The sequence below is a fragment of the Neomonachus schauinslandi genome, chromosome 9 (assembly GCF_002201575.2).
Source record: "Neomonachus schauinslandi chromosome 9, ASM220157v2, whole genome shotgun sequence".
NCBI classification, from domain to species: Eukaryota; Metazoa; Chordata; class Mammalia; order Carnivora; family Phocidae; genus Neomonachus; species Neomonachus schauinslandi.
In genome coordinates this window covers 8,054,346-8,288,430 of record NC_058411.1, presented here as the reverse complement: position 1 = coordinate 8,288,430, position 234,085 = coordinate 8,054,346, and the positions used below count along the sequence as shown (strand labels likewise).

The 234,085-nt window shown below is 44.0% G+C and overlaps 5 protein-coding genes and 1 non-coding gene across 10 annotated transcripts; 5 read left to right on the top strand and 1 right to left on the bottom strand.

The window, feature by feature from the left end:
• Window positions 1-2,493: 2,493 nt before the first annotated feature.
• Window positions 2,494-7,805, top strand: BDKRB2 (bradykinin receptor B2). Its single transcript, XM_021679679.1, has 2 exons — window positions 2,494-2,567; window positions 6,096-7,805. Exons 1-2 carry the CDS (start codon window positions 2,494-2,496, stop codon window positions 7,198-7,200), a joined length of 1,179 nt encoding a protein of 392 aa, XP_021535354.1. The 3' UTR covers window positions 7,201-7,805.
• Window positions 7,806-25,078: 17,273 nt separating this feature from the next.
• Window positions 25,079-26,571, top strand: BDKRB1 (bradykinin receptor B1). The gene has a single exon (XM_021679680.1). The coding sequence runs from the start codon at window positions 25,079-25,081 to the stop codon at window positions 26,138-26,140; it is 1,062 nt and encodes a 353-aa protein (XP_021535355.1). The 3' UTR covers window positions 26,141-26,571.
• Window positions 26,572-43,885: 17,314 nt separating this feature from the next.
• Window positions 43,886-126,980, bottom strand: ATG2B (autophagy related 2B). Its single transcript, XM_021679830.2, has 42 exons — window positions 126,735-126,980; window positions 106,015-106,177; window positions 102,892-103,044; window positions 102,321-102,423; window positions 100,825-100,987; window positions 99,752-99,931; window positions 95,514-95,610; window positions 95,087-95,272; window positions 93,946-94,100; window positions 93,751-93,856; window positions 92,581-92,842; window positions 90,870-91,020; window positions 90,050-90,142; window positions 89,727-89,915; window positions 87,238-87,511; window positions 85,565-85,667; window positions 83,310-83,502; window positions 82,904-83,046; window positions 77,588-77,745; window positions 77,028-77,200; window positions 76,201-76,351; window positions 75,259-75,458; window positions 75,011-75,091; window positions 73,719-73,825; window positions 73,467-73,559; window positions 72,835-72,905; window positions 72,375-72,451; window positions 71,742-71,912; window positions 69,641-69,782; window positions 67,482-67,684; window positions 65,965-66,191; window positions 63,976-64,084; window positions 62,843-63,037; window positions 61,446-61,547; window positions 55,774-55,852; window positions 55,257-55,464; window positions 52,523-52,592; window positions 52,115-52,197; window positions 50,537-50,658; window positions 50,130-50,284; window positions 49,099-49,248; window positions 43,886-45,461 (listed from the first exon to the last, which is right to left on the bottom strand). The coding sequence occupies exons 1-42, from the start codon at window positions 126,894-126,896 to the stop codon at window positions 45,231-45,233; spliced, it is 6,234 nt and encodes a 2,077-aa protein (XP_021535505.1). The 5' UTR covers window positions 126,897-126,980; the 3' UTR covers window positions 43,886-45,230.
• A 494-nt stretch (window positions 126,981-127,474) lies between these two features.
• LOC110571551 (GSK3B interacting protein) lies at window positions 127,475-149,281 on the top strand. 2 transcript variants are annotated; one of them, XM_021679682.1, is made up of 4 exons: window positions 127,475-127,544; window positions 137,748-137,808; window positions 143,900-144,158; window positions 147,557-149,281. In XM_021679682.1, exons 3-4 carry the CDS (start codon window positions 143,901-143,903, stop codon window positions 147,710-147,712), a joined length of 414 nt encoding a protein of 137 aa, XP_021535357.1. In that variant the 5' UTR covers window positions 127,475-127,544; window positions 137,748-137,808; window position 143,900; the 3' UTR covers window positions 147,713-149,281. The 2 variants fall into 2 exon arrangements, with proteins under 2 accessions (XP_021535357.1, XP_021535356.1); XM_021679681.1 differs by lacking the exon at window positions 137,748-137,808 and having other exon boundaries at window positions 127,525-127,544.
• On the top strand, window positions 131,956-132,086 carry LOC123325817. The gene has a single exon (XR_006540662.1). It is a non-coding gene; the product is annotated as a small nucleolar RNA SNORA63 (small nucleolar RNA).
• Window positions 149,282-155,608: 6,327 nt separating the features above from the next.
• Window positions 155,609-223,455, top strand: AK7 (adenylate kinase 7). Of its 4 annotated transcripts, XM_021679683.2 has the most exons (18): window positions 155,609-155,704; window positions 160,890-161,078; window positions 166,114-166,222; window positions 171,331-171,425; window positions 179,946-180,056; window positions 191,374-191,454; window positions 193,250-193,338; window positions 194,070-194,160; window positions 195,404-195,481; window positions 196,344-196,493; window positions 200,729-200,857; window positions 202,495-202,624; window positions 209,266-209,394; window positions 209,760-209,828; window positions 215,758-215,955; window positions 219,027-219,247; window positions 222,214-222,372; window positions 223,243-223,455. In XM_021679683.2, the coding sequence occupies exons 1-18, from the start codon at window positions 155,609-155,611 to the stop codon at window positions 223,279-223,281; spliced, it is 2,163 nt and encodes a 720-aa protein (XP_021535358.1). In that variant the 3' UTR covers window positions 223,282-223,455. The 4 variants fall into 4 exon arrangements, with proteins under 4 accessions (XP_021535358.1, XP_021535360.1, XP_021535359.1 ...); XM_021679685.2 differs by lacking the exon at window positions 195,404-195,481; XM_021679684.2 differs by lacking the exon at window positions 209,760-209,828.
• Window positions 223,456-234,085: the final 10,630 nt, after the last annotated feature.

Sequence of the window (234,085 nt, the reverse complement as noted above, 5' to 3'; positions counted from 1 at the left end):
ACCAGACACACACACAAGGCCAAAGGAGAACACCCACACTCACGTAGAAACTAGAACTACAGTCTCATGGTTTCCCTGGATCCACGGGCCGGCTTTGTTTTGAAAAAGAGATCGGGCACCTGGGTGGCTCAGTTGGTTAAGCGACTGCCTTCGGCTCAGGTCATGATCCTGGAGTCCCAGGATCGAGTCCCGCATCGGGCTCCCTGCTCGGCAGGAAGTCTGCTTCTCCCTCTGACCTCCCCTCTCTCATGCTCTCTCTCTCTCTCTCAAATAAATAAATAAAATCTTTAAAAAAAAAAAGAAAAAAGAAAAAGAGATCAATATTTCCAGCCATTAGCCAGCAATTAGGATCTGCCAGCCAGATCCAGGAACACCCCAGCAGGCAGACACAAGGGAGGGCAGTGAGGAAACGCTGGGCACTCCCCAGGGTGACGGAGTGGGAGGCCCTGGGTCACCTGTGCACCTGTCACTGTCCCTGTGGAAAAGAGAGGTCCGCGGGCAGGCTGAGGTCCCTCAGCAGGAGAGGGAACCCCACGGGGCAGAGGAAGGTCACCTTGCTCTTTCTCAGCAAGCAGCACGGAGGAATGAATGATTCGAATACATGACCTCTGACCTCCAGTTGAATTTTCTTCTTAGGGGCCAGGGAGGGCCTCACAAAAAGGCAATCTACGAGGACTTTCTTCCCTTCCCCAGATCCCACTCCTTGAAGGATCAGCAGCACTTTGCTCCCTGTTGCTCCAAGTTCCAAATCCTGACCTCAGCTCAGCTTAGGGGTTCTGCTAAACCTTTTCCAGATGTTAACTATCTTCTGCCTCATTTCCTGCTTACCAACTCAGTCTCTTCTTTTTCTAATGTGCTCTCGTATTTCCTGAATTGTCCGCTGCCTTACCTCCACTCCCCACAACTAAACTCGGAGAGCTGGCTTCTAGAAGCCTGTGTGCCTGCTCTTTGCACAGGCTGATCTCGCTAAGTGGCTGGAACCTGGGGCTGGGCAGACCCACGGCTACATGCATCTACACGCACGTGCACCCAGGCACCCAGCTATTCACTTCCTTCCCGGACAGAAGCAAGAGGCCCCGTGAGATGGGGGGGACAGGAGCAAGAAGTCCCATGAGATGGGGGGGCAAGCTCAAGGTCTGGACAAGAAGGCGGGGGTCTAAGCCCTCACCCCCAGGTCTGGTCGGCAATGGCACTTGGAGGAGTCTCTGCACCCCACCTCCTCTGCAAGGCAAGCCCACAGCTGATGCCTCCCTCCCCGGATGGGAGTACAGTGGATCCTTGAACAAAGAGGGGGTTAGGGGTGCCGACACCCCTCCCCGTCATAAATCTGCATCTAATTTTTTACTTCCCCCAAACTTAACTGCTGATAGCTTACCGTGGACCCGAAGCCTTCCTGATAACATGAACAGCCGGTTAACACAGAGGTTGTATGTTATATGTATTATATAGTATCCTCTTACAATAAAGGGAGAACAGCATCAGGAAGAGAAATTACATTTACAGGGCGTACCGTATTTACTGGAAAACATCCGCATGCGTGGACCGCTGGCGGTTCCAAGCTGGGCTGCGCAGGGATCAGCCACACAGAGGTAAGGGAAGAGGGATGGAGAGAGGCTTTGTCAGCAGAGCGCTGCTGGGCAGAAAGGCTCACATCTCTCAGGACTTGAGAGCACACTAGAGCAGGAACCACCAAAATGGGTTGGAACTGCTCGTCCCCAGGGGCCTTTCTCCTTAGGCTCGAAGCCCTGGGGACCCTCCAGCCCAGGCCTCTCCCCTGAGCTCCGGACCCACTCAGGGCCCAACAGCTACTTACACTCCCACCTGTGAGTTTCAGAAGCATCTTACACCAGGCATGTCAGCTTTCCTCTCTAAACACCCCTGGGATTCATCCTCTCCAGCCTCCATCATCCTACTCCCAGATGAACGGGCAGAACCAGCTAATCAGTCTCCCTGCCTCCACGCTGCCCCTGCCACAGTCCTGTCCCCTCCTTCCCCCAGCAGCCACCAGGGCCTAACACATATCCACAGCAAGCTTCTCCCTGCCTCAGGGCCTTTGCACCTGCTGCTCTTTCCACCCAAACATCCTCCTCTCCACCATCATCCTTTTATCCAGTTTCCTCCTACGTACCCTCAGGTCTCAAAATAAATATCCATTCATCCCCCACACCAGGCTGGTTTAGGACTCCGTGTTACATCCTGTCATGGGATCTTCATTTCATAGCATTTATGCCAGTTTTCAATTAATTAGTGACTAATTCAGTAGCATGTAGCTAATCCTTTGGACCGTACGCTCCCGGAGGACAGGACATTGTACCCTCAGGTCCCTAGCACCCCGTATGCCATAGCTGCTTAATAAACATTTGTTAAGTGAAGGACTCCAGTTCCCTTCCCTGGTGGAGAGTACATGGGTTTTATGGTCCCCAGCCACCATCTAACTGTCTTTTCTCCCCCAGTCAGCCCAGGAGGCTCACTTACATCCCACTCTGAGTCCAAATGTTCTCCACGTGGAAAAGATCAATGTTCCTGTCTTTTCATAACGACCCTGTGCCCACCACGGCCTCTTTCGGGTAAGTCAAAAGAGTTCCTTGGTTTACTCCTCACAGGAGAGGGCCAGACAGCCTGGAGAAGACCTGGAGAACATGACCCTCACCTCCTGGACAACAGTTGAAGCAGCAGGAGAGGTCGAATCCACAGACGAACACTCTCAGGGGCTGGTGAGGCCACTGTTCAAATCCCCATGGGCTTGGTGGGAGCAGAGGGAGTGGAGTGTTCTGTGGGGTTTGGCGGGGCATAGGGATGCCAGAGGAAGACGCAGTACCAGTGGTCACGTGTGAGCTATCCCAAATGAACTTGGAAATGAAGAGAGTGACATTCTCACGTCCACACCCAAGGAATCAGAGATGTGCCAGGTCACCATAGAGACTGGAAGTCTCCAACACACATCTGACATCTGGTGGAAGGCCAAGTCACTCTAAAGAGAGAACGTGGGGAGATCTGATCCCGAGTGGAAGCAGAGGAAAGGGAGGGTCGGTCCTCAGGGGGCAGTGCCGGCCCGACAAAAGGGAGAAGGGCCCAGCCCGGCCTCTCAGCCCTGTGGGGGGTGCAGCCTACTCTGCCGACGACCAGACAGCCACGGGGCACGTGACCCCTAGTTACGCAATCCCCGGGCCCCCTCGGACAACCCCATGGCTTCTCAGAGCTAAACTAGGGGCCCGGGGCCATCCCGTTGGTGAGGGACCATACTGCTGGGAAGTGAACAAGCAGCAGCTGGTGCCATACTTCAGTCTCTAGAGAGCCAGACCCTGAGCCTGGGGCACGGAGGAAGTGGGTTTTCTGTAGCTACAGAAACGGGGCCAAAGGAACTTAGGGCTCAATGGCGACGGCTTGTCTCTGTTCCATGATGCCTGGGGCCTCGGCTGGAATACTCAAAGGCTAGGGCGCCAGGATCAACCAAAGGCTTAACTGGGACCGGAAGATCTGCTTCCAAGTGGCAAGTTGGTTCCTCTCCACGTGGCTGCCTGAGTGCCCTCACAACATGGCAGCCAGCCTCCCCCACAGAGAGCAACCCAAGAGGCCAAGGAGGAAGCTGCATTGCGGGTTTGTTTTTTTATTTAAGATTTATTTACTTTAGAGAGAGAGTTCGGGGGCCCGTGGAGGGGGCATGGTGGAGAGGAGCAGAGGAAGAGGGAGAGAGAATCTCAAGCAGATTCAGTGCTGAGCTTGGAGCCTGACTCCGGGCTCAATCTCAGCACCCTGGAATCACGACCTGAGCCGAAACCAAGAGTCAGACGCTTAACCGACTGCCCCCCACAGGAGCCCCTGCAATGCGTTTTAGGACTGGCCGCGGGAGTCACACACTGTCACTGCCACTCATGGTGATGAGTGGGAAGCAAATCACTAAGTCTGGCCACATTCACTAGGAGAGGAACTAGACTCTACCTTTTGAAGGGAAGGGTAGCACAGAATTTTTGGACATGCTAAAACCACCACTCCACCAGAAGGATCTTTCTAGAGTGTTTTTTCTATTCCATCACTCCCTCCTTGAAGCCCTCAGGGATAAAGCCTCAGTTTCTTAGCAGCCAGTGATGACTGTCCTTTTTCCCTTATTCATCCCATCTCCTGCCACTTCCCGCCTCCTTGTCCAAAATCCAGTCCGCCTTCCAGAACATGCCAGAGGCTTCTCCACTCTGCAACTCCGCTCAGGCTGCTCCCTCTGCCTGGTCTGTCCCCTCTCCTTTGTTTTTGTTGCTATGTGTGTTTGTTTTATTTTTTAATTTTCTTATTTGAGCACAGTTGACACACAATGCTACCTTGGTTTCAGGTGTAAAACACAGTGATGCAACTTCTCTATACATTACGCTGTGCTCACTGCAAGTGTAGTTGCCATCTGTCACCGTATGACGCTGTTCCTGCTTGCTCTCCATTGACGTGTTCCTCATCCTTGGAGACCCAGCTCCAGAGTCACCTCCAACCTTCTCCCCCCACCCCCCAATTCTGTGCCCCATGCCCTTCCTTCCACCCCATGGCATTCATCACACTTGGGAGCTTGGGCAGGGCAGGGGACACACAGTACTCGCCTCTGGGTCCCTACAGCCACATGGAGCTCAGCACGGAGAAGCTCAAGGCACATTTAAAAGATAAATGCATTGATGAATAAGTTAGTCACAGGTGCCCAGTCTGGCCACTGAAAACCAACCAGCTACTCCTGGAAGTAGAGGGGGTTTTTCCTAGGAAATCCCAGAGGTGAACAGCAGATCCTTTCCCATGAACTGTGGCTCAATTCCTCCCCTACGAGCCTGCCCAGGAAGGAATCGCCCTCCCAGAAAGAGCCCCTCTAGCGCCACCTTCCCTCCCCCAGCCCACAGGGCACTAGGAAAATGTCCACTCAGGCCTGCCCTCTGGGTTGTGCTTTCTGCTTTCAATGTATCTTCATACCCACTCTTTGATTCGAACCTTGCAACGGCCATGCAAAGCAAGTCAAGAAGAGAGTAATACTCTACACCAAAGGAAACAGAATGGAAGCTCAGAGAGGTCAAGCAATTTGCCCAAGACCACACAGCTAGGATTGGAACCCATATGTGTCCCAGCCCCATGCCTCTTTGCTGAAGGTAGAGATGAATTAGCCTTAACGGCGACACTTCTAGAAAATGAACTGCCCCATGGTCTGAGTCTCACCCAAGAGTGAAAGAGGAATCAGTGGGTTAATTATAACCTCACTAACACAGGAGCAAGGAGAGTGTTGTTGGTAGTTTAATAACCACAAAAATAGAAAATTATTCATGTTTATTGAACCAAGTGCAGAGGTTGGGGCTTTTTGCACACTGCCTTGGATTCCCACCACAACCCTGAGAAGTAGATTTTGTTATTTCCATTTTACAAGGTAGGTCATTGAGGTTCAGAGAGGTTCATTAACTTACCCAAGGTCACACAGCTAATGAATGAGCTGGGATTTGAACTCAGGAAGACTACCAGGTTCCAAAGCCCCTGCCCCCCCTTTCCATCATGCAACCTCTGATTATCATCAATACTTTGCTGATGAGGGTTCTGGAAGCACAATGCTGCCTTCTGCCAGAAGGAGACAGAGTGTGGGCAGATGGGCTGTGGTCTCGGAGCCAGGCTGGAATCTCCTTGTCTGGCATGATGTCTTTCTTCCCCTCTAATCAATTACTCACCAAGACCAGGCCATGAGAGGCTGAAAGATGACCAGCTCCCTTGGGAGGGGCCCGTGCGATAAGGAAGGAATGAGGAATGTGCACATATCCTCCTATCACAGAAGCTTCGAGGAGGTCCAGGGTCCAAGACTGTGATTGTCAGTACTGGTGATGGATGCTGGCCAAGGAAACACCCCAGGGGAACCACGAGGCAAAGACCATGAGCTCTCGGCCTAGCCCAAGGAGACGGGGTACCTCTCAAAGACCCCGGGGAGTCTGGGGTGCCCGGACCCAAGTCTCAGCGTGTGGCAGAAAGGGCCTGAGTGCCACTCCCAACCTCGCTTCTGGAAGCTGCCTGCTGATCGCCCCCTTCCTTCTGCATCAGCTGTTTCTCCTGCCTCTTGTGACTTGAGGTGTAACAGCTTCTTTTCCACTTTCTTTCAGCACAGAAATGCTCAACATCACCTCGCAAGTCCTCATGCCCACCCTCAACGGGACCGTGACCAGCACCTGTGTCTACTCTGACTGGCAGAACTGGCTCAACACCACCCAGGCCCCCTTCCTCTGGGTCCTGTTCGTGCTGGCAGCCCTGGAGAACACCTTTGTCCTCAGCATCTTCTGCCTGCACAAGAGTAGCTGCACGGTGGCCGAGATCTACCTGGGCAACCTGGCCATGGCGGACCTGATCCTGGCCTGCGGGCTGCCCTTCTGGGCCATCACCATCGCCAACAACTTCGACTGGCTTTTTGGGGAGGTCCTCTGCCGTGTGGTGAACACCATGATCTACATGAATCTCTACAGCAGCATCTGCTTCCTGATGCTGGTGAGCATCGACCGCTACCTGGCCCTGGTGAAGACCATGTCCATGGGCCGGATGCGCGGGGTGCGCTGGGCCAAGCTCTATAGCCTGGTGATCTGGGGGTGCACACTGCTCCTGAGTTCGCCCATGCTGGCCTTCCGGACCATGAGGGAGTACAGAGAGGAGGGCCACAACGTCACTGCCTGCATCATCAACTACCCGTCCCGCACCTGGGCAGTGTTCACCAACATCCTCCTGAACGTCGTGGGCTTTCTGTTGCCCTTGACCATCATCACCTTCTGCACAGTGCAGATCATGCAGGTGCTGCGGAACAATGAGATGCAGAAGTTCAAGGAGATCCAGACGGAGAGGAAGGCCATGGTGCTGGTCCTAGCCGTGCTGGGGCTGTTTGTCATCTGCTGGCTGCCCTTTCAGATCAGCACCATCCTGGACACGCTGCTGCGCCTTGACATCCTGTCCGGCTGCTGGGATGAGTACATGGTCGACGTCTTCACGCAGATCGCCTCTTACGTGGGCTACAGTAACAGCTGCCTCAACCCGCTGATGTACGTGATTGTGGGCAAGCGCTTCCGCAAGAAGTCCCGGGAGGTGTTCCAGAGACTGTGCCAGAAAGGGGGCTGTGTGCTGGAGTCCAGCAAGATGGAGAACTCCATGGGCACGCTCCGGACCTCCATCTCCGTGGAGCGCCAGATCCACAGACTGCCAGAGTGGGTGGGCAACAGCCAGTGAGGGGGCGCCCCCTGGGCCCCTGCTCCTGTGTGCCAGGCCGGAGGGACAGTGGCGCTTCAGGATGTGCCCGGGAAGGAATGGAAGCCATGCCATGGGTGTGACCTCGGGCAATAAGTCGGCGTCTCTGGGTAAACCCAGGAGCATCACTGCTGCCCTGCCCAAGCTGCAGTGAGCCAGGCCGTGAGGATGGCGTGACCTCACGCACAGCCAAGGGCTCCATACACATGACAGTATTATTGTTCTCATCTGCTGCCACCCCTGGACCAGTCTACATCCTCCCGGGAGTGGAGGGGGCCTGGGGACAGGAGTGACTGAGCTTCCCTCCCACGTGGTGTCCCGCCCTGCTGCAGCATGCCGGCTCAGACCTCTGGGAGAATGACCACCCCAACTCTGGTGCCCTGGCTGAGTGCATGGGGGGACCTGGCTGGGGTTTTGCCTTAGGTCTCTTAAATCTACCCAGCTGGGACTCTGGAGGATGATTCCTGAGATTAATGAAGGTTTAACTCTGAGGGATCCCTGGTAAGAACCCAGAGACCAGGATTCCATCACTTCCCGGGCCCATGGAAAAGACGGTCTGTGCCAAAAAAGAACTCGGTGAGCACTTAGCTGGCACTTGCTGTTTACACAGCATTGAGCACCACGGGCAAGAGGGAAGAAAAAGAGTATAATCTCTGCCTTGAAGGAACTTGCAAACTGGAACGGGGATGATTGGGTATTGGCAACTACCAGAAGGCTGTTCTGCGACCAGACATGGTCAAGCAAGGCACTGGGGGCGGTGCAGAGGTGAGGGGCGAGGAGCCTGCCGCGGGCCGGCCCTTAACTAGTGGCACATTGCTTGGTCCCTGCCTGTTTCCTCATCTGTAACACCAGGGTGTTGTGAAGATTGAAAGAGGCAAAGGCATAGAAGTACTCTGAAGGAAGGAAAGGTGCTATATAAATGTGTGGCTTTATTACGCACACAGAACAGAAGTAAATTTATTGTGACGACACAGCTTTGCCGCTAATGACCATGTAAAGCGCCCATCAGTGTCTGCCACATAGTAGGTGCTCAATAATGTTAACTGCCTTCCACCGTTCCTTCCCATACTCTGTCCCTCCCACCCCCACCCCAACACACACACACACACACACACACACACACGAGCATTTTGGGGGCAGGCCACCCGTTCAGTGTTTGATTTGTGATGAGCCCAAGAGATTTCTGATTGAACTTACTCAGGGAATCCACATGCTCAGACCCTCACTGGGGGTGGGCAGTAGTCGAGAGGAGTCCAGGCCTGCCTGCCATTGTCCCTGTCTCAGCAACCAAGGGCACCAACCAGTGGTTTATAATAGCGGCAGACCAATGATTTGGCACGAAGGTCACTGACCCCAAAGCACTGGTCCTGGGACCAAGCTCCCCTAGAGGCCTGAGCGGCTCATGGGTGCCGGCAGCAGCCCTGGGTCAAGAGGGCTGGCTAGGTCCGGGCAGCTGTGACGGTGAGGAAGCCCTGGGGCGGGACCCACATGGTAAGCACCAGAACAATCGGTACTTTGCTGAACGGAGAAGGGAGAAGGGAGAAGGGAGAAGGGAGAAGGGAGAAGGGAGAACGCCCTCGCCCAAGAGACCAGCAGTCGGCACTGCAGAGGGGCGGGGCTCTGCCTTCTCGGGGCGGGGCGGCGGTGGGCGGGGCAGGTCTCAGGTGTCAGGCCTCAGGAAGCTAGACCAGCATCCTTGGCCGGAGCCTTTTTTTTTTTAAGATTTTATTTATTTATTCATGAGAGAGAGAGAGAGAGGCAGAGGCAGAGGGAGAAGCAGGCTCCCCGCGGAGCAGGGAGCCCGACGCGGGACTCGATCCTAGGAGCCTGGGATCATGACCTGAGCTGAAGGCAGACGCTTAACCGACTGAGCCACCCAGGCGTCCCTCCTTGGCCGGAGCCTTAAGAGACATCCCTAACCCCAAGCCCCAGCTCCTCCAAGGAGGATTCATTTCTTTTTTCCCACATGTTTCACAGTCTGCCTCCTGGGGCCAGCCCTGTGCCAAGCCCCATGGGGAGTATGGAGAATGCACCACCCAGGGTCTGACATCAAGCGGCAGAGAACCAGGGCAGGGAGGGGCCAGCTCAGTAGCAGTGGAGTTCCTAAGGTACGCGGCACCTGGGCAGCGCTCATTCCCTCGATAAAATAAATGGATACTTCTTAGCAAGCTCTCTCTGGAGAAGATGGAAACCTAAAAAGGACCGGGAAATTTTGGAGGGCAAACAGCCCATAAACCCTCATCAAGCCAGCTCTAGATTTTAAAACAAAAAGGATCAAAAACGATTCCCAGGCTTTGTTCCCCTACCACACACACCCCTCCGTCCCAGTAAACATACACACTCGTAGCTGGAGAGAAAGAGTTGAATAAGAAGTAGCAACGGTTTAGTATTTGAATGAAGTTACACAGGTGCACATATTGTGGAATAAAAAAGAGGCTGTGCTTTGCAAATGTGTAGCGCTCATCCATCAGCCAGCCTGTGATGGTCTAAAGGTCTTCTCTGAGCAGAGCCGAGTCACAGCTCTGGGACCCTAATGGTCACTTAGGGGTTGTCTCGTGGTCTGAGGAGCAATCAGTCTGTGACAGGGCAGCCGCCCTGTGGGTTGTGTCAACACTGTGATAAAGAACATCTGGCCCTGTGATAAAGAACATCTGTCCCGTGAAAGACCCAAAGAGCTGTCACATTGTAAAGAAGGCGCATTTCACAATGAGAAACGGATGAAATGTGTAAACGTGTCTTTTTCATAGAGCTTAATAAATGGATGAAGAGTTTTTTGCAGAGCTTTTTCGTTTGTTACAACTCTAGAACCCCTGAGTGTTGTGAGGACAGTGCAATAGGCAGTCAGAAGCCTTGAGGGGGACGGGAAGGGTCATTATTTCCACTCAACCTATTTTAGGGCTTCTGTCCTACAGAACAGTGGTGTCCAAGCGTCTGTGATTGTGTATCCCTCTAAGTAAAGGAATTTTGATTATACATACCCAGTATGTAAACTTACTAATATGTATTAAAATGTAGGCTCTAAAATATACTGAATCAGAAATGTAAGGTTATTCAATAGGGTTTGATACTTTCCCCCTCCTACATCCCTACGGTGGTAACTCATCACCAAGCTTTCATCAGGTGCCGGTGGGACCCCATGAGGACCTAGAAGCATAGGGATGACAGTGAGTCAATCACTCAGGCATGCAATACATTTATTGAGTGCCTTCCATGTGACCTCCCCTTCAGATCAGGAGTGTCTTCCACAATGTCTAGGGTAAGTAGTTGTCTAGCCACTGCTTGCATAATCCCAGTGATGGGGAACTCATTATCCACTTCATTTGGGGGAACTTTTCATTATTCATGTATTCATTCATTCGCTCATTCATTAAAGAAAACTTGTATTCTGTGTCTACAGAAATGGCACCACTCTGTCTACACATCCAGCCACCCGTGCCAGAAACATGGGGCTCATCGGTAAATGCACCCTCTCCTTTATTCCTTCTACCCAGTGGATCAGCTCCTCTTTTAGATCCCACCTAAGGGTTTCCTGGACTATCTACTTCTTCCCTTGTCTAACCTCCATCTCTTATTGCTGTTCCCATCTCTGATTCTGACCACCACCGTCTGCTAATTCTTATTCTCCACTCTGCAGCCAATGATGTGTTTTAATGCAAATACGACTGTACGGGGGCTATAAGCCCAAAGACCAGTGTTTAGGAGCTAAGGCTTTGGAATCAGGCAGATCTGGATTCCAGTTCTGGTTCTGGCCAGAGCTCTTATTTGTTGTGTGGTCTTGAACATCTCACTTACCGTTTCTGCGTCTCCATGTTCTCATCTGTGAAATGGGGATAATAATGGTATCTACCCCATAGAACTGTTAACAGGATTCACATAGAAAGTGCTTAGCACAGTGCCTGGTAGAGAGTTGGCACTGGACCCATGCGGGCCACCATGATGGTGATGATGGCCATGAGGAAGATGGGGAGGGTGATGACCACAGTCTCTAATGAGAAATCCTGCAATAGTGTCTCACCATTCTTGGGATGAAGGTCCACATCCATAATGTGGTCTGCAAGACCCATCATGAGCCGGTCCTGCCTTGTCTCTTTCCCTCTCTCTACTTCCTGGCTCATTCTCTACCTCTGGCCCCAGTGTCCACAACTGGATAGAGTCCGGCAGGTTTTCCATTCCCCTTCCAATGCCTACCCTTCCCACTCAGCCTGCACCCCTCCCTTCCCAGCAGCTCTGAACTTGCAGAAAGTGGCCCACAATTGCCCGAGGGAGCTCACTCATCCAAGGGACTTGGATCACAGATGGAAGCCTGACTCAAGGAAGTCTGCACTCTGGAAGAAGCCACCTGGCTGGAACTGTGAGCAGGGCTCTGGGCAGGTGGAAACAGGCTGGGAGAGCCTCGCTGCCACCTCCCTCCACCCAGCCAGGCAACATGAGTGGCCTCTCCCCTCCTGACCCTCCGTGGCCCCAGCATGCTGGTGTGATGGGGAGAAGCCCAGGTGGGCTGCCCAGCCCCTGAGTCTGCCCCGGGGCCGAATGGGTGAGGACCTGGTGCAGTGGTGCAAACTGATCCTCAGTGACCTGGCGGGTTACTTGTAACTTGCCAAGGCCACACGGTTCCTCAGGAGGGGGTTTGGGAAGCCCACCTAGTCTTGGTGGGCTTGTGCCTTAACCGGGGATGAGGAATCTTGTCACCAGGAAAGCCTTCAAGGTGCCTTCCTGCGTGAAGAGCTTCTGAGCGAGCGCTGGGGCTGTGTCTGCCCTAATCACCAGACTGCATCTTGTCGGCCTTGGGAGTACTTGTCTCGGGCAGAATCGCCTCCCCAGGGGCTGGCGGCTGACGCCTGACCAGAGATATTCTCCATCGCAGCTTTACTGAGCTATGATTCACATGCCAGACAGTTCGCCCATTCCAGCAGCTTTTAGTTTATTCTCGGAGCTGTGTGATGGTCACTGTTCTCTGATTCCAGAACACATTCATCACCGAAAAGTGAAATCCCCCATCCCGCCCCGGGAGCCACTAACCTTCTTTCTGTCTCGAGACTTGCGTCTTCTGGACATTTCATATGGATGGAATCATACACCGTGTGCCCTTTGTGGCTGGCTCCTTTCACTGGGCTTACACAGAGATGTAATATTTAATGGTAGGGGAAGAACTGTGGAGGTCAGGCCTTGAGTCCCTACCATACCACTAACTCACCGTGTGATCTTGGCAAACCACCCCCACTGTGGCCTTTGGCCTCCGTTTCTTCACCTGTAAAATGGGCAGATAACACAATAAGTATGCCTATCTCACCCAGAGCTAATGACTCTGAAAAGGGGGCTCTATAAACTATAAAGGGCAGAACCAACATGACAGGGACCGCCCTGGGCTTGGAGCCAGGATCCTGGTCCCCATCCCAGCTCTGCCACTCCTGGCTGTGGGAATTTGGACAAAGCCAGTTAAGTTCTCTGCGTTTCGATTTTCTCGCCTATAAAATGAGGATCAGGTGCTTTGAAGAATAAGACAGATCAAAGTGTTCTCATGGGCTAAATAGGGTTCCCTCCTCCGTCAAATGCACATCCACCTGGGACCTCAGAACATGATCTTACTTGGGAATAGGATCTTCACCCAAGTCATTAAGTTAGGATGAGGTCATACCGGATCATGGTGGGCCCTATGTCCAATGAGTGAGGTCCTCACGAGAACAGGAGAGACATACAGAGACACAGAGGCCCTCAGGAGATGTAGGCAGAGTTTGGAGTGATGCTTCCACAACTTCGGAGAGTTTTTCAAAAGGAGGATCCTGAGGCCTTTCCCAAGATCCCAAGATGTTAGGGGCCGACCCAGGCCCCCAGAGGGTGTGCACCACAGACCTGCTGGCCCAGGACCAGGACCGTCCTGTTCCCCTCTTCCTTCCCTAGGCCCCAAAGGCAGGCTGATTCAGGGCATCTCAGGCCAGGCTAAGAAGAGGCCACAGGGCCTGGCTCCTGGCTTCCAGGCAGCCCGGCCACCAAGCCCACCCTGGTGGAAGGTTGTTTACGGACAGCCCCACAAGATGACCCAAGACAGGGCTGAGGCTCCTCTGGATGCCCCCTCCCCGCTGAGTCACCTTCCGAGGCCCACTCAGCAGGCCAGCCATGTCTGCCTGTTTCTTCTCTGGGGTCCTGGCCAAGACGGAGGATGGCTTACGTAACCCCTCCTTGTGCAAGAGCAAAGCAATACTAGGCCAGCTCCCGCCGGCTGCTGACCAAGGGCCAGCGACATCACCACTGTGGCTCACCTGATCCCCAAACTCTGAGAAGGGGCCCCCCTCACAGGCTCAAAAACCGAGGCTTCAGGAGGTGGCATAGAAACTGGTCCTAGTTCCCCTGGCTCGACGGTGAGGGAGCTGAGATTCAAGCTCTGCGGCCCAGACCGGCCTGCCCCGAATTCCAGACCAGACCTGAAGACCCAGGCCCTGCTTCCAAATCAGATTTTTCCCCAAAGTATTTGTCCCATCTGAGGAAGACAAAGCACTGAGACCCTGGCATCCTGACCGCTGAATTTCTTTTCGGGGCAATCTGACCCCTGTCCTCACACTCCACAAAGAAGGACAGACCCTGTCCTTGTGAGAACTGGTCATCTCCCCTCGGCGCCCCCACCCCATCAACTGCCCGAATGCTTTCTCTTCAGTTCAGTTCTAAAATCAGTTTCTCCTAGAACTATAGAGCTCACCTTCTAATCTTGAAGCTATTTCAGTACCATTATTTACTTTTGCAGATTTTTCCCAAAGTTTCTCAAAAAAAACAAAAACAAAAACAAAACCCCAAAAAACAAAAACAAAGCCTAGCTCCCGATTGGTCAAATAAGTCTGAGACCTGCAACTACTACATCTCCCTCGTGGGGCTGCCGATTGCACAGATGTGTATTAAAGGCCCTGAGAAGTCCTGCAGGAAGGAGGCACGCTCCTCTATGCTTGGCCTAACCCAGGGTTCCCAGACTCGATCGGCACAGAACCTGTCTTCCACTGGCTGCTTCTACTCTCCTTGCCCCGCACCTCCTTCTCCAGCTGACGTTTAAATGTTGGAGCTCCTCATGCTTCAACCCTAAGCCCTCCTCTCATCCCCCTTGCTGATCCCAGCCAGGGACATGGCTCTAAATGCCATCTGTGATGGTGAGTCTTAAATGTCAGCTTGGCTGGGCTCCAGCACCCAGTTATTCAATCAAACATGAATCCAGGTGTTGCTGCGAAGGTCTATTGTGGTGAACATCCGCCATCAGTCGACTTTAGGTAAAGGAGATGACCCTCCATAATGTGGGTGGGCCTCATCTGAGCAGTTGAAAGACTTGAGAACAAACACTGAAGTTTCAGAGAAGAAGAAATTCTGTCTCAAGACCGCAGCACGAGCTCCTGCCTCAGTTTCTAGTTCCCTGGTCTGCCCTATGGATTTTGGCGAGCCAGCCCCTGTAAGCACGTTAACTAACTCCTTGAAATAAATATCTTGGTGGATAGATGATAGATAGATTGATTGGATTGATTGATAATAATAGATAGATGATAGATACATAGATAATAGCTAGATGATAGCTAGATGATGATGATAGATGATAACTAGATGATAGATAGATAGATAGATAGATAGATAGATAGATAGATAGAGGGGCGCCTGGGTGGCTCAGTCGTTAGGCGTCTGCCTTCGGCTCAGGTCATGATCCCAGGGTCCTGGGATCGAGCCCCTCATCGGGCTCCCTGCTCCGCAGGAAACCTGCTTCTCCCTCTCCCACTCCCCCTGCTTGTGTTCCCTCTCTCGCTGTCTCTCTCTCTGTGTCAAATAAATAAATAAAATCTTTTTAAAAAAAGATAGATAGATGATAGATAGATAGATTAGATAGATAGATAGGAATAGGTAGATATCCTACTGGTTCAGTTTCTCTGGAGAACCCTGACTGAGACACATCTCTGCCACTAACTCTGAAATGTTAGCTCTCTTCTGAGGCATCTTCTCTGATCCCAGTTTCCAGGGGAGAACCCCATTTAGGTCTTTCACATGGATCTTCAACTTACCTGTCTCTGTCACATGTGTGTAGCCACCATGAGGACTGGGACGGTCAAGAGTGACCCCAAGTCTTCAAGAAAAGGTGAAAGTTCCCTTCAGCATGTCAGTTCCCCTGTATCCAGGTTGTGGAAGCACTTCCGATCATGGGACTGGCATGGTTTATGTGAAAGCTACATGCCTACAGCATCAATCCCGTCTCTCTTAAAGACATACGCGCGCTACTGGTTTCCCAGGAAAGCTAATCTGATTTCAAGCCCCCCATTTTTTTTGCTGTACACATGGGCCATTTAAGCATCTTGGTTGATTGAAAAATGATGTAAGAGGTTTTCCATGTAGGCAATTTCTGCCAGATAACCCAGAGAAAAATCATAAAACTGGGAGAATACATTACACACATTTATCTTCCCTGTGAGCATCTGTATGATGCAATATGGACGCAATATTGACATTTTCCATGGATCTATTTGATCTTTGCATCAGCTCGCAAAGTAGGCAAGCCATGTTCACTCCCAGATGTAGAAACTGGGTCAGAGGCTCCCCAGGTCTCCCCCCCAACAAAGGGACAGGGGGTGGGTATCTGTGCTGTCAGAGAACTCCTCAGTCTGATCTGAAACTGTGTAATTCTCTTTGCTACACCAAAACAAGAGCTTTGGGGGGCATACCCGCACAGGGTCTGCCCAAGGGTAGGGGCTGAGTGGTACCCAGAAAGAATGAGTAAATGCCATCTGAGGCTTGAGCCTGGGCTTTCTGACTCCAAGTTCCAAGGAAGCCTTCCACAAACCAGTTTGTATATGTATGCATGCTGAGCCTTCCACCTACAATGCTTTTCTCAGCTTGCCTGCCTTCCAGACTCCTATTCATCTCTCAAAACCCAGCTCAAATAACCGTCTGCCATAATTCTTCCCAGGCTCGGCCTCAAGCAGAATTAAATTCTTTAGGTCTTCATACTAGGATAGACCCTTGGCTCTTCATTGTCACTCTGCATTCACAGTCACTGTGTATCTTTGTCCTCAGACAGACCCAGAGCCCCGCAAGTGGCCAGGGAAAGGGCTTTGTTCATTTCTGTCTTCCCAGTGCCCACAAGGGACCCGGTGTTCTCAAGAAGTTCAGGACTGTGTGTTGATCCAGAGACAAACTATTGATATTCTGATATATAAATAAATAGGGTTATAAATTCATTCAGCAAATATTTGTTGAGCTCTGTTGTAGGAGTTTGGAATATGACTGTAATGAAAAGAGATAAACCCCTTGCCCAGTGGAGCTCATACTTTAGTGGGAGAAACAGGAAGTAAAAACTAACCACGTATCCAGATGATGAAATCGGTTATGACAAACAGTGAAGCCAGGGAGGAGAGGAGACGTTATTTCAGGGAAGGGCTCACTGATAAGGGGGGATCTGTGGGGACCAGGAGGACCTGAGGCATGGGGCTGTCTATGGGAAGGGTGCTCCAGGCACAGGGAACGGCCAGTGCAAAGGCCCTGAGGTGGGAGAGGATGTGACATGTTCAAAACAGAGCAAGGGGGCCAGGAGAGCCAATGGAGGAGCAGGTGGGACCATGACAAGGACACTCAGAAAAGGCAGCAGGCTGTGTCATGGACAAGTCTTAATGATCTCCTGTGCCTGAGACAGGAGCAGTGAGGGTTTCCAGAAGAGACACAACACGGTCAGACTTAGGCTTTAGAACATAGCAGAACATGGCTGAGCATCCCCAGTCACACGTCCTTTCCAAGTGTTGCCCCTGCAGAGGGTTCCAGAGCCTTCCAGGCCCAGTATGCTCCAGGCCCCAGCTGTGTTAGCTCACGGGCTCCTCCTGACTCCCCTCAAAGGAGGGTCTGTCGAGCACCCCCGTCCAGGTGAGAAAGCATTTCTTAGGTGGCCATTTTAAAATCTTCCTGGTCTTTGGAAGCCCAGGCCCACCAGAGCTTTTTCTGCCGAGTGGCCAGTGTCCAGAGCCCTTCACTTTTAAGTGGCCATCAACCTGGCTGGGTCGGTGCTTAGAGCTGCCCGGGACACACTCAGCAATTGTCACCCTGTCCATTTCCAGGGGTTTGTGCTTTGTGAAACCTACAAACTTCAGGATTTTATTTTTAGCCCTTCGCAGCCCTTCATGTGCTCTTGCGGAGCACACTTGCCCGCAAACGCGGGCTTGACCGCCTTCCAGGTCCACCAGAACATGAGCAGTCCCGGGGGGACACCAAGGCTTCTTCTCTCTGCCCCCGGCACCCAGCACGCACAGGGCACCAGGCAGACGCTCCCTTCGTATTTGCAGACTAGGAGGATGAACACGCAGACCGGCGCTCATCCAGGGGCAAAGGGTTACAACGGGCCTGAGTGATGGAGGGGCATGAAGCCGACCGGGAGGGCAGGGGAGGCCATTTCCAGCAAAAGCCCACAGGAAGACAAGTCCAGACGCACCAGGAGCCCGTGAGTCACCCCTGAGCCGCAACAGAAGACGCAGGTGGGGGGTGGCTCTGGGTGTTACAGCAGGACCCTGGAGGAGTCTGAGAATTCCCAGTGGCTGGGGTGTGGTCCTGTGAAATGACAAAATCCAGGTGCTCTGGAATAGGAATCTAGCACAGGAATCGATGGAAGGACAAGAATCAGAAAGCAAGGAGAAATGTTGGGAGTTCTGTGTCATAGACCACATGAGTGTCTAACACCGACGACAGGAAGGAAGGCTTAGACAGAGGGGACAGAGGGCCCGATGGGCCTTCAGTTCGGGCCAGAAGGTGCCCAGCTTTGGTTTCTTTCCTGCGTCGACAGGTACAGTTAATAGTAGGGACAGCACCTGTAATTGTGGGAGCTGAGCAAGAACCCTGAGGATGCTCGGGTCCTAGAAGTTACCTGCAGAGGTGTTCCCAACGAGGTATCCTCGCAGAAGCTGCTCGATGTGACTAGGAGAAGAGATAGGGTGGCTCCGGGGTTCAAGGACTGGAGGAGAACTGTGTATGTCACGGTGGGAACTGTGACCCGTGTGTCCCCAAGTCCCTCAAACTCCAGCCCACCTTCCCTGAGTATGCATCGAGCATAGCCCAAGCCCACCTGCAGCTCAGAAAACACAGCTGCCCAGAGTCCCCGGCATTCGCCTCAGGGACAATCCCAGGGAAGGCGGACCTGTCCCACTGAGCCGGACAGGCTGTCCTCTTTGTAGATGGCTGTCCTGGGTACTCTGCCAGCCACATCTTCGTGCCTCTTCGCTGCCCTGCTCGCCCTACACATTCCCCCCCCACATGCCCCAGGACCCAAAGGACCCTCATCCCACTCCCAGCCTCCCCCACCTCCATTATAAGGGCCTGTACCCCTTCCTAGATGTGGGGTTTCCTCATCTTGCCCTCAGACCCGGGAAATCGAGCCCCTCTTCCCACAGGCTTGGGGTTCCCTCACCCTGTCCTCAACCCCCCAGAATTCAGGCCCCCTTTCTCCACAGACCTGGGGTTCCCTCACCCTGTCCTCAACCCTCCAGAATTCAGGCCCCCTTTCCCCACAGACTTGGGGTTCACTTACCCTTTCCTCAACCCCCCCAGAATTCAGGCCCCCTCTTCCCCACAGCCCCAGAAGTAGACTCTCTTCCCCCTGGGACCAAGGCCCACTTCCCATTTCCCACCCTGAGTGAGCAACAGTAGGAACATCCATTTTCTTAAAAGAACATTACATCCCACCCCCAGGTGGGGCCCCATGGCTTTGGCAAGCCTGCCATAGAGTCATCTCCAGAAGCCCAGTTCCCTCGGCTATCCCAGTCCCCTTGTCCTCACAGACCATCCCGCACCCCACGTGCATGGGGCCAAGAGCAGACCCCGCAGATCCCACCTCCCCCAGAACTTGTCGTCTCAGTGCCTGGGCAGGAAGGCATCCCATAAGAACAGATACTCATGAGAAAGAGTCCAGTCTAAATGCATATGGGAGGGAGAAAGGCAGCTGCTTTCTGGAAAGGGTTTCCTCTGGGCAGACCCTAATCTTCATTACTAATCAGGAAGGACTGGGACTTGGAGCCTCCCTCTGATGAAAATCTCCCCCAAATGATGGCCGACACTCACCTAACATCTGTGTTACTAAAAAAATCCCAGGTCTCCGCTGACTGGAAGGAGCCTTCCCAAAGACAAATTCTACTTTTTTTTCCCTTGTGAGAGTGAGCTGTAAGAGGAGATCCACGTCTCTTAGAAAAAAACAACCAAAAAAGCTTCCTTTTACAACTAAATATTGGCAGAATTTTCGGTTTTCTTTAAGTGTGTTTTTTTTGAAACATAATTCTAGATCCGTTTAAGACACTGTATTCGTGCCTGCATAGGGGTTGAGTTGCTTTTCCAGAAGAAAAGGAGGAGAGCGTCTGGACTAGCCTGGGAAGTTTCCAGAAGCTCTTTCTTTATATCAAGGCCACGGGAAACATGTAGAGGCTGGATACAGCCTCCAAAGGGCTCCGTGTGGACTGTGACCAGTTTCTATCTACAAATTTTGATTGATAAAAATCAGAATTGATCTCCCCAGGATGGCTTACCAGATTTCAGAGGGCCAATAACTGGCTGGGTTATTTGGCTTGACAGTAGCTTCTTATTATTTGACTAAGTTGAGATTCTTTAATCTCTGTGTCTGTGTTTCAAATGCCCTTATCACCATCTCACTGTTGGAATTGGGATGAATTCCAGGAAACCTCCTAGTAAGACAGTGGTCTCCCGAGTCGCAATGCCAATGTTAAAATGTGCAGAACTCAGAAAACAGCACATGGAAATTGCAGACTTGTCTTCTCTGGTAGACCTGCCCAACGTCACCTCTAAGTTTTTAACAAATAAGATCAAGTATTACTAAAAATACAGTGCTGTTTATTGAGCACCTACTGTGTGCCTGGCAAATATCAGAGCTACAACTAAGAACTGGTGAAGGAAGGTCTCTCCTTTCTGTCCAGCTTAATATAAACACAGACAGCAGGTGGCAAAGACAAACCCTTTAAAAATAAGCCCAGCTTGGGGCGCCTGCGTGGCGCAGTCGGTTAAGCCTCCAGCTCTTGGCTTCAGCTCAGGTCATGATCTCAGGGTTCTGGGATGGAGCCCCGAGTCAGTCTCCATGCGCAGTACAGAGTCGGCTTGAGATTCTCTCCGCCCCCCCGCCCCCAGCCCTCCCGTTCACACTCTCTCTCGAATAAATAAATAAGCCTTAAAAAAAAAAAAAAGTAATAAACCTAGCTTGAGCAGACACAGGCTATGGGAGGAAGGGCAGTGTGTGCTGAACCAACAGATTCGAGCTGAAATCAGAGGTCTCTGCACGTGGCTTGCGAAGCAGTCCCTGATTTTCTGGGCAGGGGGAAGCCTTGCCCCCTGGATGAGTTTCCTATGGCTGCTGTAATAAATTAGCACAAACCTAGTGGCTTAAAACGACACAGATTTATTGTTGTACCATTCTGGAAGTCAGATGTTCAACATCAGTCAAACTGGGCCAAAGTCAAGGTGTTGGCAGGGCTGTGTTCCTTCTGGAGGCTCCAGGGAGAATCTGTTCCTTGCGTCCTCCACCTTCGAGAGGTTGCCTATGTCTCTTGGCTCATGGCCCCTTCCTCCGTCTTCAAAGGCCCTGGTGTTGTGTCTTTGCCTCAGTTTGTTCATCTGTACCATGGGCACAGCTCCATGGCTGCTCATGCAGCCATGTTGTCAGGATCAAGTTCCTGAGAGCCCAGCGGAGTCTTGGACCCTCTGAGGATGACAGGTGTGGCTGATGTTGAAGGCTCAGACCCGGGCATCTGGGTCTCCATCCAGCCCCAGCATCGGGGAGGACTGGGGCCGAGACAGAGCTGTCGTGTGAGTTTTCCTTGGCGGATAGAACTTGGTCACCACGTGCAGAGAAGGACACAGGAAGGCGTGGCGTGAGGCCCCATGACAGTCTCAGGATGCAGCTCCGCAGACGTGTATGGAGTACAACAGGGTGCTGGGGGGGGGGGCGCCCTGGGCATCTGAGAAATCAGGTTTGCTGGGGATACCAGCTTCCTGCGGCTGCCGAAATGAATCCCCACCAACAGCGTGGTTTTAAACAACCAAATGGCCATATTATAGCAGTGGAGTTATAAAGCAGTTCTTGTCCAAAGCTATTTCCCAAAAAATGATGTATTTAACTCTCTCTATATACACACACACCCCCCAACAGATTGGCCATATTGTAGTGATGGAGTTATAAAGTAGTTCTAGTCAAAAAATTGTTTTCAAAAATAGTTATGTCTTTAAGTACATATATACACCCACACACATTAAGGCAAAATAAAAGTTTTCATGTTACTGAGCTGAACAATGAAAAAGAACATAAGCAAAATAAACTGGTTTGGTACATATCCACGGGCTATAATCCGTGCCTGACTTGGGTATGTCCTTGGCATTTTCCTGGAGAATGAATTTTTCTTTCCGCTTGGTCTTACTACTTTTAATTGTTCCATATACTTGCTGAAATATTTGCCTTCAAATTTTACAGTTAGTAAATTTAAATTAGCACCTTCAATTGACCCTTCTCTTAGACTAGAACGTATTTATGTAAGAAAATGTGGCTGGGGCAGGTGCTCAGGTGCCTGATACGCTCTGAGCAAGTTCTGCAGAGTGGGGGCTATTCTCAAGTCCGACTCTTTGCATATAAAATGATGTAAATATTTTTGCCCAGATAAAGGTGGTGCCTTTATGCCTTAGTTCAAAGTGGCTTTCTTCAACAAATATTTTTACTAGATTCAACTCCACAAATAAGTTGTCGTTACAATTTTTGAACTCTTTGTCAAGCTTAGATGCTGTGAATGGTAGGTGTTCTCAATTTTGTCCCATTTCTGTACAGAACATGAACTTACTCAATTGAAAAGATTCTTCCCACAAACAGGTATTCCAAAGCTCACTACAGAATTTTAAAATTAAATCTTGTGTGCCACTGAGCTCTCATTCTCTGATTTAAGTATTTCTTCCCTTTTGCAACACATTTCCTTTATTGTCTGCAAAATAGCTTCGTTTTCTATCATTACAATCTGCTAGACACGCAAAAGGGGATGTTTTGGTGCTCTGTTCTTTGAACACCTTGATTAAAGATTTCCAGTGGATTCGGAACAAAATTCAAAAAACGTAGAGCTCTCTTTGAACAAACAGCTTAGTAACACTTTCAGGCATTTAGCCTCAAGGTCTTATAAAATTGATTGATGATGGGCAACAAAGAAAAGAAATACATGCTGAAGGGTTTGTTGCTGTTGTTTTTTTTTTTTTAATTCACCGTCAACTTCACTACAAAAAGCTTGTGGTTCAATAACTCTGCGTACGTCTTTAAATTTTCTAAATTTTGTCACCTATCATCTCCATATCAATTGGTAGACTATTGAAACATATTTGCATGAAATTATAAACTGTGTTTGCACTGTGGCCTGTTCAAAGTACATTTCTATTTCATTGGTCTCTTATTTAGTAAGAATGTAACTGTTACCAGGACACCATGCCCCAGCAAAATCTGTCTTTGTATTACCATCACAAAAATATAACTCTATTTCCAATGTAAACAATTTAAACTGAATTTAGAATAACATTTCCCAGAAGTCCATTGTTCCGTTCAGCCAAACTGAACTTCCAGAAGCTTGGTTTTGGGTCCGTGAATTGGATCATGATTGGCACAGACTGATCTTTCTAGTGGAAGAATCTGAAGATACTGATATCAAACTGGCACCAAGAACTCCCCGTCTGTGGTGTTCTTACAAAACTGCCCCATAATCAGCCACCACCTCCGCTGTTGTCTGTGTAGGAGAAAAACTGGAACCAAAAATCAGCTGAATTAATTTGCAGAACAGCTGCTTGGTCTAAGTTGAAAAGCCATGCTTCCATGGGTGCGATCAGTGTCTTAGGGCAGATCTTTTAAAAGTACCAACTTCTAAAGTGGCAGCTTCTGTGTCTTAGGCATTCTTGTGGTCAGTGAAATCACTACAGCCCCCACAGTGATGTGAACATCAGCAAACATTCTGTGCAACTTGCACATTTCGTCACCAACTTCCTTGAGAAACAGAAGCTCACTACTAAAATTTTCATTACTTTCAATTTTTAGCTCATCACTGCAAGAAAGGGCATATTGCAAAATTTAAAAGTATTTCCAGGGTGCGCCCGGCTGGCTCAGTCGGTAGAGCATGCAACTCTTGATCTCAGGGTGGTGAGTTTGAGCCCCACGCTGGGCGTGGAGCCTACGTAAAAAAGAATTAAAAAAAAAAAAAAAGTATCTCCAAATAACCAAATAAATATTTAGTTGTGGATTTATGCCCTGCAAGAGTTGACAACACAAGAGTATCCTGACTCTTCCGTATGCTCTGGGTCAGAGCTCCTACATGCCACAGATACTCCACAGCCACCCAACCCGTAATCCCCCGTGTTTCCCACTCACCTGCCCCCTGGTGGCCAAGCACCTTGTTCTCTTCTCTGTCCACACTCTCCCTTGGTGATTTCATCCAGTTTGTGGCTTTAAACACGAACTAGGTAATCACAACTCCCAGGCTCTGTGCTCAGCAGGGAGTCTGCTTCTCTCCTCCCTGTCCCTCTGCCCTCCCCCCTCCAAAATAAATAAATAAATCTTTAAAAAAAAGAGAGAGAGAGAGGGGCACCTGGGTGGCTCAGTCATTAAGCGTCTGCCTTTGGCTCAGGTCATGGTCCCGGGGTCCTGGGATCGAGCCCCACATCGAGCCCCACATCGGGCTCCCTGCTCAGCGGGAAGCCTGCTTCTCCCTCTCCCACTCCCCCTGCTTGTGTTCCCTCTCTCTCTGTCTCTCTCTCTGTCAAATAAATAAATAAAAATCTTAAAAAAAAAATTTAAATGTGAAAGTCTTAGAATGGTGCCTGGAGATAGAGATCATTTCATCAGTGTGAGCTGCTATTCTTTTACTATTTGTATTTTTCAAGCCCAGCTTGAGAACCTCCTCGTTCTGGAAACCTCCCACCATCGCCCCCACGTCGTCCACCCTGCTGGTCTCGACCCCCATGGGTGGGCATCCCCACTGGCTGTACCTCTTTCTAGCCCTTCTTGATTCTTTCTTAGGTCATCGACCACTGTCTCCATGTCTGCATCCCCTCTAGGCAGTGAGTGCCTGCAGGTTGGGGGCTGTGTCCTGTTCCCTGTATCTCAGGCACCTGGCAAAGTGCTGGCACAAAGAGGGTGCTCATTAAATGTTTGCCAAAACTGTTAGCAATAATAATGCGGTTGGTTTTTAAGATTTTATTTATTTATTTGCACACACATGTGCCTGAGAGAGAGAGAGAGAGAGGGCGAGAGAGGGAACACAAGCTGGGGGAGTGGGAGAGGGAGAAGGAGGCTTCCCGCTGAGCAGGGAGTCTGCTTCTCCCTCTGACCCTCCCCCTTCTCATGCTCTCTCTCTCTTAAATAAATAAAATCTTAAAAAAAAAAAAAAATAAGACTAATCAGCCCCTTCCCTTGAGCGCTTCCTCCGGACCAGGCAACCACGCCAAGCGCTCCATAGATCCTATGGCCAGTCCTGGCCACAATCCCACTAGAGGGATACGATTAGCTCCGACTTCCAAAAAGGAAAATAAAAGTCAGTGGGTCTCAGTGGCTCACACCAAGTGGTTGTGCCAGGGTTCGGACCCGGTTTTCAAAGCCCTAGTCCCTTCCTCTATACCAGGGGTCGGCCAACCTTTCCTCAAGGGGACCAGACGGCAAATACTGGCAGCTTTGCAAGCCACGCAGCCTTTGTCGCTGCCACACAAAAGCAGCCTCGGCCAATACGTAGATGAACAGGTGTGGCCGTGTGCCAAGAAAACTTGATTTTCCAAACCCGCGGCGCGGGCTGGATGCGGCCAGCGGGTTGCGGTGGGCGGCCGCCCACCTGACGCTGCATCCGTTCAGTGCAGGTCCCTGTGGATGGCGGCCCGGACCCTCCTGCAGTTCCTGCCGCTGAACCCGACGCAGCTCTCGCCCCCCAATGCCACGTCCTGTGACGGCGCTCAAGAGGCCTGGGCCGTGCTGCACGGGGTGTTACCGGCCTTCATCATCGTCATCTGCGTCGGCGGCCTGCTGGGAAACCTCTTCGTGCTGTCGGTCCTCCTCCTCCCCCGGCGGCGCCTGAGCGTGGCTGAAATCTACCCGGCCAACCTGGCCGCCTCCGACCTGGTGTTCGTCTCGGGCCTGCCCTTCTGGGCGGAGAACATCGCCAACCGGTTCCGCTGGGCCTTCGGAGGCCCCCTGTGCCGCCTGGTCAATGGAGTCATCAAGGCCAATCTGTTCGTCAGCATCTTCCTGGTGGTGGCCATCAGCCGGGACCGCTACCGCGCGCTGGTGCACCCGGTGGCCAGCCAGCGGCGGCGGCGGGCCCAGGCCACCTGCCTGCTCATCTGGACGCTGGGCAGCGCCCTGAGCGTCCCCACGTTCCTGTTCCGCTCCACCGTGGCCTTGCCGCCGCGCCACAACTCCTGCGCCTGCGTGCTGCTGCAGCCCGGCGCCGCCTGGCCCTGGCTGAGGATGGTGGAGTTGAACGTGCTGGGCTTCCTGCTGCCGCTGGCCGCCCTCGTCTTCTTCAACGGCCACATCCTGGCCTCGCTGCGCGGGCGGCCGGGGGCCCGCAAGGCCGCGGCCCTCATCCTCGCGCTCGTGGCCGCCTTCCTGGTGTGCTGGACCCCCTACCACTTCTTCGCCTTCCTGGAGTTCCTGTACGAGGTGCGGGCCGTGGGAGGCTGCTTCTGGGAGGATTTCATCAATCTGGGGCTGCAGTATGCCAACTTCTTCGCTTTCATCAACAGCTGCCTGAACCTGGTGATTTATGTCTTCGTGGGCCGGCTTTTCAGGACCAAGGCCTGGGAACTTTGTCAGCAATGCACGCCCGAAGTCCTCCTCCAGGGTCCTTGCCCCAAAGGACAGACGTTCTCCAACATTTCTGGCAGAGGTAACACAGCAGGGAGTCATGAAGCTTGGCTTCCTCCTCAGTGATTCCGGACATAATAGATGCTGTTGGAGTGAGCTCCAGAATGAGCTCCCCACCCACCCCCACCCCCCAGATGGCCAAGACCTCGTCCCTGGAAACTGTTGGGTGTTTTTATGGTACGAGGACTTTGCAGATGTGATTAAGCTAAGGGTCTCGAGATGGGGAGATGATCCTGGATTATCTGAGTGGGTCCAGTGTCATCACAAAGGTCCTGATAAAAGAGAAGCGGCCAGAGAAGGCCATGGGAGAGCAGAAGCAGGACTGAATCTGGGAGCCCGGAGCCAGGGGCTGCTGGCGCCCCCTAGGGGCTGGAAAAGGGACAGAGACGGATTCTCCCCTCAAGCCTCCAGAGGAAGCCAGCCCTGCAGACATTTGGACTTGAGCCCACCGAGACGGAGGGACTTCAGAGGTCTGGCCTCCAGAAAGAGTAGACAATAAAGTCGTGTTGTTTTAAGTCACCAAGTTTGGGCTAATTTGTTCCAGCAGCCACGGGAAACTTCCAGTAAGGGTCTCTGCGCACGTTGCCACGTGCCCATCCAAAAGGTTCTAGGCTAACAGCTAGGCATACAGAGATGTTAGAGCTAGGGATCCCATCCACGAGGAACTTGCATAAATCATTAGAATATATAAAAAAAAAAAAGAAAGAAAACAAGAAATCGCAGAAGCACGCCCCGTATCCAGCACCGTGAGTGTTCAGAGGGAAAAGGGCTGTCAGGAGAGGCAGGCTGAAGCGAGTCAACGGGGAGCTGAGTTTCAGGAAGGGCAGAATCTGGATGCGTGGAGGGAGGGGAGGGAGACCTGGCAGAGGCATAACCAGGACATGCAGGTGGAACACGGGCACTACGCAGGAAAGAGTATTTATGAAACTGTTAATGCTTCGGTATTCTTCTTGCCACGGGGGACCCAGTGGTGAACCTGGAAAATCTGCCTTCAAGGAGCTCGGAGAGACTCAGAGAGCAGGGTAACTGCCCCCATCACATGAGAAGAGGTATTCTGAGCACAGAGAAGGGCGCCCAGGATGGGCGGCTCGAGGGGAGGGGTCTGGAGGGTTTCCCGGAGGAAGAGACAGGACCTATAAGCTGAATCCAAAGAACAAGCAGTTGTCCGAACCAAACAGGAAAAAGGTGTGTTCCAGAAAGAAGAAACACGCTCCACCCAGAGGCGGGTGGGTTTATAGGCTGGGAGGGAGAAGGATGAAGGAAGGTGAGGTACAAGGCAGTCACAGAGGGTTTGAGGCTTGAGGAGGACAAGACAAGCAAGGGCAGGGAGGGAAGCAGGGAGGGCCCGGCTGAAGCTGGAAGGCATTAATCTATTGTGTGAATTACTCTAGCCATGCTCATCGGGGCCCCAAACAAGCAGGCAGTTGGGTATCTCCAGGGCTGGGGTTTTGCCAGAGGACGGCCATCGTTTAAGGGTGTTGGGAGTACTGGTCCGACTATGGAAACTGGCTGAATTAGAGAAGGAATGAACTTAGGAGGTGAGGGAGACAGAGTGACAGGGATGCGGTTACAGAGCAGGGGCATGGGAGCACCTAGGTGCCAGAGCACAAGAATAAGAGGTTGAGGCTACAGAGTAAGAGTGTTTGCACGGAACATTCCATCCCCCGTGTGGCCGTGGCATCGGGCAGCTGGAATCGAGGGAAGGAGAAGGTCATTGGTGACCAGGCAGTCAAGGAATGGAGAGGTGGGGGATGGACAGCCCATAGGGTCCCTGCAGGCAGGCAGGCAGGTGCATTCAAGAAAGGGCAAGGAAGCCAGTGTTCCTGGAGCCTACCGATGGGATCTAAGAGGCCGGCGGGGGCTGGGCCACCAGACCCTCGCAGAAGGGCCATGGCCACCCTGTGGTCAGTGCCCCAGCCCCTGGAGAGCAGGGATTTAAGTCAACAAGCTAGGCTCCAGCTGGCCCATGTGTTTAATTTAGATCGCACGGTGTTTAAAAAACTATTTTTGATGGGCGCCTGGGTGACTCAGATGGTTAAGTGTCTGCCTTCGGCTCAGGTCATGATCTCAGGGTCCTGGGATCGAGTCCCGCATCGGGTTCCCTGCTCAGTGCAGAGCCTGCTTCTCCCTCTCCCTCTGCCACTCCCTCTGCTTGTGCTCTTCTGTCTATCTCTCTGTCAAATAAATAAATAAAATCTTTAAAAAAAAAAAAAACTATTTTTGAGCTGGTGACCAATATTTAAATTCCACCTAAGAATCCTGATTTCAGGCTTCCCTGGAGTATCATCGGATCTAGCAACACGGAGCCTGCATTCCTTCCTTAGGCAGATGTTTACGGAGCTTCTAGTCCATGCCAGACACTGCCGTGGGCGCTGGGAGCCCAGGAGGGGCCCCCTGGTGGCGCTGACTTCTGGGTACCCCCCTAGGACACCAGTTCTCTGGCGCTGAGAGCAGGCCCCCCCCTCCAGCGGCTACAGCCCCCTCCCACGGAGCAGAGGCTAGAGGCACCAGCTCGCTTGTTTCCCAACACCGATGCCGGGGCAGGAATCCCGGGAGCAAAGTCTTGTACGGAGCGGCCAGGACAGGAATATCGGGCAGAAGTAGAGCGTCGGAAAGGAAAGATAATGCCCAGTCTCTCCTCTGCTCAGACCAAACTGACCCGAAAATGTCCTCCTTGCTGCTTTCTCAGCCCCCTGCACTCAAGCTGTGGCTTATAAAAATGCTCTCTAGGGGTTGCAAAAGACGATCCCACCATCTAGAGCACGTGGGCTCACACGCCTTATCCGGCGGTAGGCTGTCCCCGCAGTCTCTCTGAGCCCGACACCTGATTTCTGGAACGGGTTTAACCGACACCAAAGCCCGGCCTGGCGCCCTGTGGGGAGAGAAGCCGGCAGCCCACAGTGAGGGCTCTGTTGTCCTTCCACTGACAAGGTCAAGTATTCTTCTGCAGAGGGAGAAATTTCTGCCTTGGTTAAAAGGATCAGTGCTGCGGGAGAGATTAAATTTTTGAATTTGCACGGATCTGGGAGATGTGCTCAACCTGGAGGATTTCACACGTGGGTCCAGCCCCAAGCCTCACCCTGTAGGGCTAACACCTGCCATGGAGGGATGAGTGAGCCCATGGTCTAGCAGCCCTGGCTCCAGCACCCAGTGGGCTCCCACTTTCTGTCTGAGAAGGGCCAAAGGAGAGACATGGAGCTTCTTTTCCAACCCAGTCCCAGCTGCGGGCCTGTTATGTCAGTCCACAGCCGCCCTCCCCACTCCCCCGCCCTAGCCATGACCCCATCCATCATGGGCTCTGAATAGCGCTACACACTCCCGAATCCCAGCCCGGGGAGACTCCTGGGTGTTGCAATGGACACAGGCAGGTTCTTGTCCTCCGGAGATGAGTCACGAGCTTGATGAGGAGCAAGCAGGAAGTTTTCTCCTACATGCTAGAAAAGGCTTTAAACTAAATTAAAATGAGTGTGTGTCAAACTGGCCCAATCTGGCTAGAATCTGAAAATGTTCCTGGTTGTGACATTGCATCATACTTACACATGATGTCGTCACAGGGGAAACTGAGTAAAGAATACAAAGGATCTCTCTGTGAATCTAATAAAAAAGTATATATATATATCTCATATATATCATCGAGTTGAACCCCTCCATTTTACAGTTAAGGAAGCTGAGGCCCAGGCATAGGTAGAGACTTTCCCGAGGTTACCCAATGAGCTGGACTCCTGGGGCAGGGCTCTGTCCAGACCCAGGGATGCCTACCAGACTGTGAGGTCAGAGGACAAGCCTGAGTGCCAGGGATCCCACCACTGGAGTTGCCTTCCTGGTGGCAGACTCCCAGTGCCTGGCACTGGATTTAAGATAATGAGCAGGAAGACAGGCCCACTTTTCAGGAGCTTCAGGAGACAGAAGGGTATTAGAAGGGTGAGCTGGGGCTCAGCAAGTATGAGGGGAAGATACTTCAGGCTTTTCCTTGACAGGGAGCTCAGTGGTTGCTGAAAAAGCTGCCGGCTCTTGGGCTATATTAATAGGAGTATAGCATCTAAAATGTGGGAGGTGATAGCCCATTTAGCTTAGCATTGGACAGGGTACATGAAGAGTATTGTGTTCCAGCTCTTGGCTCATTCAGAAGAAAGGGATCAGACTGGCAAAGGGACTCAATATCATAACCTTCATGACACAGTGAGAGCCTGAGAGGGCTTTCCTGAAGAAGCAAAGACCTATGGAGAAAGGGGAAAAAATGTATTTAGTGTGACCCCAGCAGGACCAAAGGGGAAAAAATCCTGAGAAACACGTTCCAGCTTACTTTGAGGAAAGAACTTTCTGATAGGCAGAGCTGGCTTACGGTGGGTTCTCTGTTCCCAAGGCATACCCACCCTTGAGAAGCTCACTGCAAGCAGGGGGGCCAATAGGAAAAGAAGTCATTTCTCAGTATGAGATGTGTGATCCCAGGGTGATAGAGTCTGCCTGGAACGAGTTCAAGAAACAAGGGAATAACAGAGGATGTGACCCCAAGCTGGGTTTTGAAGTTAAATAGGACAATGAGGGTGTTAACCACCCACAGTCTTTGCCTCACCCAAGATGTGACCCAGTGAGATCAAGGGCTGGAAGAATTATCACAAGGCTTGGAGGTCAGTGTTCCCTATAGGCCCCAAGAGTCCACAGAGACTCTAAACAGGGGAGTGTCAAGTTCAGACCCACAGTTTAGAACAATCACTCCATGAGAATATGTGGGATATGGATGATGGCCTGGGGTGGTTATCAGCTATCTGTTGCTGCAAAACAAACCGCCCCCAAACTTAGAGAGTTAGAACCACCTTAGCTCACAGCTCTGTGGTCAACCCCGCGGGCTGGGTTCTGCTGATGGTTCTTCCGCAGGTCTTGGCTGTGTTCCCGCACGCATCTGTGATCAGCGGATGACCCAACAGCTCTGCTTCTGGGGGCTGAGCAGGAGGGGGCAACAGGCACGGAGACGACCTCAGATAAGTTAAAAATCCCTGATAGATTAGGTGTGATGCAGGCAGGCTGGGGAGCACCCCGAATCTGACCTCCCCAATCTAAGAATCAGAGCAGCTGAATTGCCCACTGCTTTGACTGCACTTACTACAGGCTTTATACAGGTCAGGTATTGTGCAAGGCGCAGGCGCAGAGGACAATGAGACACTGTCCTCTCGGACCGTTCACAGGACGTGGAAGAGGTCGTCGCGTGCAAGCTGCTCAGTTGGCAGATGGAAGACCTGAGACCCAGAATGCTTGGCCCCGTCACATGAGGTGACAACACTGATGAGGAGTCTGGATGAGGCACCAGGTCCCCTACTCTGTCCAGCCCTCTCCACCTGTACCATGGCTCCCCAGAAAGTGCTTCCTAAGAACACCTTGTGTTTGGGTTTTTTTAAGATTTATTTATTTAGGGTGCCTGGGTGGCTCAGTCATTAAGCGTCTGCCTTCGGCTCAGGTCATGGTCCCAGGGTCCTGAGATTGAGCCCCGCATTGGGCTCCCTGCTCTGCGGGAAGCCTGCTTCTCCCTCTCCCACTCCCCCTGCTTGTGTTCCTGCTCTCACTGTCTCTCTGTCAAATAAATAAATAAAATCTTAAAAAAAAAAAGATTTATTTATTTGAGGGGGGAGGAAGGGGGGTGGGGTAGAGGGAGAGGGAGAGAGCGTCTCAAGCAGACTCTGCGCTAAGCACAGAGCCTGACTCGGGGCTGGATCTCATGGCCCTAAGATCACGACCTGAGCTGAAACTAAGAGTCGGATGCTTAAGTGACTGAGCCACCCAGGCGTCCCAAACACCCTGTCTTTCGAATGGAAGTACCTTTGCCCGGTGCTGACGGGGTGAGGGGAGGGGAGGGGTGGGCCATTCCTCATCCTCGCTCTCCTATAAGGACATTTCTGTGGTCCAGCAACAGTTCCAGGCCTCCTGTCCTTCTGGGAAGCGGGGACTGAACTTCCTCGTGCTGTGGAGGCTGAGAGTGGTCCTCTCGACTCCTTTGGCCAATGCCGGGGGACTTGGATTTGCTTCGAGGCAGAAGCAATTCTCTCTTCCTCTGCTATAGCAAACACTGAAGGCTTGTGTCGAGAAGGTGGTGTCATTAAGATGTGGTGGCCCATCAGCCTAGACCCCCGAGTTCCTAGAAGAGCAGAGCCCCTACCTCACCTGCATGAAACACGCAGTATAAGTGAGAACTCAACCTCGGTGGTTGTGAGCCACGGAGCATAAGGGGATGGTTGTTACACAGCAGAACCCCTCCCCTCCTGACTGACCCACCAGGGTTCCACTGAGGATAGCTCCCTACACCCCTGGCCTGTTGCCCACTCTTTACTCCTCTCTGTGGAAGAAAAGTGACCTGACTGATTGGTTTCAAAACAAGAATTGAGCCCATAGAGCTCGCTGCCTTCCCCCATTCCCACTTTGTCCACAGACCGGTCTTCTCTCAGCCATGAGGTCAACTTAGCGCTAGACGCTCTGCCTCAGTGGAGGAAATGGCCTGAACTGCCTGGGCCTTGTGGGTAAGTTGGCCTGATTCTGGGGTTCAGAATTAAGAAGTCTGTTGATGCCACACATCGAAGTGACATCACCCACCAAGCCTTCCTCAGTCATGAAGGTGACATGTGGCCTCCATCTGCTGACTCCTGACTGCCCCACTTAGTTCCAAGCTCAGGCGGGAAAACAGTGTCCTCCAACCCCAGCTCCCATTACCTTGCCCAACCCTCACTCCGAGGGACTCAAATTCCAAACATCCGTCACTCCTTGGACGAAAACATGAAAGCCCAGTGGTGAAATGTAAACCTGATTCCTGAGAGACTTCTCACCAAACCCGAGGTAAAACCTTAGAAAGTTTTGATTCCGGGTTTCTTGGCACAGCGGACATTTTGGGCCACACAGCTCTTTGTGCTGTGGGGGCTGCCTGGGGCCACATACGATGTTTAGCAGCACCTCAGCCCTCTCCCTTCTATCACTAGATTTTAGAAGCCCTGCCCCAGTGGGACAGCCGAAATGTCCCAAGATATTACCAAATGTCCTGTGGGAGCAAGATCACCCCCACCCCCAACTGAGAGGCCCATCAGCCTGGAGAGGCCCATCAACCTTTTAGCTCATGTGATCTAGTTCTTCAGCGATGGCTTCAAGGAAAGGCTGGTGGTCTGGGGAGACTTCTTGGAGGTGGAGGGCCGTCAGGCTTGAAGGATTGAACGAAGGGAAGGGGAGAAGCCATGGTGTCAGGACAGCAGGACATAGGAAGGCTTGGAGGCGGACACACTTGAGAGGTGGTGTCAAAGAGGGAGGTCTGCACAAACTACAGTTGGGATGATTGAAGAGCCAAGCATGCAGAATCGTGCAGAACCGTCTCTGGCTTGCACTGCACACATGGCCAGTGTTTGCTCCTTCCATCACAGCTGTCTCTCCTCCAGCCCAAATAGTGACAGTATTTATAGCAACTCATCACAATTGGTTTCGGCAACATTCCCCGGTGTTTAACAATAAATTCCTCCAGTCAACGCCTGGGCCCTCTCCCAAAGCCCCAAATTTCCCCTCCATCATCCTATTGCCGACCGTGGGGTGGGTGGAGGGGTGAGGTTGGGAAAGGGGAGCAAAGGAAGGGAAGCATGAGATTCAATCATAATGGACAAGTATCCACATTGAAAGTAAAGACAGGGTCCAACAGGACTTGGCCAAGGGTGACGTCATAGGCGCTTGGAGGTGCAGGGTCAGATCTTTATTTAAAATGCTAGTGTTTTGGGGCACCTGGGTGGCTCATTCGGTGGAGGAAGCAACTCCTGATCTCAGGGTCGTAAGTTCGATCCCCATGTTGGGCATAGAGCTTACTTTTAAAAATAAAGGTATTACCTATTTAAAAAATAGAAAAGGGGCGCCTGGGTGGCTCAGTCAGTTAAGCGTCTGCCTTCAGCTCAGGTCACGATCTCGGGGTCCTGGGATCGAGCCCTGAGTCAGACTCCCTGCTCAGCGGGGATTCTGCTTCGCCCTCTCCCTCTGCCCCCAGCTGTGCTCTCTCTCTCAAATAAATAAAATCTTTTAAAAAATAAAATAAAAATAAAATGCTGATGTTCTGTTCATCATGGATGTTTGTGCATTCATGTGGGTTTTGTTTTTTTTAAGAACATAGCATTAAATTATTGTTTATCTTGATTACCGATGTGCCCAAGGCCCATGCCCCTCCCTCGCCCTCGTCCCAGCCCTGAGTGGCAGGGTTAGGGGGCTGGGGCCTGCATCTCCAGCAGAGGAAGGAATCCAGCACAGAAGCTTGAACAGGCTTCTGTTGCAGGCTCACCTTTAGATACCCCTGCAGGAAAAACCACCAGAGACCTTTATCTGAATATTATCTCATGCCCCAAATATTCCCTTACCAGCCTGTTGTGACAACTCCCCCAGGGGTAGTATCACAGGGACTGAGAGGGGGCCCTGGTGTGAGCTACCACCCAGGGGAGTGTTTACAGGGAGAAATCAGATGTGAAATTAAATGACATTTTTATTTTTAATTTAAGCAGTGTCCTCGACGAAGAGGACGCTGCCACAGACAAGCCTGGCGAAAGGGCTGGGATAGGACTTTCCCCCAAACTTTCCCACGGAACTTGGAGGAAGTGGGGGGGGGGGGGGGAGGGTTGACTCTGCGCAGGCTCAGTTGCGCTGCTGCTGGAGGGCTCGGCGCGGGGCAATTGCCGAGCTGAATTCCACTCGGGAAGGGAGCGGGCGCCCCCTGCTGGCCCCCGTCGAGGATTGCTCTTTCCCCACAGAGGATTCTGCACAAATTTCCAAAGCCCTAAAAGGGTTACAACACACAGGTTCCAAAGCTTAACAGAACATAGAAATGGGAAAAGGCAATGATTTCTCTGGAACACGGTTGTTTAAAGATCTCTTCAAAATAATAAAAAATGTTTTAATGATGAATTTTGTTGGGGCGTATGTTAGTAGGTACCACTTCTACAAGAGGAAAATTGGCAACAGACACCCACAGGTAAATAGGTGCATCATTGACTCGGTGTTTCCCCTTGTCGGGATCTATCGGACGGATAAATCACGGAGAAACTGAGATGCTGCAAAGTTAAGTGACTTACTCAAGGTAACTCTTTGGGATGGAGAGTGGCTAAAACTCCCGCAAACAGGACACAAAGGCTGAGAAAACGGCTTTCAAAATGAAAGCCCGTAAGAAGAATTAAAAAGGGTTTTGAAGACAATAGTATGTTCTGAAGGGGGAAAGTCTTAAAAACTTGAGTTTAAACTGAAATGGAGAAGAGAGGTGTTCATTTGGCTTTGGGGTGCCCGTCATAAATGAAGGAGGGATTTCTGAGTGTGGAGCTGTAACATTGATACTGATTTTTAAAAGCAGAGGGAACGGGGAGGGGGATGGCGCTTAACTTTTACCGCATGTTAAACGCATTTGGGAGTTAGAGCCCTGAGGTCTCCCTCACTCTAAAAATAATTGGGCCACATCTGGGCCGACAAAGGCTCACGTTAGGGTTTTGGAAGCAGAATTATACTTTGCACCAAGCAACCATGTTTTCCTTTATTCCTCAATGGAATCTAAATTTAAAAGAATGGTTTGGGGCGCCTGTGTGGCTCAGATGATTAGGCATCTGCCTTCGGCTCAGGTCGTGATCTCTGGGTCCTGGGATGGAGCCCCACTTCCGGCTCCCAGCTGGCTCAATGGGGAGCCTGCTTCTCTCTCTCCCTCTGCCTCTCCCCCTGCTTGTGTGCTCTCTCTGTCTCTCTCTCTCAAATGAATAAATAAAATCTTTTAAAAAAAAGAATGGTTTGCCCTCTGCTGATAGCCTAGAAATTCTTATGGTAAGAACGTGGTAGTGTTTGGGCACCTGGGTGGCTCAGTTGGTTTAAGTGACTGCCTTCGGCTCAGGTCATGATCCTGGAGTCCCGGGGTTGAGTCCCTCATCGGGCTCCCTGCTCGGCAGGGAGTCTGCTTCTCCCTCTGACCCTCCTCCCTCTCATGCTCTCTGTCTCTCATTCTCTCGGTCTCAAATAAATAAATAAAATCTTAAAAAAAAAAAAAAAAAGAACGTGGTAGTGTTCGCTTTTCTCGGCTGTCCCCAAGCCCCAACGACTTTGCCTCCAGCACCCTCTTTGACTTTTATTTCCAAATGCTAATGTACCCTCCAAGTCAAATTTCCCTGTAACTAGGCAATTCTGAACATCAGCTAAAAATGGAGCCGGCTCCCCCAGCAAGCCCCAGGCTTCCCCAGATCTGTGTTTAACGCCAGGGAAGCAGGAAGCCTGCATGGCCGAGGGAAAGGAGACCAGGTGGGGTCTTCGGAAGCAGGAATTCCAAGTCTAAAACTGCTCTGAGTAGTTTCTGCTTCGGCTTTGTGAAATATCACTTGATCTCTCAGGAGCAAAACATACTGATTTCCATTTTATAAGGGGCAAATGGCTGGAATGATTAGCTGGGTCTAATCGATGTCTTCCCACTGGGTTCTGAGCTCCCCAAGAGCAAGGGGCCGTCTTTCAGCTCTCGCCTGGGACCTGGCACACAGTAAGCATTCCGGAAACAGTAAGTACCCGTAACGCTCACATGATACAGTGTGTGAGACACCAGTCTAAGCACTTTCATGCATTAACTCACACAATCCTCATGACAACCATATTATCATGTTTTATAGAGGAGGAAACTAAAGCACAGAGAGGTTAAACAACTTCCCCAAGGCCACACAGCTAACAAATACTGAAGCCTGGATTCAGCCCTAGGCAGCCTGTCTAAAATCTGTATTCTTAGCCACTGTACCAGTGGTACCCAAACTTGTCTGCACACGAGTCACCCAAGTCACCCGGGGAGCTTCATAAATACGCCCCAGGGATTGTGATTTAATTGGTCGTGGGTGTGGCCTGAATTTTGGAATTGTTAAAAGCTCCCCCAGTGGTTCCAGTATGCAGACAAGTTGTGAGGACTGCTACATGATACCATCCTGCCTCGTTACTCAGCAAATTTGTTTGCTGAGTTTAATTTGCTCCAGGTGGGACTGCTTTCAGGACTATCAACAAGCCTGGGGCGGCGGGGGGAAGCTCCAACTCCAGTAGTGGCAAATTGTCTTGTTGGAGGGAAACTACTTGTAATTCCAGTAGGGTGCTGCTAAGTGTGGGCCTGCAGACATTCCTGGATGCAAATTCCAAATTATGAGCTACACGTAGCAGTCTGGCCAGGCGCTCACCAACCACTTCCTCCCTTCCTAGACACACAGCAAGGCTGTGACGTCAGGTTCCCTTCAGGCTGGGTGTGGTCACGTGACAGGATTCTGACCTACAGCTCGTGGGCAAACGTCGCCAGAGCCAGGCTGTCCTCTTCCCCACCCCCACCCCCACCCTGTCCAGAGGAGGCAGAGCTACAAGATAGCGGGGGCCTGGGCTCCTCCATCCCCACTTGAGGAGAGCTGCCATGTATTGAGGAGCACCAACTGGACTTCATGAGAATGAAAAGCGGCTGGGTTTTGGGGCTTCATCTGTCATTGGTGACGAGTGTTCCTTGACTAGCAGATTGTGTGGCTTTGGGCAGGTCACTTCTAAGCATCAGTTTCGTCCCCTGCAGAAGGAATAGCACAAATACAAGTAAGAGGATGCTCGAGGGCTGGGTGGCGCTGATCTGCCCCTCGGGGGCTCCAGCAGCAGATGGGAGGGTAGGAGCCTGAGGGTGGGATTTATTCCTCTGGCCCCTCGGCTTACTTCCCGGCACGCAAGGCCACCGCCCTGGTCAGGCGGCCCCTCCTTCGGCTGCAGGTTCTGGGCATCTCTCCCTCTCTGTCCCTTCGGGCCTGCAAGGAGTCTTAGTGTTGCTCCAGCGGCTTCTCAGAAGGCGAGAAATCACCACTGACTCTGGGAGGCCCAGGACAGACCCACAGCTGAACGTGAAAGAGGCTCCAAGGTAGCCGTGGTCTCCCTGGCCCTGCCCGCCGAGGCCCCGTCAGTCCCTTCCTTATGGCCTTCTGCCGGTCGTCCGGGTGGCCGTCTGCTCCCGGCCAGGGCCCCGGCTGAGGCTGAGTGTGAATGCCACAGGGAGGAGTGCTGAGCATGGCAGTCCCAGAGTAAATACTGAATACGGGGTTTTCACCCACTTTATGTTTATGGATGTACTAGTATCCTTAAATATTGCTAAAACCAAGAAAGTAAAACTGCATTGAATAAAGGACATCTTCGGGCGCCTGGGTGGCTCAGTTGGTTAAGCGACTGCCTTCGGCTCAGGTCATGATCCTGGAGTCCCGGGATCGAGTCCCGCATCAGGCTCCCTGTTTGGCAGGGAGTCTGCTTCTCCTTCTGACCCTCCTCCCTCTCATGCTCTCTGTCTCTCATTCTGTCTCTCAAATAAATAAAAAATAAAATCTTTAATAAATAAATAAATAAATAAATAAAGGACATCTTCAAGTACTAATCATGTGATCTTGGGCACATAACTTTGCCTCTCTGGACTTGACATCCTCACTGCAAAGTGACTGTGTAGGACGATAGGACCGCTAAGGTTCATTCATTCATTCACTCATTCATTCATTCACTAGGCCCCGATGCCTTGATTCTGGGCAAGGCCCTGTGCCAGGCACCAGGTGGGCAGGTGTGTGTGCGCCCTGCCCTCACGGAGGGTGTCAGGCAATAAACACTGAGACAAGTCAGTGTGGACTTAGGAGAGCAGGACCACAGTTTAAAGGAATGTGTGCGATAATGGAGAATAAAGAGGTAGGTAGGGTGGCTGGCCCTGTCTGAAAATGGTAACCTTTTAAGTTGCAACAAGGAGGAAACAGGCAGAGCATTCTGGAAAGGAATGTGGGAAGGCTCTTCGGCATTGTTCTCGCTCCAGGAGGCACATTATTTCCCAGGGGAGCTGTGAGCCCAGCGGTTTGCACACGTGGATTCTGCCACCCAGGGAACATCTGACTATATCTGTGGACATTTTGGTTTTCACAGTTGGGGAGGGGTGCTACTTGCCTCTACTGGGTAAGGCCAAGGATGCCGCTCAACATCCTGCGATGCACAAGACGGTCCCCCGACAAAGGATTAACCAGCCCCAAATGTCAAAATTGCTAAGGTGTGGAGACCCTGACTCAGCCCCATTCGCAGATTCTTACTTAGTTGGTGCTGAGTGGGGCCTGAACTTCATCATAAAAAAAAAAGAGGAAAAAAGAAAGATCTCTAACCCCTGCATACAGGGATGTGGCAGAACCAAAGGACAAGAGCGGCTGGTGCCCAGCCAGGAGAGGGGAGCAGGGCTAGAGATGCAGGTGAGAGATGGAGAAGCAAGTTTGTTCTTGCCTTAGGCTCAAGCATTCTAAGAATCGTGAATCTTAATCTTTCAGCAAAATTCCTTTCTTAGTTTCCTAATTAGTGATGAGCTTTCACTAATTCAGACAACTGTGCAAGTTCCCCTTAAATGATGTCCTAGGATGAGCATGGGGTTTGGGAGTCACAGCACGTGACCACAGCAAGGTTCTTGACTTCTCTGGAAAACAGGGACTGCATGCAACAACTGCCTCTCAGAGGGGCCCTGAGGTTACAAAAGAACCCACGCACCCCAACACCCGGCAGGCAGCGAGCACCCCACAAAGGTTCCTATCCCTCCGTCACAAGAGCCATGTGTGAAGTGTGCCCTGATGCTTCCCTGATAGCTGAGTGGTTTCACACACCTGTCCTTTCAAAATCTCTTTTAAAGCACTGCCTTTAAAAGTACTCCTTTATCTCCCTCTCCCACTCCCCCGCTTGTGTTCCCTGTCTCGCTGTCTCTGCCAAAAAATTAAATTTTTAAAATCTTAAAAAAAAAAAAAAAAAGGGAGGGGGGCGCCTGGGTGGCTCAGTCGTCAAGCGTCTGCCTTCGGCTCAGGTCATGATCCTGGGGTCCTGGGATCGAGCCCCGCGTCTGGCTCCCCGCTCTGCAGGAAGCTTGCTTCTCCCTCTTCCACTCCCCCTGCTTGTGTTCCCTCTCTTGCTGTGTCTCTGCCAAAAAATTTTAAAAAATAAAATAAATCTTTAAAAAGTACTCCTTTAAAATCTCTTTCAGGGCAACCCTCTCGGGTCCCCCCTCCCTCCTCAGGAGCTTTGTACTATCACTTTGCTATCGCTTAATAAACTTTGCTTTTTGCTACCCCCCAAAAAATAATAAAATCTCTCTTTTACAAGTAAAAAACATTCCCCCATATAGAGCAGACTTAGCAGGTATTTATCTAGGTCCCTCAGACCGACACGAGAAGGTATGTTTGCCGCAAGTCCACACTGCAGGGCTGAGAACAGAGTGACGAACACCTGCAGGGGGGAGGAGTGGCAAGCTTTACCATCACATGCCCCGTGCAGCTCAGAAACGGGCGGCAGGTAGACTCGCGATTTGCTGTCACCAGAACCGGGGTCTCAGTAACAGGATCTGCCACAGACCTGCGCCCCACCCCGAGAAGTGATTTGTACAGGCCGTGGGACCCATTCTTGGCGAAAGACAATAGTGTTTAAAGCAAACTCCAAAGAGTAAATATTTTAATTTTCTTCAAACGTACTCTCCATTTCATAATATTTTCCATAGTCACACGGACGAGTTACATTTCCACAAAAAGACTCATATAGCAGTAGTGTTCTTAAAGTACTCACATCCAAAATTAAGTAGGGAAACTAGGGAACTCAGCAAGGAGCATACAACACTGTGGTGAGATTAAGTTCCATGTCCAAGGTTAAGTCGGGAGGGATTCCCAGGAGAGCCGAACTCGGCGCCCCCCCACCCCCACCACACGGTCCACAGTGGAAAAGTGACCAGTGCGGCCTGCGCCCCCGGCTGCTTAGGAAACCCACCCCGAGGCTGGAAGCTGCCGTTTCGTGCACGCAGAACGCGACTCAAACAGCAAAGTGAACACACTTCTTAAAGGGGGGACTGCTAACTCCACCGCCCATGGCGCTGGAGGGGTCACCGAGGCCACCGCCACCCCCTCGGCCATCCCGAGTCGCACAGCAGCCCGCACTCCGGCGCTTCCCACTGAGCCACACGCTCGAAACCACGGTGGCCATGGTTGGGACGGGAGGCAAAAATCCCGGACCCTGATGTTTTTGAGAACTGTGTGAATTGTTGAAACTCAAATTTCTCATCCCCAACACAGCCCACGATGCTGGTGTGTTAGAAGAGCTTTTCTGTGTCTGATGTACAGTAACAGGATCGAGGAAAATACTCCCCATGTAAGCTTACAAGGTCTATTAAAGGGGGTGGTGCGCCTACATGGTCCCAAAATACAGGGATAAAAGGAAGTTGGCACTAAAGCACACAACTAGGCTTCTATGGAAAGACCGACTATACCTTCCTATAAACAGAAATAAGATTGTTTGATAGAAGATTTCCCCCCCTGTATTATACACTCTACAAGTAGCCTTCCTGGTTAAACCTAAGACTCAAATTTCTATCTGATTTATTCTATTTGATACCAACTGGTATGTCCAATGGATGGATGCGTCTGCACATACAAAAGAATATTACTTTGCTTTTGACAGTCCCTTACTTTCAAGCTCAAGGAACTTTACAGACATTGGCCCTCGTGTCTTAAGTAGGTCAAGAGGATGTGAGGGGAACCGGAGTGACTGCTCACCACGAACACTAGCCCTGCCACACTCCTCCCTGTAATCCTGAGGAATTCTACCCGATGCAGGTGTAAGAAAATGGAAGCAAAGGCCAGTGATTAAAGTCACGAAGCTTTTCACATCTACAGAATTTAAGTGAATGTCACGACAGTTGTTAACCCTGAAACCATGTAGTGAAGGGTTCTCATTTAACACGGCTGCAAGTCAACACAGCCTGCTGTCCACTCGCTCTGTGGAGAGTACACAGTGCCCAGAACCCGACCCGAACACACTGGAGGCAGGCCTGACGCCCCTGGGCCGGCGGCCCCTGCACAGAAGTAGACAGGGTTGCCCAGATGGTTTTGAAACTGAGCAAGGGCACCAAACCTACAGAACACGGTTTTTACAGGAGAGGATTAAAAACTAAACATTTTTCCTGGAAATATATATATTTTTTTTAAAGATTTTATTTATTTTTTTGACAGAAACAGCGAGAGCAGGAACACAAGCAAGGGGAGTGGGAGAGGTGAGAAGCAGGCTTCCCGCTAAGCAGGGAGCCCGATGTGGGACTCGATCCCAGGACTCTGGGATCATGACCTGAGCCGAAGGCAACCGCTTAATGACTGAGCCACCCAGGTGCCCCTTTCCTGGAAATATTTTAGTATCATTTAAAAGTGACACAGCAGGAGGCAGGAAACAGCAGTTTTGGGTATTTCTGCTATTCTAGGCACACTGGGACTTGGAAAGATTCCCTAAAGTGAGTCTTGCATTATAAAAATATTGATGTGAAATACATGTGCTTAAAGTGGGAATCCAAACTGGACCCAAACTTCACTAAAATGAAAGTTTACCGCTGTGTCCAGAAGAAATGCTGTATTACATCTGTCCTAAAAGGCAGATATTGAAAGGGAATGTTCTACTGGCAAATAACAGCAATCTGGGGACAGACAGGAAGGGAAACGGGGTGCACATCAGCTCCACTCAAGAGAAAGTATCGCTGCCTTTATGAAGTGGACTTCACGCGCTTCTGTAACACTGTGGTCTTAAACTCGCTGACGGATCTTGGTCAGGCTTGCTCACCCGGACTCGCTGGGGTAACACCCATTCGGCCTCCATGCAGCCACATGTGGACACACGTCTACTCCATGCAGAATAGTTCATCAAAGTCAACCACACAGGCCCAGTGGCCACTCAGAAATGCAGTACTCAGAGATCCAAGATCTGAAGGAGCCGTGGCTACCGTGTGTGGTGTGACCTCCATGCTCTCCAACACCCCCAGCCCGGGGTGTCACAGGTCTGGGGGTCTACCAAACCACACACACACACCATACACACACACACCCCCGATCATCCAAAAATCTCTGTTGGGCCCCTTAGTTTACAGACAGATGCTGAGACTTACAGAAATCTAATGCCTTGGCCAAGTCACCTGCCAAGTGAGGGCAGATCTGGCAGCCCAAGAGTCCTGCCCAACGCTCTCCTTACTGTGTCACTGTGACATAAAGGTTGGAAAAGACATTTTTAAGAAAGAAAAAATTGAGGATACTTAATAATGCAGAAGTGTTCAAATACAGTCTACATAAACATCTCAAAGAGCATCTTGGTTAAACTGGCAATGAACAGAGCCTTGATACTGGGCCTTTCTGAGGCAGGTTTCTGGTTCCCAAACCCAGATTCTGTGGCAGAGAACCATGGAAATGACATTATGAAGATCTATGTTATACTAGGATTTACAAACCAAATTTGTCAAAAGATGGGTCTATTTGCAACTCAAGAGTGCAAAGAAGAGGATGATTATTTCTCCCTAGACTATATCTAACTGAACTTAAATAGTGTAACTATGGAAAATGTATTTTAAAATTAGAGATTTTATATTTTTAAGTTGATCAAGGGCTTTGCAGTTTAATTAATCATCACAAATAAGAGACATGGTATGTTCTGTTTTAAGAATGCATGGAGCATCCTGGGGTCAGTGAGCAGGGCGGTCAGAACGTGCCCCCGAAGCCGGCTGAGCCTTCTCAATGATGCATGGGCGTGGCTACTGTTTACTCAAGATCAATTCTGCATGGACTCCATTTAATTGGGACAGAGTAACGGATGGTTCTGTGAGCAGTGCCTTTTTAAAGTTTTTTCAGCAATAGAAAGGAAACAAAAATTAAATGCTGTTTAACACAGTTTTCATAAATTTTAAATGTCCAGATGTTTGGCTTACATTGCTTTCTTGTTCAGAAAATCTAGAGAATGGAATCGATTCGACATCATTTTTCAAACCCCAACCTGAAATGTAGTTCTGAAATCTAAATTCATGTGAATGGCATTCTCCCCACTTCAGAAAATGAAAATTCACATCACATCAGTGGATGAACACAAAGTCCTGCATTTTTTCTACTAGATTCACCTAAAGTCAAAAAGTGAGTCCTTGTGAACAATTTTTCTCCTACTCCTAGGTAATGATTTACTTGATATTAACCAAAATCAGTTTCGAGAAAGTATTCCCAAGTATCTTGGGATGGATCCAAGTATTGCCATCTATGAATATGCTCTAAGAAAAGCAAAATGTTCATGGAAGCATAGAACAATTTTACCTTTAAATAAAAATACTTTATTCATTCCTGACAGGTTATCAAAATGTACACTGTTAACCAAGTAAAAATGGTACTTTGAAATAGCTGACTAGGGCATATTTGGAGGATTTTTGGTTAATTTCAGAAAAGTAAAAATCATTTCCAATCTCCCTTTCCACACATTCCTAAAAGCTTGCACTGTATCTGCTGAAAAGTGAACATATAAACAATCATATGGGCCCCAGTTCATTATAGAATGCACATTTTCATTTACACTTAAAATAAATGGAAGTTACTACATCTGAGTTAGCTTCCTTTGCCAAAAACATTCAGTCTTACTCCTCTTTATATTTTGTGAAAATCTGTAAATTACATAACAAATAGATCACATGACTTGTATTAATCTACACACACACACACACACACGATAAAGTGCAACACAACAGAACATGTCTGCGACATTCACGTTCTCAACACCCACAGATTTTCTGAGGGAATGGAAATAATGTTCTCAAGTGCACGGACACTAAATCCAACAGACTAGGTTATTTATTCCTCAGGGTTATTTATATTAAAATCCTATTTGCTTTGCTTTCCCTGTAGCTTCTGTCTCTCATTCTCAATGAAAGCTTCGAAGCTGTGATTCTTTTTAAACCTTGAGAAAAATCAACTCTCCTCAGGGCAACATAAATAGTGCTTTCAAAGTGCACTTTCAAAGTTTCTGAGCACTCTGTACTGTAACGGGAGGCTTCCAATGATCTCTCATCCATAGCAAGGAGAATCACAGCCATTTTAATAAAAGCAAGCATTCCACTCACTTGGCAGCAAACGCTTAAGAACTTTTGACACTAACCACCAAACATTTCTCTACGCAAGTACTAAACTAGCCCTACAATGTCACAAGTTTTTGGTTGCATGTTGCTTTGATATTAAATTATTTAACTAAGAAATGCTTTTGTTCCTGAGATGAGCACAATAAAATTAAATGAGTACCCTCTAAAGCTGCCAATGGGACGCTATGCTCCTTACTTCTACCCTCACTATCTCCATAAAGAATCGCGTCTGAAATATCAGTCTTCCCCATGGCGCCATTTCTGTGACTCGTCTTGCCGAACATCTGGTCTAATTTGGTTTCTCATGCCACCTAATACATTTGATGTCGCTTCCGTGGCCACAATCAGAGGTTTCACCACCGCGGGAGGAATCTGGCGCAGGACCTCGCCCACGGCACCAGTGACCCCTCTGCTCTCGTGTTCTCGAGCTGCGGTTTCGTAAATTGTCTGAGCCGTGTCTGTAAGTCCCTGAAAGGGGGAGAGGAGAGAAGATCAGAAAAATCTCTAAATTATCCTATTGTATACAACTTTAGCAGAGTTCATCAACATTATGCTTGTAACTAAACCAAAAAACCCACTGTGCTTTTGAGATAACCCAGGATAATTATATTTATGACAGAATTGTAACTACAGGGAAAATAAGAGGCAATTATTATAATCTAGCATTTTGTTGTGACACGTGTATGTAGAAAATATAGCTAAGCTACCATTTCACGTAGGGAAGCTTAAAGAAATATTTAGGGGTGCCTGGGTGGCTCAGATGGTTAAGCATCTGCCTTCGGCTCAGGTCATGATCCCAGGGTCCTGGGATCGAGCCCCGCATCGGGCTCCCTGCTCAGCGGGGAGTCTGCTTCTCCCCCTCCCTCTGCTTCTCCCCCTGCTCATGCTCTCTCTCTCTCTGTATCTCTGTGTCTCGAATGAATAAAAAAAAAAAAATCTTTTAAAAAAGAAATATTTAATGATCTAAGAGTAGCTTTCCTGGCACTACTAATCACTCTAGTTAAATCAAACTTAGCAAATAAAGCTTCTGGAATAAATATAATCACAAAAGGAATACAGTGATAGCTCCTTTGAGTCAACTGTAACAAGAAAACCTAATTCTACAAAGCTCCAGAAAATGATTTGTTTTAAATTACTAGCTATGTACTAGAAAAGATAATTGTGGAACATTCAATTAAGATAAAAGGATTGGCTTAAATAGAAAAAATTCTGAAATCATAAAGCAGGAACATGTTTAATAATTTAAAAGTTTCGGGGCACCTGGGTGGCTCAGTCGTTAAGCGTCTGCCTTCGGCTCAGGTCATGATCCCAGGGTCCTGGGATCGAGCCCTGCATCAGGCTCTCTGCTCAGCAGCAAGCCTGCTTCTCCCTCTCCCACTCCCCCTGCTTGTGTTCCCTCTCTCACTGTGTCTCTCTCTGTCAAATAAATAAATAAAATCTTTAAAAAGTATCATTTCTACCTGGCACGGTAGGGTAAACATGTAATACTGTAGGGGGAGGACACGTACAGAAGAACTAAAAACAAATACAAGTGCAGTTTTTAAAACTATTGACAGTAAGTGAAACCGTGACAATAAAGAAAACGCTCACGGTTGGTCCACCTGTGCCCGCATCCCTCTGTCTCCTCTCTCAGCCACCCTCCCTAGCCCGAAGACAATAAGCAGGTTCAAGCGGATTACAACCCAGTGAGCGTGGCCACCACCGCGTCACAGAAGTGAATTCGTATCTCGGCTCTATCACTTCAGTGTGTTACCTCAGCCAATATTTATTTCATTTGTTCTTTGTTTTGTTGCTAGTCAAGTCCTTTCAATGGGGGATGAAGTCCGTGGTGACTGTCAGACTTCACTGGCTCAAGACACCCGCAGAGACTGGCGCTCTGTGCTCACGAAGCAGGCCCTGGCCCCCGGCCGCTGCCCCCACCACAGCGCCCGGCCTCCCACCCAGGGGAACGACGGAAGCAGGGGTCAGCCAGCACATGGCAAATATTTGTGGGCCACATGGGTTCTATCGTATATGCTTTTTCTTTTTTTTTTTTTTCCTTTTTACAATCCTTTCAAGTTGTTAAAATAATTCTGAGCTGGTAGGTCCACACAAAAACAGGCCTGGGTCAGAGGTGACCTAGAAGTCACAGTGTGCTGAGCCCGGATCTAGAGGAGGAGCCAATCTGTGAACCAGCTGGAATGTTTTCTCTCCATCTTTGATTCACTAACATCTAAAAGGGAAAAGACACATTTATCACCATTAAGGAGCCTCTATTTAAAAAGTTCTGAGGGGGGCGCCTGGGTGGCTCAGTTGGTTAAGCGACTGCCTTCAGTTCAGGTCATGATCCTGGAGTCCCGGGATCGAGTCCCGCGTCGGGCTCCCTGCTCGGCAGGGAGTCTGCCTCTCTCTCTGACCCTCCCCCCTCTCATGCTCTCTATCTCATTCTCTCTCTCAAATAAATAAATAAAATCTTTAAAAAAAAAAAAAGTTCTGAGGGGCGCCTGGGTGGCTCAGTCGGTTAAGCGGCTGCCTTCGGCCCAGGTCATGATCCTGGCCAGGGTCCTGGGATCGAGCCCCACATCAGGCTCCCTGCTGAGCGGGAGCCTGCTTCTCCCTCTCCCTCTATCTGCCGCTCTCCCTGCTTGTGCTAACAAATAAATAAAAAATAAAAAACTTTAAAAGTTTTGAACGCGGAAGTCAGATTCCTTGCTAATCAAGCGCACCTGCCATCTCGATCCGTGCTCGCACTGTCAAGTCTTAGAGAGAGACCCACACAGCAGACCCGAATACCCAGGGTCCAACAGAGGCCCCACTACTGACTCGCCCAGCTACACTGGGGAGCCATTCCTGCTGAGCCAGTGTCCTCATGGGCAAGCGAGGACCACCGCCTCCCTTTAATGGTTGCTATACACCTGGCACAAAGGAAGCACACAAATATTTTTTCAAATGAATTCAGATTAAATCAGGCAAGGTTACGCAAACTGCAAAGTGCTCCATTTCCAAGCGCTATTATATCCTGTGGCCCACGGCCCCTGCCATGCCCTGAACCCCAGGATCATTTTTATAAACCTGATTTCTAACACGTCTACCGATAAATGGCCCAATCCTGACATCTATAGGAACAGATCTGACCAGTAATTATTCTCCCAACTAAGTCTCCTTTTAAGAAAAGCAGGTGGTCTTGCCTTTATTCCACTAATACATTTCCTCGGGGCCCTACCTCAGTGGTCTCCCGACCATTTGGGACCACAGAGGCCACTCTGTCAGGGAAAAGACTTGTCTTTTCCTAGGCACTCGTGCCTGTCAGAATAAGACGGGGGAAAAGATCTTTAATGAAATCCTAATACATGCATCAAGAGTAAAACCATCTCAAACTTCATGTCACATTAAAAAGAATGTCAAGAAAGATTACAACGGGGAATGCTCCCAACAGTGCCCATTAAGAACAAGATTCACTGGTGCAATTGCAATTAGGCTTAATAAATGTTGAGATCCAGATAGTTACAAATCACCAACTTCATTCTTAACAACCTCTTGCACAAATGAATAAAGGGACATTTATATGAACACTGCTGTAGCAGTGGTTTAGGGAAAACAAGGTCTACCAATAGGAAAGTGAAGTATGCCACAGCCCTACGATGAAATGCCCTAAGACCGTTTAAATGAGACGTGCGTACATCACCATGGACAAACCTGGAAAGGCAGACGTTGCACGTGATACATACATATAGTAAAAGTATAAAAACGTGTACCATCTTCAGGAGAGTGAAGGCATGCGAGTGGGATCAGGTGAGTGAGCTGAAAAGCTGTACTTTTAAACAAAGCTGAGTACTACAGCGCAGCACAACTACGTGCCACATCCGGTGGTGCGAGTGCGCGTGCGTCCGTTACGCGGCTGGCTTCTGCACGTGAGGAGAATCAGCCTTTGCTCCAGATCACGACTCTCCTTGTGAGCCCATCACTACCTGGCCCTCTTCTCTGACCTGGTGCAGACATCGGCACTTGCTATTGGTAGCAAGTCCAAGTCCACTCGCAGGGCTTTCCAACCACAAAATGCTCTTCCGACAAAAGGCAGGAAGGTGGGCCAGCCGGTTCCGGCCCGCGCACCCAGGTATGCACTCACCTCTTTCACAACACTGTAGGCCTTGGCCACACCTTCCCGCAGGTCCACTGGCTGGTGGGCTAAGCGGTGGTGAGGAAACCTTTTGATCTTCTTGGGCTCACTAGAAAGGGTCCCAGGAGACACCATGTCATAAGCAGTCTCTGCGGCCGCCTGGAATCATTTTATCAGAAGGTAAGAAATGAATCAGAAGAAAGTCTGCAGAGTTCTGCTCCAACAACGCACTTGCCATGGGGAGTCAGGAAGAACAGAGGGACTCCCAGGCCCTAACGCAGGTGCGTCTGCGGTATGGGGAGTTCTTCACGACAAAAACTTAGCACTCTTATACCAAGAACATTAAAGTGCACATTAAGAACTAGTATCTAGATCGAGCTGACTTTCTCAGTCCTCCTCTCTCCCTCTGAGAACACTCTCCACGTTACGGGTTAAGCGAGAATGCCCTGTCTGTGAACAACTGGATAAGGTCAACTGGAGTTTAATACTTAACAAACCTTAATACGGCTACTGTTTTGATCTGTAATGCTTCCTTCACGTTTAGCTATGATCTGTTCATATAAATGAGGCAAAATGAATCCTCGATTAGGGCGCCTAGGTGGCTCAGTCGTTAAGCGTCTGCCTTCAGCTCAGGTCATGATGCCAGGGTCTGGGATCGAGCCCCGCATCGGGCTCCCTGCTCCGCGGGGGGGCCTGCTTCTCCCTCTCCCACTCCCCCTGCTTGTGTTCCCTCTCTGTGTCTCTCTCTGTCAAATAAATAAATAAAAATCTTTAAAAATAAATAAATAAATAAATAAATCCTCGACTAACTTAACAGTTACAATTTAACTGAAACAGGCAAACGAATTTGCACTGGATTCCACTGCTTTATTCTACGAATTCTTTAACACCAGAGAGCTGAGCAATAAAAACAAAAAACCCCCACGATATTAAATCATCATAAATAAGATATCTATTCTCAATGTTCTGTATATTTCACCCCCAACCGTCTTGCGGTAAGCCTTCCTGTCCGTACAGAGGACGGCAGTCGGCAGAGGTACCTGTATGGTCTGGACCGTCCTGTTGGTGAGCTCCAGCGCGGCCATCGCTGTCGAGGTGCCAAAGGACGCAGCACCTCTCTGGAACCCTCGGACGATGCGACCGTCCTTCCGGTACTGCTCTATTGGTAACCAGACCAAGTCCTTCAGGCCTTGCACTAGAACAACGGTCAACACGGAGCAATCAGTGGGAGTGCTGGGGCTCAGATCTCTGCTATCACTCTAACCCCGGGGTTTTAACCTCAAATGGGACGCAGAGTGCTCTTGCCGGTGTGTATGACCACACACAGAAGTTTTCTAGAAAGTTGGTCCCCACACAGACTGTCCCAAAGGCACCCATAACTCCAAAGGGGTTAAGAATCACAGATCAGGCAAAATAAATCATCTTTTGATTAAAAAAGAAAACTTACCTAATTGTACTAGTGAATGCATAGGCCCAACGCCTCCCAGGATTCCTGGTAGCTGGTTCTTCTTAATGTCAGTAAGCCATTCCGTGATTGCATACGAGAACAATTTGTCAACACCTAGCAAGCTAGAGCAAACGACTATTAGTATACAGAAAAGAGAAAGAAATTCATAGGTTCAGATAAGTTGGGGGAACTTTCTTTTTTTAGTTTCAGGAGTAGAATTTAGTGATTCATCAGTTGCACAGAACACCCAGTGCTGTGTTATGCATAAACAATGAATCATGGAACACTACATCTAAAACTAATGATGTAATGTATGGGGATTAACATAAGAATAAAAAAATTAAAAAAAAAAAAGAACACCCAGTGCTCGTTACATCAAGTGTCCTCCTTAATGCTCATCACCCAGTTATCCCAACCCCTACACCCCGCCCCCAGCAACCCTCAGTTTGTTCCCTAGAGTTAAGAGTCTCTCATGATTTGCCTTCCTCCCTGTTATTTTTCCTTCCCTTCTCCTATGTTCATCTGTTCATCACGAGTAAAATCATATGGTATTTGTCTTTCTCTGACTGACTTAATTCGTTTACCATAATAAGTTGGGGGTTATTTTTTTTTAACTTAAGACAAAAGAAAATTTACCAATTACAAGGACAAAATATTATAGACGTTCGATCTGAATGTACATATACACACATATATGTACACATATATATAATCCAGTTTAATGTTAGTAATTTCTACAAGGTTTCAGTAACATGTATAACTGTGTTCTTCCACTGCTCCTATTTCTTGAACATCTAAAACTCTAGCATAGGGGGCACCTGGGTGGCTCAGCTGGTTAAGCATCAGACTCTTGGGTTTCAGCTCAGGTCATGATCCCAGGGTCGTAAGATCGAGTCCCACATCAGGCTCCATACTCAGCACAGAGTCTGCTTGAGATTCTCTCTCTCACTCTTCCTCCCCAAATCTCCCCACTTGTGTGTGCACACACAACTCTCTCTCAAATAAATAAAATCTGGGGCGCCTGGGTGGCTCAGTCGGTTAAGCTTCGGCTCAGGTCGTGATCCCAGGGTCCTGGCATCGAGTCCCGCATCGGGCTCCCTGCTCGGCAGGGAGCCTGCTTCTCCCTTTCCTTCTGCCTGCCGCTCCCCCTGCTTGTGCTTGTTCTCTGTCTCTTTCTCTCTGACAAGTAAATAAAATCTTAAATAAATAAATAAATAAAATTTTTAAAGCTCTAGCATAGTATTAACTCAATGTCTATAAATTGCTACATGGTTCTCAGCCACTAAGAACCATTACGTTGTGAATTGCCAGTCTTTTTGCTAAATAAATGAATTTATGACTTTGGGAAATTATTAAAAAACAACTACAGCTGTTTTTGAAAAATACTACTCTGTTCAAACTCCTACTCTCTCAGCATAAAAAGGAGCCCGTAATCAGTAAGCCTCCTCTAAAAACAAGCTCTCTGCACACAATGCTGTAAAACAATGATATTTTGCTAAGAAAAGTCAGTGATCAATTTGTTGTAAGCTAATCACAGTCACTATACCATAAAGCCTCATATGGTATAAATCAACCTACCCATGCCGGTAGAAAAGCCGCTTCAGCTTCAGTTCTGAGCAGTTTAACTGGGCCAGACCAATCAGAATCCCGGCCAGCGTACCCTTTAAAATTAAAAAAAGCCAGATTAATGTGTAACTGAGACACCCAACATCTAAAACAGTTGTTATGTGGGCAAGTCAAAGTAATATTCATTCGCTTATGCAGCTAAAACACTTAAAATATTTACATCAAAAAAACACATAATTATATTATGACCCAAATTACACTAAATTTTACTCACAGGTTAAGTAAATGATGCTTACTTTAAAAACAGAATTAAATTTTAAAATCTTGCATGTCACTTCAAACATAAAGTTTAAAAATTAACTCCATTAGAAAAACGAGAGAGAGAATTTTGTAGAGTATATTTATACAGAGTTTCCAAACCTGATCCATTGATACGTGTTTGCCATGATAATCAAGTCGAATAGGAACTTCTGATGTGAATCTAAATTCTCTGAAGATAAAGAAAGGAGGGGAGTTACTTATATGCAAAAGTACAAACAGTTGAAATTAGAAATAAATTAATTTGTTCAACTGGATAATAAAAACAAAACCACAAAATAATGTGAATAGCTCAAGACCTAAATAAAGGGCAATGTCTTTTCTTTTAGTTCTATCTTAAGATAATATAACAACTAATGTTAATCATCTTATACATTGTATTTATTTTATTTAAATTTTCTCACAAAAAAATCTCCTAGTTTACTAAATGTTTACCTTAGAAAAATTTATTCTGGCAGATATTCTCAATTTATACAGAAGAATAATAAAGGTGACCTTTAAGATTAAACCAAATAATACAATCATTACCACGAAGTAAAAAAGAGAAGAGGTAAGGGATTTATTTCAGCTCCATTATGAAGCAGAAAGTGCCAGAAAAGCCAGCCATGAATCCCAGTTTTACCAGTTATATGTGATGCAATCATGGGCAAGGAACTTAAACTCTGAGCCTAAACATCTTAGTAAATTTTTAAAATGCCACCCACGTTGGTGAATTTGAGTGAGCATTCTTGAAATTAATGCTTATAAACAGGATATCAGCACACAAGCATTGGGAATTCTGGGAGAATGAAATCATAATTATACGCCGATGGTATACATCAAACAAAAGGGGCCGGCTTCCCAAAGTTGGACTGTAAATTGGACTTAAAACACAATTTTTCTACGGAATTAATGTCTGTGTTTATATCCTAAGCCATTCCACAAAAGTCCAATTTAACCCACAGCAAAATGGAAATGCTGTATTTAAACGTCAATCACTACAGGAGCCTGGGACCCCAGGTCATCCCTCATCTTCCAAATACACATCTCCACTTGGGTCCCTGGGCATTTTGGTTCTCTTCCTTTCTCACTCTTTGTTTTCTTCATGGCACATAATATGGCAAATCATGTATTTTAATTATTTGTAAGCTCAATTATACAGGGAATTTTTCTTGGCTTTGTTTACTGTGCCTAGAACAAAACCTGGCATACACAGAGTAAGAGCTCAATAAATATCTGTGGAATGGTTGGGGGCTATTAGGCCATCACTTAGAAAATGCGCCAGATTTGGGATTAAGACCTGTGTTCTAGTCTTGACTCGGCCACTAACTGTGTGGTTTTGAGCAAGTCAACTTACTTCTCTGGACACTAAAGTTCCTCGTCTGTGAAGTGAGTAAACTGGACTATATCACTGACTACCACCCCTAGGCCTTCTAGGAGCTTTTAAGAGTAGAAACAGGGCGCCTGGGTGGCTCAGTTGGTTAAGCGACTGCCTTCGGCTCAGGTCATGATCCTGGAGTCCCAGGATCGAGTCCCACATCGGGCTCCCTGCTCAGCAGGGGGTCTGCTTCTCCCTCTGCCCTCTTCCCTCTCGTGCTCTCTGTCTCTCATTCTCTCTCTCTCTCAAATAAATAAATAAAATCTTTAAAAAAAAAAAAAGAGTAGAAACAGAAATCCATAGCAATTTTAAATAGTGTAATAAAAAAAACCAAAATTATTTACCTAAGTGAGGCCACACAAGCTGAATGAGAAATGTTAAATTTCTTTGCTTTCAGGCCAGAATTGTTAACAATTCAATTTCTTTTGGACTGGCTATCCAGTGTTTACAAAAAGGAGTTCATGTGTGATTAATATAAAATGAGAATTCACACTATCACTTATGACATGCAATTTTTTGGTAGTAAAAAAATTTTAAAGATCAATGTGGGAAAGTAATAAAAGAGATTCTTCTTTCCTGGTGAAACTTTTACAACTGCCAGAGATCATCTATCCCAGGATCTTTCCAATTCCCATATCATTATTTTTTTTCTCTATTTTCAAGATATATAAAAATATGAAAGCACTTTAAATAGTTACACTGCCCGCTTTGGGCCAGACCCAAAGTCTAACATAAAGTCAGCTTGAAAAGACAGAATCGGGGGACAATCGATGTCAACAGGAGTACAGACAACAAGGGGAAATAACTAACGGTCCCTCACAACAACAGGTGGCTTAGATCTTCCTTCTTCCTCCTTCCAACGGAGCCAAGGCTCCATGCCCACCATGAGGGGCCGGGAAAGAAGGATGATGGGAAGAATGAATGGGTCTGGAACTGAGGATAAATTCCAGCGTGCAAGCAGCTAGCTGAGCATGGGCAGGAGCTACAGCGGATAGCAGGAGCACGTGGGCCTGCCTTTCCCGATAGTGCCGACTGAGCCAGGGAGTGAAGGGTCAGGAAAGACACAACAGTGATGGGGGAAGGGGCAGATGGAAAACCAGACAGAAAATGCCCACACTGGAGAAGGGAAGCCAAGGTGTGTAAGGGAAAAGAGGAAAGGACATCATGATTGAGGAGGTACAAATAAGCCATAACAGTGACTGGGAAGAGGGACAGAAGGAGGAAAACATTAAGCTAAGAGGAAAAGGACATTCCTGCTGCAGAATCCAGAGAAAATACCCCTGAGCCAGGGTTACTACCTGTAATCAAGGGGTGCAGAATACGTGGAGCCCACATGTAAATAAAGACACTAGTTACTGTTTGGCAGGGCAAAGAAAAGCTGGAGTAACCTCATGATTAGTGGTGGTACACGAACACATTAAAGAACCACCTGCAAAACGCTAAAATAACTTCATGTGTTATCAAAATTCAGTGATTTACCTAAAAAACACGGGCTGATCACTAAATGATGCTTCTTCAGCTGAGAAGTCCTTCTCTTCCTCCCCATTAACCACTTCCACTGAATTGGCACCACCATCTTGGGAAGGCTGCTTTGGCCCAGGAAAAGAAAGAACTAGATTTGGCTCCTTGGAGGTGCTTAAATGCCTTGGCAAACTGCAGGTGACATCAGCTCCAGGAGACTTTTTAACTGAAAAGGTAATGTGTGCATTTGAAAATTAGGAATGCTTCTTTAGAGCAACCATTTAAAATTAATGTGGATTTAACTTGTTTTGCTGCATTTAATAAACACAGTAACTGCTACAGAGACTACCGACTTCCACCTTTTAAATTATTACTTACATAAACTGCATTCGCAAAATATAAAAAAATAAACACAAAGCACATTTACATAAATGAGAATAAAGACTGTAAGTACACTCTCAAAAAGGCCTCATAACAATCAAAATCAATCCAATTATTTGATATAGACTTTTTCCAAACTATACACGTTTAATACCTTCTGGATCTGGAGCCATTAGAAGCTCTACTTCTGTAGAAAGACTTGTGAAGAAATCCTTCAGGAAGAACAAGGCATCCTAAAATCAAACGAAATAATTATAACCGGTGGGGTGGGGGGGGGAGCATCTCTTTCTAAAACTACAAAGTATCTCAAAGTCCCATATTTTACTCATTCCTCATATACCACTATAATTTTTTGAGTTCTTACTCTGTGTGAGGCAGTGTTCCTATTCCCCATCTCTCTCTCTCTCACACACACACACACACTTCCTTGTTAATTCTCACAACTCTGAGAAAATTATAGACATGAAAATTAAGACACAGAGAAGTTAAAGATTACACAGCGATTTCTAAATCCAAGTAGTTTGGTTTCTCAGGAAGGCGGCGTCCTTGTTCTTGGATGCCAGTGCTCAGTGCAAACGGTAGGGGGCGCAATACCGCCACAAGGAACAGCACCCCGCCGGCCTGCGCACACTCACAAGCCTTGCAAGTTCTTACTACCTGCTTTCGGCCTGGACCACTATGTTCTATTGCCTTAACACATTTTCTCCATTGGACAGGATATTCAAAAGTAAAATCCGTAAAATTACCCAGTGTGGTCTCTTCTGAAATGATGTAATAACAAAAACGCGCAGGCCTGTCTAACGCTGTCCGAGCAAGCCACATTCGCCCGCTATTAGCAGCTTCGTTTTACCCACCTCACTCACACCGACAGACCCCTTTGGAAAGTATGAAAATTAAATGCTTGAGCCTATTCTTTCTTATTCTGCCCTTCCATTTAAAAAAATTCTCAGTTAGGGCGCCTGGGTGGCTCAGTTGGTTAAGCGACTGCCTTCGGCTCAGGTCATGATCCTGGAGTCCAGGGATCAAGTCCCGCATAGGGCTCCCTGCTCAGCGGGGAGTCTGCTTCTCCCTCTGACCCTCCCCCCCCCTCATGTGCTCGCTCTCTCTCTCAAATAAATAAATAAAATCTTAAAAAAAAAAATTCTCAGTTAATATAAAGCATTAATACTGTACCAAAATGCAATGTGGTGGGGAATTACAGGGTCAGGATATTTGGTAGCATACTCTAAGTCTGGTAATTCCAAAGGATCTGATCAACCTACTGATCACGTTTATCAGAAATATAAATGATGAAAGTCAGAAAGATATTTTTCTAGGTAACATGGCATATGGGAGACTGAGGGATGGGACTGAAGACCAAGCAGGCAGTTCCGACAGTACTGAAAATATTCTGGTTCTGCAGTAAGACAGTGGGTTCATGAATTGTTCATTACATTATGCTTTCTTTACATTTATATGTGTACATTTTGTTATTCACATTACATACATTATATATTACTACACAGATCCGTGTGTATATATACACACATTGGATAATATATGTATATCAAATATTAGATGTTTACAAAGTTAACAGTACCTAAAAATGTTATTCTTTGACCACTAGATGGTGATATTTTAACGCAATAAATACTTTGACTCTATGCCTTCAAAAAAACAAGAGAAAATTTCCAGGTAGAAATATGCTTAAAAAAAGAGAGAGAGAGAGAGAGAGAAGACCCCAGAGCTGGTGGCATTTATCCATTTTCACTACAAATCACAAAACAACAGAAGAGGGGATACTAATGGTCTGCATTTCAATATGCTCTCAGAAGTTCTGATATTGGTATTTATGCTAAACTCTTTTTTTTTTTTTTAAGATTTTATTTATTTATTTGAGAGAGACTGAGAGAGAGAGAGCATGAGAGGGGGGAGGGTTGGGAGGGTCAGAGGGAGAGGCAGACTCCCTGCCGAGCAGGGAGCCCGATGCGGGACTCGATCCAGGGACTCCAGGATCATGACCTGAGCCGAAGGCAGTCGCTTAACCAACTGAGCCACCCAGGCGCCCTATGCTAAACTCTTTACAACTCAATAAAACAACCTAATTTTAAAATTAGCAAAACACAGACACTTTACAAAAGGGTATACAGATGCCAGATGAGCATGTGAAAAGATGCTGAGCATCATTAGCCACCACGAAATCCAAATTAAAACCACAATGAACACCAAATAAAATCGTTAAAATTAAAAAGACAGCATCAGGTTTGGTCAGGGTGTGAAGCAGCAGCTCTCGTGTTCCTGGGGGTCGTACAAGGGTATAACCGCCGGGGGAAACTGGCAGCTTCTTACAGTGGTCAAATACACATCTGCCTCACGGCCTGGAAATTGTTTGTAATACCCAAGACAAATGAAAACAAAGATCCATAAGAAGACTTGTACACAAACTTCGTAACAGCTTTGTTCCTAAGAGCCAAAACCAAGAAAAACAACCCAAATGTAAATCATGTAAATGGATACACAAAGTGTGGTACAGCCATACAAGGACTCCAGTCCTCAGCAATGAACAGGAACAGACTGAACAGAAATGAATAGACACGCCTCAGCATAGATGAAGCTCACTGCACAGGAAGCCAAATACACTTCCATTTACATGAAGCTGTGGGAGGGAAAAAGCTAACCTATGGTGATAGAAAGGAGGCCAACAATTACTTTGGGGTGGTGGAGACTGATCACAGAGGGGCACGGGGGACTCTGAAGGGAACAGAAAACACTCTTTCAACTGGTGTAGTAGTTACTCAAGTGTATCTGTCAAGCTCAAACTGTACACCTAAAATCCTGGCACTTTATTATATGCAAATTATACCTACATACAATCAACTTCTTAAAACTTGAAAAAATGTGGTTTATTATTTTACAAACTTAGGCTATAGTTCTTTCTAGCTTTAAGAAGATACTAACAATATCTTCTATCATAGAAGTGTTAAAATAGTTAATTATAATGTCATACTCAGGCAATCAAGTAATGATGCTAAAAAACCACAAATGTGCAAACTAGTTCTGCTCGTATTCACCATCTCGAACCTCAGCCAAGCACATACCTACCTTACCAGAATAGCCTCACATCTCCGCTCACAACCTGAATTAGGCCCTCAATGCCTTTACACAAATCTTAATGCAACTAACTCAACCACATTCCTTAACACCCACCTTGAGTGTCACCTCCTCCAAAAGCCTTTCCTGATTACCCCTCACTCTTCTGAATTCCCGGCCTGGCTTCAGAGCCCCTTCTGCTGGGGCATATCCCGCTATGCCAATCTTTACCACTGGGACTCACCACAGGGTGTTAAAGTCATCTGTTTTATGTCAGTCTCCACCCCCATACAGAGATCTCTGAGGTTGGGAATGTTCACTTATCTTTGTATCCCCAGCATCCTGCTACAGGACCTGGGATGAGACTGGCATTCAGCAAATCATTTGGGATTAACAAGCATATTTTCCCCGCCCAGAGTTCCAGGCAGTGCAACACTGAAATGGACACCAGACTAGGAAAGTCAGGAAATCTGGCCTCTTCAAAGTTCAGATCTCACACTGTCTAGTTACATGAACTTCATCATCTATTTACCCTTCCCCAGAAGAAAATCGTTCCTTCTGCCTAGTGTCCTGCCTCCACTCCACACATGCTGAGCCTTGGAAGCAATGACCCTGAACTTCAACAGCAATGCAGCTTTTTTTAAAACAGTGTGTTGCTTTCATACTTACTATCTATGATACAGTTAAGAGAAATATTAAGTCAGAGACATGCTTGGTAAGAAAAGTATTACTCAAAGCATTATCATTCTTCAACTGATTAGTTTTCTAAAGAAAAAAATGGAGAACATAAGTATCAGGTTTTCTCTTCAGAGGACCATTTGCTCTCTCAAACTAAGGCACGTCGATCTTAGAAGGTGCCAGCCAGAAGGACGTTTGCACAGTGAACCTGTCAGCACACACCTGCAGTGCGGCTGTGTTCTCAGGTTCGTATCTTGGGAAACGATTTCCCGCTCCTCCTCAGGTCAGCCAGAACAGTGATTTCCCTGTTTTCTCAAAGATCAGTATCTCCCCATTTCAAAATCACAATGCTTTATAGTTCTAAGAAATTAAGCTCACTACTGAAGAAAAAAGTCTGTTAAAGAAAACTGGGCAGGGCGCCTGGGTGGCTCAGTTAAGCATCTGCCTTCAGCTCAGGTCATGATACCGGGGTCCTGGGATTAAGTCCTGCTTAGCGCTCCGTGCTCAGCAGGGAGTCTGCTTCTCCCTCTGCCTCTGCCCCTCCCCCCCACTCCTTCTCTCTCTCTCTCTCTCTCTCTCTCTCTCTCTCTCACACACACACACACACTCTCTCTCTCTCCCCCCCCTCAAATAAATAAATTTAAAAACTTTAAAAAGGAAAAAGAAAACTGGGCTTGCTACATCTGGCAAAGTCATGCCAATAAAGATGTATCTTGCTCAAATTCTTGCTCACACTGATTTCCACAGATAGAATTTCCCATAAATACTTGATCGTACTCCTATTCAGTCACAAGGCAATGTATGGATAAATCAAATTAAAATACGGGTATCCAAAGAAATTCTTCTCATAAGGAGAGAACATAAATCTAAAGTACGCACTGGCAAGTCTGTCCCAGCTCAGAAGCTACAAATATTAACGTGAAGCTGTGCTGAACTTCTGTGCTTCACAATACATTTTTTCTGAGAAATGTCTATATTTTTGCAAGATAATTATTTAATACCTTATTCCTGAAATGTCTGTACTTATTCAAATAACAAGTCAACGTTATTCAATCTGTACCACGTAAGCAAACCAACAGTGCTATCCCACATAGACTCTCCTTCTCACACCAATATAAGGTGTAACAGGACAGTTCTGCTGTTTCAAAAGCAGGCTATTTTAAGAACTCCACTTATTTTCCTCAGTTGTGACGTGCTTCAGTTAATAAGAACAACAGTTAACACTTCTGATCTTTTAACATTGTACGCCAGGCACCAAGCTAAATATTTAACATACGCTAGTCTCATTTGATCATTTTTTAAAAAAACTACATCTATTTCTCTTACTTTGATTTTATCAGTGAAGAAAGTGAGGCTTGGAGAAATAACTTCCCCAAAGGCACACAACCAGGGAAAGAGAACTGAGGCGCCAACCCCAGCCTGACTCCCGAGCCTGTGCCCCCCCTCACGGCCACACCGCACGACTACAAAGCATCACGTGTTCACACACCCTGAATCTAGTTTGCCCAAGAGGCGCCAACTATGTTTTAAACAGCTGAGTCAAAGCAAAACCCAGAACAATTTCATGGAAATGCTTGCTAGAATACGGCAAAGTAGATTTCTTTAGGTCTTTCCACAAATCTGCTGTTTGTGACCTGTTCAGGTATCCAATGTACCAATTTGTCATCTTACCCAGGGCAGAAGGAATTCTCTTCCAGGTGCTGTGGTTAAGAGACAAGCCCTCTGATCTTTCAACCACAGATGTCAGGGAGTCATTTCCTACCCTCTGAAGACACCTGTGTACCTGCCCAAGTGTGTGTCCGTGAGCAGGGGAGAACAGGAAGCAGGGACTGAGTGCTAGGTCACGCAGACAATGAGGAGCCTGGAGCACAACATCTAATAATGTTTACTCACCAACAGTTCGGATCCCTAACGCCCGATGAATTTGTCCTATTCTTTACCAGCAGAATTCTGCTTCAATTATGCAACTTTCATAACAGTTAAGTAACAATAAACATTTTAATTCACCTAAATTAAATCTCTCCTTCTGAGTCTGGGACATAGAAGCATAACTCCTCACACGATGCCTGCAGTACAAACCTGGTCAATATTGAGGCGAAGTGGCATTAGGGACACTCGCAAGCAGCACTCCTGCGGTGACCTGCCGGACTCGGGGCGCACGTGTAATACTTTCACTGTCAACTAGGAGAGAAGAAAAACATTTTTTCCCCAATGATATTACACCCTTGTTTTCATTTAAAAAGAAAAAACACAAGAAACAAAAGAAAAAAATCCCATTTCTATCCCTTATAAGAGAACTAAAAGTGGAACTGTTTCCCCTTTTTCTTTAAAGGCCTGAATCACACTTGTCTGGGGCACACACTCCCTGAAGAGTCTCAGGAGAGAAATGGGTTCTCTTTAGTGGGAAAGACATAAACGACAGTGGGGTACATGTACTTCAGGATCCGCTGGGCCCCTGGAGGGAATCCGGAGAGCCACACTCCAAAGACAGCTTCTAGGACGTTTTCTTCTAGCAATCCTGAGCAAATCATTCCTATTCCACTAAAACTCACAAAGTGTTAGAAATCTGGAACACTTCCAGCAATACTAAATATTTTGTGTAGATCATCATAGACTTCCCATTTTCCTCGGGTATCAATATACTGGCAGTTAAAATTAATGGACCCTAAAAGTGACAGGTAAAATAATTTTTAGGGGTGCCTGGGTGGCTCAGTCATTAGGCGTCCGCCTTTGGCTCGGGTCATGATCCCAGCGTCCTGGGATCGAGCCCCGCATCGGGCTCCCTGCTCGGTGGGAGGCCTGCTTCTCCCTCTCCCACTCCCCCTGCTTGTGTTCCTTCTCTCCCCCTCACTGTCTGTCAAATAAAAAAAATAAAAAATAAATAAATCTTAAAAAATAATTATTTTTATTTTTTTATTTTTTTTAAAGATTTTATTTATTTATCTGAGACAGAGAGCATGAGAGAGACAGAGAGCACATGAGAGGGGGGAGGGTCAGAGGGAGAAGCAGACTCCCTGCCGAGCAGGGAGCCCGATGCGGGACTCGATCCCGGGACTCCAGGATCATGACCTGAGCCGAAGGCAGTCGCTCAACCAACTGAGCCACCCAGGCGCCCAAAAAATAATTTTTAAATAATAAAACTTTAAGGGGCACATGGGTGGCTCAGTCAAGCATCTGCCTTTGGCTCAGGTCATGATCCCAGGCTCCTGGGATAGAGTCCCACATGGGGCTCCCTGCTCAGCAGGGAGTCTGCTTCTCCCTCTGCCCCTCCCCCCAGCTCATGCTCACTGTCTGAAATAAAACCTTTAAAAATTAATAACAATAAAACTTTAAGCAGCGTATTTAAAAGGAATTTTCATATTACTATAAAAAAAAACCTTCAATTTTCCCCAATCTCAATCTTCTGCAGTTAGATACAACAAACACACTTTTCCAAAACAAATAAATAACAGAACATATGAGGTCTTAAATCTTACCATGTTGGAATGAGCTTTTCGAGGTATTTCTTTACTGCAATACAAGTACAAAAACTTATTCATTTGTGATGTTGCCAGACGATCTCGAATTTCAAGATCCTGCACGACAAACACCTGCCGGGAGACTGGGTGCTCTAAGAGGCCGGAGTCACACTCCGGCTTGCAAGGTGGGTAGACCTCATGCTGAAACTTCACCTTCACAGAGAAGAGGGAACACACAACCATTTTTACTTTTTATTTAAATTAGATTTCTTCTTTAAAATGCAAAATATCACCCATCACTTGTTGTTTCAGAGAACAACAGTCCTTCATTTGTTCACTTTATTGATCTACATGTGCCTCACCACACAAGCATAAGCTCAACGAATATCTTACTTGATCTTGGCAAAATCCCTATCCTTTTCAAGCAAAACCCTCTGTAAGAATAATACACAAAGTTATCATCTTGCATACCTATGAAACTGCTTGAAAAAGAATCAGTGGAGGCAATGTTCAAGTTCCAAAGGGTGGGGGGGGGGGGGCAAGGATACAATGAAATGCATGGGATCTTCATCACTACGATACTTCCATGTTAAGTACCCTAATATAAGACACTTGGCACAATCCCAGACAAGCTGAAAGAACTGAATGTATATGATGTCATTGGCGACCTGGACATACTGGTCTCTAGACATTCATGAAGGACCTGACACAGGTCCTATCCAACGGCAGCCCTCCCAGATAGATCCTCCAGGGCAGTGGTTCCCCAAGTGTGGTCCTGGGAAAGGTAGTATCAGAATCACCTGGGAACTCATTAAAAATGCAAATTCATGGGCCCCACCTCATACTGATTCAGAAACTCTGGGGCCCAGCAACTTGTGTTTTAACAAGCCCTCGAGGGGATTCTGATGCTTGCTCAACTCTGAGAGACACTCCTCTAGGGACAGCCTGGGAAAACAAAAACAAAACAAAACCCCTCAAACTTCTCGGAACATTTGAGAAAGAAAAAGTTAGAAGTTTTACAAGACCCCTGCATTTTTCCAATCCAAAGGGCTGGCACTTATGGCTCAAGACCACAAGGCTGGGGAGCAACCAAAGAACCCCCATTAATGCTCCTACTTCGGTGGCTTTTTCCTTTCAAAATGCCATCTTACCTTGCTTAACTGTATTTCCATTAAAAAGTCATGGTTTCTTCCTTTTCCCCCACATACCATGTTACGTGCATGCCTTGTGGGAGTGTGAGAAGGTGAACTGTGGGGACTGCTATAAATAGAAAAAAAAAAAAATTTGTTAAAGGAAATATTCAAAGAAAGGCAATGAATGACCTCAGGAAAAATAGAAAGATAGAAAGAGAAAATAATATTACAGAACTACCAACACTCTGCCACAAACTGCATTTCTCTATATCAAAGCCACATCTTTATGCTTCGGAGACACTGAGAACATGAATTTTATTACTGCCATTGCGGCAATCAACTGCCTGCTAAATATTTAGAACTAAAGAAAAACGTAACTATGGTGTTGGTGTTCATATAACAGGACACGGAAAAACGAGACCTCCTGAGAAGTTCCTTATTACTTCAGAAACTCCTTACAGAGTACAAGTCCTAAAAATCCCAATCGATATAGAAAAGGAAGTTTTAAAAATCACTTTTTTTTTTAGATTTTATTTATTAATTTCTGAGAGAGAGAGAGCACAAACAGTGGGGGAGCGGCAGGCAGAGGGAGAAGCAGACTCCCCGCTGAGCAGGGAGCCCAATGCGGGAGCTCGATCCCAGGACCCTGGGATCATGACCTGAGCTGAAGGCAGATGCTTATTAACCCACTGAGCCACCCAGGAGCCCCTAAAAATCACTTTTAAATAGGAAGTCTCTACACTGTTGTGCCAAAGATTACCATTCCCTGAAACCTTTTCTGATCATCCCACCCTAATGAGAATGTTCCCTCCCACTGCACCTAGGACTAGGCTGGCTAGTCCTCTTCTAGCTCCACCAAACAACACACTCATTTAACAAGTACTTCAGGAGCATCAACCCCTTGCCCGGCACTCTGCTGGATGCCAGAGATTCAGGGCCATGCCTGGTCCCTGCCCCCTGAGGCACATGCTTCACTTCATTGCCCTCATCTGCTTACATAATGGTCCTTTTGAATGGAGGGAAGGGTGTGGGTCTTATTTTTTTAAGATTTTATTTATTTATTTGAGAGCGAAAGAGCCCATGAGAGAGCGCAGGAGAGAGCGCAGGAGCGGGGAGGAGAAGGGCAGAGGGAGAGTCAGAAGCAGGCTCTTCAATGAGCAGGGAGCCCGATGCAGGGGCTGGATCCCAGGACCCTGGGATCATGACCTGAGCCGAAGGCAGACAGTTAACCCACTGAGCCACCCAAGCGCCCCTGGGCCTTATTCATTTTAGTGAATGTGCCTCTAACACAGGCTCCGGCACATGGTAGGTACCCAAAATATTTTGGTGAATGGCAATCACTTAAGTCACCATATTTCAGTAAATACATAAACAATGCAACTAAGTTTACAAATGAAAAGTTTTAACATTAAAAGAGCAACATTTAAATTACACAGCTGTCAGTACTACTTTATTAATAATTCTTAAAATGACAAATTCTAGGGGCGCCTGGGTGGTTCAGTCGGTTAGGCATCGGTCTTCAGCTCAGGTCATGATCCCGGGGTCCCAGGATCGAGCCCCACATCAGGCTCCCTGCTCAGCGGGGAGTCTGCTTCTCCCTCTGTCCCTCACCCTGGCTCATGCTCTCTCTCTCTCTCACGTGTGCTCGCTCTCAAAAAAATAAAATCTTTTTTTTTAAGAAATGACAAATTCTGTCTTTTTCTATGAAAAGAAAATAATATAAATAAATAAAATCTTAAAAAAAAAAAAGGGGGGGGCGCCTGGGTGGCTCAGATGGTTAAGCGTCTGCCTTCGGCTCAGGTCATAATCTCAGGGTCCTGGAATCGAGTCCCGCATCGGGCTTCCTGCTCCTTGGGAGCCTGCTTCTCCCTCTGCCTCTCTCTCTCTCTCTCTCTCTGTCTCTCATGAATAAATAAATAAAATCTTTAAAAAAAATAAAATAAAATAAAATAAAAAGAAAATAATGGCTTGAAAAAAAAAAAAAAACTTATGTAGAAATCAACTTACATGTAACTTTTAGCTGGAGAAGTAGGAGGGACTGTTCCAAAATCCTTTCCTCCATAAAGATGCCAAACGAGAGAGACTTCTTTAACAACATAGCGGACGACAGGGATGGGAAAGTGCAATGGGGCTTTGCTCGTGTCCGTCTTCTTAGCGGGTTGACTAAAGTAATTCTCTCTTATTACAATCGCATCATCGACCATCACTTTCACAACTGGCTCTTCCTCCTTCTCCTAAAATAAACAGGGAACACACACGGTCTTATCTCAGTTGAAACCACTGATTATGTTGCATATCTCAAGATTTCTTGACTCTGCATTCTTTCTTTTTTTTTTTTTTTTTAAAGATTTTATTTATTTATTTGAGAGAGAGAGTGAGAGACAGAGAGCATGAGAGGGAGGAGGGTCAGGGGGGAGAAGCAGACTCCCCGCCGAGCAGGGAGCCCGATGCGGGACTTGATCCCGGGACTCCAGGATCATGACCTGAGCCAAAGGCAGTCGCTTAACCAACTGAGCCACCCAGGCGCCCCGACTCTGCATTCTTTCTAATAGCAATATCAATATATGAAATGGGCAAGTACTGATATTAATCATCACACTGGATACTCTGCATTATTCAGCATCAAGTGGACTTTTTGTTCATATGTAAATCACTCCACAAGGAGACTTTCATAGTCTTCAATCTAGCTTTTACCATTTGAAAATAAAAAGGCACAGATTTAGTGGGTGTGCGCTGATGTGGGTGTGTATCTGGTGTGTGTTTGTTTATAGTTCTTTAATTCAAAGTCAATACTACATTCCAAATTTAACATACTTCAACATACTGACCAAATTACCATGATCCTAATAATGAAGTTATCCTGAGTTTGACTGATTTTTATTTCCCAGGATGCAGTAAAACAAATACATTCATCAAGTTACTACTGAGCAGTTTAATATGTATATACGCTAAATGGTGATTCATGAAGTTCAACTCCAGCACCAATGCTTAACCCTTCTAGTGAACTGTGCATTCCTTACATCCAGACCGTACTTTTTAAATGGAAGCATGATTCTCACATGGCAATTACACTTATCAACCATCCATCAGCCTTCACACAAACCATGTCTTACCTTTCCCAATTCTTGGACTAGCAACTCTGGATAGCACTCCTTTCACCATTTCCTTGCCCTGAAGAGCTAACTATGTACAACATCTGTAGTTTAATAATCTATGTAGAAAATTTTGCCCTGAAACTAATAATACACCATATGTTAACTAACTTGAATTTAAATAAAATCTAAAAAAAATAATTTTTTAAATTTTGCAAATATTGAGCATTCTTCTGAGTTTTAGAGCGATGTGTCACAGAAATAGTAAAGTATAGTAAACATTTGCAAAGCCTCAATAATAAATTACAAAATGAAGTCACTGTGAACTGCCAAGAGTTATAAAAAAATCTGAAGACTGTTCCTCAGGTACCCTTTGGTCAATCCAACCTGTAACACTACCTTAAGGCCTCAATTATATTATCCATTTATTACCTGAATGTTTGCTCTTGGTGCAAAAAGAATGCAAAAGTCGTCATTCTCAGTGGGCGCACCTGCCATTGCATCACTAATCAAGTGGTGTGTGAATGAGGGGTAAGGAGGGCCAGGCTCCTGGGACGTGTTCCCACTCTCATCTGGAAACAGGAAGAGGTCTGAACAACATGGCTCCTGAGTTTGAGACTTTTCATCCAGAACACCTAGGTAAAAAAGAATACAACACTCAATTTTGGCACATTTTGAAGAGTAATGCTTAGTAAACATTTTAACCACATGTCAGATACACACTATGTTGAAATGTTTTCACCTGCAATATCGCATTTATTTCTTACAATAAGCCTCCGATTACTAATAAAAAGACTGATAATAAGTTTGAAGTTCTCTAGGAGAATAGTAAATGACGGTCTCATAAAGTCATAGCGAGTCTCCTCTTAAGTTATTTCGCATTAGAGAAGCTCAGAAATATGGCAGCAGGAGGTTAGTGTTGACTGGAGTTTTGTTTAAGCCAGAACTGCATTTTGACAACTCTGTCCTGTGGGTGGAGATGTGGAAACTTCCGGAGCAATACTGCAAGGGAAGGAACAACTGGTAACATCTGGCAGTGCCTCCCCCAGAACTACAGGAAATCTCTGCTTATAGAGGGGAGGGGGGGGAAAACAGAGGCCAAGCAGGACTCTGGCCAGGGAGTGGTGCCCTACAATCAACAGACTACTTTGTGGGGCACTGGATACCCAACGGGCCACCTGTTCTCACGTAGCTGTCAACGTGGTTCACAAAAGACTGCATGCATGACAAAATCTGTACTGTGAACATACACCTTTATGGATTTTTAATACATAGTAGATCCACTAATTCTTTCTCCATTCCGTCAGTCATTCCAATCACTGTGATAAGGACTGAGAACGTGAAGATGAATAATATATTTTAGCCTCAAGAGGCTCACAGACCAGATTTTAAATTCTTCTATGGCAGCACCTTGGACTTACTCATCCTTTATAAATGCCTGGTGCACCTGAATATTGAAGCTGTTCAGTAAATATTCACGAACATTCTTTCCCACCTAAGTAGGTTAGCTGCCAATATTACAGATAATGTAATATGCAGGAAGCTAAAAGTTCCTATTTCTTTCCTGAGTTCTAATTTATGCTAAATTAGAATAAAAGCAAAAATTTAACCCTAAACTTTGATAGTACCATGAAATAATTTTTTAAAAATTAAGATTTCAGAACATATAGAAATGACTATGTATTCAATTAGAAAAAAATATTTTTTAGATAGATGCTTCAAAGTATTTAGATGCTTCCAGCTGTCTTTCAAGGCTCTCCCACTGGCTGGTTCCTCCCTGCTTATCCAACTTTGCTGGCCAAGTCTTTCCAATGAGAAGGGAGCTTCTGTTCCAGTAAGAGCCTGAGCTGCAAGATAATTAAGGCTTCTGCATGCTTCTGTGCCTCTGTCAACATTCATGACCTTGCCAAGACTACCTTCTCTCTCCCCTCCACATACCTAAACCCCAGCCACTCTTTAAAATTAAGCCAACTTGAGCGCCTGGGTGGCTCCATCGTTAAGCATCTGCCTTAGGCTCAGGTCATGATCCCGGGGTCCTGGGATTGAGTCCTACATCAGGCTCCCTGCTTCGCAGAAGCCTGCATCTCCCTCTCCCACTCCCCCTGCTTGTGTTCCTGCTCTTGCTATCTCTGTCTCTGTCAAATAAATAAATAAAATCTTTAAAAATTAAATTAAATTAAGCCAACTCCTCTCACTTTCACTGAAATCTAATGAGACAATTCCAATCCCTTCCAACCGGTAGTTGAGGATGTGACACACTCTGAAGCACTTTCTCATGTCATTTCTCAAACATTCTAAGTAAGAACATCAGTCTGGCTTAGTGCCAATCTGTGTTATGAAACTCTAAGCTAACAGAACAGATAAGCTTTGTCTTTCATTTAATCTGTAACCCCCACAACACCCTGGCCAGTGGTTATTTATCTACTAGACACTCAATCAACACAAGCAGATTGACTAATAAATATCCACCAAACCTCAGACTTGTCTTTTCTTTAATAAGTTACTTACTGCAGAATTTATAAGCGTACAAATAACATAAGCCTCAAGTGAGGCCCCAGTGCTCCTGGGGAGGAAGGCCCGGCCCGTCCTACCGTTAGCCTGGGCTTGCGCGGATGCAGCGGCCTGCTGCAGGTCAACCTCCTCCATAGCGTCACTCATCAGATCACGTAACATCTGCTGGTCTGCTTCAGGAAGTACTGGACCCTGTGAGGAGGAGCGACCGCTGGAATCTACCTACAGCCAAAACACCTAATTAAAAATAACTGAAAATGGGCGCCTGGGTGGCTCAGTTGGTTAAGCGACTGCCTTCGGCTCAGGTCATGATCCTGGAGTCCCAGGATCCAGTCCCGCATCGGGCTACCTGCTCAGCAGGGAGTCTGCTTCTCCCTCCCCTGCTCCCCACTCTTGTGCTCTCTCTCTCTCTCAAATAAATAAATAAAATCTTTAAAAAAAAAAATAACTGGGGCGCCTGGTGGCTCAGTTGGTTAAGCGACTGCCTTCGGCTCAGGTCATGATCCTGGAGTCCCAGGATCGAGTCCCGCATCGGGCTCCCTGCTCGGCAGGGAGTCTGCTTCTCCCTCTCCCGCTCCCCCCTCTTGTGCTCTTTCTCTCTCTCACTCTCTCTCTCAAATAAATAAATAAAATCTTTAAAAAAAATAAAAATTAAAAAAAATAACTGAAAATGCTCTAAGAAGCAAACTACTCAGCATGACGTTGTCCTAGAAACACAAGGCATTTTACAAAGACACCAGAAACAGGAACACAGCCATCGTTCCACCTTCTGCCCTACAGCTGTAGCCTTCTAGGTTGTTAGCATCATCATCACCCCAACAACTACTGGCCAACAGAAACAAATGCGCCATCACCTCAAAGCCAGCACCGTGAGCCGGGACGGTGGCGAACACGCACACTAGAGGACAAAGGAGCTAAGAACACTGCAGTGAGGCCTGGGGAGGAGCAGTCTCCTTCTGCAGAGCGGGAGCTGCTCAAATCTGGCAGCTGCACCAACTCTCACCCCCTGGACACAAAGCCGCTGGCGGTCAGAGTCTCGTGTCCTGGAATGGACGGACACCGAAGGATAGTAGGGGGCACACAGAGCAGGGGAAATCAACTAAGTGGGGACTCACGGGGTTCAACTCCAGCGCTGATGCTTAACCATTTTGGTTAGTGAACTGTGGGTTCATTAAATCCAGGCCATGCTTTTTAAATGGGAGTATGACTCTAAAATGGAAAGATCCAATTTGAAAGGGATCATTTAAAATAACGTTTAATAAACTGGAGAATGTTTATACAAAGAAAACAAACAGTGGAGAGGGAGGGTCATGAATTGTCTTCTTGTCAGTGAGAAGAGAGCAAAAGCAAGGAGTCAAAACCCAAAGCATAACACGAATGAAGTGTAAGAGCATCTGAACAAGACAAGGACCTTCACTAGGGGCTCCATTATCTAAGAGACTGAGAATCCTGTTCATAGAGCGGGCCACGATAAAGAATGAAAAAGCACTAAAAAGTTAAAAATGCTAAACAAACCGGACATCGTTCAATCTGTACCTAAGGGAGGACAGAGAGGTGACAGTTGGGGGCATAAGAAAGCACCGACCCAGAAATCAAAGTATCTGGTTTTGTTGCTAATCCTACTAATTTGGGCAAATAGCCTAATTCTCTGGGTTTTAACTTATTCATCTATAAAACGGAGATGATAATCTTTAACCTACCACACTGAATTCAAAGAAATCACAAACGAGAAAATATACTGAAAACCCAACAGAATCATATGTAACAAATAAAAGATAACTTAAGTCTTCTGGTAATAACACTAACACTTGTACCTCTCCTCTCCTAAGCATTTTTACATACGACTGGCACAGAACAAGCTCTTGCAATGCTACATGTTTTCTTTCTTCCTGGAGGGGAGATGAAAATAACTTAAGTCTAGAAGAAAGTATTCTGTGGGCTGAGAAGATTAATGTTCTGAAACAAAGAACACCAAAGAGCAGAATGGTTTTCCAAGAAGGCCTACGGAATCACCTTTCCAGACGCATCACTCTGAAGGTAAAGAACAGACAGGTGATTTTTCAAAGTTTCTTTTCTACCTCATGACTGTCATGAAGACCTCGCTGACGCACACACATCATGCCCATGGCTGCAAGGTGTCTGGGGTGAGTTAGTTCTAATAAAAGATGTTGCTGGCTATACCTTCATCTTTCTGTGCGAGGCTCCAGGCTTCGTCTCCACCTTGTTTGCTGCGTGTAAGTCCCCATAGCTTGCAATGTACTGAATGAGATTCATTAAAGCAGCACAAGAGTCCGAGCAAGTTCTGATATGGACAGTGTCACTGGAACAGTGTAGCTCGAAGCGCGGCTCAGTCTGGATGGACACAAGGGAAAAGAAAGGAACAGGTTTTTTAAACAAGAGCTAAAAATTTCTTGTTTTGCATAGGCTTACATTAAATAAAACAGAATAGAATTTTACTTGCCAGAAGAAATACATATTTATAACTATATCCTAATTTTAAAATATTTTATCTACTTTTGACCAAAATAATTTTATAATAAATTCAATTATTCTTTAGTCTCTCTTATAAAAAACAGGGGTCAAGGGCGCCTGGGTGGCTCAGTCACTGGGCGTCTGCCTTCGGCTCAGGTCATGATCCCAGGGTCCTGGGACCGAGCCCCATGTGGGGCTCCCTGCTTGGCAGGAAGCCTGCTTCTCCCTCTCCCACTCCCCCTGCTTGTGTTCCTCTCTTGCCATCTCTCTCTCTCTAATAAATAAATAAAATCTTAAAAAAAAAAAAAATAGAAGTAAAAATTTCTTATTTTAGTAACTTACTTGCTCTCCATCAGAATCAGATTTCACTGCAGTTATGGTTAATTCCAAAAGCCCCATATCCATCACACGAACATAATCTAAAATTTTTTAAATTAACAAAATATCTGAGTAAAGCTTTCAAAAAATACGTATCCAACCAACACTTAATAAAACTAGCAACTCTTTAAAATTCATGGCAGTTAGTGGTACAAATATTTAGAACGGAATGGAAATATAGTTTCATCCTATAAAAGTCCTACAATTCCCTTTTTTTACTTAGGAACAAAATTAATCTTGTATTAAATAGAGTACCTATAATTTGATGCACTTAACTGATGTTCTAAGGACATTACAACTTCAAACTGGTATTTAGTAAGATCCTTAGTTCAATAGCATTATTCCAGAGTTCAAATGCTCTAAAATATTCATACAAAAACTAAAGAACATTCATCTATCTCAGATTTTGTTTTTCAACTCTTACCTCTATTCAAATTTATAGTAACAGTATTACACTTGTCAGACAAATGCAAGGCAGCTTCATCCAAGATTATTCTGAGGAAACAATATAAAATCAACATCGAAAAATTAACTTTGAATACATGACACGTGATCATGACATACTTCATTGTATCATTCTTCTGATATACAAGTTATCAAAGTCATATGTAGTTTCTTACAAGTGGCATCTAACATTTCCTTAAAACTCACTGTTTCTGAGTGCTAGAAATATTTAAATGGTGTAAAGAATGAGACTGAATCATCAGCTCAAATTAATTTTAAATTTTCAGCATTTTTTAATAGATCTAAATTATCTAAATTATGAAAATAAAGTGTTATCAGGCAGTATAGGAAGTTTAGATTTCTGTTTTTAAAAGTAAACTATCAATCTCAAGAATTCATTTCCTCCCTAAAAATAAAAAACAGTGATAAATTGAAGAGATGGGACGAATCATTCGAAAATGAAAAATTGAAAACCTGGATAAAGGGACATGACTACGAGTAAAAGAATGCTGATTTTTAACAAAAGGGTGGGACTTCAAAGACTTCAGCTGAACAACAGTTAGCATGTTTGGAACAGCTGCATTTAGCAGACAGTTAAGTTTACCCAGGCACCTGAGAGTAGATGAGGATTTGTCCAAGGCCACACTACTGGAAACGCTGAAGGTTTCCACAGTGAGAAGAGATCGAATCGGCAAATAAAGAGGCCTAATACCAAAAAGAAACAAACAATATCAGTCTGCTAAAACAACAGAAACTCCCTTAAAAGAGCATTTTGAACCTTAACTCTACAATTTGAATTACGCATTTTTTCAAAACAGTACATATTTTGAATAAAGCTTTATTTTGTTCCACTTGTGAACTGACCTATAATCAAGTGCACAGCTCCAGAGGTGAACGTGAAAAGTTGTAAACGAAGTTGGAGGATTATATCCCAGAACAGGTTCATCAGCAATATTCAAGAAGTATAAAATCTGTAATCACAAAAATATAAAACGCCCTGCTTTAGAAGAAAAAAAAAGTTGTGACCAGGATATCTTTAGTACCAATGTAAAATATCTCACAGAAAAAGCAATGATTTATGGGGGGGAGGGGGGAAATCAATGCTAAAAGGAAAAAAAAAATCATCATTTTGAAGTAATTCATTTTAAAAAGTATTTGCAAAACCACTCGAGTTTGAAATGAAGAGAGAGTCCCATCTGACAACTGCAATGCTACAAGTCTTGAGAAAATTGTATCTTCTCAAAGATATGATTCATATCAAAATCATTATACAAACTAAAGTATGTATAATATGCTATGCTTGCATATTATTTTGCTTGGGACAATTCTTGAAAAAAATACTTTGCTAAAGATTACTTACCACTCCATCTGGTTGTCTATGTAATCCACTTTTGGGAAAAGTTATTTTTCCTTAAATTATACCTAGCTCAGTCTGAAAACCAGATCCTCTTACTAACATCTATTCTCCTGTATTTCTATCTAAATGAGGTTAGATTAAACCTCCCCCTTACAACTGAGTTCAGTGTTCACATCAACCATCTCTCTACCCTTGCTACACAGATCTAGGTCTCCTCAGGTCTCCTAAATGCTTTTATGAAAGCGCTCTGAAAACTTTCAGGTATAAAATATTTTATTATTTTCCAGCACAAAGAAAAAGCTCCTCTTTCTAAGGAAAATGAACAAGAGTCACAGTGTACTAATTTTCATTCTCAATAGAAAAGAACTGTATTGCATTAATCAAACACTGGAGATTAATTACAGAAATCTCTATAAATGCCTCGAAGCATGTCATTGGCCTAGGGAGTAACTGTGAAATGACGGCACGTACGGAGTGAGCACAAGTCAGTGCATCACCTGCTGCTCCTCTGTGCCTGGTACTCTACAGGTTCTGGGCCACGGAGTCCCTTCCCTTAAACGACTTAAAAGATAACTGTCTTTGAGATGTTTAGGGACGAAACTTTAAGGTAAAAAATCAATTTCGTTCTGGAGTGGTGATAATGTTCTATTTCCTAACCTAAGAGGTGGTTATATAGGAGTGTTGCCTTCAACAATATTTCTATGCACACTGATCATTTCCGATTTGTGACTTTACAGTCTGTGTATTACATGTCAATATAAAGTAAAAAGTAAATCAATATGTACAAAACAACTCGTACCTGCTCGTGCCAGCTAAGCCCAGAAGGAAGCATTCTGTGCTGGAGTGTGGCTCCTTTCAACCCCACAGCAATGAGAAATTCCTGTACAGATGACACAAAAAGTTACACTGATCACCTACATGACCCTCTAATTCAAAACTTGGAAAGTTTTTCTAAGAAAATAAATGTGTTGCTTTTATGCAATCACTTTTAGCTAGTAATCAAATGAACGGCAAGTCTTTAATGGTATAAAAGTACAAATCACAAACCTTCGTATTGGACTCTGATTTATCAGATAGTATTTTAACTGCAACAGAGAGCATATTCAAAGTGTCTCCTGCAACGCCATCTGAAGAAGCTCTACTGAGGCCATCTTCTTCAGAGGAATAAATAGTAGGTTCCAACCAGTGTGGGCGGGTTGAACTGGGCAGTCGTGTTTCTGTAGGAAGAATCACTCCATCTACTACACCTACATCGACAATGAGGTGACAATATAACAAAATGATAACCTGAAATTAGTTCACAGACTTTCACAACTCAAAACAAAAATCCATATACTCCCACTGAATATACTAAAATCCTGGAGGCAAAATGACCAACAACCAGCTTGGCATTAATAATCCATACCTCTCTGCTAATGTTGGTATGACTGACAGTACCCTACTTTAAAAAAAAAAAAATTAAGATGAAATGCTAGGAAAATTAAATAGAAAAATCTGATAAGCATTAAGACTGTGCAAAGTATTGTTTTTACACTTTGGGGGGAAAAAAAGAATGTGTATCTTCCATTCACAGGGTAACAGGGAATGTGCTCAAAAGATGGTAAATTCCTTTTGTTACCAAAAGGAAATGCTGCTTAAGAGAGAGTAATGAATGTAAAGTCCCATCAACTCATCAGTGGATAGTAAGATATAGCACATCCATAAAATGGAATATTATTTGGCAATAAAAGAAATAAAATACTATTACACTCGGATGAACCTTGAAAACATCATGCCAAATTAAAGATGCCAGTCACAAAAGACTATATATTATATCATTCCATAACATCCAGAATACACAACCCACAGAGGCAAAGTAGATTCGAGGTTATTTAGTACTGGGGGGTGGGGGGTGGGAGGGCCGTGGGAGGCTAAAAAAAACTTTATTAAACAAAATTTCAATGGGTCTGAACAGAGGTGAACAGAACACACATTCAACATGTGTCCTACCTTTGTGGTACAGACTGAGACTACTGGAATGAAGGCAGATGTAGTGCTTGTCATCACAGCCTTCATACTTGGTCACACAAAACAACGAACCACTGCTGAACTCTAACCAGAATTCGCCATGTTTATTTTCCAACAGCTCTCCATTATCTTGCTAATAAAAAGATCAGAAAAACATAGAAGTCATTATTTAAATGCAGAAAAGTCAGAATGCCCCTTGGGTTGCTCCTTCCTGATTCAGCCTAGAAGATTCTCCCACATGGCGGCAAAGCGGTCTGATTCTCAAACCACGCAACATGGTGGCATGAAAAGCTATGCAGGGTCCCCCCTGCAGAATGAATCCCTGTACTTCACCGTCCTCTCTAACAGGTAAATTACTAGTGATCACCTCAGCAGCAGAACCAGCACATTTGCCAAAAGAAGGTCCACACAAGGTCTGTCTTGTGATCCACAGTGAAAAGCTTACTCTCCAAAGCCACCATCACTGCAGAACCTTTCTCAGGCACTGAAACAACCTCCTGCCACCTCAATGATGGCAGGTGTAACCACGGTCCATTTAAAATAAGATACACCTGGGGCGCCTGGGTGGCTCAGTTGTTTAAGCGACTGCCTTCGGCTCAGGTCATGATCCTGAAGTCCCGGGATCGAGTCCCGCATCAGGCTCCCTGCTCAGCGGGGAGTCTGCCTCTCCCTCTGACTCTCCCCCTCTCATGCTCTCTATCACTATCTCTCTCAATAAATAAATTAAAAAAAAAAAATCTTAAAAAAAAAATAAAATAAAATAAAATAAGATACACCTGAAACAACACTTTGGCTTTGCAAATCCTTACCCTGACATCTGTAAACACTGCCATTAGTCCATGGTTAATACTCAGAAGAACCGAGAGAAAACTCTGCGAGTTCTTGTTCTGAGAGTCTAGTTTTTTTTTCCTACGGGAACGATAGTTGGGATCCACAGTAGAAAAATACTGCAACGTCTCCTCCTCAGATCCACTCTCCTCATCTGTGAGAAATAAATGTCATAGTGATATGGTTTGGACAGCTATAGAAACAGAATAGCAACTGGAATATTATCACAAAAATACTTATTTTACAACCTGTTTTTTTACCAAGAATCTGGCATGACAATAAAAATGTACTTTCTGTATTTTTCTCTTTCCCACTGAACTTAAACCAATGTACATACTATCACTATAAAGATAATATATTTAACTGATAATATTCTCAATATGTAGATACAAGTGGAGAAATACTATAAATTACTGTATTATAAAATATAGTTACGAGGGGAAAATATCCAAGAAACATTTTAAAATCTATCAGTTGAAAAGGTTACTACTTTATTGCTAAGCCTGGCATTTTAAGTTAGAACAAATTTAAAATATATTACCGTAGTGAACTGTGGATTTAAATGGACTAAAACTATCTTTGTTGAAGGTATTAATCAGCTGACTGGCTACAGAAAGACCAATACCATAGGAAATATTTTCAAATGTCTCCACTGGTGATGGAGCTGTTGGTTCCCACAGCAGCAAGTCATTAAAGATCCTGTGGAAGACAAAAGTTGAAAAATACATAACTCATAGTTCAATTGAAGGTAAAGTCAAGAACATGTCTTTAAGAAGTCACATGAATAATAATTTTTCTAAATGGGAAATAGAAATTAGATCCTACAAAGGAGGGTTTTCTGTTTTGTTTTCTTTTAAGTATTAATTATGTCCTTTCAATGGAAAAGTTACTGATACAGCTTGACTGCAGGACAGTGAGAAAGGAATCTGTACAATTCGGTACCTAATTAGCTACCTGCCTGGTTTTACCTATGTTGTGTACATCAAATTACATACACCTAAATGCACTTTAGAGGAAAAAGTTAATCTAAAAACTGGAAAGAACAAAGGAAAGACTGTTCACACAGGAGAGCACTCTGTAAACTATAATACACCACGCACTGTCTCATCTGACCCCACCCCACCCCCAAACCCATGGGGCAGCCAAGAATCATTACTCTCACTTCACACTTGGAGAAACTGCCTCATAAAGGTTAAGTGCCTTGCCCAAGGCACTTACAGCTAATTTGTGAAAGGACTGGGGCCACAGCCCGGATTTTGTCCAGCTCCCAATTCAGCTCTCCTCCTTACTCACTGTTCCTAGAGATAACTGCTTTCTCTCTCTCTCTCTCTCTCCCCCCCGCCCACCCCACCACCCCAACAGAAAGCACAGCTTTCCTGGGAAGTGTGCATGGACTAAGAATGCATACAAAACGGAACAAAGAGAGGAAACCTTCTACTGACTGCACAGCCAAGTCAATACTAGTGATTAATGGGTGATACCCATCAAGCTAGACTACCAGCACATCCTACTTTTTCAAAGAAATATCTGTCACTATTCAGATGCCCTCCTGCTCCTGCCCCGCCCCCCCCCCCCCAGATCACCCCTGCTCTACATTTTTATAAATACTCAGATTTTACAATGTCTTCTCTGAAGCCTGTTGTTAAGATCTGGACCCACAGTGAATCCTTCACATACATAACTCTGTCATGGTGCCTACCACAGTATTTTCTTGCTTCCCCTTCCGAGACTGGAGACTCTCAGAGAGAGGGCCTTAGGTGTTGGTCATCTTTATATGTGTGGCATCTTTATAGCACGGTGGCTGTCACGTAGCAGGCACTGAGGGTTTGATGATGAGAGGGCCAGTGGACGACTCACATGGGAGGAATGCCAAAGGCCCAGCCTCCTCATAAAGCCTAGTGTGAATACCAATCAAGGTGCCCCCCTGGCCCTTCCTGCGAGAAGCCACTTGTCTAGGAACTTCCCGGGCCAATTCCTAAGCTTCTGAAGCCCTAGAAAGTATAAACCACCAGGACTGAGTATCGTGACTCTCAGTAGACTGAAATCCTCACCCCAAAAGTTCTCCATCTGGAACCACCAATAGGTGAAGAATACTAGGGATACGTAAGTCTCATCTCAGATACAATGACAGCTATGCCCCCAAACTGTGTGATACTCACTGGCTCACTGCTTCTTGGATATATTGCTCACAGGACAAAGAAACAAAAGAGTCTAAACCCAGATCTTACTCTAAACTCCTCTGTAAATAAATAATGACAATAAAATGAAGAATTTTCTCAGGAAATGCCCTTCCTTTACCTTATTCCCTACAACCATTCTCTTATCTCCATAGGTAAGAGAAAGTATTAATTTATGTAAAACCTAAATATAAGTTTTATATGATTTTGCGTTTTCCTTATTTACATGTTGGTCTAAACCCAGTCTTGATATCATTTTTTTTTGGTTGAGGTTTCTAATACCAAGAAAGAAAACACTTAAGATACTTAAGGACACAGGGGCATCTGGGTGGTTCAGTCAGTTAAGTGGCCAACTCTTGATTTTGGCTCGGGTCATAATCTCAGAGTTGTGGAACTGAGCCCTGGATGCGGCTCCTATCAGCAGGGAGTCTGCTTGGGATTCATTCTCTCTCTCTCTCAAATAAATAAATAGATCTTAAAAAAAAAAGAGAGAGAGATTTAAGGACACATCACCATGATTCTGTGGCTATGAGCCTGAAACATGACAGGCAATATCTAATTTAACAAAGCTAGTGAAAATTCTTTTATATTCTAAAGGACTTCAATGGAAAAAATTCTCCTGTACCTGAGACTGTCTATCTAAAAAGAGCCCGTTGACTAAGGCACTAAAGGAATAAACCAAGATTTTAAAATGTATGAAGTTAAGGCAGAGTTGGTTATATCTCCTGCTCAGAAAGTTATTTTAATGTATGAAAATAAAAACTACGGGCGCCTGGGTGGCTCAGTTGGTTAAGCGACTGCCTTCGGCTCAGGTCATGATCCTGGAGTCCCGGGATCGAGTCCCGCATCAGGCTCCCTGCTCGGCAGAGAGCCTGCTTCTCCCTCTGACCCTCCCCCCTCTCATGTGCTCTCTCTCTCTCTCGCTCATTCTCTCTGTCTCAAATAAATAAATAAAATCTTTAAAAAAAAAAAAAAAGAAAATAAAAACTAAAAATAAATTCAAAAAATTATATACATAAAAAGGGCAGTATTGAAACATTTAGCAAAACTCGGATGGGGTTTGAAGATTAAGTAATGCAGAATATTAATATTCTCATTTTCTCATTTTGATTGTTGAATTATAATTATGTGGAAGAATGTCCTTGTCTTTGGGAAATACACAAGTGCTCAGGGAGGGGCATCAGGTCAGTGGCTCTCAAATAGTTAAGGCGGGGGAGGGGAAAGCTCTATGTTCTACACTTGAAACTTTTCTGCAAGTCTGGGAATATTTTAAAACTTTAAAATAATATTAACTCAAAAAAATAATAAAAATAAAATATTAACTCAAAATAAAAACAGACCTATTCAAAGCCAAATAAGGGGCAAAGAATTCACACCCTGAAGAACTTAGATATGTGATTTATAAATCCACAGGGTGAGGAAGCACTTCAACATTTATACAACTGTAGGTACCTGAGAGCCGGAGAAGTGGGCAGAGTAAGGTAGAACAGAAACGCTCTTCAGCAACCACTACTTAACCAGCTCTGCAGAAGAACACATACTCTCTCGTTCCCTGACTTGAGCAATCAACCACCCCACCTGCCATACTGACACACGTCCCCCATATGCTAACCGCTGCTCCTTGGGACTACTCTCCAGCACACCCAAGAAGTCTGTTCCTATCAGGTGAGCTCTATGTTCAGTATATTCACTAAGTGTCAACTGTGTTTGGCCTCGAATGTACTCATCTCACTTGTATTTACTGTTGTAAGTATACTTTAACTCAATATTATGCTAACAGATGACCTAAATATACAGACTGAGGTGGAAAAAATCTTAAAAAACTGAGAAAGATTTTGAACTCAGATTCCTTTGAAACTATTTTTTCAGTAACTGAAAACTGTAAACAAAACCTTTCAGGTATACATTATGTGAAACTTCCAACCTGTGGCTCATATTAAAAGGAAGGAAAAAAAAGGTCTTGTCTTGTATTTTAAAAAGAAGTTATAAATGAACATATTTATAAACTGAAGGTTTAAGGTGCATATTTCTGTTCTGATGTCCCAATTTAACCGATGGCCACCTGCTCAAGCAAATGCAGAAAGAGAAAGAAATGGATTAAGCTCTTCTGACCTCTGGGCTAGACCCTGAACTAGTCGTTTCGTTTTGCTCAGTCTTAGCCTTGCAGATCTGTCAACTCTTGGTAGATATTCCTAACTATAAAAAGAAGAATGGTCTGGAGATCAGTGGTTTCCCAAACTTTAGATCATGTGTAACAGCTAAAAAAAAAAAAAAAAAACCTGTAAAAGCCTTCTGATATGAATTTATAAATTACAGGCTTCTACTTATATACATTATGTAGAATATAAAACAAATATAAAAATATAAATTTTAAAAGACTTAGGGTCAATTAAGTCAATTAAGCCGCCAACTCTTGGTTTCGGCTCAGGTTGTGATCTCAGGGTCGTGAGATCGAGCCCTGCCGTGTCAGGCTCCATGCTCAACACGGTGTCTGCTTGAGATTCTCTCTCCCTCTGCCTCTCTCACTCTCGCACATGCTCTAAAATAAATCATTAAAAAATAAAAGTTTTAAAGTTGAACAGAAGAACTAACATTTTCTTCCTCCACCTCAAATAGACTATCCTGTGAATCTCATCATCAAGACAACTCAACTAAATAGATCTTTCTGGAACTTAATTTTCTGATTCTAAGACCAACAATCCTGGTCACTGGTAGGCAATAAGGAGATCCAGAGCTTATTATGAACAGTTAAGGAATAAAGGAGCAGAGATATCTGATATCAAGTAAATGTACAGCAGAAACAACAGTGCAGCTTCTAAAGCTTAATAGATATGAGAATCATGTCTTACATATGAGAAGCTAGTGATGACCGATACTAAGAACATCTTTTTCTAGAAAAGCACATGACCACCTTTCAGGTCTACTATAGAAGTGATTCCTTCAGTGGATGGGAATGATACCAGAGGACTACCGAGTGCTTATTGTAATGCCAGGTGCTATTCTCCGAACTTCTCAAGTGCTGTATCATCTAATCCTTCAAACAACTCTTTGAGACAGGTTCAAGTTATCATCTACATTTTACAGATGAGGAAACTGAGCTTAGGGCAGGTAAGTTGTGAAGGTCTTCCAAGTCTAGGCTCTTTTAACTCTAGAATGCTATTTATTTCAACATATTTGCTTGGTATATATATTTAAGGACCCTATATAATTCTAACAAGATGCTTTTTTAAACTCTGAAAAAAGATGCTCCTTGTACAAAGACTCTAGGATTCTGATTCTACCCCGGCACGTGCTAGCCCCCCATATAAGCTGCCCCCCCCTGGCACCTGTTGGCCCTCCATACAGGGGTCTCCCAACTCTTTTCATGTCACTGCACACATAGAAGACATTTACTCAGTACTCTGTGGTAAGGTGACAGAGAGCAAACAGCCAACAAAGGTGGAGGGAATAAACATCTCACATACAAGTAACCCAGTTACCAGACACACTGGTTAGGAAACTCTGCTATGACAACAGCCCATCGGAACGGTTAACAGTTTTGTAATCAACACCACACAAAGTACCCAGTGATGGTAGATAATATTAAAGCAAGGAAAGAAAAGGGGCAAGTGGGGAAACAGGGAGACAGTTAGGCAGAGAAGTCCAATCCCAAAGACTCAACTAAATGTGTTTAAACTCACCTATTATAAAGCTTCTCATAAAAGCTTTTATTAGGTAGTGTTACATGAATGCTGGGTAACGTAAGTTCCAGCACATAGTGAGAATTGCTGATTGCTTTATCCTGAAATTCTGTCATTTCCACAGGGTCTCCTGGCATCACCATCTAAAATACAATAGTTTGGTGCAAAAAAAGCATGAAATAACCATTTCATGTTTAAAATAACAGGAGCATCTTCTTGCCCTATCCATGGGACTTTACATGTAAACAAACAAATAAGCATGTAACTTTTAACCAAGAAAAGAAATACTATTCAGTCTTAGAGTTAAAAGCGTAGCAATAACAGTATACAAAGTACTTCTTCAAAAAACAAAGAATGAAAATGACTGCTATATGGTAAAGGATAATTCCTTCATTGCTCATTTTACCTGCTCGTTTTCAAACATGACTCTACGAGAAGAGAAGGGAGAAGGGGCTGGTCTTCGCAGATCACAAACATCCTTCAGGGAATGAGCACCCCCTTCCTCCTCTTCCTGATAGCGGCCATCACTCTCTTCTTCCTCAGCTGCTATTCGCTCCAAAATGGAATGCACAGCTGGTGGATTTAATTTCAGTACAATTCTGACAGCAAAGACAATTTAAAAAATCAAGGTCTAAGTGTGAACAGCAAGGCTTTAACTTTCCTGCACTCTGATACAAAGACCACCGATGATAGGATTCAGCTTTTCTACAAAGTCTAATTGTGTCTCATGTAACCACTTCTGAGTGTGCTATTAACTTCAAAATGTAGAACGATGAAACAAATAAAAGAAGGGTTATTAACATTTCATACTTGGCTAACTGAAAATCTGACCTTGTGAGGACAAAAGATTATCTTTCAATTTCATCAATAGCCGACAAATTTTACCTAACAATTCTATTTATTTTCATGAAACCAAATGCTTCTGGGGTCTGTTGTGCTATTACAGAATATTGCACACCTAAGAAACCTTCTATCATAGAAATTATTCAAATGGAAAAACGAAGACTCACAAGAGAATAACTTAGAACTGCAACAACAAAGTAGCATTTTCCTTCAGGAATTTCAATAACAAAAGGCTTGCCTTGTTGCTGTATTGAAGCTACAAACCTGAAGTAAAGGAGCCCACGCCCTGAGCCCCCGCTGTCCTACTCCATGCACATCACTAGCAAAGGCTTTGCAGTTTCCTTCCCAACTCTGTCGTGAGGAGGCCTGGTGCCCTCAAACCAAACCTCTGTGGGGCATCTACGACGTGTTTTTCCCCTTAGTTAAGTGGTGCCAGTTGGCTCCTGTTATGAACAATCGTGACTGTTTCCTAATTTATAGACATCTAAATGTAACTTGTGCTTCCAAATTAACTGAAGTAGATCCATTTATGATGAAAACTCATGCACTAAACCGCTCATTATCAGGCACGTCCTGATCACACCTATCCTAACAGCCTGCTAGGACTGATACACAGGGGCAGGTGTAAAAAAGGCTGGCAGGAAAATGGCACAAAAAAAGGTCACTTTAATTCTCAGATATCAAATATTCAGTTTTCAATATAATAAAAAGTCATTTCAAGTAAACTAAGTCCTTTTAAATATATCCAAGCCCACTATCAGGCTATTAAATTAATAGTCTTGTTACAGTATATAATGAATAATTAACAAATGTTAATAATTAATAATCTCTAATAAGTATACTTTATTAATTCTTCTAAGAAATCCTGAAGCAGTGGTTCTTAACATCCACCTTCACACTGGAATCACCTGGTGTAATTTTTAGACTATCCTGATGCCCAGGCTCTATCCCAAAATCTCAGGGTGGGGCCCCTGAGTATTTTGTAAAAGTTTTGTAAAAGCCCAGACTTGAAAAACAGTGTCCTGGGGCGCCTGGGCGGCTCAGTCATTAAGCGTCTGCCTTCGGCTCAGGTCATGATGCCAGGGTCCTGGGATCCAGCCCCGCATCGGGCTCCCTGCTCAACGGGAAGCCTGCTTCTCCCTCTCCCACTCCCCCTGCCTGTGTTCCCTCTCTCGCTGTCTCTCTCTGTCAAATAAATAAATAAAATCTTTACAAAAAAAAAAGCAGAAAAGAAAAACAGTGTCCTAAAGCAATCACGGACTATAAAATTCACTTAACAACTAACCAAATGATGCCATATAACTCTTCTACTGTAGCTCTGAACTATTTTTTTAAATGGTTAATGATTCTTTTGTGCCTCTAATTAAACGGGGTAACTTGAGACCACGGAACACATTTTATACCTCCATCTCTCACAGTATTGACACATACCTTTCATAGAGTAGTACACTCGATATGGATTTTTCAATTTAATTTGTCCATCTTTCTCTGTGTTCTCTCATCAGGGCTGAGTATGTTTAGTTTAAATTAACAGCCAAAATGCCGATTAAAAGTACTATAGCAGGGGCACCTGGGTAGCGCCATTGGTTAAGCAACTGACTGTCGGTTTTGGTCCAGGTCATGATCTCAGGGTCCTGTGATCAAGCCCTGTGTGGAGCTCCAGCTCAGCACATGGAGTCTGCTTAAGATTCTCTCTCCCTCTCCCTATGCCCCTGCTCCCCCCCCCTAAAAAATAAATCTTTAAAAAAAAAAAAAGTACCACAGCATTTTTTTGAAAGGGTCTCATTAAATGTCTACCATATACACCTGCTAACTCACCGTGGCCAGTCAAAGTCATCTGATGATGCTGTATCTCCATCTACTCCACTAGACACATGGAAAAACTTAATAGATGGTTCTCCTTTATCTTCCTGGAATGACCCTAATAAAACAAGACTGGTTAACTAAAATGCATTTCTTGCAAGTGCTGAAAGAAAAGATAGTTTCCTCCTAACATAAGCAAAGATCTCCTCAATCAGGGACATAGTGCAACATTAAGTTGCACAGCACTCATTCTTTTGTTCCTATTTCATGGGTACATGTGGGGAGACAGGAGGAGCAGATAATGATGATGTTTTCTATTCAAACTCAAATTCTTAGGTACCAAGTGTAATGTGTCAGGTACATAATCATGACATAGTAAATTTGGCAGTTGCCACTTACTGCCACTGAATGCTTATTCTACATAAAAGTTTATGCAGTTAATCTAGGAACATAGAGATAATAACTATATTTCTTAAATGTTTTGTACCAAGCACTGTAAGAACTACTTCCATTCACAATAATCCTATGCATGCTTTTTCAGTCCATTTTACAAAGAAAGACTTTCCTCCAGAATAATGAGTTTCTTCCCACTGTAGATAAGAGAAGATCAGACAACCCCTAAAGGCCCTTTCAGGAAGTCATAATCAGCAAGTCAATTGTAAATCTCTCTAAAGATGTGTAAAACTCAGAACAAGGGAAAAAAACTTTGCAGCCTATTCCCTGAGATGGAGGAGCAGGATATGGTGGCATGGGGAGGGTGTGGTTAGAGAGGGTGAAGTGGCAGAGGCAGTTGTTTATGAACCACAGAATAAAACATCAGAATCTTCCAGAGGTCCTCATACACCTGGTTCACCCTAAGTCAATATATATTCTGTTAGATGACAAAAGCAAATACAGAAAAACTGTCAATAGGTTTTACAAAGGAAAGTCACCAAAGATTAGTATGATGATTGAAAGCTCAAGTGTGAGACTTCGGCTGGAATCTTGATTCTGCCATTTACTACCACACGGTCTTGGAAGGTACCTCTTCTTAAGTCTATGGATTCCTCACTTATAAATGATAAAAAATAACTGGAAATAATAAGCCTACCATAACCATGACGATGAAAGGAAAGCAGTAACGTGTGAAGTGCTTAGTACAGTACCTAACACAGAGTGGCACTCAAGAAATTCTGGTTACTTTCAGCCCTACAAAACGTAAGTAGTCAGGTGGCAATAAAAATGTAAGTTAAAGGAGCGTCTGGGTTGGCTCAATTGGTTAAGCGTCTGCCTTCGGCTCAGGTCATGATCTCAGGGTTCTGGGATCAAGCCCTGCATCGGGCTCCCTGCTCAGCAGGAAGCCTGCTTCTTCCTCTTCCTCTCCCCTGCTGGTGCTCTCTCTCTCATTCTCTCTCTCTCTCCTTCCCTCCCTCTCCCTCTCAAAAAAAAATCTTTAAAAAAAAAAAGTAAGCTACAGCATTATACTCCCTGCAGAAAAGTATTTTAATGAAGTGAATAATCATGCTTAGCAATTAAAAAAAAAAAAAATCAATTCTATCACATATTGGTATACAATATTGGAAAAAAGCCATTACTCTTGCTTTCTAACACTGTCTATATTGGGGGCTGCCATAGACTTTTTCATGATGTTTGCTTGAGTAGTAGTTGTTTGTTTCTGCTCTGGCTCTTACAGGCATGTTCAATCTTACCAACTAATTCTCTAAAGGTAAGTTCCAATTTAATTTGTTCTGGGGTTGATCCTCCTATAAATTCAGTCTTAAATTCTAGGTCTGTGAATGCTAAATGAAGGATCTCCTTTTGAAGTGACTTCTTAAACCATGGTCCTCTTTCTTGATCTGACCGAAGATCAGGTATTGGGAAGCGAACAGAAAGGTTTAACGCCGGTGTGGCCACTTGTACTGATATCCGACAATTTGCAGGATTATGTGAATCATCCAGAAATACTTCAGTGAAAGCCTTGTGCTAAAACACAAAATATCAAAAATATGTCAAAACATCAAATTAGGTAAACATAAATGACATTAATATTCAACATTACAGTATGCATAATCACTATTTCCTCATTCAGTATAATGAATTAAAATACAATTCAAATTAACTACTACCATATTAATTTAGTGTAATGAAATTCTATAATGTAATAGTTACCGATAAAACTTCAAATAACTGGCAAAAGTTCAACCAAATAAGTCAAAATCAATCAATCAAAATAAAAACCAAACCGAAGTGAAGACATAGGTGCCACAGATGTATACACATATCACTAAAGACTAAAAAACACCAGCATTAATTTGGTTGTCAATAAATCCAATACAGTTAAAAATCAACTCAACATTCAATTTGAAGGATTTATCTCCAACATGCTCCTTTAAAGACTTGATGTGAAATAAGATAGATCATGCCAAATGTAAGGGCCCATCCCTGACTTGACTCTGTATTTCCAGGACTAAGCCTAGAGCCTGGCACAGCCTAAGTTCCAAATATTCACCAAATGACTCACTCTGAGCTCCCATCCAACCCAAGGGTATGAGTCCATCAAACGGCCCTTAGAAACCAAGACACGGGCGCCTGGGTGGCTCAGTTGTTTAAGCGACTGCCTTCGGCTCAGGTCATGATCCTGGAGTCCCAGGATCGAGTCCCGCATCGGGCTCCCTGCTCGGCAGGGAGTCTGCTTCTCCCTCTGACCCTCCCCCCTCTCATGTGCTCTCTCTCTCTCTCTCTCTCTCAAATAAATAAATTAAAAAAAAAAAAAGAAACCAAGACACATATGCACCCTCTACTCAAAGCCATGTTACAGCAAAAGGGTCAAAGAACATGCCCTTCAGGGGCACCTGGGTGGCTCAGTCCTTAAGCGTCTGCCTTCGGCTCAGGTCATGATCTCAGAATCCTGGGATCGAGTCCCGCATCAGGCTCCCTGCTCAGCGGGAAGCCTGCTTCTCCCTCTCCCACTCCCCCTGCTTGTGTTCCCTCTCTCACTGTGTCTCTGTCAAATAAATAAATAAAATCTAAAAAAAAAAAAAAAGAACATGCCCTTCAGATAAAAGTCTATTTCTGTTTGTTTTTTGTTTTTCTAAAACGTACTGAAGCTTCTAAAGCTTTAGCCCAGAGTACACTGCAGGTGGTAACACTCCACTTCATGAATCAGTGTCTAACCTCCTGGATTAGGGAGTTCCTTTCTTACCCTGGACTGGGATTTTTAGCACACCTATTCTCTCTCTCCCCCCTCTTAGACTTTGTAACACTAACCCCCACTCTCAGCAAAAATAACCCAAGAGATTAACCATCATCCCAGCACATCTATGGCTAACAGCAAATATGCACACTATCCCAAAAAACTTGAAATAACTAGTAATTGGTGACAATAAATAAAAAATGCTGATTTAATGTGACTACCCACCACTAATTAAGGGAGAAACAAGTAGAAAAACACCTCCTCCCTTTTCTTTTAACCAAAGTTTTCTCTATCTGTTCCTGGTCCGAGAGCTCCCCAGTTCCAGCCGAAGATTCCTCACAGATTTCTTGCAAATATGACTTACTTAAACTGCTTAGAAAAGGCACCATGCACCAGACAGATCTAAGTAAAGTGACCTAATGTGATGCTCAATAACACAATGCTATAAATTATGTTCCCACTTTCAAAAGTGTACCTTACAATATATGGGCTACGTTTTATAGGCAGATCAGGTACTTTACTAAAGGTGTGAATAAATTTTCTACAGATATTATAATCACAACTTATAAAATTCAAATAAACACAGAGAGGGAAAGGAAATCCAATTCTATGCTCTAACATAATCAGTGCTACCAACTGGTATATTTCTATCCATTCTTTCTCTATACCTCAATTTTATTTACACAGTTGTGATAAAAGTTTCTGTGGAATAATATGTTTCACTTTTTCTCTTAATACTCCTTCATGAGCTTTCTTCATGCGACTACACCATCTTTATAACCATCATTCAAAATGGCCACATAAAATTTCACTCAATATATTAGCAAACCTTATTCAGCTAGCCTACCATCTAGACATAAAAGTCTCCATCTTTTCATTATGAATAATACTGTTTTAATATATGCTACTTAATCCATTAAGAATACTTAAGCTCAGAAATGATCCCAATAAGCCCATTAGCTAGCTATAATTAGGATTAGTATTTGTAATGTTCTGAATACTTACCAGACTAGTATGTTTATTGTATGAAGTATACATGTGCGATGCCATCATTTCTACCGTAGTAAGCTTTTGTGGTTGAAGCAAAGAATTTAACCTGTCCACAATACTGATATCCAGCTCACAAAACACAGGATTTAACTTAATTTGTAATTCTGCCTTCTGAGGAACAGAACTAAGTCTTGCTTGATTACCCTTTAAAAAAAAAAAGGAAAAACATTAATATGATCACTAACAGTACTATAAAATTTAGTGGAAACTGTATGATTGTGACAAAATACATATCAAATGAAAATTTATAGGTGGTATCACACAATAAGGCTTCTTACCTGGGGTCCTTTATTCTCAGAATGCTTATAATGAAGCTGAAGACACACAGGGGGATGGGAATCAGTTCGTTCTTTGGAATGGAACATTAAAAGCTTACAAACAAAGACAAAAATAAATGTAAGATATTAAACTGTAATACATCCCATGAATTAACAGAGGTGCTAGTGGTGGAAAGACTTTTTTGAAATCAGGAAAGCTCATTTTACATTTCATTTTGGTCATTCACAAGCAATGTAAATCTTAAGACAAGTTAATTTCTGTGATACTTAGTATCTCATCTGCAGAAGGTACATGAGAATTCAAGTGAATTAACGCCCAAGAAAGTACTTTGAAAATAAAATAATGTACAAGGGCAAAGTTAACAGCAATAAATGTTATCTTGATAACTTTGAAAAGTTTCCCTAGCACACACTTTTAGAATTGGAAAAAAAAAAATCAGACTAATAATAAATAAACAAAAGACACTGTGCTTGTCTTGAACAGTGCTTACTAGCACACTGCAGGTATTCAGTATTCGTTTAACAGACTTCTGAAATTAATAGTGCTTGAAAAATTAGGGAAATAAAGTCATCTGTCCCATAATCTGTCTGCCACTCTAAAACAAGTCAACTCTAAAAAATTCTAACAGACTCTTACAATGACCTTGAATGCCATACTTTAAAATGTTTCAACGAAATACAAATGCGTACACATGCACACTTCCTTCCTCTAATGGCTTCCTATGCTTTTTTTTAAATAAAATCATTGCTATTAATATAACTCTTTAAAAGCAAGGTAGATTTAAAGAATGATCCTAAAGACAAAGTATCTAGCATTTACCTCTGTGTAGTGAGGAGGAACAGAATGAGAATCAGTTGGAAAGAGGCATTCCAAAAGTTCCATTTGCCCAATGGACATATCAGTACTAAAATATCGGGAAGCTGATCTTTGTCTTTGTTCATAGGACACTTTGATGCCAGTACCTATAAATCTATTACAGAAAATGAAACATTTAAGAGTATTCATATACTTCTAGGTTAACGAATGTGTCAAAGAATAGTACACAAGTGTTAATAAAGTACATATTCTAATATATAATAATATTCCTAAGGGTATTAACCAGAAAGACTGCTTCAAATTTCCCATTCCCTGAGATAAGAAAGCAATTTCTGATAGGAAATTAGCCAGGATATATTTATTTCCCAACCCTGCCCTCCCTTCTTTAATATTTTAAAATTTACACTGGAGCGGACAAAAATCTTTCAAAATATATGCAGTAGATTCTTAAAATTATTTAAAAGCCTCATGCAATATTTAAAAACCTTCAGTCAGTGGATCTCAAGTGAAAGTTGTCTTCCTATTTTTGCTGCTTTTATTTCCTACTGGCACATTTGAAACCTTGTCAAAATGTTTTTACAGTTTAATTATAAATACTATGGCCCTAACTTGTAGAGTCTCTTTAGCTAGGTATAAAAACTACTCTGTATATTAATTTTAATACTTCAAAAAAAATCAAAATTAAAAGGCCAAACTTTCCTAAAAATATTAATATGTGCCTAAATTGTTGTATAAAATATGATCGAAAGATAACTTTCACATTAAGATGAGCAATGTTTACATATTAACAATATTATACTTACAAATTTAATTATCTCCTCATTCATTAGGACTCAACCCATGAAAGGATCACTGGCTATGTGAACGGCTTTAATTTTTTTTTTTTTAATGAAGTTTTGTTATTGTTTTTAAGTAAGCTCCATGCCCAGCGTGGAGCCCAATTTGGGGCCTGAACTCACGACCCTGAGATCAAGACCTGAGCTAAGATCAAGAGTTGGACACTTAACCATCTGAGCCACCCACATGCCCCCAGATGGCTTTAATTTTTTAAAGCAGAAATTGAAAGTGTAGCATCCGGGCTCAGGATCAGCCTTGTTACCCTTCCCCATCCCACAGACAGTGGCATGGGGGTCATGTTGTTCCACATCCCTTCTCATTAGCTCACTCCACTCTCACCACCACTGCCATCTCCACTGAGCCAGTGACAATAAGAACTATTCTTATGATTATAATGGTGTCAATATTTTAATCAGCAAAATGTGGTCCAAAAAAACTTGTCAAGGGCACCTGGGTGGCTCAGTGGGTTAAGCGTCTGCCTTCAGCTCAGGTCATGATCCTGTGGTCCTGGGATCGAGTCCCGCACTGGGCACCCAGCTCAGCAGAGTCTGCTTCTCCCTCTCCCTCGGCCCCTCCCACCTGTTCATGTTCTCACTTGTGCTCTCTAATGAATTAAAAAAAAAAAAAAAAACTTAAAAAAAATTGTCAAGAGCAGAGAAAACTCCAGATTATCTCAATCTTATATGTAAATAGTTTTGCATGCCAAGTAAGCTGAATAAAAGATTCTATGGTAAACATTTTTGTAGCACTGCAAGAAAACCTCACTCATTCCCTCATTTACAAATAAAATGCGAATCAGAAAAACAGAGTTAGGCAGATAAAAATGTCCCCATCTGGTTCTTTTTCAAGCATCATTAATAAACACGAGAGAATTTACCTAAGGTGATCGTGTTTGCAAGCTTCCGCAAATACTGCTCGGAAAGACTTAAAATCATCTGTTGAAAATCTTGCTGGGTCAATCTTTTCTATACAGGTAAAGAACGCTATCGCCAAAGGCGTCAATGGATTAAGGTTCAGTGATGTTTCAGGTGGAGATAAAGGATCGATGTGAAGCACAGAGATGGAAAAGGTTCCCACAGCTAGTCTAAAAATAAGTTCAGGCCTGGATTCATCCACTGAAACAGATCTAGATGGGAGAGCTGAAACACATGGGTTAAAATTATATACATAAAATTTAATACTTAAAAACAATCCATTATATCAAAATTATAAAGCATTTACTCATGTGTTAGTTTAAAAAGCAGGTGAACACCCAACAGTTTGAATGATATTTGATATTAAACAAGATAAATTGTTATCTTTCTGCATTTGATATTCAGGATCCTTGATACTTGAAGCATCAAAAAGAAACATGAACAAAAGTTTTGCATTAATAAAACTGTATCGGAAAAGTTGCAGATCAACCCAAAAGCTGCTCACCAAATTTTCTTTTAAGCCTTGTGTCTATTTCAATTAAATTTTGCGGAGAAGAGACCTGAGGTTCTCTTTCAAGGAAAGTGTAAACAATGGAACAAGTATTAATGGTTGACTGAGACTCCTAAACTACAATAATAATATGAAACTTACAGTGTACTTTTTACTAAAGATACTTAAATACACAAAGACTACAGTGAATTGGCAAGTATTCTAAAATACTTCATGGTTGAGTTGTTCAACCATGCTTCACATTTTCTTTCTAAACTTTGTCAAATGGCCTAGCTCAAAAAAAAATGTATGAGGGGAAAGAAAAGCAGCAGTAGAATGGCATTTTCTAGAAAGAAACAACTTAATTTTTTTTTTTTTTTTTTTTAATGCCAGTGGAAGGGGTGCCTGGGTGGCTCAGTCGTTAAGCATCTGCCTTCAGCTCAGGTCAGGATCCCAGGGTCCTGGGATCGAGCCCCGCATCGGACTCCCTGCTCCATGGGAAACCTGCTTCTCCCTCTCCCACTCCCCCTGCTTGTGTTCCCTCTCTTGCTGTGTCTCTCAAATAAATAAATAAAATCTTTAAAAAATAATAAAATAAATAAATTCCAGTGGAAAACTACCGTAAGTGTCTTACACAACTTACAAGTCTTCTGTAAATTTGGTGGGTGAACTAGGTTGGACGGCAATGTGGACCCTCTTACTGGTTGTTCTTTATGATGTTCAAGGAAATCTCCCCACGTTGGCTGAAGCTGTAAAAGAATTTTTTTAAATCACATGAATAAAGTGTAGAATTTCAGAAGCCACTTTTCAAGAATAGAACAAAATTTAAATACTTTACCACAGTAGCACTTAATGGAGATCCTGCTGGAGTATTTGTATATGTACTAGTTAATGACAACTCAAGGTCCATATTTGGAGGGTCTCCCAGAGGTGGAAGAGAAGAGAGACTATGGGACATGTCCATATCAGCCATGGAGAAGAAAACTTCTTCTTCTAGACAGAATTAAACCTTGTCAGTTATATAATTCATGTCTTTAAATTAAGTTAACATACATTAATATAATATTCTTCAGATTATCTGAAGTACAGTGATGCCCTACAATTTACATTACTTCTGATGGGGTAATTTGTGAGGATCCAAGATAGTAAAAACTCAACCAAATACAAGTTAACAAAACGTTATGCTATCCTACTGGTGAACTTGCTTTTTGTTTGGTTTTTTTTTAATGTAAGATTTGCAGTACTACGTGGTATATTTTTAAGTATCATATGACAATTTAGAAGTTAAAATCCAACTTTAAAATAGTATAAAGATCTTGTAATCTCTGGTTTCATATGAATACAACTCTTTAAAAAAAAAAAAAAAAAAACCTGAATGTATTATTTAGAATTTTATTTACATTTCACTTCTTTCTGGAGGTTGTTTTACTCTCATGCAAATGAAGTTTGTTATGACCAAAATTTCTTGAGTAGATTTTAAAACTTATTTAGTTCAACATTCTATACTTAAATGGATTCTTATTAGTTAAGGTATTAGTGTTAAACATTCTAAAACACCTGTAAAAATGCAAAGTAAACTGTGTAAAGACTGTATTTACGTGTAATTGATGGAAGAGTAGAAAAAAAGGTTCCATTTAAGGGCCTCTAACCGTAAATCATCATACGAGCATATAAGAATTTGACAAAATGAGTAATTACCCCAATTTATCTTTTGTGTAAATCTACATTTTTGTAAATTGTCCTTAGAATAAAAAAGAAGTCATGATTTACAAAACAAGATAAGACACTCAAAAAAAGATACATGAGCCAGTGCATCACTGTTATGCTGCGGTTAGATCAACTTACAAATTTAAACCTTCTTAGATCACAGATCTTTCGTTCTTTCATTACTAAACTCCATTTCACAATGGCCAAATTAAGTTTACTTTGCTCTATGATAACGTTGTAGGAATCCAGTGTCAATTGTTTCAGACACTTACCACGGCTAGAAGGTGTACGAGCGGATTCTGTCTCATAAAAGCTTTGCTCTGAAGATACACCTGCTGAGAGGGAATCTTTTCTCAAATAATACCGGTTTAATTCCATCTGAATTCGATATTCCTCTTCTTGCTGCATGGGTCGGTTTTTTCTATCTTTATTAGCTAACCCTATTTTGCTAGAATTTTCTACAAGTATAGAAAGGAAAGCAAAACAGTAATTAAATTTGGGGTTAATCAATCATCTCTCTCCCAAAACCCACTTGTCCAATACCAACGGCAACTTCATGCCACAGTCAATGCAGAACTACCACTATTTAATATTAATCAGAGCTATGCAGTAGCTTTAAGCAACTAGCTAGGGATCACAGAATCTAAAAAGTTTTTAATAATCAAAAATAGTAACAGAGTTGCCTCTTGCCATACTTGCCTGGTCCAGCAACAGCTGCTAACATATCCAAAAGCAAGTGCACCTGCCTTGGTGACAGGAATAGATGAATAGAGTCTATCTGTCCATCAAGATCCAACTTCAAAAAAAAAAAAAAAAAGCCATTCAGGATAAACACTCTTTAAAATTTCATCACCACAAATCCCAGTACACTTTAATGACTGATTACTTAAGTCTTGGATTCCTTCACCTAAGATTCCCTCCACTAATTCACACAATCTAAATGAAAGACTTAAAGGCCACCAAACTGTTGTTCTAAGGGGGAAAATCCTCCTGCAAAATTCCATGTTGGCAAGTCCAATGTCCTATTTTTTTTTTTAATTTTTTATTTTTTTTAAAGATTTTATTTATTTGCGAGAGAGAGAATGAGAGACAGAGAGCATGAGAGGGAGGAGGGTCAGAGGGAGAAGCAGACTCCCTGCCGAGCAGGGAGCCCGATGCGGGACTCGATCCCGGGACTCCAGGATCATGACCTGAGCCGAAGGCAGTCGCTTAACCAACTGAGCCACCCAGGCGCCCTGTCCTATTTTTATCTCTGAGTTTTCTGAGTATTTCAGGTATTTGAGGAGGCTTCAAGTCACAGTCACTAGGAAGAATATGAAGACAGCAGCAGCACAGAATTCATTCCCAACAGGATCTGAAGACTCAAATCATAATCCTCAAAGCGGGATTCAAGCCAAGAGCAAATAAAGTTGGCTTTCTCAAGTTCGCGCATGGATAACACTCCCTAACAGAGCATGTGAGGCCCTTCCCTACCAACAGTGTGCCTCTCCACACGTGCAGGCAGGGTTCCACAAAGCCTGCTCTCTGCTGGACAGGAAAGCGCAGGCCACGGCAGAGATGCCTACGAAGTGGGTGCTCATGTGGACTGCCTTGCTCTTTTCCAAGTCTTTGTCCATTTTTCCTCACGGAAATAAAAGCCCCAGCTGGTCTCATCCTGATTCCTATGGAGTATATTCTGACAAAACAATTACTCTATTTTCTACATCAAATTCTTTTTTTTTTTTTTAAAGATTTTATTTATTTATTTATTTGAGAGAAAGAGAGAGAGAAACAGCATGAGAGGGGAGAGGGTCTGAGGGAGAAGCAGGCTCCCCGCTGAGCCGGGAGCCCGATGTGGGACTCGATCCCAGGACTCCGGGATCATGACCTGAGCCGAAGGCAGTCGCTTAACCAACTGAGCCACCCGGGCGCCCTCTACATCACATTCTAACAAGTTGAGTATGCCTGCCTTACTTTTCACTCACCTCCTCTTAGGGCTAATGCTAACACTCCTATTATCTTTATATCATTTCGCAATTTTAAAATTCAATTAACATTTATATTTGCAAAATGGTATCTTCCGGCGGGGGGGGGGAGGCTGGACAAATTTCTTCTGATTCTAAAAACAAAAAAATATTACATAGTAATGCCAAGATCCTTCCATTATCGGAGAATATAATGTATTCTCCAGGAATAACAATCCTCACTATCACCTTTTTCTGAGTGTTGGGGCATTATGCTTTTATTACATTTCCACTCATTCTAGAAAGGCATCTGTTTTACAGACGAGGACACGGGATCATAAAAATCTGCACAAGGCCATCTACAGACCCAGAGCCAGAATTTTAACCTAGGCTGACCTAGATGGGAAGCCCTCACTCCTCCCATGATATGGCTCTCGGTGGATTTGTTTTTTTGGAGCTCCTTGCTGACAGCTGCCATCCCAGACGATGAATCAGCAAGGAGTTTAGGCTGGGGACAGTGGGAAAATCTTTCTGATTACAAGCCATATTTAAAAATTGGTTTTAAATTTCTTAGTATTGAAAACATAATCTCTGACCTTTATTAGGATGGATTATCAAGAGTTTCACTTCTAATGTTCATAGAAATATTATTTGTACATTCTAAATTTGGCATACAAAGAACAAAGCAGCTCTTACTTTCCTCTGGAAATAGAAAAAACAGAACATAACTGAAATAATTTCAAACTCAATATGACAGTAACTAAACAAAATGTCTATAAATTCAATACATACAGCTCCTCTATTTTCTTATACACTCCTGAAAGTATATGCTAAAACTGAACATGTGAGCTATCAAGCTGACACACTATTTGGGGTGGGTACCATCTCAGAGAACTAAAAAAAATTTTTTTTAATTTATTTTAGAGAGCGAGCACGCACATGCACATACAAGGGGCAGGGGGCAAAGGAAGAGGGAGAGAGAGATCTCAAATAAGATTCTGTACTGAGCGAGGGCTCAATCTCACGACCCTGAGATCATGACCTGAGCGAAAATCAAGAGTCGGACACTTAACTGACTGAGCCACCCAGGAGCACCCCCCAAAACTTTCATAACATTTTGATCCCAGTTGGAAAACCTGTGGATCTAATGAACATTGGCGAGACTAAAGATCTGACACTTGAGCACCCCTAACCAATGCCATCTTTGTCTACACGGCATTAAGTTTATGGGATTTATGTTTCTCAAAGCTAATATCTAGAACTTTAGCCTTCATTTTCATTAAGTAAGAACAAAAGGTACTCAAACTCAAGTTACTACACAAAAATTACCATGTAGACAAGGATGGTAATAACTCCAAATATCAAACACTGGCTGGCAAACAATGCCATCATGCTATAAATTCCAGATGTTCACTTGTCACCTAATACACAGATGTCCAAAAGTAACATCGAAAAGGCACTTACACAGGGGCGCCTGGGTGGCTCAGTCGTTAAGCATCTGCCTTCAGCTCAGGTCATGATCCCAGGGTCCTGGGATTGAGCCTCGCATCGGGCTCCCTGCTCAACGGGAAGCCTGCTTCTCCCTCTCCCACTCCCCCTGCCTGTGTTCCCTCTCTCGCTGTGTCTCTCCTCTGTCAAATAAATAAAATAAATAAATAATAATAATAAATAAATAAAATAATTTTTTTTTTAAAAAGGCACTTCTACAAATCAACACCTAATGTGCAAAAGTTCAGGTCTGCATAAAGATCAAGTATACAGATGTTGAGGACTAGCTAATCAAAACAGAACTATAAAAGTGACTGCCATGGTTCTTCCTTCTTCAAGAAATAGCTAATGCATTCCCCAGAGGCATGGGTGTGTTAGTTTCCCCAAGGAAGTCAGCACCTCAGGGGATTCCCTGTCATGCTGAAACAGACCTAGGGCTTTCCTGTTATTTTATGAACAGGCTTAAGATCTGGTGAAAGGATTTCGTACCACCTGAAGTAGGACAGAGCGGTAAACAAAGGAGAGGAAGTAATCAGCAACAGGAAGGTTGGCATTCTGATCATCACCTTCCTCTGCTTCTAACTGTAGCCAGGTGTGCCAATCCAAGGACGGATTGCTGGAGATCCTCAATCGTCTGAAAATCTTATGTGCATGCACGAGTACTCAGTTGCTTCCTCTTCCATGTCCCCACAGCAATGTCTATACCCCTTATTATACGTTGTATTAAGGCAAAGACAGTATTCCCCTCTTCTCTGTATCTCACCCAAGAAACTGCATAGGGCCCAGCATCCAGTTTACTCCAACATCTACAGCTAGTTAGCCCAGTGAGTAAACAGATGAACAAATCCTGATATTTTCTTAATTTAAACTACATTTTACAGAGATTATATAGAAAATTAGTTTTCAAAGTTTGAAAATAACACTTCACAAAGACATTTTTAACAGACTAAATAAATATAGGCTTCCTGATTCTCCAGCAGACTGTTCAATACTGTTCCCTAAGAACCAAGTGCAGTTGTCTTTACAGGGTCTTCAAAAAGCCATGAGACATCACGGAAAAAAAAAAAAAATCAATCTCTTTTCATAAACATTGTACAACTATAAAAATGGTCATTCCGTTCAAAACACATCTAGGTGGGCATTTTTACATGCATACAATTAAACACCTTCTATAGTCAACTTCTTACTTCCATATTCTTCTCCTTTAAACTGAAAGTTATGATGACAGAAAGTCTTTAATAAATTCCTAATTTATTAACTCATGAATGTTTCTGAACGGCTAGAACGGGGGAAAGTGAGTGCAGGAGACAGTACTAATACCTGAGCCTGAGCAGAGGCCCTGACACCTAAGGACAGAGGCACCAGCTGAGATGACGAACATGCACTCCAGGACAGAGGGCACCCTAGTTACAGGACAACCCACAGTGGCCAATTGGTGGGTCACTGCACACATTAAATAATACTTGTACTTCTGTTTTAACTATAGAAAATGAAACAAATACTGACCTTAGCTCCAGGAAGTACTTCATTCTGTTTCAATGTGAGACTCAACTCCAGCCTACCAGTTAGCCCTCCAATCTGCACTGGGTCAGAGGGCGCTACCTCTGGTAAATTTCTAGTTAGTTGTGGGTGTGGCTCATACACAATTTTGGGATTCCAGCTAGGTGACAGCTTTGGCTCAGTTTCCTATAATAAGGCAATTAAGAATAAAGTAATTCTTTAGAACATCTTAGTATAAATAAACCAAAATGCAAAAAACAAATGTCAACTTAAGAAGAGTAAAATATTTGACATGAAAAGCTGTACTATGTGACAATGAATAAACCAGTGTCTTATAGCTAGCATGAAACACAACAGTAATAAAGGCAAATCATGGAAAAGGACTTTATGAAAAAAAGCACATCTATTCAAATCACAGCAATAAGAAAACATAATAGACATTCTATAATTATGAAAATCTGAAATAATGTAAAAGATAACTTATGGAAGGACTGATTTATAAAAGGACTCTCTACTCTTAGAAAGGATTAATAAAAAGTTCCTTAATTATAAAACTTTTAAGATATGATTTGTAAGTTTTCAGCCATACATTATGTAAGGTAAATGTGAACACTGCTTTTGTTTTTATTATAAAAGGGTATTAGTTGTTAATATACCACTTTCCTACAAGACACAGCATCCAATGTTATACCCTGGTAGGAAAGGCATTAATCATAAATGTGAGTATTTTAAAAACTCTGAAATGTGGGTCTCCATTACTGAATATTTGTGTTAACTTCCAGGTCAGATGGAAACTAACACGTATTTTATATCCTAGCACAATTTAATAGCCCTCCTTTAAACCATTTATTTCTTTATTTTTAAATTTATTTTTTGGAGAGGGAGAGAGAGACTCTTAAGCAGGCTCCATGCCCAGTGCAGAGCCTGACGCTGGGCTGGATCTCACAACCCTGAGATCATCACCTGAGCCAAAATCAAGAGTCGGACGCTCAACCGACTGAGCCACCCAGGCACCCCTAATTTAAACTTTTTAAAAATCTATGATTTAATGTTTGGTTTTTTCGTTTTGTTTTTCTTACCGCTGGTGCAGTTGAACACACTGGGGAAGATTTTGCTGACGCAGAAAACTCCTCCCAGAAGAGAGATACTCCGGAGAGCTGGAGTAACTTGTGAGCAAAGGCTGTGGGCTGATGCACATTAATTCCTGAGGCCTCATCAGCAGCTTCATCACAGTAGACAGTTCTCAAAGTTCAAAACAAAAAGCGCTGGCATAAAACTCCTAAGAAAGCCTATTTGCAAGTCTAAAACACACATAGCTTTTTAAAGTTAAGAGTTTTTCAAGTGTTAGCACTTAGAAAATGCCTAGAATGTGGTCAGCATTAGTGCTTTACTACAGGAAATGTTTTCACCAAGAGACCTCAGCCTCAAGAAGGATAATTTTATGGGGCTCCTAAACTGGGAGAAAAGATTAATAACTTCCTAAAGTTAGCCTCAAGGAAAGCAATTCCTGTGCTCCCTCACAAACATCTCTTAGTAACAGTGAGACAGCATTTGACTCCAAGTCACAAGTCTGCAATGAATGACATTTTTTAAATTGTTATGACTATTCTATGAGTTCTTATGACTCACTTCATTTTCAACAAAATACAGAATGTAGTTCTACATGCATGAGATTTTAGATACTTTTTAATATACCATTTCAGGTAACACAACCTAATTTCAAAAATCTGCTAACAATAACTGTTTCACTAATAGGTAATTTTATGAAAGACAGAAACCATAACATATCTGCTTAAAATTTCTTAAAAGTCCCCAAAAGTTCCCTATACAAAGTGTCTTCGGTGCTCAGTGCAATTCTGCCTATTTCTATCACGTTAAGACACAGGTGAACAGTAACTACCTCAAAGGCAACCCTCTCGGGTCCCCTCCTTCTTTGGGTGCTTTGTACTATCTGTACCTTACTGTACTCTCAATAAACTTTGCTTTGCTGCCCACCAAAAGAAAAAAAAAAAGTGACTACCTCAAATCGACACTCAGCTATTTATAAGGCTCCAAGTGGGCATACCCAGAAAACTAAGTCCTGGTTTCTATCTATTTAAGTAAATTACTATCACACAGATACTCTCACAGAATCCTCTCAAAGAAAACTGCAGGCTTAGCCTTTCTCGTGAAAGCAGCACTCAAATCAAGCACAGGAAAGCAAAGAAGCCCCTCGCATTAATGAGACACGCCAAAACAGGACATCGCTCGTATGAAAAAACTCCAACAGGAGTGCCTTAAATTTAGCAGCACTCACATATTCATGATTTTTATTTGGTATTAACTAAAAGAATCATTTGCTTTGAATTCCACACATTATATATAATTATACCTCAAATGGTACTTTAAGTTTTCAATAAAGGGATTAGAATGTATCTTGGAGAGCAGAGCTTTACTCTGAAAACATACAATGTAGTAACTCAATAGCATCACTTCTAACCTCTAAAACCATCATGAAATCTAATGAAAGTCAGATCTTACTATTTATAAAAAAAAAAGAATAGGGTCATTTATTCTCAGATATAAGAAGTCTTACCTTTCTATTCGAATTTCAAGTGCAGTTCCAGTTTTGGAATTTTCTGGCACATGTTCAATTCTCAAGACAGTGTCTATAAAAGTGACTTTTACTCTTCTTAGTACTAGAGTAAACAGGTAACCATCAATATGAGACCACATGTATACTAAATAAAAACTTCTAATGAAAGGTATATATAGTAGCTTAATAAGAACTTACAAAATAAACTGGTATTTCTTTCCTTAAAAATTCCAAAATCTTGAGTTTGGTAATAAACATTTTGCCTTACTGAGCACCTAACAGATACCTGAGCAATGCCCAACACTCTCTGCTGACCTCTAAACCCTTCATTACACAAGCATAATAAAGGAAACAGACAAAAAAAAAAAATAGGGTACAGAAGGATGTGAAATTAAATTGAATATTTAAAATAACCTCAATTCTAAAGTTCTGAAGAACAGTAATGCCTTTAAAAAAAAAAAAAATCACTCCAATGGATTTTCCTTATACAAGGCTTACTAAAGAAAGGTACTAAATTACTAATAAAAAAAAAAAAAACTAAAATTTTTGAAAATACTCCATAATGCCAAACCTGTTTCAATGGTTTCAGCAAACTTTTCAAGTCCTTCAAAAGGCTGCGATGCTTCTCCTTGTTCATCTGTTAATTTCTGGCTAAGACATTCTTTTGCCAATTGCATACTGCTGGTCATGAAACTTGACCAATACATAGGTTCAGAACCAGTTGCTGCAGAAGATATAGATTAATCCTAAATAACTTCTTATAGTTACAACAAAGCAATTTCTTAAAATGCCACATTTGAAATATATTCTTAACCCTCCAAGAGATATTTAACATCAGGGTGTTACCGAGGCATATGGTATTCTAGAAATTACTCTTGAGATTTAAACATCACCTTACAATAACGGAGAAGAAAAAAGAAAAAAAAAAATCACAGAAAGAAGTCCAGAGACGTGCTCTCATTAAATGATATGTATCTGTCAAATGTTAATTCATGAATTCATTAAACAAGTATCTAATGCATGCATGGTACTGTTCAAAATACTGTAGAACAGGGGTCAACAAATTTTTTTGGTGAGGGTCAGATAGTAAATAGTTTAGGCCCTAGAGCCTCTACCCTGACTACTCAACTCTCTCGCTCTAGAGCCAAAGCAGCCAGAGAGAATAAGGAAATGAATGAGTACGGTAGTGTTCCAATACAAATTTATTTACAAAAATATGACAGATCAAATTTGGCCTGCAGGCCATAGTTAGCGGACCCTGCTGTAGGGGACAGAAAAATAATGATTAATTCTGCCCTCTGAGAGCCTACAATATATGGAAGAAATGAGATGTGGTTAAGAAGAATTAGTAAGCAACTACGCAATGTCAACAGAAAACACTGACAGCTAAATCAAGAAGTTAATTCTTCCCACAGACAGAATTTAACGGAAATCTGGTAGAGGTGGCTTCTGACCTAGGCTTTAGAAGGTCAGTATAAATGTAGATAAAACAGAAGAACATCCTTGGAGGAATCCATGAACTGGGAAAAACCCTTTCCAGATCATCCCTCATCAAAGAATTGCACTACACTTCCTTCCATTATTCAAAACAAACTAACAGATTACTAGAATCACTGCCTTCCAAAATGGAATTTAAAACCCTTCTCATGGAATATTTTTAAAGGCAGAATATTTGACTTTCCATAGGAAAATATTATTTTAGCCATCATGGTTAAAAACAAAATACTCTTGTTAATTAAATGCCAGTATCAAGGAGGATTTCCATGCATAGACTACCAATTTTCAAAGTACAGGTGCTATTAATTCTAGTAAAAGCATAATTTAAACTTTGGTGTTCCAGACAGCACTTAGAATTGTCATTCTTCAAGTATATCTTGACCAACATCACTTGTCAAAGAATTTAAATTCAGAATTTAAGATGATTTAGATCATGACTCTATCGGCTTATAAAATACACATACACACACGCACGCACGCACGCACATACTCCAAGGTAGAAAATCTGAGCTATAACAGAGCACAGTGGTTAAGAACATGGACTCCAGAACTAGACTCCCTGGGCTGAGATCCCAACTTTCCACTTAACTAGCTATGACCTTGGACAAGTCTACCTGTGCTTCAATGTCCTGCTCCATAAAATGAAGACAACAAACCATATCTATTTCAAAGAGCTATGGTAAGATAATATTGGTGCACTCACAACAGCATCTGGCATGCAAGAAGCACTATATACATGTTTGATACATCAGAAAACGGCATACATATAACTAAAGCTACCACACGGATACACTTATAAATAATAACTTACTACTACTTTAAAGCTTTTCCCTCCCAAACTTTTCTTTTGAAAATTTTTAATCCTAAGGAAAAGGTGAAAGAACAGTACAATGAACAACTGCGTAGTCTTCCCTTAGATTCGTCACAACTATATACACACACGCAAATACACACACACTCTTATCCTTTTGCTGATCTATCTGAAGGTAAACTGCAGGCATCACGACACTCAGTCCTGAATACTTCAGCAGATAACTCCTGAGAATACAAACACACCACGCAAAAGCTCAGTAACATGAACACACCCAAGAAATATAACACTGACAAAACACTATCCTCTATACATTCCACACCCAAATTTCCCAGCTGTCCCAGTAATATCCTTCATAACAAAAACAAAAACACAGAATTATCTACTGCAGTTATTCATGTCTTACTCTTCTCTAATCTGGAACAATTCCTCTACTTTTCTTGTGTTTCATGATACGGATACTTCTAAAGAGTATCAACCAGTTAGTCTATAGAATTTGCCTCATTTTGGATTTGTCTGCCTTCTTCCTTATGCTGTGATTCAAATTAAGCACTTTTAACAGGAACAATATATATATGATGTGTCCTTTTTCAGCCATCACTCAGGACACACATCATGGCAGTTTGACCCACTACTGATGAGATTAAGATTGACCACTAGGGTTGTTGTGGTGACTCTCAATTTCCTCCACTGTGAAAGAAACATTTTTCTCTCAATGGGAGGTATGTCGATACATCTCAGTATCAAGCTCCTCAACAACCTTTCACCAAATGGGGTTAGCATTCATTGATGATTACCACCGGTATCAATTTTTTTTTTTTTTTTTTTACCACAGTGGCCAAAAACATGGTGATGGTCTATCATTTTTTCTACTCTAGTAAGTAGATACTCTACTGCAATAAAGAGCTTTCCCTTCTTCCTGCCTCCCTTACATCCTGATTACTTATTTTTAACAGTATGGACTTAGAGTTGTTTTTAATTCCAAGTGTTATAATCCATTTATTGTCATTATTCCCAGATCTGGCCAATGAGAACACCTACAAGCCGAGTCCTCTGTCCTTTTAACATTTTTCCATCAATGGTTAAGCATTTCCTTGGTTTCTGGCACAATACTTTGAAACTTTAAAATACAAGTCACTTTACATAATCAGTAACAAATAATAATTAAACCAAATCATCAGTATACTAAAGTTCCCATGGATAAATAGGGCAAGAAGTAACTCTAAAGGTAAAAATCAAACACTCCCAAGACCTAGTACTGAAAATCTCACAAATACAATGCTAAGTAATAAATTAAATACTGAATTTAATACAATTAGGTTACTTTCCCAATCTGTGAAGAATACAAATAGAAACAAACAAAACAGAAACATGTAACACACCTACCTAGGCGGGGTCTAGGCCGGAAGACCATTTCTAGCCCTTTCACTTCCAGTGCACAATTCTCCTGTAGCAAGGAGCCCCATGGAACTGACAGAGAAATTGACTGTATGAATCCTTCAGTGACTTCTAAAGGCGCATCTGCCGACTCCAGGATCTCATTGAGACACTAAAGAGAAAAACCAAGTGCATTTTGAAATCACAGGAACAAGAACTCAAAATTGTTAACTTATTCAAAGATGCTGAATATGCTCATATATGTGTGTCAGACACTAGGAATAAGGAAAGCAGAGTCCAAGATAAAGACTCCCCGTCCTCACGAAGTTTACAAAATAGCTTACCATGAAAGACACACGTAATTAAGGTGTGATGAGCTACATGAAAGAGGAAATATACGGTACTTTTTGAGCACGTAATAGAACCTAACCCAGAGATCTAAGGCAGGCCACCTGAGGAAGAGCTATTTAAAAGTGAGGCCAGAGGCTACGGAGTTAACCAAGCAAAGCGGTCCACACAGAGACAACAGTGTGTAAGGAATCAAAGAAACCAGAGGTCAGAGAGTGCAAGCCCACATATTTGAGACGCAAAACTTTATGAAAAGGAAAAGCTGCTTTAGGCTCTAGTATAGTGTGCTAGGGTGATGAGCCAGAGATAAAGCACAAAGATAAGGGAGAGTGAAATCCAAACAGCCTTGTAATTCATGTTAAAGTGTCAGACTTTTATCTCAAGAGCAAAGTGAAGCCCCTGAAACGTTTTAAGCAAGGGCACCATGATGAGATTAAAACTGGAGGGGAACCAGTTTCACTACCAAGCTAATCATGTATCGAGGAAAGCAAAATTCAGGCAAAAAGGTCATTCTGAGTAAGAGAAGCCAGTGAAATTGGTTTGGCGAGGACAGTGACACAGGTCAGAAGTGGGCAGATTTTTGTAGAATATTAGGAAGTAGAATTGGCATCACAAGAAATAAAGAAAGGAAGGAATGAAGAATGACTTCTGGGTTAGGGACCTGGGCAGCTGGTTAGCTAGCAGTGCCATTTACTGAGAAAAAAAACCTGGAGAAGCAGGTTAGGGGAAGCTCAGGAGCTGAGTTCCAAAGAGTATATGAGCAAACATCTAGGTGGAGATGTCCAGGAGAGAGCCGGATATTTTGGTCTAGATGTCAGGAGAGCCATCTGGGCTGAAGATAGAGAAGGGCATTATGAATCCAGAGTGTCAATGAAGCCCTAGGGTGAGAAGAAACACTCTCTGGGAACTTATGCAGAGTTAAATGACAAGAGGCCTAGGACTGAGTCCTGATAAACACCAACATCTAAGAATTAAGAATTGGGGGCACCTCTGTGGCTCAGTTAGTTGGGTGTCCAACTCTTGATTTCGGCTCAGGTCATGATCGCAGGGTCGTGAGATCCAGCCCTACATCAGGCTCCCCATTGGGCATGGAGCCCCACTTGAGGAACGTGCAAGTAAACTAGAAAAAAGCAAACAGAGGGCGCCTGGGTGGCTCAGATGGTTAAGCGTCTGCCTTCGGCTCAGGTCATGATCCCAGGGTACTGGGATCGGGCTCTCTGCTCAGCGGGGAGCCTGCTTCTCCCTCTGCCTCTCTCTCTCTGTCTCTTATGAATAAATAAAATCTTTAAAAAAAAAAAAAAAAGAAAGAAAGAAAGAAAAAAACAAACAGAGAGGTAGAAGGAAAATCAAAAAAGCCTTACATCCCAAAAAATCATGGAAAGACAATTATAAAAAGTGGTGCAGTACATCAAAAGGCAAGAAGAGGCCAAAGTTTTTAAGCGTCCACCCGATTTTCTGACATTTAGGGTACTGGTGATCCAACTGAGAACAATTTCAATGGTGTGGTAAGGAAACCAGACTACAACAAAAGGAAGATAGAATGGATGTAAATATAGTTAATAGAATAATTAAGTGCATTTCTTTACAACATACTTTTTTTTTGACAACATACTTTATAAATTAAAATAACAAATATTTATTAAATGCCAGTTTATATGTAAGGTACTTTCTGCACACAACAGTGAATAGCAGTATCATAATTCTTTGTCTACAAACCTAATACTGAATGTTGATATTTAGACTGGCTCACATCTTATCATTGGAGGCCACTACTTTGAAAGGCTTTCTTCATGCTGTTTGTGTAATCCTACAGACTTTCTGAAGAGTACATGGGCATGGGTGGTTTTAAGGTAAACACATTCAGATCCTCAATTCACAAATATATTGTTCTAAAACTGACCTTCCTGAGAAGAGTACTTAACAGTGGCACCATGTTGGATCTCCTCTCCCATATTCCCTTGTACAATCTCCGTCCTCCCACTTCACCAAATGGGCCTATCTTTTCCCTTCCTGAATCCTCCTTTGTGCACTGCCTAGGGTATAAAAATCTCCAGGAAGCACCAGCAGTAAGTTTCCTAGTCTTTCCCTATCTTATACGTATCTTTGGCATGACACTCAAAGAAAGTCAAAGAACTAAGTGATGTTGCTACTACAAAATCCCTTCAATTCTCATCTACTTATTTATGACTCGAGCCTGTAACTATTTTAAAAATTTAGAGTGAAATTTATGATGAGCCCTATCAAATTCTAGTTGTAAGTATATTCGTTTATGGACACATGAACTAATCAGGGAAGAGGGGGAAAACCAACTACCCACATCATTAAGAAATGTATTTCCAGGGCACCTGGAGAGCTCATTCGGTTAAGTGTCTACCTTTGGCACAGGTCATGATCCTGGGGTCCTGGGACTGAGCCCCACATCTGGCTCCCTGCTCAGTGGGGAACCTGCTTCTCCTTCTCCCTCTGCCCCTTCCCCCCCCCGACCTCCGCTTGTGCTCTCTCTCTCTGCTCTCTCTCAAATAAATAAAATCTTAAAAGAAAAAAAATTTCCAATAGAAATTTTTACGTTTAGCTTTTCAAATGTATATTTATACTGTTTTGATCAAATGCACTTATAATCATAATAATCACAATTCCAGAGGAAAAATGTTAATAAAGCCTAATGATTACCTAAAGGAAATACTGATAAGGTCAATATGGGAAGCGCTTAAAGGAACTAAGGAAACCACTAAAAAACTCAAAAAACATCAAGTGAGGAAATCATTAAAGGAATTAAAATGGGAATTAAAAGGAATTAAATTTTAAAAGGAATTAAAGGAAATACTGAGCAAGATGGCAGAGGAGTAGGAGACCTAAATTTCGTCTGGGCCCAGGAATTCGGCTAGATAAGGATCAAAGCATTCTGAACACCTACGAACTCAACAGGAGATCGAAGAAAAGAATAGCAGCAACTCTGTGACAGAAAAGCAACCACTTTCTGAAAGGTAGGACGTGCAGAGAAGTGAATCCGAGGCGATATTCGGGAAGATAGACAGCGGGGGAGGGAGCCTCCGTCAGCTGATGCTGGCAAGTGATAGAGCTGCGGAGGACAAAATCGGAACTTTTAGAAGTCTGCTCCGCTGAGGGATGTCGCTCCAGTGGCTAAGCGGGGGATGGAACCCTCGCGGGACAGTGTGGTCTCAGGACCCTCAGGGTCACAGGAAGACCGGGGGTGCCTGAATGTGGCAGAGCTCCAACATATCGGAGCGGGGAAGCCGGCTGCAGAGACGGAGCCGAGGCACGGGCTCTCAGCTCGAGGTTGCCATAAACCGTGATGGGCGGCACAGTCGGGCCACTGCTCCTCCAGCAAGGACCCAACAAGCGACAGATCCAGGGAGACTCCCCTTCCTCCCTGGGGAGGAGCGGCGCGGGAGCCCACCACAGGGATCTGCTGGGTTTGGAGACTCCACCCGGGGTCGGGTGCAAGAGACAGAAACACTCGGTCACAGGCCGGGTGAGCACAGAGAGTGGCCGGAGACCGGGGGAGACAGTAGTGATTGACAGCTTTTCTCTGGGGGCTCACTGAGGAGTGGGGCCCCGAGTTCTCTGCGCCTACAGGGCAGAGATTGGGAGGCCGCCACTTTCACTCTCAGCCTCCAAAGCTGTACAGAAAGCTTGCAGGAACAAAAGCTCCCAAGAGCAAACCCGATCAGATTACTTGGCCCAGACCGGCAAGGGCGGGGCAATTCCGCCTCCGGCAAAGACATTTGGGAACCGCGGCAACAGGCCCCTCCCCCAGAATATCAGCAAGAACAGCCAGCCAAGACCAAGTTTACTGATCAATGAGAATGGCAGAACACCAGCACTAGGGGAATACAGCACATAGAATTCATCGCTTTCTTCCCCATGATTCTTTAGTCTTCCCAAGTTAATTTTTTTAACTTTTCTTTTTTCCTTTTCCTATTTTTTTTTTAATTTTTCTTTCTCCCTTTTTGAACCAACATCTTATCAATTCCTTAAAATCTTTTTTAATTTTCAGGTTTAGAGTCATATTCTATCCCTTCATTGTAGTTACCCTTATTTTTTATATATGTAATTTGTTCTCTCTTTAAAATTTTGGGATACAGTTTCTTCTAACAAACCAAAATATACCCTAAATCTCTAGTGCATGGCTTTGTTCTAGTCTCCTGCCTGATCACAATCTCTCCTTTTTTGTTTTTTTTTAATTTTTCTGCTTTCTTTTTTCAACCAACTTATCAATTCCTTTTATAAAATCTTTTATAATTTTCATCTTTACAGTCATATTCCATCCCTTTGTCGTATTTACCCTTATTTTTGTACATATATAAGTTTATCTTTCTTTAAAATTTTGAGAGGCAGTTTCCTCTAACAAACCAAAATATGCCCAAAATCTAGAGTGTGGCTCTATTAACCAGCCTGATCATGCATTTTTTTTTTCTTTTTCTTTTTCTTTCCCTTTCTTTTCCCCCCAGTTTCGGGTCTCTTCTGATTTGTTTAGTGTATATTTTTCTGGGGTCGTTGTTACCCTGTTAGCATTTTGTTCTCTCATTCATCTGTTCTCCTCTGGACAAAATGACAAGACGGAAAAACTCACCTCAAAAAAAAAGAACAAGAGGCAGTACCAACTGCCAGGGACCTAATAAATACAGACATTGTAAAATGTCGGAACTAGAGTTCAGAATGACAATTATAAAGATACCAGCTGGGCTTGAAAAAAAGCATGGAAGATACCAGAGAATCACTTTCTGGAGAAATAAAAGAACTAAAATCTAACCAAATCAAAATCAAAAAGGCTATTAAGGAGGTGCAATCAAAAATGGAGGCTCTAACTGCTAGGATAAATGAGGCAGAAGAGAGAATCAGTGATGTAGAAGACCAAATGATGGAGAATAAAGAAGCTGAAAAAAAGATAAACAACTACTGGATCATGAGGGCAGAATTCGACAGATAAGTGATACCCTAAGACGAAACAATACTAGAATAATTGGGATCCCAGAAGAAGAAGCAAGAGAGAGGGGGAAAAAGGTATACTGGAGCAAATTATAGCAGAGAACTTCCCTAATTTGGGGAAGGAAACAGGCATCAAAATCCAGGAGGCACAGAGAACCCCCCTCAAAATCAATAAAAATAGGTCAACACCCCGACATCTAATAGTAAAACTCACTAGTCTCAGAGACAAAGAGAAAATCCTGAAAGCAGCTTGGGACAAGAGGTCTGCAACCTATAACGGTAGAAACATTAGATTGGCAGCAGATCTATCCACAGAGACCAGGCAGGCCAGAAAGAACTGGCATGATATATTCAGAGCACTAAAGGAGAAAAATATACAGCCAAGAATACTATATCCAGTTAGGCTGTCATTGAAAATAGAAGGAGAGATAAAAAGTTTCCAGGACAAACAAAAGCTAAAAGAATTTGCAAACACCAAACCAGCCCTACAAGAAATATTGAAAGGGGTCCTCTAAGCAAAGAGAGAGCCTAAAAGTAACATAAACCAGAAAGGAATAGAGACAATATACAGTAACAATCACCTTACAGGCAATATATTGGCACTAAATTCGTATCTTTCAATAGTTACCCTGAATGTAAATGGGCTAAATGCCCCAATTAAAAGACACAGGCTATCAGATTGGATAAAAAAAACCAAGACCCATTGATATGCTGCCTGCAAGAGACTCATTTTAGCCCCAAAGACACCTCCAGATTGAAAGTGAGGAGGTAGAAAACCATTTACCATGCCAATGGACACCAAAAGAAAGCTGGGGTGGCAATCCTTATATCAGACAAATTAGATTTTAAACCAGACTATAATAAGAGATGAGGAAAGACACTATATCCTACTTAAAGGGTCTATACAACTAGAAGATCTAACAATTGTAAATATCTATGGCCCTAACATGGGAGCAACCAATTATATAAGCCAATTAATAACAAAAGCAAAGAAACACATCGACAACAATACAATAACAGTGGGGGACTTTAACATCCCCCTCACTGAAATGGACAGATCATCTAAGCAAAGATCAGCAAGGAAATAAAGGCTTTAAATGATACACTGGACCGAATGGACTTCACAGACATATTCAGAACATTCCATCCCAAAGCAACAGAATACACATTCTTCTCTAGTGCCCATGGAACATTCTCCAGAATAGATCACATCCGAGGTCACAAATCAGGTCTCAACTGGTACCAAAAGACTGGGATCATTCCCTGTCTATTTTCGGACCACAATGCTTTGAAACTAGAACTTAATCACAAGAGGAAAGTCAGAAAGAACTCAAATACATGGAGGCTAAAGAGTATCCTACTAAAGAATGAATGGGTCAACCAGGAAATTAAAGAAGAATTTAAAAAATTCATGGAGGGCGCCTGGGTGGCTCAGTTGGTTAAGCGACTGCCTTCGGCTCAGGTCATGATCCTGGAGTCCCTGGATCGAGTCCCGCATCGGGCTCCCTGCTCGGTGTGGAGTCTGCTTCTCCCTCTGACCCTCCTCCCTCTCATGCTCTCTGTCTCTCATTCTCTCTCTCGCAAATAAATAAAATCTTAAAAAAAAAAAAAAAATTCATGGAAACAAATGAAAATGAAAACACAACTGTTCAAAATCTTTGGGATGCAGCAAACGTGGTCCTAAGAGGAAAGTAAATAGCAATACAAGCCTTTCTCAAGAAACAAGAAAGGTCTCAAATACACAACCTAACCCTACACCTAAAGGAGCTGGAGAAAAAACAACAAATAAAGCCTAAACCCAGCAGGAGAAGAGAAATAATAAAGATCAGAGCAGAAATTACTGAAATAGAAACCAAGAGAACAGTAGAACGGATCAATGAAACTAGTAGAACATGTGGTTCTTTGAAAGAATTAGTAAGACTGATAAACCCCTGACAGACTTATCAAAAAGAAAAGAGAAACAACCCAAGTAAATAAAATCATGAGTGAAAGAGGAGAGATCACAACCAACACCAAAGAAATACAATTATAAGAACATATTATGAGCAACTCTATGCCAGCAAATTAGACAATCTGGAAGAAATGGATGCATTCCTAGAGACCTATAAACTACCAAAACTGAAGCAGGAAGAAATAGAAAAACCTGAACAGACCCAAAACCAGTAAGGAAATTGAGGCAGTAATCAAAAATCTCCCAACAAGAGCCCAGGGCCAGATGGCTTCCCAGGGGAATTCTATCAAACATTTAAAGAAGAATTAATACCTGTTCTTCTGAAACTGTTCCAAAAAATAGAAATGAAAGGAAAACTTCCAAACTCATTTTACTAGGCCAGCATTACCTTGATCCCAACACCAGACAAAGACCCCATCAAAAAGGAGAATTACAGACCAATATCCTTGATGAACATGGATGCAAAAATTCTCACCAAAATACTAGCCAATAGGATCCAACAGTACATTAAAAGGATTATTTACCACAACCAAGTGGGATTTATTCCTGGGCTGCAATGTTGGTTCAACATCTGCAAATCAATCAATGTGATACAATACATTAATAAAAGAAAGAATAAGAACCACATGATCCTCTCAACAGATGCAGAAAAAGCATCTGACAAAGTACAGCATCCTTTATTGATCAAAACTCTTCAGTGTAGGGATAGAGGGTACATACCTCAGTATCATAAAAGCCATCTATGAAAAACCCACAGCGAATATCATTCTCAATGGGGAAAAACTGAGAGCTTTCCCCCTAAGGTCAGGAACACGGCAGGGATGTCCACTATCACCACTGCTATTCAATACAGTACTAGAAATCCGAGCCTCGGCAATCAGAAAACAAAAAGAATTAAAAGGCATCCAAATTGGCAAAGAAGTCAAACTCTCATTCTTTGCAGAGGATATGATACTTTATGTGGAAAACCCAAAAGACTCCACCCCAAAACTGCTAGAACTCATACAGGAATTCAGTAAAGTGGCAGGATATAAAATCAATGCACAGAAATCAGTGGCATTCCTATACACCAACAAGACAGAAGAAAGAGAAATTAAGGAGTCGATCCCATTTACAATTGCACCCAAAACCGTAAGATACCTAGGAATAAATATAACCAAAGAGGCAAAGGATCTGTACTCAGAAAACTATTAAATACTCATGAAAGAAGTTGAGGAAGACACAAAGAAATGGAAAAACGTTCCAAGCTCATGGATTGGAAGAACAAATATTGTGAAGATGTCAATGCTACCTAGAGCAATCTACACATTTAGTGCAATCCCTATCAAAATACCATCAACTTTTTTCAAAGAAATGGAACAAATAATCCTAAAATTTGTATGGAACCAGAAAAGACCCCGAATAGCCAGAGGAATGTTGAAAAAGAAAAGCAAAGCTGGCGGCATCACAATTCCGGACTTCAAGCTCTATTACAAAGCTGTCATCATCAAGACAGTATGGTACTGGCACAAAAACAGACACACAGATCAATGGAACAGAATAGAGAGCCCAGAAATGGACCCTCAACTCTATGGTCAACTCATCTCTGACAAAGCAGGAAAGAATGTCCAATGGAAAAAAGACAGTCTCTTCAACAAATGGTGTTGGAAAACTGGACAGCCACATGCAGAAGAATGAAACTGGACCATTTCCTTACACCACACACAAAAATAGACTCAAAATGGATGAAAGACCTAAATGTGAGACAGGAACCCATCAAAATCCTTGAGGAGAACACAGGCAGCAACAACTTCGACCTCAGCCACAGCAACTTCTTCCTAGACACATTGCCAAAGGCAAGGGAAGCAAGGGCAAAATGAACTATTGGGATTTCATCAAGATAAAAAGCTTTGCACAGCAAAAGAAACAGTCAACAAAACCAAAAGACAACTGACAGAATGGGAGAAGATATTTTCAAATGACATATCAGATAAAGGGCTAGTATCCAAAATCTATAAAGAACTTATAAAACTCAACACCCAAAGAACAAATAATCCAGTCAAGAAACGGGCAGAAGACTGAACAGACATTTCGGGGCAAAGAAGACATCCAAATGGCCAACAGACACATGAAAAAGTGTTCAACATCCTCGGCATCAGGGAAATACAAATCAAAACCCCAATGAGATACCACCTCACACCAGTCAGAATGGCTAAAATGAACAAATCAGGAAATGACAGATGTTGGCGGGGATGCGGAGAAAGGGGAACCCTCCTACACTGTTGGTGGGAATGCAAGCTGGTGCAGCCACTCTGGAAAACAGTATGGAGGTTCCTCAAAAAGTTGAAAATAGAGCTACCCTACGACCCAGCAATTGCACTACTGGGTATTTACCCCAAAGATACAAATGTAGTGATTTGAAGGGGCACATGCACCCCAATGTTTATACCACCCATGTCCACAATAGCCAAACTATGGAAAGAGCCCAGATGTCCATCAACAGATGAATGGATAAAGAAGATGTGGTAATATATATACAACGGAATATTATGCAGCCAAAAAAAAAAAAAAAAAACTTGCCATTTGCAACGATGTGGATTGAACTAGAGGGTATTATGCTAAGCAAAATAAGTCAATCAGAGAAAGACAAGTATCATATGATCTCACTGACATGAGGAATTTGAGAAACAAGACAGAGGATTATAGGGGAAGGGAAGAAAAAGCTGAAACAAGATGAAACCAGAGGGAGACAAACCATAAGAGACTCTTAATCTCAGGAAACAAACTGAGGGTTGCTGGAGTGGTGGGGGGTGGGAGGTATGGGGGTGCTGGGTGATGGACATTGGGGAGGGTGTGTGCTATGGTGAATGCTGTGAATTGTGTAAGACTGATGAATCACAGACCTGTACCTCTGAAACAAATAATACATTATATATTTTTTTAAAAAAAGAAGACAGTAGGAAAGGAAAAATGAAGAGGGGGAGGAATCAGAGGGGGAGACGAACCATGAGAGACTATGGACTCTGAGAAACAAACTGAGGGTTTTAGAGGGGAAGGGATGGGAGGGATGGTTAGTGCAGTGATGGGTATTAAGGAGGGCACGTATTGCATTGAGCACTGGATGTTATACGCAATGAATCACGGAACACTACATCAAAAACTAACGATGTAATGTATGGTGACTAACATAGCATAATAAAATAAAATTAATTTTAAAAAAAGGAAATATTGGGGCGCCTGGGTGGCTCAGATGGTTAAGCGTCTGCCTTCGGCTCAGGGTCATGATCCCAGGGTCCTGGGATCAAGCCCCACATCGGGCTCCTGGATCAGCAGGAAGCCTGCTTCTCCCTCTCCCTCTGCCTCTCTCCCTGCTCATGCTTTCTCTCTATCTCTGTGTCCCAAATGAATAAATAAAATCTTTAAAAAATAAATAAATAAAAATAAAAAAAGGAAATATTTACTTAATGCAAAAGAAAGCTGGAAATTAACAGTAAATTTTTAAATATGATCAATTTCAATTTAATTACATGTTCTTACTGCAGAGAAGTCATAGCATGATCAATAAAAGACTTAAGCATAAAATATATAAATTAAGATAAAATTTTGCAAACATGGACATATGAGTTCAATGGGAAAAGATACAATGTTAAATTTCCAACTATTAATGAAGAGTTTGTTCAAGCATTTTTTAATGTATAATGATAGGTATTCTGATCCTATTGGGTGAAAATATGTATTTTTTACATCAGTATTTACAACACAATAAAAATTATCCTCTACAACCATTTAAACTGTTAAAAACAAAACTAAAGGCCAAGGTGGAGTCACCTGCCCCCAGGACAGCAAATAGACTTGATTGCAGTTTCAACCTCTCCAGGAATGAAATTTTAAGCCCATCAGTCTGGATTTTCTGGTTGGCAACCAATGAGGTAATCCGTGTGTGGGCTCTCCACCCCAAATGAAGATGAAGTAATCCACCTAAAACTCCCTGCTCTTCCCCTAAGGAATTAAGTCCTGGCCAGAAACAACCTTCTCTCTTCTTTTGCTAGTAACTTCTTGCCCTACCCTCCTCCCTCCTTCAAAAACCTTCCCTTTTGCACAACTTTGGAGCTCCCCTCTACCTGCTAGGTGGGATCCTGGGTTATTCAGCCAATTAGAGTTTCAAATGCTCTTGGGTGAATTTTTTTTAACAAAATTATGAAAAATTTTCAAGTCAATTTTAAAATGCACAAGGAATGCGATAATTTTTCAAAAATTTTAAGAGAAAATTGGGCAAACGTGTTTGAAGAACACTCCTTTAAAAAAGCATGTATTCAGGTCCTAGCTCAGTCGCTTTACTAGCTGGGTGGCTTTGGACAAATTCCTGAGTCTCAATTTCCTCATCCATAAAATAGGATAGTATCTATTTCATAGGGTTACTGTGAACATAAATGAGATAATAACGCATAAAGCTATTAACATAGTTCCTGATACCAAGTACACACTTTATAAACGTTGACTATTGTTCTTTATCTTGCACAGGGCCTACCTAGTGCAATGATGATCACTATTAGGAATTCAAGGTGTGTTCGACAGTATGGAGAAAAACATTAAGTTACGTTTCTCTTCACTATGTAGCATAAAACTAACTAAGAAAACACATCCTTATTAGTTTAAACCAAGGTATCAGAATTCAGAGAGATAAAATAGAGCATAAAAATTAGCAAGACCTGACTTAAACCAATTAACACTTGATTTGCACTTATTACATACAGGACACTGCACTATGCTATTTTATATCTATGTTATTGCACTAATTGTCACAATAGCTCTCTGAACTAGGTATTTTTGTGCCCGTTTTACAGATAAGGCAACTGAGATCAGAAGAGTTAAGTAACTTTCAAAAGCTGTTCAATTAATCACTGCAGAAACAAAACTATAAAAAATATATATTTTCACGATGGAAAATCTTGCAAAAGGCTCATAAGAATGATGTGCAAACACCATTAAGTCTCAGAAATGCAGTACGTGGGCTTGGCAGCTGGCTTATAGAACAAGCTTTCTGTGATGGAAAAATTCTCAATCCCTTTATACTAGTGTTTTTCAAAATGCAGTCAAGGACCATATGCATCAGACTCTCCCAGGAGGCTTCCTAAAAAGGCAGATTCTTAGGTCTTTAGAATGAGAATCTACAGGGAAGGGGCCAGAAGTCTGCATGTTAGCAAACTTCCCAGGTGAACCCAGTGCTGCTAGTGTTTTTAGAAGTTCAGGTTTCTTGAATCTTTTGAGCCAGTGCGATATACAAAAAGAATATAGGAGTCAGAAAGACTTAGGTTTGAAATCTTGCTGCACTGCTGATACTAAGCCTGAGTAAGTTACTTAACCTCATGGTAAAACGGAAACCCAACACAGAGCAAGAAAACATATTAAAAGCACACATGATATACAGAGATGGAAGGTGCTTAATAAACAGACGCTATTATGTTCAAAAGCAAACTAAAATCCCCTACCTTGACTCTATGTCCCCTCTAATCAACCTCATTTCCCTTGTAACCAAGGCCAACAATTTACTGGAACCACCAACTACTACCTGCCTTCTAACCCACAGGTCCTATGACAATGCTCTTAACTGCCAAAAAGAGCTGCCAAACCCAACAAACAATGTTCAGTCTTCATCTTCCTTGAATTCTCATCTCTAATTCCTATGACTGCTTCCCTGTCTGAAATCCTAACTTCTTTTGGCTTCTATAACATTCTTCACACTCTCACTCTTCCTTCCAAACCTTTACCACTTAAATAGTGGTGTTCAACTCAGCTTCATCTTCAGCCTTTTTTGTTTCTCAGCCTCATCTACATACTACCCAGGAGCTTTGTGCTGTTCCTGTGTTTCAGTCATTACTGACACTCTGATAACTTGCAAATCTTTATCTCCAGCTCTCCCTCAACTCCAATACTATATATGTTGTGAGAATTAATAAAAGGAAACTGCATCTAAAATGGAAGAAAGAGGCACCTGGGCGGGTTAGTTGAGCATCTGACTCTTGATTTGAGCTCAGGTCATGATCTCATGGGTCATGAGATCAGGCTCCACGTTCAGCAGGGAGTCTGCTTGGGATTCTGTTTCTCCATCTTCCTCTGCCCCTCCCCCTGTACTCGAACACGCTAATAAAAAATAAATCTTGAAAAACAAAATAAAATGGAGAGAGGAGGCCAGCAGGGAAAGCTCTCATGCCCAACCACTTGTGGTCAGTTGCAGACTCAACAAGGAGAGACCTACCTTGCAAGTCCAGCCTACCTTAGCTACTACCTTCCTATCCCAGCAAGAGGTAGGAAAATTTCCTTCTTCCCCAGGCCCCCACAACTGCCCAGCTGGGGAGAAACAGTCACAATTCAGCCAATGAAGAGCCACTCTACTTCAAACTCCCAGTTTACTCCAATGGACATTTTGTTTCTAACAGCCCTTCCAACTTCTCCCTTTCCTCTGTAAAAGAACTTACTTCTTTGTTCTCCAGACTTGCCTGTAGTTTTGCTGTAGCTTACTTGTCCCAGATTGCAAATCTCTGCTATTCCCAAATAAACCAATTTTTGCCAGTAAAGCAACTGCTAGTTTTATTTTTAAGGTTAACAACATATAGCTCCCACTGCCTCCTGAGCATCTGTCTGGATTTTCCAAAGTCCCCTTAAAAAAAAAAAAAAAAAAAAAATCAATGTTGAAACTTATTCTCCCCCCCAACCTCAATCTCCTCCTTTCCTCTCCCACTTGCTCCCCACTTCCACAGGAACAGAGAGGGGGGACAAACACAACCTTCTCCGTATCTAATATTTCCTATTAAGCCAATAAACTACTGCAGTAAGCTATGGTCATTCAAGATCATCCCTCTACTCATGTTTTTCATATTTTCATAACAATTTTAAGAGAAAAATTTAAAATGTTTGACTCTAAAAAAAGGCCATCACTTAAAAAGTTCAGAATGGCTTATCTTATGGGTTAATTATTCCCATAATTAAAAGTCTGAAATTTGGGGGGGCACCTGGGTGGCTCAGTCGGTTGAGCTGTCTGCCTTCGGCTCAGGTCATGATCTCAAGGTTAGGGTTAGGGTTGGAATCAACAGTTCAAGAATTTACACTGTGCCACTAAGGTACAAAATACTATCTCTAAATACAAGATGTTTAAATAGGTCATACTTACACACAGTCTTACATGCACTTGGGCAAAATCCCCTATATTCAATATCATAAAGTACTTAGAAATTCACTCATTCTGTGAAATTCCAAGGTCTACTACAGTATATGAGTAGGACAAAATTCTCAGCTTACTTGGCCAAATGGGTTCCCTGTTATCTACTCAGGCAACATTTTCCTCATTAGCCCAATGAAGTATAACCTTGCGATTAATTTTTGACCTAAAAGCAGAGCCACCTGAAGTGCTCAGCAAGTGTCCTATCACAGATTCCCTTAGAGTTTTTCTTATGTTGAAGGCCATTTTGCTTTCAGTAATCAGTGAGTTTCATACATATAGATAGAAAAAGAGAAGGTAACACTGGTCTACTACACCATCTGGCATAGAATTAGTAATCAAGTGTTGCTTGAACTAAAGATAATTTTATTATATACACCAGTATAAGCAGGAAAGCAATAGAAAGATTACTAAGGGGGCGCCTGGGTGGCTCAGTTGGTTAAGCGACTGCCTTCGGCTCAGGTCATGATCCTGGAGTCCCGGGATCTAGTCCCGCATCGGGCTCCCTGCTCAGCAGGGAGTCTGCTTCGCCCTCTGACCCTCCCCCCTCTCATGTGCTCGCTCTCTCTCTCATTCTCTCTCTCAAATAAATAAATAAAATCTTTAAAAAAAAAAAAAAGATTATTAAGTTGAAATTAAAAGGCTTCAATGTCTCAATGTCTATCTTCCTGGACATAACTGAACTTCTGCGAGGAAAGGGTCTTTATCCACTGCTATATCCCCCAGCCCCTCATTGTGGCATATGCTAAGAACTCAGTAAATGTAAATGAACCAATTGATGAAAAAACTTCAATTAAAAAAATAAGAATAAAGTCAAAGTCTTAGAGTTGGAAAAGGATGAGTCATCAAATCCAACCTCCTACCCAAGTAGAATTTCCTTCTTTCAACATTTTAAATTTTCAACCACTTCCTTGGGAAAACAATTTAGGAATATATGAACCCACTACAGTTGTAGAATAGTCTCAAACCCTCTTCTATTCCTCCCTCCCACTTTAAGCCTTTCGAAAGTAGTGATCTCCAAAGTGCAGTGTTATGTATCCCATAGTGACAGAGGACTTACAGGTCTGTGAGAAGTTAGACATTCTATCCTCAATTTTTCACATTTTTAGATTTAACAGATGTACCAATATTTATTTATTTTTTTTTTTAAGATTTTATTTATTCATTAGAGAGAGAGGGAGAGAGCACACAAGCAGGGGGAGAGGCAGAGGGAGAGGGAGAAGCAGACTCCCCGCTGAGCTGGGAGCCTGACCTGGGGCTCGATCCCAGGACCTGGAGATCATGACCTGAGTTGAAGGCAGACACTTAACCATCTGAGCCACCCAGGCGCCCCTATTGTTGTACCAATATTTAATATACAAATGGGCATTGGTACTCTCACTCACGCCATTCATCAGATTGGCACAACGCAAAGAACAGGAGCTCCACACTGGGGTAATGTTAAGAGTGGTGCCCTCGGGGGCCTGGGTGGCTCAGATGGTTAAGCATCTGCCTTCGGCTCAGGTCATGATCTCAGGGTCCTGGGATCGAGTCCCACATCGGGCTCCCTGCTCCTTGGGAGCCTGCTTCTCCCTCTGCCTCTCTCTCTCTGTCTCTAATGAATAAATAAATAAAAATCTTAAAAAAAAAAAAAAGAGGGGTGCCCTCACTTGGATATTCCATTTCAGCATACTGAACCTTATTTAGCATAGATTCTACATTAATAAAAACAGATCTTGAAACAGTAGGATCTTGGTAAAGAGACAGAATATGGCAAAAACTTTGATTTCCTGGTTTTCTTATGGCCAAATATTTAAGAGTTGAATTTAAAGATGATAAGCAGTTTTCTTCTACACAAAGAGTTCCAAATATACTATTTATGTGATGACCCATGGCTATCAACAGCATACACTACCTAGCAGTTATATTCCAAAAACAAACAAAAAAAACATCTTTTCAAAGTAAAGACACCATTTTAGGGGCACCTAGGTGGCTCAGTTGGTTAGGTGTCTGCTCTTGATTTCGGCTCAGGTCATGATCTCTGGGTGGTGAGATTGAGCCCTCAGCATGGAGTCGGCCTGAGATTGTCTCTCTGCCTCTGCCCTGCCCCCAACAAAAAAAGTAAAGATATCATTTTAATTAGTGAGAAAATAACTGCTTTTCAGGGTGCCTGGCTGGCTAGGTTGGTAGAGCATGTGATTCTTGATTTGGGGATTGAGTTCGAGCTCCATGCTGGGTGTAGAGATTACTTAAAAATAAAATCTTAAAAAAAAAAAAAAGAAAGAAAAAACTGGGGTGCCTGGGTGGCTCAGTCAGTTGAGCTGTCTGCCTTCGGCTCAGGTCATGATCGCGGGGTCCTGGGATCAAGCCCCTCATCGGGCTCCCTGCTCAGCGGGGAGCCTCCTTCTCCCTCTCCCACTCCCCCTGCTTGTGCTCTCTCACTGTCAAATAAATAAAATCTTAAAGAAGAATAAAAAGGAAAAAATGCTTTTCAAAGGATACTTGTATTACAAAAAAGACATTCTGGAAAATTATATCTGGAAATGTTTCCATTCGTACATGATTTTGTTACTGAAACAATTAAAAATATTGTCTATTTTTTAAAGTCATCTACATAGGTTATAAAAGATTTGAAAACACGAAAAGATTATCCCAGTGAATCAAAGTCTTAAAGAATTCTTTAAAATAGGTTTTAAAGTTAAATTTTTATATATATAAAAATGCAACGACTTCCAATTAATTAGCAAGAAAAACTGAGACCAAGAAAGAAGGGAATGTCACAACCAATTTCAACACAATCCTGTGCACAATTGATGGTTGAGAACTGAAACATTTACTAATGTCACCAATGATGTGACTCTTCCATTTGGACCTATGAATCTTTGCCAGGTATCTTTGTTTCACTCATGAAAGTCATTAAAATCAAGAGTCAAAAGCAACTGAACTTGATATCAGAATTCTGAAGAGTTGGGACACCTGGGTGGCTCAGTCAGTTGAGCATTTGCCTTGGGCTCAGGTCATGATCCCAGGGTCCTGGGATCAATTCCTGCATTGGGCTCCCTACTCAGTGGGGAGCCTGACTTCCCTCTGCCTGACGCTCCCCCTGTGCGTGCAGGGGTGCACTCGCGCTCGCACGCTCTCTCCCTAATAACATAAAATCTTTAAAAAAAAAATCTTGAAGAGTTATAGCTAAGTGTCACATCAAAATTTATCCTAGTTCATACATAGCACACTAGAATAGATAAATCAGCAACAGCAAATGTTTACTGAATGCTTTGACATTTTATTTTTTTTAAGATTTTTATTTAATTTATTTGACAGAGAGAGACACAGCGAGAAAGGGAACACAAGCAGGGGGAGTGGGAGAGGGAGAAGCAGGCTTCCCACTGAGCAGGGAGCCCGATGCGGGGCTCGATCCCAGGACCCTGGCATCATGACCTGAGCCGAAGGCAGACGCTTACACCCAGGGCCCCTTTATTTGACATTTTAATTGGGCATATCCTTCACCTTCAAGAAACAGAACAAACCAGGGCGCCTGGGTAGCTCAGTTGGTTAAGCGACTGCCTTCGGCTCAGGTCATGATCCCAGGGTCCTGGGATCGAGTCCCACATTGGGCTCCCAGCTCAGCGGGGAGCCGGCTTCTCCCTCTGACCCTCTCCCTCTCGTGCTGTTTCTCTCTCGCTCGCTCTCTAATGAATAAATAAATAAATAAATAAAATCTTTAAAAAAAAAACAGAACCATAATCTTCAGATTAAGTCTAGCCATAAATTGTTATGTTAACAATCCTGAAGTCAAATTGTAAATTATTACCACCTGGGGCCCCTGGGTGGCTCAGTCATTTAAGCATCCAACTCTTGATTTCAGCTCAGGTCATGATCTCAATCAAGGTTGGAATCCATGCAGGGCTCTGTGTTGAGCTTGGAGTCCGCTTAAGATTCCTCCCTCTCGGGACGCCTGGGTGGCTCAGTTGGTTAAGTGGCTGCCTTCGGCTCAGGTCATGATTCCCAGGGTCCTGGGATTGAGTCCCACATCAGGCTCCTTGCTCAGCAGGGAATCTTCTTCTCCCTCTGCCTGCCACTCCCCCTGCTTGTACTCTTTCCCTCTCTCTCTCTCTCCAATCAATAAAATCTCAACAACAAAAAATTCCTCCCTGTCTCTCCCTCCCCCTCTCTCCCCCTTTACAACACCCCCCTCCGCCCCCCCCCCGTGTGTTCTCTCTAAAAAAGAAACAAAACAGGGCGCCTGGGTGGCTCAGTTGGTTAAGCGACTGCCTTCGGCTCAGGTCATGATCCTGGAGTCCCGGGATCAAGTCCCGCATCGGGCTCCCTGCTCGGCAGGGAGTCTGCTTCTCCCTCTGACCCTCCTCCCTCTCATGCTCTCTGTCTCTCATTCTCTCTCTCAAATAAATAAATAAAATCTTTAAAAACAAAACAAAACAAAACATACAAAAAAACATATCACCGCCTCTGATTTCCCATGAAAATTAAAACTACACAAATAAAAGTGCCTAGCACAGTGCCTAAAATAAACAGATGCTCAATAAACATTAACTGCCTTTTCCCTGGCTTGAAGCCATGTGATTAATGAAGAAATAAGGGGCTTAAGAATTAGACAGGTTTGGGCGCCTGGGTGGCTCAGCTGGTTAAGCGACTGCCTTCGTCTCAGGTCATGATCTTGGAGTCCTGGGATCGAGTCCCGCATCCGGCTCCCTGCTCAGCAGGGGCGTCTGCTTCTCCCTCTGACCCTCTTCCTTCACGTGCTCTCTCTCATTCTCTCTCTCTCAAATAAATAAATAACATCTTAAAAAAAAGAATTAGGTTTGAATTCTCACAGTACCACTTGCTGACTTGGGGCACATTTTTTAATTCCAACTTTAAAATAGAAATAATAATACCCACCTTATGGGGTTAATGTGACAAGTCATTAAAAAATAATGCATAAAGTTGGGGCGCCTGGGTGGCTCAGTCAGTTAAGTGTCTGCCTACTACGTCTACTGTCACTGAGCTAACTGGCAGCCTGGCTAGCATGACCTAGCCTTGTGTGGGACTAGGGCTCTTTCCACTATTATTTGTACTTTCCCTAGTTATCTACTTACTGAAAAAAGATATATGTTTATTCGTACTAGTACAAATTCACCAAAGGGTCATAATAAGGTGTTAGCATAATCGAAATTTTTCAGGTTTCTGTGGCTATAGAAGTCATTCCTCTGTTAACGCCTTTATATAAAAGTAAAAAATATTTAAGCTTTTTCAACAGTTTAAATGGGGGAGGGGGGAGGCTTCCTTTTGTTTTGCTCAACTATCACCGGCAAGTCACCTATATTTGTAATTTCCTACGTGTAACCTGTGTAGGAGTGCTTTTAGAATAGTAAAACTCTAAGATAGCACAACCAATTCAAACTGCCAGCAGCAAACTCTAGCCAACAAATAAAGGGTTGGGGGAAGGAGAAAAGCCGCTCCATTCTTGCTCAACTCAAGGCTAAATACAGTTTAAGTGAAATACAATGCATTGAACATGCAAATGCAGGTACAACCATACGTGGTGAGTTAAACTATACGTGAAGCACCTGTAAAACACACAGTTTGAGTCAACTCACAGCCTCTGGCTGACAAGTAGAAAACAGGTTTTTAAACGTCTGAAAATCGCAGCTTCAGCGCTTTTGCAACACCTGCTTTTACGATCAGTCACGTGAAGCGAATAAGCAAAACTAACTAGCACTACTAGGGCCACACAACCACTCACAGGCCGGCCTCGTAAACGTATCATCAAGCAAAAAACAGGCAAACCGGCCGGCCGGAGGCCTCCACCTAACTTCCTTCCAGATGGCAGACGCTGTACCGAGACCACGGTGTTCAAGTAGCCAACCCAAAATAAATAAAGGAATAACTAGGAACTCAGACATCCCCAAAGGTCCTCCTCATCCTTAATCTTTCCAGTGTCATCCCATGAAATACGATTTGTTTGCCACAGAACCCCGCGACCCCTGCTCCCCAAGTGTCAGCCCTGCTCACCACCTTCCAGGGACCCCTCGCGGCCAACTTTCCAAAATCCCCAAACCACTGACGCAACTGCTTCCCTCCCTGTAGACTCCATCACCTCTGTTAAGTTTCTGAAACACGTGATTTCGGGACGCAACTTGCTAGAAACAGACTAAACACTTGAACACATTTCCGTGAGCCCTGCAAACCTTGGATCCAAACAATTCCCAGGGAGGGGCTGAACGTCACCAAGCTCGGGTGACACTCGTTCAAATCGCCCTAAGAATGGGAGCCAGACCCACCCGGCTGGCCGCCGGCGGCTCTTACCCATTTGTCCAAGGGGACTTGGGCGAGGGACCCGGTGCCCTGGTACAGATCCAGGCTGAGCTGCTCCAGGCTCAGCTTCTCCTGCAGGAAGTGGCCCAGGTACCTTTGCAGGAGGTACCGACAGGCCCTCTTCTTGATGGACTCCGAAAACGGCCAAGGCATGATGAGGGCTGGCAACGCGGCCCGCGGGGGCTGCAGGCGGCGACTCCGGCCCTGGGGCCCAGGTTCCGGCTCCGGGCCGCGGCGGCGGCGCCTCGGGTCCCGGCCCGCGTGCCCGGTCCGCGGCGGGGCCTATGCCCGGGACAGCCCCTCCATGACCGCTCGGCGCCGGGCGTCCCTCAGGGCGACCCCATCGTCCGCGCCGCGCGGCTCGCGCTAGGCCAGGCGGGGACCAGGCACGGAGGAGTCCCCGTCGCCCCAGGCCCGGGGAGGGAGTGCGGGGCCTCCGCGAGGACCCTAGTAGTCACCGAGAGAGGATGCAAGAGAACACGCGGGGAGGCGGCAGGCCCTGAGGCAGGTACCGAGGCGGACTCCTCCACCGCCGCCGCGCGACGAATTTGTTGTCATCCGCGGGGCGCGCTCCCGGTTCTGGGACTCTCCCGGCGCGTTCGCGACACCCACAGTCGCGGCGCGCGGCCCGGCGCTGGCGGAAGTGACGCCACACTAGGGCTGAGGAGGCGGGGAGAAGGGCCCTGAAGGGAGCGGTTCCGGCGCCGAGGGGGCGGGGCGAGGGCGGGAGGCGGGACGGCGCCGCGGGTCGGCTCCAGACGCCTCCGGAGGGAGGAAGAGGAGGACGCGGGGCACCCGCCGGTGAGTCGCCGCGGGGGAGGCGGCGGGCGGGCGGCCGCCGAGAGAGGCTCGAGGGCGGCCCGGGGGTCCTGCGAGCGGGACGCGGCGCAGCGGACCGGGCCGTGGGGGCCGACGGCGGAAGGGGCCCGGTGCCCGGGTTGACAGGGGTCTGGGGGCGCATCTGGCCTGGGACCCCGACCCCAGGAACGGGCGCTCGGAGCGCCACCGGCCCCGGGCGGGGGGCTGCAGCGTCTCTCGGTCCTTCCCGCCACCGCGCCCCCGCCCCCTCGCCCCCCAGTATTGACCGGTGCCCATTGTCAGCAAGTTACTCGTCCCCCGCCTCTTTCAGGTATTGTTTGCAAAGCTTCATCTTCGGTACTGTTTGCCTAGCGGCTTGCAGTTCACGGAGCGCTTCCTTCGTGCTGGGTGTGCTGCACCGGCCACCGGGAAACTTGAGTTGTGGAGGCATTTGTGGGCAGAACTGCTCTCTCTGCTCAATGCCAGAGCCTCCGGACCCCGCGGAAACCTGAGCGAAGTACTTGTGCTGCTCTGGGAATCTGCGCCACCGTATTTCTGCCTTTTAGGGGGCAGCTCCTGCAGAGGCCGAGCTGCCCTTTAACTTGGTCAACCCGGAAAGGCCTGCGTGCCGGCGTTCGGTACCCGGGAGGCCAGATGCCCAAGGTTAAAATCCAGACTAGCCGAGCTTGAGTAGGGGACGAACCTAAACAGAGCACCGGTACAGAGGGTTTAATTAGGGATAGCGGATTAGGACCGCGGGCTTCAGGAGATTTTATAGATACGTGGGTAACTTGCACCAAGACAGCCCGGAAATGTTGACAGATGCCGGTTCCCCTTTGCACAACCACCTTTGCATTTGAGAACCAGTGTGCTCTCTGGTATGTGTAGTTGCTTAGATTGTTGGTACCCCTCATTCTTTGTAGATTTGTCCCAAGCATTCTCAGTAACTTCAGTTCCCTTATTTTTCGTTCATTCAAAGATAATTTGTTAAGGGGGCCCATTAAATGAAGGTCTCCACAGTTGGTGATGTGGAAAAGGTACAAGAGAATTCAGGGAGTTTATGTTCTATGGTGAAAGGGCCATTCCTCTATTCAGTAAATATTTGTTGCCTGCTATGTGCCGGGGACTGTTCTCCATGCTGGGGATAGAGCAATGAGCAGATTAAGTCCCTGGCCTCATGGAGCTTACATTTTTTGAAGGGAAGGGAAATGGGCAATAATTAAATATACCGTAGGCCATGTGCTGGTAAGTGCCGTAGAAAAAAAGTAAAGTGATAGAAAGAGAATGGAGAGGGAAGAGATTTGCCACTTTTATACAGAGGGGTAAGAGAAGGCCTCTCTTGCTTAATAAGGTGATGTTTTAGCAGAGTCTTGGAGAACCCTGGGGAGCAAGACATGTTATTTTCCATGGCAAGGGAACAGCAAGTGCAAGGCCCTATGGCAAGGGCATGCTTGGTGAGTTCAAGGAACATCAGCGGGGTGTGAAGTAAAGAGGAGGAAAAGCTCGGGGCTTGGGTAGGGACAGGCCCTCTAGGGCCCTGTAAGGACTTTGGCCTTTAACTCTGGGTAGGTGAATGGGTTTGAGGAAGAGGAGTGACATAATGTGGCCTGAGTTTATACAGGATCATGCTAACTGCGTTGTGGAAGTGGGAGGACCAAAGGAGAAAAGGCCAGACCAGTTAGAGATTATTGCAGGAATCCAGGCAGCCCCAGGCAGGAACTTGGACTAGAGTAGTTGTGGTCAAGGTAGTAAGAAGCAGGAGATTCTGGATGTATTTTGAAGATGATAAGTAAGACATGTTTATGAATACTAATTACATTTGCCATAAAAGGAGTATAAACAAAGTGATGAAAAGGTGAAATCTCATCTGGCAGGGAATTAGAATAGGCTTTGTAAGGTTTGAACTGGACTTTTGACAAATGGATGCAGTTGACTTCTTTCAAGTACAAATGTTAAGTGATTTCCTTTGAAATAGAGAATTGCATTCAGGCTGTCCATGGAATGCCTGAAATTTCAAATATCAGGAGAAGAAAATAAAAATCAGAAGATTTTATAATAACAAACATGCTCCCTTCGAGTGTTACAGGTGTTGCCTTGTATGTTTTATGCTTTCTAGGGGGATGTCAGCATAAATGTTAAGGCTTAGGACCTAGCATTATTATACCTTTAGCTCAAATAGGGTATGAACTCATCCTGAAGCACAGCGCTATTTTTGTGTTTTATCAAAGACAGAGTACTATCACAAAATGTTAACCCCTAGTGTTAATTAAATGAGGAAGGTGAAGAAAAATTCTCAACCAAACAAACACTCAACTTTTTAAGAATTCTGTAAAAGGCTTTGAAGTGACAGGTTAGAAGTTACCAGAGCTACGTACGTCCTTCAAAGAAATCCATGTTAATGTGTGCAACAAAAGAAAAATGGATGACATGCTTTGACCTTTTGAGATTTGCACTTGAAGTAACAGGAATATGATGATAGGGCACGGTTCTGGAAGCTGTACGTATGTTGCCTGGTTCTGGAAGCTGTACAAGACGGCAGCAGCCACAGCACTTTACATGATGTAAAAGGCACCAAACTCAGAATTAAAATGGCTTGAGTTTCAGGGTCCGCTCTTCTTTAACGATCTTTTTAATATATAATAATAAACAGATAATATTTCTTGAGCTTAGCACCATGCGAAGCACTTTCCATATGTACTTGTGGTATTCCATCAAGCGATGCTGTGGTTAGCTTCATTTTAGAGAGGAGGAATGTGTGACCAGAGAGATTCAAAGATCTTGCCCCAAGTCCCAGAGTAGGTAGCAGAGCTGAGATGCTTGCCATGTTCGAGACCCTTTAACCACCGCACCTCCTGGCTGGCCACTTCTTCATGTTGAGAATATTTTCCAGATTGTGATATATGACAAAAATAAAAAGTCACCCTGATTAAGATAGTGCATTCTAGCCCTCTGCTGACGGTTGGCATGTCACCTGTAAAAGTCAGTCTCAAAGTGAAAATTGGAAATCTGTATACTGCTCTTGAAATCATTCTGCTTCTATTCTTTTTTTTTTTTTAAGATTTTATGTATTTGAGAGAGAGAGCACGAATTGGGGGGTGGGCAGAGGGAGAAGCAGACTCCCCAAGCAGGGAGCCTGACGCAGGGCTCCAACCCAGGACCCTGAGATGGTGACCTTAACCAGACACTTAACCAACTGAGCCACCCAGGCACCCCTGCTTCTGTTCTTTTGTCATGCTATATATATATAACTTGTCATCAAGGACAAAGCTCCAGTCTTTTTTCAGCTCTTTGATGCTGTAAATTTGTGATGAAACAACAAAGTATTAAATCAAGTAGAGAATAAAGAACTTAGTGATAAATACCTTGATATTCAATTCATCAATCCTCCAGAACACTAACATAGCACAAAAATTATACCCACAGATGAAGTAAGAGCTGGTTCCTAGGGGCACCTGGGTGGCTCACTCAGTTAAGCATCTGCCTTCAGCCCAGGTCATGATCCCAGGGTCCTGGGATTGAGCCCTGCATGGAGCTCCCTGCTCAGCAGAGAGTCTGCTTCTCCCTCTCCCTCTGCTGCTCCCCCTGCTTGTGCTTGCTCTCTCTTGCTCTCGTGTCAAATAAATAAGATCTTTAAAAAAAAAAAAAAAAAAAGCTGGTTCCTAAATAATGATGTATGATACTATAAGGAATCATTTTGGAAACTTTCTACGAGGTGATGCAGTCTACCAGAATAACTAAGAGCACCCGTAAGAGTGCTTCAATTTTTTGAAGGTGCTGGCAATGGAATATTGCTCAGAACCTGGTAGGAAGCCAATTTAGAGTCGAAATGGAAAGCAGAGAGGTTTTCTATTTTATATCTCTTTAGATATTGATTTGTCTTATTTTTGCTTATAATGTACTTTATATTAAATATAGTACCCAATCCTCTGTGTAACCTAGAGGATTACATGGAAACAAAAAACTAATGCCTGGAGGGTTTTTTAAAGCATTCCATTTTTGAGTCTTTTCTTAGAATCTCATTTATAATTTCTGGTTTGAAGGAAAGGTTGTTTACGGGGTGTAGTATTACTGCTTATTTACAGTTTACAAGGCTTCTCAAATTGACACCATCTGTATGTTTCTTCACTGTTAGCTCCCTCCATAATTGATTTGTTATTACTCAGTCATGTATATGTGTCTCTGTCATTGTTGGAAGTAGGGTACAGAGTAATTTTATGAATCAGTGTATAAATGGAAAAAATATACCATTTTTTTTTTGAATTACAAATACTGTATGTTTGTAATATATGATGATTCCAATTTTAAGTTTTAAAATTTTGGTGGCGCCTGGGTGGCTCAGTAGGTTAACATCCGCCTCATTCTCTCTTGTTCTCTCTCTCTCAAATAAATAAAATATTTTTAAAAATTTTTTTAGATGCAGGATCTAGTTACAATGTAGCTATAAAGTGCTGCCTTGTCTTTGCCCCCTGCTCAAAATAAAGCTGTTACCTTTCTAGCCCTGTCCGCCATGGTGCTTAGCAGCCAGGGATGCATGGTCTCAGACATGTTTACCAAGTAAAACACTGACTTGAGGGGCGCCTGGGTGGCTCAGTCATTAAGCGTCTGCCTTTGGCTCAGGTCATGATCCCAGGGTCCTGGGATCGAGCCCCGCATCGGGCTCCCTGCTCAGCGGGGAGTCTACTTCTCCCTCTCCCACTCCCCCTGCTTGTGTTCCCTCTCTCGCTGTGTCTCTCTCTGTCAAATAAATAAATAAAATCTTTAAAAAAAATTTTTTTAAATAAAATTTTTAAAAAATAAAGAAAATTTTTAATTTCAAAACACATCTTAAAGCTATTGAAAACAGATTATATGTTATGTTAACAGAAAATAAAGATTAAACTAGCTTTAGCTTTGGCTAATTTCTAAATGTTGCTAATTATAATTAATCAACTTAATTCACCTTTACTTTGAAAACTCTTGTTTGAAATGCAGATAAATTCAAACCTCTCATTCCACTTGAAACTGAAGCTACCAGTTACTTTAACTATCTCAATAACTTGTCTTCTTTTTTTTAATGTTTTGTGGTTTTTTTTAAAGATTTTATTCATTTATTTGAGAGAGAATGAGATAGAGCATGAGAGGGGGGAACGTCAGAGGGAGAAGCAGACTCCCTGCTGAGCAGGGAGCCCGATGTGGAACTCGATCCCGGGATTCCAGGATCATGACCTGAGCCGAAGGCAGTCGCTTAACCAACTGAGCCACCCAGGCGCCCATCAATAGCTTGTCTTCTTTAAGAAGAATGTTTCTGCTTCTATTTCCTGTACTTTCCAGTATATCACATTTTCAAAAGACTCTTGTCTTACTGCAAACATTATACATTTTCTTTTTGCCATAGAAAAATTAGAAGATAAAAAATTAAAAGGTAGGGAATAAAGAACTTAGTAATCAATATCTTGATAACGAGTTTTATGAATCTTCCAAAAACACTTACCACAGCCTCTAAATCATACCAACAGATGGAGTAAGAGCTATCGATAATTACCTTAACTTTTTTCAAAAAACATACACTAACTGAAGTGGGAAGAAGTGTAGACTTAGGTATAATTCAGTATGAACCTGCTCCCCTTCTAGCTTCCACCTCTGCTCATTAACTTCATACCCCCAGACCCAATGCCTGGAATTTTAAGCTTTTTGAGTTAATTTCTTATGGAAGAGCAGTACTTCTTTTACTTTTCACTCAAATGTTTTTATCAGAGGCAAAGGAAACCCTAGGGGTGTGGAGGCATAACCTGAAGAGGGCATGGCCTAACACCTCCATTTGCTCTAAAGTTTTAGGCAGTTTTGCATCCTACTTCATAATATTGTTATACCAGTGATGTGTATTTGGGGGGAATGTCTACAGTGTTTATCCTAGGCTTTGTATGTCCCTTGTCACAGGGCCAAGTATCACAGCTTGAGAAGCAGAGAGTTCAAATTTTTTCTTTGGTTTATTCATTGAGAAAATATTCAGTGAAGGGACGCCAGGCTGGCTCAATCGGTAGAGCATGTGACTCTTGATCTCAGGGTGGTGAGTTCAAGCCCCATGTTGGGTATAGATTATAAATAAATAAACTAAAAAATATATATATTCAGTGAACACCTGCCTTATGTGTGACCCTGTGCTGGTAATGTATCAGAGGCCCTGATCTGCAACGAAGTATGAAAACTTACAGCAGTACTAATGGAAAGGAAGAAGGATATAGTGATTAACTCTTTCTTGAGATCAGATACAGAATCCTGAAATAAATGTGTCTGAATTTTGAAGAACTTAAAAGTCTGAAAGTACAGCTGAACTTTGAACAGTGCAGGCACCAATTCCCCTGCAGTTGAAAATCCAAGTATAACTTTTTTTTTCAAGTATACCTCTTGACTCCCCAAACTCTTTTAACTAATAGCCTACTGTTGATTGGAAGCCTTACCACTTATATGAACAGCCAGTTAACACATACTTTGTATGTTTCATGCATTATACACTATATTCTTAACAATAAAATAAAGAAGATGTTATTAAGAAAAGTATACAGAAGAGGGTGCCAGAGTGGCTTAGTTGGTTAAGCCTCCGACTCTTGGTTTTGGCTCAGGTCATGATCTCAGTGTTGGGGGATTGGGCCCTATGTGGGGCTCCCTGCTCAAGGTAGAGTCTGCATAAGATTCTCTCTCCCTCTGCCTCTCCTCCCCACCCCGTGCGTGCTCTAAAATAAATAAATCTTTTTAAAAAATCATAAGAGAAAATACATCTACCGTACAATATTGTATTTATCGAAAAAATTCTGCATATAAGTGGAACCATGCAGTTCAAACCCATGTTGTTCAAGGGTCACCTGTAATGTCAAAGTACAATTTTTTTTTTTAAGTTAGAAACATGGGGGGGGGGGGCGCCGGGGTGGCTCAGTTGTTAAGCGTCTGCCTAGGGCCCTGGGATCGAGCCCCACATCGGGCCCCCTGCTCAGCAGGAAGCCTGCTTCTCCCTCTCCCACTCCCCCTGCTTGTGTTCCCTCTCTCGCTGTCTCTCTCCTGTCTGTCAAATAAATAAAATCTTAAAAAAAAATAAGTTAGAAACACTGGTCTTATACAAACATAGTAAGCATGTGTCAAAAATGTATTTAACTCTATGGAATGAATAAGTCATGAGAGTAAAAGGCACACCTAAGGAATACAGTTAATGATCATTGTGATAGCGATGTAACAGGACAGAGGGTAGCTATACTTGTGGTGAACACAGCATAATATACAAACTTGTCAAATCACTAAGTTGTACACCTGAAACTAATTTAACATTGTGTGTAAACTATACTCAAAATTTTTAAAAATGTACTTAACCCATTAATGGAGGAACTGGCAAGGTGGTAAAGTTGATCCAAAGTAATATGGGAGAGGAGTACCTTGGCTGGCTTGGTCAGTGGAATGTGCAACTCTTGATCTCAGGGTCGTGTGTTGGAGCCCCATGTTGGGTGTAGAGATTACTTAAAAATAAAATCTTAAAAAATATATATATGGGAGAGCCCAAAATCACTGAAAGAAAAACTGATGAAATAAGATTGCAAAGTTAGCTCAAAACTGGTTACTGGGATGTGCACTCCTGGCAAAGACAGAGGGACGGGGCCCAGATTTACCCTTCCATTTGAAACAGTAAGAAAGTGGGCAAAAATATATGGGGAGTAAAGGCTTTTCAGACTGGGCATCGGACAATGAAGGACACTGATCCCTGAGAGGCAAGATACAAATGAGGTGAGCCCATTGCCCTAGCTTATTGCTTGGAGATCTCCAGGCAGGGCAGTGGGAGAAGAAACCTAGGTAGAGCCCAGTAGTCCCGCTGAGTTGAATATATAGAGCTAGGAGTTCAGGAAGGCCAAGTCAGCTAGGACAGAGTACTAGAAATTAGCTTCACAGAAAGCAAGAGCTATGGAAATATACAGAGGATCCTCCAGCCTGCAACTGAATACTAATCAACACATAGGCGTGAGGAAACTACCCAAAAAAATTAGAGGAATTTTCAAAGCTCAAACAGGACCAGGGATGTTCCTGTTCCTAGCACTGAAAATGGAAAACCCTCATAATCCATAGGACATCAGAATATTCAGAATGGTTTTTGACTCCAGAGTGGGTCAAAATTAACCAGAAACTAAATGTTGCTTTCATACTGCCTTAAGTCTAAAAGCAAGACCCAAAAGGATCAAGCTGCTTCCAGATAACTATATCCCAGAAGAATGTTAAATAATACTTATAGGAGTATTAAAATAGCCAGGACTGTAAAAGGTAAAAAACACATTTTCTGGCATCCAGTCAAAAATTATCAGGCATACAAAGCAGCAGTATACATCCCACAGTAAGAAAAATCTATAAATTGAAATTAACCCAGAAATAACCATGAAATTAGTAGAGGACATTAAAGCACCATGTCATATGTTTAAAAAGCTTGAGAAAAGACTGAGCAAATTAAGTAGTAGAGATGTGGAAAATATGTTTTTTAAAGACTCAGGTAGAAGAGATAAGAAACTGCAGAACAAAAGATTAGTGAATTTGAAGACGTACCAGTAGAAGAGGAGACTAAAAGTGTGGGGGAAAAAAAAAAAGAGTAGGACAACTTCACCTAGAGTAATATTCATGAAATTTGAGTCCCCAAAGAGAGGAGGGACAGATCAATGTTTGAAGAAATAATGGCCAAAAATTTTCCAAATTTGTTAAAAACTGTATAAACCCACACATGCGAGAGACTCCATGAACCCCAAGCAAAAGAAACCAGAAAAACTACACCCAGAGGAACAAAGACAACAATGACATCAGATTTCTCATGGGAAATAATGTGAGCAAAATAATAGTAGAGGGATATCTTTAAAATCTTGAAGGGGGTGGAGGACTGTCAACCCAGGATTCTATACCCAGCAAAAATATCTTTCAAAACTGAAGGTGAAAGGAAGACTTGTTTAGATATACACAAGCTGAAAGAATTCATTAACAGCAGACCTGCACTGCAGGAAATGTTAAGGGAAATCTGTCAGGCAGAGGAATATGAAACAGATCATAGATGCAAATAAAAATAAACACAAAGGAATGTAGAGCACCAGAAATAGTAATTATGTGGTTAAATATAAAATACTTTTTTAAAAATACTTTTCAAAAGATTTTATTTGTCAGAGCGAGCACAAGCAGGCGGTGCGGCAGGCAGAGGGAGAGGCAGGCTCCCCGCTGAGCAAGGAACCCGATGCAGGACTCGATCCCAGGACCCTGGGATCATGACCTGAGCCGAAGGCAGACACTTAACCAACTGAGCCACCAGGCATCCCAAAATATTTATTACCTAAATCGCTGAAAAATAGTTTAAAATAAGTAATATGTATTATGAAGTTTCTAACATGTAGAAGTAAAATATGACAAAAATAGCGCAAAGGCTGTATAGTACACTCTTGTAAGTTTCTTATGCTCCATGCTATACATGAAGTGGTATAATATCACTTCAAGGTTGAAGGTAGACTGTGGTAAAGATGTATGATAAAACTAAAGTAACCAATAAAAACATGCAACAGAGTTCATAAGCCACCAAAGGGCATAAATTAGAATACTAAAAGTGGTCAGTCCAAAAGTAGGCAGAAAAATAAGGAAAAGGAAGAGAATACAGATGGCATGAATAGAAAACAGCAAAATAGTAACCACATCAATAATTATAGTAGTCATGTTAAATATAAATGGTCTAAGCACTACAGTTAAAAGGTAAAGATTGCCAGATTGGATAAAAAAGCAGGACCAAACTATATGCTACCTAAAAGAAACCCACTTTAAATATAGAGACTGTTGCTATTACCATTTACAAAGAGCTTGAAAGAGGCTATTCTATCCAAATCAAGTTCTCCTGTCTGGGTAGCAGCACACTTCAGATTGGGCCATCTGTATCATTCCTCTCCTAACATTGTCCTTGCATTAGACTAGTTAGGCTGGTCTCCTTAGAATCGCTGCCACACCCCATGCAGACTCTTGTTTATGCTTTGTTGCCTATGAAGAATTCTTCACAACTCTCAAGTCCTTTCTGCTTTATCCAAAACTTCACCTGTGCTCATTCAAGACCAGTTTTGACTGACCTGTTCCATGAGTCAAAGTCAGGCCCCATCATAACCGACAATTATGTCATAGATCACAATGTCAGAGGTCTCAAGAACAGTAAAGAATTTCTTGTCTATTCCCCTTATTTTATAGGTGAGAAAACCATGAGTCCAGTGAGGTTACATGGCCAGCCCAGGTTCATACAAGTTTAGTGGTAAGTTTGTAGTAGGGCCAAAACACGTCATTGCTTTCTTTAATTATCTGCCACTCACAATTAAGTACACTTCTTAGGTTATAATTATGATGCATGTGCATAGCATTAATATTTATGTACATATTTCTTGTGCTTGCCTTATTTCCCAAGTTAAGCTATAATACCAGTAGACACCTTTTTTTTTTAAGATTTATTTATTTTAGAGAGAGAGTGCAAACAAAAGGGAGAGGGGGAGAGAGAGCATCTCAAGCAGACTCCCCATGAGTGCAGAACCCAACACAGGGCTCAATCCCAGGACCCCGAGGTCATGACCTGAGCCTAAATCAAGAGTCAGACATTCAACCAACTGAGTCACCGAGGTGCCCCACCAGTGGACACCTTTAATTAGTATTCTGATGCTTAGAGAAATGCTGGATATATAGGTACACAGTAGGTTATATTTGATAATTATGATATATGATAATAAGCTTAGAGTCTAAATTGACAAGATCACACAACAAGAAGTAATTCATTACTTTTTACCATTTGAAACAAGATGGTTAATTCCCCTCCATAGAGTAGCTAAGATTCAAAATATTTTTTCTGGGGGTGCCTGGGTGGCTCAGTCGGTCGGGCATCTGCCTTCAGCTCAAGTCATGATCTGAGGGTCCTGGGATTGGGCCCCACATCAGGCTCCCTGCTCAGTGGGAAGTCTGCTTCTCCCTCTCCCTTTGCCCCTCCCCACCTCTCTCTCTCTCTCTCTCTCTTTCTCTCTCTTTCTTCCCCCCTTCCCTTTCCCTGTCTCAAATAAAATCTTTTAAAAAACATATTTTTCTAACATGTATTTCCAGATCTTGCTACCTATATGTAAAATAATTTAGTATCTTTTTATCTACTGATTGTTTTTCAACTGTAATATAAAGTCAGTTCCTTATCATGTTATCCACAAGTATTCACAAAGGTCTGTACCCATGCTGTCTGATGCAGGAGCCATTAGCTATTTAAGCTTAGATGAATGGGGGCACCTGGGTGGCTCAGTCGTTAAGCATCTGCCTTTGGCTCAGGTCATGATCCCAGGGTCCTGGGATCGAGCCCCACATCAGGCTCCCTGGTCCGCAGGAAGCCTGCTTCTCCCTCTCCCGCTCCCCCTGCTTGTGTTCCCTCTCTTGCTGTATCTCTCTCTAAATAAATAAATAAAATCTTTAAAAAATAAATGAATGAATAAATAAATAAAATGAAAGAAATAAATGAAAGAAAATTAAATGGAATTTGAAATTCAGTAACTCAGTCACTCTAACCGGGAGCTGGTAGCTACTGTCTTGGACAGCACTGATAAAGAATGTTTCCATCATTGCACAAAGTTCTGTTGGTCTAGAATGTGTTATATAATGATAAATTGTTTTACCTGCAGAAAGGGAAACCAAGGATTTTTACCAGATTCATACTGATGAGAGAGCCATTCCGGTAACCAGACAGCAGCCCTAATGTGTCAAGAGTAATTCTAGTAGTGTCCCTACCCCGGAATGGGCACACATTTCCTCATCCTCTATGGTCCAGGCCTCTACAGTCAGGTACACAAGATAATCCATTGAGAAGTAAGAGAAAATAAGTTTATAGTTCATATTTTATCTTCTGTTTAAATTCATATTTATGTATTGTAGTAGAATGTGTATGTAAATAAATATACATAACATGAGGTATCTGCTCACAGTATTTTTAGTTACTGGGATGCATCATCAGAAATGTAGAAGCCATTTCTTTAGTGTCCCGTTGATAAAGCCGCCCTGTTGCTGTGTGGTCTACTGCCGGAGCTCCAGCACCCTCACCACCAGCTGCTTCGTGTTTGACGGTGCCTTTGTGGCTCTGTGTCCAATCTCCTCAAGAGGGGATCTAATTGGATAGGCCAGTCACCACCCAGAATCAAGTAGCTGGACAGAGCTCTTAATTCAGGATGATTTCTAGACCCCTTGCCAGCCTTGAGATGGTACCTTTAAATGAAACACCATCGCCAGTACATTTTACTGTGATGATGGTCCTGGAGTTACAGAATACAAAGCATGAAACTGTTGTTAAGGAATCTTTCCAAAGAAGGCACTAAGCTTGGCAAGTACTCTGGGCCTTCTTTTAAGAAAACCATGTAAACTGCCTGGTACTGTACATTCTCCGTCCAGTGTGTTTGTTAAAAATAAATTACAGCTTCCAGAAAGGAAGGTCAGAAAGTGAAGTCTCTTTGACTGCCTTCATACTCCTTTCCTGCTAATATGGTGCGGACACTGTGGTAGAAAGAATAATGGCCCCCAAAGATGTCTGTGTTTTAATCCCCAGAAACTGAATGTGTTACCTTATATGATAAAAGGAACTTTGCAGGTTGAATTAATTTGGGGACCTTGGACGGGACGTATCCTGGATTGTCCAGGTAGGCCCAATGTAAACACAAGAGTCCTTGTAAAAGGGGTGCCCATTTCAAAAGTCAGAAAAAGAAGGTGTTACCACAGAACCAGAGAGTGTAGTGATGTGCTCTGAAGGTGGAGGAAGGGACCATGAGCCAAGGAATGCAGTCAGCTTTTAGAAGCTAGAACAGGCAAGGAAACAGATTCTCCTCTGAAGGCTCCAGAAGTAATGCATCCCTGCTGCTACCTGGATTCTAGATTTTTTACCTCCAGAATTAAAAGAAAATAAATTTGTGTTGTTTTAAGCCACAGGATTTGTGGTGATTTGTTACAGCAGCAATAAGAAACTAATAGAGACACGTATTGATAATCACTTTCGACAGAGCTTTTATGAGGCACTTTCGGCATGACAGGCACAAAAATACCAGATTTCCATTTTTTAAATCTCTTTACTTTCATAAAGCTCTTGAAGAGCTAGATCAATCACGACTTTTCATTTTGGGTTGGCTTCTAAATCAATTAGGATGCTTTCAGTTGCCAGTAAAAGAATGGGAATTTGTTGGATTCAATAACTGGAAAATGTGAAGGTCAGGCAGCTGTCAGGACTCTGGCTCCATTTCCCTGTGAATCTCTTGGCTCTGTTCTTTCCCACTGTCAGCGTCATCCTTGGGCTAGTTTCCCCATCTCAGGGTGGCTACCAGGAACACCTGGGGCTGCGTGCTCAAAGTGCTCTGGATTGGAGTGACTGGGAAGAATTCCTGTGTCGAGGAGGACAGTCTTTAGCCGGGATTGGAGTCAATCTCACATTGTTTCATTACTTTATTCAGTAAGGGAAGGGGGCGTTATGACTCCCCTATGAAAATCTGGGTGCTATTAGGAAAGGGAAAGGGTATTGATAATAATCAAGAGCCTGTTATAATAGATAAAAGATAAATGATAATATCTTGACGTAATACTAGTGTAAAATGTTAATAACTGGTATAGTGCTTCAATACTAAATTGTATCGTTTCATGTCTATCATCACCAGAAGTTCTAAATGTGTCTTTTTTTATGCATCATAAAGACTTTTTTTTTTTTTTTTTTTGAGAGAGAGAGAGCGAGCACAGCATGGGTGGCCAGGGGGCACAGAGGGAGAGAGAGAATCCCAAGTAGCCTCCATGCCCAGCACAGAGCCCAACACAGGGCTCGATCTCACGACCCTGAGATCATGACCTGAGCCGAAATCAAGAGTCAGACGCTCAACCGACTGCACCACCCAGGTGCCCCAAGACATTTTAGAAAAAATCTAAAAGTTTGCAGTTAGGAATGTTGTGTCTTTTTTGCCCATTGGTGCTAATTATTACATAGCAACAGCTTGATGACCTACTTTCCTGACCTGTGAGGGTTTCTTCCATTCTGGTGTTGGATTCTTCGTCTTTCTCCATCATTAAGGTCCTAATTGCAGTGAATTAGACTCTTGCTTTAAAAGCTTGTCAACAAGCTTTCTCATATAAACATCTTTTTATGTAGTGATTATTATTTCTGACATCCATAATTGAGGTCCTTGATCACTTAAGCAAAACAAAGATGTTCGGTATTCATGATGTTAAGAGACTTACAGTGGGCCGTTCCATTTCAAAATCTTCAAAACTGACTCTGTAAAAAAAAAAATCAAAATGGGCTCTTTTCTTATACATAAAACCAAGTATAATGTTAAGGAGCATAATGATTATTTTTAGGGTTAGGTAGAAATTTTTAGAAAAACAAATATTTTCATTTTCATATATATGTCTATATTAGATTCCAGTTATCTGACAAATTGCTCCAGCAATAGATAAATTTATAATCAACTTGCTAGTAATGAGTGACTAAGTCTGTAAAGTACCATGGAAGACAAGGTAAAGGAGCCTTAAAACATATCATTAGTTGGAATAGGATTGGAGGAATATATTATTAGTACATTTGCTATGCAATTTTTTGAAATGACTTGACAAAGTTTATCATAAACTGCCTTCAGCAAATAGCTTGCCTTTAATGATGGCAAATGATGTGCAGCTACAAGAACTCTAACTCCTTAAGATTTTTGTGAATAATTTTAGAGGAGTAGAATTCTCTAAACTTAAAAAATATGCAGAAAAATCTCCCGGAGATTTTGATTCACTTTCTCTGAGGTGGGGTCAGTGGCCAAGGTAAAAACCACTAACTTAGAGGACTTTTAATACTACAAATAGGGCACAAGTCAGTAACTGTAGAAAAAGAGATGGAATTTTTAAGATAATAGAGAAATTATATTAAATGCTCATGCCAAGTTGAAGAATGCTGCTACATTCAGGACAGTAGATGCTTAATCCAGTTCAGAGAATTGAAATCTTTTTTTTTTTTTTTTTTTTTTTTGAGAAATGGAATCTTAACTTACTTTTAAAGCCTGCAGCTAAAAAGAAAGCATATTTTCTTCTTTAAAAGCCTACATTGCAGTGCAATTTGACATTCACTAACTTTTCTCATTCATACATTTTGAATTTTAACAATACTCACTGCTACCCCAGTCACAGAGAGAAGCTAGAACTCCATAGCAACCTGGCAGTAATGTTGGATTGAGTTAGCCTGAGAAATAATGTTTTTCAAATTATAATATTTGGATCAGTTCAGAGAAGTGGTAAAAACATGAGTCAGTCATTCAATAAATGGTGTTGGGACAGTAAGCCATCCATTTCAAAATTAAAGCTACATAAAATAAATTCCAGGTGGGTCAGAAAGTTATCTGTATATATAGACAATGAGAACTCAGAAGACAAGAGGTTTTTAAAATGTAATCAGGGAGTGGGGAAGGCCTTCATAAGCAAAACCCCAAATCCAGAAGTCATAAAAGAAGCCATTGAGAAGTCATGTACTGTAGTAGGTAAAGATTTGAATTCTGATTTAATGGTCTGAGTTCATTTCCGTTTGTTTTTTACAGCTATATGATCTTGGAACTAAGAATACCCTATAAATATCAAAAAGATGTTTAATCAGAGAAATAAATATTCAAACAGTGAGGCATCATTCTTTGCCTCTCAAATTGGCAAATACTAACAAGGATTGTAAAGAGGGTAATGAAAAAGCGTAGTCCTTCATATTCTATTCATGGAGGTTAAATCAGTACAGCCTTTTTGTGAAGGTGAGTCAGCAATATCTGTTGAAAGTTAAAATGAGCGTACACTTTGACTCAGCAATTCCAATTTTAAATATCTACATATTACATATTAAAAAGAAGTATGGGGGCGCCTGGGTGGCTCAATCAGTTAAGCATCTGCCTTCGGCTCAGGTCATGATCCCAGGGTCCTGGGATTGAGCCCCGCATCAGGCTCCCTGCTCAGTGGGGAGTCTGCTTGTCCCTCTCCCTCTGCCTCTCTCCCCTGCTTGTGCTCTCTCTCTCTCTCTCTGTCAAATAAATAAATAAAATCTTTTAAAAAATGAAGTATGTACTAAGATTTTTACTGAGGCATTGTTGGAAATAGCTGAAAACTAATATTCTAAATTAATGTCATTGTGGGAATTAACCTTTGGGGGAGGAGTGGAAAACGGATCTTTTTTTGAAAACCTATACACTTCTGTAACTAAAACTGAAAATGGTTTTAGACAATATTTTCCATAAAAGTTGCGAGCCAGTTAATGTTTTCTATTAAGGCATAGCTCCCTTTAATCAAACAGTAATATTCGGAATGTCTCTCTATAAACATGTTTTATATCTACTCCTTTGCAGAATGGAAACAGACTATAATCCCATGGAGCTGAGCAGTATGTCAGGGTTTGAAGAAGATGCAGAGCTTAATGGTTTTGAAGAAGCTGATACGAAAGACATGAAGCTAGAAGCCGAAGCAGTTGTAAATGACGTTCTCTTTGCTGTTAACAACATGTTTGTCTCAAAAAACCTGCACTGTGCCGACGATGTGGCCTATATCAATGTGGAGACAAGAGAAAGGAACAGATACTGCCTGGAGCTCACTGAAGCAGGACTAAGGGTCAGTCGCTTTTCTTATTAGGGGAAAAAAAAATGTTGCTATCTCTATCACTTGAGGGGGCGGGGGACAGGAAGGGTGTTAACTGAGAACACAACACCTTGCAGCTCCAAAATTTTTTTTTTTTTAAGATTTATTTATTTGTTTTTAGAGAAAGAGAGAGCAGGGGCGAGGGGCAGAGGGAGAAGGAGAGAGAATCTCAAGCAGACTCCACGCTGAGCGTGGAGCCTGACTCGGGGCTCGATCTCATGACCCTGAGATCACAACCTGAGCCAAAACCAAGAGGCGGACACTCAACTGACTGCACCACCCAGGCGCCCTATGAGTTTTGTAAGGAAAACTTTTTTCCCTAGGAATTCTTATTAATTCTAAAGTCTTTTGGTTAACATGGGGAAATTGGATTTTTTTTTTGAAAAAAAAAACTTTTGATTTGCAGTGTTACTTTGCTTTGACCCTCACCCCCCAAATTAATTTATTTCTTGTCTATGGCTAAATATTTCTGCCATAATTAGGCATTCTTTGCACTGGGTGAGTTTTGCAATCATTGTGTTGAGAGGATGTTTTCCCACCTCTTATAAAATGTCTCTTCTAAAACAGCACACCTGACTGCACTGTTCTCTAGCTGTTGGATCAGAGCTAAGTCACAGCAGAATACTCTGCCTCCAGATTTGCAAGTGTCTTGTCCTACATGTGAGCTTTTCTAGGCAGAGTCACCTCTCTGCACCCTTTGAACCAGAATCCTCACTTTGGAATAGCAGAAAGCCCTACCCAAGAGCAGCTTATCATTTAAAACAGCAAAACTCACTGGTGCGCCTGGCTGGCTCAGTCAGTGGAGCGTGCGGCTCTTAATCTCGGGGTTGTAGGTTTGAGCCCCACCTTGGGTGTAGTGATTACTTGAAAATAAAATCTTTAAAAAATAATAAATAAGACAACAAAACTCACTGTTAGGAAAATTTTTTACCTGAACAAAGGAATAGATATTAGAAATTCCGAAATTTAGTTTTGACTTTAATACTTATCAGTCTTGGTCAAAGATCTCTGCCTTTTCTGTTTCTATACCTAAGAATAGTCCCGCAAAGTAGCACAGTATCATAAGGTACGGGGCAAGGCCTAAGCAAGTAAGAATGTCATACAATACTAAACAAGTACGTAGACATCTTTTTATTTCACTAGATTCAGTTTGCTTAGAAGTATATGAACCATGTGTCCTGTGTATTCGTTGACAGTCAGTCACCTGCACTGAAGTAAAGTGCAAGGCTAGCCTCTTTACTACTTCCGGTTCCCTCATAACTGCCAAGTCGGTAGCTCCTTAGCTTTGGGAGTAGTACCTGGATTAGCTAATCTTTGTGCTCTCCTTCCTAAATCCCTAAACTTATGCTAAAAGCGTGTAGTGTGTAGAAGTGGATCTTAAATAGAAATAGGCAAATCGAAAGTAGAGATAAATGACCCTGCATAAATTAATTCAGTCTTGCATTGATTAATTCTGAGATGACTGTGGGAAGGTAGGAAGGGTTCTGATGTTCTTCTGTCAGAAGCCTAACATGGGAATTTGAGTGATCTTGGGTAAGTCATTCAACCTCTCTTAGTCCCTTCTTCTTTATCTATAGCCTAGAGATTAGAAAAAAAAAAAAGAAAGAAAAGAAAACTAAAAAGGATTTGGGGAATGCTTATATGAATAGTTTGCAGAAAGATCTCGATCCCTTAAAAACCTGGCACGTGGGTATCCAGTATTTGTTTGTTTTTGCAGTCTTACTCAGTTAACTTTTATTGAGCAACTGTCCTGGGTCAGGAACTGGAAATCAAACTGTGAGTACGATGTGATCCCTGTCCACTAGGAAGACTACAGACTAGCAGGGAAAGGAGGGGCAAATAGAATTGGAAGGCACGGAGAAAGTGCAGTGACACAGCATGGTTCTGAAGAGGTGCGACTTGTCGTCCTGACACGTCTGCCTCTGCTTGTCATGTACGACAAACAACGACACCACTTCTTCTTTTTTTTTTTTTTTAAGATTTTATTTATTTTTTAGAGAGCGAGCGAGAGAGAAACAGCACGAGAGGGGAGAGGGTCAGAGGGAGAAGCAGGCTCCCCGCCGAGCCGGGAGCCCAATGCGGGACTCGATCCCAGGACCCTGGGGTCATGACCTGAGCCAAAGGCAGACGCTTAACCATCTGAGCCACCCAGGCGCCCACAACACCACCACTTCTAACATAAACTTGCATCTCCTTGGATAGGTGGCTTGGATAGACGTCATTAAAAATTAGAGTTTATATAGGGGATTCACAAGCTTTAGTCAAATCAATGAAAACTAAGTTGATTTTGCCCTAACACTGTGCAGGTGAACCAGGATAGATCTTGTTGGGGACAAAAGCTTTCACTGTGTTTAAAGAAAACACACACACACACACACACATACACAGAATAACATTCCCTTTTATCTCACAGAATTGAGCATTTGTTTCCCTGTCAGATAAGTAATGTGTTAGTAATGTTAAATTAGTAATGTAACTGGGCGCCTGGGTGGCTCAGTTGGTTAGGCGACTGCCTTCAGCTCAGGTCGTGATCCCAGGGTCCTGGGATCGAGTCCCCCATCGGGCTCCCTGCTCGGCGGGAAGCCTGCTTCTCGCTCTCTCACTCCCCCTGCTTGTGTTCCCTCTCTCGCTGTGTCTCTCTCTGTCAAATAAAAATAAATAAAATCTTAAAAAAAAAAAAAATGTTGAAAATTAGTAATGTAACTAATTGTAAAGCAGGATTGAAACTATAAACAATTTTTAGAACTCTTTATAAAAGAGTTCAAATAATGATAAAAATACGGACTGATAATATGTTATCTCTTCTGGTACCTTGTTATGATTGATCCTCAGTCGGTGTGGGATTAAAGAGAAGCATGTTTCAGTCTATGAAAATGAAATACTAGTTCTTTGTAGCTTTTTACATTCCTTCTGACATTCCTTTTTAGTCAGGAGTAGGTAAACTGAACCTTTTACATTTTCAGGAAAAAGATAAAGAGGGCATTTTGTTGGTGGTGTTGCTGTATGTTTCCGGTTGCTTAGAAATGTGCATATTCGGGGCGCCTGGGTGGCTCAGTCGTTAAGCGTCTGCCCTCGGCTCAGGTCATGATCCCAGGGTCTTGGGATTGAGCCCCCGCATCAGGCTCCCTGCTCCACTGGAAGCCTGCTTCTCCCTCTCCCACTCCCCCTGCTTGTGTTCCCTCTCTCTCTCTGTCACTGTCAAATAAATAAATAAAATCTTTAAAAAAAAAAAAAAGAAAAGAAATGTGCATATTCTAATTATTGATTGAGAAATTGTGTCATTAAAGAATGGCCCCAGTAAAAACGTGGTTTTTGCTTTCTGTACCAAGTTAAATCTAGTTATTTGATTCACTGTTGCATTTCTCTTGTAGGTGGTAGGTTATGCTTTTGACCAAGTGGATGATCACTTACACACTCCCTATCATGAAACCGTCTACTCATTGCTGGATACCCTCAGCCCTGCCTACCGAGAAGCATTTGGAAACGCACTCCTTCAAAGACTGGAAGCTTTGAAGAGGGATGGATAGTCATGCTTTTTCCTTCTAGAGGGGGCTGCTGGTACAAAATGTTGACATAAAGCTTGAAATACTTGCATATGGTCATAGTAGAAAATGCATCTTTGGTTTTTATGTCCATTTCTTGCTTCAAGTTTAGGCTTCTGACTCAAAACATTACTGATTAATGAATTGTCTTTCTTAGTTTCAGATTCATGAAGGGAATTGAGGCCATTGCTTGACACCATCATTAAGACATTCAGATTTGTTCATATAGTATCTCTGCATTTCAAAACCTAATCAGTATTTCATTCTGTTATTACAGGACTTTGATGCTGCCGGCCCTCTCTCTTACATAGGAAATTCTAGATTTGCACAGTAATATACAGGAATTAAAATGACCTAACTTCATACTTGGATTCAGCTTGCTAAATCAGGGGTTTACTACTAGCTTGGACTGACTTTGTAGTAATTATTTTGCTACTAGCCTTATTGGAAACAAATTATCGACTAGTTTCCCCTGCACAAATTTTGAAATTCACTGCTTCACTTAATCTATTTATATTACTAATATGGACTGATAAAGATGAATTAATTATATATATATCACTTAGCTAGTATTAAATGGAAAACAGGTACTGAAATAATAGTTCTGTATTCCTTGTTTGCAACAGCCAGCCAACTAAGAGGACAAACCGTTAGCAAATGAATGTAATAATTACTTGTTTCCAAGATATTTAAGCACATAAGCAAATATAGGAACAGGCTCCATTTTTCTTAACAAAAAAGCATCTTCTGTGTGTGTGTGTGTGTGTGTGTGTGTGTGTGTGTGTGTGACTTAAAAGGAAGAAGATTCTGATTTCCTAGAAAACAATATTTTGGCCTGTGTTGATTCTTATTATGAATGTTTGTTTACATAATGTATAGTATATATTCAGAAAGTATTTTTGCTTCAATGTTTCCTTTCTATAAAGTAGTGCTTTGGTATTCCCATAGCGCTCCTCCTTCCTCAACAGATGCACAGTGTTCTGGCTAGATGCGAAATCTACAATGCAATATGCGTGCATTGTATGGGTTTGAAACCAAAGGATGAATGAAGCATTCAGAGACTTAATATTTGAAAAAAGGAGGCTCTGTTTTTATATTTTATTACAGGTACTAATATTTATAAAAATGAATTGTACCATGCTGCTACATGTTTTCAAGTACATATTGAATACTGAGGATTGGGGAGTTGATTTTTTAGTAGTAACCTAAAGCAGCTGTAGAAATGTTGAAGTAAAACTCTGCATCGGGACACACCTTTGTAATTTGTCATTTGCAGACTTTTTTTAATCATTATTAAGTAATAGGTACTTTTAGGCTCTGAAGATCATGTAGACCACATTGAGGTTCGGTTGGGTCAGTATTCATCGTTGGAGTGCATCGGGATGCTTTAACTATGTTCAGTAAATGCATGTCCATTCGCAGCTTTATTTTCAGATGCTATTTGGGCAGTAAAGTCTAACAGCAGGTCGAATTTTCTCACGCTTAATCTCAGGCTAAATAAATGTAAAGGATATTTGTAAAGTTTGAATAAAATTCTGTTTACTCATTTCGAGTTAAGTATGAAGAAAAGTGATTGTATGTTCAAAAATTGACATCGTTCACTTTGTGATAAATGACTGGTTCCAGGAGCTTCCGTGTCCATTTTTTAATTCTGTGCGGTTACATTTTGCTGTGAAGTGATTTGCTCTTTCTACCATTATGAAAGAGGAACAGAGAGAGAAGACATTAATAAAACTATACAGATACTAAAACTTCCATTTCATCCAGCTTGTTTAAAGAATCTAATCAGATAAAGTAAGCCTTGATTTCACTTCCAAACGAAAAAGGGAAAAAAAGGAAAAGCCTCTAAATAAGTAACTCTTACAAATCAGTAAGAAAACAAGAACAATGGGCATATAATATGATCAAACAACTCTAAAAAATATATAGATGTCCAGTAACCACTTGAAAGATATTCAGCTTGACCAGTAATTCAAGAAAGGAAAATAGGGTTTAGCTCTGTGTTTCACCTAATAGTTTCATGATCTCCCTTATTTAAATGTAATGATAACAATAAGGATTTAGTGAGGGGCACTCTTACATTCTGTCAGAGAATATATCCAGAAACAATGTTTCTGGAAAACATTAGTAATAGAGCCTTTACAAAGCTTGCAACTTCTGTACTTGTAATATCCTAGCAAACTAGCATAGGGAAGTGACTCAGCAGAAAATATACTACAAGGATGTTTACTTTCTCTAATGAAAAATTGGAAAGGCTCTAAAAAGTGGTTGTTACACCACATGCTTTTGATGGAAAAATATGCAGCCATTAAAAATCATGGAAAAAATGGCAACAGGAAAAAATTATACTACATGATAAAAAAGGATATAAAACTATGATCTATTTTTGGAAAATACACAGTGTTCTACAATGTTAATAGTAGCTATCACTAGGTGGTAAGATAGGTAATTTTCATCTTCATACGTTCTCACAGTTTCTGCGTTAGCCTATATGCACTAATTGGAGGCGAAATACAATAGATCCAGGGTTTCAGCCAGCTAAAGAACCTTTCTCTAGCAAAAGCACCAAGCTAGGTGGAGTTGTGTTCATTCCCAGGATACTTGAAGAGGCAGTAGGATTGTGAAGACAGAAGAGTGCCCACCTCTTTTGCCATGATGACACCCTCCCCCCCTTTCCTCCAGGTCATCAGCAGCAAATCAGCCCCCAGTGGTGTCCTGGTCATTAGCTTCCTCCATCGCACACAGCGTCGTTCTGTCCAATGTTTAGAAACACAGAAAGTGTTGAGGGGAGCAGGGTAGAAACACAGATTCCGGCATAGATCACGTCGACTTAAGAACTCTGCCTTCAGCCCCTTTGTTTTGTGGATGACATAGCTGAGATTTGGACAGATGGAGGGACTTGCTCAGCGGCCCACCTGTGAACACTGGAGTTGGGTCAGAACCCAGCCTTCTGTCTCCACCAACTATCCCTGTCCAGTGTGTGTTGGTAAAAGCATCACCGGAACTCTGTGGTTACAGGTGCGTATCATTTTATTGCGCTTTACAGATAATGCAGGATTTTTTGTCACAAATTAAAGGTATTTTATTATGGTGGTCAGTGATCTCTGATGTTACTATAATGGGGGGGGCCCCCAAACCCTACCCATATAGGATGGTGAACTTAACTGATAAATTGTGTTCTGACTGCTTCACTAACCAGCCATTTCCTTCTCACCCTCTCCTTGCACCTGACACACAACAATATTGAAATTAGGCCAATTAATAACCCTACAGTGGCCTCTTAAGCATTCAAGTGAAAGGAAGAATTGCCCATCTCACTTTATATCAAAAGCTAAAAATGATTAAGTTTAGTGAAGGAAACGTGGAAAGCCAAGATACGCCAAAAGCTGGGCCTCTTGCACCCATTAGCCAAGATGTGAATGCAGAGGAAAAGTTCTTGAAGGAAAAAGTGCTACCGCAGTGAATACACGAATGATAAAGCAAAACAGCCTTATTGCTCATGGGGAGAGTTTTAGTGTTCTAGACAGGATCAACCAACCACATTACCTTATGCTAAAATCTCTTGCAGAGCAAGGCCTTAACTCTTCAATGCTATGAAGGGTGGGAGAGGTGAGGAAGCTGCAGAAGAAAAGTTCAAAGCTAGCAGAGGTTGGTCAGGGGGTTTAAGGAAAGGCAATGTCTCCATAACATAAAAGTACAAATCAAAGCAGCAGGCTATCGAGAGGATCTAGCTAAGATGATTAATGAAGGTGGCTACACTAAACATTTTCAATTGAAAATTGAAACAGGCTTCCATTGGAAGAAGATAACTTCTAGGACTATTATAGCTAGAGAGAAGTCAATCCCTAGCTTCAAAGGACGGGCTGACTTGTCAGGGGCTAACGCTCTAGTGACTTTAAGCAGAAGCCAATGCTCATTTACCGCTCCAAAAAATCCTAGGGCCCTTAAGAATTATGCTAGGAACACCTGGGTGGCTCAGTCAGTTGAGAGTCTGACTTCAGCTCAGGTCATGATCTCAGGGTCCTGGGATTGAGCCCCGCATCAGGCTCTGCATTCAGTGTGGAGTCTGCTTGTCCCTCTGCCCCTCCCTGTGCTCACTCTCTCTTCTCTCAAATAAATAAGGTCTTTAAAAAAAAAAAAAATTATGCCAGGCACCTGGGTGGCTCAGTCGGTTAAGTGTCTGCCTTCAGTTCAGGTCATGATCCCAGGGTCCTGGGATCGAGCCCTGCATGGAGCTCCCTGCTCAGCGGGGAGTCTGCTTCTCCCTCTGCTTCTGCCCTCCCACCTGCTCGTGCTCTCTCTCTCACACGCTCTCAAATAAATAAAATCTTAAAAAAAAAAAAAAAAAGGATTATGTTAAATCTGCTCTGTGCTCTATAAACAGAACAACTAAGCCTGGGTGACAGCACCTCTGTTTATAACATGGTTTGCTAAATATTTTAAGCACCTGCTGAGACCTGTTGGGAAAAGAAAAATTCATTTCAAAATATTACTGACTGTATATTACATTGACAATATCCTGGTCACTCAGGAACTCCGATGGAGATACGCAGTCAGATGAATGTTATTCTCATGCCTGCTGCCACATCTATTCTGCCCCATGGATCAAGGAGTCATTTCGACTTTCAGGTCTTATTTAAGAAACATTTTGAAAGGCTGTAGCTGTCTTACGATTCCTCTGATGGATCTGGGCAAAGTAAATTTGAAAACCTAAAAAGGATTCACCATTCTAGATGCCATGAAAAGCAGTCATGATTCACGAGGAGAAGTCAAAAGACCAACATTAACAGGAATTTGGAAGAAGTTCATTCCAACCCCCATGGATGATTTTGAGGGGCTCAAGACTTCAGTGGAGGAAGAAATTGCAGATGGGGTGGAAACAGCAAGGAGCCTGAGGATGGGACTGAATTGCTGCAATCTCACAACAAAACTTGAACACATGAGGAGTTGCTTCTTATGGATGAGCTAAGAAGGTGGGCTTCTTGAGATGGAATCTACTGGTGAAGATTGTTGAAACGACAAAAGGTTTAGAATATCTCATAAACTTAGTTGATGGAACAGCAGCAGGGTTTGAGAGAATCCATTCCGATTTTGAAAGAAGTTCTACTGGGGCACCTGGGTGGCTCAGTCAGTTCAGCTCAAGTCATGATCCCGGCGTCCTCAGATCAAGCCCCTCATTGGGCTCTCTGCTCAACGGGGAGTCTGCTTCTACCTCTGCCCCACCGCCTGCCCGTGCTCTCTCTCACTTTGTGCACTCTCTTTCTCAAATAAATAAATAAAATCTTAAAAAAAAAAAAAAAAGAAAATTCTGTGGGTAAAACACTATCAAACACCATCACATGCTAGAGAAATCATTCCTGAACAGAAGAGTCAATTGATGCTGCAAACTTAATTGTCTTATTTTAAGAAATTGCCCCAGCCACCCCAGCCTTCAACACCCACCACCCGGATCAGTCAACAGCCATTAACATTGAGGCAAGACCCTTGCTGAGAGCTCAAATGATGGTTAGCATTTTTTAGCAATAAAGTATTTCTTAATTGTGTACATTAGTTTCTTTAGACATAATCCTATAGAACACTTAACTACAGTATAGGGTAAACATAAGTTTTATATGCCCTGGGAAACCAAAAAAAATCATTTGACTAGCTTTGTTGCAATACTCGCTTTATTGTGGTGGTCTGGAAACCAAAATTCTCCAAGGTATGCCTGTGTATGAAAGCTAATTTTGAAAAAAGAAAGGAATAACAGTAAAAGAAAGGTACATTACTTGTTGATATAATAGAATTAATCAATAGAATCTCATTTTCTCACCTACCAATATGATAGATATAAAATTCTCTGGAAGCCATCTACTTATAACTATGGGGCTAGCTCCTTTAGCTGTTACCAGGAGTATAAACATAAGAATGAAACAAGGTGAGATATTTTATAGTAACACATCCAGTTGAACAGCTTTCAAAATACCTGCTTAACTGCACATCAGTAGGGACAAACTAAAAATCAAAAAGAAGCATCCAGTGAATTCTAGAGTATTTGGAATAACAAGTCATTTGAAAGAATGCTGAAGAAGATCTCTATCAAGTTTTGCTCAGGTCTTGCATGAATATTTTTACACCTTGTGGATAATTTTTTAAAAAGAATGTTGCTATAAGCAAGCTATTCCCAAATTGAATGCAAAATTTCAAAGGGTTAATTATTTTATCAAAACAAGTTTTAATGAGACAAGAAACGGGGGGCGCCTGGGTGACTCAGTTAAGCGTCCAACTCTTGATTTGGGGCTCAGGTCATGATCTCAGGGTGGTGAGATCCAGCCCAGCATCGGGCTCTGTCCTGGGCCTGGAGCCTGCTTAAGATTCTCTCTCCCTCTCCCTGTAGGCTTCCCCACCTTTAGTTAATTCATTCATTCATTCATTAAAAAGAAAAGGGGGTGGAGACCAAAAAAAAAAAAAAAAGGGATGAAAGGGTCCCATTTGCCGAAGGGTGCCTTAACATTGCAGGAAAAAAAAGCAATTTCTGGGGTGCCTGGGTGGCTCAGTTGGTTAAGTGTCTGCCTTTGGCTGGGGTCATGATCCCAAGGTCCTGGGATAGAGCCCCACATCAGGCTCCCTGCTCAGTGGAGAGCCTGCTTCTCCCTCTCCCTCTGCCTGCCGTTCCCCCTGCTTGTGCTCTCTCTCTCTGTGTCAAATAAATAAATAAAACCTTAAAAAAAAAAAAAAAGCAATTTCACCTTTGGACACCACTTCAGTGAAGGCTGTCAAATATGTCTTATTCAATCCTAACAGCACAACATGTTAGGCTGGTGAGTTCACTCGTGTTTTACATCAATTTAACAGCTGAGGTAAGGTTAAAACATCGTCCCAATCGCTAACAAATGGCTGCAGAGCTGGAATTCAAGGCCAGATCTGCTGAGTGCCCAGAGCCTCCAACCTGGCTGGAGCCCCTGGGTCACATCCGGGTTTTTTTAAGGCAATCAGTTAAAAAAAATACAAAAAACTACCCCCCCAATGCTGTATGCGTTAAATATTTATATTTAACAAGTTATTGTTTAGAGCACGAAGTATTTCAATAGAATCTGACTATTCCAAGATAAGGGCAGGATGTCCACAAGGACATTTGTGGTCCCGTGATAAGGCAAACTGGATGTCATCTTTCATCTTTTAATTTGTCCGTTTATCTGGGCACCTGCATGTCTAATCTCATTTGGAAAGGTCAAAAGCCTAAATTCCATCCCTTTGTGAATGTGGATGGCCGCCGGGCACCATGGCCCCCAGCCGCCACCACCCCTGCCCAGCCCCGAGGTCTCTCCGGAACTGCGACCGAACAACCCCGGGGCCTGCCGAGCCCCATAGACCGAGAGGCGACTGGCTGCACAGTGAGGACTGTCGTTGCAGCGTCCTGGACCCAGAACTCCATGGCAACAGCTGCTCTCGGCGCCGGAGGATTGCCACGTCCTCCCGGTCACACGATCCCACAGCGGAATGGGCTTCGGGCTTTCCTCGTTCAGCAGATTCAACAGTATTTTCAGTCCTCCGGGTCTTGTGAACCCGGGGGCGTTTCCAGTTTCAGAATTAAAGAGACGAAAGGGAGCCGGGGTCACGTGGCCCCTATGGCAAGGCCCCAGGAGGCTCCGAAAGAGGACTCGCTCCGCGGGCGAGCACTGGGCGTGGAGCCAAGCAGAGCGGGGGTGGGGGGCCACTGTGGCCCCCAGGCCCCGCAGAGCCCACCCCGCGCGGAAGACCCGCGGCCCCGCCCCCCCCCCGGGAACGCCCCGCCCCGCGCCCTAGGGCCCCCCCCCCGGGGGGCCCCCCCCCCCCCCCCCGCCCCACCTCCTTGGCAACCAGAGGGACGCTTTCCCCTTAGCAACCAGTGCTGCCCCCAGCATGGCTGAAGAAGAGGAAGCCACGGAGAAAGTTATCCGGATCCAGAGGGTGTTTATAAACCTGCTGGATTCATACAGCAGCGGGAACATCGGGAAGGTGAGCAGCGGCCGGTCAGAGTAGATAGAGCCCCAGCCCCCAGCCCCCAGTCCCCCGCCCCTGGGTTCCCGAGCCCCCGAACCCAGCGAGGGTCTGCGCCACGGGACGCTGTTAGGGCCTCCCCTAAAGGAGGGTCCCTCGTCCTGGGCACCAGTTCGCACGCAGAGCCCCAGCTGGAAGCCCAGGTGTTTGGAGATCGCGGGCCCAGCGCTGGGTCCTCCCCGTTAATGAAAGGAAACTGAGGCTCAGAGGGAGAAAGGGACTTGCCCCAGATCACATAGCAAGTTGGGGGCCGGACCTGGACACAGAGCGCAGGTCTCCGGCCGCCTAACTGGGCTCTCCTTACCCACCACCACCGCATCTGAAGCAGACATCTGACAGATAAGTCCAGTGGTTATGTCGCTTAACCAAGCATATTCATTCATCCATGCCTTGCACAGACATTTTGAGGGTCTATTATGTGCCAGGCACTGTTTTGGACCCTGAGTCCCACTAAACTTCCCCACTCTTCATTGATAGCCCTGGGAAATGAGGATATTCTAAAAGAGGATCCTGAGACCCTTCATCTTCAAATACTCAGTAGTCAAAAGAAAGCTATAATTTCATCACTTCCCTGAGCAAGACTCATTCATCTCACTTCTACCCTCTGGAGCTACCCAGAAGTGTAACCTCACCCTGGGCAGACTTCTGTGAGGCTAATGATCGCACTTTCAGACAACGCATGCCACCAGAATTAGGATGTGGCTACAGTGCATACCATCTATACTGGTTTCCTAGCGATCACAAATTACCACAAACTGGATGGCTTAAAACAGCCGGGTTTATTCTGTCTCAGTTCTGGAGGCCAGAAGCCCAAAATCAAAGTGTTGGCAGGGCTGGTTCCTTCTAAAAGCTGTGAGGGAGATTCTGCTTCATACCTACCTCTCTCGTAGCACCTGGTGCTTGCCAGAAGTTCTTGCATCCCTTGGCTTGTAGACTCATCACTCCAACCTCTGCCTCTGTCTTCCCATGGTGTTCTCCTCAAGTACCTCTGTGTCCCAATTTCCCTCTTTTTAGGACACCAGTCATTGGGTTAGAGCCCATTCTAATCCAGTATGACCGCATTTTAACTTGATTACATCTGCAAAGACCCTATTTCCAAATGGGGGTGGGGAGTAGGGGGCCACTACTCAACCCAGTACACCATCTAAAGTTGATCAATATATAGATTTAGATAGTTAATTTATATGTAAAATAGTATATTTTATATCTGGCATGCAATAATATAGATGTTAGTATATGTGATTGTGTTGTTAAAAAGGAAGCCACAAGGCCCAAGGTGGAGTCATTTGCCAGGACAGCAAACCAAGACTTCATTGTAGTTTTCACCCTCTCTAGGAGTGGAATTTTAAGACAATCAGTCTGGAATTCTCTGGATGACATCAATGAGGTTATCTGTCACAGGGCTCTCTCCATTCCCCAAAGGAAGATGAGGTAATCTGCATAAGACCCCCCTTCCCTAAGGGAAGGTGACTTTCCTAAAACAATCCTTTCTTTTTTTGCTAATAACTCCTCACCCACCCACCTTCCCATAAAAACCTTCCATTTTGTGCAGCTTCTCAGGGCTCCCATCTACTTGCTAGATGGGATTGCTGTTCAATTCATGAATCACTTAGTAAAGCCAATTAGATCGTCAAATATTCTCAATTGAATCTTGTTTTTTAACAGTATGTACAGTGTATATGATATGTATCTACTAGGAGAGACTAAAAACACATGATATATCTTCCACATTACTAAAAAATAGAGGAGAGGGACAGAGAAAGGACAAGGATACAATTGGAAAAAATACGTAACAAAATAAGTTTATTTAAAGAAAGGAAGCATTAAAAAGACAGGTGTAGCATGAAGTGATTTATGTCTTTCAAGAAGATAGATACAAATATAGAGAAAATAGGTAGATAGACAGGTAGATAGAGAAATAAATAGAGATGATCTGTATGCAGAAAATGTCTCAAAATAAGGGTGCCTGGGTGGCTCAGTCGGTTGAGTCTCCAACTCTTGATCTCAGGGTCACGGGATCGAGCCCCACGTCAGGCTCTGAGCTCAGAGGGGAGTCTGCTTGAGATGCGCTCTCTCTCTCTCTCTCTCTGCCCCTCCCACAGACGATAAGTAATTTTTTGAACAACCACGGTATTTAGGTGTGTGATAGGTGCTTTGAAAGAAAGAGAGTAGAAGATTGGCTGGTGAGAGAGGGCGGCTGCTTAGGGTCTCAGGAAAGGGCTCTCCTTACAGCTGCCCCTTACCCTCACACCCCAGCATGAGGATCAAGCCAGAGGAGCTGGTTCTCAGGGCACAGCAGAGACAAAGGTGCCAAGGTGAGAGTCGGAGGACAGAGAGGTGAGGGTGCAGGGAATCAGGCCCCAGGACAGCAGGCCCAGGGCCCAGGGCCCACGAGACTTGGCGGCCCACAAACATGTCTTAATCTCTTCTAAAATCAGAAGGAAGCAAATGAAATTTTAGAGTCAAAGATGGTGGGTCTTTATGGCAATAGTCTTTATGGCAACAGTCTTTAGGTCTTTATGGCAACAGTCACAAAATATAATTTTTAATTTTTTTTATCTTGGAGGAAAGGACCCATGAAAGTCGGAAGGTGGCCTTGCTCAGCAGCTCACTGGTGCCCCACGTGTGGTCAGCACTCCACTGATATTTGCTGCATAAATTAACAAAGCAGAATCAAACATAAAGTGGAAGGTGGTGTGGGAGATGCAAAGGGGGAGGAACAAGCAGGCTCCGTGCAGAGCACAGAGCCCAACAAGGGGCTCGATCTCACTACCCTGAGATCAGGACCTGAAATGAAATCACGAGTTGGATGCTTGACCCACTGAGCCACCCAGATTCCCCCCTGGATTATATTAAAAAGGGAGGGGACCTGATTGGGATTAAGAGGGTGGGAGGCAAGAGAATTTAACATTTTTCTCTACCCCCTTTTGAGCTCTGGTTATTTTTTTTACAGCATAATATTTTTTTTAAAGATTTTGTTTATTCATTTGAGACACAGAGATACAGAGAGAGAGAGCACGAGCAGGGGGAGAGGCAGAGGGAGAGGGAGAAACAGGCTCCCCGCTGAGCCAGGAGCCCGATGTGGGGCTCCATCCCAGGACCCTGGGACCACGACCCGAGCCGAAGGCAGCCGTTTGACCATCTGAGCCACCCAGGTGCCCCTACAGCATGATATTTTTAGAACAAAAGATTTTCTTTTAGTTTGTAGAGATCTTTTCCAAAAGCTTATCAATAACAGAATTTTTTGGTTATTCCTTGACTCATGTGGACGTCTAGTTCTGAAATTTTAGGGAATTACTGTTCTCCATACCAATCAACACGGGACTGAGAATATGAAGCATATAAAGAAGTGGAGGCTGGGTCTCTAGTCTTCAGGCTCCCCGCCCAGCTGGGCAAAGCCACCTTGCCCCCCTGCCCCCGCCCCCAACTCGTCCCTGGGGGGAGTAGGGTGGCCGTGGGGTCCATGTGCTGCCTTGGGGATCAGGAGGTCCGACTGCACCCCCTCCCTGCCCATGCGATCTTGGGCAAGTTCCTTAGAGCCAGGCATCAATGTCCTCAACTGTGAAATGGGGTAATAAAATTGACTGTGTATGTTTGAGAGAGAAATGAAAATATATACGGCATACTTGGTAGAGATAGAGTCCCATAAGTGGTTGAACCTGACAAACTTGCATTACTAACTCGAAATGATTGTTATCAAAATAAATGAGGTGGGACTTCCGGTTTGTTTGGGGTTTTTTTTGTATGTCTTTCCTCCCAAGGTGTGATAATGTCATGACTACTTACATAATGTTTAACATGTAAATTAAAATCATTCTTATTTATATATAAATAATTATATATGTTTAAGTATATATATTTTATATATATACTCTTTAACATGACATATATATACATATTACATATGTATACATATATATACTCTAACTCTTTAACATGACATATATATACACATTACATATGTATACGCTTTAACTCTTTAACATGACATATATATATACACATTACATATATATACATATATATACTCTTTAACTCTTTAACATGACATATATATACACACATTACATATATATACATATATATATTCTAACTCTTTAACATGACATATATATATACACATTACATATATATATATATATACTCTTTAACTCTTTAACATCACATAAACCACTCCCAAGGATAACTTCTGTAAAGTAAAAAACAATATTTTGCCAACTTGATTCTTTTTCTTGTTTTTTTTTGTTTTTTTGAGAGAGAGAGCATGAGCCAGCAAGGTGATGGGGGAGGGACAGAGGGAGAGAGAAAGAGGGAGACTCTTAAGGAGGCTCCATGTCCCCAGCAAAGAGCCCAGTGGAGGGCTGGATCTCATGACCCTGAGAGCATGACCTGAGCTGAAATCAAGAGTCAGACACTTAACAGACTGAGCCACCCAGGCGCCCCTCTTTGGGTTTTGTTTGTTTTGGTTTGGTTTGGTTTGATTTTTTTGTTTGTTTGTTTTTTGCCAACTTGATTCTGTTTCATTCTTCAATAAGGTAGCCACTGGCCCCTTGTGTCTATAGAACATTTCAATGTGGCAAGTCCAGATGGAGGTGTGCCCGCCCTCAGTGTAAAATGCACACTGAATTTCAAAGACTTAGTATAAGCAAAAAGGAATATAAAAGATCTAATTAATAATTTTATATGGATTACATGTGAAATTAGTAATATTTTGAATCTGTTGGGTTAAATAAAACATTATTTAAATTCATTTCACTGGTTTCCTTTTATTTCTGCTAATGGGGCTGCTAGCCAGTTTAATTTACCAGAGAGGATAGCATGACATTTCTCCATTTCTATTAGGCAACACCAACATGGTGACTGCAGCCCTGCCCAGCCACATATCCTTGCCACGTCCTTTAAGCTCTCTGAGCCTGGGTTCCTCATCTATAAAACAGAGCATTGTAACAGTACCCACCTCACTGTGTTACCACGGTTATTGCTAATTTCAGTGAACTACCACCACCGTATAACCCACTGGCTGTGCGCATCTGGTACCTCTAGCAAGCCCTCCAGAAAGGTCAGTTTTTAGAATCCTTTCCCTGGCTGCCCTCACTCTACGTTGCTCTGGGTATTTTCTTAGTAAATTTATGTTTTCTTGCAGTTTCTGTCTAACTGCGTAGTCGGGGCTTCCCTTGAAGAAATTACAGAAGAAGAGGAAGAAGAAGATGAAAATAAGTCAACCATGCCGGAAGCCTCATCAGCCAAACTGAAGGAAGGCACCTTCCAGATTGTGGGCACGCTCTCCAAGCTCGAAAGCGTCCAGCCCGACTTTGCCGTGGAGACATACAGTGTAAGTCCAGGTGGCTTTTGCTAAGAATAGACCAAGGGCAGAGTCACCTCGAGCTCCAACACCTTCACAATGCGCTCTTCTTTTTTTTTTTAAGATTTTATTTATTTATTTGACAGAGAGAGACACAGCGAGAGAGGGAACACAAGCAGGGGGAGTGGGAGAGGGAGAAGCAGGCTTCCCACGGAGCGGGGAGCCCAGTGCGGGGCTCGATCCCAGAATCCTGAGATCATGACCCGAGCCGAAGGCAGACACCCAACCGACTGAGCCACCCAGGCGCCCCACAGTGCACTCTTATTCTTTGCTTCTCCTTCTCCCGCAAACATGGGTGGGGAGAAGGTGAGGGGCAGGTCGAGGCAGGTCTTTCTCCTCTGATGGAGAACAATCACTGTTTTCACTTCAAATGTGCCTTGCCTGGAGCAAAGAATTTAAATTAGATTTTCTTAGAAGGGATGGATCTAATCTGTATTTCAGACTCATAAAATTTCTAAACTTTGGGCACCTGGGTGGCTCAGTTGGTTAAGCATCCGACTCTTGATTTCGGCTTGGGTCATGATTCAGGATTGTAAGATCGAGCCCCATGTCGGGCTCTGTGCTGTGTGCGGAGCCTGCTTAAGATTCTCTCTCTCCCGATCCCTCAGCAACCCCCCTAAAAATTTTTTTTCTAAGCTGTGTTTAAAATGCATTCTACCCTCCATTCCCCAACAACCCTGGGCCATGGTGGGTGCTCACCTCTGTGGAAGAGAAACCTCCTTTGGTAATAAACCACTCAGTAATAACATATCATTATGTTGCTGTCTTATTGAGAAACAGTGCTCCTGTTGTGGAAAACCCACCTGTGTGCTCTGGAGCTGAAATATAACACGAAGATAGAGTTTGGGGATAAAGAGGAACGACAGTTTTATTACTTTGCCAGGCAAAGGAGGCTGCAGCAGGCTAATGCCTTCACAACTGCAGACCTTTCCAGTGAAAAAATGGGCAGAAGACAGGAATAGACATTTTTCTGAAGACGGCATACAGATGGCCAACAGACACATGAAAAGATGCTGAACTTCGCTCATCTTCAGGGCAGTACAGGTCAAAACCACAATGAGGTGTCACCTCACACCTGTCGGAATGGCTAAAACGAACAACTCAGGAAACAACAGATGTTGGCGAGGATGCGGAGAAAGGGGGAGCCTCTTACACTGTTGGTGGGAATGCAAGCTGGTGCGGCCAGTCTGGAAAACAGTATGGAGGTTCCTCAAAAAGTTAAAAATAGAGCTACCCTACGACCCAGCAATTGCACTACTGGGTATTTACCCCAAAGATACAAATGTAGGGATCTGAAGGGGCACCTGCACCCTAATGTTTATAGCAGCAATGTCCGCAATAGCCAAACTATGGAAAGAGCCCACATGTCCATCAACCGGTGAATGGATAAAGTGAAACAAGTCAGTCATAGACAAATACCAAATGATTCCACACATAGGCGGAATTTAGGAAACAAAACAGATGAATATATGGCAAGAGAAAAAAAAAAGGGGGGGGGCGCCTGGGTGGCTCAGTTGGTTGAGCGACTGCCTTCGGCTCAGGTCATGATCCTGGAGTCCCGGGATCGAGTCCCGCATCGGGCTCCCTGCTCAGCGGGGAGTCTGCTTCGCCCTCTGACCCTCCCCCCTCTCATGCTCTCTGTCTTCCATTCTCTCTCTCTCAAACAAATAAATAAAATCTTTAAAAAAAAAAAAAAAAAAAAGAGGGAAGCAAACCATAAGAGACTCTCAACAATAGAGAACAAACTGAGGGTTGCTAAAGAGGAAATGGGTCGGGGGATGGGCTAGATGGGTGATGGGTATCAAGGAGGGCGCTTGTTAGGATTAGCCCTGGGTATTATGTGTAAGTGATGAATCACTAAATTCAACAAATGAAACTAATATTACACAGTATGTTAACTAACTGGAATTTAAATAAAAACTTGAAAAAAAATAAACCAAAACAAAACAGAAAACCAAACACTGCAGACACACCCGGGGGAAAAGGCTGAGAGGTTTTACAAGAAAATACAGGATCTGAGTGGTTTCGCGTAGAATCCGGTTGGTGCTGCCATCCTCGCCCCTCCCGTCTTCAAGGTGGTCTCCTGCCTGGCCCAGCCCGGCCATCCGCGTCTCCCTTACTAAGGATACACTGAGGTCCCCAGGATGTCAATATCGGTGTCCAGTTCCTGGAACAAAGGATTCTACAGAAAAGCAAGTGAAGCGGGGAGGGGGAGGCTTCAAGAATGAAAGGGAGAAATGTGTTCAGTTTAAAGTCAAGCCTCGCTGAAGCACTAGCGTGTCCATCTTAATTTCTGTGCATCTTTACCTTTCTCTAGCGGTTTCACTGCTTGCCCCGTGACACATGCTACCCAATCCTCACCCTGCAACATTTGCATACCTCCGAGAGGGGCATCCCTCTCATCACCCTGCCTGCCGCTCTTTAGACCCTACCGTACAGCTTTGCACACACCGCACCGCACAACAGCCTTTCCTCTTCCAACCCCACCTAGTCCTATTCATCCATCGGGATTTGACTCAGGATGTCACCTCCTCCAGGAAGCCCTCAGTGATTTCTACTTCTACACTCCGTTTCGATACTGAGCTCTTTTCTTTTTTGAAAAAAGATTTTATTTATTTATTTGAGAGAGAGAGAATGAGAGACAGAGAGCACGAGAGGGAAGAGGGTCAGAGGGAGAAGCAGACCCCCCGCTGAGCAGGGAGCCCGATGCGGGACTCGATCCCAGGACTCCAGGATCATGACCTGAGCCGAAGGCAGTAGCTTAACCAACTGAGCCACCCAGGCGCCCCTGAGCTCTTTTCTTTGACTCCCATAGCACCTTTACCTGCCTACATCATCACACCTGTCACGCTTCATGGTTATTGTCTGTCTCTTGTGGGTGGCCCGGACTACAACCATCAGCCCCTTGAGAATAGACACTGCACCTGACTTTTTCTCCTGCTCATCTGTGCATCTTTGGCCCCGAGCACATCGACTGGCAGAAAGTAGCCCTCAATAAAACACTTGTGAAATGAATGAACAAGTCCCCTCCCGCCATCCGAGGAAACTTTCTCCACCACTTACCCGCTTTCACACTCTCCAGGGGCTTTGCTCACCACCAGCTTCTTTCTTTCCGCCTATCCACGTGCTCCATGCTCACATCTTTCCAAGTGTCAAAAACACTGCATGTGGCCTCCCTGCTGGAGAGACCACTGGAACAAAGGATTGTTCCCCCCGGCCTCGGGCCACCACTGCCACATTCGCCGGCCTCACTACTGCCCTCCCGACCACTTGGGAGTCCTGTGCCAGCAGGCTCTGCCCCCACCACGTCACAGGAAATGCCCTGGCCAGTGTCACCACGGAGCTCCTAATTCCCAAAGTCCTGTCTTACCTGGCTTTCCAGGGGAAAGTCTTCTTCCCCCTTCTGCAGCCTCCACAGCCTCACTTCCCTTGTGCATCTGAGGCTCCCTTTAAATGCCATTTTCCCCAGAGCCCCCTCCTTTCTCTTAATGGATGTCCTTCCTCAATCTTATCCAGTCCTATGGCTTGAGCTCCCCCGTAGGATCCAACGCCTTTCAAATCTGTCACCAACCCTGTTGACCTCCAAATCCAGCTGCCCTCTAGTGCGTTCCCCCCAGAAGTCCTGCCAGCACTTCTGAATCAATATGCCCCAAATTAAATTCATCACACTCCTCTGCAAAACCCCTCTGCCTTTTAGACGCCTTGTTTTTATTAAGGACCTTGCTCTCTCTATCACTTTGGGCTGTTTGGGGGCTGCAAGCGCTAGGGAAATGTGGCAACGCAAACTGGCTTTGCAAATAAGGAAATTCTTCAGTTTATGTGGCTGGTGGTCTCAAGGAAGATGCAGTTTCAGGGCTGGTGTGATCCAGGGGCTGCTGCTGCTTTTCCTGCCCCTTCCTGGGCTCTGCCTCCCCAGAAGGGTGACTTCAGTCTCAGGCTGGCAGCAAGACAGCAACAGTCTCGAGCCTTATAATCACAAACAGCAATATCTGTAGCCTCCAGACTGTGGAACATGAATTTCTGTTGTTTAAGCCATTCAGTTTGTGACACTAAGTAACAGCCCTCGGAAATGAGTACAGCTGGACGCCAAAGGCCGTAGGGAACCGGGCTGGGGAAACTGGCTGTCTGCACGGTTGGGTTTAACAGGGATGCATTAACCCTGCCAGGGTAGTCCTCTCTATATGGACAGGCACTCACTTTCCTTTTGTTCTTTAACCAAGTTATGTGGTAAGAGATCACGTCTGGCCTGAAATGTTCTGCTTTAATGCAACTGGTCAAGGAACTGTGGGGAATATCTGCCCCTCAGGATAACTGGACTAACAGTGAGTGCAAATCCTGGTTTGGAAATGCAGGGTCCTCTGATGGTTATCATAATACCCGCCCCAGGTAGGGCACTCCTAGGAAACCTGCCGACATCCACACAGGAAGGAATAACTATTTAAAACATGACGATCACCAAAGTTACTTTTGTCTAATGTAAGAATTTTATATTTTTACCCATTAAAAGTTTCTGTATTTTTAAAATATTCCCAACTGTCAGCTGTAATAAGGCACCTTACATCTACAAAGAGGACCGATTAATTCCATCTTGAGGATTCTGAAACAATCCTCATTAATCACTCATCAGCCCTTGTGATTGACTCATGATATATAATGGCTCGAATAATCTTGCGCAGAGTTGGAGTTAGTTTCAAATGCCTCACACATTTTCTTTCAGTGCGTCGTAATTCTTCCCTTCTGAATTGGGGTTTAAACAGCATGCAGAAATAGTGCCTAAGATCATTATGCAATTTTTTAATCATCTGTTCCCAGCTATTTCCATAAACTTATTTGTTACTTGGAAACTACACACAGAAGAGAGCCAAAATTTCATTTTAAATAGAAATCCTGCAACTGTTTCCTGTAGGACACTTCATCTGCAGTATATCTCATTTGGAAACTGTCATTCCGGCTAAATGTTAAGGTTAGCTGCTCACAACAAATGACTGTCAACTCTCTTTTTCAGACCATCTCTCGAGAAGACCTTCTCATGCGCCTCCTGGAGTGTGACGTCATCGTTTATAACATCACTGAGAACCCACAGCAAGCAGAGGAGGCCATCTGGGCAGTCTCTGGTCAGTGAACCGCTCTCTTCTCTCTCCAAAAGCGGCACTTTTGTGCAACTTCCTTACCCTTAGAACCATCTAATGACCACGAGGCAAATTACTGCCCGGGGAAACCGATCTGAGATGGAATATGAAACGTGAAATGAAATCAAGCTAATGAAGATGCCTTTGGATTGTGTTAAAGATACGCTGAGGCCTAGGAAAACCTTCAGGAGTTTATTTGAGCAAAAACGGATTCAGGAGAGCTCCCACGTTGGAAATGGTTAGGAGCGCTCCACCAACAGGAGCCAGGGGGAGGTCCTACAGAGCAACTCAAGGACATTATTTGATTGGCTATGGCTGAAGCATTTGCCCGACCTGGAAGGGCCTAGTCGCTGTCGTGATTGGTGGTCCTCAGGTTTTGATTTTTTTTGTTTGTTTTTTTTGTTTTTTTAAAGATTTTGTTTATTTATTTATTTGAGAGAGAGAGAGAGCGCGCACATGAGAGGGGGAGGGCCAGAGGGAGAAGCAGACTCCCCGCTGAGCAGGGAGCCCGATATGGGACTCGATCCCGGGACTCCAGGATCATGACTCCAGGATCATGACCTGAGCCGAAGGCAGTCGCTTAACCAACTGAGCCACCCAGGCGCCCCAGGTTTTGATTTTCTAACCTTGCGGCATTTACAGACCTAGGTTTTGGTTTGCTTATGGGAACTGCCATGGCCTTAGAGCCACCTGAGACTTAATGGCCCCCTTGTTGAATTAATTAAACAATGCGTGCTTCCGCAGAATTTTTTTTTTAAGATTTTATTTATTTATTTGACAGAGAGAGACAGAGCGAGAGAGGGAACACAAGCAGGGGGAGTGGGAGAGGGAGAAGCAGGCTTCCCCTGGAGCAGGGAGCCCGATGTGGGGCTCGATCCCAGGACCCTGGGATCACGACCTGAGCCGAAGGCAGACGCTTAACCAACTGAGCCACCCAGGCGCCCCAGAATAGAATTTTTTAAATCGTGAATAGAAACGGTAACTTTCAAAATTCAGCCTGTATTCATCCTACAGGCACTGCTTAAGGAGGTGGGGTTGAATGCATTGGGAAGATACAAAGACAAATGAGACAGAGATTATACCCTCAAGGTCCCTGCTGTCCCATGGAAGAGCTGAAGCACACACGAGGAACTTTAATGCAGGACAGAGGATGGCTGGTTCACAAGAAAGGTACCAAGAGGTGGATGTGCCTTTAAGAGGGGAGGACTTATTTTTGTGAGGATTTGATTCAACAAATGTCCCCTTGCTATCAGGGGACATCAGCGAGGGCTCGGGGAGAATGCTTGCATGTTTAGAATGCTTTCAAAACTGTAATGAACTCTAAGGACCACAGGTCTAAGAGAACAAGGTGATGTTTAGCAATTTGGGGCTGTTATGATTCATCTCTCAATTAAGTCGGGAGCAAAAGTGAAAGCTTATCAGCTTATTTGAATCACCATCCTAGACTAGCAGGACAGCCAAAAAGACACAGAGCACCTTACATTTCGATATTTTTTTCACATCAGTATTTTTGTTTCAGGCAGATTAGAACAGAGGTCAGAAAATTTTTCTGTAAAGGGCCGAAGAGTAAATATTTTTGGCTATTCGAGCCAACCACTGTCGTGTTGTAGCAAGAACGCAGCCACAGACAATATGTAAATGATGGGCTAGGTTCCAATAAAACTTTATTTATAAAAAGAGGCACTACTTTGCCAACCCTTGAATAAAATCAACAGCAAAGCACTATTTTGGCTTAAATTCAAAGAAATGGAATGCAGCCTCAGGAAGGCTGTACCATACTCAGGGAAATGATGGGAAAGTACTGTGTGTTAGATATGTGGGATTCCTCAGGAGTTTAGAATGTTTGACTTCCCTTTTATAACTTTGTGCCTACATTTCATCCAGTGAGAAACAAATCAAAAACACGAACATTGTATCATCTTTTGAAGCAGAGCTTTTTTGAAAAGCCAACTTTCTGCATTTTGTCCCTTTGCAAATATTTACAAATGATGTATAATTGCACCTTCTAAAATAATTGCACCATTTAAAATCGCAATCAGAGCTAACATTTATTGAGTTCTTATTTTGTCAGGCTTTGAAAATTGATTTTTCGGGACGCCTGGGTGGCTCAGTCGGTTAAGCGTCTGCCTTCAGCTCAGGTCACGATCCCAGGGTCCTGGGATCGAGTCCCGCATCGGGCTCCCTGCTCCGTGGGGAGCCTGCTTCTCCCTCTGCCTCTGCCTCTCTCTCTCTCTCTCTCATGAATAAATAAATAAAATCTTTAAAAAAAAAAAAAAAGAAAAAGAAAAAAAAATATAACTGAAAATTGATTTTTCTATATAATGTATACTTGCAATGTTTAAACATTTTTTTTCTGAAATAACCCCTGGGACATGTTTTGAAAATTAAAAAGCACAGTAGGGCTGGGGCACCTGGGTGGCACAGTCAGTTAAGCATCTGAGTCTTAATTTCGGCTCAGGTCGTGATCTCAGGGTTGGGAGATCGAGCCTCGCATCGGGCTCACACACAAGGGCAGAGTCGGCTTCAGATTCTCTCTCCCTCTCCCTCTGCCGTGCTCTCTCTCTCTCTCTCTAAGTAAATAAATCTTTAAATAAAATAAAGTAAAATAAAATAAAAAGCACAGTAGGGCTTAGAATAAAAAGCTATGATTCCTTGCATTTCCCTTCCACTCCATCCCTATGCCCCAAAAGGAACCTCATTTAACCCACTTGTATCTTTTAATGCATAAAAATGCCTGCATGGATGTGCTTTGATTATGAATTTTAGACCTTAGCCACTGCCCTCCTGCTGTGACAGATGAGCTGCAGCTCCTCCTAGGAGCCCCCACTGCCCCTCGAGGGAACAATGCTTTCCCAGACTTTGACACGGCATCTCCTTTCATGAGCTTTAATATGGAGTGGGTTTTACTGCCTTCCTTCTTCATTCTAATGAAGAGCTTTAAATAACTAAGAAAATTTTGCCTCTCTATTTGGGGGAAAGGTTTTAACTGTTTTACCTCATTTTGGAGAAACAGAGTGTTTGTGTCTGCAAGAAAGTAATAATCAGAGGCCTTCATCCTGCCATCAGGGTCACCTGAGGGTGGGGCGGACGTGGGCCTGGTGGGGCTTCAATCATTTTGTCCTAGGGGCACCTGGGTGGCTCAGGTGGTTGAGCGTCTGCCTTCGGCTAGGGTCATGATCCCAGGGTCCTGGGATCGAGCCCCATGTCAGGCTCCTTGATCAGCAAGAGCCTGCTTCTCCCTCTCTCACTCCCCCTGCTTGTGCTCTCTCACTCTCTCTCTAATATATAAATAAAATCTTAAAAAAAAAAAAGAATTTTGTCCTTTTACTTGATGTGCACAAGCTTAGATTTGGGGTTTGGTTTTTGTTTGGGGCTTTTTTTGTATGTTTGCTGTGGGTTTTTTTTTTTAAGATTTTTATTTATTTGAGAGAGAGAGCACGAGTGGTGCGGGGGTGGGGGGGCAGAGGGAGAGGGAGAAGCAGGCTCTCCACTGAGCAGGGAGCCTGACACAGAGCTGGGGGTTCGATCTCAGGACCCTGAGATCACAACCTGAGCTGAAGGCAGATGCTTAACAACTGAGCCACCCAGGCGTCCCCTGTTGTGGGTTTGTGTTTTTTTTGCAAAGGATATATGTCTTACTTCTTAATAATGTTTTATTAAGTAATTTTAAAATGTTTTTAATTGAAAAGGATTCTCCTGCCTTGCTTTTCACAGCTGCTGCCCAAGGAAGACAAGATGACACAAGAGAAAGGAAGCAAGTGTTAGGATTAAGAGAAGCCATTTGCATATAAGGATAAAATGTGCTTGTTCCAAGTGAACAAGGAGATTATTTTAGACCCATTAAAATGATCACAAATGAAAGGATAACCCACTTTGAGGATCTCTAAGTGGGCCACACAGTCCCAAACTAGGCCAGTCTGAAGCATAGTAGAGCCAAAAGGGCAAAAGGGCAAAATGGAATTGAAGAAGCCATTTTTGTTAATAGAATGAAAATGGAACTAAAATTAACACTTGAGTCGGAGATTAATACATGGACATCGTGTTCTCAGACTTAATTCAGTAATGCTTTCTCACCTTAGGGCCGGACTCCACACGTTCATTGGATTCAGGGTATCAGCCTTTTATTGTTCTGCTTCTTTAGGGAATCAGCTCCTGAGACTAAAAATGTACCATGACAACTGTGTCACTTAGCTCCTCTGACAATTTAATTAGACCTCCCTTTAGATTTTTTTTTTTTCTGGAAAATTATACGTCATGAAAAATATTTTAATGGGATCACATGCCGAACGTATTTAATGCTTCAGTGTGTGGAGAGCCCACCCCCTCCTCCCCTAGAGGTGACAAACCCTTTAGAAATCCGATGTTCATCCTTCCATCCACCACTGTTGTCAATTCCGATCCATACAGAATGTTCATAATCAGCCATTCCCGCCGTACCCTAGCCCTCCGGCCACGGCCCACAGTGCCCGCAGCATGGGCTGCCCCCCCCCAGGCCAGGGGGAATATGAATGGTGGGCACCCCCCAAATTACTTCCTTCCACAGTGGCGCAAGCTACACAGGACTGCTTTAGGTGAAACCGTCAGGGGGTCTTACCTTTGGATTTGGGGACTTTGCGGCCCCAGCCCCAACCTTGCTAGGGCCCCCTGCTCCGTTCCCCACGCAGCATAGTGGGGAGAGCGCAGCCTTTGCAACCAGGCTGCCGGGATCGGACTGTGCCCCCCACCTCTCCTCCATACCTCTGGGCAAACTGCACCCCAGTTCCCTGATCTGCAAAACAGAAATAATAGTAGGACCCATGTCATAATGGTAAGGATGCAGGAAAGGCCGTGAACTGTTCTAGTCCATGCCAGCGAGCATCAGTACTCCCACTGGCCACCCCCAAAAGTGAAATCACACTGCTACAGCCCAGGAGGCAGGAAGGAGGGTTAAACCTGGGAGCCTAGGCTCTGTAGAGGTCGGGTAGCCGGAGGGAGAGGGGGACTGGTCAGGGAAGCACAGAGGTGACACTCGTCTTAATTTTAAGTCCCACACATGATGGGGAAAACACGGTCTTTGTGGGTACATATAACTGCTCTACTTTCTGGCCCTACAGCACTGAATGAAGAAGTCAGCCACTTTGAGAAGCGCAAGGTATTTATTTTAGTATCCACGGTGATGACCTGGGCACGATCCAAACCCCTGGACCCTGTAAGTAGTGACTAGCATTTCCTTTTTTGTTTTGTAAATAAAGATTTATTTATTTATTTGAGAGAGAGAAAGACAGTGAGTGACTGGGGAGAAAGGCAGAGGAAGAGGGAGAGAGAGAATCCCAAGCAGACTCCCCACGGAGTGAGGAGCCCAACGTGGGGCTCGATTCTGGGACCCGAGATCATGACCTGAGCCGAAATCAAGAGTCGGATGCTCAGCCGACCGAGCCACCCAGGCGCCTCTACACCAGCTTTTCCTTTATGCAACCTTTCGCCCTTACTACCTTGTGATCTGTGTGTGGAGAGAACTTTCTTTTTTTTTTTTTTTTAAAGATTTTATTTATTTATTTAACAGAGAGAGAGATAGCGAGAGCAGGAACACAAGCAGAGGAGTGGGAGAGGGAGAAGCAGGCTTCCCGCAGAGCAGGGAGCCCGATGTGGGACTCGATCCCAGGACCCTGGGATCATGACCTGAGCCGAAGGCAGATGCCTAACAACTGAGCCACCCAGGCGCCCCTGGAGAGAACTTTCTACAGTGCACCGTATAATCTTGCCCTCCTGATCTCTGTCCCATTATAAGTGTTGAACAAAAATCAGCGTCTCTAAGCACCTTCAATTCTAAGGGGCTCACTGTGTTATGTGCCACTTAGGAAGGAAAAGATAAAGGATACCTATTAAACCGTAACCATGCTTACTTATCACTTAGACTTCTTATCTGAAAAAGCTCTCTCTTAGACATTTTGAGACCTCTATTTCTGTCCTACACCTTCTCGTGCAGAGATGAAAAGGAAAATGGATGCCCCATAGAGTTGTTATGGGAACCCCAAACCCCTTCATCTTCAGAGGCCAGGTGTGTGACTCACCCCTACGTCCTGTCTTTGTCCACACAATAACTCAGTATGAAAGCTGCCTCGTGTCATTTACTTCCTTTCCCGTAAAGCACATGATTATTCCTCTGCAGGAGAGTGTGGACTTAGAGTCGGTCTTCCAGAGCTGTTTACTTTCTTTACGGATATCAGATGTACCCTTACCGTTCTGCCCCAGTGCCTTCGTGCCCGCGAACCACCTTTTCACTTCGGTGCTGAATTACAGTGTGATCTTGTGAAAGACATTTAGAAAGACAGTTCAATGAACAGGTGCAGTGCCTAATTCCATTGGAAGGGATGACAATATCAGTTGTGCTCAAGGTCACCCAGGTGCCAGCAAGGACGGCATCAGTGCTTCCTGGCTGAGCACCACTGTAAGAAGCTGCTGATCGCAAGGCACATCCTACCTTCAGAGACCAGAATGTGCGGAGGGAAATGGCACATGCTAGAATCAAGGAACACATTACTTATAAGGAGGAAATATGTAGGCACTTATCATACATTGCATCAAAGGCCATTTGTTTGTTTAATCGTCTCTCCCTTGGCGAACCAGGAGATCCTTGAGATCGGAGACCTGCGGTTTTCTGTCTTTTTCTGTAAAGTTCACTCACCCACTCCATCTGGCTGCCGTCACCTCAAGGACCAAGCGGGTCATTTGACTCCTGTTCTGGTTCCTTCCCGCAGACTGTCCAGTGAAGTGTCTGCTATAAAACAATCATTGGTCGGGACGCCTGGGTGGCTCAGTCGGTTAAGCGTCTGCCTTCGGCTCAGGTCATGATCCCAGGGTCCTGGGATCAAGTCCCGCATCAGGCTCCCTGCTCCGCGGGGAGCCTGCTTCTCCCACTGCCTCTGTCTCTCTCTCTGTCTCTCATGAATAAATAAATCTTTAAAAAAAAAATTTAAAAAAACAAAAAACAAAAAAACAATCATTGGTCACTTGACCAGCTGCAGGCCTGCCAGGTTGTGCTCCCTCCTTCACTTATATACTAACTCGTACTGAATTCAGCAAAATGGGAATGTATTGGCTCATAACTGGTAAGTCCAAAGGTGGACTTCAGGCACAGCTGGAGCTAGAAGCTTAATGTCCTCGGAGCTCACTACTCTCTTTCTCTCTTCTGTGGCTTCTTTCCTCCTGAGTAGGCTTTATTCTCAGGGTGGCTCCCCCTCCTGCCGGCCCCCAGCAGCTCCCAGGCTTACATGCCCAGAGCTTCAGTTCCCTTTTCCACTTTGGTCGTGTCCCACCCCAGGACTGGAATATGCTGTGTGTCCAAGTCTTGGGGCCTAAACTCAAGCCAGTCACTGTGGGCAGGGGAACATGGAGCTCGGGCTGGCCAGGCCTGGGGTTATAGACTCACTTCTAGAGGCAGGGGAGATCAGCCCCTAAACTACATGGGCTGAGAGTGGAGAAGAGATGGGTCCCCCAAAAGAAAATGCAGGGAAATGGCTGCCGCGTTAGCTCCTATGTCCTGTGGGAAGTCCGAATCCTCTCACTGTGGCTTTAACTTCTATTTCCTTGACAGCTCAGGATGGCTTGAAGTGAGGCTTACGAAGGTATAACTTACACAGAGTATAGGTAACCCTCTTTCCTGGATAGTTCTATGAGTTTTGACAAATACACACAGTTGTGTAACCACCATAGCAATCAAGACAGAGAACCAATTTTGGGGGGTTTCCATCACCCCCCAAAATTCTCTACCCCACACCACACAAAAAGCTCAGTTCCAGATGGAGCACAAAATTAAAAGTAAAAACCAACACTTTTTCATTTTTTAAGAAAAATTAATAGAACTTACAGGGGAAGAGTTCTTAAACAGGACCTAGTAATGCTAAATATGACCCCCCAAAATGAATAAATTCAACTGCAGTGGAATGAATGAGGTATTTATGGACAGAAAACCAAAGCTCTGCTCCAAATAAAGATGAACAAGACATGGCAGTTCTGGGCCAGATGGGATCTTGGACTGGACCTATGCTGGAGGGAAAAGCACTGTAAAGGACATCACTGGGACAGTTGACAAAGTTGGTGCATGGACGGTCGATTGGATAAAATTATTTACATCAATATTAAATTTCCTGAATTTTATCACCATACTATGGTTTCATGGGAGAATGTGCTTAGGAGATATGCACTAAAAAGTTAAGAGAAAAGGGGCACAGGGTATGCAACCTGCTCTCAGATGGTTCAGAAAAAAGAAATAACGTGTGCATGCTGTGGAGAAATATAATTACAAACAAAGTCTTCACCCAACCCGGAAAATCCCTCCACAAGGGAGGAGAGAAAGAAAACAGCTTTATTACTTAACAAGCATTAAAATGGAATGTCATGCACGTCGTGGGCAGTCCGCTAAGAGATTGCAAAGATAGAAGGAAATCTCACCTTCTTCTATAGCCAAGCGGATTCTGTCCATTGCATACATGTTTCCTGATAAACAATAACTAGTTCTTTTTTTTTTTTTTTTTTTTTTTTTTAAAGATTTTGTTTATTTATTTGAGAGCGAGAGAATGAGACAGAGCACATGAGAGGGGGAGGGTCAGAGGGAGAAGCAGACCCCCCGCCGAGCAGGGAGCCCGATGCGGGACTCGATCCCGGGACTCCAGGATCATGACCTGAGCCGAAGGCAGTCGCTTAACCAACTGAGCCACCCAGGCGCCCCAACAATAACTAGTTCTTGAGTAAGGGGACTTGACAGCGCCATCTGTCACAGATAGTTCGTCCTAGATTCACCTAGTAATTTGGGTGGCCATCTGTGTTAGCTAATTGGCTTTATGCAGAGGAAAAACAAATCTTTCATATCTTTACGACAGGAGTTGGTTCTGCAGCTAAGCACGAGGTGTGCAGCAAAGTTAGGCTTCTACCTTCCCGCAGAAACTGGAAGACAAGAGGTGCTCTCTCCCTTGATGTTTACATTTCAAAGAGGTATCTCCCAGGTCCTTGAGAAAGACCTTTCCTGGTTAGAAAGCTGGCAAGAGGCATATTTTGCTTCTAAAAAAACTCACATGCTTGGGGCGCCTGGGTGGCTCAGTCAGTTAAGTGTCCGACTCTTGTCTTCGGCTCACGTCATGATTTTAGAGTCCTGGGATTGAGCCCTGCATCTGGCTCCATGCTCAGCAGGGGGTTTGCTTGAGATTCTCTCTCTCCCTCTGCCCCCACCTCCCTCTATCCTGCTGGTGTGCTCACGCACGCTCTCTCTCTCAAATAAATAAATAAATAAAATCTTAGGGGGAAAAAACCCACATACATCTCAAAGAGACAGAGAAAGAACTTACAAACTTTTTATTAAAGTATAATGCTCTAAGAAAAAAGGATGGGAGAGGGCGCCTGGGTGGCTCAGTCGTTAAGCGTCTGCCTTCGGCTCAGGTCATGATCCCAGGGTCCTGGGATGGAGTCCCACATCGGGCTCCCTGCTCTACGGGAAGCCTGCTTCTCCCTCTCCCACTCCCCCTGCTTGTGTTCCTGCTCTCGCTATGTCTCTCTATGTCAAATAAATAAATAAAATCTTTAAAAAAAAAAAAAAAAAGATGGGAGAGAAGCCTCTTCCCTCGTTGTCAACAGGGAGAATGAAGCTTCTTATTTTTAATTTGTACATGTCCTTAAAATATACATACAAAGAGAAAGAGAGAAACAATGAGAAAAGAATGTGATAAAAATTTAAAAATCAGTGGATCTGAGGGAAAAAAATGTATAGGAGTTCTCCATGTTGTTTTTGCAAACTTTCCATGAATGTGAAATTATGTCAGTGTAGAAGTTCACAAATAAGTAAAACGTAGTAGAAACACACTGGGAGCAGAAGAAAGCCTGGTGGGATTTCAGTTTTCCCTGTTTTTTTTTTTTTAAAGATTTTATTTATTTATTTGAGAGAGAGAGAATGAGAGAAAGCACATGAGAGGGGGGAGGGTCAGAGGGAGAAGCAGACTCCCTGCCGAGCAGGGAGCCCGATGCGGGACTCGATCCCGGGACTCCAGGATCATGACCTGAGCCGAAGGCAGTCGCCTAACCAACTGAGCCACCCAGGCGCCCCCCTGTTTTTTTTTTTTAGATTTATTTATTTATTGAGAGAGTGAGCTGGGGGGTGGGGTGGGGGCATTTGAGCGAAACCCCTTAATGAGCAGACTCCGCACTGAGCACGGAACTCGACGTGGGGCTCGATCCCACGACCCTGAGATTGGGACCCTGAGATCAGGACGCGTGAGCTGAAACCGAGAGTTGCACACTCAGCTGACTGCCTCACCCAGGCACCCCTCAGTTTTCCATTTGAGGCACAGTTGCATTAATAGTCTCTTTTAGGGTTTTTGTGCAAGTTACAGGTGACTTGTGATTATGAGTTGAGCTCAGCTAAATCTCTAAGGACAGGACATCAGAGGATCTGATAAATGTGAGGCTCTGCAAACGTGGCTCTCTTTGTTGCTCAGCCCCACACAAACACTGAATAAGACCATTTGAGCGAAACCCCTTAATGACTTCTTTAAGGCCTATGACTGCTCCTTGCCCAGAGATGTTCATCATCCCGGTTGTGGTTATGGTTGGAAGAGGAAATTCGAATATCTGTCCTCAGTGTCTGGTCATAGAGATGACTGGTTCCTTCTTTTCTAGGGGCAAGGAAGCAAACTGAGCCCAAGCTGGTCTGAAGGCCAGTTTGTCCCCCAAAAATCTAATTGAAGGGTGTGGGGCAGAGGAAGACTTTGGCATCAGTGGAAATCAGGGCTTTCAGGTTGCAAGTAACAGCTGGACTTAGCTGACACAGAAAGAGGAAGTTGTTTTAAAGATATAGCGATGTCTACAAAAATCCACGGAGAGGCCGTTGGGCATCAGAGATTGGGAAATCTTAACAACTGATGAAACTTGGTCCTAGGAAGGTAGGGGTCATTAACAAGATATGTTAAGCTGGAAAAAATCACTGTGTACTCATGACTTTAAGAAAGACAGATCTTCAGCTCTGTCATTATGAAAAATGGCTCACCAGCAGCCCTCCTGGGCCTCCCTGAGATACAGTTGTTCCTCCCTAACACTGCTTTTTAGTACAACTAGCTCCAGGACACTGTGGAAGGTACTGGATTCTGTGTTTTGGGTCAGTAAAAACCTGTGTAAGCCTGGAACATATCTTTGTGGCTAGAAAGCTGAGACATTTTCAGAGATGCCATGGGCAGTGCTGAGAGTCCAAAGGGGGGCTCCCCACTAGCCCCGTGGTAAAGGGTGAGCATCACGAAAATAATTTTGTGTGCTGGGCATTTCCCATCTGCCCCTTCAGACCCAGTCTCCACTTTTCTCCACCCTGCTCTGGCCTCACAGGCTAGGTCAGCAAGCAGGCTTGCCCTCTCCTGCCCACTGGGTTTGGCCAGTGGGGAGTGGGGTGAGAGGATGAGGGAAAGGAGAAGAGAGAAGTCAGGGTATTTATCCTGTGAACTGGCAGGCTGAGCTCTTCAACCAACATCACTGTGCCTATGGGGCGGCCTGTCCCCTCGTCTCTAGGCCCTAATTATTGCTGGCTTCCTCTTGACTTCGGGACCTAGGAGTGGTACAGAGCACCCCATTACTGACTCCAGGGTATCTGATTCCCCCTCACCCTGTCCACATCTTTGTAAATAATCCTGTTTTTATTTATTTATTTTTAAGATTTTATTTATTTATCTGTCAGAGAACGAGAGAGAGAGAGCACACAGCAGGGAGAATGGCAGGTGGAGGGAGAAGCAGGCTCCCCGCTGAGCAGGGAGCCCGATGCGGGACTCGATCCAAGGAACCTGGGATCATGACCTGAGCCGAAGGCAGACGCCTAACTGACTGAGCCACCCAGACATCCCAATAATCCTGTTTTTAAACTCTCCTCAAATTACCCACTTTGAGTGTACTTTTTATCCTGCCAAGACACCACCCAACACATTGTGGTTAACTGAAATCCATTGAGTTGGTGAAAAGCCATGACTTCATTATGCAACTCAAAAGAAAAAGATGAGCGTGGATTGGTGTAGACACTGCTGGTCCCCTGGCAGCCACCCCTCCTCCCCCGTCTTCCTTGCCAGCAGAGTCCTGATCTGTTCAGGTGGTCACACTGCCCATGAGAGCCAGGGAAGGGGGACGCTATCCCCAGCTCCAGGGAGAAAGCCTTATGAATCCAAATGAGCCGTGATGGTCCCAGTCCTCTCACCAACGATGGGCTAAGGGCAGGCGTGCAAGCTAATTCCAGAATGCCAGGGAGTAACAGCCAAACCCCAAACGTGGAGAATGTCTTAGCCATGGTGAAAGTTTATTCCTTACTCGTATGCAACATATGACAGGTGTTCCTGATGAATGAGGAATTGTCCTCCCAACTCTGATTCAAGACCCAGGCTCCTCTCACCATCTTCCAGAGTGGCCTCTGGAACCATTATGCAAACCTACATCAAGCCTAGAGACCCCGGGTAGAAGGCACAAAAGATCATGCACAGCAAGTTTTCAAGCCAGGCATGGAAGACATGAGCATCCCTTCTCTAAATCCCTTTGACTAAAACCCAGTCACATGGCCACACCCAACTGGGAGAGAGCCCGGGATATGTCATCTAGCTCTGTGCCCAGGAAATCAGTGTGGTCCAGGCTCTGGCACAGAGAGAAGTCCGCTAGGAGACCTCTGAAGGGCTCATCCCTGCTTAGAAGATGCAACCTTCTTCCCTCTGGGGATATTGTCCACTCTGGACTTGACACTTACACATGGAATGCTCTTAGTAACATAAGGTTGATTTGAGGGGAAGGGCAATGTGGAAAATAAAAAAAAAAAACAAACCCACAAGTTAGATTAAAATATGAAACTATATATGTTGCAAGAACTATTAAGAAATGGGTTTAAAAAAAAAAAAAGAAAATGGGTTATTTTATTTACCCAAAGGATACAAACATAGTGATTCAAAGGGACACCTGCCTCCCAATGTTTATAGGCGCAACGTCCACAATAGCCAAACTATGGAAAGAGCCCAGATGTCCATCAACAGATGAATGGATAAAGATGTGGTGTATATACGCAATGGAATATTACTCAGCCATCAAAAAGAATGAAATCTTACCATTTGCAATGACGTGGATAGAAGTGAGGGTATTATGCTAAGCGAAATAAGTCGATCAGAGAAAGACAATTATCACATGATTTTACTCATATGTGGAAGTTAAGAAACGAAACAGGATCATAGGGGAAGGGAGGGAAAAATAAAATAAGACAAAAATCAGAGAGGGAGACAAACCATGAGAATCTTAACTCTAGGAAACTGAGGGTTTGGGGTTAGGGGGAGGGGTTGGGGGTGGGATAACTGGGAGGAGGGCACATGATGTAATGAGCATGGGGTGTTGTATGCAATGGATGAATCCCTGAACTCTACCTCTGAAACTAATAATACACTATATGTTAATTAATTGAATTTAAATAAAATAAAAAATTTTTTTAAAGAAATGGGTTATTTAATGTCTTTAAAAGAAAGACATTTAAATTTTTTATTTTGCTTAAAGTAAGTATAAATGATAACATTTGGCTAGCTAAAACATTTTAAAGGGAGTTGAATCACTGAAAAAGTAAGCAGTAGCTTTTCCGATGCTTTATTTGAGCTCTCCGGAACACAGTTGAGGCAGCATTTGGGGCTTGGAAGTTTTACGTAGCTCTAAGCTTTATGTCTCAAGTCTGGCTTTCTGTCTTTCATAGGATGATTCTGAGATTCCATTTACTGAAGAGGATTATCGAAGAAGAAAACACCATCCAAATTTTCTGGACCACATAAATGCCGAAAAAATGGTTCTCAAATTTGGAAAAAACGTAAGTCTGGAGTAGTAAAGCATCTAGAGTAAGAGAAGTCCTTTCTGAGGCAGCTCTCGGTGCTCATGGCTAGGGTTGGGCCATTGCACGTGTATCTCAACTCCTTACACGTCTCTGTGTCTAGTTTCCTTGTCCTCACACCCACAGACGTCTGAGCTTCAGGCTCACCCCAGGATGCGCTGTCCGGTGTTGGTCCAGCCCACTAAGTTGACAGCCTTGTGTTAGGTCCCCAGGAGAGCTCAAGCCCTCACCCACTAAGGTGTGGGTCCAAAGAGTCCCTTAGCCCAGAAGAGGCAAATAACTCAGAGTCAGAGTGGGGAGGAGGGAGAGCTGCTTTTTCCCTTTTTCCAGAATCTCCCTCACCTGCTTCTTACAGCAGAAAAGTGCGTATTAACCTTACCTTACAGATCCAGAGAAGAGGCCTTCCAGAAGTTAAATAACTAGCTCAAGGTCACATAACTAGGATTTGCTGAGCACCGTCCTGAGCACTTCTTGGCCCTGTCTGATCCACTCCGTACAACAACGGTGTCATATACATACATAATTATCCCCATTTCACAGATGCGGGCGCTGTGGGAAAGAGGTGCCAAGTGGTAGAGCTGTGGTTCAGCCTCAGACCCATCAGACCGCAGAGACGGCGGGGTTTATTTTTATTTTATTTTTTTCTTGATTCCAAAGCTCCATCATTCACGGGCAAGGTCCAGATCAACCTGTTACTAAGATATACCTACAGCTGAGAAACTCTTGTAAACACGAATAGCTTCTTAGCCCTCTGCTGCAGCAGAATTTATCTTTTTGATACATAGATATTGTAAAACCATTGTATTTCCTATCTTTTGTCAAAATAGATAATAGGAATGCCCTGGTGATGAATGAGTTTACTAAGAATTATTGAGGGTTTCCTCACTAAGTGCCAGGCCCTGCGCTAAATGCTTTACTTATGGTAGTTCATGTAATCCTCGTGTATCTCCTAGATATCCCTCAAAATTCTGTGAATCAAGGGCTATTATCATCATCCTCATTTAACTTATGTAGAACTTATGTAGAACCCCCAAACCTCTAAAGGTTCCATCCACCACGTTTTTCCCATGAGCAGAGAACCCACAGTAGTGATATGTAATCATAGCTCTAACGTGACACCTAGTGGTCTCAGAGGATATTATGATAGGAACATTGTCTCCTATTTTTTAATAAAACAAAAACAATTTTTTTTTTAACTCTGGCAATACAAACACTGCAAGTATAAAATATTTAAGGTTTGTTTTTTTAAGATTTAATTTATTTATTTGGCGGAGAGAGACACAGCGAGAGAGGGAACACAAGCAGGGGGAGGGGGAGAGGGAGAAGCAGGCCTCCCGCTGAGCATTTAAAGGAAATAACACCCAGGATTTGGAGTTCTAGCCCCTTTTCTACCCATTAATTTATGACCTTTGCTAAGTCATTAAAGTTTTGGAGTTAAATGAGTAAAGGCACTAGACTAGACAGGTCTAAATTTCTTCTAATTCCAAATCTTGTGAGTATATTATTTTATTAAGCATTGAGCATTGCCCCAGATAGAGAATCCATGATTTCTTGATAATTTATGTTCAATTATCTAGATGATCAAACACACACAAATAATTTATGTGATAGTCTAAAGTGGAGAAATCTTACCATTTTAATGTTTTCTTATAAAAACATTAAATTTGTCTCATGCTCTAAATAATACAAATCAAAACTTTATTTTAAAAATACATTATTCTGGGGGCATCTGGGTGGCTCAGTCAGTCGGACCCTTGATCTCAGCTCAGGTCTTGATCTCAGGGTTTTGAGTTCAAGCCCCAAAGTGGTGGGGTCTTTGGCTTTAGAATCAAGGTAATGCTGGCTTCGTAGAATGAGTTTGGAAGTTTTCCTTCCATTTCTAATTTTTGGAACAGTTTGAGAAGAATTAATATTATCTCTTCTTTAAATGTTTGGTAAAATTCCCCTAGGAAGCCATCTGGCCCTGGACTTTTGTTTGTTGGGAGATTTTTGATTACTGATTCAATTTCTTTGCTGGTTATGGGTCTGTTCAAATTTTCTATTTCTTCCTGTTTCAGTTTTGGTAGTTTGTATGTGTCTAGGAATTTATCCATTTCTTCCAGAGTGCCCAGTTTGTTGGCATATAATTTTTCATAATATTCTCTTATAATTGTATTTCCGTGATGTTGGTTGTGATCTCTCCTCTTTCATTCATGCTTTTATTTGTTTGGGACCTTTCTCTTTTCTTTTTGATAAGTCTGGCTGGGGGTTATCCATTTTATTAATTCTTTCAAAGAACAAGCTCTTAGTTTCATTGATCTGTTCTACTAATTTTGTTTCTGTATCATTTCTTTCTTTCTTTTTTTTTTTTAAAGATTTTATTTATTTATTTGAGACAGAGAGAATGAGATACAGAGAGCATGAGAGGGAGGAGGGTCAGAGGGAGAAGCAGACTCCCTGCCGAGCAGGGAGCCCGATGCGGGACTCGATCCAGGGACTCCAGGATCATGACCTGAGCCGAAGGCAGTCACTTAACCAACTGAGCCACCCAGGCGGCCTGTATCATTTATTTCTGCTCTAGTTTTTATTATTTCCCTTCTTATGCTGGCTTTAGGCTTTATTTGCAGTTCCTCTTCTAGCTCCTTGAGGTGTAAGGTTAGGTGTGTATTTGAGACTTTTTTTTTTGCTTTTTGAGATAGGCCTGTATTGCTATATACTTCCCTCTTAGGACTGCCTTTGCTACATTCCAAAGATTTTGGACTGTTGTGTTTTCATTTTCATTTGCTTCCATGTATTTTTTTTATTTCTTTTTTTGATTTCCTGGTTAACCCATTCATTCTTTAGTATGATGTTCTTTAACCTCCATGTATTTGTATTCTTTCCAAATTTATTCTTGTGGTTGACTTCAGATTTCATAGCCTCATGGTCTGAAAATATGCATGGTATGATCTCAATCTTTTCATACTGGTTGAGGGCTGATTTGTGACCCAGGGCTGATTTGTGACCCAGGAACATTCTGGAGAATGTTCCATGTGCACTCAAAAAGAATGTGTATTCTGTTGCATTTAGGATGAAATGCTCTGGCTATATCTGTTAAGTCCATCTGGTCCAGTGTGTCATTCAAAGCCATTGTTTCCTTGTTGATTTTCTGCCTACATGATCTGTCTATTGCTATAAGTGGGATGTTAAAGATCCCTACTATTATGGTATGATTATCAGTGAGTTTCTTTATTTGTTATTAATTGATTTATATATTTGGTGGCTCTCAAGTTGGGGGCATAAATATTTACAATTTTTAGATCTTCCTGTTGGATAGACCCCTTAGTTATGATATAGTGCCCTTTTTCATCTCTTGTTACAGTCTTTGGTTTAAAAATCTAGTTTGGGGGCACCTGGGTGGCTCAGTCATTAAGCGTCTGCCTTCGGCTCAGGTCATGATCCCAGGGTCCTGGGATCGAGCCCCGCATCGAGCCCCACATCAGGCTCCCTGCTCTGCAGGAAGCCTGCTTCTCCCTCTCCCACTCCCCCTGCTTGTGTTCCCTCTCTTGCTGTGTCTCTCTCTGTCAAATAAAATCTTTAAAAAAATAAAATAAAATAAAAATAAAAAAAGTAAAAATCTAGTTTGTCTGTCATGGAACACTACATCAAAAACTAATGATGTACTGTATGGTGACTAACAGAACATAATTTAAAAAAAAGAAAGTAATAAATAAGCAAATAAATAAATAATAAAATCTAGTTTGTCTGATGTAAGTATGACTACTCAGGCTTTCTTTTGATGTCCATTAACATGATAGATGGTTTTCCACCCCCTCACTTTCAACCTGGATGTGTCTTTAGGTCCAAAATGAGTTTCTTATAAGCAGCATATAGATGGGTCTTGGGTTTTTTTTATCATTCTGATACCCTGTGTCTTTTGGTTAGAGCATTTAGTCCATTTATAGTTAGAGTAATTATTGATAGATAAGCATTGACTGCCGTTGTATTACCACCTGTAACGTCGCTGTTTCTGAAGATTTTTCTCTGTTCCTTTCTTTGTTGCTTTTGGTCTTTCTCTTCCACTCAAAGGGTCCCTTTAATATTTCTTGCAGGGCTGGTTTAGTGGTCATGAACTCCTTTAGTTTTTGTTTGTCTGGAAAACTCTTTATCTCTCTTTCTATTCTGAATGACAGCCTTGCTGGATAAAGTATTCTTGGCTGCATATTTTTCTCCTTCAGCACGTTGAATATATCCTCCCACTCTCTTCTGGCCTGCCAGGTTTCTGTGGAGAGATCTACTGCTAACCTGATTTGTCTTCCCTTGTAGGTTAGGGATTTCTTTTCCCTTGCTGCTTTCAGGATTCCTTCCTTTAAAGATTAATTGGTTGATTGAGTTAAGAGAGAGAGAACACAGAAGGAGAGGGAGAAGCAGACTCCCCGCTGAGCAAGGAGCCCAATGCGGGGCTCGATCTTAGGACCCTGGGACCATGACCTGAGCCAAAGGCAGATGCTTAACCAAATGAGCCACCCAGGTGCCCCAGGATTCTTTCCTTACCTCTATATTTTGCAGACTTTACTAGGATATGTCTTGGTGTTGGCCAGCTTTTGTTGAATTTGATGGGAGTTCTCTGTGCCTCCTGGATTTAGATGTCTGTGTCCTTCCTCAGACTAGGGAAGTTTTCAGCTATAATTTGCTCAAACAAACCTTCTGTCCCTTTTCCTGTCTCTTCATCTTCTGGGACTCCTATGATACGAATGTTATTACACTTTATGCAGTTGCTGAGTTCCCTAAGTCTACATTCATGATCCAATACTTTTCTTTCCCTCTTCTTCTCAGCTTCATGACTTTCCATACATTTTATCTTCTGTATCACTGATTCATTCCTCTGCTTCTTCCATCCTTGTTGTCATTTCATCCAGTTGGTTTTGCATCTTTTTTTTTTAAAGATTTTATTTATTTATTTATTTGACAGAGAGAGAGCACAAGCAGGGGGAGTGGCAGAGGGAGGGACAGGGAGAAGCAGGAGCAGGGAGCCTGATGCGGGGTTCGATCCCAGGACCCTGGGATCATGACCTGAGCTGAAGGCAGACGCTTAACCGACTGAGCCACCCAGGCGCCCCTCGGTTTTGCATCTTGGTTACAGCATTTTTTTTTTTTTACCCGACTAGTTTTTAGTTCTTTTATCTCTGCAGTGTCTTCTATGTTTTTCTCAAGCCCAGCTAGTATCCTTATAATCGTTATTTTCAATTCTGGCTCAGGCATATTACTTATATCTGTTTTGATTAGATCCCTGGCCATGACCTCTTCATGTCCTTTCTTTTGGGGTGAATTCCTCTGTCTTGTCATTTTGTCTAGGTCACTGTTTGAGTGTGTGTGTGTGTGTGTGTGTTAGGAAAGCCTGTTATATTTCCTGCTCCTCAGAGTAATGGCTATATTAAGAAGAGGTCCTAGGGCGCCTGGGTGGCTCAGTTGGTTAAGCGACTGCCTTCGGCTCAGGTCATGATCCTGGAGTCCCTGGATTGAGTCCTGCATCGGGCTCCCTGCTCGGCAGGGAGTCTGCTTCTCCCTCTGACCCTCCCCCCTCTCATATGCTCACTCCCTCTCATTCTCTCTGTCTCAAATAAATAAATAAAATCTTTAAAAAAAAAAAAAAGAAGAAGAGGTCCTATACTGTCCAAGGCCTGGTGCTTCAGCAAGTGTTTCAGGGCGTGCACTTTGTTGTGTTTTTGCTGCTCCTTCCCTCTAGTCGGTCCTCTGAAGAGTTTCTCCTGCAGTGGGGAGTGTTTGAACCTTGTCCACAGTGTGGTAAGTTTTAACTAGGTGTGTTTTGGTTTGCTTGTTAAGAGGCTAGATCCTCTTTTCCATAGAGCTGAATCTTTGCAGCACTCTATGATCAGTAAACTTGGTGTGAGCAAGGGGTTTGTGCTGGTCCTCTCAGGAAGTGGCCTGCTGCTCTGGTTCTCAGGCTGACTTGCCCTGGAAAAGATGCACCTGCAGAGTGCAGGGGGTGGGGCTTGGCTTAATTGGCTCCAGCCTCCACTGGGGGGCACTGCGTTGCTCAATGAAGTCTGTCCACGCAGGGAGAAAAATAGCATTACCCCTCTCTCTCATCCCCGAATAGCAGAGGTCCCACCCACCACTGTTCAGGAAGCCCCCACAGAAGAATGAACCATCTCCCCTCTTGTGTCCCTAGCTTCCATCAGATCCCTGCCTTCACCCTGTCTGTGTCCAAGCTGTCTGCCCGCTAGGCAGCACAGTACTCCTGTGTTTTATCGCAGGTTCACAGCTGAGTTTCAAAACTCCAAATCTGAGGCACCTGGCGCACGTGCACCTTTGCTGATCCTCCGGGGGGAGGGGCTCCCCGCGTTGTGGCTGGTGCTGGTTTGTCCCAGGAAAGCAGTCACACAACCGTGCGGCAGTTTGGGGTTTATAGTAAAGTGTGGTACAAAGCCAGCACCAAGGTAGACTGCGCTCAGCAGGTGTCTCTGTTCCTATGCTAATGAACAAGGCGGCACACTGGTGCCTGCCAGCTCTTTTGTCCCTGCAGAGGCTGTGCAACCACTAACATTCCCCAGTGCACTCTGAGAAGGGGACCACTGTCTCCCAGTGTGACCCAGGGGATCCTCAGACCCCACCGCCCACTCCCTCCTTCCACGCAGGAGCACGGCTGTGCCCCCCAGGTCCCACCCAGCAGTAGCACAGACTTCTAAAACTTCCGACTTTGGGCTCCACTGCTTGTAAAAACTTGCAGTCATCAGTCGCTCTAGTTTTCCCAGTCAGTGGTTTTGGGGAAGTGTTTCTCTTGTGCAATCCCTGGCATGCTGCTTTCTCTGTTTCTCTCTCTCTCTTCTCTCCGAGATCAAGGCTCCCTCCTTTCTGCAGCACCCGTGATTCTTTTCTCCCTGGAATCATGTCTCTGCACCTCCTACCTTCCATAATGTGGCTTCTTTTGTCTCTCTAGTTCTGCAGTTTGTTCTCTCAGCGTTCAGATCGAGTTCTTGGGTGTTTAGAATGATTTGATATTTATCTAGCTGTGTTGGAGGGATGGAAGCAAGCATAGGGTCCCCTTACGCCAGCTTAACTCCTCCTCTAGTGTCTTTTTTTTTGTTCATTTTTCACCGAATTGCCTTTTGGTCAGAGGATGTGGTCTGGGCGGTGGCGATTCTGTAGTTTTTGGTGAGATGCTTTGCTCCGTAGTACACGGCCAGTGTTGTTTTTATTTTAAATTCCATATGGACTTGAGAAACCTGTGCGTTTCAAACCTGTGTGCAGTTGCCATATATGTCTACTTAGGTCAAGTTTCTTTTCTTTTCTTTTTTTTTAAAGATTTTATTTATTTATTTGACAGAGATCGATAGTGAGAGAAGGAACACAAGCAGGGGGAGAGGGAGAGGGAGAAGCAGGCTTCCTGCCGAGCAGGGAGCCCGATGCGGGGCTCGATCCCAGGACCCTGGGATCACGACCTGAGCCGAAGGCAGACGCTTAACGACTGAGCCACCCAGGCACCCTAGGTCAAGTTTCTTAATGGTGTTTTGCATGTCTTACTAGTTTGGGGTCTCCTGAATCTATCAATTACTAGGAAGGGGTATACTAAAAAATCTCCCACTATGGAGTAAATGTATCCATATCTCCTTGAAATTAAGTTAGATCTTTGCCTTGCTCATTTCAAGGCACAGTCCTGTAACCCCTTCACAGTGTGAGACATTGTTGGAATGAAGCTATAAAGTCATTTTTTTCTTAATAATTGGGAGCAGGACAATATTTCTAGCCAAGTCTGCAGCTTTCCAGACCATTCTCAGGTATTAATGGAGTCTTTTCTAGTCCTTACAAAGGCTCAGACAGGTTTAATACTAAAGTCATGAGTCTATCATCTGATTTTCAACTTCTCTCTGGCCAACTCAGCCTGACTCAGCCTCACATGAATGCAGGAGGGAGGGAGGCTAAGACGTGATCAACTCTCCTTTCTCCACCTTAGTCAGCCCCCTTCTCTCCTGTTCTCTGTTCCTTGCTCTACCCCCTGCCTATTTTTTTTTTAAGATTTTCTCTATTTATTTGTCAGAGAGAGAGAGAGAGCACAAGCAGGGGGAGTGGGAGGCAGAGGGAGAAACAGGCTCCCTGCTGAGCAAGGAGCCCAGTGCGGGACCCCATCCCAGGACCCTGGGATCATGACCTGAGCCAAAGGCAGACACTTAACCGAATGAGCCACCCAGGCACCCCCCCCCCGCACCTGCCTATTCTTTATCATCATCATCATCACTATCCTGATCATCTTGTTTTTTCCCTTTGTTTCCCATTTCTTTTTTTGTTTGTTTGTTTCCCATTTCTTAATTTTTTCATCATTATAACCGTATTTATTTCAGAATCTCTACTAATTTATTTTCTGAACACAATGCAAGTCTGATTTCACTCATGGTGGATTGCTCCCTCATCAGTGTTATAATTTTGGTTTGTGAGCCCATCTTTAGTAAGGTCTTTCAGTACAAAGTTTCTATTAGTAAGCATATTTTCTTGTGATTTCTGGAATTCCAGTTATAAAGATAATCCTGTAATTTGGCATGGATTTTTAAAAATAGCATCTCTTTAAATTGTCGACATCCATTTCTTTATAACTCATCACCCCTAAAAACCTCATGTAAAAGAATTCTCAGGGAAAAGTGGGCAAAGTGCACTTTGTATCAAAGTGTAAAGTGTATCTTCCAAAAGTGCGGCTATAAAAGTCTCAAGTATATTCAGGGATCAGATGCCTTCAAGATTCATGATGGTCAGTGTGAAATGGGAATTCACAATGAGAATATGCCTTACAGTTTGTAATTGGCTTGACAGTCAATGCTGTGCCCTCAAACCAGCACCCATCTGCTACAATGAGGTCACCACCCTTGCCCCAGCTGTTGTCCCTTTACTGGAGCTTTAAAGGCCAGGGGAAGTCATGGGGGGGGGGGGCAGTACAAGGAGCTTTGATTTGCCTCTCTGAAGTGCTCACTGCCTAAAATGCTTTTTATGTTAATTTTTGGTTCTGGAATCCCTACATCAAGCAGGTAATTTAAATGTGAAAGACAAACCATTGAGAAGTACAAAGTCAAGGTTAAAATTCTCAAGGGAGCCTTGGCTAGATTTGACACAATTCCTTGTCACCTTCTTCTGCCACAGGTTGGAGTTTTTCCAGTTCACCCTTTTGTTGTGGATGAACCCTTCATATTGTGGCCCAACTCCTAACTTCACCAGATTGAGTGTTTGTCTCCTCTACTCGCATGGATTTCAAAACCCACACACCTAGATCATGAGACCCTCGACTTCCCAGGGTGCCCACACTGTCCACTCTTCATCACTCTTGTTTTCACTTCTGTTTTTGGCCCCTAAGGATAGCTCTCATGTCCTTGAGAATTCTGCCATCCTCGAAGGATACTATTGGCATTTTAGATGGCATTTCTAGGTATTTGCACTCTGAGGTTTTAGATTTTTTTAATCCCCCATGGATTACCTGGAGCAGAGGAGAGACTCATTTTCCTGATAAAGGTTCCCAATTTCAACATGTGTGCTCGTGCACTCTGGGAGGGGTTTCCCATGACACCAAGTAATTCTTGGGCACCTGCCAGGCATCCTATATTTCAACTCAATTCTGACACTATCTTCCTAGAAGTAACATCAGATCCTACAGGTTTAGGGCTCATTCCTACAAGACTGCCCCCCACTTCCAACACCAGTTGTGTTGTGGGGTCGTTGAACACAACCGTCAAGAAAGAATTCTTGAGGACACCTGGGTGGCTCAGTCGTTAAGCATCTGCCTTCGGCTCAGGTCATGATCCCGGGGTCCCGGGATCGAGTCCCACATCGGGCTCCCTGCTTGGCGGGAAGCCTGCTTCTCCCTCTCCCGCTCCCCCTGCTTGTGTTCCTGCTCTCGCTATCTCTCTCTCTGTCAAATAAATAAAATCTTTAAAAAAAAAAAAAAAAGAAAGAATTCTTGAGTTATTGTATGGTACAACCTAGTAAGTTTATTTAAGTAGCACAGGACAGGACCTGTGGGCAGAAAGGGCTGCACTTTTGCTATATGAAGCTGGTGGTTATATGCTTAGTGTTCAAGGGGGAGGGGACGTGCAGGGGGTAGGAGATCATAAATGTTTCTTTGAATTTCTACTTGTAAAACTACTTTTGCAAGATTTCTCTGGTGCTTATCATTCAGTTCCATATTAACCATCATTGAAATATCCAGGCAGTCATGAGACCCTTTAAGAATGTAGCAACCAGGGGGCATGAGTGGCTCAGTTGATTAAGCTCTTAGCTCAGGTCTTGATCTCAGGGTTGTAAGTACAAGCCCCACGTTGGGCTCCATGTTGGGCGTGGAGCTTACTTAAAAAAAAAAAAAAAAGAATGTAGCAACCAGTACATATTTGATCCTTACCAAAACTATGCAGGCTAGGTCAGCCTCCTGGGCTAAAGGTGGACATTTTTCTGTTTCTGTCCCTCATCAGTGGCCAGCCCAGGCTATCACCTGAGCTTCTGACCAACCCTTATAGGTTGGAGGTTCCGATGACCCCTCCCACCTCCCCAAGCCTTGGGTTTGATTAGTTTGCTAAGGGTGGCTCCTGGAATTCAGAGAAACATTTTACTTACTAGATTACCAGTTTCTAATAAAAGAATATAACTCGGGAAGAGCCAGATGGAAAAGATGCACAGGGCAAGGTTTGGGGAAAAGCATGGAGCTTCTCTGCTCTCCCCAAATCTCCACTGGTTCGCCAACCCAGAAGCTCTCCAAACCTTCTCCTTTGGGGTTTTTATGGAGGCTTCATCATGTTTGAGACAATCATTGGTCATTGGTGATTGAACTTGATCTGCATATCCCTGGAGATGGCAGGGGAGCTGGAAGTTGGCAATCAACCCACATCTTCAGGTTGGATCCCAAAGTCACCTGATTAACATAACAAAAGACACCTTTATCACTCTGTTTGCTTAAAAATTCCCATAGTTCTAAGAACTCATGCCAGATATGGAGATGAAGACCAAATATATATTTCTTATTGTGAATCACAATATCACACCTTATATTGTGGCCCATTACTAAAAACTCCCTATGTATGTCCACCTCCCCTACTGAGTAAGTAAAGATCATCATGGAAGGACCCATCTTTATATCTCCCCTTTCTTGTAGGTGCCAGCATAGTGCATGCAGGTGTGAAGTCTTCACAAATAATTATCCCTGGCTTTCATTCAATTAAAAGTCCCCCCGAAATTTTAATAGTGATCAGAGGCATTCATGTAGGACTCATTTTAACCACTAAAATAATCTGGTTTGGTATGATTAATAATACTACATTTAGCTTTTTTCCTCTCCTTTATCTAATAGGCCAAAAAATTTGCAACTTACGTGGTTGCTGCCGGACTTCAGTATGGAGTAGAAGGAGGCATCTTACATTATTTTTTTAAGGTATGACTTTTTAGTGACTACGAGATAAGAACCAAATTAGCCAGTACACATAAAGGATTTCAGATGTTGCAAATTATATGGACAATAGAACAGAGCAACAAAACAGAGAAAGATAGAAAGAAAGCCAGCAGTAGGGTTGGGAGGTTGTATCTTGAATATGATGGTCAGGGAAGCCCTTTCCCAAGATATGACACTTGAGCAGAAAGTGACAAGGGAGCTGGCTACTTTGCTTTCTGGGGGAAAGTCAGTAGGAACTGTAAGTGCAAAGACCTAAGGCAGAAATGTGCAGGTTGTGTTAAGGAACAGCAAATAGACGAGTGTAGCCAAAATACAGGAGAATAGTAGGCGATGAAGTTCATTTGTCCTTGTCTGTTCTCAGCTGCTCCTCACCTACCTGACCATTGAATGTTGGCTTTCTCAGGTTTCTGCCCCAGACCTTCTTGCTCCCTTTTTTTTTTAAGATTTATTTATTTATTTGAGAGAGAGAGAGAGAGTGCACAAGTGGGAGGGGCAGAGGGAGAGGGAGAAAGAGAATCTCAAGCGGACTCTGCACTCAGTGCGGAGGCCAACACAGGGCTCCAGCTCACAACCCTGAGACGATGAGTTGAAACCAAGAGTCTGGACGCTTAACTGACTTTGCCACCCAGGCGCCCCCCTCCTGTCTTCTCAATCTACACTCTTTTCCTGGGTTGGTCTGTCCATTCCCATGACTGGTGCCAATGACTCTCAAATATCAGTTTCTCCAGCAGGGCTCGCTCCTGAGTCCTAGCTTTGTGAATCTGGCTGCCTATTCAGCACCTTCACTTTGAATGTTTCACAAACCCAAACTCTACCTACAGTCACCCCCAAACCTGCTGTTCCTCCAGGACCCCATCTCAGAAAATGGGACCTTCTTCTACCCAGCTGCACCAACCAGCATCCAACTCCTTGCTCTTTCTCATCTGCCACAAAATCCCCCAGTAATAACAGAGCCAACCTCCTCAGTATCTCCTTCTCTCCACCCCCACTCTCCCAGCAGCTCCCCCACGCCCCACACAAGCTATAGGACATCTCTAGTCCACACAACTGGCCTGGCCTCCACCTCCCCATTTAGGCTCTTACTTTCCATCATTCCTTCATGAGGCAACAAAAACAAATCTAATGATGTCACTTCACTGCTTAAAACCCTTCAATGGTTTCCCAAAGCCCAAAATATCTTACAAGATCCAGCGGTCTGCTGTGGCCCCCACCCCTACCTCTTTCACTCTTAAAAAGCAGTTTAAAATAATCTAGTACCTGACAGCTAAACACTATCCAGATTGTCTTTTTCTTTACTGAAATACTTAAATGCAGGGAAAAGACAAGGGTTTGGACTCTGAAGATCAGGGTTCAAATCCAGGCTCAGCAACTCATCAGCCGCTTTATCTACTAAGCATTTCATCTTTGAACTGATAGCAATTACTCCAGCCCATGGGAGTAATTTTAGACTTTCATTCTCATTTTTTTCTTTTTGTGAGATTGGAAGGTGTCATGTATGTGAAAGCATTTCCTTTCTGTGTAGACACCATGCCAATGACGACTGAAGACAGTGCACGAGATTGTAGATTTCTTGAAAAGTATTTCAGCCTGAGGTTAGTTTCTCTTAATAGGCTTTGATCAGCAACTAAATCTCATCAGAGCTGATTTTCAAAACATCCCCTTTAGGCGATGACATCATCAGACAGCTGGGTCTTTTGGATGCCCCAGACTAGGACTGGGTGTGAGCTCTAATAGTTACATACAGCCAGCGGAAAATACGCTTTTGCTTTTCTTTCAGATCGCTTGGTTGGGTGAGGTCCCTGCATTACCCGTGTTTGGAGATGGAACAAATGTAATTCCAGCAATTCATGTTCTTGACCTAGCAGGGTAAGCGTTCTCCTAGAGCTAGGATTTCCCCGGAAGTAATTGACTAATGTGTTTGTGTTTAAGCGACCACTCAGTGAGCACTCACCAAGCGCTAAGACCCTTATGTGTGTCACTGTATTCGTTCTTCACAACCACCCTATGCACAAGGTCTACTTATTATCTCTGTTTTGTGTCTGGTGGCATAGTTCCACCATCTAAAAATGCCAGGAAAGCCCATAGCACAGTCTTCATCCAAAGGTAGGCTCTCCGAAATGTCAGGAGTCATGATTCTCCCTGGGGTAGGAAATTGTAGTCCCCATACCGCTTCTTACTGCCCAGTGGTTCCCCTAAGAGAGGCACGGCTTCTCCGAATCTGTGTCTGACTCTGTGAACGCCCCTCCCCAAAGCACTGTTGAGAGATTCACAGGAGCGCCAGGTGAGTGGACTTCACGAACCGAAGTCCTGCCCCAGGGGGTCAGGTGCTCCTCGCAACGCACTGGGCGAAGCTGGAGCTGGATGGATCGGCTTTGAAGTCCTGGCCTTTCCACTTTCCCCAGTGGCTCTTCAGCCCGAGATGCGTTCCTTGACCATCCCAGCTTCCCCGTCTGTAGAGATCATCGTCCCACCCCCGACCATGTTGGAAATGAAGTGAGATACTGCCTGGCTCCCTGGGGCGGTGGTCGGTGGACTTTCCTTGACTCCATCTCTTTTGCTTTCTCCCCCTGGTGGTGGTTTTTCCTGGTGGGCTGCAGAGTGATACAAAACATCATAGACCACGTGCCGAAGCTTCATTACCTGGTTGCAGTGGATGAGTCTGTTCATACCCTGGAAGACTTGGTCAAGGTACAGCCGTTCCATCCCGTATTTGATTGCATTTCTTAAACTGTTTTAGCCCCCAAAGTATAGCAATGGAATCAGGTGTGCTAACAAGACTGGGGACTCCGCAAATTGAATATCCTGAAAACCAAAGTCACTATCCGCCTCTGCAGTGTATGTGTTGGGAAATTTACAATCAAGATGTCCTTTGTCTGGTCTGTTCATGGAACAAGTGGGAGAGGCCGCTGTGGGGCCAAGACACACACGAATCCCACAGGGGGGTTACTAAAATGTGTCCTTGCCCCAAAGTACTGATATGGTCAGTTTCCCTAAACCTACTGACGGCTTCCAGGGGCTCTAGGTTTGTGGGGGCTGTCTCTCCAGTCCAGGCCACTTGTCACCTTGTAGCCCAGCTAGCTCAGCGAGTGTAGCCTTCCCCTACTCATCTTTTAACATTCAGCTCAGGGGCACCTGGGTGGCTCAGTCGTTAAGTGTCTGCCTTTGGCTCAGGTCATGATCTCAGGGTGCTGGGATAAAGCCCCACATCTGGCTCCCTGCTCAGCGGGAGCCGCCTCCTCCCTCTCCCACTCCCCATGCTTGCGTTCTTTCTCTTACTGTGTCTCTGGCTGTCAAATAAATAAATAAAATCTTAAAAAAAACAAAAACATTCAGCTCAGATTTCATCCTCCGGAAGACCTCTCTGCCTCCTTCCCACCTCCCGCATGGGCCAGGCGCCTCTTTCCCCAGCATCCCCTCTGCAGGTGATCCGCATAATCATCTGTGTACTGCTGCCTCCCCTTCAGACTGAGAGCCCCCTGAGGGCAGGTCCTGCCTTACTCATCTCTGTCTCCAGTCTCTGGTGTGCAGTGGTGAATGTTGAATATTTGCAAAACAAATGAATCAATGAATACCCTCAGGGCACCCGCCCTTTACAAAAAAAAAAAAAAAGAAAGAAAGAAAAAGAAAAAATTATTGGGTGCCTGGGTGGCTGAGTCATTGGGCATCTGCCTTCGGCTCAGGTCATGATCCCAGGGTCCTAGGATTGAGTCCTGCATCGGGCTCCCTGCTCAGCGGGAAGCCTGCTTCTCCCTCTCCCACTCCCCCTGCTTGTGTTCCTGCTCTTGCTATCTCTGTCAAATAAATAAATAAAATCTTAAAAAAAAAAAAAAAGAAAAAGAAAAAATTATTCATTTATATTGACATTCATTTAAGACATTTTGTATTAAAATCTTACAAGCAAACTAAATAGTATTTCATTTTCCTCTAACAGTGCATCAGTAAAAATACTGGCCCTGGGAAAATCCAGAAAATACCCAGAGAAAATGCTTTCCTAACCAAGGACTTAACAGTGAGTAGTAAGAGATTCTTTTCCTAAATGTATTGGTTCTTGAGGGATTTGGGGTCCGAATTCCTGGCTTCCAGTTTTATCTTTGCTCCTCCTGGACAGCTAAACCTTTTACCCTGAAGCAATTTCCTCTTGTCTTCTGAGAGCTTCTGTTTTCTTTTCTGAAAAACCCTCAGAGGTCCTGGTCAGAAAACGTACTTGAAAACTGTTTGATACGTAAATGCTTTACAGACACTGGATGTCCCTCTCTTTGGCCTCTTTGTATAATTCACACAGGAACCCGGGATTTCTGATTTCATTGCAACAGAAACCTACCCAGCTTTAGTCAGCAGTGTGCCCTTTGAGCTTGCTTTAGGACACAATTTTTTAAATTATTTTTTAATTATTATTATTAGGAATAAATTGCATCAAAACACTACGTTTGAGAATTTTCTGGAAGGACTGGTATCACTGGTTGCCTCTGGGGAACAGAGCTGAGTGGGTGGTGATGGGGGTCAAAGAGAACGCTTTCCTCTATACTTTTTCTTTTGGATTTTGAGCCAAGGGATTGCTCTATTCAAAGAACAGATACAGTTACAATTTGCAAAAAAAGAAAGCTTACACTGGGACTTCCAGCATCCCCCTGCTCTGAGCTGCTTGTTTAAGAGCCAGATGCTGCCTGTCCCGAGCGCAGAGGTGGGAAGAGCTTAGAATTCTCACGGAAGACCACAGGGGGCGCTCTGTCAACACCGAATGCCACCGTTGATTGACTTCCATGTTTTGTGACTGTATATTTTTTTCTTTAATCACAGTGATTTTGGTCTGTTGTAACTGTCAAAGTGAAAGAAAAGTCAAGTCAAATCTCTAATATTCCTTTATCTCTTAGCAAGAGTGCCTTGACCATTTACTGGTCAATTTGAGAATGGAAGCACTTTTTGTGAAGGAGAATTTTAACATTCGATGGAGTGCCCAAACAGGATTTGTGGAAAATATCAACAATATCCTCAAAGAGTACAAGCAAAGCAGAGGACTATTGGTAACTATAACAATTTTCCTGTTTTGATAGCCTGTTTCAATTCAACTGTAACAATTTCCTGTTTCCTGTTTTAAATTGGGATTTAAGCAAAGTAAATGAAACTTTTAGTATAATCACACGAGTGAAAGTATTTTCTTTTTCAAATGTCCCAATTTCTAAAATCAAGTTCTTTTTAAAATTTGATCCATTTGTTCATGTCTAACAATGTATGTATGTATTATATTAATGTCAACCAAATATTAAACATTTTAAAGTTAATACAGATAATGACTGTTATGCTTGACGCAAATTGAACATGATAGTAAGTTCAAAACTGACTGCCACAGCACTGTCTATATACGGAAAAGTAGCAAGTGCATCCTGGCCTGACTGTTTCAGCCCGGGTTACCTACAGGAGACGGTTGGTGGGAGGTGGAAAGGAGAAGACTGATTGTTACTTTGGTTTTTTTTTTTTTTTTTAAAGATTTTATTTATTTATTTGAGAGAGAGAGAATGAGAGACAGCATGAGAGGGAGGAGGGTCAGAGGGAGAAGCAGACTCCCCGCCGAGCAGGGAGCCCGATGCGGGACTCGATCCCAGGACTCCAGGATCATGACCTGAGCCGAAGGCAGTCGCTTAACCAACTGAGCCACCCAGGCGCCCCGATTTTTTTCTTTTTTTTAAAGATTTTATTTATTCGACAGAGCACAAGCAGAGGGAACAGCAAGCAGAGGGAGAGGGAGAAGCAGGCTCCCCGCTGAGCAGGGAGCCCGATGTGGGACTCGATCCCAGGACCCTGGGATCACGACCCGAGCTGAAGGCAGCCGCTTAACCGACTGAGCCACCCAGGCGTCCCCTGATTGTTACTTTGATCTCTTCCTGTTGGCCAGGGGATTCATTGGTCATTTATCATCAAACTCGTCAAAGTAGACATGCTTATCTCCACATTATAGATGATGAAACTGAGGCTCAGAGAGGTTAAGCAATTTCTTCAAGGTCACACAGCTAATCAGAGATTCGAACTAGCTGGGATGCAGACTTAGCTAGAACAGCCTAACTTCAGTGTCCCCACACCTCCCTCGCTGAAATCAGCTATATGTAGCCCTTGCCCAGCTCCTTGATTTACCCCAGGGAAGCATCCCAAAGAGGATAGTGGGTAATACATTAAACATGTGTTGAAAACTGTCGGGTAGCCTATAAGAAACAGGTGCCATCCTAAACATAGCTACCACTGTGCATGGGAGACTCCATACAAGCAAGAACAGTATCATCATTGTGTCCTAAGAACCATATTCTCCTGAAAAACATGCCTAGTTAAGAGTAAGTAGGAGAGGGGCGCCTGGGTGGCTCAGTCGTTAAGCGTTTGCCTTCGGCTGGGGTCATGATCCCAGGGTCCTGGGATCAAGCCCCACATCAGGCTCCCTGCTCCGCGGGAAGCCTGCTTCTCCCTCTCCCACTCCCCCTGCTTGTGTTCCCTCTCTCGCTGTGTCTCTGTCAAATAAATAAATAAATAAATAAATAATCTTAAAAAAAAAAAAAAAGAGTAAGTAGGAGATGTGCCTCTCAGCAAAGGAAACAGTGATGTCTTTAGCATCTGAAATACCCATCTTAAGTACTTGGAGCCTATCCTGAGACACACAAGACCCAACTCAAGTGGTGAGACTAGTGTTGTCTTCTGTGGGTCCAAATGGAAAACAAAACAGTTAGGGTACAAGGACATGACACCTTAAAGAAATAACATGGTTCCCGATTAGCAACACTGGACAGAACATGATAGAGGGAATAAGCATCTCTAAAAAAAATTTTTTTTAAAGATTTTATTTATTTATTTGAGACAGAGAGAGAGAGAGAGCACAAGCAGGGGGAGGGGGCAGAGGGAGAGGGAGAAGCAGACTCCCCACTGAGCAGGACCCTGGGATCATGACCTGAATCGAAGGCAGACGGTTAACCGACGAGCCACCCAGGAGCCCCAAGCATCTCTAAAAATTGAAGAGTCTATCCATCCCTGGGGACGTTGGTCAGCGTAGATGCATAGGACAGGAAACTACCCAGGATAAGGCAGACTGTGCCATACCAGTGACATCCCAAAACATGGAGTCTTAAGCCAAGGGCTTCCATGATTCCGGTCCCCTTAGCAAGGCAAGGTGGTCCCTGCTGCAGACAGATGCATCAAGCTACCGTGACCGGATGCCACTAAATAGCCCGTTCCTCTAACTCTTCATGTTCCAAATGATGCTCATCAACAACCCTCCATGCCTGTCTACTCTGAGGGAACAAATGTACCAGACAAGTGCACTTGGAGTTCGGAGTTCAGGGGTAGTCAGACTTCTCACTATTAAGTGAATAAACTGCCGTTCTGGTTTCTCACCTGGCTGAGGTGTGCCTACCCCAAGAGACAGATCTGCCATCGGTGTGTGGACAAAATGGTGCTCGTGAACATGCTCAGTTGAGAGCTGGACCTCAGACCATGGTGAATGCACCAGGCCCACCCAGGAGCACAGCCCTGCCCATCAAGACTCTGCTTGAGGGGCACCTGGGTGGCTTGGATGATTAAGCGTCTGCTTTCGTCTCAGGTCATGATCCCAGGGTCCTGGGATCGAGCCCCACGTCGGGCTCCCGGCTCGGCAGGGAGTCTGCTTCTCCCTCTTTCCCTGCCTCTTCCCCTGCTTGTGCTCTCTCTGTCTCTCTCTCTCTCAAATGAATAAATAAAATTAAAAAAAAAAAAAAAAGACTCTGCTTGAGCTGCTTTCTCCGACACCCTTCCACCGCACGCCATCTTGGTCATCACCATTGTCCCGAAAGGATCCCTCACCAGATAAGACCAGTCATGTTCACCGTCCTCACCCAGGCCCCTGCAATGTCCCTGTTTATTTCCTTCACAGCCGTGGTCTCCTCGTCTGTCAAATGGTAGTAATAATAACCACAACCAACTTGGTGGCTGAAATTATATGACCTTTAAGCACATGGACACTCTGCCAATGGAAATTCTTCTCATCAGCCTGATTTTGGTTATTAATATGCCTTACAAAATACGAGGCTTCAGTTCCACAACTGTTTGGATCATTTTGCAAGAAATGACTGCTACTGATATTTTGAATTCTGTTGGAAATAAACATTTACTCCCTGGTTACAAATGTCACAGTTTCTGGAGCATTCAAGCAAGTTTTGGCAGAAGAAATGGTGGGGCTTTTTGTTTTTTTTGTTTTTTTTTTTTTGATGAGTATATTTTTAAAAACTAGAATAAATTAACTGTGCTAAAAAGTAAAGTATGATTAAAGACCCAGTCAGTCCAGAAACAATATTCATGAGGCAATAATCTAAGCCCCCGCACACTGGACCAGAAATTCTGTCTTTGTTGTCTTTGTAAGAGTAATATGACTCATATGTGGAATTTAAGAAACAAAACAGATGAACGTTGGGGAAGGGAAGGAAAAATAAAATAAGATGAAATCAGAAGGGGAGAAAAACCATAAGAGGCTCTTAACTCTAGGAAACAAACTGAGGGTTGCTGGAGGGGAGGTAGGTCGGGGGATGGGGTAATGGGTGATGGGCATTGAAGACGGCACGTGATGGAATGGGCAATGGGTGTTTGATGCAACTGATGAATCACTGAACTCTACCTCTGAAGCTAATAATACAGTATATGTTAACTAAATTGAATTTTAAGTAAAAATTTTTAAAAAGGAGTAATATGATAGTGTGTAATGCTCAAGTACTTTGTTCTTTAGTACTTTTAGTACTTTTGTGTAATGCTTGAGTACTTTAGTACTTCAGTACTTCAGTGCACTATATGTTAATTAAATTGAAAATTGATTTTTAAATAAAAAATTTTTTATAAAGAGTAACATGGTAGTGTGTAATGCTCAAGTACTTTGTTCTTTAGTACTTTTTAGTACTTTGTTTTTAGTACTTTTAGTACTTTGTTCTTTTAGTACTTCTAGTATGTCCAGAGCACATCTCGCTGAGCATTGTGTCCCCCATGGTTGGTCGGTGCACATAGTAGATGCTCAGTAAGTCCCTGCTGAACGAATGAACAGGAAGGGCCACTCCCTGATTGGGGAGCAGCGCTGCGAGGACGATGTGGCACTGACCACAGAGGCCGGCCATGGAGGAAGTGACCCTAGAGACTTGACAGAGGAGAGTTAGCCTGCAGGACCCCGAGATGTTCAGGAAAGGCACCCCCTGACATGAAAAACACTCTGTCGAGCTACAGCTTGTTCACCACTCACTGGATGGTCCTTGTTCTCCTTTTGCAGCCGATCAAGATCTGCATTCTGGGTCCTCCTGCTGTGGGAAAATCCAGTATTGCCGAAGCCTTGTCTAAGTATTACAAGTTGCATCACATTAAATTGAAGGATGTTATTTCCGAAGCCATAGCGAAACTGGTAACATTTCTACTACTTCACTGGGAATTTTTACATCCTAAAAATGCTTTTCTTAGTCTTGTAACAAGGAAGCCACTAATTTTACGTGGCATCCTGCAAAGAGATTTGTTATTTTAATTGGATTTTGTTTTTGGCATCCCACAGGACGTTCCTCTGTGAGATGGAAGCATCTTTCATGGGGTGCCCTTGAAATTTAGTCTGTCTCCAGCTGTTGCTAAAAAATATATCTTGTATTCTCTCTGTTGACTGGAACATTTTTAGTTTGTTTTTGTTTTTGTTTTTTGTTTTTTAAGTAGGCTTCATGGCCAGCATGGAGTCCAATGTGGGGTCTGGACTCACCACCCTGAGATCAAGACCTGAGCTGAGATCAAAAGTCAGATGCTTAACTGACTGAACCACCCGGGCACCCCAATTTTTTTTTAGATTTTCTTATTCTTGATGTGTGTTTCTCAGAGTATTATCAGACTATTTATTAACTGCTTTAAAAGAAAGAGACTATTGGGTGCCTTCATGGCTCAGTTGGTTAAGCTTCCGACTCTTGATTTTGGCTCAGGTCATGATCTTGGGGTCATGAGATCAAGCCCCTCACTGGGTTCCACATTGGGTATGGAGCCTGCTTAAGATTCTCTCTTTTGGGCGCCTGGGTGACTCAGTTGGTTAAGCGACTGCCTTCGGCTCAGGTCATGATCCTGGAGTCCCGGGATCGAGTCCCGCATCGGGCTCCCTGCTCAGCAGGGAGTCTGCTTCTCCCTCTGACCCTCCCCCCTCTCATGTGCTCTCTCTCTCATTCTCTCTCTCAAATAAATAAATAAAATCTTAAAAAAAAAAAAAGATTCTCTCTCTCTCTCTCTCTCCCCTTCTGGCCCCCCCCCTTGCATGCACACATACACTTCCTCTCTCTCTCTCTAAAAAAAAAAAAAGAGAGACTATTTTCTTAGAGCAGTTTTAGGTTCATAGCAAAACTGGGAGGTAGGTACAGAGATTTTCTACTCATCCCCTACCCTTTGCATGCATAAGCTCCTGCATTATCAACACCCCCTCCAGAATGGTTACATTAGTTACAACTGATGAACTTATACTGACACTTCATTATCACCCAAAGCCCACTGTTTACTTTAGGGTTGTTCTTGGTGTTACACATCCTATGGGTTTGGACAAATGTATAATGACATGTACTTACCATTATAGTACCCCACGGAGTAGTTTTACTGCCCTAAAAATCCTCTGTGCTCTGCCTATTCATCCCACCCTCCCCTCAGCTAACTGCTTTTTATCATTTTATTGGAAATGGTAGCTACTATGGTATATTTCCTTAAATGATTCCTGAAAGTCTTAATTTCTACAAAATGTGTTTCCTTCAAGTAAGATATCACCTGACACCTAGAAAAGTGTTGATTCTTAAGCAGTTCTGGTGTTAACACAGAAATGGATTCTTCTCCTAAAATAGAGTAAGAAAAACCTCGAGGCTCTCAACCATCTTTGTAGATACACACATCTTGACAACTTGCACAATGACTGTGGGTGAGCGTATTCCCTATTTGGACACCAGCCTTTTCCAGGATCGTGCGCCAGATGATTTTGCGAGTAGCAGATCCGTGCGGGGCATCATCCAATTTGAATATCCCTGTGGTATGTAGGAGGCGATTGTCACACCTAAGGATGAAGGGGAAGAGGAAGAAGAAGGTGAGGAGGAGGAAGAGGAGGAGAATGTGGAAGATGCACAGGAGCTCTTGGATGGCGTCAAAGAAAGCATGGAGCAGAATGCAGGTAGCGTGTCCAGCTTGGGGCTGCTCTTGTTAACAGGCTTTGTTTCCTTGTTATAAAAGACTACTTGTTTACTATTTAAAGTACAGAACATATAACACAGAAATTTCAATCATAATCCCACCCCGGCCTCCCCAGGAGGAAAAAATCACCATTGATATTTGGTGACTATCTGATCATAGGATGGGAAAAAACTCCCTAAGTTAACAATAATAAAAGACCAAGTGTATAGTCATAAATATTTTAGAAGCATCAAAAATCACTAATTAGGGTGCCTGGGTGGCTCAGTTGGTAAGCTTCTGCCTTCGGCTCAGGTCATGATCCTGGGGTCCTGAGATCAATCCCGCATCTGGCTCCTTGCTCAGCAAGGGGTCTGCTTTTCCCTCTACCCCTCCCCCCTGCTCCTGATATCTCTCTCTCTCAAATAAATAAATAAAATCTTAAAATCATTAATTAAAAGGCAAAGGACAAACCAGGAAAAGATATTTGCCACTAACATGATAAAGACGTAATATCCTTAATATATAAAATGCTCAGGCAAACTAGTAAGAAAATCATTAGATCCTTAATAGAAAAAAGTGGATGAATAACATGGAGCCATAATACATTCAGGAAGAAATACAAATAAGTGGAAAAATATCCTTACTCATTGGGTAACTGTAAGCAGTTTGTTGAACAAACTCACTGGGGTGAGGGGTCACTTTAAACACAAACTCGGGACCCATTCTCTCCCCTCTCCCGCTTGCACAGAGTTTCAGGCTGGTTCCATTGCAACTCCTAGATAATAAGTAAGTAGTCTCTTTGTTCATGCTTTAAGAAGTCCATGCCAACCAGATAACTGCAAGCTGTTTTGAACTTAGACATTTCCAAGGGACTTGGTTACTTGGCAGAAACCAGTGTAATTATTCGGAAACTAAAACCACTTCATTTTGATTTATGTAGACAGTCGAGATCCTCCACCAAACTGGTTTTACTGGTATCACCTATAGACTAGTCCAACATGTGAGCACTGGACTCTGATCCAACGGACTTTCTCCCCTCGTCACCCCCTCAAGCACGTTTGGCTTCTTTCACTTACCCCCTCCTCCTCTCCTCTTTGCTGGTGGCTGTTTCTGATCCTCCAGCGTTGGGCTGGGTGGGTGGGAAGTGGGGAAGAAGGACAGAGGCCTAAGCGGGGCCTGGGGACAGATGGCTCCTTCCTGGTGTTGCCCTTCACAGACCCTCCCACTGAGGACTGCCCACTGCATTCCTGGGGGCACAACTCTTTTTTTTTTTTTTTTTAAATATTTTTAAAATTTATTCATGAGAGATAGAGAGGCAGAGGGAGAAGCAGGCTCCCCGCAGAGCAGGGAGCCCGATGCGGGACTCGATCCCAGGACCCTGGGATCATGACCTGAGCTGAAGGCAGACGCTCAACTGACCGAGCCACCCAGGCGTCCCCTGGGGGCACAACTCTTGACTGCCCTCCCCACCTCTGGTCTTCTAGCACAGAGGCCGTTTGTCCCTCCAGGTGGTCCTCTCGCTAGCCACTCGGCTTCAAGAATTCTAGTGTCTCCATGCCTTCCTCTGAAGGTATCTCTCCCCCACCTCTCCTTGCCCCAGGCCACTCCAGTCTGGTGTTTAGGGGTGGAGAACATGGGCTTGTATGCACACACTGGATGTCCACTTCAAACAGGTAGCTGATTATCTGTGTCTTGGTTTCTGCTTTGGTGTGGGCTGGGCCGGGAGGAAATGGAATTTAGAATGCTGGAGATGTCCCAGAGGAAAAGGAAGGTACATAGAAAACCCAGTTTATTTTTCAAAAATTTTTTAATTAAAAAATTTTACTTATTTATTATTATTATTTTAAAGTAAGTAGGCTCCACACCCAACGTCAGGCTTGAACTCACGACCCTGAGATCAAGCATCCCATGCTCTCCTGACTGAGCCAGCCAGGTGACCCTTTTTTTTTTTAACTTTTTTTTTTAAGTCATCCCTGTGTCTGACACGGGGCTCAAACTCACAACCTCGAGATCAAGAGTAGCATCCTCTACTGACTGTAGAAAACCCAGGTTAATACTTTGAGAGAAAACATTGCCCCTGCCTTACCTATGAGATACGTGGGAGCCAGGATGCTGGTTTTAGGGAGACTACCAGCATCCTGGCTCCCACCACTTGGGGAAGGAGAAACAACCCAAGATAAGACATTCCCCTGTGAGGACACCTGGGGAAGGAAATCTGGCAAGGCCACAGGAGAGGGTGGAGGGCTGGAATGGTAAGGAATCTACAGGTGTCCATGGCCCTGGGTATATACACTGGAAGCCTGAGAGCTAAGGCCAGAGCAGGGCACTGGGAGTGGAACACCACCACCCCAAGAGGAGATGGAGGAGCGTCTAGGATTCAGGCTAATGGGATGAGACAAACCCTGGACAATATTTACTGGACAGAGACATGTAATTGGTCTTTGCAAGAACCCAAAAATCGTATCCAAAGTATGTCGCTGCTCTGCTCAAGCTCAAGAAGGGCCTGTCCTTGGCAGCCAACTCTGTTCTGCCCCCAAATGTAAAGAGAGGCCACTCTGGGGACACCTGGGTGGCTCAGTCGGTTGAGCGTCTGCCTTCGGCTCAGGTCATGATCCCCGGGGTCCTGGGATCGAACCCCACGTCAGGCTCCTTGCTCAGCAGGGAGCCTGCTGCTTCCCCTGCTTGTGCTCTCTCTCTGTCTCTGTCTCTCTCTCTGACAAATAAATAAATACAATCTTAAAAAAAAAGAAAAAAAAGGCCACGCTGGGTCAGCAGCCTCTGCCCCGAGGGGCCCTGGAAGGGGACAGAGGAAGTGGCCTGCAGCCACCCCCCCACCCCTTCCTACAAGATTGGAAGGGTTCATTCAGTCCCCTTTAACCTTAGGAAGGTTTTTTGTTGTTGTTGTTTGTTTGTTTGTTTGTTTTTCTTCCTCAAGTTTGTCCTCAAATCCTTCCTGTTCATATTTACCTGAAACTAGAATGTGGACCTTGATTATGTTTGGACAAAACAAGACTTCTGAGCTCCCTGCACAGACCTACATAGAAATTACACAGCCCAAGCGAGGACAGAGGTCAGCTCGCTTTTCCCTCCCATGACCCAATTTGTTAGTAAATAACTCACGATTCCAGTGAAACCAATTTCACAATCCCGCAGTGGGGCACCTCCATGTCCTGAGAATTCCACTCCAGTCGGCCCCTGACAATGCAGCCAAAATGGGGGCTTGGTTAAACCGGAACGCACCAGGTTGCCGATTCTTTGTGCTCACTTTATGTGTTTCAAAAGCATTGTGGGATTAATTGAAACTAGTTGGTGGGGGGTGCCTGGGTGGCTCAGCCGTTAAGCATCTGCCTTTGGCTCAGGTCATGGTCCCAGGATTCTGGGATCAAGCCCTGCATCGGACTCCCTGCTCGGCGGGAAGCCTGCTTCTCCCTCTCCCACTCCCCCTGCTTGTGTTCCCTCTCTCGCTGTGTCTCTCTCTGTCAAATAAATAAATAAAAATCTTAAAAATAAAATAAAATAAAACTAGTTGGTGGAGTTCCAGGTGGTCATTGGACTAGTCTTTCAACTTTTCTGTGAGTTTGAAAATAAAAATTGGGGGCGCCCGGGTGGCTCAGTAGGTTAAGCATCTGCCTTTGGCTCAGGTCATGATCCCAGGGTCCTGGGATCGAGCCCCGAGTGGGGCTCCCTGCTCAGCGGGGAGTCTGCTTCTCCCTCTCCCTCTGCTGCTCCCCCTGCTTGCGCTCTTTCTCTCAAATGAATAAATAAAATCTTTTAAAAAATGAAAATAAAAACTGGGGGAGGGAGGACGTATGTAACTGTATCAACATCCTAGTGTCCATCCTCTGCATGGATTATTTTGAAACGTTGGATGCACCTATTTTTTGAAACGTGTTTTAGTAATTGTGAATATGGATTCATATTAGCATTTTGAATATTACTTGAATGTGAAAGATAGACTTAAAAAAGAAAAAGCAGGTGGTGTTTTAAAGGCTGTCCAGTAGTGCTGTGTTCATTCATTTCAAAGTAGAAGTGACAGTCCCCTTCCAAGGAGCCCCACACTGCCAAGGTCATGGGTGTATCTCTAGGAGGTCACAGTTCTCTAGAGAGAGCCATTTGAGCTTGGCCCTTTGTGTACCCACATTCCATAGGTATCAGAAACTGCTGCTCGAGGTCCCTTCTTGCATACTGAACACTTCAGCTCTGTAACAAACAGGAGCGAATGGCAAAGCTGGCTGTGAAATCAACCAAGGGATGCATGGAGGGGCCTGAAGCTTGATTTCTGAGCATGTATGTGCCTTTGCCTCGGCAACAGAAACTTTGAAAATCAGAAATAGACTGCTTAGATAAAACCCATCTTCGAATTTTGCTGAATCCCTCGACACTTTATTTGGCTTTATTTCTTTGCACCACAGTAAACCTTACTGAGAAATAATGTCAAATCATTTCGAGGAATTTCATTATGCGAAATAACGCCTTTGATTTTCTTTCTTTCTTTCTTTCTTTTTTTTTGGTCTCAGCCCTAACATTTAAAGTTCTGGAAGATGCAATTAGTTTTGAATCAGTTCCTGCCTAATGAGTTGTGTGGCAATGGGAGGTAGAAGAAAGAAGAGGTGTTTTAATGACATCATTTTATTGTCATTAATACAGTGATTAAAAGACACCAAAAACCCGGATGCCTGGGTGGCTCAGTCAGTTAAGTGTCTGCCTTTGGCTCGGGTCAGGATCCCAGGGTCCTGGGATTGAGGGAGTAGGACTCCTTGCTCAGCTGAGCGTCTGCTTCTCCCTCTCCCCCTGCCTGTGCTCTCTTGCTTTCTCTCTGTCAAATAAATAAATAAAATCTTAAAAAAAAAAAAAAAAGGGGGCGCCTGGGTGGCTCAGTCGTTGGGCGTCTGCCTTCGGCTCAGGTCATGATCCCAGGGTACTGGGATCGAGCCCCGCATCAGGCTCCCTGCTCAGCAGGAAGCCTGCTTCTCCCTCTCCCACTCCCCCTGCTTGTGTTCCTGCTCTCACTATCTCTCTCTCTCCGTCAAATAAATAAATAAAATCTTTAAAAAAAAAAAAAGATTCCCCCTCTCTAAAACAAAATTAAAAAAAAAAGAGAGACCAAAACTATTTTATACCGTAGATCCACGGATAAACTAAAAGTATGGTATGACCCTAGAAAGAGCTTTGTAGATCAATTACTCAAAGTTGCCAAACTCACCATACTGTAATGCACACATTAAGCAATGTAAGGGCAGGGCCGTGTCTCAGAAATGGTAGCTGTTTGATGATTACAATAGAAGAATACATGAGTATCACAGTGAAGCTGCATCATATCGTCCTTTAACCACTATGCCTGTTTTAGAACAGACTCCTCCCTCCTCAGCGATGCCATATGCAACCTCCGGAATCCGGTCTCCAAAGCTGGAGAAGGAACTGTGTAGTGGGGCCAAGGTCAGGAATGCAGATTTGGAGAGACCCAGGGTGGGGAGGGCGTTCGTTCCTGCAGCTTTAAAGAGAACCGTGCCTTTGAGAGTCAGATCAAGCTCAATTTTTATTTTTTAATTTATTTTTTCCTTTTTATTATTTATTTATTCATTTTTAAAGATTTTATTTATTTATTTGAGAGAGAGAATGAGATAGAGAGAGCATGAGAGTGGGGAGGGTCAGAGGGAGAGGCAGACTCCCCGCTGAGTAGGGAGCCCGATGCGGGACTCAATCCCAGGACTCCAGGATCATGACCTGAGCTGAAGGCAGTCGCTTAACCAACTGAGCCACCCAGGCGCCCTTCCTTTTTATTTTTAAGTAATCTCTACACCCAACGTGGGCCTCGAACTCACCACCCCGAGATCAATTGCATGCTCTACCAACTGAGCCAGTCAGGCACCCCAAGCTTGATTTTTATTCCAATGCAGCAAATATTTATTACTATTGTTACACTATTAATAAGTCGTGTGTTAACAACACATGTGAGGGGTGCCTGGGTGGCTCAGTTGTTAAGCGTCTGCCTTCGGCTCAGGTCATGATCTCAGGGTCCTGGGATCGAGCCCCGCATCAGGCTCCCTGCTCAGCGGGAAGCCTGCTTCTCCCTCTCCCTCTCCCCCTGCTTGTGTTCCCTCTCTTGCTGTGCCTCTCTCTGTCAAATAAATAAATAAAATCTTAAAAAAAAAAACCCAAAGAGCAAACACATGTGAATACTATCTCACTTAAATCTTACAACAGAAACATTTATTTCTGTGTATTAAGGCTATTATTACTATGTCTTAAGGCTATAAGGCTATGTATTAAGGCATAATATCAAAACAGAATTGAGTGAACCCTGCTGGCAAGTGGGAACACTCGGGACATCTCCACTTGCTCCTTGTTCTGCTTCAGCCAGAAGTTGTGACTTTACCCAGAAGAATATTTGGGAATTTGCTACATCAGCATTTGCTTCTGGTCTTTATTGCAGACAAGCTCATTGGGTTCTCCTATTTTATTGTGCATTACAGTTCACGTGTCATGTTCAAAATACAAAACCACATATTTGTAACTTTAAGGGAAAATAAAAGATTTTCAGTAGTAATGTTGACTACACAACAAATTTTGAGATGGCTTTAGAATGTAACCACCATGTAGAATGTGACTCCCTAGTAATATATATTTTTTTCTTTTTACCAGGCCGACTAGAAGATCAATATATAATTAGATTTATCAAAGAAAAGGTGAAATCTATGCCTTGCAGGAATCAAGGTTATATTTTGGATGGATTCCCAAAGACCTATGATCAAGCTAAAGACCTGTTCAATCGTAAGTTTGAGTGTTCCCCTTATTTTTTATTTTTTTTGTAAGCTTTTCTTTCTTTATGTAAACTCTACCCCCAACGTGGAGCTTGAACTCACAACCTTGAGATAAGAGCCACATGCTCTGTGGACTGAGCCAGCCAGACACCCCTCCTTCATTTGAGTGCTTACATTCAGATAAGTTGCCACGTATCATAGTAATAGTCACTCAGTTAAAATTTAAAAATCAGAGAGACTGTGTCTAAAATACAGGCTTTTCCATTATTGGTTAGTTTTCTAGTTAACTTCTAGTTAAAATATTTTAATTTTTTGCCAAGTTGTCCATAGTGACAGCACGTAATGAACACAACAATGTATATTTTGTTTTATTAGAAGAAGACGAGGAGGAAGAAGAAGAAGTCAGAGGCAAAATGTTTCCCTTTGATAAACTAATCATACCTGGTAAGTTTAAAATATTTCTTGAAGGTCATATTTAGAGGAATGCCATTTTGCACCCAAACCATCTTTTCGATGTCAATAAAGCAGATCTCTCTCCCCTTCTCTCTCTCTTTTTCTTTTTTTTTTTTTTTTTTAGGGAAAAAGGGAAAACGATACCCTTAAACATAAACTCTCAAGCTAGGGAATGTATGGGGGCAGCAATCAGGAATACAGGAATACTAAGTTCTGAAATGGACAGAAGTCTCTTTGAGAATGTTCATTTCTGCTGCTCCCTCCGGGAACAAAGCACTGGGTGGCCAGTCCCCTGATGCCTTGACTTCTGAGTCAGTTGGCAAGATGACCAGGGACTGGACCCTTCCTACCATTGTAGGTGCTAGCCATGCCATCATCTTTCCCATCTTTCCCAAATCCAGGGTTGAGACTGGGCAGGTGCAGAGCGTCTTGGTTCACTGTCCATGTAAATACACAGTCGTTGCACGATGTCCTCTTGGAAGTAAAGCATAAACAACATATTCCACGAAAAAGGATTTGCTGAGTACCCGGCAGGCATTTCTTGTGACCTTGCCTTGAACTTTTCAAGTTTTTTTTTTTTTTAAATCAATTTGCATGCAGTATCATCATAGGAAACACAAAAACAGCTTTTTTTAGCAACTGAGCCCGAGGTCGTAATGGCGGCGGGGGGGGGGGGGGGGGTGCGGGGGCTCTGCTCACTTGCGTCAGAGTCCCCACCGGAGTCAGTTGATGACAGCTTGCCATGAAGCTTCTGGAAGCACTGGGGCTACCAGAAAGCAGTCATCCTCAGGGACAGATATTTACTGTTTGCCTGAGGGCCCTGAAGCCTGGGGCAGGAACTTGCAACAGCAAAGGGGTGGGTTGTCTTGGATTTCCCATGCATGTATGCATTGGGCTTAGAAAAAGTTAAAAAGTTAAAAAGTAAAGTCGATTAACCAGATCTGTCTGGTTTCTGAGAGTTTATCACTTTTGGGCAATATTCATTCATTGCAAACTGCATCGTAAATCCTCATGCTCTCACTGGGGCAGCTCAATGAACGATTTGTCTGTCATGTGCCCAGAACTGCACAAGATAGGAATTCCTTGAGCCTTTGCACGGTCCTGCCAGGCTGGAATTAGTCCCGTGGTTACCTGATCCAGAAGCCAAAGCCCAGGGACTTACCCAAGACCGCTTCCCTGGTACACAGAATGGCTTAAATTCAAACTCGGCCTGCTCTTCCCACTGCCTCCAAAACACAGAATTAATGAAACCCCTTCAGGAAATGGAATCACGAACATGAAACAGTCAACGATTCTTAAGCGTGGTCCCCTGGGCTGCCCTCCCTCTGCTGGATGTGGTCCAAACGGGTCGAACATGTCATCTACTTGGAATGTTTAGTCTGTTCATAGTCAGTTATCCTCTTTCTTTTTTTTTTTTATTTTTTTTAATTTTTTTTAAGATTTTATTTATTTATTTGAGAGAGAGAGAGCACATGAGAGGGGGGAGGGTCAGAGGGAGAAGCAGACTCCCTGCCAAGCAAGGAGCCCGATGCGGGACTCGATCCCGGGACTCCAGGATCATGACCTGAACCGAAGGCAGTTGCTTAACCAACTGAGCCACCCAGGTGCCCAGTTATCCTCTTTCTGGAAATTGTCATTATTTTCTGTCTTCCTGGAAGAAATGAGAGGATTGTCTCATTTGTCCCCGGGGGATTTGAGTACAGGGAGGTGGCTGAGTGAGAGGCCAATGCCATTGAAAGCAGGGTCCCCAGAGCAGGGGGTATGCCACACCATGCTGGGTCGCGTGGGGAAGTGTGCGAGGCTTGGTCAGGAAGCAGGAAGCATCGAGGGGAAGGCTAAGCCATTGCCTTAACTGGGGTTTCTGTGGGAAAGGCAAGGCAGGGCCGAGTAAACAGCTTTTTTTTTAGAGGATTGGCTAGTTTGAGCCAGTCCCAGTGGGTTTTGCTCTCTAGTTCCCTGGTACCTGGCTCTGGGATGATTTAAGGCAGGGAAATATTGGCTTGGTGTGTGAGAGTTATAAAAAGGGGGTGGTCATCTTGTATATGAGGGCCATGCTCCTGAGTAAGTGGTTGACTATCTTTAGGAATTAGCTAGTCCTGAAAGGGGCAGTGTCTCTCTAGGTGTGTAACCCCCTCCGGAGATGTCAAAACATCGTAAGATACAGAAAATAATAAATCTGATTAATACAAGTCTCCGTGCTTGATTTGAATGATAACGCATTTGAATCTGTGGTGACCCAGTCATAGGTGGTATTATCTCTCCTTGATAAATCGTTGCTTTTTACAACTGCTGCTAGCCTGCATCCAGTTCAGTTCTTTTCAGATCTCGTTGTTGAAGCAGACAAGTTTAAAGTCATACCTGCTTGGGGCTCCTGGCTGAGTCGCCACTCTTCATCTCAGGGTCATGAGTTTGATCCCCATATCGGACGTGGAGCCTACTTAAAAAAGTGAAAGTAAATAAATAAATAAATACAGTTATATCTGCTTGATGACTATGGAAAAAATGTTTAAAACACAGATTTTTCAGGGGCGCCTGGGTGGCTCAGTTGGTTAAGTGTCCAACTCATGATTTTGGCTCAGGTCATGATCTCATGGGTCATGAGATCAAGCCCTGTGTCAGGCTCAGTGGGGAGTCTGCTTGAGATTATCTCTCTCTCTCTCTCCCTCTGCCCCTCTTCAAATAAATAAATCTAAAAACAAAACAAAACAAAACAAAAAAACAGGGGCACCTGGGTGGCTCAGGCGTTAAGCGTCTGCCTTTGGCTCAGGTCTTGATCTCAGGGTCCTGGGATCAAGCCCCGCATCGGGCTCTCTGCTCAGCGGGGAGCCTGCTTCTCTCTCTCCCACTCCCCCTGCTTGTGTTCCCTCTCTCGCTGTCTCTCTCTCTGTCAAATAAATAAACAAAATCTTAAAAAAAAAAACCCAAAAAACAAAACAACAAAAAACAGATTTTCACATGACTCTAGATAGCCAAATACAGTGACCTCCTTGTTATATACAATCTTACCAGCAGAAATCTGTTACTTGCTATCCATAGTTAGCAGTACACGGACAGTAGATATTCCTTCTTTTAAAGAAAGATTTGTTTATTTGAGAGGGAGAGAGACAGAGAGGGCACGCAAGTGGGGGGAGGAGCAGAGAGAAAGGGAGAGAGAGAATCCCAAGCTGACTCTGAGCTGAGCTGGGAGCCCAACATGGGGCTCGATCTCACAATCCTGAGATCATGACCAGAGCTGAAATCAAAAGTTGGATGCTCAACTGACTGAGCCACCCAGGCTCCCCAGGACAGTAGATGTTCTGAATAATTATCTCGAGGTACTGCAAAATCCTGAAGTTCTGTCTGAATCATAAGAAAGGACTTTTAAAAATATCATCTGGGGGCACCTGGTTGGCTGAGTCAGTACAGCATGCAACTCTTGATCTTGGGGTCGTGAGTTCAAGCCCTACCTTGGGTGTAGAGCTTACTTAAAAAAAAAAAAATCATCCAGTGGGAAATATATTCCATCACGCTAAAGTTCTTTGAAATCTGGAAGCCAAGTACATCACTCACTGTTCATGGTACTTGATTAACTGGAATCTTCCTTCTCCCAATCACTGGGGAGAAAAATACAGCATTGCATTTTATTTTATTTATTTTTATTTATTTATTTTTTTAAAGATTTTATTTATTTATTTGTCAGAGAGAGAGACAGAACACAAGCAGGGGGAGAGGCAGGCAGAGGGAGAAGCAGGCTCCCTGCCGAGCAAGGAGCCCGATGTGGGACTTGATCCCAGGACTCTGGGATCATGACCCGAGCCGAAGGCAGCCACTTAACCGACTGAGCCACCCAGGCGTCCCCAGCATCGCATTTTAAAATTCTTAGATTACTAACAGAATTATTAACTTTTCATCTAGATGCCTGACGTCATGGAGCTTAACTAGATTCAAATTTCAGTGAATTTATTGACATAATTTCAATTCAAGTACTCTACCAGCATTTGGAGGTCCAGCTGTCTCCTCTCCTTTTCAAAATATAGCCACTCATGAAAATCAAATGATCACAGATGAGCATCTAAACTAAATTAAGATAGGTCAGAATAGTGGCAGCATCAGACTATGGTTATGAATTTATTGGATCTTGTTCCACAAGCTCTGTCCTCAACCTTTCTTTTCTTTTCTTTCTTTTTTTTTTTTTTTTAAAGATTTTATTTATTTGAGAGAGAGAATGAGAGAGAGAGAGCACATGAGAGGGGGGAAGGTCAGAGGGAGAAGCAGATTCCCTGTTGACAGGGAGCCCGATGCGGGACTCGATCCCGGGACTCCAGGATCATGACCTGAGCCGAAGGCAGTCGCTTAACCAACTGAACCACCCAGGCACCCCTCAACCTTTATTTTCACTGTTAACACACGAAGCAGATGGTATTCAATGGACATCCACCTGCCCCATAGGCACACTCTGCTCTGGGCTCTGCTCTGTACACTTACTTTTCTCACTCACTCAAGAAATCTTATTAGAATGCGTTTGAGTGAGGGTGTCTGCTTCTCCCTCTGACCCTCCCCCCTCTCATGTGCGCTCTCTCTCTCATTCTCTCTCTCAAATAAATAAATAAATAAATCTTTAAAAAAAAAAAGAATGCGTTTGAGTGAAAATGGCATTATTATGTGGCAAACCAAGAGAATTTAATTAATTAATTAATCTTTAAATGTCCCAATAAAACTTGATTTACAAAATCAGATGATGGGCCGGATTTAGCCCACAGGGAACCAATACAGTTTTAGGATAAAAATTAAACCATTTCCATGCTTTGCCAAACTCTTACAGGTAGCAAGTTATTTGCAATACACCTGGTTAATGATCTGGGCACCCTTGTACTCTGACCGTGTTGAGAACCTCTGAGAATAGTAACTCACGTAGAAAGTCTATTTCACTGATGTGCACTTTAACCATTCATTCCCTCAACAAATATCTACTGAACTTATACAAGAAGCTGGAGAAACAGCTGCTTTCAGTTTAAAAGAAAATCACAGGTTGGGGGCGCCTGGGTGGCTCAGTCGTTAAGCATCTGCCTTCGGCTCAGGTCATAATCCCAGGGTCCTGTGATCGAGCCCCACGTCGGGCTCCCTGCTCAGCGGGGAGCCTGCTTCTCCCTCTGCCTGCCGCTCCCTCTGCTTGTGCTCGCGCTCTCTCTCTGTCAAATAAATAAATAAAACCTTTTTAAAAAAGAAAAAGAAAATCACAGGTGGGTGAAATGATCCCCATCATTAATCTGATCCCCGTGTCCAACATCAGATAAGCGCTCTGTTGAATGGAAGGCAGATGCTTCCTAGTCAATTGCATTAAGTTAGAAGAGAGCTGGATCCTTGGGAAATTAAAATCCCAAGGGGAGTCCTTGTTTTTATTAATTTGCCAAATTGGCCATCAGTTTGCTCAGCTGCTAGTCTCTTTGGGAGCCCGTGATGCCGTGCTGGGAAAAGGGCAAAGTGGGGGTTGACTGGGAGGCGGTTGATGCCACAGGGTTATCAGAGATGTGCTAATTCCAATTTCTGCTGCTTTTTGTTATCAGATTTGTTTTTATTCGATGATTAGATTTGCTACTATTTGCTATTTGGTATTAGATTTGCTATTCTTTTTGTCATTAGAGATTTGCTGTTTCCAATTTCTGCTGCTTTTTTTAAAAGGGAAGGAAGGAAAGAAGGAAAAAATAGAAAAATAACAGATCTCACAAAATTCCAGCTGGTTGGGCCTCATCAGGTAGTGTCTGGAAATGTCAGTGATTTGTATCTACGTATCTTCCATGAGAGGCAGCAAGGAGGCCAGTCTGTCATGAGGTCTAGCCTGGTAACTGGACATTTCGGGTTAAGCACTGGTCCGGCCACCAGCACCTGCTAGTTTGCTCCTTCATCCTGGGGTTAACTCAGGAGCCTCTCTCTCTTTCCCCAGAGTTCGTTTGTGTGCTGGACGCCTCGGATGAGTTCCTGAAGGAGCGGGTGATGAACCTTCCTGAGAGCATTGTGGTGGGGACCCATTACAGCCAGGACCGCTTCCTCCGGGCTCTGAGTAACTACCGGGACCTCAATACTGAAGATGAGACTGTCATCAACTATTTCGATGAGATTGAAATCCACCCAATACATATTGGTATGAAACGAGCTCAGGACTAAGGTGAATGTGAAGAACCATTGCCAAGTGTCAGGACTACCCCCCCCCACCCAAGGCACCCCAGCTGCCTGCCTGTCATAGGGCTGGGGGCAGGGACGGGGAAGCAGAGCTATGTCCCTGGGGCCAGGAGGTCACAGGATAAACAGGGGAGTGCTCCTCCTGGGGAGTCCTTCTACTTGAGGATTTGGTGTGTGTGTTGGGGGGCGTGTTGGGTGTTGTTATATGAAAACATACACATATATTATGAAATCGAATACCAAACTGGCATTTTTTTTAAAGGACACTTCAAAGATATGTATATTTGCTGCTGGCTGCTTTGGGTCATTCTCCCAGCTTCCTCAGGGGCAGCGTTTTGTCCCTGTAGCATTGCAGGGCCCTGGTGTTCTTCATGGAGCCCCTCCTGGCCTTTATCCCGGCCATCTGACCCCTCCACTGCTACTCAGAAAGCAGATTGTTCTTCATTGCATTCCTCTTTGTTTCCAGTAAGCACTGAACTCAGATCTTAGCACCCAGCAGGTACTCAGTAAATAGGAGCTGTCATCAACCTCACCGTGGTGTCATTGTTCCTGGCTCCAAATCTCCGCTGTCATAAATGTTTCTACTCCCCTGGGCTTTGGTGGACCGCTAAACTTCCTTTCTGGCTTCCTGGATCTTGACATTTCTTCCTCCCCTGGGTTTGGTGAGAACCCCCTAGCCTGGTGGAAGCTTAGTGGCCAGGCCAAACCCCTGAGGCTCTCTCAGGGTCTCTCTTTGCCCTCAGGAGCCAGATGGGACAGCACCTGGACCCTGGAGCGCTGGGAGGGGTAGCGCCAAGGAACTACGTCCGCATGAGGCAGGAGAGCTGATTTCAGGGCTGGTTCTGCTCATTTGTGTTTTCATCTATGAAATGGGAAAATAACCCCTGGCTTATAGAGTTGTTCCAAATGCAGAGATAATAGGAAGTGTCTGGAGTATGGGGAAGTTCAACATGTGGTAACTAATTTTGTTATTACTAAGGCATAGCATAGCGTGCTATTAAGCACTAAAAAGATAATGCAATTTATAGATCTACAAAATCCATTTGGCACCCGCGGAAACAACTGGATTCTGTCCTCATCTGGACGTGTCTGTACACATTGGACCCACGTTTTCCATGTAAAACCTTAGGATTTGAATCTACTTATGGAAAGTAGCTCACCCTATTTGATTAGAGAACTGGGAGAGAACGGTGAGAAAATTGCACAAAAATAGTGATTGCCATCTTTTCAGTAAAGCTCAAAAAGGTATTTATGGAAAAATCAGGGGAGCCCCGGGGAGAAATGTTGAGAAAGACAGAAATGAGGGGGAGGAGTGGATGAGTGGTCATTGCGTTCCTGTCTCATTCTGTGCCCGTCACATTTGGCCTCATCTCTACCCCGGATAAGCAGGAGATGACGTAAAAGGGAGGGAAGAAATGGATCTTAGGGATGAGTATGGGAGAGCGGTCAAGGTCAGGAATGCAGACCAGCCTCAGAAGGATCAGGAATGGGGCTGGCACCTACATTTTCTCTCTGCACCTTTGGACTCCTCTTCTCTCTTGGAGTCTCTTTCTTTCCAGCTCTTTGGACCATCATTTCTCCTCCATCACCCACATGGTGAACTGGGGCCGCCCCACAACCCAGGAGTTTCTACCCTGGGAGCCAAGCCTAGAGCTAGACTTTCCACCCTAATAACACATCCCTAGAAGGGCAAATCCAAAGTCATGGTTTGGGCAGGTTCCCACCCCCAGTCAGCAATTCCCCTGTCCCAGGGTCAGGGCCAAAGTATTGGTTTGGGCAGCACTAGTCTCCAAACGTGAGCCTCTTCAAAAGCGTTTCAGAGCACTTTCAAGCACATCAAGTTGTAATTACTCTGTTAGAGAAATTGGGAGAAATACATTTAAATGTCAGGGCACAGGCAACAAGTGGAATATATGAGTTTTGTATTATTTTGGTTTTGTTTGCTTTTGGGGGGCTGGCTTCCTCCCACCAAGTGATACATTGACCCAGTTCTTCCCCTCTTCCCATGCAGAAGCTAGAGGTGCCTCTAGTCTGGGTCAAGGTCATACTGTAGGAACATAGGGAGCAGGCATGGCCATGCTTGTGCCTGGGGCGGGGTGAGAGGAGCCTTACCCCTAGGAAGGTCTGAGGTGCTGAGAACCAAAATCGCCCACTGCACACCCTTCCATGGGGGCACCTTCCAAGGGAGTGGTGTAGAATTTAGTGTTGAGTGACTTTGTGGAGAAACCCATTATTTACCAAGAAGCTGCTGTGGGTTTTTTGTTTTGTTTTGTTTTTGGTCTTGATTTTTTTTTTTTTTTTAAAGATTTTATTTGACACAGAGACACAGCAAGAGAAGGAACACAAGCAGGGGGAGTGGGAGAGGGAGAAGCAGGCTTCCCGCTGAGCAGGGAGCCCGATGCGGGGCCCGATCCCAGGACCCTGAGATCATGACCTGAACCGAAGGCAGACGCTTAACGACTGAGCCACCCAGGCACCCCTTGGTCTTGATGTTAACATTAGTCAGATATTCTGGAATTTGGACTTTTCCTGATTCAAGTAGGCTAACTGAAATGGTTTGTTTTTCTTATGAATTGGAAATGTGTCCCAGGATCACTGAGTCTCAGATACAGAAAAAAAAGAAATGGAGGAAATCCTATCTGGTTTTCAAAAAGTGCGAACTTCCTTCTGTGGAAACCCCCATAGAAGCATCTTTCTCTGCTTGGATGCTTCCAGGGATGGATAACTCTTTTTTTTTTTTTTGAGGAGGTCCTTCCGCCACCCCCCCCCAACCCCAACTCAAAATCAGCGCTGTCAGAGCTCAAAGACTGAGACCCAGTCTTCCAGCCCTGGGACTCCCAGCCACGGCGCTGATATTTGCCAGCGAGCCAAGAAATCCTGAACCGTGCTGGCCACTGGAACACCAGTGCGGTCATTTCCGTAATGTACCATGGCACATTTATGGGAACAAAGAATTTTCTGGAATGTGATCTCAGAGTATGTTGCAGAATGTATGTGTGTGCTGATCTCCTTCCTCTCTCCTGGTATTTAAAGATGTAGGAAAACTTGAAGACCCTCAAAACAGACTTGCTATCAAACAGCTCATCAAAGAGATCGGGGAGCCTCGAAATTATGGTTTAACAGATGAAGAAAAGGCAGAAGAGGAGCGGAGGGCTGTGGAGGAGCGGCTGGCCAAGGAGGCGATGGACGAAGCAGAACGGGAGGCCAAGGAAGCCGTGGAGTTGGCCGAGAAGATCGCTCGCTGGGAGGAGTGGGTGAGTGAGAGTGTGGATGGGTTGGGGGTGGGGGGTCAAGCCATTTAGGACAGCTGCATTTCCCATCCTGCTTGAAGAGAAATGTCATGGAAATACCCAAGCACGTTTTTTGTTTTTTGTTTTGTCATATGACCATTTCCTAAAAGATGCCCTTGGTCTTTGCTTGGGATAAATAATCACAATAACAGTAACTAGCTGTCGCCAGGAGTATTGATAATCCAGATCCCTGTAACTGGGTCCCCTGGTGCCACATGCCAACCTTGGGATTTCCTCTGATTTTCCTCCATTTATCCATCTCACCTGGGTGGTTGGCCTCCTTCACCCTCTCAATCCCCCAAATCATGGAGTCTTACCTATTCTGCTTCCGAAAATCGTACTCAGATCCACCCACAGCTCCTCACTTCTGGTCAGGGTTGGAGTTTCTCGCCAGAATTACGGTGCCTCCTCACTGGTCTCCCCACGGTGCACCTGTCCCTTTCCAGCCTGTTCCCATGCTGCCGCTGGCCGTCCTCCTAACATCCAGATCCACGAGAGCAATTCCCTGTTGAAACGCTTCACAGGCTTGCATCACTGTGAGACCAAAGTCCAAACTCATGATGGGGGCCCTCAAGGTTCTGGCTTGATGCATTTCAACAACCTACCATCTGCGCAACTAACTTCCTCGCCTGCTTTGAGTCTTTCCTAAAAAGTCATCTTTCAAGGAAGCCTTTCCTGCACACCATATTTAAAATGTCAACCCCATGGGGCGCCTGGGTGGCTCAGTTGGTTAGGCGTCCGCCTTTGGCTCGGGTCATGATCTCGGAGTCCTGGGATCGAGTCCAGCGTTGGGCTCCCTGCTCAGTGGCGAGTCTGCTTCTCCCTCTCGCTTTGTGCTCTCTCCCTCTGTGTTCTCTCTCTCGTTCTTTCTCAAATAAATATATAAAATCTTTAAAAAAAATAAAAAAAATGTCAACCCCTGCCGCTCCCCACCACCTGTCCTATCCCCTTTTATATTTCTCAATTTCCCTCTTTTTGCACTTATTCTCATGGACTATTTATTTTATATATTTATCTTGTTTATTGTCTTTTCTCTGTGCAGAATTTAAATCACAGGAGGACAAGGATTTTTGTCTATGTAGTTCACTACCATACTTCCAATGCCAAGAGCAGTGCTTGGCATGTCATAGACAGTCAACAAGTATTTGTGGAAGGAAGGGGGAGACAAAGGAAGGGTGTCCTTATGCACACATCTTTGGGTGCCTGGTTATCTCCTTAGCACGAATTCCTGAATTTTGTTAGATCAGACTACAGGTGGTTTAATTTTTTTTTTTTAAGATTTTATTTATTTATTTGCGAGAGAGAATGAGAGACAGAGAGCACGAGAGGGAGGAGGGTCAGAGGGAGAAGTAGACTCCCCGCTGAGCAGGGAGCCCGATGCGGGACTCGATCCCGGGACTCCAGGATCATGACCTGAGCCGAAGGCAGTCGCTCAACCGACTGAGCTACCCAGGCGCCCCAGGTGGTTTAATTTTTGATACATATTTCGAAACTACCTTCTAGCAAGGGTGAAGCAGCTCACAGCTTGTCTGCCAGTGGCTTTCCCTTCACTTCCTCTAACCCTGCTTTCTCAGTTTTGCTCACAAAATATCAACCTGATAAACAAAACCCCAACCCACTGCTTTAATGTTCATCTCTCCGGTCAGGCATGTAACAGCTCTTCCTATGTTTCTTAGGTTGCACGTTTTCTCTGCTTGTGTTTGGCGGTGTGTCCTTTTCTTAGTATTTTGCAAGAACAGCTCCTGATAAGGTAGTGTAGTCATAGAAACAGGAATGGCCTCAGGAGACAAGGGTTTCCCAAGCTGTGTTGCTAGCGTCCAAGGCTTGCTCCTTCTCCTTCTAAGTTTGTGGCTCTGTGCCTCCGTTTCTCCATCTGTAAAAGGAGGATGATGATAGTACCTGCTTCATACAGCGACGGGGGTGAGCGACGGGATGGGGGTGATGAGTCAGTATGTGCATAAATATTTGGTCAGTGCCTGGCAAACTGTGTGCATCTCGTGATAGCCTAGCTTTTTAATAATCTGTTGCAAATAGTTTTTCTCAAACTCATCAGTTAGTTATCTTTTGGCAGCACTTATGGTGTCTCTTCTGGACATAAAGAAGTTTTATGGTGGTATGTAGTCAAATCCATCAATCCGTTTCCCGTGTTGATTTCTGGGTTTGCTGTCTTGCTGGGAAAGACTCTTTTTGAACAAATAATACCGGTTAGGACTCTTTATCTTGCAAGTGACAGAAAAGCAAACTCCAAATGGCTTAGAAATAAAGAAAACTTATGGATTCACATCAAAGTCCAGGGAGGTAGGGCTGGCTTCAGGCAAGGCTTGATATAGTGGCTCAGATGGTGTTACCAAGGACCTGGGGTCCCTATCTCTGCTCTGCCCTCCACATTGGCATCATCCTTAGGTTCTACCTGATAAAAGTGCTTATCCTTTACTAACATCCAGAGCCGGGAGGTGGGCTGGACTGATGGGCTTAAGTCCCACCTAAACCACCAGGCTAAGAAGGGAGACTTCTCAAAGGAAATCTGGAAATTACTATTCCCAAGAGAGGAGGGCCCATATGCTGAGCAAGGAATAACACGCGGCCACCAGATGAATGAATACCTTCTAGACTTTCTATTAGCACTTCTGTGATTCTTTCCTTTGTTCCTTCCTCCCCATCCTCCCACTCTTACTTTCTTCCTCTGGACAGCTAAAAGTTATCTTGATTTAAGAAGTGAGTTTGGGATCCAGTTTAATATTTTCTAGATTACTAAACAGTTGTTATAACACCATTTATATCTTTTGTCTGCTGTTTGCAATGCCATCTTTATCATAATGTGGTGACCACGTACAGTGGTATCCGGTTCTAATGCACTCTGCGGTGAATCGGGTGAAAGTGTTCTCCCCTTTCTGTCTGTTTACCCCACCCCCCAAATGTTCTATTTGTAGAATAAACGACTAGAGGAAGTGAAAAGAGAAGAAAGAGAATTACTAGAGGCCCAGTCTATTCCCCTGAGAAACTATTTAATGACCCACGTTATGCCAACACTGATGGAGGGGCTGAATGAGTGTTGTAAGGTCAGACCGGATGATCCCGTTGATTTTCTGGTAAGAGATTTTTTTAAAATATCAATTTGAGGGCGCCTGGGTGGCTCAGATGGTTAAGCGTCTGCCTTCGGCTCAGGTCATGATCCCAGGGTCCTGGGATCGAGTCCCGCATCGGGCTCCCTGCTCCTTGGGAGCCTGCTTCTCCCTCTGTTTCTCTCTCTCTCTCTCTCTCTGTCTATCATGAATAAATAAATAAAATCTTAAAAAAAAAAAAATTAAAAAAATAAATAAAAATATCAATTTGAAAATAAAAGATGCCTGAATCTAAACAGAAAGCTAGCTGAGATAGAGAAACTGTGTGTCTGGTTATTTGGGAAATAGCCTCTAAGACCTTCACAGTTTATAGTAAGATTTTCTTACTCATTTGAAAGTAAAGATTTATGGGGGCGCCTGGGTGGCTCAGTTGTTAAGCGTCTGCCTTCGGCTCAGGTCATGATCCCAGGGTCCTGGGATCGAGCCCCCGCATCGGGCTCCCTGCTCCGCGGGAAGCCTGCTTCTCCCTCTCCCACTCCCCCTGCTTGTGTTCCCTCTCTTGCTGTCTCTCTCTCTCTGTCAAATAAATAAAATCTTAAAAAAAAAAAAAGTAAAGATTTATGTACTTTTATTTTTTTATTTTATTTTATTTATTTATTTGACAAAGAGAGAGGAGCAGGGAGCCCGATGCGGGGCTCGATCCCAGGACCCTGGGATCATGACCTGAGCCCAAGGCAGACACTTAACCAACTGAGCCACCGAGGTGCCCGTAAATAAATAAAAATCTTAAAAAAAAAAAAAAAGTAAAGATTTATGTACTTTTATTTTTGAATTATTAACATTAGTAGTAGTGTCTTCTAAATTGACTTGTCTTTTTTTCCTTTCTTTCAATTATAGGCAGAGTATCTCTTCAAGAACAATCCTGAAATGCAGTGAAACTTTCAAGATCGTGTGCGATATACCTTTACAGAGATAGAGATGAGGTTAACAGTGTAATTTGAAAATTTGCTTGAAAAAAAAGTTTTTCCAGTTTTGGGGAAATTCTTTGTCTTCCCCACAGGCAAATACTTTGTTATTTTTTCTTAATACTTCGTAATTTTTTTTTGCAAATACTTTATTAGGTAGAGTCATTATAAAAAGCTGATGGCAATGAGTGACTTCATTAAAGAACTTTATTTGAAAGGTAAATTGATAAAGTATCTGTGCCATAAACTATGGTTCATGGACAGATATTGATTTAATGTTTCATTCTTAGTCAAAGTGTTCTGTGCACTTGGATTTACAGTAATTTATAGCATGAAGAAAATCAGACTATATATGATTTGAACACGTAGGCTAATGACTTTACACAGTCTGCTATTGCCGTGTGCCAATGGGATCAGAAAGAAAGGAAAATGGTTTATGCTTTGTTGACTCACACTGAGTCAGATGTCATTGGCTTCCACTAGGTTAAGTTTTGAGTTCAGGGTTAGTACCTTAAGCGATGAGTCAGAGAGGGAATTGTAAACCTTTTGGTAGAAAAAAATCCCGTAACAGAATGAATGATCCTAAATATTTGGGATAACTAAAAGTTGAATATTTTAAACAAACTTTACAATATAGGCGTAAGCCATCAATCTCTGTGGTCTTTCCTAGCTTGAAAAATCCCATCATTTCTAGAATTACACTGAATGAGAAATTACCCTGAGTGAAAAATGTATTAAAATCTACTCCATCTCTTTAAATAATGTAATCTGAATATAACTGCACTGTTTTTTTTTTATTATTATTATGGTAAAATACGTACAACATAACATTTACCATTGTGACCATCTTAAAGTGTAAAAGTCCAGTGACAATAAGGGCATTCCCTGTGTTTGTTCCATGAAAGGGAGTTAAATGCAAAACGACCTCCGAAGGCTGAGGCGGCAGGAAGACCAGAGAAAAAGGCTGACAAGTCCAGCTTGACAAGAAATGGTTTATTAAGGAGACTTATGAACAGAAGTGTGTCTCAGGGTAGCCCCAAGACGAGTAGATCCCCGAAACCCCACCCCCCACCCTTAAGAGCTGCTTTTATTGCCCTAGGGGCTGGGAATCCACCCAATGGGAGAATAGGTGTGTGTTGAGGCACCTGGGTGGCTGTTGAGCATCTGACTCTTGATTGCGGCTCAGGTCATAATCTCAGGGTCGTGAGATCGAGCTCCGCTGGGCGTGCAGCCTGCTTGAGATTCTCTCCCTCTCTCTTCGCCCCCTCCCCCTTTAAAACAACAACAATAACAGAAAGAATAGGTCCTAATTCCAGGGCACATCAAGGACCTTATGCCCTAAAGGTACACGTAAGGGTGTGGTTAAACAAAAGGAAAGAATGTGAGGGAAGGACTGAGCTTGAAAAGGCTTCAGGTCACAGAGCTGTCCGCCTGTCAGCTGTCAGCCTTTGCCCAAGATGGCATTAGTCTGGTTCACACAGTGCGGGATCCTCATCACCACTACCTAGTTTTAGAACCTTCCCATCACCCAGATGGAAATCCTGTCCCCCATACTATCCCTTCAACCCAGCTCCTGGCAACCACCAATCTGCTTCCTGTCTCTACGGATTTGTCTCTTCTGGATATTTACATAAACAGAATCACACAATATGTGGCCTTTTGTGTCTTCTTTCACTAGCATGTTTTTAAGGTTCATGCTGTAGTGTGTTATCAGGGCTTCATTCCTTTTTGTGGCTGAATAATATCCCACCACATGCTGTTTAACCATTCATTCGTTGATGGACCATTTGGGTCGTTTCCACCTTTTAGATACTGTGAATAATGCTGCTATGAACATTTGTGTACAGGTTCTTGTTTGAACAGCTGGTGTCAATTTTGGGGGGCGGATACCCAGGAGCGGAATTGCTGTCACTCAGTAGTTCTATGTTTAACTTGCTGAGGAACTGCCAAACCTCTCCGCAGTAGCTGCATCATTTTCCACTCCCACCAGCAATGCATGAGGATTCCAATTTCTCTGCATCCTTACTAATGCTTGTTAATGTGTGTGTGTGTGTGTGTGAGAGAGAGAGAGAGAGAGATGCTAATGGGTCTGAAGTCGTGTCACACTGTGACTAAGCATGTTTTCATATGCTTGCTGGCCATTTGTATATCTTCTTTGGAGAAATGTACATTCAAGTCCTTTGCTCACTTTGTATTTGTGTTTTTGCTACTGAACTGTAAGAGTTTTTAATATATTCTGCATGTAAGACCCTTTTCAGATATATGATTTGCAAATATTTTTCCCTATTCCATGGCTTGTCTTTTCACTCTCTTGATGGGTGCCCCTGAATGCAAAAAAGCTCTTAATTTTAATGACATCCAATTTACCTATTTTTTCTTTTGCTTCCTTGCACTACTTTTGACCCTTACATTTTAATCAAAAGCACTACGTAAATAAAGAGAACACATCTTCAAGCTTGAAGTCATTAGCCTTTATAATAGTTACCTTTCATGCCTTCACGTTGGTTACATTTCATGACCTTGCTTCTTAGCTCACTGAGAAAACCCAAGCAATCAAAAGAGCCATTCTATCCTCCTCCTGCAAACTAGCTCTGTTTCCCTTCCGTGCTTCCATCTGAGACCAACTCCTGACTTGTGCCCTGGATGCCAGCCGGTCTCACATCATCAGATGCTGCTCCTAGAACTCTCTCTTCTCTCTCACAGCCTGATTTCTCCTTCTCTTCTGGATCATCACCCTTTGCTTCCAACTTAATGAATTAGCTCCTACACTTCAAAACGAAATAAGACAAAAACGGATTAAAATGCAAAAACCTTCCTAGCCCTCTGCATTCTCGTCCAGCCATGGCCCCAATATCCTGTTCCTCTTTAGATCAAGGTTACCAGTGACCTCCAAATCCAACTGTGAAATCTTACTTGACCTCTCTGAGCATTTTATCATTTGCTCTTTGAAATCCTCTTTTCCCTCCACCTGAATGTCTAAAGCATGGCCAATCCCATTCCTAAGCACACTCGCCCCTCCCCTCCACTGCTGTTCCCCCATGCCCCCATCTAAGGGATTGGCAAATCCATCCTTCCAGTTGTTCAGGCCCCAAACCTGGTGTCACCTTTGACTCTTTTTTTCCTTATCCACACTCAGTTCTCCAGTGCATCATACGGGCCCAACTTGTCTGCTTGCTTCTCACCCCTCAGACACTACTGTCCTGGCCCAAGACACCACCATCTCCCACGTGGATCGAGGCTGTCACCTGTCCCTGGGCTGCTCCTGTCACTGCTCTTAACATATCAGCAGGGGGATCTTTTTCAAACAGATATCAGATCCCCTCAAAGCCCTCCAAGGCCTTGCCCTTTCATGTAGGGTGGAAGGCAAAGACCTGACCTAGCCTACGAGGCCCGATATAGTCTGACCCCAAATGACCTCCCTGCCCCCTCACTTTGCTCTTCATTGCCAAGCGCAGTCTGCTTTGGGGCCTTTGCCTGGAATCTTCGGCCCACACGTATCCCTGTGGCTCACTCTCACTTCATCCTTGGCTTGGATCAAATATGTCCTCCAAGGGACCTCCTCAGACCATCCTCTTGATGACATTCCACTCTGTTCCTTTTCTCTGCTGCACTGACATCATTTTATAAGCCTATGAGTTTATTGTCTCTTTCCCCCCACTAAAATGGAAGCACCACAGGGGCGGGGATTTTGTTTTTTTCTGTATCTCTAGAGATGAAGAAGGTACATAGCACACGGTAGAGATGTATAAATATTAGTGAATGAAAGCTATTTAGCTGAAATTTTGTTACTTATTTTATATAACTAATTCAAATCTCCAGTCCTTTGACAAAGTCCATAATACACATTTCCATAGGCTGTGATGGGATACTTGAGTAACTCTGAGGGTCACTAAGAGGCTTTACTAAGTGGCACTGATTTTGGCGAATTCATATAGAGTCCAGCCCTCCGCCATGCAAGTTAAAAAGAGCGATCTCAGCCATGTCTTCGGTCAGGCAGGACCCTGAGATGCTGACTTGTCTTAACTAACCTCCTAGGAGACCAGGAGAGAAGACAGAGTACTGATTGGACTTACAATGAGACACATGATTGTTGAGCGGGAGGTTACTTGCACCCATTTCACCAGCACATTCTCGTCCTAGAAGCAGGTTATCTACTCTGAGTAGCCGGATGATCACAAGTGCTTGGGGAACGCAAAACCACGACAAGGCGTTGGCTTCCGCTAGCTTGCTCTGTCCTCCCCGACCCCCCCCACCCCCGCCGCCCCAACATACCTGTCCTGTGTTCTGGTTCTTCCTGACAAGGTGCACTTGCCTAGGCTTTTGGGTGGGCGGTGAGTTTTTACCTCCATGACTCCCCTTGACACATTCTCTGTCCTGGCCCAAGACACCACCATCTCCCACCTGGATTGCGGCTGTCACCTGTCCCTGGGCTGCTCCTTCGGCGATGGCGCTTATCATATCAGCAGGGGGATCTATCTTTTTCAAACGGATGTCAGATCCCCTCAAAGCTCTCCAAGGCCTTGCCATCTCATGTAGGGTGGAAGACAAAGTCCTGACCTAGTCCTGACCAAAGACCTGACACCTGGCTGGCTCAGTCCAAACAATGTGTGACTCTTGATCTTGGGGTCATGAGTTTGAGCCCCATGCTGGGTATAGAGATTACTTAGATAAATATTTTTAAAAAAGAGTAAAAAGCCAAGCTTCAGAATTGGGAAGATATTTACAATGGATATACATAGATATGCACAGATACACAGTAGATAAATGACAGAGGACCTGTACTCAGAATATGTTAAAAATTCCTCCAAGTCAGTAAGACTGACAGTCCCAATTTTTAAATTTTCTGACAATCCAATTTAAAAATAGGACAAAGACGTGAGAAACCACTTCATAAAAGAGGATACCCAAATGACCAATTAGCACATTAACAAGTGTTCAAAGGCAGTGATCATCAGAGAAATGCAAATGAAAACTGCAGGGGGATTCCAGCACAATGCTGCCAGATGGCGCAAATTACATGGGACTGTTTACATCAAGTGCTGGGGAGGATGTGGAGCAACTGGAACACACATGTCTTACTGGTGGGACCACAGATTGGTACTATCCCTGTGATAACCTTTGGGAGTACTTACTAAAGCTAAGTATGGGTATACACATGATCCAGCAATTCCACTCTTGGGTCTATGCCCAAGAGGGATGAATGCTTAGGTCTACAAAAAGGCATGTACAAGAATATTCAGAGCAATATTACTCATAAAAGCCCCGAACTGGGAAAAAACCCAAATGTCCATCAATAGGAGAAAGATATACTGTGATATTTACAGTAGGAGAAAGATAGTGATAGTAGAGAATAGTACACAGCAATGAAAAAGAATGAACTGTCACTCCCACAACAAAGTCTCATATAGTGTTGAGTGAAAGAAGTTATTACATAACAAGGGTGAATAGTGTATGATTCCATGTGTATGAAGCTGAAAAACCGATATAACCGGTCCATAGTGACAGAGGTCAAAATAGGGGTTACGTGGCAGTGGTGGTGGTAATGACAGATGCTTATTCACTGGGAGGGAGTGTGCTGGGGTACTGAACATGTTCTCTGTCTTGATTCAAGTACTAGTTACATGAGAGTGTGCAGAGGATAAAAATCCATACAGCTCAATAGGCGGTATTATGGGGGGGGGTAAGCACAAAGGCCTTCATGCTTGAACACGTTACTGTTTAATTGTACTTTAGTAATCTTTTAAAAAGGAACTGCTATTCTACCTTAAAAAAATGAAATACACCATGTACCCTAAACTAAAAACAAAACAAAAAGCTAAAAACAAAACAACTCCTTAAAATGTGGACCTGTTCATAGCCATAGAGTTCCTGAGATCCACTTTGGGAAAGAAAAATACCATTTGAATTCCCATTAAGAAAAATTAGTCTTTTATGTTAAAAAATGGAAATTAATCAAAATGCCATTCAGATTCTTTATTTAGAGTATTTTAGAGTATGACACAGTATTAGGTGTTAGATACAAAGTCAGTTTGGTTGAGAAGGCAGGCAGACTCTGCAATGGCTCCCAGTGATCTCTGCCTGATGGTATTCATGCCTTTTCAGTGTGGGTGGAACTCTGTGATTGGCTTCTATCCAATGGAATTCGGCAAATCTTAGGTTACCTGAGACTGTATGAGGTCACGCTAGCAGAATCTTTTGCCTTCTGTGCTTAAATACTTTGATGAAGCCAGCTGCTCTGTTGGAGAGACCCACATGGCTAAGAACTGAGAGGGCCCTTGGCAACCAGCCAGCAAGACACTGATACCTTCAATGCAATAGCTCTGAAGACCTGAATCTTGCCAACAAATGTGTGTGGAAGTTAAGTCCTTCCATAGTCGAGCCCTCAGATGAGACTCCCTCTTCCCCCAGCCCACCATGAATGTAGCTTTGCTAGAGGCCCTGAATTGGAGGACCCAGCTAAGCCGTGTCCAAATTCCTGACCCCCCAGAAACTGTTAAATAATGCGTTTTTTTGTTTTTTGAAATGTGTTTTAAATAGTTTGAAATTTGTGGCACATTGTTACACAGCACTAAATAACTAGTATCATTGAATATGCATCATTATTTTCTAGGAGTTAGCAACCTGAGATGATCATTGTTATGGACTGAATGTTTAAATGTCCCAAAATTCGTATGTTGAAGTACTAACCCCCTCCATGTGACTGTATCTGGAGATGGGGCCTCTAAGGAAGTAATTAAGGTTAAGTGGAGTCCTAAGGGTGGGGGCCATGATCCAGTAGGATTAGTCTCCTTAAAAGACACCAGAGAGCTGTTCTCCCTCTCTGTCCCTCACCTTTCCTTCCCTCCAATCACCTCTCCCTCACTCCCTCTCCCCACCATGGGAACCCAGTGAGAAAGTCGCCATCTACAAGCCAGGACGAGTGTCCTCACCAGAAGCTGGTCATGCTGGCACCTTAATCTTGGACTTCCCAGCCTCCAGAACTGTGAGAAATACATTTCTATTGTTTTTTTTTTAAGATTTTATTTATTTATTTGACAGAGAGAGACACAGCGAGAGAGGGAACACAAGCAGGGGGAGCGGGAGAGGGAGAAGCAGGCTTCCCGTGGAGCAGGGAGCCCAATGCGGGGGCTCGATCCCAGGACCCTGGGATCATGACCTGAGCCGAAGGCAGACGCTTAACAACTGAGCCACCCAGGCGCCCCTACATTTCTATTGTTTAAGCCACCAATTATTCTGTGGTATTTTGTTATGGCAGTTCATGCTAAGATAATTACCAACCGTTTTTGTTTTAGCCAGATTAATTACAGAACTGAAAATAATTGAATGGAAAAAAAATAACTGAACGGAAATACTGGGCAAATCTAAGTTGCCTTTAAAGAATCAGAAACAACTTAATTCTTTTTTTTTTTTAAGATTTTATTTATTTATCTGAGAGAGAGAGAATGAGAGAGAGAACACGAGAGGAGAGAGGTTCAGAGGCAGAAGCAGACTCCCCGCTGAGTGGGGAGCCTGATACGGGACTCGATCCTGGGACTCCAGGATCATGACCTGAGCCGAAGGCAGTTGCTTAACCAACTGAGCCACCCAGGTGCCCCGAAACAACTTAATTCTGAAGTACCAATATATGCCAAGCATGGTTTTGTGCTTTGGGCTTAGAATAGTTTGAACAATACAGTTAGGGTTCCTATCTTCATGGAGCTTAGATTTTAGTAAGGATGACAGAATAAGTAAAAAAAAAAAAATTAGTGAGGAAGTGCTGGTTATGTGATAAGGATTATAACGCAAGTAGTTTACATAAGGTGGTCTGGAAAGGCACCTGGGAGGCAGTGACATCTGAGCTTTGACAGGCTGAGAACAAGCCAGCCATGGGAAGGGCTACTGCAGCAGTTCAGAGGGGGACAAGCACGGAGGCTCTGAGGCAGCAAGGAGCTGAGCGTGGTTTTTTTCTTTAAGATTTTATTTATTTGAGAGAGAGCACGAGCAGGGGGAGAGGGAGAAGCAGCCCAGCCCCCCCCAACTCCCCAGTGTGGGGCTCGATCCCAGGACTCTGGGATCATGACCTGAGCCGAAGGCAGGTGCTTAACCAACTGAGACACCCAGGTGTCTCAGCACCCAGCACCCCTAGAAGCTGAGCATGTTTAAGGAAAAGAGGCCAGTAGGGTTGAAACACAGGGAGGAAAGGGGCAGAGTTTGAGATGAGGTTAGAGAGAAAAATCAAGAGGCAGATCACCCAGGCCTTGTAAGCCTACTGTCAAGTTTGGTTTTATTCTAAGAGTGATGGGAAGCCATTAAACTGAGTTTTAAGTGAGAGCATGATAAAATCTGAGTTATGTTTTCAAAGTCCAGCTGCTGTATGGAGGATGAATGGAAGGAAAGCATAAACAGAAGCAGAAGAGCACGGAGGCCGCCCCAACCGCCCAAACTAAACAAGACAGTGGCTGAGACTAGGGTGGTGACAGAGGAGATGGAGAAGGGGGTGATTTCTGATGCATTGCGGAGGTGCAATTGACAGGAGTTGACGGCGGTTTGTCTATGGGTATCAAGAGATAGGAAGGAATTGAGGAGACTGACTTGCTGTTTTGGCTTCAGTCTGGAAGACCTTTGTATTGTTGACCTAAAGGCAGAGACTAGAGGAGGCACAGGTTTGGGCCACTTCTCATCAACATGCTATTGAGCTTCTTTCTTTCATGCAAATGGTAGTAGACACATTCTTTTTTTTTTCTTTTTTTAAGATTTTGCTTACTTATTTGAGAGGTGGGGGTAGAACACAGAGGGAGGAGCAGACTCCCCACTGAGTAAAGAGCCCGATGCAGGGCTTGATCCCAGGAACCTGAAATCAGGACCTGAGCTGAAGGCAGACGCTTAACCGACTGAGCCACCCAGGCAACCCTAGTAGACACATTCTTTAAAACATAAACTAATAAACATCTAAAGGGAATTTAAAAGAATTTAAAGAAAAGATAGCTCAAGGGTACAGTACTCATTAGATGAAAGTGCATATGCTACTGTTTTTACTTGAGGGACACATAAATCTGGTTAATCTTGGCTAAAAAATTTTTTTCCAAATTTTTATTTAAATTCTAGTTAGTTAACATACAGTGTAATATTAGTTTTAGGAGAATTTAGTGATTCATCACTTACACGTAACACCCAGCGCTCAACACAAGTGCCCTCCTTAATCCCCATCATCCATTTAGCGCATCCCCACCCACCTCCCCTCCATCAACCCTGTTTGTTCTCTATATTTAAGTCTCTCATGTTGGTTAAAAAATTTTAAAACGTATGCATCATTAGTCGCCAAATGAATCATGTAGTTTATTATTGGGATAAAAATCTCTATAGCAACATAGTATCTTCAATTATCACCTCCTAAAAGACACTGAAGCACAATCTAAGCTAGTTCCAATATGTGAAAAGGATCTGTTCTGAAAAACATTTCTGTCCATTTCTTTAATTTAAATGCACTGTGGACCTATGAGAACCAGCTTAGGAATTTTTCCCCCCACTTACGACATTGTTCTGTGGAAAATGCAGTCTGAATGATCCTTAAGATACCAGTGGGAAATGTCTTCCCCCATGTCCACAGTCAGTAGCACACAGGCACTGTGGTAGGACAAGGGCTTCGTGGATGGGGCTGCAGCTGGAGGCAGTGGGCTGGGCTCTGAGGACAAGCAAGGCAAGGCTAACAAAAGGGATCCTGCCTTAACCAGTACACTCACTGGTCACTGGCTTTATCTCATGCTCCACTTTCCTTGGCTCAAGTTATATCCTTAAGTGGATGCTAAACGTTGGGGATACGTGAACACCTAGCTCATTACGCACTCATGAAGTTTGGGTTGGATTAGATTGTAGTTACCGAGCGTATGGAGGGCCTTTCCTTCTGTGCTGAACTGAAACATGACTCCAAGATACAAATCTTGCTTTCAGAGTTTTAAAATCCCTATCTCCAGGGACACCTGGGTGGCTCAGTCAGTTAAGCGTCTGCCTTTGGCTCAGGTCATGATCCCAGGGTCCTGGGATCGAGTTCCACCATTGGGCTCCTTGCTCAGCGGGGAGCCTGCTTCTCCCTCTCCCTGCTCCTCCCCCTGCTTGTGCTCTTGCTCTCTCTCTGACAAATAAATAAAATCTTTAAAAAAAACCCCAAAACTCTATCTTCAGGAGCTGACTTCTCAGCTCCTGAAACATGTTTTCTATCACCTGATAGGCATTTCTAAAGGTCCCACAGGCACTTCAAAGAACCCATACCAAATGACTCTCATGACCTCATCCCCTCAGCCAGTTAGTTATCCTTCTGTTTCCTATTTACTGGTAGCTCCCTCCACTCTGTCGCCCTCCCTAGAATCTTTGAAATCTTGTCTTCTTCCTCTCCCTCCTCTCTCACATTCAGGATTAACTACATCTCCTAAATCACTCTGAAATCAGTCCCTTTCTTATTTCAAGTGTCATCATCTCTTACCTGAACCACAGCAAAAGCTAACCTACCTTCCAGCTTCAAAAGCTCTCCCAGCTCAAAATCATTCCCTACCCTTTGACTAATCTTCCCGGACACGCAGATGTGATCTTATCACTGCTGTCAAACTTCCGATGTTTCGATGGGGTTCCCCCATTCACAAAAAAGATAAAATCTGAATCTTTCAATGGCTCCAGGTCTCGAAGGCCGGTCCTTCGAAGGGAGGCCTTGTTTGGCCACCTTACCTAAAGTTGACCTCCCCCCGTAATTCTATTACCTGGTTTATTTCATTCATGGTTCTTAATTCCCTTGTCTGTTTATGGGT

Bases quoted from the DNA above. Each gene is read 5' to 3' on its own strand.
- BDKRB2 (XM_021679679.1), top strand. From the start codon at position 2,494: ATGTTCTCCACGTGGAAAAGATCAATGTTCCTGTCTTTTCATAACGAC. The intron at 2,568-6,095 runs GTAAGTCAAAAG...ACTTTCTTTCAG, and splicing joins CCCACCACGGCCTCTTTCGG to CACAGAAATGCTCAACATCA.
- BDKRB1 (XM_021679680.1), top strand. From the start codon at position 25,079: ATGGCGGCCCGGACCCTCCTGCAGTTCCTGCCGCTGAACCCGACGCAG.
- ATG2B (XM_021679830.2), bottom strand. From the start codon at position 126,896: ATGCCTTGGCCGTTTTCGGAGTCCATCAAGAAGAGGGCCTGTCGGTAC. The intron at 69,783-71,741 runs GTATAGCCAGCA...TTTTGGCTGTAG, and splicing joins CCTCGCACAGAAAGATGAAG to GTAGATTCCAGCGGTCGCTC. The intron at 55,465-55,773 runs GTATTAAACGTG...TTACCTTTTCAG, and splicing joins AATGGCTCCAGATCCAGAAG to TTAAAAAGTCTCCTGGAGCT.
- LOC110571551 (XM_021679682.1), top strand. From the start codon at position 143,901: ATGGAAACAGACTATAATCCCATGGAGCTGAGCAGTATGTCAGGGTTT. The intron at 144,159-147,556 runs GTCAGTCGCTTT...TTTCTCTTGTAG, and splicing joins TCACTGAAGCAGGACTAAGG to GTGGTAGGTTATGCTTTTGA.
- AK7 (XM_021679683.2), top strand. From the start codon at position 155,609: ATGGCTGAAGAAGAGGAAGCCACGGAGAAAGTTATCCGGATCCAGAGG. The intron at 161,079-166,113 runs GTAAGTCCAGGT...TCTCTTTTTCAG, and splicing joins TTGCCGTGGAGACATACAGT to ACCATCTCTCGAGAAGACCT. The intron at 219,248-222,213 runs GTGAGTGAGAGT...TTCTATTTGTAG, and splicing joins TCGCTCGCTGGGAGGAGTGG to AATAAACGACTAGAGGAAGT.